This window comes from Antechinus flavipes, chromosome 2 (assembly GCF_016432865.1).
Source record: "Antechinus flavipes isolate AdamAnt ecotype Samford, QLD, Australia chromosome 2, AdamAnt_v2, whole genome shotgun sequence".
Lineage (NCBI taxonomy): Eukaryota > Metazoa > Chordata > Mammalia > Dasyuromorphia > Dasyuridae > Antechinus > Antechinus flavipes.
Window position 1 is genome coordinate 581,093,731 of NC_067399.1, and position 288,358 is coordinate 581,382,088.

The following is a 288,358-nucleotide window of genomic DNA, read 5'->3' on the forward strand; positions in this document are numbered from 1 at the left end:
CTTCTCCAAACTGGCTCCTCTAACCCTGCAGAGACCTCCTGCCAATGGTGCCAGATTAGGGTTCAGCCCACGCAGCGCCTGTACAAAGTCCCGCGGACCAAACTCATCCTTTGAGATGAGAAGCGGCCAACATATGTATTTGCTCGAGCGAAGCGCAAAATACCACGCTGCAGGGCAGAGCCCCGAATCTGACACTGCACCTGCAAAAATGCGCGAGCCTCCATCTACTATCAAGTTCCCGAAGGAGAGCGCCGGGCTGGAGGGATGTTCGAATTTCATTGGCTAGTCCTTGGGTGGCTCCACCTTTTTCCGTCAACTTCGGATCTCTTATTGGTTTATGGGTTCCTGCTGGCCACACCTCCTCCCCTCACACATACACAAGAGTCACGCGCCTTGCAGTTGGAAACTTGGCGTGGTGAGGGGGCCAGGGTAAAAATCGCCCCACCCCGTTATCTTCCTATTGGCCCATAGGGCAGCCGGTGGCCACGCCTTCATTCCAGCCCCCTAACTGAGAGGGCGGGTGCTCGCTCCTGAGTGGTTGGCCTACCAGTTCTTCAAGTTGGTGCCTGACCGCTCCCGCCTCCTCCTCCTCCCCACTCAGGCTAGAGGTCCAGTATTTGGCCCCGGCAGTGTCAGTGTCAGCAAGGGAAGGGGGCAGTGAAGCGCCGGGGGAGGGCTCCCGGTGGCAGCCCAGCTGAGGTGCCGGTGTCTGCGCCTCGGGCAGCCAGAGAGAAGGATGAAGCCGCAGCCGGAGCAGCCCCCTTATGATTGGCTGTGGCGGTTGTAAGCCCGGAGTAAAGATGGCGGGCGGGCCGGTGGCCGCCGCACTGCCCACTTGGAAGATGGCGGCGCGCCGCAGCCCCAGTGCCCACGGCCGGGAGGTCCTGCGGGTGGTGGCGGGGCTGCTGCTGGTGCTGAGCTGCTGCTGCAGCTGGGGCAGTTGCGCCGGGGCCGGCGAGGCGGAGGAGACGGTGATCATCGGGTTGAGGCTGGAAGACACGAACGACGTGTCGTTTATGGAAGGGGGGGCGCTGCGGGTGAGCGAGCGGACCCGGGTCAAGTTGCGGGTCTACGGGCAGAACATCAACAACGAGACCTGGTCTCGCATCGCTTTCACTGAGCACGAGCGGCGGCGGCAGGGCCATGGGGAGAGGGGAGCCGGGGGCCCCCTGCAGCCGGAGCCGGAGAGCGGCCCCCAGCGCTGCGGCATCCGCACCTCGGACATCATCATCCTGCCCCACATCGTCCTCAACCGCCGCACGTCGGGCATCATCGAGATCGAAATCAAGCCTCTGCGCAAGACGGAGAAGAGCAAATCCTACTACCTGTGCACGTCGCTCTCCACGCCGCCCGTGGCGGCCGGCGGCCCCGGATCAGCGGGCAGCGCCGTAGGGGGCAAAAGCGGCCGCGGCGTGGCCGGACTCCCTCCGCCCCCGTGGGCAGAGACCACCTGGATCTACCACGATGGCGAGGACACGAAGATGATAGTGGGGGAGGAGAAGAAGTTCTTGTTACCTTTCTGGTTGCAGGTGATCTTCATCTCGCTCTTGCTCTGCCTCTCGGGGATGTTCAGCGGCCTCAACCTGGGACTGATGGCGCTGGACCCCATGGAGCTGCGCATCGTGCAGAACTGCGGCACAGAGAAGGAGAAGAATTACGCCAAGCGCATCGAGCCGGTGCGCAGGCAGGGCAACTACCTGCTGTGCTCCCTGCTGCTGGGCAACGTGCTGGTCAACACTACCCTTACCATCCTGCTGGACGACATCGCGGGCTCCGGCCTGGTGGCCGTTGTGGTTTCCACCATTGGCATAGTCATCTTTGGGGAGATAGTGCCTCAGGCCATCTGTTCCCGGCACGGCCTGGCAGTGGGCGCCAACACCATCTTCCTCACCAAGTTTTTCATGATGATGACCTTTCCTGCCTCTTACCCGGTCAGCAAGTTGCTGGACTGCGTCCTGGGCCAGGAGATCGGCACAGTCTACAACCGCGAGAAACTGCTGGAGATGCTTCGCGTCACCGACCCCTACAACGACCTCGTCAAGGAGGAGCTCAACATCATCCAAGGGGCGCTGGAGCTCCGCACCAAAACGGTGGAGGACGTGATGACTCCGCTGCGAGACTGCTTCATGATCACTGGAGAGGCGATCCTGGATTTCAATACGATGTCGGAGATCATGGAGAGCGGTTACACTCGCATCCCGGTCTTCGAAGGGGAGCGCTCCAACATCGTGGACCTTCTCTTTGTCAAGGACTTGGCGTTCGTTGATCCCGATGATTCCACTCCCTTGAAAACCATCACGAAGTTTTACAATCACCCTTTGCATTTTGTTTTTAATGACACTAAGCTGGACGCCATGCTGGAAGAATTTAAGAAAGGTGGGCGAATTTGGTACCTCTTCTTGGTTTTCTTCTTCCCTGCTCCTCCCCTCCTTTCCCTTATTTTCTTCTCCCTATTCCCCTAAGGTGATCAGTTGACTGGAACTCTCCTTCCCTACCTTCTGCCTTTTTGCATAGCCGGGAGGATGGAGGGAGGGATTTGTACACGTGAAAGGACTGGCCCAGTCTTCCGAGCTTGTCCTTTAAAACGGACGGGGCTTAAACCCGTTGTTTCACCCCTTGGGGCAGTCTCGAAGGAACAAATGCCGAGAGTTTGGTGTTCATAGGTGCTTCTGCTGCCCTGCTTTGGTTTTGTATTGGGGAAGCAAGGTTGGGGCGACTTAAGCGTGTTGAAGATGTTGACTTGTAGTTGCAGATTCCCTTGCCTAGTATTTTAAAAATAACTCTTAGGGACTTAGCTCAACCATTCCCCAAACCCTCATCTTTCCAGTGTTTGGAAAATGCCATTTTTTGTGCTCCATTTCATGGTTGCGTTAAGCCCTTAGGGCAAAACAAGCTAGCTACACGGTACTTGGTTTTCCCTTTTCTAGTCTACCAGTGGGGGAAGGGAGAGAGGGAGGTGATCCGAGTACCACTGCAAAATTGAGCCGCCTAGATGTGACCTGCTTCAGCGAGGGAAGAGCTTTTTAGTACCAGGTTAGTTATTAGCATGTAATTTGGGAAGACCAAAGTTAACCTTTCACCAAGGTTATATCTTTGCTTAACTTTCTTGTCAATTTGTTTTTACATTTACAGGAAACAACCAATAGAATTTCCAAAGCCAAATATGGGTCCTGCACAAAGTTTGACCTTTAACCTGCTGCATCCCTTTATTAATAGTTGTTTGTTTAGGTCTTAGTAATTCTGACCTAATAAGTTTTCTTTTTAACCTTGACTACCTGGTACATTCAGGTGAAGTATGTTAGCAATTGTTGGGATCCAAGGTTGTTTGTAGGAAAGAGTAGCCTATATAGACTGATTTCCTCATAGTATTTGTCTTGTGTCTTTTTATCATGCAAGGATTTGGTAGCCAGAATCTTTTCTTGTAAAGGTAGGAGTATATACTGGGTTTAAAATAAATTTTTTTAAGCCATTTAATTTATTTTCTAGTAGAGTACTTTGAAAACAAACATGCTCTGTTGATAAAAATAATCTAAGGACATCTAAGGACCTTTTAATAAGTGGGTTTTAGCAACTTTTTTTTTTATTCTGGGAGATATCTTTTTGATTTCTGACAGCCTTCTAACTGAAAAAGTGATTTCTTAGTTGTGAGAATAAGAAATATTGATCCATCTGTATATTCCTTAATTCCATTTTCTAGGATGAATTAGTAATAACAAAAATTGAATATTTGAGTAATTAATAATCATAATCATTTAAGATTTGTGTTTTCCCCTACAAAAATCCTATGGGATAACTAGTGAATTTTTGCAGAAATCAGGCTTCTGTGGATTAGTCTTATTATAGCCTTATACCTTACCTTTTCTCTAAACCCATCTTCCCTATTTCTGTATATAGTACCATCAATCTCCTTTTCTCCCTTATTTGTAACCTTGGTGTCACCTTTAACTCTTCCCTCTCCCTCACCTCACACTCATTTAATTACCATCTCCCATTGATTCTACCTCTACAAAATCTCATGTTTCTCCATCACACTATTCCCATTGACAGTAGTCTGGAACAGGCCTTCTTTAGCACCTATTTGGTATATTGCTTCTTCACAGGTCTTTTCATCTCTAATCCATTTTTATTTTAATTTTTTGATAATTGTGCAAGAAGACTTTTTCTTGTATTTAGTCATGTCACTTCTCTACTCATAAATACCCACTCAGTACAATTCAAATTCCTTTGTCATTCCCTGGTTTCACCCCTCTTCTTTCATTTCAGTCAAACAAAACAAATCTGGTCTCTCCCCCCACCCCATTAACCACCCTGAATTCTCTTGAGTTCTCGGTACCAAGAATGCCTTTCTTTCCCCTCTTTTCCTTAGTTAAATTCTTGACATCCTTCAAACTCAGCTCAAATGGCATTTCCTCTGCAGTTTTCCTTGAGTCTCTCGATACCTCTCAGACTTCACTTAGCACATTGTTTTGCAACTCTTTAACACACCATGCAATGTTGTATATTATAATCTATTTTTGTTGTCTTAGCTTTCTCTTAGACAGCAAGTTCCACATGGGCAGTGACTAAGTCTTAACCAAACTACATTCTATCATAGTTTTAACACATTACAGTATCTGCTTGACAAATATTTGTTTACTGAATGAATGAATGGCCACATGAATATAGCAGAAAGAAATCTAGTTTGGTAGTTTACATTGGGCTAATAAAAAAAGATGAATTGATCAACAAATTCTCAGACAATTTACTTGTCCCTGGGTAGTCAGTCATGTGAACAAATCAATCCTTATTGTGTTTGAGGCTTTGTACTAAGTGCTGTGGATATAGAGGCAAAACCAGGCCCTGGCCTCAAAGAGCTTAAGCTCTAATGGGGGAAATAAAAATGCAAGTAACTAATGTACATGTGACATATGGATAGAGTAAAGGATTCTGTTTCTTCTTTCACTACTCCTCAGTAACTTAAACTATATTTTTATAAACTCTTTTTTTTTACCCACAGTCAGGCACAATGATTTTAACACAGAAAAACTTCATGAAACTACTCCTAAATACTTTACTGTTTTTCTATTTCAAAATAATGAAAATGATTGTTGTCTTTTATAAAATTCTTTTTTCATCATTTTCAGTCTGGCTAATATTCACTTTGTTCTCTCTGCCTTAGGTACCTTACCCCCACCTCAGCTTATAAATCTCGATTCTTTAATCCTGACCCCACTCAAAAATTTTTTTGAGTGATTTTGCACAAGTTACTGTTTGATAGTTTATTCCTGGTTGTCATCTATCATTTCCCTATATCTTTGTCTTCTTTTCTTGAGAAACTTTTTTTATTTTCCATTTTTATTCAAAGAAAACATTTTGAAATGTTTTAATAGCAATACAGCATATGGAATAAGTAGTATATGCATGGTGTTCAGTGCTTGCCTGAAAACCAGCATGATGGTGGGGAGGGGGAGGAGAGTAGGGAAGAAGCTGGCACAAAGTAATGGCTTAGACTCTAAAAGTAATATCTTGTTATTGGATTTTTGTTTATATTTTAGGATCATGAAGGCATTTGAACTTAAATCTTTTAATCAAGCTATAATGAAAAATTGAAGTATTCTTTCAAAATTGTGATTGCAAATGTTGATTTTAAGTTCTAATTCCTTTTTAGGAAGATGCTTTAACTATCTATCATTAAACTACAAATTGATTTTTCCATCTTGTCTTTTGAATTCTCTTTCCAAGGGATGAGCTTGTGTCTTCAGTTTCAAAATCTTAGGTATAAATTGCAAAGATTTCACTTGATTTCCCTCTTGATTTTTTGATCTTTAGTAATTCTGGATATATTGTAAGCTGGTAATAGTATCCATCTAAGAATTTTCATCTTCTAGAATTTGAGGATGATAGTATTGGGAGTATACTGGAGAAGGCATATTTATTATTAATATTTACCAAAACCAATTTTCCACATGTAGCCGGGTTTTTATTTTCTTTCCTTTTCCTTCCTTTGAATTCCTTAATTAGGATAGCTCCACAATCCAAATCTCCTGTGAAAAGTGATTATTTTATTTGGGAGAGAGAGTGAGGGTGGGTGAGTGGGATTTCTGCATTGAAGATTTTGTGTAATAGTGAGGCATCTGCATTACCCTTTAGTATGGAGAAAATAGAAGAGTTCAGTAAGATGAATACCACTGAAAGAATATTTCTAGAGGTATGTGTAGAGCTGTGTGTTTCTCTTTTATACTTAAGCATACATCAATTGGTGTTCTTTTTTGTTTTTTTCTTTACTGATTTTAGCATGTGTGATCCTAAATCTAAGGTGTTCCTTTTCTAGTTCTTACATGAAGGAGCAAGAAAAATTTGCTTTGAAATGTTGTTATATTAATATCTGGGCTTTAATGGCTCAGAGTTTTTTCAGATCTATACTTGTCATGAGCTCTCAGTTCTTTAATTGCTACTGTTATGATGCTGGGCATATTACATTTTGATCATCGTTTATTGTATTTATTTTTGTAGCCTTTATTTAAAAAATCAGTTTCTAATGCACAATTCTTAATGATCCTGCCCCATGCATCTCATTTTTGTGGTAATAGACCTAAATAAAAGAATGATGTATGTAAATCCTTTGGTGAGGTTATAGGAATCTTGCAAAATTCTTTGGAGGAAAGCAGTGCTGAGTGGGGGAAAGGAAAACTCAGCTAAAATGGACAAAATCATATCTTACCTGGAGGATCTCTCTGACTTAACTTACCAAAGTACTTCTCTATAGATAGGTAGAGACAATGAAGAATTAGTAATCCATCATTTCTTTAGTAATTAGTAATCCATTTTAGTTTTGTAGTTGTTACATTGTAGTAGCCTAGTGCCCTCTGGGTTATAGTACTAGGACATTAGCCAGGCTCTTATATTCTTTCTTCCTGGCTTCCTCCTCCTTGCCTCTGCTGAGATCAGGTGGACAAAAATGATTTGATACAGATATCCAGATAACGATGTTCTTTGAGAAAATAGAAACAAATATGTATTGTGTACTGTCTTAAGTATGTGATTATCTATTCCTACATCATGACAAATCTTTCCATATTATCATATTGAGGTTTTAATGTTTAATAGCTCAATAAAGTGTTTTACTCAATAAAGTGTTAGCTTGAGAGCTACATGTATGTTGATTGGATTTTAGAATGTCTTTTTTTTTTTTTAATAGACTCCTGAAGTTATGAAACATAACTTGGTCAGGTTTTTTCTGAGGATTGCACGTGTTATTATTAGAATGAGTCTTCAGAGCACATAGGCAACCAAACTTGACCAACCTCCACGGGTAAAGATGAGAGAACTGGGTACATTAAATTTTGATCATCATTTTTGATCAACATTTTCTAATGAACAATTCTTTAGGACCCTGCCCCATGCATCTAGGTTTGTGATAACAGGTCTACATAAGAAAATGATCTCTGTGATCTGTGTAGAGAACTGCATAAGATGTAGCTATGCATAGATATATAGATAAGCACTGAAATGGGAAGGGGAATTGTGGATTTACAGAGCTGGAATGGATCAGAGGTCATTTAGTCTGGATCCACCTCTGCATTGTAGAGTTTAGGAAAATGAAACCCAGAAAGGTGGATTAACATAGCTAACAGTTTAGGTGGATTAACATATTAACCTAACTAGTTAATAGAAGAATTAGGACTATAACCCAGGTTTCTTGGTTGTTAGTTAAAGACATTAATCAAACATACAAAAGAAAGAATAAAACTTTTCGCATATCCTTTTGCATTTAACAAAGATAGAAATAACATTTTTTAACAGCTATCCACCTAGATGTTCCTTTCCAAGTCTGTCTCATTTGCACCCTCTCTTAAGCTTTGTTTTCTTCCTTTTATGTAATAGCAGTTATTTTGTATAAAGCAGCTATGATTCTGCAGGGTTCCTTTTGTATCACTTCAGGAAGGTCTTTTTGGAGGGCATAATATTCCATTGTAGCAATATAGCTTACTTGATTCAATGGAGTCCTTCTCCAGTTAGTTGGACATATAGCTGTTTTATTTTCATAGAATTTTTTTTTTCTTTTTATGTTTTTTAATGATAAGTCTTAGATTGGAATGGCTAGGTAAGGCTTTCCACTTTGTAGTGTAGCCTTTCTATTTAAGACTTATATATGGAAAAGGAAAGCCAATGTTTAGGTTTGTAAGCAGTTTTGATTCAACTTGTAACTTTGCTGCTAACAATTTTTATGAACTATTTCATATTTCTATCAGTATTTTTACCAAATTACCAAGATAAGACTGGGAGTATAATTTGGCTGAAGGGCTGGTGATATGGGGACTATTTGGTGCCAACGGTGGTTAAATATTGGACATTGTTTTCATTGTAATAGGCCTGATTGCAAATATTAACTTTTCTGGGGGCTCCTTTCCAATTTATTTACTCTTTTGGTTGTTTCCTTGTTGAGGAGGAATACACGTTATGCTCGGTTTAGGGCGGTGAACTCTGAATTGGGGTTGTAGGTTAAAATTTCATTGGCCCTTTCAATTTCTGTTTGTATTGTAAAGCTGTAAGATTCTTCTTGGAATTCTGGGCAAACTAGTTGGATTTTACATTGTCATTGATGGGTACATTTGCTTTTTGTGTTGCAGTTCATTTCTTCAAACATCTCTTTTTTCATATTTATAACAAGAGATAGCTATCTCTTGTGAGGTAGAATTCCTCTTGGACTTTAGAAGGTTGGAACTTGGTCAGATTAAAAGGTCTGAACAGAGGTCAAATCGGGAAAGAAATTACCTTATTGGCCAACTTGGTGATTAACTTAATATGATCTAGACTAGGCAGAGACATGTCTTGTTCTGTTTCCTTCAATACTTTTATGAATTAAATACAATTTGGCTCCTGTTTATCTTACAATACTGTCATCAGGATGACTGAAAGACTTTCCAGGCTAATCCCAATTATTTAGTAAATTTAATCTCAATTTAAAATAGCATTTACAAGAAATAACACAACAGACTCTAATTAGCCATGGAATGTTTCATCACATACAACAATCCTTGGACAGCCTACACATTTTTGAACAAGCAGCTATACTGACTAGGCCGTTAAGAGAGCCATATTGCTTTGTCTATAAGTATCTCTTTTCCTTAGATTTCATATTCCAGTAGGATTTATTAAACTTTAGGTATAGAGATACCATTTATTAACCTTAATATCTGAGAGTGTATTACCAGATTTAAATATTCAAAGGAACATTTTTGGTTGATTTTAGTTTTATGTCTTTCATCACTTTTTTAAAAATAGAAGAGAGATTTACGAGAGAAGAAAGAACAGCATTCTTTCTTTGCACATTAGATATATACATCATAAAGTTGACAAAGTCTTTGTTTTTCCTTTTGGTTTCAAATTAATCCAGTGCACATTCAAGCTTCAATAAATCACATTTCTTAGGGCTAAGTATAAACACTGGTATAATCTGTCTCCCCCAGTTTTATTGCTGGATATAGATGCCTTCCTTTTTGGTGTTCTTTCTCTCCCTGCTCATTACTACCACTCTTTTCAAAGTCTAGGAATATCAATCTGGTGTCTTCCCTGGTCCTAGTGATTTTTGATGTCTTTTTGAAGACTTGTTAAAAAGATCACTGTGGGCCATTTGTGCTTATAATTTTTGTAGAACTTGAAATCCTAGAATTCAAACCATGGTCATTCTCTAAGTGACTGAATGTTCAGTTTGGTGCTTCATAAAATGTTATAGGCCCCCAATTTTTTCCCAGCCTATTTTTAGAAGAAGAAAGAGAATGTCCTGGAGAAGATATATGCTCAGTTTCAGAATAAAGTGGAATGTCTTTGCGTTCTTTTTCTTTTTTAAATTAAAAAAAAAGGTATTATCCTTTTTTGATCATTTCCTCCCATTTATTCATCATGTACTTTGTGCAGTACTTTTGCTGGGTGCTGAGAGCTTCCTTAGAAGCCTAAGACATTGATTCTGGCCATGCTTAAAAGCTTCTGGGGCCTTTTTTGGCTTGTTGCCTTTTTTTTTTTTTTTTTAATTAAAGGTGAAGTGATGTGAGACAACAATATTATGCAGAAGAGGCTGTGAGTCTATTGCCATGGGGGAAGCCCTTTAGTCTTTGCCATGGATACCTCATGAATTATATCAAAAGAGAGTACAAAATTTCTTTGTAAATAAAATGAATCTATGGTCTATGTGTCCATCTTCATTATCAAGGCCTAGGATTGGCATATTTCATCTTTAAGCAATTGTATTTTATTTATAATTAAGAATTCTTAGACTATAAATTGTTCCTCTATTTCTTATCTTCCCTTCATTTTGTTAAGACATTGGGGTTGTTTTGAAAGATAAGAGGTTACATGGATTTCAAGAGTATTCACCATTGATAAAATGCACCTTAACTGTTTTCTGATATACTTAATTTCTTTTTTAAGTTTTTCTACTTAATAGTATTTTTTCCCCAATTATATTCATTTTTATAAGATTTTGAGTTCCAAATCTCTGCCCTTCCCTCTCTCCACTACCCCTTTCCAAAATAAGCAAATAGGTTATACATGTACAATCACGTTAAACATATTTTCCCATTAGTTATGTTGTGAAAGAAAAATCAGAACAAAAGAGAAGAGCTACAAGAATGAAAAAACAAAGACAAAAAAATGAAAATAGGAACCTTTGATTTGTATTCAGACTCCATATTTCTTTCTCTGAATATGGATGCATTTTCCATCATGAGTCTTTTGGAATTGGTTTGGATTATTGTATGGTTGAAAAGAGCTAAGTCTATCATAGTTGATGGTGTTACTGTTACTATGTACAGTGTTCTCCTGGTTCTCCTCAGCATCAGTTCATAAAAGTCTTTTCAGGTTTTTCTGAAATCTGCTTGCTCATTATTTCTTATAGTACAATAGTATTACATTATATTTATATGCCACAATTTATTTAGTCATTCCCCAATTGATGGGCATCCCCTCAATTTCCAATTCTTTATCGCCACAAAAAGAGCTGCTATAAATATGGGTGTACATATGGATCTTTTCTTCCTTTTTAACAATCTCTTTGTAATAGGTATTACTGAATCAAAGAGCATGCACAATTTTTATAGCACTTTGGGCATAGTTCTAAATTGTTCTCCAGAATGGTTGGATCAATTCACAACAAAACTTTCAGAAGATGGATAAAGTTGCATCCTTCCAAATTATGGAGGCCAAGGATATTAGTCAGTCAACATGAAAACTGTAAAATTCTGACCACCTGAGGCATCGGCAGTTTGAAAATAATTTGATTGTTTGCTAGCTAGTTACTCTCTGGAGCATTTTTGCTCCAACTTAAGAGTTATAGGTAAGGAGATTAGCATAGAAGAGATGGCCTGACATAGATATCTGGCTTATTAATACTTGTTTCAGGCATAAGCTGTCCATAGTTTTCTTTGTGTCATTTAGGAGTTATTTAAAGAAATACTATCTTAATTCATATTCTAAATGTGTCACTTTCAGAAAAGTTCCCTGGAGAATCAGTCTTCAGGTAAGGTCCCAGTAAGAGGAATGGACTGAATGAAGATAGCACTCAGAGTTTGTGGGGGAAAGATGAAATTTATTGCTGTCGTCTTATTGTTCTGTTAGTGAACAAAGACTCAGTTTTATTTATCTGCTCGTTTTCAGTTGCTGACTCATTCATGTATTTTTCAGGCTGATTATTCCTATTTATCCTAGCATGGTAGTTTTTCAGTTCATCTAGCATAAGTCTGGGGATGTATGAATAAACTGGATACATTTGAAGATTTTGTAGTCCTGAAAGTGCAGTTGATTACTGTTCCCAAATTAAAAAAAAAAAAAATCAACTTGGAAGTCATCAATGAACAACGAAGTTCCGATATTAAGGGCAAAAAAGGGCTTATATATGAAACTAGGAACATCTATTATATGCAACTTTGTTTTTAAAATATGTGTGTGTAGTTTTCTTTTCTTTTTTCTTTTTTTGCTAAGGCAGTTGGGGTAAGTGACTTACCAGGGTCACACAGCTAGGGAATATTAAATGTATGAGGCCAGATTTGAAGACTCAAGTCTTCCTGTCTTCAGGGCTGGTGCTCTATCCGATGCATCAACTAATTGCCCCAATGTGTGTATTTTTTTTTAAACAGGGTAGCATTGACACTGCCCTGCTTGTGAGTTGGTTACTATTAAAAGGAGCTACTTAACTCTGACCAAGAATTGTTGTTTAATTGTTAATTTGGGTGTTGTTTATGCAAATATAGAGTTAGCATGAATAGTTTTCTTCAGCTGAAAGGTCAGAAACAACTATAGAGAAGGTGAGATTGGAGGGCCCAGCCCAGCAGGTTTTATATTATTGGGGCAGATGTGTCTGCAGGGAAATTTTTTTTCCTATTTCCTTAGGAAATGAAGAGCACTTCCAAGAGGATTTCCAAGGTCATTGTTTTGTTTGGGGTTCTACAATCATGTTCCTGTCCCTGATGCCATCTGAAGAATGATGGGTTTAGATTAGATGACCTTTCTAGCTCTAAATATGTGATCCTGTGTTTCTACTGTGTAATTATTTTCTGTATCCTATTACATCACACATTTTAGTACTGGCTTATTGGGTGTAATAATTGCTGATGTATGGTTCTAAAGGACTTTATGTATATCATTTCATTTGATTCCTGTAACAATCCTATAATGTAAGTAGTATAGGAATTACTTTCCTAACTTTGCAAATAAAGAAACTGAGGCTTCAATAAAATAAATAATGTGGTTGGAATTCAAATAGGGACCACCTGATTTTTGTTTTCATTTAACTCTTCATTTGTGCTTTTGTCTTCTTGTTGTTATCTTCATTGTCAGCTTGTCATGGGTAGGGTTCATACATGTCCTTTCCATTCTGAGTATGAAGCTTGGAACACCATTTTCTGCCTGAGGAATTCCTGGTCATTTTTTAAGACCTCACTGAAGTCCCATTTTCTTCATACATTTTTTCCTTGATGGTTCTACATGTAGTAAATTGACTGCAGTAATCTCTCCTTCCCTTTTCTCCTTTTAAAAAATGTTTTAAAATGTACTTAGAATGACAAGATTTTAGGGTTAGAAGGAATCTTAGAGACTCTCTTCATTTTACATGAGAAACAGAAACAGAGACTTCTCTGAGGTCACAAAATTCATAGCATTTCAATTCTATTGACTCCTAATAGTCTTTCGATTATACTATGTTTCATCTCATTCTCTGTATTACTAATATATGTTAACCTATTTTTTTATACTGTTACCTTTCTGTGTAAACTTATTTCTTCCAATTGGATTGCAAATTCCTTAAAAATGAAGCCTGTCTTATACTTCTTTGTCGCTCTTATGAATTAATTCACCAAATATTTATTGAATACTTCTTGGATATAGTAGAATCAGAACAAGACATTGTGATTACTCTAGGCATAGTTTATCGTTATGTCCTTCTCACTCTGAAAACTAGGCTATCTGTCTATTACTCTTTGAGTAACTACAGGTTTCGAGCCTGCACTATCACATTAGAACCTGATGTATCACAAGATAAATACTTAAGTACCAGGGAAAGTGAATTCAAGTATTTTTCCTCCCAAGCAACTTCCCTGCCTTGCCTTTACCTGCAGTTCTGGCTCTGATTTACAGAGCTTTGTGTTTAGTATCTTGGAGGATACAAAGATGTGTATGTAAAGTCAAAGCATACAAATAAAGTGGAAAGACAGAGCACCGCTGGAAAATAAGGTGCATATTTGATCTCCTTTGACACATGCTTTAATTGACTCTATAATGATTTTATAGCTTTCTGGGTTAAAAAAACTATCAAGGGATTTAGTTTTATAATAAATTACCATATTTTTATAGGGACCCAAAGCCATCAATAAATTTGGGCAGGTGAATGTCACTGGGGAAAATATTAATAAAATTTTAAAAATAAGGTAAAATATATATGTAAAATGCTTTGTAAAACTGAATGTGCTATGTAAATGTGAGCTGTTATTATCATCATCTTTATAATTATGAATCTTGCCAGGTTCAGTAAATGCCATTTTGATAAACAAATATCATCTAACAAGGTCATAATCCATTAGCTTAATAAACTAGTGATCTAGGAATAGATCTCTACACACAGGTATAACCTACAAGTCTGTGGGATAGTTGTTTGACTAAGCTGAGGTGGGGCTGAACCTTCATTGCTAAACAAACACTGACCATTTGAGTCCTTACTTAGCTTTATGTGCTGCGATTTCCTGCTGTTCCAATGTACTGTAGAGATGTTATCAGGCAGAAAGAATCTGGAAAGAGGCCAGTAATTTCATATGGTGGGAAAAGTATTGGGTGTATGTTTTTTTAAAGGTAAAGAAATGAAGTTGGATATAAAGATAAAGTTGGTGGAAATATTAGCTATATTGATTTAGGAATTGCTGCCTCTGCTATGTGGAAATATGTTAATTGTATTATTATAGCAGTGTTCACAGTGGTTTGGGCATTTATATTCTGCAACTTGATTTTTGAGCATAAACTTGTTATATCATTAGTATGGGATCTTAATATTACATTAGCAATTTTTTCCCTTTAAGTGTATGATTAAAAAAAATACTTGCTACCATTCTTAAGTGGGTTTCATCACTTACATGACTAATTTTTTTTTATCCAACTGAATTTTTTTTTAAAGGATCTCAGTAGGAAAAAAAAAAGATTCACTTAATAGATATTTGCTTTTTCTCGATAGCCTTTGTACTTATTTCATTAAATGAAGAGTACCTATAAATATTTTTCCTATTATGTAATATAAAGCAATTTCTCTTGATGTGATGGAGAATTGTTTTTTGAATCTTTTCAGATCAAGATATTTTGTGGACTTTGGGCACATCTATATGATAAAAAAAAATAACTTTCCTAAGGCACTACGTTCCAGTCATCCAGGCTTGGAATCATTCCTCTCCTTCAAACCTGAACCAAGTTTTTGCTATCTCCACAATACCTCTTATAGCTGTCCTCTTTTCTTCCATCACACAGCCTCTACCTAACTTTAGCCTTTACCTCATCACTTATTACCTGGACTATTGCAACAGTCTCTTCATTGGTCCCTGCCTTTAATGCCTTCCAATCCATCATCTACACAGCCACCAAATGGATATTCCAAAAGCACAGACCTGACCAAAATCTTAATGGCTTCCTGTTGCTTTTAGGATAAAACACAAACTTCCTTGTTTGGGATTTAAAGCCCTTCACAATCTAACTTGTATCTCTCTTTCCATTGACTGTGGCTTTCTTGAAAGCAGGAACTGTCTTAATTTTCCTTTGTATCTCTAGTGGTTAGCACTAGCCTGCACCTAAATAGAAGCTTAATAAATGTTGCCTGCCTGACAGGACTTGTTTTCACATTATTCCCTCTCATACATGCTCATATACCAAACTGGCCTAGTTGTTCTTCACTATAATAATCATCATGATCATAACGATAAAGCTTGCATTTAAATGGTACTTTAAGGTCTGCAAAATGCTTTGTATATGTTGAATTATTTGATCCTCACAAAAATCTATCATGAGTACTCTCCTCTTTGAAATGATTTGGCATAATTTGGTACATCCTTAATATTTACTTAGCTGTGTGTATATTGTATCCCCTAGTGAAATGTCTAGAAAGTCTAGAACTATTTTATTCTTGGGTTGGTTTCCCTGGTACCAGGCTCAATGAAAGCGTGCCCTTCAGTTACTTTTTTGACACGATTAATTTTAGTTTCCTGGCTGCAGAGGCTTGAGACTTGGACATTCAAGTACTGGGGAACATTCAGTTTTTGACCATTCAGGGGAATGAGAGTAATTCAATAGCAGTTCTGGATCACAGCACTTCTCTCATATAGATAGAAATCTTGGGCTTACTGTATTAGAGGCAGTGGCTCAATATTTTATTAATTTTTATTAATTTTTTGTTCTGTACTTACTAAACACAAGTATTTCCTTATTTCCTGAAAAATGGAAAAAGAAGATTATATAGGAAGCTATGAGTATGTAATGAATAGCTTATATTTTTTTAAAAAAGAATATAATCTAGTATGTTAATTACAAAGCCTTTCTGCTGCTCATCTGTTTCCTTCTGAACCTGGTTCACTTTTGTGCTTTTTAAAATTCTATAGGAAGCCTTTTTTCTTCTTCTTTTTTCCTTTTTTTTCTTTTTTGGAATTCCTATTACTAATCCCCTTCTTTCCAAATCCCTATGCTCCATTAAGAAAAATCTTCCTTTGTAACAAATAATTGTGGTCAAAGAAAGCAATCATGCAGTGGTCAAGTCTGAAATTGTTTACTTCAATCTTCCTCTCTAGTTTCCTATCTGTTGGTAATGGTGTCTATTAAATAAGGAGGCAAATATTTCCTAACTATGAGTCTAAAGGAGAACAAAATAGGACTTTAGGATTGGATTGGATATTATAGACTTTTCCTTGTTTTTAGGATAAGTAATTTCTCTGAGAGTTCTGAGCGAAAAAATATCTGTTAACATCTCCCCAATTATGTCACTGTACTTAAAATGTAAAGTGAATTGAGATCCTATTGGAAAAATTACATGAGAAATAGTAATTGTTGTTTAAGATACATATACACACATAATAATTCTTTATAATTGTGATCATTTCTAGTTGCCTTTCAGATTGGAGAGATGGCATGAGGTGGAAGAAGAGTTTGTCTGAAGTCAGAATATTTGGATATGAATCCTGGCTTTAATGCTTACTAGCAATGTTCCCCTTAGCAAGTTAGTTTGTATTTCTCTGGGCTTCAGTGTTTTTGTTTTTGTTTTTAACCTCTAAAATATAGATAGTAAAACCTGTAATAGGATCCCACTGGAGTCAGTAATCCCTTGGTTCAATATGGAGCATTTTTGTTAAAAATAATCATACAGGGCAGTTTGGGCCCCCAAACAGTGCATTTCCTACCAGCAGACCAAGCAGGAACCTTAAATCAAATAGCAAAGCCAATTGGGACAGAATAACAAAGTAAATATTGAGAAATTCAATCTATAGAACCATTCTTTATCTTTCTTTTCCATTCAAGAAGGATTACAATCTCTCAGATTTGCCAGTCAAGAGGGGAGCTATCTCCCAGAAGACTCAGGTTCAAAGGTAGTTGAAGTTCTTCAGGACTCCCTCTCCTGCACCTGGCTGTAGTGAACTGTTTTGGTCCTTGTCAGCTCTTCTCCTTAGGGTCTCTACTGGTCATTTGCTAAAGTTGTTCTGTACCACTATACTGTCTTTGAATTTGCTGCTTTTCCACAGAATTGCAGTTACCATATAGCTGCTGGGGCTGGGAAGAGGCCCCTTCTGTTACATGCTTTCAAATTTAGGTTCATTAACTTTTCCCCTGCCTTTTGGTTAGTCAGGTTTCCCCTTTGATGCACAAAAAGTCTGCTGAAACTTACAAGACTACCCCTTGTCCTTAAGCCTATCTCGCTGAGTTGTGCTGAAGCATTTACCCTGTCAACCTCTAGAAGACCTGCACTATGCAGGTTACTTAGAAGTGTCCAAAGGGCTTCATGGGGGAAATAGTAACCCTAGAGGGATAGGGCCAGAGGGATCTAGAGATCTTTGCTCTTTATTCCTATGTCTCCTTATGTATTTGTTTTTACCAACTCTTATGTAGCAATGCCAATAGGTTTGTATCCAGCTCTGACCTCTCTGTTGAACTTCAACTCCCCATGGTTAACTGCCTACTCTACATATTCTCCTATAGGTCTTAGTATGTCCAACTCATGATGTCCAAATAGAATTCATTAGTTTCCTTTCCTAAACTCACTTCTCCGTTTTCAATTTTTGTCAAGGGTACCAACTGTTTTTCTGTGAATCCATATTTGTAGATGTGCGAAGTCCTACTTGACTCTTTCCTGCCTTATCTTTCCTCAGATCTTTCCCCCTTTTTTCATTTGTAGGACAACCAGTATAGGCTTTTATTATCATCTCTCATCTACACTATTATAACAACGTCCTACCTGAGTCTCCCGTTTTCAGGCTCTTTCTGTAGTCATTCTTCACATAGCTGCCAAAATCACTTTCCTAAGGCACCGGTAGAATTGTCACTTTGTTACTCAAAAATCTTCAGTATGATATATAAAACTGTCCTCAATAAGACTCCAACTAGTCTTTCCAGGTTTATTTTATATTATTCTTCATGATGCATTCTGCATTTCAGCTATATTGGCTTACTAGCTGTTCCTAGCTGGAAAATGAGGAATGGCTGAATAAGTTGTGGTATATGAAGTTACCTTCATGTTAGTGTTCTATAAAAACGATGAACAAGCTGATTTTAGAAAAGCCTGGAAAGATTTACATGAACTGGTGCTGAGAACAACAAGCAGAACCAGGAACACAGTGTACCCAATAATAGTAAGAATGTGCGATGATCAACTATGAAAGACTTGGTTCTTCACAGTGGTTCAATGATTCAAAGCAATTCCAATAGATTTTGGACAGAAAAATGCCATCTGCATCCAGAAAAAGAACTAAAGAGACTGAATATAAATCAACACATGCTATGTCCACCTCTTTTTTTTCTGTGTTTTTTTTTTAATCTCTCCCATGTTTTTTCCCTGTTGCTCTGATTTTTCTCTCCCACCATGATTCATAAAGCAATGTGTATTAAAACAAACAAACCAAAAAAAAAAGCCAACTAGCTTTTCCTAACACTTAACACAGTGCTTGGCACAACCTAGGCATTTAATAAATGTTTATTGGCCATCTCTGAACTCTTTGTGTCATATGCCAGTTTCTTTGGCTTTATAAAGTTATCCCACCATGCCTGAATATATTTTCTCCTTCTTCTCTTCTACTTAGAAGAATCCTTAGTCTGCCTTCCTTTTCTTTCCTTAGTTGTCACCTCCTCCTGAAAGATTTTTATGATCCATCTCATTATCAGTGTTCATTCCTTCAAATGACTTTATATTTACTTACCCATGCATATGTTACCTCTTTCCCTTCCCTCATTAGATTACAAAGTCCATGAGGTCAAGTTTTTTTTTTTTTCTTGTTCTTGACTTTGTATCCCTATAACTTAGCATAATGCCTTGAAACTTAATTATACATGTTTTCAGAAATGAATTGAAGCAATACTGAAGTGTGAGACCAAAGTTTTATTGGGTTTCTTTCCAACTTTGCACATGATTAAGAGACTTAACCTAGTCAGTTTTTTTTTTTAAACTAGATTTTATGTTTATTTGTTCAATAAATATTTCTCATGGCCTTACTGTGTGCAGAGTCTTATGCTAGGCTGTTGTAAGGACTAGTCAGAAGGTGATTGCAATTCTGTAGGGATAATAAGACATGGTAATAATTATAAAAGAAAGCCTGTTTGTAACAAGTGACAAGAGAGTTCAAACAGATGAGGACCTGGAGGAATTCAAAGGAGAGAGAGCATATCTCTAGCTAAGAGAGAATCAGTGAAGGAAAGTTTTCATAGATGGGATGCCATTTTTCCTGAATTTTGAAGGGTGAGTAGTATGAAAGTAGGTAGAATAGGGGAATATAGAGAATATTCCCAGAACAGATAATAATATAAGCAAAAAAGAAAACCAGCATAAACAAAAATAAAACAAAGTGTTGTTGTATATGTTTGAAGAAAGGTAATGAGTTTATTTTGGTTGGAAAATAGATTATGTGTAGATAACAAAAAAGAGAAAAGAGTGCTGTTGGATTAGGGAGGACTACTGAATTGGACTTTCTTTGATAAGTATTAGGGACTCATAGCTTAAATCCTTGTTTTGGAATTGGATGGCTTTTTTTCCTAATTATTTTAGTTTGATCTTTTAGTTGGCTTCATTTTGGTCTGGGATCCTTGCAGATGTCTTTTGACCTTGGCGTTTGTCTTTGATGTTAGGTGCTGATTGAAGAAAACTTGTGTTGAAAAGCACTCGGCTATATTTCAGTATGATAATTTGGCAGTTATTGCAATTCTAAAAGAAATTTGTCTGGCTTTTGATCCATGCTCATCTGGTGAAATGCTCACTCTGAAATGGCTTGCTTGATTTTCCTTAATAAATTCTCTAGCTCTCTCTTTCTTCAAAACCACCCCAACCTGGGATATTAGACTAAGTATCAATTGCTTTGAGAGAGAAAATTTCATAGGCATTTATTGAGTAGGGGTCCATCTGTTCTTTCCTTTTTGAGCCTTGGCTGAATAATCTGAGATTCTTCTGGTCACAGGAAAAGGAAATACCAGGAAGCCAAAAATTAAAATTAACTTTATGTAAATATAATTTTGAAATGGAATAGATTTTTGGTAGATTGTCATCTAACGATCTTGCACAATAGAACTGAGTAATGTTGTAGTGGTTACACTCATTAATCTCATAACTTATGTTAGTATTTTTTTAAGTTTGGATCTGTTCATTTTTTTGATTATGATAGCTACATTTCTAGTTAGTACTTAGAAATATTTTTGGATAATAGTTAAAATTCATCTTGAAATATAAACCTGAGGGCAATGTTTTTGGGGTTTTTTTTGGCTTGTTTGTCTGTTTTTATTGTTGTGGCCAAAATTTTTACAGGTGTAATTGAATTCAATGAGTGTTCACACTTCTGTTAAATAGGAAGGAAGTAATTTGATAGCATAGAATATGGCACAGCAGATGGGACCATGTTGGTTTTTGGAAACTGCATCTTGGTGTGAACTTTCAAAGCTTTTCTAGTTACTACTACAGATCCAGAAAACTTGAGCGTGCTCAAGCACTCCTTTGTGACGTTTTACCAACAACTGATTTATCTAGAACTTGCTGAGGCTTACACTGTGCCATCCAAAGCCGCCATCTGAGATATCTATATTTCTGTTGAGAGAGCTATACATGGATATATATCTATATCTATATCTATATATGAGTATGCATGTGTACACACCACATATACATATGCACATGCACATAAGTACATGCGTATATACACATAGCCATTCTAGGTATTCACTTTATTGGCAAGAAAAACACTCCCTGAAGGATAATTCAAATGTGAAAAATATAATAATGATGAAGATTATGATTATAACAGTAGTAGCTGATCCGTTTGTAAGTGCTTCAAGATTTGCAGAAGGCTTTACATATAGTATTTTATTGAATCCTCCCAACCATCCTATGACATAAGTACTCCCAGTGTTACTGCCTCTTTTTGAGGCAGTAATGATGAGAACACACGTTTCTGTGATCATCCAGTTAGCATGTGTCACAGGCAGGAGTTTGACCTAGGTTCCTCTTGGCTCCAAGTCCAGTGCTCTCTCTTCTACATCACATTATCATATATATTGCACACAAACCTTTCTAACAAAATAGCACTCCAGAATTAATAAGTAATAAGTCAACAAGTAGTAAGTAAAAATAATTGCTCAGTGACTGCTTCCAAGTCATTGAAGGTCTATTGTCTTCTGGCTGTGTTTTCTTTTAATGCTTGCAGAGAGTGTATATTGATGTGGTTTTGTTGATCTTGTTTTGCATTAATTTTATTGGATTTTCTATATTTATTTTATTTATCATTTCAGTAACCATAATAATGTGAGTGAAAAGTTTACTTCACTTCTTTCCTTTCTATTTTTTTTTTTGTATCTGAAAAGTTTCTCTTTGGTGGTAGTCTACACATTCCTTTAATTTTATTCTTTAAAAACATTTTGAATAAAAAGTGTATTCAATGAAAGATAGTTTTTTCCTGAAGTGAGAGAAGGAGGGTTTGAAAAACTAGCAAAGTGGATGGAGCTTATTGTGGAGAGAGATTTGAATATTGAGGTTCTTTTATGGTAACATTTAATGTAGAACATATGATTGAAATTCAGATAATTCTTAGGTATGTTTTCAGTTTTGAGAAGGACAATCAGTTCCTTGATCTATCATAATGATTTGAGACTACAGTTTTCATTGAATTATTCTTTTTTTTTTAAATAACTTTTTATTGACAGAACCCATGCCAGGGAAATTTTTTACAACATTATCTCTTGCACTCACTTCTGTTCCGATTTTTCCTCTCCCTCCTTCTTCCCCCTCCCCCAGATGGCAAGCAATCTTATACATGTTGAATAGGTTACAGTATATCCTAGATACAATATATGTGTGCAGAACTGAACAGTTTTCTTGTTGCACAGGGAGAATTGGATTCAGAAGGTATAAATAACCTGGGAAGAAAAAACAAAAATGCAAACAATTTACATTCATTTCCCAGTGTTCTTTCTTTGGGTGTAGCTGCTTCTGTCTATCCTTGATCAATTGAAACTGAGTTAGATCTTCTCTTTGTTGAAGAAATTCACTTCCATCAGAATACATCCTCATACAGTATCGTTGTTGAGGTATATAATGATCTCCTGGTTCTGCTCATTTCACTTAGCATCATTGAATTATTCTTAAGATGATTCAAGTGGTGCATATAATTTGGAATGAACAGCTGGGCTTTTGTCAGTAGAGCACTGGTTGTTGTCTTTAGTTTCCTTCACTAACCTTGGTTCATTTTGGGCTTTAGTGCTTCTGATACTTCTTACAGGACCTTATAGAATCTTAACTAGAGAATAGGGTTTGAGCTTTGCCTCATTTTGTCAAAATTTAGAGGGGTTACACATCTTCAGCTGACATTTGTGGTCATCTACTGGCTCCTATGTTGGAATAGTCCTTGGATAGATGGTCTTCATGAATTGTTAAATCACTGGATAGTCAACTTTTTGGTGATATTCTGGGCAAATTGCATCTTGGGTAATTTAAGTATCCATTTATTTTTAGCATATCCATTTAATAAGAAAACATTTAGAGGTGATTCAGGCCATTTCCAATAAACTTGTGATGGAGAGAACTATCCTCATCCAGAAAGAGGACTATGGGGACTGAATATGGATTACAACATAGTATTTTCACCTTTTTAAAAATCATGGTTTGCTTGTTTTTTCTTATCTTTTCCCTTTTTTATCTGATTTTTCTTGTGCAGCATGATAAATGTGGAAATATGTTCAGAAAAATTGCATATGTTTAATCTATATTGGGTTACTTGCTGCCTAGAAGAGGGGGGTGGGGGAAAAGGAGGTAGAAAAAATGGGAGCACAAGGTTTTGCAAGGGTGAATGTTGAAAACTATCTGCATGTATTCTGAAAATAAAAGGCTATTGTTTTAAAAAAAAGAAAAACAAAATATTTACTCAAAAGAAATTATTTTTTTCTTTCTCTCTGACAGGAAATTTTAATTTATACCTATAGTATTAGATGTAACATGATTAACTTTGTGTTTTTGTTTTGTTTTCCAATCATGGTGGTATAAGATGAATACTACCTAACTCATGAGAAACTTTTTAAAGGACTTAACATGCCTTTGCAGTAGTTAATATATTATTGTTCCTTTTTGAATTAATTTCTTTTCAAAGGAATTTGTACTATTCATCTGATTTTGCTAATGCCAGGTAATAATAGCAATTTATTCAAGACTTTGAGACATTACTAGACTTCTTAAAATAGGTTGTGTAGTGATACACACATCAGGTTATCTCCCATCTGAGCTAAGGAGAAAAAGTGGTTTGAATGGTTCTAAATCGTTCACTGCCTGTTGCCAAATAGGCAAGTATCTACATATGGGCCTTTGTACTTAAAAGCTAATATTATTTGGCAACATTGGATGATAATATTAATGGTTTTTATAAACATGAATTCTTCAAAATAGATAAAATCCTGTTTTGTAAGTGAGTAAACTGAAACATAGGGTGATTGTAACTGCTCTGAGGCTCAGTAGTGAATGAATTTTAAGTGGATTATAATCTTCTTGGACAAGAATTTTGGAACAATTTCATCTTCTTTTTTCCAGTACTATACAAATAGATAATATAAATAAATAAAAGAGAAGACTGTGTATGGGTCTCCAGAGATGAACGAATTTCTTAAAAGTAGAAATAAAAATTCCTTTACTTGACTGAATTTCTAGTCATTGAAAGCTCCCCATAACTTCCATTTTTCTTCCTCAGAGTAACCTTTCTCCTTGGCCTCATTGGAATGCACAAGAATATTCATTTAAGCCCTTTCACTTTGACTAAGTCCTTTGGATAAGGGTCAGATGGCCATCTAGTGGAAAGAAGACTCTTTAAGAATGACTTTCCTCTAGACATCCAATATCATGTTTGTTCAGTTGGCTTGTCCAAACAATTTTTCTGTGTTTTCACCAGAGTAGGATCAACTTTGCATGAAGATTAAAGCTGTTCTCCATCTGCTTTATCTGACGTCCTTAATTAAAACCTGATGACAGAAACCAACTTTTGATTCAAGGCTGATTGTTCCTGTTCCCTGTGATTCCTACTATTATTATAGAAATCTTTTATTTTTCATTAAAGGGACTGGTTCTGAGCATGACAAAAGGGTAGAAAATGATTTTTAATTACACTTGGGTTATATAAATATATTTTGTGTATATGTATATAAATGTATACATGGGGTAATGCATATTTGCTTGTGTATATAGACATATATATCACATATATGTATTTCCTTTCTTTTTCCTCAAAACTTATGATCAAGTTTTCTAAGTTGAATTCCATTTTAATTCTTGCCTAGACTTGAACTTCCTTAGGGCTATATTGGTGATTTCTCTTTTTGTAATACTGATTCAACATTCATAATTGTTACTTTTGATTTTCAGAATAGAGCATCATTTCCATGTGGGCAAGGGACAGTGTACTACACTGTGTACTTCATGGCAGGTGCTCAGTGAATACATGTTGATACACAATGATAAGAATATTAAGTCATTAACTATAACCTCAGAACATCTCCCTCTCATTTTCCCGATTCCTTCTTTATTTTTCCCTCATTTTTCCCCCAAAACCAAATTGAATTCTTCTTTAATTCCTGCCTAGACTTGAACTTTTTTAGGGCCATTAGTGGTTTCTGTGGTTGTAATATTAGTAGATCATACTAATTAAGTGCCATTGGCAGATTACATATACCAAGTAATGCAAAGGACATTTTGAGGTCATATTTGACTGGAAATGGAGGTGGGCTGATCATTTATCAATAATTATCAATAATGAGAGATAACATAAGTGGTAAATTGGTCCTCCTGAGAGAGGAAAAGAACGAGAGGGAGGACATCCAGAGTGTCAGTTAGCTCTTCTGTGAGGATTTATGAAAAAACATGAGCCAGAATTGTGTAGCAGGAGGTATGAAGGAACTGCAATCGACAGCTATAAAGGAAATGCACTGATGGCCCTAGGATTGTAGCTTAAGTACTAAATGGGACTATAGAAGTTAGCTAGTCCCACACTCTCATTTCGTAGCTGAGGAAATTGAGGCTCTGAAGGGAAGTGACTTACTCAAAGGCATATAGATGGTGAGAACCAGACCTCTGTTCTCTACCTCCAAAGTCAACACTTTTCACTGAATTATGTGGACCTACCCACATGCACCAAAGGTGGCATTAATATTCTTTACTTCTGCCAGGCTTTTACAAATATCCCAAATACCAATTTGTGCTTTCATTGTAGAGCATTGCTACTCTGCAACCTGCAGTCTCCAGAAATTTCCTGGGGCACTGACAAGTGCACTAGTCCAAACAAACATTTGTTTTCTCTCCCTTCAGCTCCCCAGTCCCAATTTAAAAGAAAAAAAAGGAAAAAGAAAAATCCTTGTAACAGAAATATTGATAGTAAAGAACAACAGAGTCTCACAATCTCTATGTCCAAAAATGTCTTATCTCATCCTGCATCTTGAATCCATCCCATCTCTGTCAGGAAGTGGGCTTGGGTCATCTTATCAGGTCTGCAATCATGAATGGCTAGCACATTGGTAAGAAAGATCTTCAGGCTTTCTGAGTTATTTGTCTTTACAACATTTATTCTCATTCTATAAACTATTCTCTTGATTCTGCTCACTTCACTCTATATCATCAGTTCATACAAGTCTTCCTAGGTTCCTCTGAAATCATCCCCTTTAGCATTTCTTCTGGCCAGATGGTATTCTGTTACATTCATATGCTATAGTTTGTTCAGCCCTTTCCCAGTTGATAAGCAAACCTTTACTTTCTAATTCTTTGTTACTATCAAAAGAGCTGCTATAAATATTTTTGTACACATGGTTCTTTTTCTTCTTTCTTTGTTCTCTTTGGGGTATAGGCCTAGTAGAGTTATTTCTGGGTCAAAGGGTATGCACAGTTTGACTTTGGGGAATAGTTCCAAATTGTTCTCCAGAATGACTGTGCCAATTCACAGCTTCACCAACTGACCTCTCATGCTTCTTCCAACAATTGTCATTTTCCTTTCCTGTCATCTTTGTCAATTTACAAATGAAGAAATTTTGTTTCAGACTTTTAAGTGACTGCAGAGTTTAAGATCATACAGGTAGGGACCGGCAGGATAGGAATTCCACTAAGATCTGATTCTCTAACAATTAGTTGACAAACATTCATTCAGCCTTTAGTCTAGGCAACGTGGGGTTAGAAAGAAATAGATAGACAGACAGACAGACACACACACACACACACACACACACACACACACACACACACACACACCATTCCTTCCCTGAGGGAACTTCCATTTTTATGAAGGAAGGAAACCTGTATGTGCCAATGTACAGAGATTAGAGGAAAGGTAGCCTGATTGGGGAAAGCTCCTGCTGGACAGGGAGCTTGACCAGAGTACTGAAGGAAGCCAGTGACTCAGTGGCAGAAATCAGGAAGAGCATTATAGGTATGGGCATAAGCACTGAAAAGGCATGTATATGAAGAAGAAGTGAACTAAAGAATAGATGGAGGAGAGTCTAGTGGGAGAACACCGCAAAGAGAGGAGGACCATTGCACCACACTGCCTGCCTCCCATCAATTACTGTGGCCTGATATATTTGTCAATTGATGATCAACTTTCTGGTGACTGCTTTAATGATATGCTTTTCTCATAGCAGTTCTGTACTGGTAACTCCAAGCATCATCTCCATTTTGTAGATGAAAAACCAAGATTGATATAAGTACTTATATATGTATGTATAAAATGAAATGTCTTTCTGAAATCAACAAGATGATTTCAGAAGTTTAGTACCAATTTACATTGTTGTATCTTTTTCAAATTGACAGTTATGGGTTAAGCTTTTTAGGGAAGCAGCAGAGTCCAGTGAAAGGAATCTGGGTTGGGAATTAGGCCTGAGTTGTCATCCCAACTCTGTCACTAATTATTTGACAAGAAGTGTTAGTTAATTTGACCTATTACCCAACCTTTCTTTTTGCCTTCATAGTTTTATCTGCTATGGAATATCTATTAATTTCATATTATTGCCTCTTAGGTATGCCCAAAAAATCCAAAGAGTTTTTGGAGTTAGGAAAGTTAGAAGTTGCATATAACTGTAAGATTAGATTAAAAAAATTTCTTGAGGATGATCTGCTTTTTCCCTTCTTCTACCCTTGTTCTTCTCTGAAATTAGAGGGGTTTGTATATAGATTTGATTATTTGTAAGTTTGAATTACTCCATAGTTAACAAAGTAGTGGTACTCTGGCCTCGGCTTGGGGACATGATCAGTCCAATTGTTTTTCTTAACTTTTTTTTTTAGGATTAATATGGAACCTGATGTTTCTACCAAAATTTTACTAATTAAAAGTTCCCTAGTTTTTTCACTGTCAATTTACTAATAGAAGGTACTTCTTTTCTTGAATTCTCTATTTTCCTGTCTTATAAAGATTTGAGTCAGCTGCTTTCTCCTCATCATTGTCTGGTCTTTCCACATTCTAGCTCTGGAAATTGTTCTGGGACGATTAAATTCTGTCAGTCTGATATGAGTATTGTGATTGCAAAAATGAATTGCATTGTCTCCTCTTCCCTGAAAAGACTGCCATGTCAACTTATAAAAATGGATTATTTAAAAAGTGGGAAGATGGAACACCCAACATACCAAAACATAAAATTAGCACATCAGTGGCATTCTGAAGCTAATGAGTAAATTCATAAACAGCATCTGGTTTTCTCTCTCACCTCTGCCTATGAAAGTAGCTATTCATCCCTCTACTTCTTCACTATCTCCCTTTTGGAACTTAGCTTACTATCAATGGCACTACAATAATAAAATCTTTGCCTCTTGATTTGGAAAAAAAAATCCTCTTTATAATTTGAGGTCAATTTCAGTGGCTTTGTATGCATGCAGAATTTAAGCCAAGATGTTTTATATACTTATGAAGCATTATAATTATTTTTTAAATAGGAAGTACCAATAAAGAGTTATTGTCTGAGAGAAAAATTGTTAGTCCTTATTGTTACAGAGAACTTGCTTCACAAAACTTATAACTGTATTCTATTTCTTTACTTGGAATTCTGACTGAAATTCAGTTCAGTTAAACATTTATTGAAGATATTGAAGATGGGGGGAGGGAACCCCACATGTAGTAAAGTATTGTCTGGAGTTCAGGAAGGAGTTCAATTTGTTGTAGCAAAAAAACCAGAAACTGGTTCCCATCATTCAGAAAATGGCTGAAAAAACTGTGTTCTGTAAATGCAGTGGAATATTATTGGGCATGATGAAGTGATCAAATAGATGGTTTCAGAGAAACCTGGAAGTGCTTATATGAACTGAAGCCAAATGGAAATGAACAGAAACACAGGGAGAGCTATTTATATCATAAAACATTTTAAAGAAAGACTTGAAGACTTTTGATCAATAAAATGTCCATCAGACCATTTCAGAGGACATATAATGAAGCCTGCTGCCTGTTTCCTGATAAAAGAGCTGATGATGATAGGTGCAGAATGCATGTATTTGTGGATATGGCTAGTAGTTGGATTTGCTTTGTTTAAGAATGCATGTTTGTTTTATTTTTCTTTTTCTTCAATGGAGAAACAGCGAATAAAGAGATTAATAATAGTATTATCAAAAAATGAAGAAAAAAAGAAAAGAGACTCATTAAAACATTAAAAATGTTCTGAAGCAAATAGAAGCCCAGAAGGAAACAAAGATGAGTAAATCAGCTTTAAAAGTAACATTAAATTGCTCATTTAAGGAAAGGCTAGCTGACCATAATAGAGATTAGTGATATCATGTCCACTCTTTATTATCTGCTTTATTTATTTTGGGGCACTAAGAAGCTGTAGCATTCACAGTGGCCATCTTGGCCTTGGGTTAAACCATCTTGGCAGATGAGCTAAATCAATTGAGGGTAACTGATAGGTTTTAGATCCATCAGTGAGGTAGGGGCTCTCAACCCAAACTTCTGAAGACTTTCTGCAAGAAAATGGATGGATGTAATTGATTGGTTCCATTGAGTATGAAACAAATACAATGGAACTTTTAGAGCTTGGTCAAACATCAAAGACACCAAGGTCATCTACTGCATCCCTGGCTATTGCCAGTCACCTTGACTTTTGTCTTGCCCAGTGCACTTCAATGATTCTGGAAAAGAAAGTTAGGCTTTCACAAGCCTAGCAACAAGGACAAGCAAGCCAAGACATCATGTGGTGATATCATTGGTTCTCTTCAAAAATGAAGGATGAATAATAACAATATTGAAACTGACATTTCATTTTATGAAAAGTTCAGAATTTTTAAAAAAATTATTGTGCATCTGTAATCTAAAGGATCTACTATAATCTGTGAAGATAAAAAAATTGCCAACCCTAAAATGAGCTTACATTTTAACATCCTAGAATAAGAAATATTGGCATTCCTGCTGGCCAAGGATCTTTTATACTAGGTTGAGATTTAGTTTGAATTGTAGGATTATTTGAATTAGCCTTATGAATTCATGACAGTTCATCCAGAGCTGTTGGTGCTGAGAGCACCAGCAAATTAATGGCGTTCAATGACATTTTTTCCTTTGATGTAGTGGTCCTGGATTCTGACTGTTGAGATTCTTATGTATTTATCAGTTTGGTGCTTCAGAAGTGACTGGTGTGTCCTTTCTATTTTTACTTTTCCTCTTGGTTTTTTTTTTTTTTTTTTACTTATTTATTTTTAATACACATTGTTTTATGAATTATGTTGGGAGAGAAAAATCAGAGCAAAAGGGAAAACCATGGGAGAGATAAAAAACAAAAGAAGTGAACAGAGCATATGTTGATTTACATTCAGTCTCCTAAGTTCTTTTTCTGTTTGCAGATGATAGTTTCTGTCCAAAGTCTATTGGGATTGCTTTGGATCACTGAACTACTGAGAAGAACCAAGCTTTTCATAGTTGATTATTTCACATTCTTACTGTTATTGTGTACAATGTATTCCTGGTTCTGCTTGTTTTACTCTGCAGCAGTTCATGTAAATCTTTCCAGGCCTTTCTAAAATCAGCTTGTTCATCAATTTTTTATAGAACAATAATATTCCATTACCTTCATGTACCACAACTTGTTCAGCCATTCCCCAGTTAATGGGCATTCACTCCTTTTCCAGTTCTTTGCTACCACAAAAAGAGCTGCGATAAATATGTTTGCACAGGTGGGTCCTTTTCCCTCCTTTATGATTTCCTTGGGTTACAGACCCAGTAATGGCACTGCTGGGCCAAAGGGTATGCACAGTTTTATAGCCCTTTGGGCATAGTTCCAGATTGCTCTCCAGAGTGGTTGAATCATTTCACAACTCCAGGAACAATTTTCCTTTTGGTTCTAATAGATTTAGACAGTTTTTAAAAAATGATTTCTTAAAATATGATGTCCAAGTTTTTTGGTTATGGTTTTCAGGAAATTTGCTGATCCTTAAATTTATTTTTTCTTTCTGTTTTCTAGGTCCATTGTTTTTGATAAATTTTTGATAAATTTGATAAATACCTCACATTCTTCTAATTTGTCAGTCTTTTTACTTTGTTCAAAAACTTATTGTTTTGTCATTGAATCATTGAGTCCTTTTCCTTCACTTTAAGGGGGTTTACCTAAAGTAGTCTACCTTTCATTCTTCAGGGACTGGCTCTCTCCTACACATGATCCCTTCTTGTTGCTCCCACAGGTCAGGGCTGAAGCTTGTTTCACTAGCTTTTACTTCTCCTGGTGTGTCTCCACTCAGAATGCCTACAGCCTTCAGGCCATTTACTGGAACTCATGTTGGAAACATGTTCTCTGGCACAATCCCTATTTTGTTCCCTCTACTTCTGGCTGTCTTCTTCTGCAGTCTTGGATTGGATAGAGGAGTTTATTGCTATTTTTCTTTAGTCTAACCGAATATTTGTTTTATCTGGCGTCTTTTTATGACTGTTCCTAGAATGTATGAGGGAGAGATGGGCTCTTCTATGCCTTTTCATATATTACTTTGGAAATTCCATCAAGAGATTATTTAGTAAAAAATGACATCTTTTTAAAGTTTACTTTAGAGGGGGATGGGCTGTAAATCTATTGCTTTCTGTTAGCCATAGTTCTGAGGATGTTTTGCATTTTGGGTTCTTATTATGTGGTGTTTCTTTCACCTGCATTTATCAGTTTCATTAAGAAGACTGAAGAATTATTTGCATATGAGAACCTGAAAACCTAGACTTTCTGAATTCTTGAGTAAATAATGCAACCTCCCCCCCCCAAAAAAAAAAAAACAACCTTTTTCATTATCCATTTATGTTCATGTTCTTCCATTTTTGCTCATTCAAATGATAGTCCTATGTTTTGGAGCCAACCTCTGATTAACTTGTTAAAACCTCTCCACACAGATTTTTTTCATTTAAGTCTTTTCAGTTTGAATCTATAGGTCAGGTTAGAAGGATGAACAAGGGATTTATCCTCGGCTGTCTTATGCTACGATCACCAATAAAAGATTTGAAAGTCAGCTGGCTTTTGAGGTACTGAGTGGGGCATGCTACTAGAAAGTGGGCCTTTGTTTTTAGTGCTGTAGCATAGGAGTGAATGGATTTATAGAATGCTAGATCTACTCCAATCTACCCCTACCAGAAAGAGAGCAGTTTGGATCAGTGAGAAAGAAGTCTTTCTTCTACCTTCTTGCTTTTTATCTTGAAGTTATCTTGAATAACTAAAATGGAAAGCTTGACCATAATCCACAAGCCTCCTCCCTTTTATAGGCTTTCTTCTAAGAACAGTTTTCAGTTCCCAAGGCATTTTAATAAGAAATTCCTGCCTGATTTCACAATAGCCAAGGGATTAATACCTGAGGGAAACAAAGGAGTCAGGTATCTAAAATCTACTACTTCAATCAGGGCAATTGTAAAAGCAAGGCTTTAGGTTCAGGTGAACTCATTTTAGAGAGAGAGCAACAATAACATAACGTGGGGTGTCAGTTGAAAGGAAAGCAATCCCAGGAAAGATGAACAGAGAACAAGAAGAGCTTAGAAAAGAGAGAGTTTGACAGACTTGTAGCCTGTTTAATGCAGTAGTCATATAGCCTTTTTCCTCTTGAGGAAGAGGACCTGTGCTGTTTGTAGTTCATGTCTTAAGTTATGAACAGTCCAAACTTTACTTTCTATTTATCATTTTCAATATCTCTGAAAGTGCAAGTGAATAAGGTAGAGTTTAAAGAGCCCTGGAGATGGTAGTCTGGTCCGTTGGCCCTATTCTCAATTCTCCTTCCAGTCAGTTGGGGAACTAGGTTAATTAATAACTTCTTTGAGTTTCATTTTCTTCATCTGGAAAACTGAGTGGTTGGACTAGATGATTGATCTCTAAAGTCCTTCCAGAACTAGCATCCTATGATCTTATTTTTGAAAGTTTTGAGGTAATTTAGGGACAGGAAATCCTACAACTTTATTCAATTAAGTGAGTGAGGGAATTTAGGTAGAAATGTAATTGTCCTCAGTGGAACTGAGCAATAGGCTTGGTGATTGTATTTATAACGCACAAGGGAGAGGGGTATCTCCTTTTGGGAAACTACTCTGTTGTCTTGTGAGATTTTTGTAGCCTAGTGGGATCAGCCTTTGAAAATTTTGGCTTTTGCTTCACCAGGATGTAATTGTTAAATATTTCTGTTTTTACTAGGCTAATCCTATATTCTGTGGCAAAATTTTTATTTTTATTTTTGCCAGGAAAGAAGAGTCTGAGTATTTTTGAAAGTAAAAGGTTAAGATTTATAGTAACAGAAGGATGTCACATTTATAGAGTGGTTAATGACAGCTACAGCAGATGGGAGTCATTGAGTAAGTTAAAAGGCTAGGAAGCAGAGAATAAGAAAATCAATTCAGGATCCAAGCTAGGGTAAGGAGGTGAGGAATTTTAGTCATCTGCAAAGAGGAAAAGAGAAATTCATATTTCCTAGTGTTAATTTGTCTTTAAGAAAATTACTAAATCCTTAGGGGAGGGATGGGTTTAAAGGGATTGAACATGGAGAAGTCCTTGTGTGAGTTTTGAAATAGCGAAGTAGGCACAGAAGATACTTAAGCATATATATATTGTCCTTTGCAAAATGATGAGGTAAGTAAGAGAATTGTGTTTAGGAGCCTCCTGCTTCTATTCCTGTAAAATGTCTCCAGGACCTAAAACCAAACATATTTTTGTATAGAAAAGTAATAAGATCCTTGAGGGAAGTAGTCCTTTTGTCTGTGGGGCCCAGCACCTCACATAGAACATGCACTTCATGGCAGGATTATTTGTGATGTTTCCCCAGAAGGAGGTGGCACATGTGCTCAGTGATTGAGCAATGGCTAAACAGATTGTAGAATATCATTACATTCTTAGAAATAATAGAACGTATAAAGTGAGTGATCAGAGTGGGGGAAAAAATGGAATTGGATCAGCTAAGCCAATATTAGGACAATATGGAAAAATACCCAGAAGAGAGTTCAGAAAAGAACATGGAAGTAAGCAGAATGCTAGTTAATATGCACCTTTTCTTTCTTTGTTTCTTTGTTTCTTTTTTTTTTTTTAATTAAAGCATCTTATTTACAAAACATATGCATGGGTAATTTTTCAACATTGACCCTTGTAAAACTTTCTATTCCAAATTTTTCACTTCTTCCCCCACTCCCTCCCCTAGATGTCAGGTAGTCCAATATATGTTAAATATGTTAAAATATATGTTAAATCCAAGCACATTGTCAAAACAAAGTACAAACAATTAAATAGATGGCATGCATAATCATTTTTATTCTTTGTACTTGTGATTGTTTTTTATCTTGGTTACACAGTTTGGAATAAAATTTTAAAGGTATTTCCAAAATGTTGATCCTTGTCCTTTTTGAACCTTCTTGGCAGCTCAGGATCTTCCGGCCTGTCCACGGCCCCATCCTGTGCCAGTCAGTGCCTCTGTATCTCCACTGAGGTTTCAAACCTATTTGTTGTATGTCAGTCTATCTGGAGTTCTTTCAGCAAGTCTAGCAACTCATTTATGTCAAAGTGGTAATAGCTTGATGGGTTATCTTTCCTATCCAAAAGTATTTGTTAAATATCTTGCAGTAGAAAAGGCTTCAACCCAAAGGAATAACTCTGAGTGAAATTCTAGGTATCAGCCATCAACTGAGGATTACTTGAGCCTCTCAAATCGTATTATCCAGGTTTAAAAAAAGAAGCCAATATTTAAGGAAATGAGCTTTCAGGTTCATCTTTTAGAAATGCCAAGGAGACCTAACGTAGTGGGAAGATGGAATATAAAAGCACACAGCTTATTAAGAAGACGGGAAGATGAAAAACTCAAATAATGGAACATTTGATCCACAGGGAACTGGAGGCGATTGAAAGGAATAGCAAGAGGGTAAATGAGGAGAGGAGAGGGGGTGGCAAGGGTTCATCCTGGTGAAAATAAGTCTGGCATGGGTATCCACAGATGATGGAAATTTTAGGATAATGAACAGGAAGATTTAAAAATTGGGAAGAGACAGGCAAGACAAATGGATTGAGGAGCTGTTAGGGCAAGACGGGAATAGCTCCTTACATTTATAGTGTTTTACCTGTATGATCTCATTTGAGCCTCACATCCACCTTGTGACATACAGTAGTTATAATCCCTGTTTGTAGCCAAATTGAATTGGTCTATTCAAGATTGTGCCTGCCCAGGCCTTTCAGGTGTTAGTGCCCTCCATGAACAGCTTGTGACTTTGCCCAAGGCTGAGGCTTCCAGTCCCTGTGCCAATCAATGCTTTGCTTCCTTCTTGCCTGTGAGGACTTAGTTCTCATGCCTGGTCCATGGATGGTTCTGTCCTTAATGAGAGAGGTGGATACAACTGGGTCTCATACTGGGGCTTATTCAGAAGTCTGAGGGTCCTAGCAAGTCCTCCCAGTGACATTAGCAGAGAGCTCCCTAGTTGATGTATAAAAGAACCTGGGACAGGTCAGACAAGATTTTTTTCCATATCATTTTCATCTAACAACATCCCCCCCCTAACAAAGGGGACATCCTTTATCTTACCCATATTATTAAAGGACCATCTTGTATCCCCTAACTCATAATGAGCAATTCTGAATAGGTAACAGTATACCTTACTTCATCTGTTCTGTAGCAGCAAGGCTCCAAAAATGGGTAAATAGCTGGTTTTTGGAAGTGGTATATCCAGTAGCAACTTCAGGGAAATTATAACCCTGAGACCCAATAGTTATTTAATCTGGTCATTCCATCATACATGCCAAAGGGTCCGCTCAGTTTGGCCTTCATAGACAGAGACTTCCAAGAACAGAGGCTGTAGAGTATCATAAAGGGCTGGGGGACAGGGGGGAACATACTGTTGGACAGCTTTCTGAGGAAGGTAGGGTTCTTTCTTTTCTGTAACAACCTTGACAAAAACTCATAATCTAAGTACTCTCGGTGATAGCAGATGAACTGCTATGTAAGGCTTATCTCACTCGCCATTTTTGGAGAACTTTAATTGTCTGAAACTTCTCTTCCTTTAACATTAATCAATCAATTAATATTAAGCCCTATTTCATATTTTGTCCCTTCAGCTTTTAAAGAGGACTATTATGTTCCCACCAATTCTTTTCTTATCTGAGATAAACATCTTTAACCTAAATGGATCTTTCTATGGTTTGGGATTTTTTTTTGCCACATTTGTTGTCATTTCATGGATATGTTTTAGTTAGCATTCCCCAACTAAGCATAACCTTCTACTCAGGATCTGATCAAGGCAGAATCCAGTCAAACTATTCTCCTAATTTTAGATGCAGTATTAAACTGAAAGTTTCTTTTCTGAGGATATTGAGTTATGGAGGCCCATGGGTTAGAGAATAGTCTCTTGTGCTCAGGCAATTATGATGCATTGCTGTGTTCTGGCAACATTTAGACATAAACTGCTTGGCATAATATGTGGTGATAATCAAGGAAACATGAAAATTGGGAATCAAGTCATCAAATACTTTTAGATAACATGTAAGGCACTTTGTTGGGTGCCAGGAAGATAAAAGAGAAACAATTTCTGATCTCATGGAGCTTGCATTCTTTTGTGAGTGTGGGGATAAAAATATAAAGTATTTTAAGTAATTTAAGAAAGGAGAGAACACAGCAGTGAGGGGATTATGGAAGGTGGTGATACCAAAACTAAGCCTTGAAGGATGCTAGGGAAAGGAAAGAGAATCAACCTGTTACAGAGACTAGAGGTGGAATATACCATTGGGGAACTTCTAATTGTTTTGGCTGGAATGTAAAATTTGCGAGAAGAAATTAAACCTCAAAGATAGGTTAGAGCCAGATTGTGGAGGACCTTAAACTCCTGGCTGAGCATTTTAGTATGTAGCAGATTAATATGTAGTGATTAAAAGTTTTTAAGCAAAGGCACAGGGATATGCTCGGCCTATGTCTTATACTGTTTATTTTGGTAATTATGTGGAGGGATGGGCTGGAGAAAGGAAACTGAGAAGCCAGAGCATCGATTGAGAGCCTATGATAATGTCCAGGTGAAGGGTGATGTAAGCTAGGGTAGTAGCTGTATATTAGTAGGAAAAAGGGGATGGATGGAAAAGATGTTATCTTTTGGGAATATGTTGACCCACACTTCATGGATAATTAGTCATATTTTTATAAATTGGGACACAAGATTAAACAACTGATTGTCTGAAAATTTATCCTAATAAAAAGCAATTTTGATGTGTAATTAAGCTCTCTATATGGAACCAACTTTACTTTTTAAAATTTCAACTGGTATTCAGGAGAAACTTGTTTTTTATGGTGGCAAAATAATCCAGAAAGGAAACTGGAAGCAACCTTGAGAGTTTGTCTAGTTCAGTCTCCTCTTCACCTCTCTCTCAATCCTCTCACCAAGATGACACTTGAAACATAGTGGATATATGGGTTGTCTTGGTTTAAGTTTTTAAGATAGAGTTTTAAATTTAAAAGTTCATTGATATCTTTTGTTTTTATACCACTCATATTTCACCCTGTATCTCTCCCTTCCCAGATAGTCATTCCTTAAAATGAAGAACAAAAAAGAAAACAAAGTTTTGTAAAACTATCAATAATGTTCAAAAAAAGGGCTGTGGGTTTCAGTGTCCTGCCACTTGGTCTCTACAAATGCAGAGGAAGAGGGAAAAAAAGATTTTGGGGATATCTTTTGTTTTAACATCATCTACATTTATATTGAATATGATGTGAAATACTATGAAATTAAAATTGAATGATAGCATGCTGTGGCTGTAAAGAATGGTGACTTTAGAGACCTAAATTCCAGCCTGGGTTTTGCGATTGACTTAGGATGTGAGGTAGGAGGAGGTCATCTTAATTAAATTTCCTTTTCATTTGTAACCTGACAGTGCTGGACCAGCTGATCTATACATTCCTTCCCAACTCTGATTTTACAACCATGACATTTAGCAGTTCTACTTAATAATTGAGAGCACAGATCTTAACAAAAAAATTTGAATAAATTCATTTTTAAAAAATCTCGTGGGAATTTTGAATTAGTTGGGAAGAGAGGCTGGAAGAGGCTACAGTCATCCTCCTTACGTATCTGATGGCTCTTTTAAGAATTAACTTTGCTATCTTATTTTACATCACTTTAATTTCCTTTAATATATTAACTGTCTCCTCTTTCCACTGACTCTTGGTTTTTTTTCACTTTTTTGGGTTCCATTTTCTATTTTTTTCCTATACTTTGGAAGCTCCTAGTGATTATGTCCAACAATTCTTTACTTAACTGAGTTGACAAAGTGACTGACCTGGATTCTGGATTTTGTGTATCTTAAATGGTATCATTGGTTTGTGTATATTATTCAGTTCTAGAGCTGGAATAATAATAAAATAGCAATAGTTTTACAAAACACTTCCCATAATGTTGTCTAATTCAGAAAGGACCTCCAAGGCCAATCCTGTCATTTTACAGATGATAAACTGAGCTCCTGTGAATTTAATGACTTGCCTAAGTCATTATACACACACACATACACACACACACACACACATATACATATGTATATATACATATATACACACGCATATATATATGTGTGTATATATATATATATATGCATACATATATATATATATAGATAGATAGATAGATAGGTAGTAACAAATATGAGATTAGATGCAGGACTTCAGATTCCAAATCCAGCATGCTTTCTGCTGTACTGGGCATCAAGCTGAATAAAATACAACTGAATACAAATTGGCTTTTAATAAAAGCCAAATAGATTTTTTTTTTTTAAAATCTGGGGTTGTGATTTTATTGGTGTAGGGAACCACTGAAGAGAAATATCTCCACCTGCTGATCTATTATCCACTATGCCATATTACCTTATATTAAGTAAATGAAAACCTGTTGTTTCTTAAGAATGAATTTTAACATCATAATAAAAAAGAAAACCTTAGAATATTATTAATGAAAGGGCCTTCTAGAGACCAACTCAGACATTTTTGGAGGCCTGGCATAAATAGGCTTATGTTTATAGTGTGAAACTTCATCTATTCAGAAATACATTGTTCCTAAATTAATCTTCTCAGCTGCTTTGGTGTGGGGATGGGCACAACTTAAGGTGCTTCTGTTCTGAGTGATTTCCTTAATATCATTTTTGTATGCAGACCTTGACTGGTCATTTTTACATTAATTTCTTTGTGGAATCTTTACATATTAGGCCTCCTTATTTCAAGGATTTAAAATCTGCAAGAAAACCTGAGCTCATTCCTAAAATAGCTTCTAGAGAAGCTAAGCTTTACTCACCATTGGATTATTTGCTGTGCCTAGTGACAATCCCACAGCTTAACGAAGGCTATAGCTCTTTGATTAGTAATTAACTGATTGTTGCTGTAGAGCTTTCAGATACCAGTTATTGTTTTCTTTAGGGGTATTAGCTATGAATCAGGAACCTGTAAACAGCTGGAGCCAAGAAAAGGGGCTTGCTTCTAAATAGGACTGTTTGTAGAGCTCTGAGCTAGATAAACTTTGCTTTCATTGTTACTGAAAAAGAAGGATATGGAAAATAGGATTTTTTCCTTAATGGGAATGTAGAGATGGGTAGCTTTTGTTGTTGTTGTTGTTGTTGTTGCAATTGGTGTTAAGTGACTTGCCCCAGGGTCACACAGCTAGGTAGTATTGTGTCTGAGGCCAGATTTGAATGCAGGTCTTCCTGACTTCAGGGCCGATGCTCTATCCACTGCCCCACCTAGCTGCCCCAACTGGGTAGCTTTGTGATTAGCATTTTAGACAGTAAATTCTTCAACTGATGTATAATTTAAGCACATTCGAAAGTGGGAAATGGATACCATAACAAAGAGATGTAGAGAATGATGTGGGTGTTTTTTCTTTAAAAACAATATATTGAAAATTAAAGAGAAATATTGGAATATGTCTCAGAAACATCAGATGTAGATAGATTTCACCCAAAACATAATGTACGTGTATTCCCCAGTCATCCTAATCTTTTAATGTTTGTAGAGGGGATCCATACTGTTATTTCTGTTTATTTCTGATTTCTTAATACTGATTTTGATGCTGGATACTAGAACCTGTGAGTAATTTAGCTATATGATGCTTTATATGCCTTTAGGAGGTAGGAAAGTTGGTGCCCAGTTGTAAACTGCTAACTACATAACTAGAGGAAGATTGTTCATGGAGATTGTTTTTGAGGGCTCCATGTTAAAAGAAAAGAGATATTTGGCATCTTAGTTTTTAAAGCTTGGTTCAAGAGCCCGCTTTATGCTAGGCTGTACCAGAGAACAATTGAGATTTTTGTCTCTAGTGTATATTTTTTAAGGAGTTTATATAAGGAGTTTAAAAACATTGTTTCTTAGGGAAAGGGTTTTATTGTTCAACAAAACAAGCCGGGGATATTGATGTATACATTTCATTGTGTGATAACCTCATCATCATTCCTTTTAGAAATATAGTTTCTGTTCAGGGACAGAACAATGCTGAATTTTGTTTGCTGTCTTTTCCGTCAAGAAGGGGAAACCATTTTTCCTTTCTGCAAAGACTGGACAAAACCATTGCATTGTGTTATTTTGCTGTGTAGACCATGAGAACCCTAATTACTCTGAATTGTTTTTCTTTTTTTTTTTTTTTTTCTGGAACAATTGGAGTGGTTGACATTTTCTGTTTACCCAAAACATGCTTTTTCTTACTATAATTTGATTAGGAAATTTCTGCCAGCTTTCTGATTTTCATAAAATTTGTTTGAAATGTCATTGAGAATTCCAAAAGCATTTTTCATGCCAAAAGAGCAATTTCAACTCCTTTTTTCTTGAAGCCCAATAGGGAAAGTTGCATGGCCCCACATTTTCATCTAGGCCTCAGCTCTGCTATTGAGATAGCCTTTGACTCTGTGCTTGTAACGCACCAGCATGCCCTCCTCTGTAGCCATCCCTCTTTTCAACCACTAGCTCTCTCACTGGGGAAGTTCTGCTTTCAATGTATCTGAATTCTTGCTAAGCTCTCAGAGGTGCACAGTTGTATGTAAAGGCCCGTCTTGGGCACCGGCCGGTGGAGCCTGTGTGAGTTGTCATTTGTTTCAAGGGTATGCTGAGCAGATAGCTCTGTGGCAGCTAACTCTGGAGCTGGCCTGTGACCAGAAGGAGACAGGGAGAATGGCTTGAGTCCCACGAGCTACGAAGCCGACCTAAATGACTTGTTTGCATGCTGAGAGCAAGATTGCTGAAAGTGACCGACTCCTATGCTTTCTTTGCTCAGGAGTCACTCGAAAGGGAAATGGTGTGTGACCAAAACGTTTCCTCTGGTGTGGGATCTTTGGGTTAGCTCTCTGCCCAAGCATTATGGAAAAGAAATGTCTTATAGTGCTTGGCTGATCAAGCTGTCCAATAGCGGTGTGACTCCTGGGAAGTGATTAAATGGCTTTGGAAGCTGAATTCAGAGATTATTTTGAAGTTCTTTCTAGCTCTAGGTTCCATAGATAAACTAGCCAAACTAGATCTGTGTACTGTGTATTAGGCAGTTCATGGTTTTGAATTGGCATATGCTATGTTAAAATAGGCAATGAATGTTGAAGGGATAACTCTGGAAAAGAATCATCAGTCAAAAGACTGAAAATCAACAATGTACAGGGTGCTATATATTAGGCTACTGCAGAGGATTCAAGGAAATTTCTTGGCCCTTTCCTTTAAGGAGCTTACAACTTAGTTGGGGGAGATAATAATAATAGCTAATAATGTCTAACATGAACTTACTACGTGTCAGGTATTGTGCTAAAAATTTAGAATTATTTTGTTTGATCCTTACAAGGGTCCTGGGAAGTACATCCTATTATCCCCATTTTACAGATGAAGAAATTGAAGCAAACAGAGGTGAAGTGACTTGTTGAGGACAGCTAGTCAGTGTTTGAATTTGAGCTCGGGTCTTTTGGAGGGCTCCCCTTTCCCTTCAATGCCTCCATCTCATTGCCCCTATCTCTAGTAAATCAGAGGAGATAGAGATTGTTGTGAGCTGGAGCAAAATGTTTGTGTCATGAAATGGTAGAAGGTAAGTTGGGAAAATAACTTAGGGTCACATTGGGAATCCTCAGTTGCTTAGCTGAACTTTTTCCTATTAAGTGATAAACTGGCTTTAAAGATTTGGAGAATGGGGTGATGCAGCAAAAGCAATATTTTACAAACATTACATTGGTATTAGGTAAGCAGGCTTGGTGAGAGTGAGGAGGAATAGGAGAGTTTGGGTCCAGTGAGGCTATTGCAATAAAGTAAATATGAGGTGAGAAGGGCTTGTACTAACATATTGATGGTGAGAATAAAGAGATAATAAGGCTAGTTTTAAGGGAAAAATAATTTTGTGTGATTTATTAATCACCTACCAAATCACTGCCCTAGGTACTGGGCATATCTCATTAAAAAAGAAATGATCCTTGCCTTCCAGGAATTTATACTGTATTGGAGAAATCATTTTATATCAGTAAACTCAAAATATATACAAGGTACTTTTGGAAAAGAAGAGAGGTCTAAAACTTGGGAAAAGGGGAAATCAAGAAGGACTCTTTGAAGGAGGTGACATGGATTGAGCCAGGGATTCCAAGAGATGAAGATAAAGTGGGGCAAGCTTTCCAAACGTACCAAGGCATGTTTGTAGGAGAGGGAATGTTCTATAGCCAGAACAGCATATAGGTCAAATTGTGTAGGACAGAATACATGAAGAGGAGCCATGGGAACTCATTCTGAAAAAAGAGTCAGATTATGAAGGGATTTAAATTCTGAACAAATGAGTATGTATTTGATCCTAAAGGCAAAAAGGCAATAAGGAGCTACTGGTGCTTCATACACACACACACACACACACACACACACACACACATACACACACACACACAAAAATATAGAGAGAATGTATATATGTATACATATGTATACACATTTACGTACATATATAAACACACACACATATATACATACATGTACACACAAAAAATTTTCCTCAATTGTTAAAACAATTTTTAACCATTTAAAAAAAGTTTTGAGTTCCAAATTCTCTCCCTTAACTTTCCCTTCCTCACTTTCTCCTCCTTGAGATAGTAAACAATATGATGTAGTTTATACATATGCAATCATGTAAAATATTTCCATATTTGTCATTTTATACAGAAGACTCATAAAAACAAAAAATGAAATGAAAAATGTATTAATTCTTTCTCTGGTGGTGAATATTATGTTTCATCATTAGTCCTTTGGGATTGTTTTGGATCATTAGAATAGTTAAATCATTCACAGTCCTTCGTCATACAATATTGCTGTTGTTGTGTACAGTGTTCTCTTGATTCTGCTCACTTTACTTTGCATCAATCCATATAAATCTTTCCAGGTTTGAAATCCACCTCCTCATCATTTTGTATAGCACAATAATATCACATTATAATCATTATACCTTAGTTTGTTTAGTCATTCTTCAGTTGATGGGCATCCTTTGAATTTCTAATTTTTAGCTACCACAAAAGAGCAACTATAAGTATTTTTGTAGCTACTGGAGTTTCTTGAGGAGGGAAGTATCTTGTGCTTTCAGAATTCCAATTTGGTAAGTTATGTGGATGATAGATGAGAGAGAGAGAGATTAGAGACAGGGGAGCCAATTAGAAAACTAATGTAATATTGCAGGTGAGAGGTAATGAGGAATTGAACTAGGATTGTTGCTGTTTGAATAGAGATAAGGGACCAGGTGGGAGAAAAGCTGTAAAAATAGAATTGGCAAATCTTGGCAACTCATTGGCAAATGGTAGTGAGTTAAGCATGAAGATTTGAGCTTGGAAATTTCTCAAGTTGTGGACTTGCGTGATTCAAAGTCTGGGAGTGCCTTCAACAGAAATAAGGGTACTAAAAGGAAGGAGGACTTTTTGGGGAAAGATAGTGGTTTCTTCTTTGGACACAGTGAGTTTCATATGCCTGACTTCAAGGTGATGCTCATCAAATACTTGTTGATGTCAAAATGACATTAAGGAGAGAGATGAGGATTGGAAATATAGATGTAGAAGTTTTTCACAAAGGGTGTTAATAGAATCTGTGGGAGTGGCTGAGTTTATAGAGAGAAGGAAGGTGTGAGAGCAAGAAAAGAGCTTGAGAGAAGAACCTAAAATTATTCCTAAGAATGATGACATTTAGCCCAGAAGATATTTGGATTTTAGACATTTTGAGATCGACATGATGATAAATATTTTTAGCACTTTTGTGAATCTTGAGTTTGTTGGTTAGCAAACTCCCTGCATTAACACAAATCATAACCACTCTGAAATTCAGTGTCCTATGACTTAGAAATTTACCATTCAGCATCCAATCTGATGATGAGACTCTCTGAATTTAGCTAGATTGGTTCTCAGATGAAAGACAAATAGTCCAGAACCAGTCCTTAATCTGAGGCCTTTTTTAGTTTAGGTAGGATCTGGCAATTATTGTGCTATGCTTTGGCATAGTTGTCAGAAACTTAGGCTCACTTTCCTGGCACAATAAGGCATTTGGAAAAAGGACTTTAGTGGAAAATTTACATGTAGACAGTTGTAGATAGAGTATTAAAGTTTGAGAGAGAGATTGAGATTGGAGATTTAGATTTGGGGAATCAAAATATCTGTGACAGTTGAAGTAGTGAAAATAAATGAGTTTAAAGAGAGTGAATGTAGAAAAAGAGTAGAGAACTAGAATCAGAATTAGGAAGTCATGTCCGGGTTTGAGGTTGGAAGAGAAAGTAGAGACCAAGAAGGAGTTGATAGAAAGGTAAGAAGAGAACAGGTAGAGTTTCAAGGAAACTAAAGGAATATAGAATGTCTAGGGGCAATTAGGGGAGGATTGAAAAACTGCCTGTGCTTCACATATTGGGACTGGGTCCTAGTTGGGTTTACACAAGTAGTTATTCTTTCATAAGGTACTGATTGAACAACTACTCTTTAATCTGGATTACTTATGTGAGAACTAGAAAAAAAAGGAAGAAGAAAATAGATTTATGAGGATTTAAACAATCTAAATGGGGATACAGAATTCCTAGAAAACCATGATTGTGGCAACACTGGATTTGACATGCTAAGACAATTCATAGTAAGGGAATGAACAGTAGGTAGAATTAATTCATCACTAAAAAATTTGATTTGTATCTAATAGAGAGCACCCAGTTCAGGAGAAATATGACATTTCAACTTAAAAGGAAAGAAAAAAGGGAAGAAAAGGAAAGGAAAAAATGAAGTCAATATATTATTCTGTGAAAGTGGTCTCCAAAGTAGGGTCTGTGGTCTGATTAACCAGTCAGAGGGTGAGATTACTTACGTACCATGTTCCCAGCAATAGGTAATAATGGGGCTTTTCTCCTACTCAATCATACTTACCCTTATTCAATCCCCTTTGCTATTCACTCTCTCCATACTTTCTGCCAAGTAATCTTCTCCTTCTTCTCCCCCTACTGTGGATGGGTAGTTATAACTTATTCACTACTGTACAGCAGCTGTGTTTGTGCCATTGTGTCATTCCACCTCCTGTTCTTGGATCACCTGTTGGCTGTGGCAGGTTCCCTGCAGAGCATGAGCTCTATACTACAATGCAGTGATCGGGGAGCAAGAACCCTATTCCCGTTGTGCTGGACAGAGGGAGTGTCACAACATAGGCAGGCTGGATGGGTTATGACTGTCTCCGATCTCCTATTATCTTTTACTCCAAACCCTCTTTTTCCAAACCTCCCTATTTCTTTGAAGGGCACCTTCATCCTTCCATTTCACAGTTCAATGTCATCCTTGGCTTTCACTCTCACTTGTCCTGTGGATCCATATATTCTCCTAATCTTGTCAGTCTATCTCTCTCCCCTTCTCTTTATTGATGCAACCCTCATCTTAGCTCTTAGGCTATCATTTTTGGTTGAAACTATTGCAACACCTTGCTCATTGATCTCTTTGCCTTGGTCTGTCTTCTCTCTCATATGCCAAAGTCATTTTCCAAAAGTGCAGTTCTGACTCTTACTCCCCAAATTAGTTAACTCCAGTAGCTCTTATTGATTTGAAGATCAAATATTATTTCATCTTTATCTTATCATTTTAATTTCCACTTTGTATAAATTTCAGAATATATACAAATATTCATACAATTATAAAAATTTATAATTTACAAATAAGTAAATATTCACATGGGGGCATGCTCAAATTTTTTAATCGATGGAGACCATTACCTCAGTAATTAGCTTTCTAAGTCAGGTTGAAACTTAAATTAGGCTCTTAACAGGTAATAGCTAAGCATATCTGCTAAGGCATACAACTCTCTCTCTTTCTCTCTCTTTCTCTCTCTCTCTTTCTCTCTCTCTCTCTTTCTCTCTCTCTCTACTTTCCTCCCTCCTTTTCTCCCTCCTTCCTTCCCTCTCTCTCTGTAATGTTCAGGCTAGCTTTCTGGAGAACCTCAGGATCAGCTGGAGTCCTTGGTCTTAGTGTAGAAGTGATGAGGGCAGGAGAGCCACCATGAGGCTGGTCAAAGATGGAATGTCTCATTTTCGGTCCTTCTCAGCCCTTATATATATACCTTAGTAAAATTACATCATTACAGCATATTATTGAATATGTGTGAACTAGAGAACCATTACATCATCATACTCAGAATTAAGTATATATGTGAACTAGAGAACCATCATCTCATCAATTCCATTGAATTAACATCTTGTTTCAAGTATACTTCTCCACAGTTCTGGCCCTCTACATCTCTTGTCTTTCATCTGTCTGCCACAGTTTGTCTCTGCCATTTCTGCATTAGGTTTTGAGTCAAGAATCTATGTTATGATCTTTCTTTTTGGTTGAAGAGATTATACAGGCTAACATGATTAATAGGCATTGTAGGAACCTTCCCCTTGACATCCTGCTCTTATTCCTCCACTGTCCATCATAGCACAACACAGCCTTCTTACTTTATGAAATGAATGTCAAGTTCTTTCTTTTCTCAATGGGGAATTTCCACAAGTTTTTATTAGACAGTTTTTAACTAAATTTCATCACTTAAAAATCTTTGGTGACTCCTTATTGCCTGCAAGGTAAAATACAAGTTCTATAAGCCTGAAGGTCTTCCACAATTTGGGATCCCCCACCCTTTGCATCCTTATTCATTTCCCCCTTTCTGAGTCAAACAGAATTACTTTACTATTTGTTTAGCTCATCTTGCACTGTCCTTGCCCCATGAATTTACCTAATCTAGTCCTATGTTTATGGACCACATGCTCTCCACATCTCTGCCTATTGAAATCCTTCTCTTCCTTTGAGACTCAGCTTGGCTGCTCTTTCCTCCTTGACCCCTCTCTCCTTGGGTCCCCCCTCTCCTCCCTCCAACTCTTTGTCCTAAAGTAATTTTAGTCTACTTCCATTTTCTTTGAGGACTTTGCATCTCTCCTTATTGCTCTTATCATATCTTGTATCTTATTTTTCTTTATGTCTAAGTCCACGATCAAATGATTTTTTTTCCCCCTCTTCGTCCCATCCCCCACTTAGATTATGAGTTCCCTGAAGATAGGGCTAGTTAGTTCACTTTTACTTTGGCATCCCCAGCACAGTGCCCAGTGTATCAATTTTTATAGACCTGGGGTGTCATTGGGAGTATTCCCAACTGTGGTGCACACCTTGTGCATTGTGGCCATTCTCTTGTTTCAGTCATGTCTGATTCTGACTCTGTTTGAGGTTTTCTTGGCTAAGATAATGGAGTCATTTACCATTTCCTTTCCCATTTCATTTTACTGATGAAGAACTGAGGCAAACAGCATGAAACTGTTTTTGCCACAGCTAAAGAGTATCTGAGGGTAGATTTAAATTTAGGAAGATAAGGCTGACTCCAGGCCTAGCAGAGTCAGAGAGATTAAGGAACTTGTCCAAGTTGACATAACTAGGGGTAGAGCCAGAATGCCAGAATCCTAGAATCCTTGACAGTTCAGGTTCCATAAAGTTTCTTGTGGCATAATGGGACATTTTAGCATCATTTTGATATTGTGTAGTCTGTTGAAAAGAAAGGAGTAGTTATTTGCACCTGGCTGGAGAGTAACTGGTCACAAATAGATAATATAGGCGGAGGTTTGTCTTAAGCCTAAGTACTGTTAACAACTTCATTAGAGATACTTATGCCAGTAAATATCTTTATGTGAAACTTCAGTAACTAAGAAATTAAAATGTGGAATTTTCACGATTGTTTCAGTGTAGGAGTGTGAAGTCTTAAATATGGCTTTTTTAGGTTTCCAAGGGTGGAACCCAATTCTTCATAGTTTCTGTTGTGGTTCTAAGAAAGGTGAATTATTTCACATTGGAAGAATGCCACCAAAAATCCTTCTGTTTTATAAAGAAGAACTAGAGATAATTTGACAAAGGCCAAAATATGCCTTCTGCTTTCTTCAATATTTCTTTTGGATAATTTTATCTTGCTTTTGAAGGGAGGTGTCCAAGATTGAAGCAGTCTTAGAATATAAACTGTTTTGTTTAATGCCTTCATTTGATTCTTCTACCTTTCCTAGCAACTAGCAGACCCTTCACATTCTAATTAAATTTGCTATCTGACTAGTTGATTGTTAAGAAAATGTGATCCAGTCTATTCTGAAATTTTATTTTCTGATTTATAAACTATATGCTAGTCTCTTTGTGCCCTCACGAGATTAAATATTTTGAAATACTGGTTTTAGATGCCTTTTCTAATCAATTTATGTTACTTCCTTTATCTTACCTCATCATTCTCTTATCTGTTATATCTGGCTCTTTATGGATATTTTTTTATTTTTTACATTACCTACATCTCCTAATGTATTTCTACTCCTTATATAGAGCAATTCCCTATAACTAACAATTTCAAAGAAGACAGAACCAAGATCATGAAGTAGGAAAAAGAAATACAATACTCTCCCTCTGCCCAAAATTACTCTAAACAACTAAAAAACATACTAGAATCAATCCATATTGGGAAATTCAAAAAAAAGGCATGAGTTGATTTTTTTAAACCCAGATTGGCATAGAAAGACAGAAAGTTCTGCTGACAGTGGGATGGGGTTAGCCAAGGGTGTGACATGAAAGTTTGTAGCAGAGAGAGGGGCTTTTTTACCAGGGCAAAAGTAGGTCTTTAATCAAACATGGAGGTACCTAAACTTGTGTAGGGTGAAAAGCCAGGTGCCAACTGGTAGTCTGTTGCACCCTATCTGCTTTCAGATCACAGGCTAGGGTGGACTGAGGAGGATAACTGCACGTAAGGGTTTCAGACCTTAAGATAAGTACTAAACAAGAAATAAGGTCAAAAAAACCTTTCTACCTTCCAGGCCAGTCTGATGAATGTAAAGGAATAAGCAGGACAGGAATCCCAGACCAAAGGGAAACCTACAATTTTATCACCATGAATCAGTAGAGCTTTCTACCTAGCTACAGTAAGAGATAATTTGTTTTTTTAAAGGTCATTCTTTGCCTCATTTTTTCTTACTTATGCTCAATCACTGATTGAGCATTGCCATAGTCAGACTAAGATCTGTTAAAGACCACCTTATCTTTAAAAGGCCAAAATTTCCTACTATATCTCGAGCCATCTCTGGTCATCCTGATCTATATCTGCACAATGGACCCAGATAGCTCCAGAGGAGAAAGCTTGGTTTTCAGAACTATTCATAGTCAAGCCTACATTTTAAATCCATTTCTGGTTACTTCTCTTCACATATTATTTTTAGTTAAATTGATCTACTTGCTGTACCTCAAACCTGATATTTCATCTTCTGCCTCCATGACCTTGCACAGGTTGTACTGCATGCTTAGAATATACTGTCTCCTTATTTCTGCTTCTTAGAAACCTTAACTTCCACTGTTGGTGGAGCTTTGAATTAGTATAGTCATTTTGGAAAGTAATATGGAACTTGGCCCTCAAGGATATTAAATTGTGCTTGTCCTTTGACATAATGATACTGCCAGTAAGCCCATACCTCAAATAGATAAAAAAAAAAAAAAGAGAGAGAGGAAAGGACCCATCTGTACAAAAACATTTGTAGTAGCTCTTTTTCTAGGAGCAAAGCTCTAACAGGAATAACTGAACAAATTATTGTATATGAATACAATGGAATGAGATTGTGTTATCAGATTCCACAGTTAAGAGACTAGTAGTATTCCTGGAGAGTGCAGTTTTCTTCAAGTGGAAAGATTAGAAGCCAGATTGCAAGGGAAATAAGTCATTGAGAGATGAGGTAGGAGAAGCAATGAATGAAGTTTTGTTTTTTCTCCTAGGAATTTGACTATGAAAAAGAAGAGAGATATATAGAATGATATCTTCATAGAATAGAAGGATCAAGTGAAAGTGTAACTTTGGTTTTTTGGATGGAGAGAAATTCAGGCATAATTTTAGTCATCAGGGAAGGAGCCAGTAGATAAGAGTTTAAAGATGAGAATAAAGAAGCTTGGTTGAGAAGCGGCAAGCATTCAAAAGATATAGAAAGGACATAAGTAAAGTATTATCTTTAGCAAGAAGGAGATAACTTTTTCTTCTGGGAAGGAAAGATTCAGTGATGGGTTTGGATCTGTGGAGATGAACTAGAAAGGGAGTGGAGAGAAGGTTGGTTATTTTGGTAGAAAATTAATTCAGTTTTTAGCTCTCTTGAGTGCTACTTACAAGACAAAGTTCCTGCTCTCCAAGAGTGTAGAGTCTAGTTGTAAAATGAGCACACAACACAGTCCAGTTTGAGTGCACCAATGTCTCATTTAGCTGTCACTGTGGACAAAGCTGAATCTAACGGAAATTAAATTTCCAGATAATTGAAATTGATCTTGTTTAAATACTGCAGTTTAAAATTTTACCTTAACAATTTTGTTAAACAAAATCTTTCTAAGCTGTATTAAATATTTCTCTGGCTCCTTAAAAGAATTTGAATATAATCTAACCTTTTCTTAGTATAATCATTAGGAACTTCACTTGCTGTACTGTATTATTGTAATTCTTTGATGTCCTCAAGAGCTGTTGAAAATATATAGGATTGTTCTCAATCTTTCTAAGCTGTATTAAATATTTTTCTGGCTCCTTAAAAGAATTTGAATATAATCTAACCTTTTCTTAGTATAATCATTAGGAACTTCACTTGCTGTACTGTATTATTGTAATTCTTTGATGTCCTCAAGAGCTGTTGAAAATATATAGGACTGTTCTCATTTTTGTAAAATGGTCCTAGCCTGCTAGATTTTTAAAGTCATTATGTCTGGTTTTTTATAGTTATCTATTTTCTGCTACCAATTATCACTTTTTACTACTATTAACATACCAGTCTTTAACAATCCACTCATTTCTAATTTTCTACTTTTCATCTGGGGAACCCTACAAATTAGATGATTGTCTTTTTGAATAATTTCTCAAGGCAATGGACTCTATCACAAGGGAAGTGATAACTTTAAAACACGGACTTTGTGGCATCATATTTGAGCTTCCCTCTTTGCTTTTTTCCCCCCCAGTTTCTTGGTTTTATTTTGGCTAGTTATAATTGCTGAGGAAGTGAATTCTGGATAAGTGAAATTGTTTTGATGCTTAGTTAAATACTATGTTTGGGGTATAAAAAGCAAAAGCTTTTGGTAGTTAAGCAGAAAGAGATTTCCTTCATCTTGAAATATTAGTGACTTTTTTTTGATGTGATTAAAACTTTGGGATGGAAATTGGGGATGGAAGAAAGTAGAGGAACAGCTGTGAGAAGAAAATCCCAAGTGGTCAGGGAACAATTTATTCCCAAATTGCTCCTCAGTATGGGATTTTTACTTCTAATAAGTTGGTGCTGTCTGAAGCAGAAAAGAGTGCATTTGTCCTTTTACTTCATACTTTTGCTTCTAAAGATATTCAAATTGTGCCGAATTCTTGGTTTCTGTGAGCAGAAATGATATTTGCACTTAATTCAACTGGGGCAAAGTTAGGGATTTTTCAGGTAACTTTTAAATAAAACAAAATAACAAGGTAAAGCATAAAATCAATTGAAGTACAAAGTACAAAAGTCATTTCTTTCAGTTTGCCTGTCATTGCTTGGAAGAGCAAACTGCCTGTTCTTATTCCCATATAATTCTGGCCTTTTCTATAATAATTGTGTTTTCACCCAAAGGACAGATCATTCCAGGAAATCATTTGTACTGAAGATCTGTTCCAACCGCAGAGTGATGCTACCTGGAGCCACAAATCAGAATGGGAATCAGATGCTGTTGTTCCTATAGTAATCTTTGTGGAAAAGCCAACCTATTTCACCAGGTAGTGTAGAAAGTGCTGCCTGATACACAGTAATCCTGAGGAAGTATGTGGATATTTGTCCTTTTACTTCATACTTTTGTTTCTAAACTAGGAACCAATCCATATAAAAACGACCTGCCCTGATTCCCCAGGCTGCTATTAGCTGTGTGTAGGGCAGCAGGGATTCATTCGGCTGCCAAGGCCTGGCAGAGTTACTTTTCCTTTAATAACCATAGATTGATCCCATATTCAGCCTTTGAAGAGGCCCATTGAGAACACTGAAGGAAATAGGAAAGTCAGAGAAGAGGAAACTTGGAGAGTATCCCCTCCCCTTTACAGATATAAAGAGAGACATCTAGTGGGAAGTGATTTGGGCCTGGTCTCATAGCTAGTTATTTATAGAGAAAATTGGTAGAAAATGAAAATATAATTAATTTATTCTTACTCAAATATTTTCTTATAGATACAATATTAGACTTATTGCTTAGGTTGCCAGGGTAGCCCTAAAAGCCTCTGTAACCCATAACATATCTAAAGTGCTATAGGATGTGAATAATATTCTAAAAATCTAACTACTGAGGGTAACATTGTATCCATGAGAAATACCTTCTGAGTTCTGGGTTGAATGCAGGAACTCATCTTTTTCTGCAGCCCTGATAACAAGCTCCAGTTTGACCAGTTAGTCTTCTACTTAGCTGCTATCTAACTGTTCACAGGAATAGTGATTTCCCCAAACAATAAGAGATTCCAAGAACCAAGTCAAGATTTATGGGCTAGGGATGAATTGGTGGATGGAGCATGAATAAAGGAAAAGAATGAAAGAAATGTATATGGGGATTGGAAATTTTGATGGGGAGGAGAAAGAGTTCTTTTCTTTTCCTTTTTTCTTTAATCTCCTAGCCGAAAGCGGAATCCTTTTTGGTATTTGTCAGTTATTGCTTCAAACATTTAAGTAAAGGGCAATATGGAATCCTTTATTTTGGCATCAAGAGGAACTGAATTTGAATCTTGGTTTTGCTGGCTGCTACCTATGTGATCTTGGTTAAGTCATGTAACCTCTCTGTCTCAGTTTCCTCATCTAGAAAGTGAGGGGGTTGGATTAGATGATCTCTAAGTTCCTCCTAGCTCTAAATTCTGTGATCTATGAATCATTTTTCTCATCCCAAACTCTGAATGTTAAATATTACGGTAGTTTGTCCTGAATATTGTTTAATTTGTTTATCTAACAATAAATTGATCATAAACATGAATAGTACACTAAAGGATTGTAAATAAATAAAAGATTGTCAATACCAAATTGTTATATAAATGTGCTGCCAGATCAGATAGATGGTTCTAAGTCCTTCCTCACCACCACATTTAGCATCCCATAACTTTCTATTTTTTGTTCAAGGAGCCAGCATATTTCTAGTCCTCCAAACAGTTCACAGTTCTACCTTTTCATTATCTCTTCAACAATCCTCTTTTGTTCACTAACATAGCCAAGTTTAGACCTGCATTGTCTTTCACCTAGTTTATTTCAATAACTTCTTAATTTAGTTTTCTCTGACTCAAGTCTGTCCCCTTTCCAAACATCCTCTTCACAACTGCTAAAATGACATCTCTAAAGCACAGACTGAGCATCTCATTTCCTTACTCACAACTCTCCAAGGGCTCCCTATTACTTCTATGTTCAAATGCCAATTCCTCTGTTTGGCATTTAAAGTCCTTCACAAGCTGGACTCAACCTTCCTTCAAGATTTATCACCCATTTCTCACCTTCATGCACTCTGTATTTCCTTGCTCTGCACTTTTGTAACATTACTCCCCAAGCCTGGAATTCAATCCTTCTTTACCTCTTCCTTTTTGAATCACTAGTTTCCTCCAAAGCCCTACTCAAGTGCTTCCCCTTCCTGAAATTTTTCCTTATTTCCCAGCAGTCAGGGTCTCCCCACCCTAGTCCCTTACCTTGTTTCTATTTTGTGTACATTCTCTTATATAATTGTAAATATTGTTTCCCCTTAAAGAATGTAAGTGCCTTGAAGACTTACTTATATTCCTATCCTAGTGCCTATCATATAACAAGAAGTCCTTAATAAAAGCTTTTTGATTTATAGGTACATAGGGTACTATTTAGATAGAAATATGATCTGTGGATGGCTTCCAATTAGGAAGTCCTCCATTTTTTCTGGAAAATTGATAAATTATTTGTGCAAGTAAAGACTTTGTATCGGACTTAGAAACTGGAGGAGTATCTGAAATATGAAAGAAGTATTGGTATTTGTGCTTCTCTTTCTACCTTTGTGATGTTCATGGCCATCCAGAGCTGTCCACTGGCTTTTAAGGCCATGGAGGAAGTCAACCTTTTTGACCGTGGAGAAATTGCAAGGATGCTTGACACATAATACCCATGTCCTAATGTTTGGAATTACTGAGCACAGAAATTTTTTTTCTTTCTTTTTTCTTTTCTGTTCTTTTCCTCCTTCTCACTTTTTTTCTCTTCCTTCCTCTTTCTCTCCCTTCTTCTCTCCTCCCTTCCTCTCTTCCTCCCTTCTTTCTTCCCTTCCCTTCTCTCCCTCCCTCCCTTCTTTCCTCCCTTCCCTTTTCTCCCTTCCCTCCCTTTCTTCCCTCCCTCTCTTCCTCCCTTCCCTCCCTCTCTTCTTCCCTTCCCTCCCTTTCTTCCTCCCTTCTTCTCTTCCTCCCTTCCCTCCCTTTCTTCCTCCCTTCCTCTCTCCCTCCTTCCCTTCCTTTCCTCCCTTCCTCTCTCTTTTCTCTTCCTTCCCTCCTTTCCCTTCCCTCCCTTCCTCCCTTCTCTCACTCTTTCTTTTTCTTTTTTTCTTTTGAAATTTCTGTATAACAGAACAGGCAAAAAAATATGGCAAATTGATCTACTTTATGCTTTCAGGCTTTCCATAATGAAAAGAAGAAAAAATAGCTAATTCAAGTGGAAAGATTATTCAGCAAAGCAGTTTTAGGCCACACCTTCTTCCTTTGTGCCTCCATTCATTCTGCTGCACCTGCCTGTTCCTTTATTGGTTTGGCATGATTTGGAAGTATTTACTTTGGAACTGGACATGCTTTTTGCCTTAGGCATAAATTCTATCATAGTTGCTGAACTTCTTGTACTCCTTTAACCTATTTTGATTTTAATTCAATTATTAGATTTTTACTAAGCACATCCTTAATTGTGTGTTCAGTGGGAGTGCCTACATGGATATGGAAAAATACATTTCAAGGTGAAAGTGTTGAAGGAGCACTCACTCTGATATCTGATAACATTGGTGCAAATCCTAACTCTAATGTTTATTACTTGTGGGACCTTGGGCACATTACACCATCTCTGAGTCTCAAGGTGATAAGGTCTTCAGTGTTAGGTGTGGTTATCTGAAGAACTGATCCCTGAGGCAGTCAGGGAGAGGGCTCTGGTAGAGATTAGTTTAGTTGCATGGTCCCACCTTTTGGGGAGGTGGTCCATTCTAAGTTATGTCAAACTCCTGAGACCCATCCTCTGTATAGGTCTTGAGTAGTTTCACCTTGCCATGCTCTGTCAGAAATCCCAGTCATATCCCTGAAGTTAAATTTTCCCTATAAAATCTACTTAGGGGTTATCCCATGGCTACTGTCTTCCTTTGGGTCAGTCTGCCAAGTCAGGCACTCTGTCTCCTGGTATCTTTCCCTTTCCTCTTCCCCCATTTCCTATGGTATTTCTCCTAACTCCATTGCAGATAGGTGATGCAATGGATAGTGTGCTAGGCCTACAGTTAGGAAAACTCATTCTTCTGAATTCAAATTCAGCTTCAGACACTAGCTGGGTGACTCTGGGCAAATCACTTAATCCAGTTTGCCTCAGTTTCTTCATCTGTAAAATGAGCTGGAGAAGGAAAGGTAAACCACTCCAGTATCTTTGCCAAGAAAACCTCAGTGGAATCTTGAAGAATAGTAAATGACTGAACATGAAAACAACACATAAAGACATTTAACAGCTTCTACAATTTGTCTTTTACATCAAATTTTCTTATCCCTATATGGGATCTCATAATTGAATGTGGGAGTAGCAAAATTATGATTTATTATCGGGAAATGTTTGACTTGCAAACCTATTTTATAAACCTATCTACCTAGGTTTGCATAAAAATTTCTCAGGTGAAAAGAGGTTGTGAGTGGGAAAAGTTTAAAAAGCCTTGCTTTATATACTTTTCTGTTTTATCTCTTTCTGCTCCTTTTCATATATTTAATGCTGTGCTTTGATGCTGGAACCAAATCAGGCCATTCACCAAATTCATTTATTGTTTTTCTGCCTTGGGCTGAAGTTGCAGCATAGGGCAATGGAAAGAAGACAGAATGTGGAGTCAAAAGATCTAGCATCAAACCCTGGCCCACTTTTTCCTGGCTTTGTGACCTTGGTAACTGTTTACTGAATTCCAAACTTCAAGTTTCTCATCTGCAAAAAGAAGGATTTATTTAACTTACTCTAGTTACTAAGTTGTTATGAAACCTGAATATGAGTGTATATGCAAAGTGCTATGTAAATGGGAGGGAGATAGTAAGAAAAAGAGAGTAACAGGAAGAAAACAGATGGTGGTAAAGGTGGTGGTGATGATGTGGATGATATAGTCACCAGATGGTGGTAGAAAAGTTAGGGTTTGGTAGTGTGAAGAATTCACAATGGCCTTTCTCTTTGGCAAAATGTAAATTTAGTTAGGGACAAAGTTATAGATGAAATGAAGGAATACAATAGACACCAGGAATAGTAAATATGAAATAGAGTTGAGAGAGCATTGAAAGTTCCTCAGTGGAACTCACAATTACCCAGTAAAAAGAGAGCAATCCATGAGGTTGGGGCATGTCCTTAGCTGGCAGGCTAAATTCTGAAAGGGACTTAGTACCTTAAAAGAGTCATTCTTTTTTTTTTTTTTTTTAAATTTTTATTTAATAATTACTTTATATTGACACTCGTTTCTGTTCCAATTTTTTTCCCTCCCTCCCTCCACCCCCTCCCCTAGATGGCAAGCAGTCCTTTATATGTTGGATATGTTGCAGTATATCCTAGATAGAATATATGTTTGCAGAACCGAACAGTTCTAAAAGAGTCATTCTTAAGGTTGTTGGTTTTTTAAACCTCTTTGAGAAGTCATGGTAGCACTCTTATTAACAACAAATAATAGGGCCCCTTAGTTTCTCAGGAGGTTGTTGACAAAATTGTAAAGAGGTTAGGGGCTGCTAGATGGCTCAATAGAGCATCGGTCCTGGAATCAATAGGACCCAAGTTCAACCATCAGATACTTTATACTTACTTGCTATGTAATCTTAGGCAAGTCACTTGACCCCAGTTACCTTACTCCCCCCCCCCCCCCACCAAAGGAAAAAAAAAAAGTGAAGAAACTGACCATTTGGACAACTCAAAGGAGAGCTCCCTCACAGTCATAAATGCGTTGGTGATGATCCTACTAAATTGTTGGAGGGGAAAAAAGTTTCAGAAGTGATTTACATTGATTGCAACCTCAAGCTGGGATGGTTTCCTCCTTAGATGAAGCAAGTACAATTAAAGTCTTTATCATTTGAGAAAGACATATAAGGCTAGTTAGAGTTATAGGTTAACTGAGAATTTTATCTATATGGTCTATTGATTATTGTCCTCATATTTTTGAGGCCTTTGACTTTCTCCTTGGTGCTTTCAGACCATAGAAATGATAGTTTTGTTCTGAGGTGGATAACCAGTGGTTGAGCATTTTTTTCTTTTTTAGCCAAGAAATCTAAAAAAGTCTTTCTGTTCGAATCTTTGTTACTTTAAACCTGATTAGAAATACTTGCAAATTACTTCATTGTTCAGGTATACCTCTAATTTATTTTATTTACAATCCAATTTGCTACAGAAATATCTGTCTTTTAGACTTCTGAGGATTTCTACAGATGTGAGAATTTGGAATAAAAAAAGGTTGCTTTTTAAAAATTTATTCTGTGCCTGGTACATATTAAGTCATAAGTGCTTGTTGAACCCTGCTCAGCAATAATTCTCCAAAGCACTCATCATATATTATTGTGTATTATAGTTACCTGTATTTATGTCTGATCTTCTACTAGATTAAAGTCTCCTGTGCATATTCATTACATTTTGAATAAGCACAGTTCTGTATGTAAAAGGCACTTAATCTTTCATTGCTTGTCTTTCGTTCTCAAAGAGGACCATGATATTTATAGAAGGAAGGAATGGAAAGCCTATATACATATACATATATACATATATATATATATAAACAGTCTCATACCCACCCCCATGACTCTTTTTAGTTCTCTTTTGGGGGAACCTTAGACTTAGATTGTATCCATTTTCAAAAGAACTTGAAGCACTATGTACATTATCAAATATATTTTTATGGTCATGACACCTTAAAACTGATGGGAACCTGTGGCATTATCTAGCTCAAATCTATCTGAAGCATGAATCCTAGCCAGCCTCTGCTTTAATAGTCCTAAAGATAGGGAACTCAATAGCTCATGAAACAGTTTATCATCTTTTTTGGACATTTCTAATTGCTAGAAAGTTGTTCTTTTATATTGAGCTCCCTATAATTCCTGTTCATTAGTTCTATATTTGCCTGGAGCCACAGAGACAAAATCTTATATCTGCCTAAAAATGTATTTAGAAGCAAAACCCATTTAACCCAAACAAGGCAAGTATATTATAGCAAAATTAGACAAAGTCAAAAAGTTAATATTAATCATAAAGACTCAAATTACTTTTTTAGTTATTTTATTGATGATGGTATTTTGTATGCTGATAATATAGAATTCTGTGACTTGAAATTTCAGTTTCTTGCTCCTATTTAAATGCCCAAATTGAAATTTAAGTGTAATCCACTTAAATCTTAAGAGTAGAGAACTTGGGGTGGTATTACCTCAGGGTATAAGAAGTCTTGGAACAAGTATCCCCTTAAGAACTGAGAACCACGTGCTTGCTAAGCTTTACACTTGACTGAACAATTGCCATGTGTACAGCTCAGTTGCCAAAGCTTGAGTATTTTTTGTTTCTGAACAGCATTGATTGGGACTTGGGAAACTTTTATAATCACACTTTAAATCAGCATCAAATTATGTCATTATGGAAGCCATACATATGTATATATGTTTATATATACATATATACACAGCTTTATGTATATATGAACATATAACATACACATATGTATACGAGGGGACAAGGGATCATATCATATTTTTTGATAAGATATTTTAATCCTTTCATTATTCTGGTATACAGGAACCAAAAGTGTGAATTTTAAAAAATCTAAATAGATTCAGACTGGCAGTGAAGAGTCAATAAAGATTCATAGAAGATAATGTCTGTAGCACTTTGTTTACAGGTAGATAGCAAGTGTAAAGAATTCTTTGGCCTTTAAGACTATAGAAAAGGAAAGTAGATGGTTTGGCCATCCACATCACCATATATAATTGACAGGATATTTAATACTTACTTACGATAAGCACTTTCCATATTCTCTTTCCTGGCTATCACATAACTGTAGCATTATTCTACATCTAAGCATTATAGAATCCCAAACTGTCTTCTGGCTCACCCCTCATGAATGTGGGCTCCTTGGTAATGCATTCACTGAATAAGGCCTCTGCCAGCTGGTGGGTCTCTAGCCTATGGGTCCAGCCCACCATGTAGAATTGTTTGTTTCACCTGCTCAGGCATAAGAACACAGCTCAGAGGCCATCCTTGCTGGGCTTGTTTAAGGGCTGTATTTCAACTTTAGAATAGACTAGTTACTCTGCTGATTGGAGTAGTGCATCCATGCATGATTACAATTAAATTCCTCTTTTCCTGCAGTTTGGTTTTCTGTGTCAATATTTTTAAGGTTGATGAAGCCTAAATTTAGGAAAATTTTTTTATTAGATTAACAGGAAGGATTTGGAGTAGGAAGGATTTTTGCTATTGGAGATCCAGAGTTTCCAAGTTTGGTCATTGTCAGTCATTCAACGAACAAATTTCTATGGTCTCTGTTATGAGCCAAAGATACATAAAAGCAGCAAGGTGATATAGTGAAGAGGCCCTTGATTTGGAGTCAGGAAGACCCAAGTTCAAATCCTCAATTTACTAGTTATGTGGCTCTGACAAATCACTTAATCTCTGCTTCAGTTTCTTTATCTGTAAAATGGGAATGATAATAGCACCAACCCCCCGGATGAAGATACAATGAGATATGTGTGTAGAGCTTTTCAAACCTTAAAGTGCTTTATAAATGCTACTTATTATGCTTCCTTGGTGCTACATCCTATAGGTACCAGTAGTATGAAATGTTTAAAAAAAAAAAATGAAATGTCCTAAACTACCAATAATATAAAATGTTAAAAAATGAAATAGCCTCTGCCCTCAAGGAGTATACATTTCATTGAGACACAGCATATCTTTGTATGTACATATACATATAGGCAATGTATATAATCTGTAGCAAATGGCTTTGCCTTCTCAAGGAGAGGACAAGGGAGGGAAGGAAAGAGAGAATTTGGAACTCAAAAATTTTTAAAGTTAATGTTAAGAATTGTCCTTACTTATAATTGAGAAAGAATTGTTCCAATTGAACGATGAGATTAGAAGCCAAATTGCTAGAGTCTGAGAAGTTATTGAGAGGAGACAAGAAGTGGAAGCAGCAGTAAATAGTAGAGAGTACTATCTGTAAGAGCAGAAGATTGATTACTTAGCAGTTATTTTTTTCAAGCCACACAACCTACAGAAGCATATCTTCCAAGGGGGATAGGCAAGTATCTGAGGGAAATTCACACTGATGAGCTTAAGTCAAGAAGCTTTGATGTGTGTTAGTACATTGAGTTATTATAGGGTTAATATGCATCTCACTGTTTCTGAGCTGCTGCATTTAAATGTCTGATTTTCAGTGAGGTGCCATTTGCTTTTCCCCCCCATATTCTATTAGGCTTAGTAAATTTTTTAAAAATGCATTACTTTAAATTCTAAATGAGTAACTTATAAACATTTATCTGAGGCCATCCTATTGGGTCAAACTTAGTAGTGGAATAGTGAAAATTAGCTTTGAAGACTAGTAAATAGGTGAGTTTACATCCATTGCTGAATTGGGTTATGCTGCATCTTATTAAAATGCTCACATCACCAAAGTGTAAAGTGATCCTGGAAAGGACAAACTGTAGGCAGGGCTGCAACACATGAAAAAGAGTCAGGTTGACTGATCTCCTCTATTTCCCTAGCTGATATGTTCTTTCTCTCTTCAGAGATTAGGGGAAGACTTACTCTTCTCTTTTGATTTTTATCTTGAAGTGTCTATGTTAAGTTTCCTTTCTTTCCCTCTAGTAGAAAGTATGGTTCTTGAGAGGATCTTTTTGGCTTTTTGTTTGTATAAACAGTGCCATATACTTAATCTGTTTTTAATAAATAGTCATTGAATTTTAACTGATTTTCTTGGTTTTCAAGGCTCTCCATGCTTTTTCATAATCTTGCCTTATTCTGCCTATTCCACATGATTTCTTACTACTTTTTAACTTATGCCTTTAGTTCTAGTCAGGTCTTTTCACTGACCTAAGCCCACACCATCTTAATTCCCTTTTTTTTGCCTCTTGTTCGTGCTACTCCACTAGGAAGAATATCATTCCTTTTCTATTTTCTACTAATCCTTCAAAGCTAGCTCTAAATCCTGTCTTTTCTATGAGGTCTTCATTTACTCCTCTTAGACACACTGATTTTGTTCTTAAGACTCTTGGCGTTTATTATCCATACCATATATTTTTGTCTATAACTCTAAAACCATGGAAAATCATCTACCTAAGGTTGTTTTTTCCAGTGAATTTCCACAATCTTCAAGGGATTTCTTCCACAAACTCAAGGTTGAGGGAATATGTTTCCTTCAATAATCATATAAAGACTGAGTTGGAAAGTCCTTCTGACTTAGGAAAGTTGGGTTTATAGAACATTAAAAACAATGACAACTTTACTACTTTTAAGTTTACAGTCATTGTGTTGCTAGGGTAGGAGATGGTGAAACTGGATATGTAGCTTTGAAGAACTGAAAGGCTTTATTAATTAAGTGAGAGTTATTTACAGTTAGTACATTCTTTTCAAGAGATCCTAATTTCCACCATAGTTCTACATGTGCTTGAAATGTTTGTTGGCAGGAATGGTTTCCTTTTGTTGCCTACCTAGGACAGTGAGTACCTTGTACTAAAAGATATTGTAGGTTTATTAGATTGGGATTTGTTGGCTTGCAAGCTTAAATAGCTCAAAAATTTCCTTTGTTTACCTCATATTTGTTTGAGTCCTCTTCCCACTTCACTCTTCCCAGCATGTACATAATCTGCATTCCAGCAAAATTGTTCAAAGTTCTATATTAGTAATTGGATAAGTAGGGTGGTATTATCATTTAGTTATAGCAAAAGCAATGCTATTGAAAGAGAGGTTTTTGGTTTTTCTTAAGTTTTGGATTTGGGCTCCTTGAGATCATAGAACTATATTACTAACCTTAATACCTTTTCCATTTCTTTTCATAGATATGGTTTCCTCATCTTTAATAACATGAGAATAATAATGCTACCCTATCTACCTCATAGAGCTATTATAAGGACCACATAAAATAAAATAATTGATAACTGAGTGAATTGCATAGGATTATCTGGCTAGTAAGTGGTAAAGGTGAGGCTGGAAATACCACATCTTCTTGTGATGTAGTATAAAGTAAATTGAGGGACAGTAGATGTGTTATAGTCCAGATTTTGTCATGAGCTGATCATGTGTTTGGATAAATCACACCTCTTTGGGCCTCAATGACCTCATCTGTAAAATGAGAGGGCTGGACTAAATGATCTCTAAGGTCTTTTCTAGCTCTTAACATCCTGGGATCTGTTTTGATTCCTAATGGAGCGTGTTTTTTGCTAGCTCATGTTTTCTCTTCTGTGAGCTACCACAAGCTTAGACTAAAGGAAATTTGATCTCTTTGGAAGAGAAGATTCTTTTTTTTTTTGTTCAGGAAGGAGAATAAGACTTGTTTAAGAAAAAATTGCAAGAAAATCCGAGAATAGAAGCAACATTGGACTGTGAGATAGCATTTCCTAGTCTTCCACTGATCCTATTCTATGAATTTGACTTTCAAAAAGTGTCTATTTTTCGGATAGTACTTCTAGTTATCTATTATATATGTATATATATATGTATACGTATATACACATACACACATATATACATATACATATGTATACAGATACAAGAATAGATAAAGTGGATTATTTTGTTCAAAAATGTCTACAACTCCTCTAGAAATAGCTCTGTCCCCATTGGAAGACAACAGAAGGCAAAGGGATGCTCTTCTCCCACCCTGTTGACAAAGGGGAAACATTCTTACTTTTTCCTTATCCTTCACTCTGAAACATTCCAATTCTGACTTCTGCAGAGGATGGAGAAGAACAGAATATGGCATACCAAGCTTGTGGATCAGAAGCAGAAGATGAAGGAGGAGCCTTTCCTATGAAACTGTTCATCTGGTTGGGTTTGGGAAAGGTTCTTAATTTGAATCTGGCCTTCATAGATGATGAGTGTCAAGGTGATTCATTTTAACCTAGCCTTCCACAGATAAGATAATCTACTTGTATACTGTGGAATTCACTCAGCAAACATTTATGAGCACCTACTGTATGCAAAATAGAGAAAATACCAATCTAGGTCTGCAGGGACTTTAAGATCTAGAGGGGCAGATGAGTACTATATATTTTTTTACTTTAAAATATTTAAGTGCCATAAAAATAGTAAGACAAAATTGTCATGAAACAAAAGAAGAAGGAAAGATTATTTTCTGTGAAAAATAGAAAATGTGCTTTAAGCAGAAAAAAATCTAGCCTGTTTCAGGAATTTGCAGGATGAAATAATTTGGGTCAGAGAAGGAAGGAAGAACCTCTGAAACTCTGCAGTTTTGGGACCCTTTCTTTGCAAAATGAAGCTGGATTCTCTTAGGAGGAAACAGCTATTTATACTTCAAGGAATTATATTGAGACTCTATCTAGTCTGCCAGAAAAGAGGACATTTGGCATTGATCAGGGAAAAAGAGAGACAAATAATGATGGTTAGTGATTCTCTACTAAGAGATATCAAAGTAGCCACATTGAGACTCTACCTAGTCTGCCAGGAAAGAGGGTATTTGGCACTGATCAGGAAAGAAGAGAGACAAATAATGATGGTTGGTGACTCTCTGCTAAGAGATATCAAAGTAGCCATATGCTGTTGTGTAATCCCAGAGCCATGTCAGTGCCATGTCATGACATGTAAGGTTTGTGTATTCATTGGAGGATTCTTAACTTTGGCTCATGCTGCTACCCAGGAAACCTGGATACAAGAGAAATAGGTATTTGAGGTACTACTCACTTAGAATTTTTTAAAAATCAGTTTTCATTATATTAAAGAAAGAAAGTTTTATTATGAGACTAAGGAAAACAAAATGGAAGACAAAATAGGACATGGAAAACAAACTCTTTAAATAAACTTCTCCCCTCAATTTGTAGTAAATCCCTAACCATAGCTCCAAATACTTCAGTTTAGCTTCCACAAACACTAGAGGCTCTTAGCAGATCCTTATTGCCCCAACTGGTTGTATCAGATGCTGTTTTCTGGCATAAACATACCTTTATTTCCTAATTCCTAGATATTGTCATCAGGTGTTACCTTGTAACACTTGCTGTTATAATTCTTTCTTCATTTTCTCCTAATTCTGGTTGTCATTTTCTTTAATGCTGTTCAAGGATTCTGGGAATAACTTTCCCTCATTCACTTATCCACATCATTGTCATTTGCAATTTTTTTCTCTGTGATTAGTTGCATTATTTGTGGTAGAGAGGAAGAGAAAGATGCATAGGAAAAGAAATCTTCAAAGGTTTCCTCTCTGGTAGGAGACACTAATTGCCTTGTATCCTAGTTCTGAAATAATCCTATACCAGGGATTTATTGAGGCAATCCCACTTGGTCATTAATCCTGTCAGTCTTTAGCAACTTAGAAAGCAGAGAACTTTTAAAAAATATCTACATGTAAAAACAATTTTTAACATTAATTTTTAAAATTTTAGAGTCCAGATTCTTTCCTTTCCTCCTCCCTTCTCCCCCCCCCCATTGAGAATGCAAGCAATTCAATATAGGTTATACATATGTAATCATGTAAAACATTTCCATAATACTCATGTTGTGAAAGAAAACATAGACTTCCCTCCCCCACCAAAAAAAAAAAAAAAACCCTCAAGAGAAATAAAGTAAAAAACAAGCGTCCTTTAATCTGTTTTCAGACTTAAATCAGTTTTTTTCTCTGGGTTTGGATAAGATATTTCATCAGACAATCTTCAGAGTTCTCTTGAATCATTGTATTGCTGGGAATAGTTGTCATTCACAGCTGATCATTTTACAATGTTGCTATTACTTCGTATACATACATACAGTACATTTCACTTTGCAACAGTTCATGGAGATTTTTCCAGGTTTTTCTGAGAGCATCCAAGCAGGATCCTTCTAAAGAAGATCTTTGCCTAACGAAAATTATGCTGGATTTGGAATTGGAGAATCCAAATTCAAATCCTGATACTGTTACAGGGGCAAATTGTTTAGTCTTCTTGAGATGCAGTTTCCATTCGAGGGAAGTGAACCACCTGACTGCCAAGGTCATTTCCACCTTTAATCTCTGTTACTATGACTACAAATCGTGGATGTCCTTTCTCTTTCTGACCTTCGGGAGGAATATCTTCTACTGAGGGGATCTTTTTTACTTGTGTTAGAGGCTAGAAAGTATCCTAATTTTCTCCTAATTATCCTTAAGTAAGATTCAAGTTTTTTCAAATAGCCTAAGGCTATCAATTTTATCTGCTAATTAAGAGCCTTGTAGAAAGAAAGCCCTCTCCTATATACATTTCATTGGGGGAACCCTTTGAGAGAGGGTAAGGGAAAAAACAAACAAACCCTGTTCAGGTCCTCACCATCTTTTTGGGATATCTATCTGAGATATGATCTGAAACCTCCTCAGTTGTATTAGATTCAATATCTAAAATGCACTTTTGGTGATTCACAAAGGGACAAATGATATCGCTAGAAGAAAACTTCTTATGTTCAATCATTTCAATTTTGTCTGATTCTTCGTGGAGTTTTCTTGGCAAAGATAGTGGACGGGTTTGTCATTTTCTTCTCTGTTTCTTTTGACAGATGAGGAAACTGAGGCAGACAGGGTAAAGTGCTTTGCTCTGAGTTACATAGCTAGTGAATGTCTGTGGCCATATTTGAATTCGGGAAGAAAGTGAATTCTTCCTGCCTCCAGGCTCAATGCTCTATTTACTGTACCACCTAGCTGCCCAGAAGAAAACTAGACAGTGCTATTAAGATTTATTACATTTGGAGAAATTGTAAAGATTTTAGTTAAGGTCACAGATTCTTTTTCATCCTTGATTAAAGATAGCTCCTTCAGAAGAGAATGGTGGCTTGGAGGAGTGAGCTAGTCCAAAAGTAAAGAAATAAGCATGGAATATGAAGAATAAGAAAAATATATTTGGGGACTTGATGATTTGATTTTTAAAAAGTATTTAAAACTGAAAATATAAAGGATGGCACACAGACCAAGTCATATTCCACAGCTAGTATCAGATATAGTGCAAGGATACCTATGCAGACACCCAATAATTCACAGACGGGACCAATAATAAAACCATTGTGCAGATATGAGTAATAAACAAAGGAAGGTAGGAGGCTGATTTTGAATTCAGATGTTCCTGACATTCAGTAAAAGGTAGTAACTGATGGTTACAAAATGGCAAAATAAGGTTATAACTCATTCTTAAGGAATAAATTAAATAAAGGGGATAGTAGAATAAGTATCCTACTGCAAGATGATATGTACATTTGTAAAAGAAGATACTTTTGTAGTAGGAAATCCATGAGCCAGAGGGGAGAAACTATTTAGGTGAGGATCCGTGGGAGAAAGTGATATTGTGGTAGTAATATTCTGTAGACCCCCATTTTTAAAATTGTGGTTTGTTCCCCATTTGAGGTCTTGTAATTGAATGGAGAAGTGCAACAAAATTATGGTTTATTTTCAGTAAATGTTTGATTTGTATGCCTAATTTATATACCTGTATACCCAGGGTTATAGCAAAATTTCCTCCATTGCTCACCCAATCCACATGACTCATCATCAGTGAATGACAAGGAATGGAGTTTTCTCCTTTTTGATGGCTTTATCCTTTACTTCTGTCTATTTTTGATCCCTCCTTTGATATTTCATTGTAGTTTACTGCTTCACTTGGCTCCTGAGTGTTTCTCCAGATCTGAGAGACATCAGTTTCTCTTTCTTCTGCCAGTACATATCTCTAAGTCACTGGGTGTCTCCCTCACATCTGCTTTGCTAATATAGTTAATACTTCTGTAGCTGGTAGCCTCTGCTTCCTACTGCTTTTGACACACCTTCTCGGGCAGTTTTACATTTCTTTTGTAAAACTCCACATGTTCGAAATAGAACAAATCTCTCCTTTGTGGGTCTATTACGTGCCACCCATTTCTCCCATTTCTCCCAGTTCCACTCTTCAAAATTTTCCTGTTTATATCCAGAGCACAGTGTTCTTCTAGACACGTAAGGTTTCTTATATAAGTCCTCATTTTGCATCTGTCTCCATAGCCACAGCCTTAACTCAACTCTTGTCACTTTTCACCTAGACTATTATAATTATCTCCTGATTTGTCTCCCAACTTGTCTTTCCCTATTCCTATTAATTCCCCTCACAGCTGCCAAAGTGATTTTTCCTAGAGTGCAGGTCTGACCATGTCATTCACCTCTTCAGTAAACTATTGCTCTTCCTGTTGCCTCTAGAATCAAATACAAATTCTAACATTCAAACTCCTTCACAACCTGAAGACTTGATGAGATATATTATATTATGATGTATATTGTATCCAGTATTTAAATTCTATGATTCTTAAATTTATATTTTCATTTACCTCTCCTAAAGATATCTGAGTGAGTTAGTAAAGATAATTCACCTTATAGAAACCTGGATAATTGTGTTGGAAACAAAATTGTTTGTCTCCCAATAGACTGTACGTACTTAATTGTTCAGTAGTACCCTACATTGTATTTCCTACTAACTTGTACTCTTCCATATGCAATTCCAAGCCTCCCCTTCTGTTTTTAAAGTCTTGAAAAATCAAATACTTTTATTTACCCATTAACAGTTTTCATTTTTTCAGTTTATTTTCTTGGTAATATATTTAGGCTAACATGAGGTAAATCATTCCATGGTATCTGAAAATGTGTTCTTAAGCCCTTCTTATAGATTAGAAGTAAAACTGGCCACATATCTATCTTCTTTTATATTTAATTACGGTGACAAGTTACATGCTTCCTTAGCTCTAAAGTGAGGGGATTAGACCAGATCTATCAAACAATAAGTAGTATTAAGTTTGTGCTAGACACTGTGTTAGGCTCTGGGGATAGAAATGCATAATATAAAAGTGAGACAGTACCTTTCTTCAAGGAGCTTGTGTTCTCTTGGGGATATAATATTATGTTCATAGATAAAGCGTGCTTACTGATCTTATTATGTGAGGTCATGTGGAAGGGAGGTGAGCATTGTGGCCATGAGGTCAGACAGGAAGGCAGAAAATATTATGGCACAGCATTAGGAGCATGTGGGCCAGGGGACAGAGGTCTCTAAGGCAGCTGGGTGACCCACTCTGTGCTTGTCTGATATCTAAGTTAGCACCGGCCCAGAGAACAACTACAATGATCAAGGAAGCAGAGAGACTTTTTATAACTAAAATCACAACAGTTTGTACTTCAGCTAAGAAAGACAAACTAAAAGGCAGATATGGTTGAAGTTTATAAAATCATGAGAACGTAGAATGATAAAGCAAAAAGCATTTGGAAAGATGTAGAGTCGAGCATCTGGGTTCCAATTTCACTGCTTACATGTGTGTCTTTTGGAAGTCATTTCAGCCTCATTTTCCTTATCTGTAGAATTAGGGTGTTGGATTAAATTTCAATCCCATATTTTACAAATCTATGATCCTATGATATGGAAACAAATTCAAATTCACCAAATCCTAGAATGGTAGAAAAATAATGTAACTTTCAAAATCTGAATTAAATAGTCGACTGATAGCTAACCAATAAAGCTCATTACCTTAAGAAGCCACACAGAGCAAAAACATAACTAGGTTCAGGAGAAATTTAGACACATTCCTGAATGGTTGTTTCAAATTATTATGGGGAGCTGAGGATGTCTGGTGCATTTTCCTCCCTGATTATTTGAGGTGATGTCATGTTTACTTCTAAAATGTCCTTAACTGCCACTCTGAAATAGAGGACTCATTTGGATGGGCTATTGGTCTGACCTCATCTGGTACCTCTTGGCTAAAGGAATCATTAGGTTAAAAACAGAAATGTCAAAGCCATAATCTACTAAATGGATGTATAGTTTGTGGACTTAATTCAAAAAATATAATTTATTCTGTATACATATTGGATACTTTATTGAATGAATGAATTACATAAGTAGGTATGCAGTGGAATCTCATCAAATAGAACTCTCTCAGGGAAAATTCTTTCACTGTGAAAATTCATTCTAAATAGTGAAGAATCTAAAGATAGGAATATTTTAAAAGTAATTTTCTTATAGTACTTAAACTGATCTAAACCAAGTGTTATTTATATTCCTTAAGAGTCTTATTATGGTTAGATAAGAATGGTTTATATATACTTCACCAACTATTTATTTGTATATACATGTGTATAAGATTTCTTAAAAGTATTTAAGAGTTTTAAAAATTGCTGCAATATTTCCTTCAAGGTCAGTCAGTCTAAGCTCCTCACCAGTGCAGAAATCCATTCCCTCTCACGTAATCATGACCTAGTCTCTGCTTAGACACATAATGGGACAGGAAACCTGTTTCATTGTTGGAAGATCCTAGTTATTAAGCTCTTAATTTGTATTTGTTTTAATTCCATTTTGTCTTGAAAAGAAATGACAAATGCAAAGTGCTTCACAAACCTAAAAATGCTTTATAAAGGTTAACTACCAACAATGCAGATGCACCCAGTATGCTAGGAGCTTTCTTCTGGATCAGGGGTTCTTTTAAAAAATTTTTAATAGCATTTTATTTTTCCAAATACATGCAAATAGTTTTCAACATTCACCTTTGCAAAACTTTGTGTTCTAAATTTGTCTTTCTCTTCATCTCCTTCCCCCTCCCTAAGACAGCAAGCAATCTGGTATAAGTTGTATATGTACAATTCTTCTAAATATATTTCCATATTTGTCATGCTGTGCAAAAAATAATCTGATTAAAAGGAAAAAAAAACACTATAAAGGAAAAACAAACAAACAACAACTACTACTATCAAAAAAGGTGAAACTACTCTCCCTGGATGTGAATGGCATTTTCTATCCTATATCTATTGAAACTGCCTTGAATTGAAATTGCCTCATTGTTGAAAAGAGCCAAGTCCATCACAGTGTGGCTCAGGGATCTCTAACCTAGGGATCTTTAACCTGGGATCTCTAAACTAGGAATTAAAAACTATTTTGATAGCTATCTTTTAAGTAGTTTTCTTTGTAATACTATGTATTTTGAATTATGCATTAAACATTTTTTTTCTTTTGAGAATGAGTTCATAGGCTTTATCAGAAAGCCAAAGTAGCTTTTGACACACAAAAAGTGAAGAACTCTAGTTCTTGATTTCTTGATATTATTAAGAATCCAATGAAATATAGTTCACTATTGATTTTTTCCCACATACTTATTATGCAATAAAACATTAAAATTTTTTTCTATTTATATACCTTTGTTAGATGATGCCTTTTGTACCCTTTTCCTTTATAATTATTTCTTTATAATATGTTAGAGCCTGCTCACAAATCTGCCTCAGTACCTCTCAATTTCCCTTTGATTGATTCTCAATTTCATTTCTTTGGAGACTGTGGTATTCCATGGCTAATCTATTTAGTCAAGATTATCTGATATGCATTTGGATGGATACTCCTTGGACCAGGTCCCTTTGCAGATAAATCTTGAATAGAAATTGTAAGTGGACTGTGTACTGAGCTTCAAACTGAGTAAGGGAAGTTGAATGAGCTGGATTACCTTAGGGAAAGTGTTCAGGGTTTTTAATGATTCTATTGCTCAATCTTTATAGCCAATTTCTTTAAAAAATTTTCATGTACTCTCCAAAGAAAATAGTTTCTCTATCACACAAACTAGTGGCAAAGTAGAACTTGAGAATCTGGGGAGGGGGAGAGAATCCCACCTGTGAAATCTTAGGCAAGTCATCTAACTTGACTAAGTCTCAGTTTCCTTATGTGCAAAATAAGAGGACTGGACTACATGTGCTCTAAGGTTCATTCCAGTTCTAGATCTGTGACTCCCAACTTTCATTTTAAGTCAAATCTGTGGGAGGAATGTAACTGTGTATAAATGGAATGTTACAGTCTCCACAAAATGAAAGTTGAGGATCTTCACAGTAGTTCAAATTTGTTTCCCTCTAATTTTTATGTTTAATTTCATATTCAGGAGCTATATAGGAATAGAACAATCCATTCCCTACGCCCTACTCCTACCTCACTAGATATTTTGGATATTGGATATCTGTCTCACAGATTTTAGATGCTTTGCCAAAAGGTCAATCACATAATTAATAATACCTCTGAACAAAGTATTTACTTTGTAAAAGTAAAAATCACCCCATCCCTAAATCTAGATCTGTGAAGTTTTAAGTCAGAAATTTTTTTAAACCTATAGATGTCAAGATAATTTTTACCTAGCTACCTTTTAATGCTACTTAATGTTAAATTAAAGTTTAAAAATGTTAATTAAAGTACTTTAATGCTACTAAAAAATGATACATGATTATCTTTCCTCATTCCATTTTATTCTTCAAAGTGATTTTCTTAAAACACAGTGATTTTTTTTAAACCACATCAAACCTCCTATTTGATAAATTCCAGGGTCTCCCACTTGTTCCTTAGATAAAATATAAATTCTTGCATTTGAATTCATAAGGGGCAGCTAGGTGGTGCAGTGCACTTATAGATAGAGTACTGACCCAGCAGCCAGGAGGACCTAAGTTTAAATCCAGCTTCACTAGCTGACCTTGGGCAAGTCACTTAATCACAATTGCTTTCCCCAACAACAAAAGCAACAAACACCTCTTTACCCTTTGGTCCCATTCTGTCTTTCCATCCTTATTATATGTTCCTTTCCTTTATATACACTATGTCCAATGAGAGGGATCTGGTGGTTCCCAACCACAGCACTCCATGTCTTACTTAGCTCTGTGCCTGGGGACTGCTTTCCCATGCCTGGAACTTTCTTCTAGCTCCCTGTCACCTCTTAGAATCCCAGGCTTCCTTTACGTGAAGCCTTTGCTGATGCTCTGACGCAAGGACCTTCTCCTGCCAAATGATGGGGTTGCTGTTGTCAGTGCCTCTAGAGGCCCGCCACGGATAGTCAATTGTCAGGGCCTAGCACAGTGACTCACTTCTGCTTTGGTATTCCGAGCAGCTCATACAGAACCTGCTCCTAGTGGGAACCTAACTGCCCACTGATTATGATTGATTGAGGGATGGCTGTCAAATGCTGAACTGTAGTGTGTAATAATAGAATTCTTCTAATAGAATTACAGAACTGAAACAAATCTAGCTCCACATACGTATACCCACATACATAACAAGGGAGGGATTGAAGACTTATTTCAAGCATTCAAGCAATTGGTCCTTATGTTCCTTTATAGAGGAAAGACTTTCCAAGAAAGGTCTGATTTGATTGGGCCTTATCAGGAGTAACGCAGTATGTGCTGCTGGAGTCTTGGCCAGGTGATAGCACAGAGTGAGGGCTTTCTAGGCCAGGCCAGCCTCCTGGGTGGGAGTATGGCATTCTGGTTGAAAGGTCAGTAGAAGGCTAGTACAGTCTATAGTCAGTGATGTGTGACCGCAAGAGGCAAAGTGAAATAGGGGTTTGAAGTAACAGTCTCTTCTTACCCAACAAGAAAACAGAATCTGACGCAAGCAGTGCAGGTCTAAATGGCTGTGAATGGAACAACTTACCAGCAGCATTTTCCATCTACAGCTCCATATTGAGGTAATTAACCACAAATGAGATTAAACTGCTGGAAAATTGCAAGAGCAATGGAAAATAAAAAGGGCAGCCTGTAGTGCACGGGTTAATTGCTATACTGGCACTCAATACAGAGAGTTGCAATTGTTGAAAAGTTGCAGCAATTCACCATAGTGTGAATTGTGTTAATTGAATAATGCATTTATTTAAATAGATTTTTTTATGGAAATACTCTAAAATTTCTTTTAAAATCTATGTCTCCCACTAGGATTTGGTGCACTTATAACCATGCACATCCTTGGCTAAGCAAAAATTTACTTAATAGAATTTCAAACTTGAGTTTAATTGATTCATTGTCAGGAACACTAGAAGGAATAGCAGCTCAAGTTGGGTGCCTGGTTCCTCTTACTCTGAGTATTATAGCTTAAGAATTGTAGCTCAACTAAGACTTAGATGACTAAAGCTCTGGCATAGAAATGGGGAACCTGCTGTCTCATTACAGAGGCTTGATTTCATTCATCCTCAGAATATTACTCTGGTCTTTGCTCCAATGGTCAAGACAGCATTTTTCTTCTTTACTAGTTATTCTTATTATCCCTTTAGACATCCTCATTTAGAGGGGATCCTTTCTCCTTAGGAGTCTGAGCTTTTCATGAATATCTCTCCATCTTGTTAGGCATTCTTTTAGACCCACTAACTACTATGTAGTTAGCCCAAGATCTGTAGAATTACAGGAGAACATCTGGGATCAGCAATGATAACTGTCTGTGAGCTATGAGATATGCTGGGGTCTCTGTTTCCCTCCTAGCACTTTATTAATATGGCTAAATTTAGGGCAAATTGCCCACACACATCCTCCATCTTGAGGACTCTCCCCATTACCAAGGACGTGGGTCTGCAGTAAGGTGATGTGCCAGTCTCCAGCGATACTACAAGATCTTTCCTCTAACTGAATTTGCCTCAGGTGCTTGAATTCCCAGTTATTGCTCTCCCAGGAGCTATAAAAGGGGATTTAAAAATCCTTATGTGAGCCAAAACTATCAGTTTAAGTTTGTTTCAACAAAATATAAATACCATGACTCGTTATTATAAAAAAAAAACAACAACACAACCACAACACAACATACACCTACATTTATTTAAGGGAATTGTATCCAACAACCAGATACAATTCCCTTAAAAAAATGTAGGTGTGTGTCATTTGGGGGAAATTAGAGACTTTGTTTCTTCAAGTCTCAGTTAAACTCCTACCTTTTCTAAGAAGTTTTTTCTGCACACCCAGAGAGAACTATAGAGAATGAATGTGGATCAAAGTATAGTATTTTTCGACTTTTTTTACATGTGTGTTTGTATGCTTTTTTTTTTTTTCCTATGGTCTTTTCCTTTTTGGTCCAATTTTTCTTGCACACATGACAAACATGGAAATATGTTTAAAAGAATTGTACATATGTAACCTATATTAGATTTCTTGCTGTCTTGGGGGAGGAAAGAGATAAGGGAAGGAGGGAGAAAAATTGGGAACACAAAATCTTATAAGAATGAATGTTGAAAACTCTCTTGGCATGTATTTGGAAAAATAAAATACTATTGAGGAAAAAAAGAAAATAAAATTTAAAAAAATTTTTTTCTTTAACTTTTAGAGACTTTCCTCTGATATTTTCTCCATTTCATCCTGTTTCTATCTTGTTTGTACATAATTGTATATTGTGTTCCCCATTGTGTATTAGGGCCTTGAGAACAGGGACATTTTTTGGCCATTTTTTTGTATTCCTCGTGCTTATCATAGTGCCTGGGACACTGTAGATACTTAATAGAAGCTTGTTGGCTTCATTTGACTGTGATTTCAAGACTGAGGAGCTCCTTGCAGGGAAAAATGTAGTTGTGATTAATAATACAAATTCATTTAAAAGATTTTTTGAGTATATAATAACTTAGCAACTACTTTAGTAGAGTAGTTGTTAGTCAGCTAAGTAACATTTCAAAGTACAGTAGATAAAAAATGGTAACAGTCTAAAATCATTCTTCATAATTCATTCTTAATAAGATTTTGTGTTCCCAATTTTTCTCCCTCCTTCCTTTATCTCTCTCCTCCCCCAAAACAGCAAGAAATCTAATATAGGTTAAATATGTGCAATCCTTTTAAACATATTTCCATGTTTGTCATGTGTGCAAGAAAATTGGACCAAAAAGGAAAAGACCATGAGAAAAAAAAAAAGCATACAACACACACATGCACAAGTTGTCAGTGGGGCAGAAACTCTTAACACATACTTGGAAGTTTACTGAACTTACCTGCCAGCTCTTAAAGGAGACCTATAGGACTGTCTTGTAGGAAAAGTGTCCATCTAAGAATAGGAAACCCGGGGATTAATCCTAGTTTGAATAGTTAGCTGTATGACCATGGCAGTTTAGCCACTGTGCCTCAATTTCTTCACACATAAAATGAAGAGTTGGATTAAGTCAGAGCTCAGTGAGCATGCAGTTTGGTGCATATTGGGAATTTTTTTAGCCAAAATAAACAAATGAGCCTATACCTGTGTAATGACTTATCTCATTAAGTCTAAAGCTGCTGTTGTTTAAGGAACAATAGCCTGGGAGGCAAGTAGAGTTTAAGGCCAGAATTCTTTTGTTCCACAACTCTACTGATTTTCCATCTTTATTGCCCAAAGCACAGAGCACTTTGGGGTGCCCTACTTGTCCTTCGTTTTAATCTTTTTGCTATATTTCCTGTGGCACACACACACACACACACACACACACACACACACCCTTGTTTCCCTGCTTGGCATTTTCTCTGTCTCCTTTTCCTTCTACTACCTTTCATTCCTCCTTCCAGGGAATAATCTGATAAATTCATTGTTTAGCTCATTGTCCTAGAAGGCCTTCTTTCCAGTTCCTAGATATGAGTCATCTAGATGGTGGCAGTGGGTAGAAGTTTAACCCTGGATTTAAAAAGAGCTGAGTTCAAATTTGACACTTCCTAGCTATGTCACCTCACTCTTTTTTTTTTTTTTTGACCTCACTCTTCCTCAGTTTCCCTAAACCTAAAATAGGGATGATAATAGTATCTACTTCTAAGGGTTGTTGTGAGGATAAAAGGAAATAATGTTTGTAAAGTACTTTGCAAATATTAAAGCACTATGTAAACGTGAGCTATGAATATTAAGAATTTTGACAAATGCATCTTTGAAACAGTCTCTTAGTCTGTATTTTATGCGTATCTCTTGATGTACAAATAAAAGAATAATAATCTATATAATCTGTTATAGGTGAAGTTGGGGTAGAAGCTATGTTCAGTTGAGATATTCTATAGCCTGCTTGTACCCACCATTTGTCTTCCCACTGCCATTTGGATAATGGGAGAGTATTGGTATTAAAAGGATACTCAATCAGTAATAGGCATTGACAATGCTATAGTTTCCTAAACTTGATTCACCCTAATCTCTTTCTGCTCAATCTGGCTTATCTCATTGTCTGTCCTTAGTGTCTGTTTAAAATCACACATGTGTGTTTGTTTTTGTGTTTGTGCATGCATCCCAAGTTCATTCCATTGCATGTTGATCAAAGCTGGCAGAAAACATAGATTGTTTCTCCTGGGATTTGTCTCCTACCTACCTTTCTAGTGTAAAATTCCCTGTAGTTGGAGTCAGACATCCTCACTTGCATTCTAGTTCTGATGCTATCACTATGGAGACTTTATTTAAATGCATGAGCTTTAGTTTCTTTCATAAAATCAGGCTGAGCCTTACAATGAAAGAATTATTATTGTGAAGCAAGTGTTTCAGTGGATAGAGTCTTGGACCTGTAGTCAGGAAGACTCATCTTTAGTTCAAATCTGGCCTCAGACACTTACTAGCTGTGTTACTCTGGTAAAGTCACTTAACCTTTTTGCCTCAGTTTCCTTATCTGTAAAATGAGCTGAAGAAGGAACGGGGAAATCACTTCAGTATATTTGCCAAGAAAACCCCCAAATTGGGGTCATAAAGAATCAGAAACAACTGAACAACAAAAAGAATATCATCAACACAAAGCATTCATTGTTCTTTGATTCCTGGAATGTTTCTTCAGTGGATCTATGGTTTACATTAATGGGACATTCTTCCTAACTGTGCAGATCTCATCCAGTCTACACTCACTGTCTTCTGCCATTCTAACCGTTTCTTTCCATAAATCCTCCACAGGAAATGACTCCAGTACTAGAAGAACTTCCCTAAGATCTCTTGGGATTGTACGGCTGCCACCCAAGCTGGGACTTTGGCTAGGGACATTCTTTTTCTGGTCATGCCATTTCTGATATTCTTTACCTTGCTACTTCTGTATCATTTATCCCTTTTTGTTAATACAGATAACTCTTGCCTACATGTACTTGGCCGTTGGCCTTTGGGTGATCCTCAGCCTCAATTCTTGGAGACTATGGCAGACTATATCCAATAAGAGTAACTAATGTTTTGATGCTCCTTTAAGATTTGCAGAAAGCTTTCTTCATATCATATACATGTAAATTACTATTGTAATCTTGGAATGTTCCCCCTCCCCCTCTGTACCTCTTGAATTCCTGTACATTCTGTAAAGCCTCTTTCAGATGGCTAGATTGTTCCCTATAATTCCTATTCCTTACTAGTAATTATTTCTCTCTCTTTTTTGTATTTCTCTAATGCATTTATCATGTATGTGATGATCATATTATTATTACTTCTGTATATTTCTTATTTTTCAATCCTACTCCCCAAAATCCTATAAGCTCCATGAAGTTAAGGATTCCATTTTATCTAAACTTCCTATCTTCACAAATGCCTAGCACAATGCTCTCTATATAGAAGTTGTTTAATAAAATGTGGGTTAAATTTGTTCTTTAATTGGTGTTTATAGGTAAAGGAGGAACAAAGCTTTTTATAATGATGATATTGATAATGATGATGATGATAACAATAGCTAATATTTATATAGTTTTTAGAGTTTGCAAAGTAGTCTGCTTTTGTTATCTCATTTGGTTCTCCTAACAACTTTGAGAGGTACATGTTATTGTTGTCCCCCTTTTATTAATGAGGAAATAGAAACTAAGAGAATTTAGCCCAAATTCCACAGCTGCTAAGGTTCTGAAACAGGTTGAACTCATCATGTCTTCCTCTTATAAGGAATGCCACTTCTTGAGGTGACCTAAAGCAATCAGAGCAACTTCAGGATTGTGGTTTCTCAATTGTCATTGAACAAAATTACATATTTTCCCCTGTAGTGAATGATGTGGCTAGTAGAATATATTTTGATCCTAGAAATTGCATAATTTTCTCATATACAGTTTATATAAATTCCAGTAAAATTGCCTAAGAGAATTATTAGTGAATATCAAAGGTTTTTGAAGACCTTTTTTGAATTAGGTATTCAACTAAATTTATAGAGTACTATATTCTCTTGAATATAACCTGGTTAGGTCAAATTCCTGATCCCAGGGGACGAGGCATTTTAGGGATTGGGGGCAGAAGAGGAAATTGGTAGGATAAGCAGATGGCAACTAACAAATATCGAAGAATGCAGCTCCTCACTCAAATTCCGTGTGGTTTAGCCTTATCTGACTTCTTAATGATTGTGGTATTTAAAGATAACATGGTTTGATTACCTTAGGTCTGGATAGAGCCTGATCTCCTGGGAGCTTTATTTATTTCCTTGGGCCATATAAAGATGGGGCCCCAGTGAGTAGGAGGGAGATAAATGTGCACTTGATCTCCCTGTATCTCTTATATATGAATATGTCCAGATGGTTTGCATTTCATTCAATAATCTCCTGTACTTAGATGAACTTATTTGTGAGGCTTTTCTGTATTCTTTAAAACCCCAAACCTGACAAAATTACACCATGTGTCCCTGTTGCAATTACCTTTCTATGGCAAGAAATAACAGTAGGAAATTTGATTTGATTTTGGACAAAAGTCTGAGATTAGCTAAAAGTTTGTTGGGGGTAGCAGTTTCAGGGATTTTTCACATGTCTTGTATGTATAGAAATATTTAAGAGAGCCTTAATATTTGAGAACTTTGAGTAAAGAAACTGATTGAGGGAGCAAATCAAAATCTTGTTTAATTTGAAGTTTTGGGGGCAAAAAAATTGTTGAATTGATGAAGTACTGCTAAGCACCCAAGGAGGCAAAGTTATGCTCTTTGGTACTTCACTGACTGTGCTCTCATCACTGGGCATTTCTTCCCTCATTGCAAATCATAAACCCATTTATCTTTCTTTCATTTATCTTTGCCAATTTGGTGGGTCTAAGATGAAATCTCAGATTTGTTTTGATTTGCACTCTTATTAATGATTTGGAGCATTAAAAAAAATATGACCTTTAATACTTTTCTGTTCTTCTTTTGAGAATTATTTGTTATTATCATTTTATCCCTTTTTTTACTGGAGAATGACTTTTAGTCTTGTGCTTTCTGGGAGTTACCTTATATATTAGTTCCTTATCAGAAACATGATGCAAAGATTTGATTCCTCTTTGACCCTACATTCTTTTGCTTGTTGAATTAATTTCATTCCTAAAGGAGCTTTTAAAATTTCACGTAATTGAAATTATTATTTCTTTTATGACATACAAAAGCTTTAAATTTGGCATTTCTTTCTTGTTATTGAATTAAATTGTTTTAGTCAAAAACAAGAGGCACAGTAGAATCTTGTATTTTCTGCACCTGCCAGTTAAATGTGTGATTATGAAGATGTAATCTGCTCCAAAATATTATTTGCAAGTCTGTTTTCACTATGGATGCTCCTGATATATGTGTAATTTTTTTTTTTTTTTTTGGTGGCTGATGCAATTGGGGTTAAGTGACTCACCCAGAGTCACACAGCCAGGAAGTGTTAAGTGTCTGAGATCAGATTTGAACTCAGGTCCCCCTGACTTCAGGACTGGTACTCTATCCACTCCACCAAGTAGCTGCCCTGATGTGTACATTATTCTAAAGAATTTTTAATGATGGGAAAATAGGCATATTAGTTGGTAGTTTTTGATCTTTGCTTGATTACTTTTTGGGACAGTGACAATATCCATATTTCTTCTCTAAGCCTTTGGTGTCATTTTCTTTTTCAAGTAACTTGTGAATTTATCCCAAATTGTTACCTTCAGTTCTGTGACCAGCTGGTGAGAATTACGGAGAGAAGGAGTTCTATTTTGTTTAAGAATCAATTTCCTAATATTTAGAACTGTCTGAAAATTGAATGACCATCTTTTGTTACAATGGAACAGTGAGTACTCTTGTTATTAGAGGTATTCCAACAGATATTAGATAGTTTATTAATAAAGAAATTCACCTTATTGGGTTGGGATCAAACTAGCTGACTAGCCCCTATAGTTCCTTTGATTCCAAGTGAGGATGGCCTTCACATGCCTGTTTCAGTTCTTGTCCCATGGTAGCACCAAAAGCAATAAACTAGCAAAACCTGAGGATCCCCCTGAGCTAAATCCTACAGGATTTCTGAAAGGCCTGCCTCTCTGCCATTTTCAAGGCAGCCAGGAAAGAAGAGTAGGTATAACAAAGGATGAAAACTCAACCTATACCATGTGATCAGATTGCAGGTAATCACAGAGAAGGGAGAAATTTGGGAACAGTTTGCATATTCTTGGCATCAGCTTTATAGAGAAATTTCTCTATAAAGAAATTTACATGGGAGAGAGCAATAGAAAATAAGGCAGAGAAGGTGGTACATACAGTTATTTGAGTTCTGCTATAGGTGATGGCACATACCTTTATAGAAGGAAAACTATATCTCAATAATATTTATTTTTTCATCAGTAATGTGAAATGCTTCAAATGTAAAGTAGCTAAAACATGAAAATACACTTCCTTCCCTTGAATTTTCTCTTCTTGTTTCCCTTTTCCCACCAATTTAGATGATTGTATACCTGTCTCCCTTGTGACATTAAACATTTCAAATTAACCAGTAATTATCATTCAGAGATGTGGTAGGAAAAAAGCACATAATTTTTATAATGCATTGTAATTATGTCATATTATAGCTAAGGTTTCTAGGAAAGTTGAGTCCTACATGGCTATCTATATCTAAAGGAGTCCTAGGAACTGAAGTTTTTTATTTATTCACTTGTTTTAATAGGCTTCTAGAAAGAAACATAATATACATACACATACACACATACATGAACATATAAATATATAAAAACATGCTTTTCCTGAAGTAATTGACTCCAGATGAACAATGCATTAATTACTGGGATGGAGAGGAATAAGTGTTTATATAGCAGCTATTTCAGGTGATCATGGGCCACTATACTTAGACATTTCAAGTTGATTGTGGATTTCTAATTGAATGCCCCAGAGACTTGAAAACTCAATATGTTAAAAACAGAATTTATTATTTCCTATTTTAAATATATTATTTGCCCAGTTGCCAAATGATGTTCTGTCTCTACAGTTTCTTGCGCCCGACTCTTTCTCTTTACCTGTATAACCACCAATTACAGTCTAGGTCTATATCACCTTTCACACAGATTATTTCAGCAGCCTAATTGTTCTCTTCCTACTCCAGTTCATCCTCCACACAGTTACTGAAGTTAATTTTCTAAGGTACAAATCCAATCAAGTCACTTCTCTACTCAGTAAACCCCAGTGGCTCCCTATCGCATCTGGGATATAATATAAACTTCTCTGTTTAGCTTGAAAAGACTTTTACAACCTAACCCTTGCCTATTTTTCCATCCTCATTGGACATTACTTTCCCTCCTACACTCTGCAATTGAGATGAACTGGGCTTCTCTCTATTCTTTAGTGCATTTCAGGCTAAACTTCATGCTAGGAGGACACTTCCTTCTTATATCTATCCAATAGGATTATTGTCTTCTTTCAGAAGCAGTTCTAGTGCCACCTTTTTTTAATGAAGTACTTCCTAATCCCCCTTTCCAAACCATTAATTTTATGCTTTTTATTTGTCTTTATTATTTTTATAATTATTATGTACTTATACATGTACTTGTTGCCTCTTCAAAATGAGTTCAAAGTACTTAATAGCAGGGATTATTTCATTCTCTGTATTTATATCCTCAGCTTCTAACATAGTACCTGACATGTACTTGCTGCTTAGCAAATGCTTGTTGAGTTCTTAAATGCTAGCTCACAACAAGAATTCTTAGCTTTTTTTGTGTCATGGACTCCTTTGATAGCTAAATAAAGATTATGGACTCTTTCTCAGAATGCTATTTTTAAATGCACAAAATAGATATGATTACAAAGAAAACCATTTATATTGAAGTAAATATGTAATATTTTTCCATCCAAGTTCACAGATTCTTCAAACTCTATCCATGTACCATCTGAGGGAAGAAGTCTATGGATCCCAGATTAAGAACTTCTGCTCTGTAGGCTTATGATCTATCTAAAATGTTAGAACTGTCTATTCTTTGGTGCAAACAAAAATGACATTAAATCAGAAACTAAATTTATGTATCTATTTGGAATTTACAGTCTCCATCTTACTACATGTTGCACTGAGAAGTGGATTCCTTATTATAGAAAACTGTTGAAAAACCTTGAGAAATGTCAACACCAAGTTTGATGTTGTATCCTTCAAAGAGAAGATAGAGATACGGATGGTGGAATACTTCATTGTACTGTAAACAATGAAAGATAATGCCAGGATTATGAGCCTTGGAACCTGGAAAGCTGGTGCTGCCTTTGACAGAAGTAATGATGTTTAGAAGAGTTGGGAAGAATGGGGAAAGGAAGAAGAATCAAGGGATTCAGGAGCAGAGGACAATCTAGAGATACAATGGCTAATTCTTTGGGTTGAGATTGGAGAAGGAAGAAAGTCATGTGAGAGCAGGTGTTACTGTCTGACAGAGTACTGTAGTGTGGGTAGATGAAGAAGTCTAGAAAGGTGAGACAGAGAGAGATGGAATGGTAAGAAACATGTCAGATTGAACATCACAGCTTCTAAGAGGGAAATGGAACACTTTTAGGTAATGGTGAAATCAAGTATGTGATCAATCCAGTGTGTAGCTGAAATGGAGCAAAAGAGTAGGTCACTGGACTTAAGGAGTCTGAAGAATTAGGAAGTTTAAAGAAATTTATAAATGGAAATGAAAATTCCCTTAGTATAAGATTAAAACTGGGAAGGAGAAGAAGATGGTGAACCTTTCAAAAGGAAGGAGAATGATTTGTGGATTGATATTCTAAAGATACCATAATTTGGATAGCATGAAAAATTTTGGATGAAGGTAGCAGAAGTGATAGTAGAGAGTAAGGAATATTCCCATGCTAGTTTATAAGAATGTTAACTTTTCAAAGTCTAAATATTCTTTAAAAAACATGTATCTGTTTTCATGTATCTTAAAACTAGAAGGGACATCAGAGGTCATCTAAGTCATCAATTTCCCCTTAATAGAATCTCTAAGAGGTAGTCATGTAGTCTTTGAAGACTTTCAATAATGGGAAGTGCCCTGCCTTACAGAGCAGCCCATTCCTTCTTTGAAGAAGTCGTGTCCTGGGTATCAAGTAATAATGAGGTAGATCAGCAGGTGACATTAGGTATAGGAGAGGTCATCCAGGAATGATCAGAGTAAGTAGAAACAAATAGTGGTCACTCCTGCTGAAAGGTATGTCAACCTGATACAAATAGCAGGAAAGTCGATTGCTTTCTCTTTGACAGCTTTAGTGGCATGCCAGTGAATTCTTTGGCTGATCCAAGGCATCCAAAAAGATCTTTATGGGACAGTCAGTTGAATTGAAGAAGATGAAAGTTGAAAAGATAAATACCTGGTTTTATACTTTGGTACAAAACATCAGCTTCACAAGTTCAGAATAGTTGATACAAAACTGGGCAAAAGTTCCCATGGAAAAAAAAATCTTAAGTGGACTTCAATAAGATATACTTGTGCAATAAGGTGACCCACAAAGTTCTCCTGCTAGACATGTAGTGTCTAGCTTAAAAGATGTAGTTGTTTCATTATGCTCTGCTCTGTATGAATAAATAGGTAAGAGTTAGATTACGTCCTTGGTCCCTTCCAGCTCTGAGATTGTATAATTCTATGACTCTATTGTCAGATAGTTCTAATTTTTAGAAAGTTTTTATCTTTTAGTTGAAATCTACTTTCCTATGAGCAATGATAACAATTAATAATAATAATAAAAAATAAACTTTTTTAGATTGTGTACCCCTAACAATAAAATATTTTTAACATTCTCAATTTGTATGCTTATTTATAGATTGTAAACATGTACTGTCATAAAATGTATGTGCATCATAAAATATATGCAAACAATGAGATAAAGAGGAAATAACATTTTAAAAATAACTAAGTAATTTTATTCACTACAATAACTTTATTCACAAAAGTTATACAAGTTAGAATTTGTCTGCTGGAAATATTTTTTAAAAAACATACAGAAGTAACTTATAGCTACATAGTACTTCATAGTTACACAGTGTTTTCATATCTCTTTATCTTTTCTGATTCCCACAATAAACCAATAAGGATACATGGTGTAAATGTTATTGCCTTCATTTTACAAATGAAAAAAAAAAATCTTGAGTCTCAGAGATAAAGAGACTTGCTTTAATTTAGGTTAATGAGCAGCTAAACCAGGACTTAAATCCAGGTCTTCTGACTCTAGATCATTTGGCCTATATTATTCTGTGATGCCTGACTGACTTAGTTACTGTTGGAAGAAACTTCAAAAATTTTAAAAATCTGGTCTTTCCTACGAATGACCTCTTCTTATTTAGCATCTTATAAGGTTAGGCTCTTATTTTGTACTTTAGAAGATTTGGTCTGAATCGCAACTGATTTTTATGCACTTGAAAATATGGATAAAATGCATCACCCATCTCCACTGAAAAAAAAGGTAAGTGAAGGGTCAAACATGTCAGGAAAGCTATTTCCAATTAATATTGGAAAGGTCCTTCTGCTAGTTGGGCACCAAACTTGTTAGAGGTAGTTGTGGAGATTGTTTCATTGCGTATAAATAATCAGTCACTCCTTGGTTTCCCTATCTCAAGTCTCTCCCTTTTTCATCCATCCTCCAACATAGTTGCCAGATTTATTTTAAATTGTGTCTCATTCCATGTTGTTGTCCTGCTGGAGAAACTCCAATGCCTTTCTTGCCTTTAGGATCAATCACATACTCCTCTTTGGCATTGAGAGCCTTTCACAACCTGAATTAAGCCTGCCTTTCCAGGGCTAGTCTCTGCTTCTTCCCTTTATGCATGTTTCAGCTCAGCTGAAATAATCAAATAATCACATATGGCATTCCATTTCCCATTTCTGTGTATTTGCACAGGCTGCAAGAAATGGGGTTTGCCACATTGTGTGAAATGGAGTAAAGGAGGAATAAGTGACAGAAGGCATTTGTGGGGGGGAGGTGAGATGAGGAGGAGGAACGAAGAATGAACTCTCACCGAATGGTCTCAATATGTTCAGACAACATGAGGCCAAGTTTTTAGCTGAGAGGGTTAGTGTGTAGTATAGTGTCTGGCACAGAGTATGCACTTGTTGAACAAGCAATAAATACCTGTTCCCTTCTTCCTTTCTCCCCAAATTGAGAGAACCTCTTCAGGTTGGTCACAGAATAATTCAATTTTTTTGTCCCGAACAGCTAAAAGACCATCTTTGAAGTTGTAGAGGGGTTGTGTTGTACATTGGTGGAAAGAATATGCGAGTGACAAAATCACAGAGTCTTTTTTTTTTTAAATAACTTTTTATTGATAGAACCCATGTCAGGGTAATTTTTTACAGCATTATCCCTTGCACTCACTTCTGTTCCGATTTTTCCCTCCACCCTCTCCCCTAGATGGCAAGCAGTCCTTTACATGTTGAATAGGTTACAGTATATCCTAGATACAATATATGTGTGCAGAACCGAACAGTTTTCTTGTTGCACAGGGAGAATTGGATTCAGAAGGTATAAATAACCAAAACCACTGATTCTTGAAGAGTGGAAGTATATGATTGAAAAGTAACATGAGCCCTTTACCTTTTCTTCTCTTCTTCACCAGAGATGACCAAATATTGCATAATTGGATATTTAGACTCTCATTACTCCTACCTAGTAACCCTATTCTCTCATTCCAAAGTGTAGACTGCTAAGCAGCAGTTTTGCATATAGAGTATCTGACTGAGATAGAGAATTTGAATCTAGTATGTCTAAACAAAATTAACCAATTGACTGTATGAAAAAATAAATAGATGATTCCATTTATTTCCTGAAAAATTATGTTACTTGAATAAAATAGAGAAAAGATATATGGTCTGTTCAGTAGTTTATGGACCCATTAGCTTCTATTCACTAAATGAACACTTTGAGCTTAGAGTATAGTTAATATCCTTTTGAATCTTTACAAAACTATCCTAGTAACAGCTTTAAAAACAATTACCTCCTTTTTATAAAATTTTAGAACTTGTTTCTTCATGACATACTGAAATCAATATACTTGGACTATCAATAAAGTGTTAGTTTGATTTTTAATGCTCAGATTAAAATCCCTTGTTGCAGAGAACATACTGTATTACTCTATTAGTATGTAGATCTAGCAATACAAGTATATGTTTCTTTTTTTTAAAAAATCTGTATTTTGTTATTTTTAACTGTTGTCATTGGTTTTGATTTTCCATCCCTATGAAATCTAAAGTTTTAGAGGAAATTATGGAAATAGATTCTGTGATTTCCAAAACAAAATCCTAAACTCTGCAGAAATGATACCTGCCTCTTGGGAAAAGATGAATAGGTTTCCATCTTCTCTGACTAAGATCTTAGGATCTCAGCTTTTGTCTCAGCTATGTTTCCCATCACTGATCATTTACTAGGAAAACATTCCAATGTGTGTACAGTGTTCCAGACCACCCAAAAAGACAAAGTGGAGATGTCCTGCACAATTCATAAGAAAACAATGCCTCCCCCACCAAGATCCCAAACTTTAAATACTCTGGAAGAGAGAAAGACTGATGGGAAAGTTCTTCATGCATTGCTTCTCTGGTCATGAGTTTTTCCTCACATGTCCAAAATATGACCAGAGCCTCATACTAATTATACCATTTTTAGTTTGTGGCTAGCTCCTCTGCCAGCAAGTACAGAAAAATGAGTGAGTGAGAGAGAAAAGAACTGTAGTGGAGTGGGAATATGAGCCTATCTCTTGCTGGTTGCTTAGAAGCCTGATATTGGGGGAGAGGGCCAAAGGGGCCTGTCTTTAATTAGATGTTCCACTTGGGTAAACTGATAGGAATAAATGGCTTGGTTTCTTGCTTTTGAAAAGTAACTGTTGTTAAGTCTGTTCTTTCTGTTGACGCAGGTTATTTTCTTTCTCGTTCTACTTTTGAAACCATGAATGCCTTTATCTGTCAAGGAATTCACTGAGCAGTGCCTCTTTGCTTCGCTATAGCACTTTAGCACTAGTAACACATTTGGTGAATTATCAGTAGTAATGATACCATTTCCCAAATATGAAACCAATAAAGTTCAATGCTGGTGCAGTTGTCCAAAAACAGGAACACTTTCACCTAATTAGCGGAACAATGAATTGTTAAAGTCTTTTTTGGAAAACTGTATTGATCTATACAGTAAGGGCTCACTCATACCCTAGATGCAATGAAGTATTTATGAAGACCATTCCCTAAGAATATCATGGACAAGGGAAAAAAGACTTTTCCTACACAGAAATCTTCATAGTAGCACTATTTGGAATAGCAACAACCCAGAAACAACATGTGTGTTTAAGATTTGAGGGATGGCTGAACAAATAATGGTTTGCAAATTCAGTGTATCATTATTATTATTATTATTATTATTGCATTATACTATCTGTATAAGAATATGTAAATATGAATAATAAAATAAATGGGAAGAGTAGATGAAATGATGCAGAGTAAGAATGTAAAGCCAAAAGGACCATGGATATAGTAGATACAACTTTGTAATCACTAATAGCAACAAAACACAGATAAATGATCAAAAAAATGCAGAAGGGGGATAAACAAACAAATAGAATTATTTTGCTACTACTTTATAACATATACCTAAAACTAAATTGTAAATGATGTAAATCCTTGTTCAATCATTTATAATCAGTTTTTCTTTTGTCTTTTTATATATTCAAATACTTGTGCTTGTCAAAGCATGATTGTTGAGTATATTTTACACAAACCTGGGCCATTTTGCTTTTAGTTAGATTTTAGCCATTATTTAATTTTGGAGTAATGAAACTATCTCACCCTTGCTTTCCTTTTTTGTAGCTGTTTCCTAATCACTTTGAAGATGGATGTTGAGGGGGACCTAATTAGAGAATTGTGCTTGTCTGAAAGATTACATTATGAATTGTTTCTGCTAATGATGACTTGTACTTCTTTGGCCAGATGTGAACTTGGGTCCTCCTGACTTCAGGGCTGGTGCTCTATCCATTGTGCCACCTAGCTACTCATACTTCTTTCATTCTTTAACCTGGCAATAAGAAAGACTCAATAAGCAAGTCCAGTGATATTTAGATGTGCTGGTTCTCAAAAGGACAAATATTCCATTGTCTGGCCCATCCTCTAAGCCTTTTCACTTTGGTCGTGTTGCTAAGGCTTGCTTTACTTGTACAGCCTTCAGGAACACAGAGCTGCCTACATACCAGGATGAGGAATCAGAGGAGGGATCTAGTGAAAGATGCATTATTTAGATTTGCTAAATAAAGTTTGAGAAGAGCCTTTCCCAAGAGCAGTTTTGTCACATTCTCACTTACATTCCAATCCTATATTTTTTTCTTCAAACCTTAACCAACCCCAGCAATAACAATCCTGTACTCAAGCTCTTCCAAGTTTATGGATATCAGATTTTTTTCTTATTCTCATCCTGTTTTCTTATTGCATTTTTTCCTGTTATCTTAGATTTTTTTCCCCTCCAATCCTATTTTCCTTTCTACAGACACCTATTTTCAAAGCATCAGAGTTGGCTCTATTTCCTATACTTTGGGTGCTTTCACTTCTCTGAGAATCTAGCTATAAATAATCTATAAAAATATTTCAAGAAATATTAAAAGGAACTCTTTGCAACGCAGAAAGTCCATTTGTAATATGAATTAGCGATCAAATGAGATATTTGTTTAGCATAAGTACTAAATAAGTGTTTAGCATAATGCCTGACACATAGTAGGCATTACATAAATGTATACCATTCCATTTCTTTATCTATTTGTTTAATGCATATGTATATACACATACATGTATATTTCCATATACACACCTACATGTATGTGTATGTGTGTGTGTGTGTGTGTGTGTGTGTATATATATATATATATATATATATATAGTATATGTAATTTTAAAAATTCATAGAGAACTTAGCATTTCTGGTCATGAGGTAGATAATATTTACAAATATTTTGTGTAGTGGAGGAAATTTTGAATACGAAAAGTTCCCCTGTTAAGATCTTAAATGACATATTCAAAGATCTGCTCAAAAAACATTTTTGAGCCAAGAAAAAAGAAAACATACTAATTGCAAAAGACAGTTTGTTTGTTGGATGGTTGGTTTGTTGGTTTGAGTTTGTTTGTTGGTATGAGTACAGTTCTGGAAGTCTGGAGGCCCAGGGCTCTGTCTAGTCGTCTTCACTTGATAATCTTGTAAATGTGGACAAAAAGCATCGCACTGCTTGAGGAGTGGGAGGGACTGCAGAGATCACCTGGAACCATTTTAGGGATATCATTGTAGAGCTCAGAGAGATAAGTGACCCACCTGCATTTAGAGAGGGAAATGAAGGGATTCAGAGGGAGTCAATGGGGGAGCTCTGGTTTTGGAACCTGAACGATCTGGGTGTTGGTCCTAATTATTTATTATTCGTGGGTCCTTAGGTGTTATCTGACCTCTCTGGCCTCAGTTTCCTTATCTGCAGAATGAAAAAAGTGGAAAAGATAATCTTTACAGATTTTTCTAGCTCTAAGTTGGCAGTGAGGATATCTTTAGTGTCTGTTTCACAATGTGTCATGAAAGCATCTTGGAACCCTAAAAATACAATCCAGATGTTAGCTATTAGAATACAATGAGACCTTTACTTTTGTTTGTACACACAGAGAATTACATAAAGTATCCATATCTGTTAGGTCACAGAGCTCACAAAGTAATACATATTCAGCCAACTACAATGGAAAGACCTTCAAGGAGAAGGAATTCAATACCTTTTTGCATTGCTCAGTTAATTAGAAAATTTTTCCTTATATCAAACTTTGTTTATTCTGTCTTTTTATAACTTGTATCTTTTGTTCTGAGTGCTGCCCCAGGGGCCAAGCAGATATGTAATTCCTCTGATGGATAAGGACAATCTTTCAAGCCCTTCAAGCCTGCTTGGCACTCATATAACTGTCCCCTTCCCCCAAATCTTCTTTTTCCCAGGATAAACATACCTAATTCTTTTGCTAGTCCTACTATGACATGGTCATTAGTCCTCTTAACATCTGATTGTCCTCTGGATAATATTCAGCTCCTCAGTGTTTCCCCTAAAATGTGTTCAGTTAATTCCCTACCTGTTGATTAATTGAAATTTTGCTACAGTATTTTTTCCAAACTTTCACCTGTTGCCATGTAAATATTAGAATAAAGTTCATAAAACTAGGAGAAGTTGTAGTGTCACAATAATATTACTAATTCAAAATAGTTCTTAATTTAAAAAAACATATATCTAATACTCAACTAGATAATGGATAGATTACCAGGCCTAGAGTTAACCAGTGTAAATCCGCCCCAGACACTTAGTAACTATATAAACCTGGGCAGGTTGCTTAACCTTTGATAACTTTTGAGTATATCAAAGTTCTGAAGAGACACTTATTTCTTCTCCTATTAAAATGTTAATATATTATTATACAGCTTCTTCTCAATGCTCAAATAAATGTTCTTTTCTAGGTTTTTTCTGGATTTGTATTTTCATTTTTTCATAGTTTCTGTTCAACTCTGACTTTGCATTAGAAATTCTTGAAATTCTTCCATTAAGAATTTATTTTTCTGTCAGTAGAACTATATATTCATTTTTTCATTATTCTTGGTTGTAAGTCTATTTCTTTTGCCAGTTAGAATATTGCATGCCAAGATCACCTCTGATTTTTAGTAGAAGCTGTCAAATCTTGTGTGAGCCTGATTTTATAGTTCTTTAGTATTTGAAATTCTTCTTTCTGGATACTTGCAATCTCATTTTCTTTGACATGGAAACTTATTTCCGGCCATCACATTACTGGGACTTTTCTTCTTCAGGTTTCTTTCAGGAAGTAATCTGCTTCCATTTTGCTGCCTTCACAGCTCTCTGATACTAGATAGTTTTTAATAGTTTTCAGAGAGTCCAGTGATTTATGTTTTTCAGGTCAATTATTTTTGGTACTTCATATCTTCTATTTTTTTTAACTTTTTGATTTTTCCCTAATATTTAACACTATCTCATGGGGTTATTGATTTGTTTGATCTTTTCTCATTTCAAAGAGTCCTTTAAGGCTTACTACTTTCTCTTTTAAACTAATTACCTTTCTAAGTTTCTTCCAGAAATTTTATTGCTTGCTTCATTTCTTTTTGATATTTGTTATCCTTGTAGAAAACTAATTTTTCCCCTTTAAGCATATACTTATTGTTAATAAAGAGGTGTTGTAGGTTAGATTTTGAGGCATCTCCAGATCTATGATAATTTTTATAGCTATTAGTTTACTAATATTTTACTATAATAATAGTAATAATAGTTTACTATAATAATTTTTATAGTGATTAATTTACTCTTTATTCTACTTTTAGTTATTGAATTGGGGATTTGTGCCAAAGAAGAAATCACTTTTTGTAATTTCTTATTGGATTTCTTGATCATTATTCATTCTCGTTCAAATTTTATAGTTTTACTAAAGTAGATATGTGGGAGATGGGTAGTTTGCCTCTATTCAGGGAGCCATCCTTACAGGAATCAAAATTTGAGGGTCATAGATTTTAGCTCTAAAAGGATGCTCAGAGATCTTCAATACAACCTCTTTATTTTATAGATGAGGAAACTTGAGGCTTAGAGAGGGAAGTGACATGTTAGGTTACAGAGCTCACAAAGTAAAAAGCTAAGGTTTAAACTGACAGTGTAGAATCATCAAATCTCAGGGTGGGAGAGACTTCAGAGGTACAATGGTCCTATGTGAAGCATGAATCTCCTCTACCATGCCCCCCACAAATGGCAATTTGTGTCTCCCTGAAGACTTTTAATAAGAAGGAAAATCACTATCTCTAGAGGCTGCCTATTCACTTTTGGATAGCTTTAATCGTTTATTTGTTAACTAATTGCTAAAATCAAAACTAAATCTTCTTCTTTGTAACCATAATTGTTCTTACAAATTTACTCTGGGATTAAAAAATAGATTTCATTCATCTTCAATATGATAGTTCTTCAAATACTTAGATGCAACTATTGTATCCCTTGGCCCCACTCCAAATCTTCTCTTTCCTAGGCTATCTTCAATTCCTATGACATGTTCTTGAGGCCTCTCACCATTCTGGCTACCTATCTCTGAGCATATCTCAGCTTGACAATATTTTTCAGAAAATATGATAATCTGAACAACTATACATAGTACTTTAATATTGTGTGCAGAGAAGAGAATTAATATTCCTTTTATTTTGAAATGTACACTATGTTTTTGAGGTCTCCAAAAAATGTGTAGGGACAAAGTAGAATTTAGTTTAGATTCTGTTCCTGTTTTGTGTTCTACTGTCTCAGGAAAGGCAGGTCAGAACAGCCAAAAAAAAAAAAGAAGGGAGAAGGCTTTCCAGCCTGGTCTAATGCATGAAACAATCTTCCCATCTTGCCAAGAGGATAATGCTTGAATTCCCTTAAGAATTGTAATTCTATCCCCTAATGAAATTCACAGAGAACAAAGCTATTTGAGAATTAAAATCTCCATCTCTAGGACCTATTCTTCCAACCACTTGGCATTTGCCCTATCAATCAACTGGTCAATCATTCAACAAGTATTAAGTGCTTGCCATGTGCCAAGAACTACAGCAGGCACTGGAGAATAGACAAAAAAAAATGAAGTAATCCTGCTGTCAAGAATCTTATATTCATTTGGGAGAGACATGAATAGCTATATATCTATACTTACCTACCTACTACCTATCTATTTATCTAGCTATCTAGACATAAATCTACCCACACAGAAACAAAGAAGATGTAAAATAAATAAAAAATAGTTAACACTAGCAATTGAGGAGCTCAGAAAAAAAAAAACACTACTTTGTAGAAGGCAGTGCTTAGGCTGGTAAGTCTTAATAGAAATCAGGGTTTCTAAGAAGAGAGAGTTCATTCTAGATGTGGATGACGGCCAGCATAAAGACACTCGGATGGGAGATGGAGGGCTACGTATTAAGAACAGAAAGAAGGCCAGTTTGGATGGACAATAGAGTGAAAAGACAAGTATAACGTAATGAGGCTGAAAAAGTGGGTTGGGGCCAATTTGTGAAGGGCTTTAAAAGCCAAATAGATAGGTTTATATTTTAACTTTGACACAAAAGAGAGAAAAGAATAGTTTTTACTGGAGGCCTGGAGATTTCCTGGATTCTCTCCTTTCTCTCGATTATCTCATTTTCCCCTTATAGGAGGTTTATTTCAATGACAAAGCAGATGTTCCAGTTCTGAAATGTCTCTAGAGAATACACATCCTTCTGTTCGCACAGTGGAAGGTGTTGTGATTCCTAACATTACTTCTTGGGCTTTAGGACATTTACAGATGCTTCTCTAATTCTGGCTCTAAAGGGTTTGCTAAAGGGCCTTATGCTGTCCCAAAGTTGTCTTTCTTCTACTTATAGAACTTGACACTTCGAGCACAGTTGCCAACAGCATTGGTTGCTGGAACTACAACTATGACTATTGGATAGAAGTAGGTAGTCTGGTCTTTCTGGAATTTCAGAGTAAAACAATGAAAAACAGAAGGAGCAACCAAGAGAAAATTGTATACAAATAACAGTAATATTGTCTTAAGAACTTTAAGTGAAATTATTTTGACTATTACATATGCCCAAATTAACTATAAAGGACATAAGAAAGACATTTTTTTCATCCAGAGAAAGAACTGATAAATAGAAATATGTATAGAATAATTTTACATATATATTCCTATTTATACCTAGTGGTAGCCATCTATAGGGTGGGGAGGATAGAGAAAGAAAAAAAGGAAAAAAAAAGAAATTTACATGGATAACATTGTATATTTAAAAGGAATAGCAAGTTGAATACAGTAGATTTATAGTTTCATGTACAATCTCTTTTTTATTATACTGTTAAGGAAATATTTGTTTTATTCCAAAAACTAAAAATAAAGTAAAATTTTAAAAATAGATTGAGTGTTTTAAAAGGACACCAACACCACTTAATTCAACATTTATTTTTACAGATGAGAAAGGTGAGATGGATGAGTCCTGGCAAGGTCACACAGCCACTAAATGACTTCAGTGAAGTTCTGTTTCCAAATCCAAGCCCTTTCCTACTGGGCCACTTCCTTGTGATAGATCATCTTTATCATCTTGCTGTGGCTCTAGATCAGCTGTCTTAGGGATCCCTCCTTTCCATTAAGAAAAAGCTGTCTGACAATGTGATAAGAGATCCAAGTCTCCAACTTTTGGTTCAGGGAATGAGGTTAAAGTAATTGCCAGCTTTTTTCATCATTGTAAAATCTTGACTTTAAATTCAATGCTTCTTCATGGTATCACATTTATATAGGCCTTTAATCCTACATTGTTCTTTGCAATTAATTGATATCTATATTGTCTATAGTATCTTAGCCTGGCTAGAGGAATGCCCTACTCTAGGATACTAGATTGATTTCTGAGTTCCCAAGCCCCTGATGGCCCTTGCAACAAAGACTCAGTAAACCTGGAGCTTGAAAATTGATAACATCATCATCACACATTGATTAGCAATATCAGAAATAAAAAATCTTTTCAGGGGGAAGAAAATTTTGGGGAGTAATATTCTTAAAAATTCCACTGACATATTGAAGCCAGAGAGATACTATACAAACCTCAATTGTGTTGGTTTATACTTTTAAAAACTATTTTATTTAATTTCTACAGTGTGCTACGATATAAAATACCACATTATATATTATCTCAAGACCTTTATTATGACATTATGGCCAAGCAACAAGAGAAAAGGCCCTGAGGATTCCCTCTGATTTTCTTTTCATCATCATATAAGTATAGTGAGTTTTCCAGATTAACTTATTGAGAACTAATCAAGGTAATAGGATCCTGAGTGAGTAAAGTATGAGGGAGGAAGGAGTAGAAATGGGAGGTGGAGTGTAAATACAGGAGTGACAAGCCCTAGAGGAGGGACTGTTGACAAAAAGGAGTAACAGCTAAAGAGGTATTCTGAGTGGAAATATCCCAGTAGTGGCCCTTGCTGGGGGTGGGAGGAGGTAGAGGAAAAGGAGGGGGAATAAGAGCTTCTGTGGGTATGATTAGAACTCCAAGATTAGGTAAAGGTTAAAGAAAATCTTTTAATATATGGGTATACTACACACTCCTTTCACTGATGCAGATCCATCCACATCTTCTCAGTTTGTGAAATGTTCTTCCATATATATTCTCCATAGAGGTTCTGCCCTGTTATGCTTTAAGTTTCTTGTCAGCTAAAAAGCAAAACATTCTGAGGATACCAGTGTGGCACACTCTAGCTGCCTATTTCCCCCTTAGCCTTTGTTCTTGCTATTACTATCACCTTTTTCTCTGGTGATCCATAGATATCTGGGATGATATCTTTTATTTAGGCCATGTCTTATGTACAGTTTATCATCATAGAATGGGATCAGCTACTTATGTGTGCATAATATATAGAATATAAAGAACTCATAATATATAGAATATAAAGGGAAACTTATCTGAATTAGTGAATGGTCCAATTGTAGCGTATTTTAAAAGAAATAGTTTATTACTTTCTAGTTCATCTTTTGAACTGAGTTATCAATGACTATGGAAAAGCAAGTATAAAAAATATACCATTAGCCTAACATGAACTCTAATTTTTTATTAGAGTTCATGTTAAGCCAATGATGTATAACAGTATTCTTAAGGAATTCTTAAGGAATTGCTGAATCCAGGACTTTAGGGCATTTCTGTCTTTGTGGACTCCCCTCCAATTTTGCCACCCCCATTCTAGACTTTGTCTGTAATATCATCTAAATTATTATACTTTCAGAATTTGTTTGGTATGAATTTTGTTGAAGATAATATTAATTGGTTACGAACTGTTTGTGCCTTGTGTATCCTAAGTGCTATTTGACAATATACAATGCTAATTGATATGACGAATAAAAGAAAATTTGAATTAGGAAAAAAACCTATTATCTTAAAAGATGATTTATTGCTTTCACACATGACTGAATGAGACTATGAGTTAATGTCTGCTATAGCCAGACAAACTGAAAAAATGAGGTTTCTCTTTGGCTCAGACGGGATATCCCCAGATCAAACGTTCAGCTCCTTGAAGGTCTCTGTTGCTTAATGCTGATACCCAACAGTGGCTTGGGAATAGAAGTGCTTAATAAGTGTTTGTTGAATGTATTGGATTGAATTCTCTAAAATCCAGTAGTACACAGACAGGGTGACACAAAGTTATTCATTAAACCCTGGGAAAGCACTCCCTTATGAAAGTACTGTTTTACACATGAAGTGATGAACATTAATTGCAACCTCCAAAAGTAGTTCTGTGAGCACAAGAGACTAATTACACATGACAAGGGCTTATAGACCTTCTTAGATGATAAATCTCTAAGGTATGATTCTACTTTCTTGATTGGTAAGGTCCCTAACCTGGACCATCAGTTTCTGTCCACTTACAACCCAGTTCTATATCCTTTCCATTCTTTATCCCCTCCTTTTCCTCTTCCCTTTCCAGTCCCTTTCATATATTGTCCTCATTAGAATGTAAGCTGCTTGAGAGAGTTAACAGTATTTGTATGTCCAAGGCTTAGTACAGAGCAATTAATATGCAGTGCATCTAACCATCCATTTTATCTTCAGGAGCTTATTAGATACCTTCTAGAAAACAGGCATGTCTCTCCTATAGGAATTTTCTTTGATATCATTGTTATAGCTTGAATTTTGAAGTAGATAGGATATTAGTCTGACTTGGTGTGATCTTTCTGATATTTTTATCAAATGCAAATTTAATAGAACCATTGAATTTCATTAGTCATCAATAGATTTATCCTCCTTCCTTTTCTCACATTACCAAGAAATCTCAGAATAAAAAACTATCTATAGAGACAAATAAAAATTGTTTTTAAAAAAGTATAATCAGTTACACTAATTTGAGCCTTATGCTACTTGTGCCTATCTAGATCATAAGTGTATGAAGGCTATGGTATGGTGTGAAGGGCTAAAAAGCAAAGTGGGAAAAGATATGTCTTGTTTAGTAGAATGAGTAGAATATAGTAGAAAGGAGAAAAGTTCTTCTAGACAAAAAGCCATTCCTTTATTCTCAAAGTTTCAACTTCTTCAAAAATAGAAAATCTGTTGAATCAGTGGGAAATGATGCCTTTTGGGTGTCCAACCCTGAGATACTTGCTATTAAATTAGTATTTTCTATCCTGCCAACATCATCCTGTAATTTGGTTTTTTCCTTTCCCACCAATGTCAGTCACTGCCATTTGGTGTTTAAGGCCTGTTTCAGAACAGTATTGTTTCCTGTATTCCCAGTGTGGATTAAGCTTTTATGTATAACATGGCCTTGTTGATGGAATTCTTGGTCAGTGAGCCTAAGATATCTACTCTCTGAGCTTCTGAATGTAGTAAAAACTCTTGGCGGCCTTTTGTCTCCTAGAACAGAATTATTTATGAATTGTAACCAGTAATTTCTATATACAGCAAATGTTTCTATATATACACTCATACATTGTTTGTATAGTACTATTTTAAACTGTCACATTTTCTAGAGTATTTTTATGGTGGGAAAATTCAATCGGAAAAATGTGCTTCATTCTTGTGGGACAGTGAAGGTAAAGGAGCTACTTTTGTGAAATGGAACTTTTTTTAGATCTATATGGTCCAGAAATAGCCAAGTACTGTCCCCCTAAGTGAACTTGAACATCTCACTTTAGGAGAGCTTGACTGCTCAGTTTAATCCTTGTAAGGACAGCAACCCAGTACAAACTAGATGGGTAACTTCTATGGATGAGAAAAAAGGCCCACTTTAGGCATTCAAAAGATTGTTTGGATGTTTTTAGTGATACTTTTCCTTGCCCTTGTTATGGTCCTTCTTTTTATTTTGCAGTGACTCACAGGGTAGTAGAACTTCAGGGTACTGCATTTATGGACAAGATTTTGGCTTTCAGCCTCATTTACTAATGCTTTCCTTTCTTTCTACCCTAATACTGCTGCACTATCCAAATGCAGTGGACACATGGATTTACATGTGATGTCAAACCTACCCATTGTCTGCCTTCATTTTCTCATCTCTAAAATGAGGATTATAATAGCCATACATCATAGGAGTATTATGAGAATAAAATGAGATAATATTTCTAAAGTGCTTAGTATAGCATTTCATATATAGTAGAAGCTTAATAAATGCCCGTTCCCTCCCATCCTCTCCACATGTACATATTTCTAGACAGTATTCATTGTTGATGTGGTGGTAGTAATAGAAAAAGGCTTATAATTAAAGGAAACAAAGTCTTGAGCCCATGTATTAGAGTGTATGGAACAATAATGATTAGAAATCAGAATGTGACTTTCAAAAAAGACACCCAGATCCTAATTCTGAGGTTCTTAACCTTGGGTTCAGGAACTTTTTTTTTTAATATTTGGATAACTATTTCAAAATCATGTGCTTCCTTTATAATCCTATGAATTATATTCTATGCATTTAAAAACACAATTCTCTGAAGGGGTGGATGGGCTTCTTCAGATAGTTTGGGATGAGAGAGGGAGCCAGGCCATGAATTCATACACAAGGCAAAGGAGCCCTAGGCCAAGGAAAGTTGTCCAATTCCCTCCCCAGCACTATACCTGTAATCCAACTTTTGTGACTAGTTTAGGACAGATCATTTCAGAAGGCTGTCAAGAAGCAGTAATGAGTCCAAAGAAGGGCAGCCAGAATAATGAGAATGTGTAGCCTAGGAAGGAAAAGAAAAAAAAAAACTTGGTGTAGAAGTAGTAGTAGTAGTAGCAGCACCATTACCATTAGCAGCAGCAGCTAAGATTTATGCAGTATTTTAAGATTTCCATACATTATTTCTTCAGATGTTTAAAGAGTTGCCTTAGAGAAGGGGAATTAGATTTATTCTAATAGAATTTAGGCATAGAGAACAGAACTAGAAGTAATAGGTTAGAGTTATAGGAAGAGGGATTCTGATTCATTATAAAGAAAAACCCTCTAATGAAGCTGTCCCAAAGTGGAACAAATGTGCTAGGTGACACAATGGATTGAATGCTGGACTTCATAATATCTTGTCCCACTTATTACCAGTGATCCTGGGCAAGTCATCACTTAGTCTCTTTTAGCCTTAGTTTCCTTATATCTAAAATGAGATAATAGATAATAATATGATATGGTTGTGAAGATCAAATAAGATAACATATATAAAGTTCTTTGGAAATCTCATAGTTCCATATAAATATTTGCTATTACTATTATTATTTAGAGATTGCAAGTTCCCTGTCATTGAAGATATTAAAGTGGAAACTAGATGAACATTCGTCAAAAACTATAGAGAGGATTCTTGTTATATGTATGGGTTGAACTGGATGCCTTCTGACATATGCTTCAATACTGAGATTCTATGATTACAATGCATGGATCATCATGGTCTTCAATCAACAATGTCCATTGTTAGATGAGAGAATCTATTATGCAATAAGTATAAATTATTTTATTGCCTTATTTGTTCTATTTTCTCTTCAATGCCTTCCTTCTCCCCATTTTTCTCTACTATGTTTACAGCTAGATGCCTTTGAGTATTTTTGCCATGTGCTCTCATTGTATTCTCTTCATGCCCACCTTATGGATATTCATAACCAATTTGTTGACCCAGAAATATTATGTTCTTGTTGGATCTGGGGTCATATGAGATCTTCCTTTGCTCTGGATGTTTTTTATTTGGTTAGCTTTTGCCTATCTTCCTGCCACTATCCAGATGATTGAGTATTTAATTCAATTAAATAAATTTAATTTAGTTCAGCAAACACTGAAACTATGGTGGCCAGATATTATAAAAAATGTTCATCATGTTTCCATTTCCTTTGACCATTAATAAATAAGTTGATCATTTGGGGTTTTATTGCTTCTGCAATACTTCAAGGATTTGAAATTTTATTATTATGGGTATTCCCATCTACCAATATAAGTTGCAACCTCTCTGTAACTTTGGAATTGGCTCTAAGATGTTTCCATATCTGGGTTTTGAGCTATATAAACAGGAAGAAGTGATACAGCCCAGAAGTCCTTAATCTTGTCTGTCTCCTGGACCTCTTTGGTAGCCTGGTGAAGCCTATCAATCTCTTCTTAGAATCATGTTTTTAAATGGATACACAGAATCACAAAGGAAACAATTACATTGAAATAAAATGTTCAAAAACCAAGTTAGTGGACCTCAGCTTAAGAAACCCTGCTTTATACTATTATGAAATAGATGGTCAATTGAAGAGCTTCTTCTTACATAAGTTTTCCCCTAACATGGAGGGCCTTCTCCTTACAATGTTACTTGGAATGTAATATAGTTGCTTGCATAGTGCTTCCTAGGGTACTGTTCCACAAAGCTGCAGTGTTCTGATCACGTCGCCCTTCTGCCATCTCTTTCAGGAGCATAGGCGTAGACTCTCTGCTCAGGTAGGTAAATACTTTATAGGCTTCTTTAGGAAGAGGAGAAGTCCCTGGTTTTATGATCTTTTCTTCTTGTCCCTTTCATTCATTAGGCTGTTTTTTCCTTTAGAAGCCTCCAAGGAAAGGCTGGATGATCAGTGTTTCTAGAAGAATTCTGTTCAGATCATACTCAGACGAGATAATGGTCCCAGAGGTCTCCTCCAAGGATTCTTCTCCTCCAAGGATTCTTCCACTGTCTACTTTATTCTTCATCCTTCTTGTTGAAATAGAATTCTGGGGACTGTACTTTGCAAAAAGTTCCTGGTCAGGGAAATGGTGACTTGAAGATACCTACACAAGTATAATATATTAACATATAACACATATACATATAATATAATCCATGTGCTTTAAACATACACAAAATGATACTCTGAGGCTGAGGGGAATGATCACTACTGACGGGGATGATAGGCTTGGGGACATGGACAACTCAAAAGAGCACTGGGTTGGGAGTGAGAAGATCCAAGTTCATTATTCAGCTCAGTCATTTTCTACTTACATGAACATGAGCAAATGACTTCTGAATCTCATTGACAAAGTCAGGACTAGATGATGACTCAATGGTCATCTCCAAGAAGAGCAGGATTAAAGGAAGCACCTCCCCTTGGGCAGTCAGTTTTGCCTCAGGAACTTTCAAGCTCAGGAAGCACTTGCTGTGGCTAAAGATGGTCATCTCTTAGGATCAGGGGGAAGAACAAAGCACAAGTAGCATTCAATGACTTGAGGTCCTGGTTTGGGCTTGCCTCGGTAAGTGCATGTAGATAGCCATTGCCATGTGTTTGTTGTGGACCCCTATGGCCTCTGTGGAAGCAGGAAAGGAGAAAATCCCTCCTGTCTTTTGCTGAATGTGCAAGGAAATGTTAGCTTGGATTATCCCCCAAAAGAATTTCCTCTGATGCAAAATGAGTAAATAGACAAGAATTTTTTCCCTTATGATGGTGCAGGAAATGTCTCCACTTTCAGAACCTCATGTCTAAAAATGACAATTGAAAGGGGAAATTGGGAATCAATTAGGTGGGAGAAATTCCAGAAGGCCCACAAACCACTGTAAGATTCCAGGGCTAGATCCTCAACTCTCTTAGCTCAGTATCATTTGCTCACTAGGGCAAAGTTATATTGTCTGATTCTCTGCTTACTTTTCAAGTCAGATTATTGCTTTTACTGAATGTTGTCTATCCTTTTCTTAGAATCCAAGAATCTGTCAGTTCCTGGTCCCCAAAGTCTCTTCTTCTACCTTTAAATCTTTAACAACGCATTATTTGTCAGATTTGAATCCAGAAGTTGGAACTTAGTTCCTCTTTATTTTGAACCTGCAGATGTTTCTGGTATATCCTTAGTAATTCTAACTAACTCTTGAATTCACCTTGACATTTCCTTTTTGATGAATACTTTGATTTGTCCAGAACATTTTGCTCTTTGCAGCAGACGGTGACACAGTTAAAATGAATTGCATTGTCACTCAGAAATTATTAATTCAGGAAAGAAGACCTCATTTCCAGGGCCCATTTTTAGTTCAGGGAAGAAGAAAGTATTTGAGAAAGTACTGTGCATGTTTCACCAAAGATCTCAAAGCGAACTGAAGGATTATGATCACAGAGGCTAGCCAAGGAAGCTCTTAATAAGGTTGGGAATAGTTGACAGACAGTGAAGTAGGAGGGGGAAAATGGGTTTTGACTTTAGTTATTACTTTAATCCCTTCAATAATTTCACTTTTAAAAAGCACAGCTTCTATGAACAATTTCTTCTTGAGTATGGTCTTTCAGATCCCTTGGTGTTGTGAGGTTGGTATTTAAAATATGTCCATCTGCATTTAAACGAATTGCTCCAAGACAATCAGATTATGCAGTAGTTACTTTGGTGAGAATAGCACCTCAGAGGAATGGAAACTTCATTTTGAGTCTAATATTAGACCTTGCTTTGGAAAATTCCTTTTAAATGATCACAAGCTGGGAATAGCAAAAGAATGTAACTTTCGACAGACAGCATTCACCAAGAATTTTTAACTGCTTATGGTGGGTCCCTGGGAAAGCAGATGTAAAAAACTTTACCGGATTGAATAGGCTTGACCTGATGGAGTGTTTATATCGGACTTGATAAGTTTCCTCCCTAGTCTAATTTGTTCAAAATATTTTCATTCTTTGAACATGAGTGGGTCTGAGATGGAAATTGTTAAGATGCCTGTTTGTCTAACAATTTGAACTTCTGTCCTTGTAGATATGATTGCCTAGAAAAAGGGCGAAGTCAAAGAAACTGAGCTCTAGGGATAATCTTCTCAGGCCCCTTTCGAAGTCACCCTGAGGTCACAGGGTTAAGAGTAGTGCTGGGAGAACAGAAAATACTGCCTCCAGACCTAAAGCTAATTTCCAGGGGATAGTACTGGGAGCCAGAGCAGACCTGGCCTTGTAGTCTGAGCTCAGCTGGAGGTCATGGGATAAACTCACTGAACCTGTAGTTTTAGTAAACCTTTGTTATCCATGGCTCCTAGGGCTTCCTCGAAGAAGAGACTCTTGCTCTGGACTCATATAGACCTGGATTCATCCTAGAGATCCTAATTGCAAATTTGGGGAGGTAGAGAAGCCCTTTTCTTGTTGCTCTTGGATTCATTATGCTACCACCTTAGCTAAGATCTTGAATGAGAAGATGGAAAATTTCTAAAAAAACAAAAGCAAAAAACAAACCAAAAACCAAAACAAAATCTTAACTATGACTTATATCCAGGGTCTTCCCCAAAGAGAAGGACTTTGTTAACGCTGTCAGGAATCAGATCTGTACCTGCTATCTACTATTTTGTAATCTTCTCAAAAGATGTTCCTTATTCAAAGTGGTAGATGTCAGGCATGGGACATTTATTTATTTTCTTTACAATAGAAGAAATGCTTAAAAGACAAAAAACTCATAAATGTGCAATATTAAATATTTCCAACATAAACCAATTACCCATCCCCTTTACTGTATTCTGCTGAGAGATAAAATCTTCTGGGAAGTTTTGTAGTACAAATGAAAAGATATTTTACCTAATCAAACACATGAAATTATGATTTTTTAAGGTCAGGCAACATTAGCTTGGATTTTCTTAGTCCTTTCACAATCTTTGCATGCTCCTGGCAGTGGTCATTTTTTCTGAGAAAGGTATGCCAACTGGGCAACTAGCTCTGACTTAGGAACTCCAAACCTCTCAGATTCACAAAATAACTGCTGAGGCTGGAAATGCCTATCCCATGGGATGACTGGTGAGCTGTGCTCTGAGAAAGAAATGCAAGCCTGAAAGCAGCCAGGGAATCGAGGTCTTCTTTCAACTTGGCAAGGTCTTGTCCATCACCATTGCCTTGTATTCTCTAAGGGCCACCATGGTCTTTGTGGAATGGGGAAGGGAAAAGAGAAAAATCACCTCAGCTTTTCTTTTCTGAAAATACAAAGGAGAGCTGGCCTGGTTGTGTCCCAGAAGAGCATCTTCACAGTTATGTCCCGTTGATGGGGTAACTTCTCTTGTTTGAGTCTCAGTTGTTGTTTTTTGATAACTCCACCAACTCCAATCCCCATCAGTCAAGGGAACATTGCAAAGCCAACCAGGAATTGATGGATTTCCCTTTTTCAAGGAACAGAGGATAGGACTGTCCCCACATGTATTTTATAGAATGGCCATGGCCATGCTTTTTTTTTTTTTTTTTTCTTCTGAGACCGTTAGGCTTAAGTGACTGGCTCAGGGTCACACAGCTAGGAAGTATTGTGTTTGATACCAGATTTGAACTCGGATCCTCCTGACTTCAGGGCTGGTGCTCTATCCACTGTGCCACCTAGCTGCTCCCCTGCCATATATACTTTCTTTTAAAAAAAAAATAATAACCTGGCCATTTAATCATGTAATTGAGCAAGTTTTCCTGGTTTGAGATGAAAGTAACTAGCAAAGGTTTTTGAAAGGCCTGGTCTAATCACAATTGAACAATGACAGATCTAAATATAAACACAGAGGACAAATGGTCTTCTATTTAGAACGGAAACTATGCCAGTTAAAAATATTGCATACATAAAATTCCACTTATTTCAGAATAAATGTCACTTTCATATCCCGAGTTTCTTCATATATATCTAGTATTGGGTAAAATCTCTGGTGGCGCCTGAGAGAATTTCTGTTTGTTATAGGTTCAGAAACATTTAGAAATAGGTTTAAAGCAGAGAGGGATCATTGAGACTATTGATGCCAACCTCCATCATTTTATAGGTGAGCATCTGAGGATGATAGAGGTACACTTGTCTAGGGCCATGTAGCTAATAAGTATCTGAGATGGGATGTGAACTGAGGTGTTCCAAACCCAATCCTCTGACCATTATGCTATACTGCCACTTAGAAAAACTTATTGAGTAATTTAAATCCTTTGCTCGATATTAGGGGTGAGAATGGAAAAGGGTATAGGGATGAGTGAGTGAGTTACTTCAGGGAGTTTACAGTGTAAGGTGAACAAATAAGATAAAAATACATAAAGCTAGGTTGAGGTATGACATGTTCGACTGAAGAGTAGAAGTAATAAATAGTATAAAAGCTCAAAGAACGAGAGCACTTTTGGCTGGAGTAATCATAAAAGGCTTCCAGAAAAGACATAACTTGATCTTGAAATTGTCAGACATCAGATTGGCTGGAATGACAGGGAAAGATAATGCGGAATGTTGGAAGGGATGTGGGAAAACAGAGACACTGATACATTGTTGGTGGAATTGTGAACACATCCAGCCATTTTGGAGAGCAATTTGGAACTATGCTCAAAACGTTATCAAACTGTGCATACCCTTTGATCCAGCAGTGTTTCTACTGGGCTTATACCCCAAAGAGATACTAAAGAAGGGAAAGGGACCTGTATGTGCCAAAATGTTTGTGGCAGCCCTGTTTGTAGTGGCTAGAAGCTGGAAATTGAATGGCTGCCCATCAATTGGAGAATGGTTGAGTAAATTGTGGTATATGAACGTTATGGAATATTATTGTTCTGTAAGAAATGACCAGCAGAATGAATACAGAGAGGCTTGGAGAGACTTACATGAACTGATGCTAAGTGAAATGAGCAGAACCAGAAGATCATTATATACCTCAACAACGATACTGTATGAGGATGTATTCTGATGGAAGTGGATCTCTTCGATAAGGAGAGCTAATTCAGTTTCAATTGATCAAGGATGGGCGGAAGCAGCTACACCCAAAGAAAGAACACTGGGAAATGAATGTGAACTATTTGCATTTTTGTTTTTCTTCCCAGGTTATTTTTTACCTTCTGAATCCAATTCTCCCTGTGCAACAAGAGAACTGGTCAATTCTACACACATATATTGTATCTAGGATACACTGTAATCTATTTAACATGTAAAGGACTGCTTGCCATCTAGGGGAGGGGGTGGAGGGAGGGAGGGAAAAAATTGGAACAGAAGTGAGTGCAAGGGATAATGCTGTAAAAAATTAACCTGGCATGGGTTCTGTCAATAAAAAGTTATTTTAAAAAAATAAATAAATAAAAGAAAGTGTCAGATACGAAAGATTAGTAGGATTTGGGTAGGAAGGGGAAGAACAGTTGATGTAAGCATTGTACCCTGGACAGTGGGCGCAAGCAAGGAGAAGTGACATGATGAAAGAAAGAAGATAAGTCTGGCGGCCTCTATAGAGCAAATTGAAGAAAATGAGATTGGAGGCAGAGAGATTAGTTAAGAAACTGTTTGAGTTGTCCAAGCATGAGGTAGTGAGAATCTAAGTGAAGGTCAGGGCAGTGGGAATGAAAAGGAGGGGTCAGATGCTAGAGATTAATCTGTAGAAGGAACTGATAACTGCTAAAGCTCAGATCCATTAAAAAGGAAGGAACTGTGATGTGCTCTTGAATTGATGAATAGGTGACAACTGTTTTGGCTCAGTGGGCCTCACTTTGGGAAACTAAAGAATGCTGAGCCATCTTGACTCGCTTCATATGTACCCATCTATATCCATTGTACAAGGTATATGGTCATGTTGGTGATTCATTCTTGATTTTGTTTTACATGCATACTTCTGAAGTTTTGTTTAGGTTTGGAAAATTTTTAAACTACTATCTTTTTTTTTTTTTTTTCTGAAGGTAAATCTCATCTGGCCATAGTGCAGCGGGTAAACAATGAGGGAGAAGGGGATCCATTCTATGAAGTGCTGGGAATTGTCACTTTGGAAGATGTGATTGAAGAAATCATCAAGTCAGAGATCCTAGATGAAACAGATTTATACAGTGAGTAGAATGATCTTTGCTTTCTTTAACATTCACTATGATTCCTCCCACATTTTTCCAGGCTGCTGACTGCCCTGGTTTTGTTATTATAGCCTCTCTAAGCTGTTGCTTAAAATTAATTTGAAACAATCTATTTTGTGTGCTAGTTTTTTTATTAAAGCTTTTTTATTTTCAAAACATGTGCTTGGATAATTTTCAACATTCCCTTGTAAAACCTTGTCTTCCATAATTGTCCCCTACCTTCCCTACTCCCCTCCCCTAAACAGCAAGTAATCCAATAAGTTAAACATGTGCAATTCCTCTATATATATTTCTACATTTATCATGCTGTGTGTGCTAGTCTTATATTAGTGGGAAATCAGATGAGGTTACCATGCTCCTAGTATGGGTGAAGCTTGTGATGTGGTTAGGGGCAGGTGACAACAGTGTTTACTGAGAAGCCAGATGCTCTGACAGGCTGACTGCTGAAGACACCACTTTTCTGAAGTTATTGAATTTGAACTTGGCTGGGAAACCCAGGCTCTTACTAGAGCAGTGGGCTTAATAATGAGCTTTATTGTCGTGGGTGCAGCTAATCCTTGCATTAGCCATATTCTCTCTTTGGTGAATGTTTCTTGTTCGGTGGACTTGTTTGTTTTATCAAATATGAGCAATTTCTAAATAAGTAGACTTTGTGGTTTAAAATCAGCAGTGGGGAGTTGAGTTAGTGAATGAGGTCAGTGAACTACTAGACTAAAACTCTGCTTGGAGTCCTTACTAAAATCTGGATTTTTCTTTGCTCAGAATCCTAGGGAAGATGTGAGAGATTGTGATAAAGAGCAGAAATGTTATACAATGATGAATCCACTATAGATGTACAATTTATATTACCTAATCTTCAAACTTTACTGAGAAAAGAGTTCCTTCTCCTCTTCTTCCTAGTCTGCTTCTCATCATCTCTTAATATCAGCTCCTTTACTACAATCAGCCAATCTCTCAACAAGTTTCTATTAAGTACCTACCATGTGCCAGACACTATGCTTGACATCAAAGAGACAAACACAATAAATTAAATAATCCCCTCAGGATTAACTGAGGAGCCAATAAAGACAAATATAAATAGAATATGGAATATATATAAAGAGAATTAATACAAATTAATACAAAGAAGTTAAATATAAGGTAATTTGAATGGAAATCAAGAAGAGTTCCCCTTAGAAGGTGATGATGATGCTTGAACAACAGTCCAAAAGAAGTCATGAGTGGGTCATGAGGAAGAAGGGCATCTGAAGCATGAGGGATGACCAGAGCAAAGACATAGAAAGAGGAGATATAGTTGGTGAGGAACAATTTGTCTGGATGGAAGAACACTGGGGAAGGGAGAAGGTGGGGATGAGAACAGTGAGGCTGGAAAGATAGGCTGGGTCGTGGTTATGTGGGCTGTAAAAGCTAAGTAGAGGAGCATCTATTTGATTCTAGAAAAGAGGAAGCTACAAAATTAATTAAGTAGGGGAGTGACATGGTCAGTCTCTCCCCAAGGCCCTCTGCTTGTGCTCTTCACTTCATCCCTGCCTGTCTCCTCTGAACTTCATCCTATCTCTATCTTCATCCTATCTCTATCTTCAATCTTGCTTAGAAAAGCTTACTCAACCCTCCCAACATCTCTAGCTTAATCCCCTCTTCTTTTCCAAACTCCAAGAAAAAGCTGTCCCCTTTCCTTGTCTCTACTTCTTCCCTTTTCATTCACTTCTCACCTACTTGCAATTTAACTTTTGATCTTATCTCTCAACCAAAACTACTCTCTTCAAGGTGACTGATGATATCTTAGACACCAGAGGTGATGGCCTTCTCTCCATCTTCACCTTCTTGATTTGACCAGCTCCTGGACTTGGTGAATTTTCAGTGTTTCCCTCCTGCCTGGCCCTTCCTTCTCAGACATTTGTTTATGTCCTGTTCCCCAATAAGGAACTGGACTCCAGAGCTTTCTTCTTTTTTCTTCTCTCTTCACTTTTTTTCCAATGATTTCCTCCATTCTCCTCAGTTCAATCATGATCCATATATACATAGTCTCTCCCATCACCAACTGCTCATTGGACCTTTCCAAGTGGATGTCTTACAGGCCATCAAACGCAGCATGTCCAGAATAGAGCTCAGTATCTTCTGCCTTGCTTCCAGCACTGTTCTTCCTGACTTCCTTCTTCTTGTCCAGGGTACTGTCATCCTTCTAATCACCAGCTTTGCAAAACCTTTGTGTCATCTTCACTTCTCCTCTTTCTCTCACCCTCACATCCAGTGGAAGCCAAGTCTTGTCTGCTCGTTTTCCTAGTAGCTCTCCTATCTCCTTCTCTCCATTCAGGCAATGGCCACTCAGGATCATCTCCTTCTCCTCTTTCACCTAGACTATTTCTATACTCTCTTAATTGGTCTCCCTACCTCTCTCCACTCATCAATATTTCACAAACCCGATAAATTGATAAAACAACAACAACAACAACAACTAGCATTTACTAGCATACCAGCATAAAGTTCTAACCACTTTACAATTACTTATCATTTGAACCTCATAACAACCCTAGCTGACAGATGCTGATATTGTCCTTATTTTACAGTTAAAGAAATGAAGACAGGCAGAGGTTAAGTGACTAGCCCAGGTTCACATAACTAATAAGTGTCTAAAGGCTAATTTGAACCCTGATTGTCTGGCTCTCACTATAGCACCACCTAACTATCTAAAGCTCAAATGGCCCCAGGAAAGCTTCAGTGGCTCCCTGTTGCTTCTCTGATTGGCTTTTAAAGCCCTTGTCAATCTAGTTTAGCCTACTTTCTGGGTCTAAGGTCTATTATCATTCCTTTTTTATGCAATCTGTGTTACAGGCTACTTGACCTATGTGCTGTTTCCTATATATGTCATTCAATTTCCCTTCTCTGTCCCTCATACCCGAAATGTGTGGGCCCCTTTGAATTCCTAGCCTTTTTCCCCCCTGAGGCAATCAGTGACTTGGCCAGAGTCATACAGCTAGTGTGTCTGAGACCAGATTTGAATTCCGGTCCTCTTGACTTCAGGGCTGGTGCTCTATGCTACTTGTACCATGCAGCTGCCCCAATTCTTAGCTTTCTTAAAATCTCAGCTCAAATGCATCTCCCATATAGACTCTCCTGATACCCTTAATTGTTAGAGTCCTCTTCTCCCTACCTAGTATTACTTTGTATTTACCTGCACAGGTCCTGGATTTATTTATGTCTACACCTTGTTTCTCAAGGAAATTCCTTGAGGGCAGAGACTGATTTGTTTTGCTTCTGTAACACCAGTGTTTAACAAAGTCCCTGGCACCTAGAAAGAAGTTGCTAAGTGCTTGTTGAAGAAGATCTGCCAATCCTGCCCTTTTGGATACTCCTTCAGCAGTGAGGAGGGGGACCGAGATTCTGGTTCTTGGATTGATCCTTGCTAAGAAGATACGGATGCTGAAACTCACTGAAGTTAATGCTGAACCTGACTTTATTTAAGGAAAGTAACAAGCTGTGCGTCTGGATGCTGGCAGTCAACTTCTCCTTGAACTTTAAATCTGACTGTGGAAACAACCTCTAATTATGTTTTTGCTGTCCAGCTGTTTGTTTCCTTATCCAATTGTCATCAGCAGGATCTCTGTAGCATTTTTTTTTTCCTTCGCTTCTGAGGCACATATAGAAAAGGCAGACCAGACTCGCCGGTGACCCAAAGCAAAGCCTGCTTTGCTTAGGGCATAATGATTTCCTTCAGTTCAGCTTGAATGGAAAATACTGTGTTTCAGTATACAGTACTGGCCAAGTCTTCTAGGCTCATGATTCTTATTGTAATAAGTTTCATTTTTGGCTCACATTTATTTTAAAAAAATCTCTTGTGATTGTGCTTCTTTGAAATCATTATCCTAAAAAAGACCTTTCCAGTATGCTTGTTTCCCTTTTTTGAGATGGGATAATTTTATATACCCTTGAGGATGATAGTTATAGCTCTAAGATAATGGAGAAAACTTCTAGATCCTGACAAGCTAGGAAATTGGACAGAATCTGAGAAGATGAGATTTAATAGAAATGAATGTAAAGCTTGACACTTGTTTCCCAAATACAAAATGAAGGAGCCAAGATTGATACAGCAGTTTGTCTATAAAAGATCTGGAGGTTTTAGTGATTTGCAAGATCAACATGAAGTTATAGTGAGATGTATAGCCCAAAAAGCTAATGTGGTCTTGGCTGCACTCAGAGAAGAACATGTCTGAGGAATCAGAAGATGTTATTTCTTCTTTGTTCTACCATGGTCAGAGAAGGTCTGAAGTTCTGGGTTCTGTTCTGGATATTACCTTTTAAAAATAACCTTTGTAATTTGAAGACTATCTGGGGGGCCAAAGTGTATAGTTAAGTCCAAGACATAAGATGATTACTTAAAGGAAATGGGAATAGTTATCCTACAGAGGAAAAGATATTGAGAGGGACATGATAGCTGTCTTCAGTTATGTTAAGAATTGTCATATGAAAGAGGAATTTAGATTTGGGTTTTTTGGTGGCAGAGGACAGCAAAGAGAGGAAATTACAAAGAAATAAATATGAAAAAACTTCTTAACAATTAGAACTGTTGTAGAGTGAAAAGAGTTGCCTCAGAAGTTATTAGTTTCCTCATCCATGGAGGTCTTTAGAAACAGGTTAGATGACCACTTGTCAGGTTTGTGGTGAAGGGGATTCTTTTATAGGATTTGATTGAACTGATGACCACTGAGACCCCTTTCAATTCTGAGATTATCTGATTCTGACTTTTGTTGAATCTGCCATTTTTAACTTTGCCTCAGAAATGACTGCTTCACAGCTATACCCAAAGAAAGAACATTGGGAAATGAATATAAACTGCTTGCATTTTTGTTTTTCTTCCCGGGTTATTTATACCTGAATCCAATTCTTCCTGTGCAACAAGAGAACTGTTCGGTTCTGCACACACATATTGTATCTAGATTATACTGTAATCTATTTAACATGTAAAGGACTGCTTGCCATCTGGGGTAGGGGGGGAGGGAGGGAGGGGAAAAATTGGAACAGAAGTGAGTGCAAGGGATAATGTTGTAAAAAATTACCCTGGCATGGGTTCTGTCAATAAAAAGTTATTAAAAAAAAAAAGAAAGAAATGACTGCTTCACATTAGGCATGTATCTATATGTATATTGATCCTATGCCTAATGTCCTTAGGATCAAAGAACAATCAATATATCCATGAGCTCCACTTCTATATATACTTTACTTCTAAAAGCCAAATGTTGGTTTGTCCTGCTCTTTATGTTAGTCACACTGGTTTTACTGAAAAGTGTTGTTCAATTTTGGCTCCATGTTAGAAAGCAATAAACTTGGACATTTAGTCTGACTTGCAAAATTAAACCTGTTTTCTTTGCTAGTGATTGTTGGTAGCCTATATTTAAGGATTATAGGTTAAATAATTGATTTTCTCCTTTGAAATGTTAACAGAAGATAATTTATTGATTTGCTAATTGTTCTCAGACTAACACTGTGTGACCATAAAAGTGCACACTTTTCAAGTGTGAGTCCAAATAATTTGGCATTATTTTTTATTGTAATATTCTCCTGTTTGTGTTATATGATGGCATGCATGGAATCTTCAAAGGATTATAAGTGAATATCACACTAAAGGTCCCAGAGCTGGGTGTAAGCTGCTGCAACAATGAACACTAGAACTTAAGTAAGGAATAGTAATAAAATATGTCATCAAGTAATGATAGGTCAATTAATAGTAGAAAATGGTTTTGTTTTATGGTGAGGGATAACAGTGGATAGCAGTAGTACTCTACTGGTATCCTCAAGGATAGAAGGATGGCCTTCTTTGAGCAATTTTTCAGCTAATATTTCAAAGGAAGAAGTCAGTGATTTAGATCTTTTTATTTTATTTTTTCAGGGATTTTAATTCTCAAGAATGATTTCTTAATTATACACCAATAGAAACCATTTATAAGGAAACAAGTTTCATTTTCCAAGTCTGCTAATTTTTCCCCAGTTTAGTGACTCCCCTGTGACAAAATCATAAGAAGACGTGAACAAGAGCTGTACAGGTTGGGCAGGCATTATTGGTGGGAGCTTCCAAATGGATGTGATTACAGATCCATTTGATAAATTTTGAGTAGAATTTAGTTGTCAAGTCCGTAGGACTTTTTTAAAAAAAAGGTTTTTATTGTATTTAAAATTTTAATCTTAGTTTAAATTGTTTTTTACCTCTTTTTGGTTGACAAAAAAGAGGCAGTATAGTATAGTGAACCAAGGGCTGGTTTTAGACTCAAGGAGACTGGAGTTCTTGCTATTAACTATGTGACCATATGACTCTTTGTCCCTTTAATTTTCTAAGTAGCAAAGGAAATACTAATTAACATTGATAGAGGGTATTTTCATGATCAGAGTTCCCTACACTAATGAAATCACAGGTCTAGATTGGGTAAAATGAAATTCCTCCCTACTCCCCATCCATCCAAAAGACTTTTTTTGAATCCAGCACGGTAGATCAAGAAGACTATTTTAAACATTTTAGCTTTCTTCGTCCTCATGATGTCAGTTATTCATTCAGACTAACATAGAGAATGACAACATAGTGATCCAAGGCTTAAATTCCACTTGGATGATCTGGAAGCAATCAGTACTAATTGCTAATAATTCAAGATTCTAGTCTTAGTTTTTTACCTTATTTTGGTTTGAGATTGATAATTTATACTTACTCTCCAGACCTATTACATATTTGCTTACTTCAAAGAAGTTCTTCCTTTTTCTCAATATTTCTTGAGGGTAAAATATTGCTGAGATTCTATTGTATACAGAACATTCCCTGGGTCCACCAGGCTAAGTAGACTATTAGGAGAGAATTTGCTTTAAAATAACTAGTAAATAATAATATTGATGCTAGGTGAACAAATGAGCTAGAGAGAGGAGTATTATCATTAATAATGCCCATAGATGAAAAGTGATGGGAAGATGGATGGGAGTTTGGGATTTGGACTTTCTAATACTTTCTTCTATTTCTGTTTTGGAAAGACACCAATACTAGTATTCTTGAAGCTACATTATGTCTTCCCACAAAAGACCCATTGCAAGGACTATTAAGGTGACCCTGGTTCTTGGAGACTGTTTTAACTGAGTCCAAATTCTGGCAGATCTTGTTAACTGGAAAGGATTCTGGTATGTGGCTTGTAACAGACTGAGTGCTTGGCAACTAAGGTCAGAAAGGCTCTCCCACTTCCGCAACCTCCCCCCCACCCTCTCCCCCGCCAAGGACTGGCTACTAGGGAAATTGTTGTTTTGGCCACAATTCATGAAGCCCATCCAGTAAACTACGGAGGAGCCATGCTCTGCATCAATAATGGGGGCAATCTTTTGATTTAGAAATGAAATATATGCATGTATGTATACATAAATACATACATATATGTGCACATGGATACCTACAGATAATAACTATAATAATGATGATGTTAGTTAACTTTTGTATCGTTCTTATTATATGCAGGCACTGTGCTAAACACTTAACACTTATGTACAATTATTACTATCTTGTCCCTCTTTCCTTAATACTTTTTTGCTTTCAAGATCTCTTTAGAAGAAAATCAGAAAAAGGTGAAAAGTATTTTGTCTTCTTCCTTTTATAAGCCAATAAAAAGAGGTGTGTCTTCCTAAGAGATCTAGATCCTAAGTCAAGTCAAGGATCAACTAAGTATGGGGAGGGCTATTGACATTTTGAAGCCAAGTGAAAATGCTTTGAAAGATTTTTAACCTATCTGTATTACTAGTGCAAGTACATATCTTAATTTCTGTTATATATTGACTTGTTGCCTCAGATCCCAAATCCTTGTGTTTATTATATTTTATTCTGTTTAGCTGAGATGATAAAAAAAGGGGAAATTATAGATACTGGAAAGGCAGTGGGAAAACAGATAAATTAATGTGCTATTGATAGAGCTGAAAACCAATCCAATCATTCTTGAAGGCAATTTGGAACTATGCCCAAAAAGCTATTAAACCATTGACCCAGCATTACTGCTATTAAATCCATACCCCAAAGAGAGCAACAAAAGAGGGAAAGGCCTCTTGTGTACAAAAGTATTATAGCCTCCTTTTTTTTGTAGCGACAAAGATTTGGAAAACTGGAAGGAATGCTCATGAATTGAGGCGTGGCTGAATAAGTTGTGATATATGGGTGTGATGGAATACTCTTGTGCTATAAGAAATAATGAAAAAAATTATTTCAGAGAAATCTGGGAAGACTTACGTGAATTGATGTAAAGTAAAGTGAATAGAACCAGGAGAACAATTTATGCAATAGTAGGGATATTCTAAAGATAAATAACACTGAAAGGAACTCCAATTTAAACACATTGACCAAGCACAATTCCAGAGGACTCAAGAAAAGACAATGCTTCCCATTTTTGTGGGGGGGAGGGGATGGACAGATTGCAAATTGAAGCTTATGTTTGTATTTTTATTTCTTGGATGTGGCTAAACATAGAAACTTGTTTTGCTTGACTATACTTGTTTATAATGGGTAATGTTTTTCTTGCTTTCTCAGTGGGACAGGAGAGGGAGTTAGGAGGAAAAGAATTTGGAATTTAAAATGAGTTAAAGAAATTGATATTCTATAGCAGAAGCCTTATAAGTACAGATCAATATGGCTTTCACTCACTTAACAACTTTGGGTGGTCCCAAGACTTGTATCTATTGAATAATCTAGTATTTGTCCCTTAGTTGACATCACTGCCTCTAAAATGAGTAATACATATAATGAAAACAATCTTGTTCAGTGTTGTTTTTTCCTACCTAGATATGTCTGTCTGACATGAACATAATTACCTTTATCACATCATGATATTCCCTGAGCTTTTGTACTTATTATTACCTTGTCTCTCTTCCCTCGATACATTTTTGCTTTCAAGATCTCTTTAGAAGAAAATCAAAAAAAAAGGTGAAAAGTATTTTGTCTTCTTCCTTGTATAAGCCAATAAAAAGAGGTGCCTCTTCCTAAAAGATCTAGATCCTAAGGTCAAGTCAAGGATCAACTAAGTATGGAAGGGCTTTTGTAATTTTAAGGGCCCAGAAGTATATTTCAACCATTTCCACAAAAGAGCCTGATAGTCTTACACATAGTTGTCACTCAAATGATAGTTATTGACTGGTTGGTTGAATTTTAGACAGATTCTATCATATAGCCCCATACATTTAAATTCAATTTAACAGTCAGCTAAGTTTATGAATCCCTCCCCCAAGAAATAGAATTAAGTTTTCCTCTCTATATTGATGTATATCCATAAAAATCTGATTAAAGACCCTACTTCAATCCTGCTTACATATTGGAAAATTTTACTAAACTGGATAGACTTTGAATATGAATCTGGTGATAGTCTGTCATCAGAGAAATAGCCTACAAATCAGAACAGAGGTTGGCTGGCTGCTTTTTATTTTATTTTTGGTAACAGCAGCATATGAAATTTTCTACTGTAGCCTAAAAGAGATTGCAATACTCCCTGAGTTATTTAAGTGAATGTTCATCTGGATATAAAAGTATATCAAAATGATATGAGTTATTATCAAGCTGCTAGTATAAGATCATAGGATATTGAGGTGCAGGGTTGGAGAGGCAAAACCTTAGGCTTCATCTCATCCAATCCCTTCATTTACAAAGAAAGAAACTGACTCAGAGAGGTAAAACAGCTTCTTCAAACATAACAATAAAATAGTAATAATAATTGACATTTATAAGGCACTCTAAGATTTGCAAAGTACTTTGCATATATTATCTCATTTGATTCTCGTAACAACCCTGTGGGAAGTAGATGTTATTATATTACAGTTGAGGAAAGTGAGGCAGAGAAAAATTGTCAGTTTCCCAAGGCCATATGGTAATGAAAGATTAAGGAAGAATTCTAATCAAAGTCTTTCTAACTCAAAGTTTGGTATATTATACTGTCCTGCTTCTTAAAATACCCAGTTCTAAACTGTATCTTATCAGTTCTTGCCAGTCTACATTGGTAGAGGGAGATTCCTACCTAACAATGAAAGTACAGGTCTAGTCCTTACTACTCTATATCAACAAATCTTTCTGAAAATTGCCTTGTGTTTTAAGAATAATAATTTCCATTCTTAAACATATTCTCTACATGTGACTTAGTGGTATATAGATATATACATGCACATATATACAAATATGTATGTACATTGTATGTTTAAGACAAATGACAAATTTCTTTTTTTCCAGACATCCCGGTAAAATTAACCCCATATAATGTTCTTCATTCTTGCACATCCATCACTTAGCGTTAAATGAATTTATTATCTAATTTGAACTTATTGAAATATTTTTGTGATGTTGTTCATACTAATTTTAAGTGTATTTTTCCCACTTTCTGAGCAACAAATGCTCCTTGAAAGAAGCAACTAAATCTTCTACCTCTTTTGGCACATCTCCAAACGCACATAGTAGTAATAATAATTCATATTTATAATTCAAATTCATACACTACATACGTGTTTTTGTGCATCTTATATGCACTTTCTTAATAACTCTGTGAGAGATTTTTCCCATTTTATAGATGAAGAAACTGAGGCATAGAGAGTTTAAGTGAAATTGCTCAGGGTCACGCAACTAATATCAGATAGTAGAGTCAGATTTCATGAATCCATGTGCAGGGTTCTTTTCATTCCTCTACCTTAGCATATTGCAGATAACAGAGACTTAGTAAAAGTTGAATGACATAATTAAGATGTGGTGTAAATCAAAGTGTCATGTCAGAACCTTTAAGTTATATTGAATTCAGCATTGTAAACTATATTCAGAGCATTGTGCTTGTCCTTGAGATGCAAAAATAAAAGCAATACATCCTCTATCCTCCAGGAGCTTCTGTTCTACTGAGGAAAATTCACAGATAAGAAGAGTGCAAAGAAAATTAAGGAAGGAGACCAGTAACAAGTGGGGGTAGGGAAGATTCCATGGAGGTGGTACCTGAGCTGAAACGGAATGCAACAGAAGCATTTTGAGAGGTGGAGATGGCAATGGTGTTAATTACAAACATGGAGGAGAGCCTGTGCAAATGCACGGAGGTGGGAGATGGAGGATTGAGATTGGGGAGCAATTATTGCTCTGGTTTAAGCAGGATGTAGATTATACAGATTCAGGGACTAAAGAAGTCCAGAAAGGTCGTGAAGGCCAGGCTGAAGGGTTTATATTTTGTTGTTGTCTGTCCTTCCTTCTCAAAGAGGATGTGATGGTGTCAAGGAGGGGAAGCCATGACATGCAGCTGGGCAAGGTCATCTGCTTCCAGAGCATGTGGGTCCAATCAGCAAGGGGCATCCCTCAGGATTTGGGAGAGGAGATCGACATTGTCAGGCATATTTTGTATAGATTATATTGGCAATTGTGTCGCGAGTGGATTGGAGAGAGACTGTAAACAGTAATCCAGGCCAAAGGTGATAAATGCTCAAACGAGGATGTTGTGTGCCTGGAAAGAAGGGGATAGGTCTGAGAGATGGTGGCCTGTGTATAGGGAGGTCTGGCAAGTGACTGTATCAAGGGAGTGAGGAAAAGGGAAGAGTTAAGAAATAATGACTCCAAGATGGCCAACCCAAGAGCCTGCAAGTGGGGATGCAGTACCCGCCCAGGAAAGAAATAGAGAAGGGAGAAAAGGGGATGGGGACACAGTTCAGAAAGAAAGATAACAAATTCTGTTTATGGCTGATGGTATCTGGAAGGAAATGCTGCTCTTAAATGAAACAGAGAAATTTAGGCTATTTTAAAGGAAGATAACAAGAGTTCTTTTTAGTGAGCTGCCAATAGAATACATGAGAGAGATCCAGACATCAGCTGATGATGCAGGATTATAATATTGAAGAAAAGGAGAACTATATTTGTAGATTGCAAGTCATCTGCATAGAGATGATAATTGAATCCATGAGAATCGATGAGGTCACCACAGAAGAGTGAATAGAAGAGATAAAAGAGCATGCAAAAAACCAGTGTGATCTACTGCTTCTATGTCATATGCCATCTATACTATATTAGGAAATATATTCCTATATTAGGAAAAGCTGCTCCTTGCTATAAAATTTATGAATTTTAAAAATGCATTTTCCAAAGATTCTTGTAAACTAATAAGTCGTTGCCTATAGGCAGCATTCTCGAGGTTTGTTTTCCTTACTTCATACTTGTGGTCACATAATCCGAAGAGACATGAGTCACTATGGGGGGATTCTCTCTATTCTTCCCTTCCCTTCTTTGGAGTGTGTGTGTGTGTGTGTGTGTGTGTGTGTGTGTGTGTGTGTACACAAGCACTCCTACAGAGGCAGGTGTAACCTTTCTAACTGATACTGACACTTTCTTTCATAGAGATCCTTGATCTCATGAAACAAACTTCCTTTTTTTTTTCTTCCCTCTTTTCCTACCTCTCCCCCAGCTGATAATAGGACTAAAAAGAAAGTGGCCCATCGGGAAAGGAAGCAAGATTTCTCTGCCTTCAAGCAGACAGACAGTGAGATGAAGGTTAAAATATCACCACAGTTGCTCCTGGCAATGCACCGTTTCCTAGCAACAGGCAAGTGCCGCTTATCACGGTTTGAAATCACTTATTTCTCACCGACCAGGACAGGGTGGGCTGTGGGGGGGGCGCTGGGAAATGGGGTGACAAATAATGCCACTTTTGTGTTTTGTTTTGTTTTGTTTTTCTTTTTAAACTCTCTCCTCTCCTGTGTTCAGTGTCGGCATGAACCCTCTGAGACATTTACCAGGGGTGGACCAGTAACTTTAAATTGGTCTGAAAGGTAAGGATGAGCGTTAGTGCTGCCACCTGCATGTACAGTTCATCAGGTTAACTGCTCGCAAATAAACCCCATGGTAGAACCTGCTTTTGTGGAGTAGGGAGCCGAGTCCTGAGACCTGGACATCATTGGGCCGGTCTGATTTAGGCAGTTGACTAATTCGCCTTTATTCAGCTTGCCTGGGAAGAACTATGGATACCAGTGGTAAGGTAACAAGGACAACCTTACCGATTTGTAAAGCAGATAGATTTTCAAAATAAAATCTTTGACTCGGCTAGTTGTCACGAAAACAAGAATTTCAAATCTTTTACATGGATTTCTTGATGGCCTCTTCAAAACAAATCAGCAAATTAAATCAGTTTCCATTAGGTGAATAGTCATGTTATCCAATCCATCAATATAGCCGGCACTGACTGATGCAGAGAGGTCAAGGTTGAAAACACCAAAAAGACCATTCCTGTGCTCCCGCAGTGGCCCCTTAGGGGAAGGGTGAGCTTTGTCTATCTAGCTAACCTTTCTAACTGGTACTGACACTTTCTGCCTAGCGACTCCTTCGAAGACTACATCCACGTCTGTCAGCACACAGTGTGCTGGGAAATATTTTGAAAAGAAGAAAAATGGGATTCACAATTTTTGTGTTTGAAATTTCCATACATATTCTTTTGGTTTAAGAAAAGAACAAACAACAAGCTTAACTCATTATCGTTCTGCATTTTTGAAGTTCTCATAACAGTGTTCTCTGCCATCTAGGAACCATTATTCAAAATGAAAGCAAATAAAATTGTTCATTATCTGACTTTTAGTTTGTGTTGTAGGCCCAGTCAAATACAGCCCTCAGAAGTTAGTAATTGATATTCATGCCATTTATAATGAAACCACATTTTTCCCAACTGCAATAACAATTATGATTTTTTTAAAATCATAAGTTGAATGCATATTAGATTGTGGTTATATGTGAGCCTTTGTGAGCCTCTATGCCTCTACATTTTTATTTCTAGTAATGTCAAAAGAAGGAAAAATTGTGAAAATGATATTCTGATATCATCTTGTATTTGTGGGTGTATGAGAGAGTGAGGAAGAGAGAGAGGTGAAAAAATGTGGGAAGAAAGACAAAGGAAAGGCGGAGAGAAAAGAACAAAAAAGAAGAAAGAGAGGAGAGGAAAAAGGCAAGGGAGAGAAGAAAAGAGACAGATACACAGAGGGAGGTAGAGGCTAATCCTGTATTTTTAAGTTCTTGGCCTTGACCTGTGTTCTTCTAGGTCATTGTCTTATGGCTCAGGGAAAGGTGTGCTAAGGATCAGGGAGGCTGCTTCTGGTTAATAATCTTTTTCTCTTAACTGGGAAGTCAGGTGCTTTTTGTGAAAATGAAAATTAATGAATGAATCAGGATGGTAAAAAAAAAAAAAAAAAAGAATGGAATTGAACATAAGAGAATTCAGTTTTTTTCTAATTGTCCCAGGACCTAGGTGATCGAGCCCTTAGTGGATCAACAAGCAGAAATTTCATTAATATATTAATGTATCATTTTGCATCCATGATCTCTTTTTACTCACATTAGTTTACTCTTTCTTTCCACACATTCAAAATGTAATATCAAGTTGTGTTTATATCTGTAGAAGTAGAAGCATTTAGCCCGTCCCAGATGTCAGAGAAGATCCTTCTAAGGCTGCTAAAACATCCCAATGTCATCCAGGAGCTGAAGTATGATGAGAAGAACAAGAAAGCCCCAGAATACTACCTCTACCAGCGAAACAAACCTGTAGACTACTTCGTTCTCATTTTGCAGGTCAGAAGAATTATTTAAAAGTAATTTCTCTTTTGGCATCCTTCTTTCCTTGCATCTGATGAGGCTTTTAAAATAAGCTTATTCTAGACAAACAAGAACCAGTGTTCCCATCTCCTGCTTCAACTTGATCTTAGCTATGAGAAGCTATAAGTGATATCCCAATTTTCATTTCTCTGTTCCTCTCTGCAAATAGCTCTAGGAAAAAGTAATGTCAGTAAATCTTTGACTGGAAGACTCTTATTTATAAAAAGTACTGAATATTTCATATGGTTGAACTTGCTGAAGAATTTCAGAAAGTAAATGCAATTGATCCAATTTGACCAGAATTGCCCAAACATTAAGAGTTTGGTTTTCATGCATTCCAAAGAGATCTTATTGCCTTTTTTCTTATCTCTACTATAATCCAATATACCTGATTTTTCCTTGGTGATTCCTACATACTCTCTAATCCCTTGCCCCCTTCACTTTGAAAATAATGATGATATTGCTCTAGCTTCATTGTGACATGACCTGCTCTAGCTCTAAGAAATTTGCTCTAAAGTGGGAAGATGGATTCACCTGGGCCTATGTTTGATGAGATGATGTGCTAGTGTACACAACAACCTGGTTGGCTGAAGAAACATTTAGCCTAGAGCAGCATGTGAGTGAGTATTTTGAATAAATTGTCCTACAGCTCTGTCTTATTGACCCAATTGATTTGGGCCATTTTTACAACATTTGAAAGATTTTCTGTGCAGCTTCACTGTCTAATGTGGTTTTCTAATTTCTGGGTCATGGTTTGTTGCATTCTAGAGCAGATAAAATAGGAGTGAGAAATGAAAATTAAATTCAGGGACCAAAATCATCTTTCAGAAGCAGGAATGGTTTTTTTGAAATAACTCTTAAATAAGCTTTTTCTTCTGGTTAGGAAAATTAGAATTGTATCCATTTGTGATCTTTTGCACAAACAGGGAATGAATGACCCTAAAAAATGCTGCATTTAAGAGAGAACCTGTAATTTTCATAAAGCTTTCCTGTGATGCCTCAGTTTAGAGGGTCTGTAACTCTGTAGTTACCTAGCTATTCCAGCTGCAGTTCTGGTTCACCCTTAAATTCTAAATGTATATTTGTTTTCCTTTAGAGATATAGAAGTTTCAAACTGACAGCCTTTGGAAATTCTGTTAAATTAACTATAGTGAGGGAGCAAAGCAAACCATTAATTCCTTAGGTAGTGTAGTAGCTGCTACTCTGAAATAGAGAGAAAATATGAATAATGGTGAAAGTCAATTTACTGTTTAGAAAGAGCCCTTTAGTTTTGTGAATCTCTGTAGTGTTAAACAAAATAGCTATTCATTGTTTTTCTATCCTCTACCTATAATTAGGATTTCATTTTCATAAGTGCTGTTTTATTATCCAATCTTACATATGGAGTTGCGTCTATGCCTTGAATGTAATCCATATTGATTTTGCTTTGTTGATTTTTGGGAGGGGGAAATGGATTCTGGACTTGTTACTTTTCAAATTCTAATTTTTCATTATGAACTCAAAAACCCAAAAGGATCATTTCTATATCCATACTAGAGCACAAAAAGAGAATTTGTGTATGAAACTTTGAACCTCCATGTGGTACAACTTGGTTTAAATAAAAAGTATATAATAATTCCACAAGTTGTTTCAAAACTATCCTGTTTGTGCTTCTTTCTCTTCCTTTCTATGAATTTAAAAATGTTTCAGTAGTGCTCTTTCTTTGGCATTATCATTCCTTCCATCCCCTCTTCTAATTAAAAACTTAGAGGAAAAAATACCTCTTATAACATATAACTACAATTAAAAAAAAAAACACAAAACAACTAGATTACACATTGAATGTATCCAAAAATGTATATCTTTTTCTGTACCTTGAGTCCATCAACTACTCTGTCAGGAGGTGGATAACATGCTTAATTATATGACCCCTAAAGACAAAATGTTTCATTGCACTGATAGGAAGTTTTTCAAATTACAATTACAATGTTGTTATACCTGTATGATTTGTTCTCTTACTTCTGCACACTTCATTCTATATCAGCTTATATTATCCAGGCTTCTTCTGCGGTCATCTTTTTTGTCATTTCTTATAATACAATAATATTCCATTACATACAGGTTGTTCAGCTTTCCTCAATTGGTAGGTACTCACTCAAATTCTGATTCTTTGCTTTTTACCCTGCTTCAGGATCAAGTAATTAGTTTTCCTTGGGGTTATTCTATTTCCAATATCATCATCATTCTTATCTCTGCCTCCCATCCCTCTGGAATTTGATGTGTTTTTGCATAAAACTGTATGTGTCTATTCAGTTCTCCTTTGTCTGATGCATGGTAACCCATTCTTTCCACCCTTTTGTCCATCTTTGTATATTCTTCTCATATATCCCAATTGTGAGAGAGCAAGTTTCAACCTCTTCTTCCTTTCTACACAAGTGTATTCATTTTACCCTCACTTCTCTTTCCCCTCTTAAAATTTCAAAACAGAGTCAGTTCACCTCCAGTTGCCTGTGATCTTCAAGTTTAGGGAACTTGGTTAAGTGACTTACTTGCTTATGGTCTCAGAAGTAATATGTATGAGAGATCGGGTTTGAAGCTAAGTCTCCCTGGCTCTCTGAATCCAGCCCTCCATCTACCACACCTTGATACTTCTTGTTTTATTGATGTACACGTGAAATTCTTATAAAGTAGTTATGCTTTCTTTTCTTTTTGAATAACATTTTATTCTCTTTTTTTGAATGAATTTATTTATTTTTAGTAATATTTTAATTTTCAAAATATAAGCAAAGATAGTTTTCAACATTCACTCTTGCAAAACCTTGTGTTCCAAATTTTTCTTCCTCTCTTCCCCCATCTCCTCCCATAGAGAGCAAGTAATCCAACATATATAATGCAATTCTTTTCATATTTCCACATTTATCATGCTGCACAAGAAAAATCAAATAAAAAAGGAAAAATGAGAAAGAAAAAAGTAAACAACAAAAAATGTGGAAAAAACTATGTTGTGATCCATATTCAGTCCCCCCTGTCCTCTCTCTGGATGCAGATGGCTCTCTGTTTCATCCATATTGGAACTGGCCTGAATCATCTCATTGTTAAAAAGAGCCACATCCATCAGAGTTGATCATCACATAATCTTGTTGCTATGTACAATGTTCTCTTGGTTCTACTCATTTCACTTAACATCAATTCATGTCAGCTTCTCCAGGACTTTCTGAAATCATCCTGCTGATCGTTTCTTATAGAGCAGTAACATTCCACAACATAGTATTTTATTCTTCCCAATTAAATGTAAACACATTTTTAACATGTTTCAAAACATGCATTTTGAAAATTTTTGAGTTCCAAATTCTCCCCCTGCTTCCCTTCCTCCCAACCCTGAGATTATAAGCAGTTTGATATAGGTTATACATGCGCAATCATGCAAAACATATTTCCATATTTGTCATATTAGAAAATACAGACAAAGAAAGAAAATGAAAAATAGTATACTTCAGTCTACATTGAGACACTGTCACTTCTTTCTCTGGAAGTGGATAGCATTTTTCATCATGAGTCCTTTGGAATTATCTTGGATCATTGCATTACTGAGAATAATTTAAGTCATTGCAGTTGATCATCATACAATATTGTTGTTATTGTATACAATGTTTTCCTGGTTCTATCACTTCACTTTGTATCAGTTCATGTATGTCTTTCCAGGTTTTTCTTAAACCATCCTGCCTGTCATTATTGTTGTTATTGTATACAATGTTTTCCTGGTTCTATCACTTCACTTTGTATCAGTTCATGTATGTCTTTCCAGGTTTTTCTTAAACCATCCTGCCTGTCATTATTGTTGTTATTGTATACAATGTTTTCCTGGTTCTATCACTTCACTTTGTATCAGTTCATGTATGTCTTTCCAGGTTTTTCTTAAACCATCCTGCCTGTCATTTCTTATGCCACAGTATAGTCTATTACAATTATATATCACAACTTGTTCAGTTATTCCCTAATTAAAAGATATCCCCTCAGTTTCCAATTTTTTGTCACCACAAAAAGAACTGCTATAATTATTTTTCTTCAAATATATTCCTTTCCTTAAAAAAAATCTCTTTGGGATACAGATCTAGTAGTTGTATTGCTAAGTAAAAGAGATGCACAATTCTATAACTCTCTGAACATTGTTCCAAATTGCTTTTCAGAATGTTTGGATCAGTTCACAACATAGTAGCCACGTTCTTAAATCTCTGTCCAGTAATTTCTCTCATTAATAAACATTATCCTTTTAGTAAAATATTTAGTAAGTATTCCTAACAAACTTTCCATTTTCTGATTCATATTGATAATGCTATGGGATTTTATTAAATGGGTATGTTTTTGTTTAAGAAGTCTTCCTAGCAATGAGTGCTAAGTTGGTGCTGGCTCTAAAATAATATAATTGGGTGATCTTAACTCTTTCAGGATAACTAACAGCTTGAAGAACCTGCAAAGTACTAGAAATTACTTTCAAGAGGTAGAACAAGATGGTAGAATAGAAGGAAGCACTGAGCTCCCTCTTCTCCCACAAAAAAAAACCAAACCAGCCCCAAAATACAACAAACCACTTCTTCCAAACAGGCACATAAGATCAAATCCCGATGGGGAAATCCAAAACAAAGTTATAGTGAGTCATTTTTCTAGCCTAGACCAGAATAGAAAGAAACCCTGGGGAATGGGTCTGTCTGGAGTACTACATGCATTCTAGTGTAAGGAGGATCTATTTACTTGAAAAAACAGGGATCCCAGAACCTTCCCAAGTTATCTCCAGAGCCGTACCAGACCATTTCAACAGGGACTGGTGCCAACTAGAAGCTTGGTTGCCCATTACCCAGTTCTAAATCATGGGGACTGGGATTAGTATTCCTATCTAGGGAAGCCAAAGATGGTACATCAAGAAAAAGGCAGATTCAGAAACAAGCAGAAGCTGTGGGACTCAAAAGCTAGTGGAGATGAATAACCAGAGCAAGAATTCCAGACCAAAGGGAAGCTGGCAGTTGTGTTCCTCTGAACTAGCAGAACTTCCCAGCTGGCTGACATTGGCTGAGTCTGGCCACTATCTACCATTTCTCAGACTGAAACCACCCAGGTCAGGATCTCCCAGAGCTTAGACAAGAAAGTAACAATCAGATTTTGCTCCCCTGTGTCAGGTACATAATAATTACTATATAAATGTTAGCTATTATTATTATTACTGAAAGTTTGTAGGAACTCAGTCTGAACTGTCTCTGAGATTCTGGAGCAACACAACATTGAACCCCCTAAGAATGTAGGATCAAGACCAGCCCAGACATTCCCTTTAGAAATGCACAGAACAGCACTAACATCAAGTCAGAAATCAAGAAGAAAGCTGGAAGAATTAGCAAGTAAAAACCCAAAACAATCCCACCATAAAAAGTTATTGTGGTGACTGGGATTTTCAAGATACAAACTTAGAAGAGAATGATTCCAAAGTATCTACAAGCAAAGCAAAGAAAAATATACCTTGGTCACAGAGTTCAACAAGCATTTGGGAAGAGCTGAAGGAAAAAAAGTTCTTTTTAATTTAAAAATATTTTATCAATGAAATGAAAGGAAAATTGGAAGAGAAAAATTAAGAACTTTAAAAGAAATAATTAGAAAGGGAATTGCCATTTTGGTCCAAGCAAGCATCAAAGTCCTTGAAAATTAAAATGGACCAATGGAAGTCAGTGACTCATTAAGAAAAGAAATATTCAAATATAATGAAAAGATTGAACAAAGTAGAAGAAAATATATAAAGTGTCTCATTGCAAATACAGCTTAACCTAGAAAACAGGTCAAGGAAAAACAGTTTAAGACTCATTGGATTATCTGAATACCAAACAAAGTGTCTAGACATCACATTTCAGAAAATTTTAAAAGAAAACTGTCCAGATGTGTTGGAACCAAAGGCAAAGTGAAAACAGAATCTACTAGTAACCTCTTGAAAGCAACTTCAATGGATCTCTTCGATAAAGAGAGCTTTAATTGATCAAAGATGGACAGAAGCAGCCACACCCAAAGAAAGAACACTGGGAAATGAATATAAACTGCTTGCATTTTTGTTTTTCTTCCCGAGTTATTTATACCTTCTGAATTCAAATCTCTCTGTGCAACAAGAAAACTGTTCAGTTCTGCACATATATATTATATCTAGGATATACTGTAACCTATTCAACATGTAAAGGACTGCTTGCCATCTAGGGGAGGAGGTGGAGGGAGGGAGGGGAAAAATCAGAACAGAAGTGAATGCAAGGGATAATGCTGTAAAAAATTACCCTGGCATGGGTATCAATAAAAGTTATTTATCAATAAATCAATTTTCAATTGATTTAATTATTGATTCAATGATCAATAAATCAATAAAAAGTTATTTAAAAAAAAAAAAGAAAGCAACTTCAAAATGTCAACTCCTGAGAACATTTTAGCCAAATTCCAGAGTTTTCCAAGTGAAAGGAAAAAAAAATGTGGCAAGCAGCCAGAGAAAATGCGACACTAAGGTTCCCATATGACTTTAGCAGTCATTAGTATCTAGGAATACAGAACATAGAATACTATACTGTAGAAGGCAAAGGATATGAGTTCATGTCCAAGAATAATTTATGTAGTAAAACTAAATATAATGCTACAAGGGTGATGATTGGGGGCAGAGAGAATGGCTTTAATGAAGTAGAGAACTCCAAACATTCCTGATGGAAAAACTTTGAAATCAAATACAAGAGTTAAAAGAAACATAAAAAAGTAATCACAATCGAAGTGAAAAAGGACTACACAAGGATAAATTGCTTATTTTCTAATATAGGGAAAATGATAGCTGTGTTCCTCACTGAACCTTATCACCATCAGAGGTCATAGAGGGAGTAGACTGAAGGCCTAGGAGTGATTCTCTTCTGCTTCGTAATCTTAAGAGAAGAATGGAAGAAGGAAAGAGGAATGCATTTGAAATAGTAGAGGAGGAAGAGAAAGATTAGGGAAAATTATCCCACATTATTAGGTATGCAAGTTGACATCTATAAAAAACCAGGAGTAGGATGATAGTGATGGATGGAATGGCTTCCTCATCTGAATTGGTCAAAAAAGGAAAAAGACATACAACATGGAGAAGGGAAAAGGAGAATTGGAAGAAAGGTAGTTTAGAGAGGGCTTAGTCTTAAACAAAATTTTGTTTAAGATGAACTCTAAGGATGTGTAAAAATATTTATAATTTTTTTGAGATGGAAAAAATAGGAATCTGAAGACATGTTTATGAAATGGGGGAATGGCAGTGGCATATAAATATCATGGAAAATGATTGTGCTTTAAGAAATGAAAAGGGGTGGTTTCAGTAAACTGATGCAGAGGGAAGAGAACAGACCCAGAACATCAATATAGTAAAGAAAACCAAGTTTGAAAGAACGAGGAACAAGATCTTATCATCATGACTGTATGCTCTGGCCCAGGACTAATGGTGACCTATGCTCCCCACCTCCAGAGAGGAGTGTGGGTGAAGCAGCATTCGTGTGATGTGCCAGGCCCTTCAGAGTACAGATATTATCTCATTTAGTCCTCACAACAGCCCTGTGGGGTAGGTGCTGCTGCTGAGGAAACGAGGACAAACAGGAGGAGAGGCGACTTGCCGAAGACCCCGTGGCTTGCCAGTCTCTGTGGCCAAATTGGAGCTCTGTCCTTGACTCCTTAGGGAGCCCCCTCCAGGTAGAGAGCTGAAGGGTGCAGAGTATCAAATGGGATGTGTTTCTCTGGATACATGAAGGCCAAATAATGCTATTTTCTTTGCTTAACTACATGTTTGTGACACAGTTTTATTTTTACTTAGTCCTCAATGGGGAAGGTTGAGTTTTATGAGGAAAAGATGGATTTTTGCTTATTTAAAAATATATATAATTAAAACTTTCTGAAATATTCTTTCTGAAATATTCTCTTAGAAAGTGAGTTTAGCTTAAGCTGAGTTCATGGAATAGTAGGACTTAAATCTAAAGATTGTTTCTAATCTGAGCATTTTATAGCCTTTACTAACAGCTAAGAAATACATTATATGAAGCAAAATTGGAAACAAACACACAATCTGAACATTAGAAATTAGAATTAGAAAATGTCAGAACCTATAAGAGTTCTCTTTTCTTTAGATTATGATATGATCACAATCTGAGTACATTGACCCTCTGACCTCTCCTTCTGCACAGGCTATCCTCCCACCCTGCTCCTTTCGGCCCTTTTTGTAAACAACTTAAAAACCTCAACCTAACAAACACTGTCCCTTCTTTGAGAGCTGAATCAATGGGTTTGTGTTTTATCCACAATGATGCTTTTTGCACAGATTTAATATAGAATTATAGCCAGTATTTATCATGATTATGGTGATAGTGATTATCATGTTTTATTGTTATTTAGTGGATTAATTTTATCCAACTCTTCGTGATCCTATTTGGGGTTTTCTTGACAGAGATATTGGAGCAGTTTGCTATTTCCTTCTCCAGTTCCATTTATAGATGAGGAAACTGAGGCAAACAGAATTAAGTGACTTGACCAGGGTCACTAGTAATTGTCTAAAGTCAAATTTGAACTCAAGTCCTGCATATTATCTTTACAGTGGTGAAGAATCTGTTAACTAACTAATTATGTTTCATTATTTACTTGAAATCTCAGGACTAATTGTCTATAACCTTCTGTTTTAGTCAGAAAAATTTTCATATGAAAATGTTTGTTGATTCTGGATTCTTGGAGTTATATTAAGGAAAATATAATAGAGTTTAAAACACATTTCTAAAATTCAAACTCAATTTCAGCTTTTTTTTTTATGAATTTAAGTAGAAGAAAAGTTCCTCAGTTAATTGACAGAGAATAGAAATATAAATAGAAGTGAGGTTTGTGAATTTAATTAATCATCTTTGACACAGAGATAGTCATATTTTTTCAAATGAAAAGAAAAAGGGAAAGTTTTATCAACAAAGGACATTAAGGTGTTGGACTAGTTTCCTTTCACTATAAAATGTATACTCAGTAACAAACAGTGACTTTTCTTACCAGAGCCCCAGTTCTTTTTTTTTTCTTTGCAGGTTTGCAGTATCTAAGAATAACACCAAGTTTTCTTCATTGTAAGCTCCTGATTCCCTGCTCACATCCCCAGTTTGGTGGTTTGGGATGTGGCCCTCAAGCAGCATTGTAGCTGCAAGATGCAAGTTTTCTTCATTGTCACCATTCTAAGAAAGTACAAACGTCAGACTGGGTAAAAGGAGGCCTGTTCCCTCTGGATAAGGTAGCTACTGCTTCTGGAAAAGGAGCGTACTCTGTGCTGTCAGAGAGAACTTGGAGGTGGAGAGGCTAGGGACTAATGTCCTCATGTGTCCATACTCAAGAATATGTATATTCTTCCATATGAAATATTATGGAACCTGGAACCTTTATGTAATGTTTAATTCTTCCATGGGAAGTAATTGGCTATTTTCCTCAGCAAAATAAGGAGTGATAAAACAGCAATTAACCAAGGAAGAGAGAAGTGAAAAAACCAAGGTTGTCTTGGATGAACAGTCTCTATCTTTTCTTTACATCTTAAATATCTTGACATTAATTGTTCTGGCTTTTCTTTCTTTACATCTCAAGGAGGGAACCATCTTCCTTTCCACAGCTAGTTCTTGTACTTGTGCCCTTGAATCTCCCCCTCCTCTAGTGTCTTCATCACCCCAACTCTTCATTGCTCCTTAAACTATGGCTTCTTCCTCATTAATTCTAGTGAAACTAGATTTTTCAAGATTTATCCATTCTAGTCCCTTTTTAGTTTACATTTTACTTAATATTGTGTAGAAATTGACTGCTGTCTCATTTTAAAATTCTTCTCATCCCTTGACACTTTGACACTACATGAAAAAACAACACATCTTCCTTATTGTCATCTATCTTATATTTATTATCCAACTGAAATCATGGATACATTGAAGCATTGACATCTGGACATTAGTCTTACCTATATATCTACAGTGAGCAAAATCTACCACTTTCTTGCTGTTTTTGAAAATTGGATTGTTTCCCATGTCCAATTCCAGTACATTGCTTCAATTTTCACCATTCCTCAAAAATCGCAGATAGCAATTCAGCAATTTCAGTACTCTAATATGTAATTTGTCTGAGCCAGGTGACTTGAACTCATTAAAACAGCTGTCTCCTATCTCCTTATCTTGAGTTCACTGTTAAAAATTTTTGTTTTCAGACTGAACTTTTTTTTTTTTTTTAAAGAGAAAATAGCAGCTAGGTTATTGTGATTTTACTCTGTCACTTTTTAATATAATCCCACCTAGCCCAAATAGCAGGCCTATTCCTTTGTTATTACTTTTCTTGATGAACATAATTCTAGAAGTATTTTTGTGGCTTTAGTGGTTTTTATAAGCTTTAACTCATTCAGGATTTAAGCATTCTATACACAATTCCAGTTCCATTCCACTTGTGAATTCATTGTTATGTACCATTCTCTTTTATCTAGATGTTCTTTTAAAATCGAATTAAAAAACAAACAAACAACTGAATAGTCTATGGCAACTAAACTTGGTGTAGGAGAAAGAGCTGAGAAAATAGATTTCTCCCCCTCCCCACCATTCTTTGCAGAGATAGAGGAATGTATGTATGGAATATTTCAAATCTTGTCAGACCCAGTTGATGTTGGTTGGTTTTTCTGAACTTCTTTTTTAAAACGACCCTCTAGGTGTGGGCAGGAAAAGAAACATATTTGGAAATAAAGGAAATAAATAAAAACACAAGATTCAATAAAAATAAAATCCAAGTTCATCAGAAAGTTCCCCATGTAAACACTTAAACACTTAGATCCCCATAGGTAGACATACTGTGGTTCATTACTAAGATTTTTTAAAAGGCTTCAGAGAAGAATTAGATGAACCAATCAGTGCTGAAAGAAGCAGCAGTAGTAATAGCATTTATATAGGAATTCAGGATTTGCAATATGCTTTACACATGTTATCTCATTTCTTATAAGGTACGTATTAATAATATTCCCATCTTACAAATGAAGAAACTATGGCAGAGAGAGGCCAGATAGTCTAAATTTCTTGGAATAACATAGCTAGTAAATGTGTGAGATCTGAATTCATATCTTCCTTACTGCAAGTCTGGCACTCTACCTACTGCACCACCTCCCTGCTCTTTTAGATGTGGTAATATAGGGATAACCATTTGGCTTAACTATGGAAATCCCAAAGTGAGCAAAACCCTTCCCCAAAACATAACAATCCAAAACAGAAAACTGAGGCATTGTTAAAGCTAAAAGACCACCACCTTCCTGTCTCCCTCTCTTCCCCAGCTGATTTAAAGAGTCTATGGTGGGATGAAGAACAGCAAAGAGATAAAATTGGGGATATCGCCAGAGATCTTCAAGCCTAATGGTCTTTAAACAAGAGCAGGAAGAAGGATTTCTCCATAAACTTGCTAGAAGTTGCTATCAGGACTTGGCATATTTAAGCAATTCTAGAAATGGGATAGAGTAAGAGTATCAAGCAGGGAGAAGGTGTGTGGCTAAGGTTGGGATGTCCTGTTATAGAAAAACATTCAAGTTTGTAAGACATCTTCCTTTTTTATTCCTTATTAGAATTTCTCATTCTAATTGTATTAGAATTGTAGTAGTTTATTTAGCCAACTTCTCTTTTTAGGGTTTATTCTCATAGACCATAGGATTATTCTCCCTCCCCTTTGTCTTTACCAATCTAAATCCTACCCATCCTTTAAGTCTCAATTCAAATCCTCCATAGTCAGTGAGACCTTCCCTGATCTTCCTTTCCCCTGAATTTCTCTAGTCATTACTATCTCTCGTTAAGTATCTTCCACACATGACCATATGGTATTTGTAAGATCTTATTATATTTGGTTTGTGGCATAGGATCATAGGTTGCATCTCAGAGGTAAAAAAAAAAAAAAAAAAAACCCTCAAAAGTAAACTAGTACAACTGACAACCTGAACAGAATATTATTGAGGACTGGAACTGTTTGTTTTTGTCTTTGTATTCCCAGAATTGGTATAATACCTGGCATAATAGTGGTACTTGGATAAATGCTTATTTTAAAAAATTATTGCAATCTTTTAACATCATCTTCATTTCCTAATATATTCCTCTGCACATCCTTTGTTTTAAAAAAAAAAAAAAAAGAAAGAAAGGAAAAGAAATCCATTGAACAAAACTAACCAACATGTATGTGTTGGTTGGTCTATGATATGTTGACAGGATATGCTATGTCTGCTGCTCACTGATCTGTTGTCCTGCCATTCTTCCTCTTGACATGCTCCACTTTGTCAATGTTCTTCCTAATACATGAAGTCCAGAAGGAAAAACAATTCTTGTCAGTGAGATTCTGAGTACCTTGAGGTTAAGGGTTTCTCTTCCCTCCTTCCCCCTTCACATTGTCTAGTATGGAGCCTTGCATATAAGCATTCAATGAATGTTGATTGATTCTGTTCTACCTGTAATATAAAATCAATCTAAGATCTCTCCTAGCTCTGCCATTCTCTGACTCTTTTGTCGTTTGTGATAGAGATTATATTTGTAGAATGCCAATGAGAGGATGCTTGTCATTGAGTAAAAAAGACTTTAAGAAAGCAGAGTTTGAGAATGGGCTTGGGAGAGGGAAAAGATTTAATGAGGAAGGGGTGTGTTTATGTGTGGGGGGAACGGAGGAACTCTGGGAAGACCTTCCTTCCTGGACAACTGTTTTGCAGATGCCATTGGTTGCAGGAGTCTTTTTGATCCTTTCTTTAGAGGCCCAGAATTTTACTTTTCACCCAAATGAATTTGAGCTAGATAGCTAGCAGAAAGGTTGCTATAGACAAGGGTAAGTAAGGAGATGGAGAAGAGACGGGCTGAGTCATCTCTGCTGAACTCCATTTGCTGGAAGGATACATTCTCAAATTACCAGTGCTTGGTTGTGAACAGAGAGAGAGAGATCTTGATGGTGCTGGCACTAAATTAGGATGCAGATGGTTGTCTGGAGGAGGACTGACTACAAAGCCTTAGTATCATTTGATCAAGGCCGGAACAGGTTCCTTCCACAGCAAAGTTGCCATCCCTACTTTGTAGCCGATGGAATTGGTTTGCTTTTTTCTAGAGCCTCAAGTTAGAGCATTTCCCAAGTGTATGTCTCATTCCCAGGAGACACTTGGGAATAAGGGATTTAGAATTGAAGAACCTAGGTTAAAATTCCAGCACTTCCTTTCCCACCTAGATGACTTTGGACAAGTAATTTCATTTCGATTAGCCTTAGTTATGTTGTCTATAAAATGAAGGGGTCTCTAAGTCTAGGTGCTGTAAGGAGGAGAACAAATGCTGTTCAAAATCAACCATGGATTGAGAATGTCATTTGTGCATGGAAAAAGACGTTTTTACATAGATTGTTGAAAATTAAGGGTTTTTTTTTCTCTTTAAAATGATGAATAAACAAAGATATGACTGAAGGTAGGATCAATACATAGTTGTAGATGTGTAGTTATATGTCTGTATATATGTATATGTAGTGACAAGGACAGAAATGGAAGATGCTTTCATTATATAGTTCAAACAGCTGTGGATAAAACTAAATTTCATTTTTAAAAACCTTGGCCTTTTTCTAGGTGGAGAGAGGGTAGAGGGGAGGAGGAAGAAAGAGAGCGAAAGAGACAGACAACAACTCTTGTAGGTAGTTGCTGTTCTTATCCCCATTTTACAGATGAGGACACTGAGGCAGACAGCGGTTAAGTGGCCTGCTGGCTTGCCCAGAGTCACCCTGCTAGGAAGTGACCTAAAGATGGTGCTCATCACTTCGGGGGCGGTGGGATCGGGCTCACTACGAAGCCCCTTGGTTGTGCGGAGTCCGCACGTGGCCCTCCCTGGGGAGCGGGGGCGGGGGCGACTCCAATCTGCCCCCCAACCAGAGAGGGGACCGGGCAGGGCTGTGAGACTGTCCTCTTGTGTTTCCCCCACAGGGGAAAGTGGAAGTTGAAGCTGGGAAAGAAGGGATGAAGTTTGAAGCGAGCGCCTTTTCCTACTACGGCGTGATGGCGCTCACGGCGGCTCCAGGTAGGTGCTGGCGGCAGCCGCAGCCTCCCCGCTCCGCGTAAGGGCCGCTCCTCCCTGCTCGGTCCGCAGTGGCCCTGGCCTGCTGCCTCCCGTGCTTTTGCTAGTCCTAGAGGTGGTGTTAGGGCGCCACCGTGCGGACTGTGGCCAGAGCCTCACGCTCGGGAGGTCAGCGGGGCGAGCTAGGGGATCTCCCGGGGGCGCTTTGCTCCTGGGACTCTGCGGCCCGGGGACCGAGCCACGTGCCCCTTCCTCCAGGTTATCTTCCTCAGCCCCAGCACGCGGCCTCAGGCAGCTCCTGCTGGACTGGCTCTGGCCCCGAAATCCACACTCTCTAGGTGCTGGGGAGTCGGGGCAGGGACCCCCGGTCCCGCGGCTCCCTGCGGCTCGTCCCAGCTTCAGAGACTGTTTCTAGGAACTTATTTTAACCCAGCCCTTTTGGCAAACCGAGGAGGACGCGGCCCGAGCTCGCGGGCGTTTAGGGCTAGAGCCTCCGCGGTCCTTGCCCCTCCCAGAGTCTCCTTACAGCAGGATGAGGGCTTTGAATGTCAAAAGTCAGTTGAAGATAGATCACGGATTTTTAAGAGCAGCCCTGCTTTTCTTTTCTTTTTTTTTTTTTTGAATCAGATAAAACTCTTGCTTGGTTGTCTCGTGCCAGTGATTACTGAACACAGAGAAATAAGGATGGCCCCAAGCCCGGCCGTCCCCGTCCCGGGAGCGTCGGCAAAGGCCTTGTCAAGTTGCTTGGTGCTGCCTGGGTGGAGCCGAGAGACTTTTAGCGGGGAGGGAGGGTTAGGCGGAGGGAAAGGGGAGGGGAAGAAGACTCTCTTTCCCTAGAAATCACTTTAAACGAAAGGGAAATGCGGGTCGTAAGGATTGTTTATTTAGGATTTATAAGCTGCCTCCTCCTGAAAAAGGAGGTGCAGTGGTAGCAGGTCGGATCACTTATAACCGAGGCTAATTAAATGGGAAATGAAGGAGAGCGGCCCCAGAGCGCCAAGTCCGATGCCCGTGTTTTCCTTTCTCGAGTTGGGAATGTCCCTGGTCCCAGTTGGGCCTCGTTCACTGATAGGGTCGTTTGTTGGCTGGACTAACCGTAACCCCTTGCACTTCCGGGTGTGCTTGTGAGTGCTTCAGAGCAGCATGTTTTGAAATTAAACTGGAATTGAGTATTAATGGCTTAAGAGATTTCTGGGTTAGTGGAGAGGAAAAGGAATGCTTTTTTCTCCTCCTCTTCCTCCTCTTTTTGGAAAGCAGGGTGTGTGTGTCTCTTCCTTATTACAGAGACTATGTAGTCCTTTGTGTTTCTGGAGGAATTAATGCTTCTGAATTCCTAGAGAGCAGGAAGCAGCTTTTCTCCCTTAACAGTATAAATTTCCTTCCAACTTTTGACAGAATCTCACCCTTGTTCTCTCCCTTTTTCAGTTCCTCTGTCCCTGTCTCGTACCTTTGTTGTCAACAGAACAGAGTTGTTAGCAGCAGGTTCTCCAGGTAACTCTGCATGCTTCTTTTCATTAATGCTCACCATCGGTCCCCCCTCCCCCTCTTCCTTGCCTCCCTTCTGCCTTGGCTGATACTGTGATAGTGCAGGGAGCTCTCCAGAAAAGACCCCAGCTAGCCAGGGAGGGATCCGCTTTAGCACCTAGGCCGAGCTTGAGCAGGGGAGAGGGGAGGGGATTTCTGCAAAGCAGTATGATGTGAAAGGGGATGAAAAGCATTTTGAAACTTTGTTTGATCTGAATGGATGCCCTAGCTTATTCTGTTTCCCAGAGCAGCAGCGAGGGGCAGATCCAGCCCTGGCTCTGGGAAGGGCATGGATGGCATATGGGGAATGTGCAGGAACCCGAAGGCCCACCAAACCCAGGAAAACGTGGAAACCCTAAAGTGCTACCGAAATGTGAGCTCTTCTTGTTACATTGCACTGACTTGGTAAAAACAATCAAGGTGCTTCTGTGCCGAGAGAGCAGTGTCCTAGAGATTGTCTGCGGCGCATGTTGACCCTCTTGCCTCTTTCCTTTTTCTGGCATTCAGAAGAGGAGGATACACATGTTTTCTAGCATCAGTTCTGTCTGCTGGCCAAGTGCCCCTCACTTCCCTTGGGTTCTCCAGCTTTGTTCTGAAATTAGCATTGGGCACATTCCTAACAAACAGCTGATTAGTGCCCTGCAGGGGACTCTGGTCATACCTAGCTAAGGTTTCCAGCTGCTAAAAAGAAAGGAAAAGACTTAATCTTTCTTTAATTAAAATGACATGGCTTTCCTTTATGTTCTAGAATTTTAGAGGCTGGCAAAAATATGAACTTATATTTGTCTCTTGTGTTCATTCATTCCTTGTCCAATAAAATGCTTAATAATGATGTTGGGAGCAGAATTAAACACACCTGCCCTAGAAGCTCATGTGTTTGTTACTAGAGTTTGGTATATTAGGGGCAAGTGGTATTAATCCATGGCTTCTTTGAATGCTAGAGAAAACATTCAAATGTTTTTTGCTAGAATGCAAATATGCTAGAGAAATAGCACTAACTCCATTGTTTCTCTTAGCTTATTTTAACTTGAAAAGGTAAAAAATTAGTAATACTGTGAGGGGAGCTGGCATGTCTGCCATTTCCAATCCATCATTGCACATCATGTTTTGAGAGTGGTTCCCATGCAGACAGCTTCTGCCCTCTCCCTTAGCCAAATTTGGAGGCAGACATGACTATTTCTCCGCAGGGTCCAAGAAAGAAAATGCTATTTGGAATTTGATATTCTAATGACCTCGGCATTTTCTTAGCTTTGTTCTCTCAAGTTGCAATGCAGCACTTTGATATCTTGGTCTCTCAGATCGTTTTCCCAATGACAGTAATAATTTTGGGATGCAAGGACTTCAGTAATACAAATGTTGTGTGTATGGTATATAGGGTGTATGGTATAGTATGAGAATTCTCTAGAGGATTCTTTCTTTTTTTACAAAAGGATATCTAGTTGGTTTTCAAAATGTTTAAAATGTGAGCACCTTCTTGAGTTGTATATATTCGCCATATATTTAAAAGCTGAATGTATGCTATATTTATTCCACAAACATTTACTAAGTCCCTACTAGGCAGGACACTGAAATGCTATTTGTAGGCATTAAGAAAGAATTCCCTCTGAAACATTAACTTATATAAAACAGAGTGGAAGAACTCTGAGCCCTTATGGTATGTTTTGATAGACACTTAAATTGCTCTTGAAGATGATCACATTTTAGGAAATTCAGCCCTCAAGTTTTCTTGGAATTGGAAAAGACTGAAAGATGATACCAGGTTTGTAACATTGACTACAATCTGGTCTTTCTGATAGAAAAGAAGGTAAAAGGACTTAGGAAATACCTCTTGTTATCTAGTTCATTAGAGAGGATGGAGTCTGAAATAAGTGATCCAAGAGAAGAACCTCAGGAAGAAGGGAGAATTCACGAGATTGGTGAATAAATGAATATGACAAAAGAAATTGTATTGCTAGGACTACAACCTAGGTATTGGACACTTTCCATTAAAAAGTCAATTTGGACTACTTAACAAACATAATGCTATTCTGGAATACTATGGAGAATCATTCTGACATAGGAAATAGTAACAACAATGGGGGAAGTACCCAGGTACTCAAAGGAAAAATAACAGAGAAGAAAAGAATAGTATTCTTTAGCTCATTTTACAAGTGAAGAAACAGGCAAACAGAGTTAAGTCATTTGTCAAATGACTAAGATAGGAAACGTCTGAGGATAGATTTGTCTCAGAAAGATGCATCTTCGTGAATCCAGACTGGACATTTAATTCTAATAAAAAAGGAGATTGCTGGTTGGGAAAACAGTGAGAATCTTAGAGAAAATGAGTGTGTCATAACAGAATTCATACTACCAAAGGAAGGTGAATATTGACAATAGTTGGTCAGGGAAGCATATTTCAGAATATTCAGAGAAACAATAGACACAATTACATTCTTTGTTGTTCAATTGTTTTCAGTTATGTCCTACTTTTCCTTATTTTCTTGGCAGAGATATTGGAGTGTTTTTGTCATTTCCTTCTTTAGCTCATTTTACAGATGAAGAAATTGAGGCAAACAGAGTTAAGTGATTTGCTCATTCACATAGTTAGGAAGTATCTGAGATACTGATAATGATAGATTGGGACACAGGAAGATGCATCTTCCTGGCTCCAGGCCTGATACTATTCACTCTTATCATCAAGTTGCCCCTATGGGTTATATAACGGAGACTAAAAAGGTTAGTATGATGCAAGGGGTATAAAAGGAGCTAAAAACAAAATTCTGGCTATATAATTGCAAATTTTTATTTATGTGTATTATTATTGAGGGGTCAGGGACAAGGAAGGAAAAGGACTACTGTTTCGAGTAGATGACATGTTTATTCAGGCAAAACTATTCAAATCCTCTTTTGCTTCTTTATTCCATAGCAAGAAAAATGATCTTCAAAATAGAAAGGGTAGAAAAAAACATGTTGAAGAGGTAATAAGATGTAGATTGTAAGAGAGTTCCTATCAACTTAAAAATAATTCAGAGTTCCATTGACAAATTAATTATATATAAGAGTACTGAAAAAACTTACAGAAGAGAAGTTGTGGTAAGAAGAGGGACAATATCAGAGATGGCTACATCACTTGATTTTTTCCAAAAAAGAGTATATCCTGAAAACTTGTTGGGTGGTAAATCTGATGTTATTCTCAAATGAATTTCTAAACAAATGGTTTGTGCACTAACCTCTATGTACCAGTATGGGTTCACTAAAAAATTATGCCAAACTAATTTGTTGTGTTCTTGTGCTTGATTGCTGCTTCTTCTCTTCTTTTAATATAATTAAGTCAGGAAAATGTGGCAGGCAGAGTATATCTTGATTTCAATTAAACTTTTTCAGATTATTGTGATCAATAGATAAGGAGATAGACTAATAGGCTGAATAATAGTAGGTAAAGGTGAATGTATATGGTTGTATGGATAACCATAAACCAAAGAGCATTGAATGTAAACTCACTGAAGGCCAAAAAGTTTCATTTTTGTCTTTATATCCCCACATTGCCTGGTACTTCTTAAGCATTTAATAACTGCTTATTGAATTGATTGCTTCATGGATCATTTTCCACAGGGAAGCTGAGTTCCTAAAGTGATATGTTAAAGAGTTCTAAGATATCTGGCACTATCCCATTAAAAATACTTTTATCCATGACATGGATGAAGATGTAACAAGTATAATTACCAAATATGAAGTTGCAATAAAACTAGAAAACGTGGATATTCTGTTGAAAGTCAAAAGCAAAGATTTGAGATCTTTAATGAGGGTGAAAAAGTGACCCCCACACCAGAAAGATGAAATTCAACAGCAATGAATCTAAAATCCTACCTTGGCTTAAAAAATAAATTTAAAAAAAATTTTCCAAGTACAAAGTGTGGAAACCTGTAATTAACAGCTGTGTCTATATGAGAAGAATCTAGAGTTCTTAATTACTTAACATTGTAATATGGTTGCCAAATAAATGACTATTTCATTGTAATCATGGATCTTTCTTTCCACCAACCAGTGTCCATCTAAAGTACTATATTCAGGTCTGGGCTTCTCATTTTAAGAAAAATGTTCACAGATTGATGGAATTCAGAGGAAAGGAGTCCAGATTGATAAAAGATCTGAAAAGTGCCTGTGAAGAGTCATAAAAGGAAATTGAATATATTATCTGGAAAAAAAATAAAAAAGATGACCTGAGGGAAATTCTTTCCCTGCCTTCAGGCATTTGGAGAGCTATCATGTGGAAAAGTATTAGTGTATTCTGTTTAGCTGAAGAAGGCAGAACAAGTATGGTAGGAAGAAACCTGGGTTTGGAGGGCAGAGACCTGCTGCATAGCCTAGCTCTTTAACTTAAGTCCTCTGAGACCTTGAACAAGATAATTAATCCCTCTAGGTCTCACCTACTAAAAAGAGAAAATTAAAGTAGATGATTTTTAGCTCTAAAGCCAAGGGATCCCAAAGTAGGGGGAAATATGACTTTCTAACAGTGAATGCTATAGTGGGCTCCCCAGCACTGGAAGTCATCAGACATGGATTGGATTTGAAATGTAAAAGTGGAAGAACAACTCTTGAAGTAGTACCTGTTACATTTTATTTTTAAACTAAAAATGATTATGAGCCAGTAGCAGAAGAAATATTTAGAACTTAGTTTATCTCTACTTGTTCTTATGAGAGAGGTCTGCCAGTCTAAAAGTACAGAAGCCATTCCCCTGCACAGAAGTAGACCTTGTTTAAAGAAAGACTTCTGGTTTCTTCAGCCTTCATTCTCTTCCTGGCTTTATGGCTGGCTTTCTGGACTTCAGCACTTTGCTTCTTCTATACTCTCACCCTGGAACATGACTCTGCTTAATTGGTCCCATCCCGGCGTGGTGAGCTTCTTCATTTTGTGGAAGGGTCCATCTGGCCAATCTCCATGTCCTCCTGACTGTGCTTCTGACTTGCTAGACTTCAACACTTTCACCCTCCCACCCAGCCACTTTCAATTTATCTTGTGTGTATTGTCTCATCCCATTAGAATGTATGCTCTATGAGGGCAGAGAGTATCTTTTGGTTTGTATTTGTACCTGGAACATAGTTAGCAAAACTTGTTAATAAACTTGTTACTGGCCTGCCTTCATAGTAGCCCTGAGAGTCTGTAGGAAGTGTATACCATGGGATCATAAATTGTGTGATAGGATTAGGGCGGAGAGTAGCTGGATTATGAAGTAGTGCTTTCAGCAAAGATACAAAGTGATAATTTAAGATGAATTCTGAAAAGCTGATTGTAATGATTCTGAAGGATAGCATTAATTTATGGTTAACAATGACATTTCCTCAAATCCCATTCGCAGTATTAATAAACACAAGTGTTTCCAAGAATCTGATTCCTAGCTGCCATCCTGAAAGCCCTTTGTTCTGTAGTTTCTCTTGTCCTAATTCAGTCGAGTTGGGCTCTTGTTCTAGTAGAAAAGTGCCCTTTCTTTGAGAGTCTTTTGGCCATTTAAAGAAGCCGGCTGGGAGGCCATTGTAGTCTTTCACGTAGATTAGGGCCTGCCGTGTTACTCTGCAGTTGAAATCAACAGCATCAGTCTGTTAGGTCACAGAGCAGCCAATGGATTCCAGTTCTGTAAGTTGTGAATTATCCAATGAGATGTGCCAGGTTGGTTGCAGCCATTTGGGTCTGTGCATTTACAGGTATGTTTCATTTGGAAAACAAAGAGCTGATTACCGTGGCTACTTCTACCCCATTAAAGTTGTGTGTTTTACCTCCTTTCACAGCTGAAAACAAGTCACCTCCTCGTCCATGTGGCTTGAATCATTCTGATTCTCTCAATCGAAGTGACCGGATTGATGCAGTGACCCCAACACTAGGGAATAGCAACAACCAGCTTAATTCGTCTTTTCTTCAAGTGTACGTCCCTGATTACTCAGTGAGAGCCCTCTCAGACATTCAGTTTGTGAAGGTAGGAGAATAGTGACCTGGCTTAAGAAACAAAAATTTAGCAGGAAGCTTCTCTAATGGGGACTCGTGTCACTGAAAATAGTGACAGGCTGTATTGTTTCCCTTTCTTGAACTAGAATTAGTTAGCAAAGGAAACATACGGTTTTTCATATAAGGAAGCGGTTCATTTCAGTAAATGTTTATAGAGCATGAGTCCAGAGCTGTGACCTGCAGACAAAGATTAGACCAGGAACTCTGCTCTGGCTCTCTGATGTTGCATATTGCACTCATTGGTGTGTGTCTATTGGGCCCAGAGAGCAGGAGAAAATGAAGGCCAGCATGGCCCATTTTATGCATGCTCTGGTGGGTTTTTGTTTGCTTGATTCTTTTTCCTTTGGTAGACTGGAGGGGGAGGCATGCTGTAGGGCTAGGTAGGAGGTCAAAGGGAATGCTAGCTCTCTGGGGAATTAGATGGGCTGACATCTTCTAGAATGGGGTAAGGATTGGAAAATAATTTCTTGTGCCTTTTATAAAATATACAAAATAAATTTATCTGGAGAAAAGTCAGCCTTTTCTGATACATAATATGATAAGATATATAAGAGGATGTATTATTTTGAGTCTCCTTTGGAATAGTGACCCAAATTTATCCCGTCAAGAGGTGCTTTTTTCCAAGAGAAATTATATACAAGGGAGAACAGACTTGAAGCCCCTGGATTTACCTAAAAAATAACTGCTGTGCTTTGATACAAAATCAGGGAGAATTTTCCTTTAGGAGTCCTTATTTGTCCCATGTAAAGTATCAATCTTCCCCTCTGTATTATTAGGCTTGCATTTTCCCAGAACAACTCCAAATAGTTACCCGACACCATCTTTGTGATAGCCAGTATTTATCTAAAGAGAATAATGTCAGATGTTCAGGAACTTGCTCTTGTAATTATGAGACTTTTTGATTTTTTTTTTTTTTTGGAGGCACTCAGGATTAAGTGACTTACTCAGGTCACACAGTAAGTGTCTACAACCAGATTTGAACTCAGGTTCTCCTGATTCCAGGACCAGGGCCAGGTATCACCTAACTGCCCCCATGATGGTTTTTATATTGAAGCTTGAGGCATCTGCCCATCTTGATCTTTTCGCTAATGGGAGCCATCCACTTTTCCTCTAGGGAGCCATTGAGGGAATGGGCTTAAGGATAAAGCAAAATGAGAGAGAGAATACTCTTCTAGGGCGGGCCTAGCCGACAGATTCTGCAGAAGAGAGAACTGGAGGCATGAATGGTGGCATTCCACTGTTCTCCCCCTTGATTTCTGTTTGTACTCCATCTTCTCTGTTTGTCCTAGATCACAAGACAGCAGTACCAAAATGCCTTGATGGCATCCCGGATGGACAAAACTCCTCAGTCTTCAGACAGCGAAAACACTAAAATTGAACTGACTCTTACAGAGCTGCATGATGGGTTGCCAGATGAAACGGCTAACCTGCTCAATGAACAGAATTGTGTGACTCACAGTAAAGCTAATCACAGTCTGCATAGCGAAGGTGCCATCTAGGACTTCTTGGTGGCCCCTCGCCCCCGGATGGTCACGGTCTGAAGTGGGGTCCTGCCGTGTTGCTGCCCTCCTCAGTCTCCTGAACAGGACCCTCCAGCCCGAGTCGCCCCCGCCTTCTCCCCGTCTGACCGCGTCTACCACTAGTATGCGCCCCTACGCCGTGCTGCCTCCTGCACCATTCTGAGACCAAAGACTTTGTGCCCTTCCTGGGAACAGCAGAGGAAGCAATGCAAGGGATGGCACGGGAGGCAAGCCGCAGAGCCACCTGCCCAGAGACGTCAGCCGGAGTCCAGACATGTGCTTCCTCCTGCTTCAATAGAATCACGTTTATTTTTCCGGCCAGATCTTTTATCCTGGTTCATTTGCCTCCTTCTTAGATAAGCATGAAGAAGTTTAAAATTGTTGCAATCTATTTTTTTCAAGAGATCATGTTTTTAAATGTTTTTTGCAGAGTTTTAAATTGTTTTTGTTTTGTCCAAACTCTGCTGTGATCCCAGAAACTGATCCAGCTCAGGTGGATTTTGCTTCCCTTCCTCCCACCCCCCACACACTTCCCACTGGTCTCTGGTTTTTTTTTTCTCAGCAGCCTCGTGAATAGGCAGCCATGTCATTCCCACGTGAATCCCTCTCTCCCCCAAAGGACACAATCAAGAAAATGAGAGTCATCCTAGCTACGGTGGACCTTCCGAGTTTGCGACTGTCTGAGAGTGGTTCGGAGAGCCGCCTGCTGACCGGGAATTGGATGGTTAACTGGGCCTCTTTCCCTTAAGAAGTCTTAGAATTTGATTTGGAAATGTGGTTTTGTTCCCACACTAGAGAATTTTAACAACAAAATGTGTTTTATTGAATTTTAAACTTGTTGGATAACAGAACAATGGGCCTGGGGAATATTGAGCCTATTCAGACTGGTGCCCAGCCTAGGCAGGGAATCTCAGGTTCAGGTCAGCCTTCCTCCCAACCCTGGGGCATCCCTTCTCTGATGAGGAGGGGGAAAGGACAAGGAGACCACCCACCCCTCAGCTTTAAAGAGCTCTAACTCCCTTTCCCCAAAGCTCATTGTTGTTCCTCCAAGATGCTGCTATACCGATGCCAAAAGGAATTCTTCTCTGGGGCTTTTCAATAGAAACATGGTGTGGATTCCGGGTCCTGTCATTGGAGACACAGGATTGGAGCCTCGGTTTCCAAGGGGGTGGGGACTTATGGGCACCTTTCAGGGAAGCAGCTCTTGTGTTTCCCCTCCCTTCTCTCTCGCTGTTCTTTTAGACGTTGTCTGGAGGCCGGCCTACGGAGCCCCCCTCTGGTGGATGGTCTGCGGAGCTGTGGGACGGGACCACTGGGCCCCGTGGGTTTCCAGAAACCAAATGTGTATCATGGCCAGTATATGTGTGTCTCTTCTCAATACCAAATGCTGTCATCTGTTGTCAAATCCAGGCCAATGGGCGCTGCTTGACTGGTCAGAGTCACTCCTTGTCCACCTTGGGAGTGCTAGCTTAAGGGAAATGTGCCTTGTGAGGGCAGCATTCACATATTGAAATGAACCGATGTTGACCATGGCTTTCTTATCGACTTTCAGTACATGTTGCATCCAGACACTAGCAAACTATGTAGCATTTCCTTCTTTCTTTGTTCATTTGATCAGAATGAGCTCCAAGTATATTTATCCTCGGTTTGAAGTGATCGGACTAAGTAGTTGGTTTCTCCCTCCCCTAAGGATACAAGTAGCCCCAGCTGGTATATTGGGTTCATCCTTTATGTGGGGGGCAAAGAAAGGGTGGTTTCTGAGAAGATGCAAGTCAGCCACAAAATGTGACCAAAACTTGAATGTTTCACTGTCTGACCGGCTTAGCAGCTGTGCCCAGCCCAGTGGAAGAACTTGGTGTTCTCCCAAAGTGGGTTGTTAGCCCAGGATTCTGGCATGTGTGATAGCCCTGGGAGACGCTCAGGACATACTCGGTGGTTTAGATGAAAGGCATCCTAAGGACATCCCTCAGTTGAGGTCAGATCTGTTCACAGCAAATTCCATCCTAGACAAAACGTTTTCATTTCCTAATGGGCTCTAAAGAGATTGGTGAATAGTTTGTAACTGTGAAGAGAAGGGTTGGGATAGGGCACCTGAGCCTGTCCTTTAATGGAACCGACCTGAGCTTCAAGATAGAATAGTGAGAGGCATGCTGCTCTGTGGGTCTTGGAATCCCCAATCTTTTTTTCTCTGCCAACCTCCTGGAACTTTAGGTTCTTGAGCCCTCAAAGTTCTTTCTCTCACATCACCCTAGTCGGCTTCTGGCTTTCCAAATACAGCCCTACCCAAAGCTTTTGGGCACAACTTCCTAAAGGAAAACTTAGCATGTTAATAACCAAAAAAGAGCCTTTCCCCCTAAGATTTCATGATCTTGCTATTATACTCTGTTCAGATCAATTGGTTTAAATTGGGTTGGATTATGTTGAGAGAAATCCTACAGTATTGTGAGATTTGGGGAAACAGACTAAAAAACCACTTATTGATTGCTTGACTTTGGGCCCAATGTAGTAAAACTCCTAAATTTTTTTTTATTCAAAATATATTTGCCTTTTTGAAGAATGTTCTTATGTGGAGGAACTCATGGTCCAGAAGTAAAGTCCATAGTAAAAATTTTAGCAGATTTCTGTCCCCGATATTTGCAGATATCATTCTAACTCATTTTTCAGAAATGAAATCCAAGATTTAATTATGGGATGTTATTAATATTATAAACAACAGGTTATTAAGTATAATTTCATTTTGGCTTTTGAAAATATTTTATACCAAAATTTGATGAATACTAGGGATTTTGAACATTTTTAGATAATACTCAGAAATCTGGTTCTTCAGTATCTCCTTCTAGCCTCATTTCAACTTTGGGAATTGACACAATTGTCCCTCAGACAATGCAGAGGAGGCGCCTTAAGCTGAGTTGAACTCTACACACACTCAAGTTCATGCCTCCCAAGGACTGTTATTTTGGCTTAAGATTTTCTCCTCCAATTTCTGCTGGGCATTGGTTGACATGAGTCCACAATCCATGTCAACCAAATAATTGCACCAAGACGGGAAGGACAGTGTTAGTAACTAGTGCCAAAAACATCTGGGAAGAAGACTCCTGAATTACTCCATTGGGCTGCATAGTCTGCTAAAAAGAATCAAAAGTAGATTGGCTTCATGAGCTATAATGGGATGCTTCAGGACTTTAAAACTCCGGGAGACAAATTACTGCCCCTGTCTAGGAATTAGGAGCCATGGCCATGTACAATAGAAACCCTTAAAATCAGGAGGCCTGAAAGGATAGGTTGGGCACCAGAGTAAAGCAAGGTGGTGGGATCAAGTCCTGAAAGGTCATAATTGATTTAGAAACAACACGGACAAACTAATGTGATGATGTGGAAGCCTCACCTGGAATAAGATCCCAAATGCTCAGTAATTCTCAGGGTTTGCTCCTTTTCCTCTACACTTATTTTCTGCTCTGTACTCATGGGCCACGGTAAATTCTTTACCAATTATGGGAAACGAGGGCTTAGGACTTAGTCTTAGAAAGTTGAACTGCTAGTTAACTTGAGTCTGTCTTTATCAGGTTTTGTACTCATAGGAAAGATAAAGCATATGGCTGTTCTCTATTAATCTACCTTTGGCACCAGAGTTCTTTGAGTAGCATAGGAAAATTGAAGCTGAGCCCCTGCATGCACTCCACCATGCATAAGTCCTTTGTACCTAATGGCCTAGCACTGTCAGACTGAAAAGATAATTGTGAAAATGTGAGGTTTTTTCTTTGATCAAGCAGACAAAACACTTGGCCAACATTTCTCAGCAAGAATTTGAATCCAATTGAGATTCAAAAAGTTCCCCTCAAATTCCATGACCAAGGTCTTTGTTTATACAAGATCATGATTCATCAGCCCCTTTAAGCTGCCTCCTCGAGCCTTGTGGTAATATATATTTTTAGTCAGGCAACTGTGGTTGGATCCAGGAACATCGACATTTCTGGGGCTGGCAGAAAGACCCCCAAATCTCACTTGTCATTTCATCCACTAATATGTCTATCAGAAGGACAATCCCAGCTCACTGTGTTCCCTGGCAGTGGAGATGCCCTGCAAAATCTGGAATGGAAAGAGTGTTGCCCTGTCCCCAGTGATTGAGAATGGAAAATTGATAGAAGTATGTTTTAGAGCATCATCCCAGGTTGTCTGATCTCCTCAATGAATTTTTAATTGGAACAACGATCCCCTTTCTCTGCTCTGATCCTGGTACCAAAGAGGAATTATTCTTAGATGAAAGTAAATTTAAGGAATTGGGAAAAGAAATAAAGAGATGGTAGCATATGTCATCTGTGGAGGGGATAGAGAAAGGAGAAAACGACTGTGTGTTTGCCAGAGGTGCCATATTGGGACTTACAAATCTTCTGATTTATCACTAAGAAAATTCTCCTGCCCTATACTTTTTACTAACCTATTAGGCTCTGGGTAAACAAATTTTCCTCCATTAGGTTATCCTCAGTCACTTTATCTCTCTCTCTCTCCAGAATTTGGGATTTGGGTTAAATTGAGGGAGATGTTTGGCATATAAGATCAATAGGAAGAAGAGTCACAATTTTTTTTTTTACTTGACTAGTCATTGGATCCTAGTTGGATGGATTTCTCATACCTCAGATTCATAATTCTTTATTTAAATGACAATTTCCATTCTCTTCTGCAAAGTTTATTAGGAAGCTAAATTTTAGAAAATCTTCAAAATTAAAGTTTATTCTGCACCCCTCCTTTTGAGAAGTCAAAGTTATCCCCGTCAAGCCTACACGAGGAAGGAAGGAGCTTTCGATCTCTTGTTCCAAGGATTGCCCTCTCAGCCCGCTCTTTCTCCTCCTAAGGGATTTCTTTCCTGCAGACATTTCCTAATGCCCATGAGGTGTGCAGCTTTGTTGCTTTCTAGATTTGTCTGCAGAGGAGGGAAGGAGGAAATGTTGGGTTCCCTTTAGCTGCTTTTCTCCCAGACCACCTCTGCCAGACATCTTTCCAGACTGACATTGCTGTCATTAGCTGAGACGAGGGATCATCATGGAGAGGAGGCCTGCTAGTAGCTGAGTCCCGAGAGGAACTTCAGCTACGTCTCTCATATAGGGACCTGGACTTGCTCTTCTGGCCTCTGCCATGTCAGCTCAGCTAGGCTCCCTGACATTCTGGAACTCCCTGTATTATCAGAATTGTTATAATTATTGGATACAAACTGACTTGTACTGAACTGTTAAGGAAAGGAGAATCTATATAATCTGGGACAGCTGCAGTTTGGGGCGTTATCAGTGTTCGCACACCGACATCCATACCTTGGATCAAAACCTCAGACCTCCAGTTTTTAAGGAGGGCTAGCTGCCCTTCCTGCTGGGATAAGACCCTTCTGCAGCCAGAGTTCCAGTCCAGTTCTTACTGATCCTCCCAGGAATCTGCCTGGGCAAAGCTAGTGAATAATGCCAGGAAGGGGAAGGGGAATCACAGGGGCGCCCTCATTGAAAACCACTACCGGAGTCCGCTGGAAGGTCACTGGCAAGTGGGGGCATTTGCTCTGCATTAGTGATGGCTCCCATCTGGTACCACTATCTTGCCTTTAAACAGTATTTAAGATGCCCACAAAGGCCAAGGGAGGTGAGAATGATGGAGAGCATCCTTTTATTCCCACAGATAACCTACATCTGGTCTGGCTTCAGCTTAATCTTGAGATGTTGTCATTGCTCTGTGCCGAGGTCAGTTGTAAAGGGTTTAGAGCCTGGAGGGTGAGGATGGAGCAAGGACTTCTTATTCCTAGAATCCTTTAAATCCTCAAGTGTACATGCTTTATTTTATATTATTATTATTATTATTTATTATCATGTAAATACATCCTTCCTGTTTTCTTCCACAGTCTTAAGGTGAGAAATCCTTATCTGATTTCTACCAGATAGGCTCTATTTTTAGAATAGGATTTTGCTCTCATCAGCTGGTCCCAAGGATCTTCCTCTCCCCTTTCTTCTAGGAGCAGAGGTTGAGAAATGTAGATTCGACCTTGGACCTTGCCTTCTTAGATCTCAGTAGCGACTAGTAGACACCTTTTGATGAAGTGGGGAATTTTGTCTTCCACTGGCCACTAAAGAGACAATTCCTAGATTTCTTCCCCTTGCTGCAGAGATAGTGATGGTTCAGGGTACTGGAAAGAACCAAATGTTGTGCTTTCCCTCTCCTTCAGGAAGCTGCTCTTTGGTTTGTCTCAGAGACTCCAAACTTAGAGAACCTCAACATCTTTGGAGTCGCTTTCAGAGTTTAGGGAGAGGGTGATTTGAGGCTCAGGGGAAGAAGCTCTGACATTACAAAGTGACTAAGCCTGGAATGATTTGGGAGTTGAAAGGCTGGTGGGGGAAATGACCAAGAGAAATAGAATGGAAATGGGAATGGAGGAGAAAAAAATTATGTTTTATTCAAATGATAAACAAGCTTAGGCCCTGGGGATACTAACAGTTGTAAAAATGGCACATCAGGCAATCTTATCCCTTTATTTCCTCTGCCAAGTGCCAGGCACCCAAACCTAAATTGTTTCCATTTTCCCATCTCAGACTGCAGAATTTGTCTGGACCATGGAAGCTGCCTTGCCCCATCTGGGATCTTAAAATGCCTTTTTCTTTGATTTTGAGGTATCCCTTTCCCCAAACAGTGACCATTCCCTTGTAAACTCAGGGTGGCCAGTGCAGGCTGCCTTGGCCTTTTAGAGAGGATCTCTCTTAGGGTCTGATTTTCATACTCTGATCTTTGTTCATTGTATCATAGTGTACATTATGTGCTTTTCTGAGATGGAGGCTTCTGAATCCAGTATTTGGGACTGTATCCATAAACCTGCGTAAGCACAATGATGGTGATGATGATGTGTATACATTTCATAAGCTGATTGTCATAATGAATGCATTTTATAATTCAAATGATGTTGTAGATTTACAATCTCTCCTATTTATTTTGTACTGATTTATTTGTATATTTTGTGATTTGTTTAAAAAGGGTTTTATTCTTTTTAGATAAAAATGGTGATTTTTCTGTTCAATTTTCCAGTGGCTATGTGTTGTTGCCTGTTCCACAGGATGCTAAAACCATGTATTTTTCATCCCAACTCCTCTCCTTGTTCTGCCCAGCTGTGGACAAAAACAAAACAAAACAAAACAAAAATGCTTTCCTGACAGCCAGTCAGCTGGGCAGTTTCCTGGCTTGAGCCTCCAACTCCTAGCTTCCCTTCTCTTAGTAAGGTCGGAGACTCCATCCACTCTTGCCCCCAGCCCCAGCATGCTGATCAGGACATGTGGTTCTGCTCGAGCTTCTCAGAGTTTTGCAGAACCCCTAGCCCTGCAGAGCCACTTGTGGCCCAAGCCAAGCCTCTGACTGCCCAACAGCCACAGACCATTTTCAGGCCCTGTGCTCAAACCGGGCCGGGCTCCCTGGCCTGCCCCCTCAGAACCATCCGCAGAAGAAGGCTGGAGAGAGGAATGGATCCCGAGGCTCACTTACTGAACTAGAAGCAGGGTAGAGCAGGGAGGCTACAGATGATTTGGGAAATCAGAATAGGAAGTGGCTCCGCAAGGTGTCAGCCCTGGTCTTCATGGTCCAGCCTGGCACCCGCTGGAGGCCCTATCTCCTTGTTCCATCTCTCCCTTTCCTTCCTTGAGCTGCCTGCTTACCCACTCTCTGCTCTCAGCTCTGAAGCCTGCAGAAGGTGGTTTTATGTGCCCAGAGCCCCCTGAACCTGGCTGAGGAGCCTGCCTTCCCAGCATCCTCTGGTCTGTCTCTTTCCCTCTGGGTTTTAAATGACATTGTCTCTCAGAATCCAGTTTCTTCCCCTCGGCCCTTTCTTTTCCCGACTGTCCTGTTTGCCCCTCTGCAGTCTGCTCCGTTGGACTTCCATTTGTCCTGTGGTTAGAGACTACGTCTTCAGGAGAGCCAGTGGCCTTGCCTCCGTCTGTCCTGCCCCCCAGTTTTGCCCCTAACAACAGCTTTTCTGGAAGTAGATTTGTGCACCAATGGAATCTTTTCGGAAGGTTCTCTCTCATCCCCCTGGCCCTGCCCTCTGGCCGGTGCTTTCCCAGTCACTTATTTTGTCTGGTTCCAAGATCGACTCAGGAAATGTGTCAAGGGAAGTGAAGGAAGTGATTTCTTAACTGTTAGGACAACTCTTCAGATGCCTGTGATGTCCTCTGCATCCAGGGGTACCCATGGTTGTCAGTTCCTTTCTAAGCTTTATCATGTGCTTTTGGGGAAGGGGAAAGAAAAGGTGGGTTCAGTCGACCCGTTGCCCTCCCAGCACATCTTTTCATCTCAGCACATCTAATGATGGAACCCAAATCAATCAAAAGATTCTTTGGCGAAAGTGAGTGGAGCAAAAAGATTGACTAGAGTTGGTTTCTGGAAATTGTCCTTTTATACTTTTTGAAAGGTATTATTGACTTTAATAAAGAGATGATTCCTAATTAAAGCCGAAAACACTGAATTATGTTGAATGGCTAATAAATACTTTTGCTTTCTTTGTATCTTGGTTTCATCATTTTCCTCCAACAGGCTTTCCACAAATACTATTTTCTACTTGTTTTTCTCCTCTTTTCAATAGGAGGTTAAGCGTTCTCAAGGTACATGGGCAGGACCCTTCATGTTTGCAGGTCCAAAAACAAAGCTTTCCAGGAAAGCCCAGGAAATGTAAAAGCCAAGGCTGCAAAGCAAGATTCTAATAGCTGATTGTATCAGAACATGTCAGGGGTAGAGGGATCTCGGAGCCCCGCAATCTCACGGTTTGAAGAAATGCTGGGGACGACGGTCTCTAAGCAGTGGTCTTCTGAGGTTCAGTTACTCCAGAGAGGGGAGTGTGCTGCAATCTGGCTCCATTGTACATTCACCATAATCAATTATATCAAAACCCTCACGTGTCCATAAACTGGAAAAGCTCCTTTGGCTCTGCTAGCCTTAAAGCCCTCCATGTGAGCCAGTGCAACAGTTATGCAGTGTTAGCTTAGGCTGAGCCACTGATTTGGGGGCGAGTGGGAGCAAATGGTGGCAGAAATCTTAAGCTGGAACCACTGGAGTTGATTTAAAATAGGCACCTTTGTACCTGTCCCTCATGGGCAAAGGAGGAAGAGCTTTCAGTATGGTCGCAAACATTTTTTATTCAAGTTTTATTTACTTAAAAAGTCCCAGTTGGAAATTCCTCAGTAATTTTGATGGTTTGGGAAGCCTGTGAGACCATCTTCCACAGAAATAACTTGCTCTGCACAGCTGACTAACCTCATCCGGCCTCGGACAGTTGGTAGTTAGACACAGTGTAGGGAGAGAGACCCTGGGAGCACAGATCATGTGCATTAGGATCAGAAATTATATTCCCCAGGGCAAAGTGGTCATCTATGTGAAATTTAAATTAGAGAAAAGGGAAGATCCTATTGTTTAAGGTTGTATGATGGAGCCTGGAGAACTGCACACAAAGGGTATAGGAGCTTGGGGTAAAAATCCTTAGGGCTTATAAACAAATAACATTTGTTTTTTTCTCATCTTGTATGAATTCAATACGAATAATCTCATTATTTAACAGATTTCTCTTTGGTAACATTGAGAGGATACCTTAAACTGCTTTGATGGTTCTGTATTCCTTCCCTGTAGCCTGGCAGCAGGGGATAAGATGCTGTGCTGCCTTCATGGATCCTCCTGGTGAGTTGATGATGGATTGGGGGGAACTTCTGGCTCTCCTAGAATCTTGTGTGAAACTTCTAGCTGGCAGTCCTGTGTGTGCTGTGCCTCGAGCCATGCTCCGAATGTGGAGCAGGCAGCTTTTATTCTGGAGGCAAGCGTCACTAATTCATGCCCTCTGATCACCAGTTTCTACCACCTGATGATATCAGAACTAGTGCTAAAGTTGAGGAGGTTTGATTAGAGATCAATATATTTTGGTCTGTCCTTTAAGATTTAGGTTTTTTGTTACCAGATTCTCTCTTCTTACAAGAAATAAGGCTACCCTCTAGATCTGCGTCTAGTATCAAGAAACATTGTACAATTTCCATTAAAACAAAACAAAACAAAAAACCCTACTGAAATCTTCACTGTACATGATTTTGACTTAAAGGGGAAAAAAATTAAGATCAGACTTGTAGGCCATGAGTTCATTCAGCTTTAATTGCTGCTTTACAGGGGTGGTGGGAGAAAGGAATGGTCACATGAAATTGGCCATAATCATCACATCCACCAAAAACAATTCCGAATCTCCTTTTTCCCTTGAGGGATTTGTTCTTTAATATCAATAACTGCATATATATATTTCTGGGTCATGGATGCCACTTTCCCACTCACCACCAAACTGTAGTTAAATAGTTTCCATAATTCAGAATCCAGACAAAGTAATGACCTCATTGGCACAGTCCTAAATATATTATTTGTTTGCAACTGGGCTATTTGTGGTGAAAGAGTATTTTAAGATTCCCTGTTGGTTCTATAAAAACTCTGGAGACTTTACAGTTGTTGAAAAAAGTATTTCTTAAATAAACTTGAGTGGGAAATCACTAAACATGGTCAAAGGACTTTTTGAACCTCCTGTCTTAACTGTTCTTCTGAACATTTGTCAAGAGTCTGTATAAGTGAAACTTAATCCTTATGGCAGATCACATTCTACATGAATTGTTAGAAGGAAGCTTGGAGATAGATCAGGTAATCTAGCCCACTCACTTCACAGATGAGAAAAATGAGGATGAGAGAAGCAGAGTGACCTGCCACAGCCAGCCACGGTAAGTTACGGAGGCCAGAGCTACCTATCCTTGGGGCTCCTTCCACCGTCCTACACAATGGCTTTCCATATCAGTAGCTGTGATTATAATGAGAGAGAGAGAGAGAGAGAGAGAGAGAGAGAGACAAAAGGACAGAGACAAAGAAAAAAGGCAACTTTGGAATTTCTTAGTTTAATAAAGACTTTGTTAAAGCATACCAACTGCAGAAATACTTAATTGTTTTGGTCACCTGGAGAGAAAAGCCCAGGACCTAACTGCTTTTCTCCACTAGAAAGTAAGTCTCATCCTTCAGATGCAGGAAGTTGTTTGTTTTTTTTCTCTCTGAGCAGCTGCTGGAGATTTCAGATATACTTGTTAGGCATTTTTTGGTTCTCTTGTTAAAGGGGTGCCTGAGACTCCAGTCAAATGACCCAGTAGTAGCTTCAAAATAACCAGCTAGCCAAGTCCTCAGAAGCGTCAGTCTGAACCCAAGTGAAAAGTGAAAAGGCTGCTGCCTCCAAAGTGGGGGGAAAAAACAAAAACCTAAAGCCAATGTGGCACCTCTCTGCTACAGCAGCCACATGAAGAACCAAAGTTTGCTCAGAGGGCAGAGAAGAAGAGAGTGGAAAGCTCCATTGCCCTGGCCTGGTCTGCCCGATCCTGGCCTCTCTGAGCCTCTGCTGCCGGGGGAGGCAGGGACGGGGAGCACTGCCTGGGGTCCTTTCCCTCCATCTCACCCTTCCCTGGCGCATGATCCTTCCACAAGAGAGCTACAGGTAAAAGTAGCATCTAGCTGTTAAGGGACAGAAATCCTGCAGAATTGTGATGCTTCGCATTCTTTAACCCAGGATGCTTAATTATTCTGATTGTTTCTATTTTTCGGCACAGGGTATACATAATGGCTGCCAAGGCCTCATCTGAATCACTAATAAGTTTGATGGGGAAAAAGCAAACGGAAAATGCTTAAAATTAACAATTCTCTTATCTACAATCTAAGAAGTTAAAAGACAAAAAAGGAAGGTAATTCATAAACTCTTGTTCTAATGAACAGAATAAGATATATATTATAAATGTTAAAATGCAATTCTAGTGGAAAACTGGAATCACTCTTGGAATTTAAGTAAATTTTAATTCTCTATTGCTATTTGTAGAAATTATCTGGCTCTGGTGACTCATATAATACTCACTAATGGGGCAGCAAGGTGGGGCAGTGGATAGTTCAAATTTGGCCTCATTCACTTACTAAGGACTGTGTGTGTGAAACCCTGAGCAGGTCACTCACTCTGTTTGCCTCAGTTCCTCATCTGTAAAATGAGATGGAGAAGGAGATGGCAAACTGCTTTGGTCTTTGCCAAGAACCCCCCGCCCCAGGAGATCATCAAGAGTCAGATGTGACCAAAATCACTGATCAACAACGAATATTCACTAAAACTAGGAAACATGGAGGCTGCCTGCTGCTGTCCTCACCTTTTATAGTTTGCATACTTGACATTTGCAGTAGTTTTTCTAACCTGCTTATTTTTCTAAAAATTTGCAAAGGTTCAAAATAATCCACATTGGTTACCAGCAAAGAACACATCTCCAAGGGCAGAGAAATCCTTGGTGAACAAGTATAACCAGTGGCAACAGGAATGTTACTTAATCAAAAGGAGTGGAGCCAATCTTTTTGTTATTATACATTTAGCATTTCCTTTGTCACACATACCCTTTGGAATTTGGTTGTGTCAAAAAAAAAAAAAAAAAGTTGTCACTATCATAGCTAAAATGTACCGGGAGACATTCAGTTGTTACTATATGAAAGGGTCAAAATCATTATTATTAGAAACATTACACTTTATTGAATTCTCTAGAGATGCTAATCCCATTACCCTCCCCTTGCTGTCCACTGAAGAAAAATAAAAGCAGAAAAGATTAAAACAAAAAGTAGACTCTTGTGTTTGACAAGGCCCCCTGTGTCTGTTGGGGCCAGCCAGCTGCTGTGGGGGTGGATGGAGCTGTAGGGTGCAGTGAGTGGTGATTATATTTGTTCTACAAATCAATGACACATTTCATTGTGGAGTAGTGGAGTATATCTACACTGATTGTGCTCTGGGCTACATCTACTGCTAACATCACTGATTTCACATGTTGGGATAGAAAAGGAATACTCCCTGCCCATTTCTAGGGTTGTTGCTTTGTCCAAGCCTTCGGACTGGGCTGGGGCTTTTTCAGATTGACACTGTAGAACATCTTTGGAGAAAGAATCAGTTTCTGTGCTGTCAGGATGAAAATGTGAGCATATCAGCAGCCTACACTATCAGAAGCAAAACAGGATATATGCAGACTGTATCAGGCGATGAAAATTAGGGAACTCTACCAAACCAAACCTAAAAACACAGACAAGATGCATTTTTCTAAGCTACTGACTTAGAGCCATTCAAGACACTGAAAAGCTTAGAAGGGTAAACTTTGTGCTTTGCAAAAGACTAAATTTGGTATTGGAAAAAATACATTTCCCCACTGATATGCAATACTGTGTAATGAACTGAAAAAGATGGTCTGGAGTCTCAGCATCACGTGTTCAAATACAGATTTGTCTGCCCCTACTCCCATTCCCCTCGCCTTGGCTCTACCTCCCCTACAATCCTCCTTCCTGTCTAGTTATTCAGATAGAAACCAATGTAACACATCATTAATGGAAAGGACAAAGGGGCAGTGTCACAACCAGTAAGAGGAGGGAGCCACCAGCATGCAGTTGGTTCTGAATTCACTCTCCGTTCTTTCAGACTCCACTGGCATTTTGAACCATCTGCAAAGAGTGCAGATACAGAAAACTAAAACAAGGCTCACTATGATTAGAATATTTTTAAGTCTTCAGAAACTTTCCAGATGTACCTTTGGTGGAGTCCCCATTCCACCCCAAACCCCACCAAGAACCCAAACAGGGAACCGCCCCCCCCCTCCTGCTGAGCTCTGACAGAGCTTATTCACTGGATAGTTCATTGTTTTCTCCATTCCTTTTTCCTTACTCCTCTTCTTCCTCTTCCTCCTCCTCTTCTTCATCATCATCCTCATCATGGCAGTGTGTAATCTCCTGGGGGGCCAGTGGGAAGAGGTTGGGAGGTTTGATCTCACTGATGGAGCGTGTCAACTGGTGCCGTTTGTAGTCGGTGTCTTTAAAATCCACAGATGTACGGTTCCGTGTAGCGAGAGGGGATTCCATCTCATTGATGTCCACGTGGATGTGCTCCACTGTTGATTCGTGAGGCATCTAAATCAAAGGAAAAGGCTCAGAGAAAAGACAGGATATTGTGTCTGCTGCCGCAACCCCACTTTTCCCGTTATTGGTGGGAACAACATCCAGAGTCGGCAAGAGGAAGAATTATACACATTTATAAATGCTCCCTTAGGATAGGACCTGAAACTCCTATTAAGGGAAAATAGTGCTCTCCTAGGGATCAAAACTGGTGGGAGGGGGGCAGAAGGGCAACGGGGATGTCTACCTTGCTTTGTATTAAGCGTAACTCCACAGGGAAAGAGAGTTTCGAAAATCCCAGCACCAGATGTTTGTTAGGAGTGTGGTGACTGCATTTCAGGAGTTGGGCCCTGGTGTTTAAAGGATTTCTTCAGGGATCCTTTAGCCTCTGACTAGTCCCTCTATTTGCCTTCAGGTTCAGAGTTACATTTCTCTTCTACGATACTCAAGATTCACAGATGCAAGCTCTATCTGGTGAATGCTCCTTCCACTGGGGAAGTCAAGTGTCTCTCCCTCAGGGCTACCCTGGACCTTCACCCTCAGTGCTCAATGGCTGGAACCTTCTGAGCTCAACTGACCCCCCCGCCTCTATTTACTTTGCTTTATAATATAAGGACTGCCAGACACTACTACTTTTACAAGAGGCTTGTATGTTAACACTTGAATCCCCATTTTATAGATGAGGAAACTAAGGATGGGAGACTCTTAAGTGATTTGATTTCTCTAACTATATAGATCCAGTATTTTATTCATTGCATCATGCTGTGATCATCAGAGCACTGCATGTGCTAAGAGAATATTCTTTAGAGAAATGAAATCCTGTTTTCTCTCCCTTTTGTCCTTTTTGAGAGTTTTAAGCAAAATTCATACATATATAATAACTCTTCTACCAAATTTTATGGCTTATGCAGTAGACGTTTATTTCATTTCTCTAGTAAAAATATGTCTTCTTCCCATCCATACATGTGACTTTTCTTCAGTAAATCTTGGGCCTTCGGCTCTTCTTATCTGCATGACTAAGTTTTGTATTTGTGAACTTTAAAGAGATATTCAGCCCCGCAGTGTGTTTAATTCATCAAATGCATCGAGCAAGGAAGATCCTGGTCTGCACAGGCTCCTCACTGTTCTGGTCCTCTTATACTAGTCCAAGAGGCATTTGGAAGCGGACTGGCTCTGATGAGGTTTTAGGAAGCCCATTTTCATATGTGTCAGAGAGAAGATGGTCAGCACCTCCCCAGAGCTCAAGAACAAGCCTCAGATACATCCCATTGTCTATCTTTTTCTCCCCACCCAAATCAAGAATCCCTCTCTAGTCTTCTCAGGGGTACCATGGAGGCTAAATGGGCACAGTCCAGCTCGGACTGGGGCAAACCATGGAGGCCCTCTGGAGCTCATACAATGAGGGGTTCTCTGAAGTTCAGACAACTCTAAACCAATCTAATTCTGGCTGCAGGCTAGCCATTTGCTGACTGTCATGCTCCCAAAGGTGCAAGACACAGGGACAAGATGGCTGCGGCATAAATCTGCTTCCTCAAAAAACACCCCTCCCCCATCATCAATAAGACCAGAGTAATGAATCTTTATAAGTGATGCTATGTGGAGCTCCTCAAGGAGCTTGAAGGTCACAGACTCCATAAGGAAGGCAGAAATTAGTGGAAAGATCACAGAACTAACAAGAAATAAGGCTCTAGTCTTAGCTTCTGACTTCTCAGCTGTGTGACTGGGCAAGTCACATAACTTCTTTGAGCCTCGGTTTCCCCACTTGTTAAATACAATATTACAATGAAATGATCTCTAAAGTCCCCCTTCGGTTTTAAAATCCAGACTTTGTTTGCTGTTCAGTCCAACAAAACTGGTAGCAAAACTTCATGAGAAATCACGCCTTGGAAATGTATGAACTTACCAGGACATGAGCAGCTCTGAAGAGGTAACTGAAAGGATAATAGAGGAGGTTGATAAAAGAAGCAGCATAGAGGTCTGCATAACGCATGACTTGACTGGCAAAGAGCGTCTGTCTTGAGCCACTGCGAAAAAGACTTCCCATCATCCCATAGCACATGTCCATGTCATGAGTTACTTTCTGTAAGCATATAACAAGACACACCCTCAGTCACTCTGTTAATACAAGGAGTATGAAAACTAAAAAATCTTAAAAACACCCCCAGTCTACATACCTTAATTCGTCTCTGAATGGAGCTGATATCTGGGCGCTCATTACTGCTGCTGTCCAAGTGTCTGAGGACCAAAAAAAAAAAAAATCCCAAATGAAATCTTTAGATTTTAGGTTCTTTCTGTCCAGAGGGCTTTTCTTGAGAGGAAAAACTTAAATTTTAAACAAATTTTTTTTACATTTGTTTTTTAATTTTGATTTCTAGGTTTTCTCCTTTATATTTACTACCCACAAATAAGAAACCACATGTAAAGTTATATAAAATATTTCCATAACCATGCTCAAAAAGTTATCAAATTGTGCATACCCTTTGATCCAGCAGTGCTACTACTGGGCTTATATCCCAAAGAGATACTAGAGAAAAGGGACCCTTATGTGCAAAAATGTTTGTGGCAGCCATGTTTGTAGTGTTAGAAACTGGAAACTGAGTGGATGCCCATCAGGTGGAGAATGGCTGAATAAATTGTGGTATATGAATAATATGGAATATTATTGTTCTGTAAGAAATGACCAGCAGGAGGATTTCAGAAAGGCCTGAAGAGACTTACATGAATTGATGCTGAGTGAAATGAGCAGAACCCAGGAAATCATTATACATGGCAACAACAAGACTATATGAGGACCAATTCTGATGGACGTGGCCCTCTTCAACAATGAGATGATTCAAACCAATTCCAATTGTTAAGTAATGAAGAGAACCAGCTACACCCAACAAAAGAACTATGGAAAATGAGTATGGACTAGAACATAACATTTCCACTCCGTTATTTTCTGCTTGAGGTTTTATTTTCCTTCTCAGGTTATTTTTACATTCTTTGTAAATACGATTTTTCTTGTGCAGCAAGATAACTATATAAATATGTATGCATAGATTTTATTTAACATATACTTTAACATATTTAACATGTATTGGACTGCATGCCATCTAGGGGAGGGGGGTGGGAAGGAGGGGAAAAAATGGAACAGAAAGTTTCGCAAGGGTCAGTGATGAAAAATTACCCATGCAAATATTCTGTAAATAAAAATATATAAAATTTAAAAAAAATTTCCATAAAAGTCAAATTGTGGGAGAAAACATAGATTTCCCACCACAATGAAAAAAGGGAGAGTGGAGGAAGGTAGAGGAAAGAAGGAGGAAAGAGAGAGATACAATCAATCAGTTCCTTCTCTGGATATGGATAGGATTTTTTATCTTAAGTCCTTCAGAGTAGTCGGTGTAGTATTGAAAATAGCCAAGTCATTCATCACTGATCATCCCAGAAAATTGCTACTATTTTGTATGCCATACATTTCACTTTGCTTGAGTTCATGGAAGACTTTCCAGGTTGTTTCCTCACCCCCTTCCCAGCATTCTGCTCATCAAAGGGAAAACAATTCTTCACAAGAAATAAGGAAGTATACTTACTTATAGAGTTCTGCCAAAAATATATCCAAGCTCTGTAGCTCTTCAAAAAGTGCTAGGTAAAAGAGTCAGAAGAGAAAAGGAAAATATTTTAGATCATTTTATACAGAAAAAGGAAAAGCATCCATTTTCCAGTTGCTGCTAAAACTGAGATGAAAGTCAAAGAAAGAACAAAAAACAAAGCCTGGGGCTGCTGTGCAGCCCAGAGGCGCCCCGACTCCCGGCCACCTGCCCAGCTCTTTCTGCAGCATTTGGCACTCCCATTCTTCCTGCTTGGTTTCCCTCAGTTTTCCCATTCATTCCTCTCCTCTTCATTTATTCTTGAGTAGGCTCCAAGGTCCTGTCCTTGATTCTTTATCCTTTCTTCTCTCTACACTTGTTTCCCCCTTGATGACTCCAGCTATTCAGTCATGGCACTGCATCTCCAAATGCTCACTTCGTCTCTCCTCCTGTATAGACTCTTAGCAGCTTAAAATTAACATGTCCAAAAAGGCGTCATCTTCCCCTCTTTGTTTGCTCTTCCCCAGCTTTTCTAAGTCTGTTGACAGCACCACCAACCAATTACTCAAGCTCAAGAATTCAATCTTCAGCTTGCCCTTTCCTTAGTCAATCAGTCACCAAATCCTGCTATGTGTCTTCCCAATCTCTTTATCTTTCCAGTCCTGTGACCATGGTCTCAGTTCAGGCCCTCATCTCTCCTCCCTCCTTACAGAACCCTCCTTCCGATGTCCCACCACTGGCCTTCTCACAGTCCCCGTGGAGCCCAACACAACTGCTCTCCAGACTGACTCTCCAAGCCTTCTTTGGCCCAGCTCCATCCTGCTCCAGTCTTTCTCATCCTATAATCTTCACATTCTGGATTCTGTTCAAACTGAACATCACTGTCTCCTGTTTCTGTCCCTTTACTCAGACCACATCCTGTGAATGGCACACATTCCCCTCCTTCTGTTGTTGTTCTTCAGGCATGTCCAGTGCTTGGGGTTTTCTTGGCAGAGATACTGAAGTGATTTTTCATTTTCTTCTCCAGCTCATTTTACAGATGAGGAAACTGAGGCAGACAGGGTGAAGTGATTTGCCCAGAGTCACACAGCTAGTATGTCTGAGGCCAGATATGAACTCAGGAAGATGCATGAGTCTGATTTCAGAGCTGCCAAATGAACTACCAGCCTCTAGACAGCTCAGTGGGCTGATGAATCCATTGCCCCAGCCCCATGGAAGGAGGAGCCCCATGAAATAGCTAGCATCCTTGTACTTCTTGTTTTCCTAATTCCAATGATTATCTGGAAAGCCCTTTTGCTCAACACCTCTCTCACGTTTTTCCCAACACAATCTAACCATTCCTTAGTCCCAATCTTCCTCTGTTTGCTCTTTTCACTGTTAGCCTCTGGAAACTACCACCCAGCTATGGTTAACTAATCTCCCCTTTCAGCATCCTACTCTCTTCTCTTCATCCGCTTTCCTTTGTGCCCTTACACTTATGCCATGATCTACACCAGTCCCCATGTTACTCTCTAACCCCATCCCTGCCTTATCCCACTATTGCTACTACTGCTGTTTGTTACTTCTCTCAGAGGACCATGACATTGGAAATGACACCATGACATGCAAGTTGAGTCGGATGTAAGTGAGCGAGGCTGGGCAAGGTCCCCTGTCTCACTTCATCCCCCAGAGCCTCTGGGTCCAATGGCCAGATAGAGATCACAACAACTGGAGATGGCCTTGGATGAAATGGGAGACCTTGGCCTTTTACGCTAAGATCTTCAACAGTTTGACTGAGGCTGCACCCATTCAGGGATGAAAACTAGGTAGCAATTGAGGCAAAGGATCTCTGTAGCCCAGGGCCCAAAAATCGAAATAAAAAAATGAACAAATGGATGAATGGATCTGGAAGAGGAAGGCCCTTAAGGTTCCTGGTCAAAACAGAACTGACTGCTATCTACAATCAATCTGAGTCAATCAGGACCCAAGCAATAATACTTAACTAGCTAACTAGTACTTGTGAAATGCTGTAAGGCTGCAGAGTGCTTCACAATTATTTTATTTGCTCCTCACAGCAACCCTGGGAGGTAAGTGCAATGAATACCCCCATTTTACAGCTGAGGAAAGTGAGTCAAGCAGTGAATGAGAATGAATTTGAACTGAGGGCTTTCTGACTCCAGGCCCAACACTATCTACACTATCTCTGTTCACTGTGCCACCAGCCAGCTCCTTGGAGATTACTTCTTGCTCCTCCCCCTTCACCCCCCAGAGATGGAGATGGTCATCACTTCTAAATCAGGGGTCAGCAAACTACTTCTGACAGTTTGTTTTTGTGTTCCTTGAGCAGAGTGATTTTTACATTTTAAAAAACAATAAAACCTTAATTAAAAAACCCTCACCATATTCTCAGCCATTCATGGGCCCTACAAAAACCGGAGACCATAGTTTGTTTGCCAATTCTTCCTCTATATCCAATCCTGAATCACGCCATCTTCCTTTGAACACAGTAGACATTTTCCTCTTCCCATTTCCTCCTGTACTGCCTCTGTCTTCATACAATCACAATCCCTCCAGGCTTTCCAGCGTCCCAGGCTAGCACCTGGGTTCCTTCTCTCTGACTTGATGAGCCTCTCCCTACTTAGCTCCACGAGGACTGGTTCTCTTGGTTCCAATCTGACCATTCCTTCTCAGTCCCCAGGTAAAAAGTTCAACAACTCCCCAGAGTTCCTCCAATAAAGATGACTCCAGATCTATACTTCTACAGCCTTAAGTGCTCATCTAAGATCCAGACTGGCCTGCTGCTTTTCTCCTTCTGCATGTCCCATAAGTACCTTTCACATCCATCTTCTTCTCTCCATTCTGACGATCATACCCCACTCTCATTCAGAAAGTCATTCCCTCTCTACAATACTCAATTCCTAATAGCATGATTCCCAACCCTCCTCCCCTCTCTAATCTATCCTCACCTGCCAAAATAAACTTCCCAAAGCATAGGTCTGACCACACTAACCTTTTTCTCAAAAACACACAGGATATAATGCAAGCTCCTTATCTAGGCCTTTAAATCACTCCAGATCTAGACACTATTTTTTCAGACTTTTTTCTACAAGTCATCTTCATAAACTCTTTTTATCTAAACAATCCTATTAGATATTTCTCAAGTTTGATTCTGTCACTGATTGGGAAAAGCCATTGTTTTACATGGCTTCCTCTGAATCCTTCAGCTGTCACTTCCTCCACAAAGCTACTTTTGATTCCTGTAAGTGCCACTGAGCTGCTGAATAGTTCTCAGATGAGAGAAGTTAAGTTACACTTCTGCTAAGTGTCAGAAGCAGGAGTAAAATGCAGACTTCTTCTGATTCAAAGTCCAGTACTCTTTTTATAAAGATTTTATAAATAGTTTTTATCAACATCAGAAAGCACAAAGCAAGCTAAAATCCAATGGATTTCATAATACAGTGTATATGGAAAAGCATACTCAAACTTTTAAAGAAAATATATTAATGACGCTGCTCACTTAATGTGAGTCTAAACTTTAAAGTTTCATTTTCCAACTTCCTAATAGAAAAAGCAAAAGGCAGGAGATTTGATTAAAAGTAACTTTACAATACAAACTCTCTCCCCAAAGACACCGGTGTGTCTAAAATAAAAAAACCCAAGGGATAAGAAATGGCTTCTTACAACTTTTATCAGTCCAGACATGCAGCTCCTGTGCCAGTTCAGGAATCACAAGAAAAGTTCGCCATCCTTGTCGTTTCTTTGATTTCAAGATATCCCCAAAAATGTGGTCTCCAATATACAGAATATCCTTGCCCTTAGCCCCCAACAGGTCACAGATTGTATCAGATGAACCTGATAAGCAAGGAAAGAACCATGAGGGACAAAATAAAATGCTCTTACCTAAGCCAAGATTCAATTATATTAAATCAACCTACCCCTGGTGCTAAAAAAAACAATAGGCATGATAGGTAATATATGTAACAACTCAGGATGTAGGAGGGAATCTCACTTCTTAAGAGACAGAGCACTGTGTCTGAAAGACATGGCCTTATTTTGGGGAACTACTTAAATCTCTTTGCCACTGGAGGACTTCCAATGGTCTTAAAACTAATCAATACAGATACTAATGTTTCTTGGCTTTAGTGATTATGTTCCTCAAAAAGACAAGAAGCCACGAACTGACAACCTGGTGCTGCAATAGATTTGTATGTGTTTCCAAAACTCTTTGGGAACACTATGAAAACCAGCACAAACCTCTCTGCCTCACTATGAGGGGCACAAGATGATGTGCACAGTAAATATTCAACAGAGCATTACTGAACTGAGAATCAGATTCAAGAAAGTGGAAGAAACATGTTGTGATCCAGGCAAGAACTTTGCCAAGAGCTTAGGATCAGTTCAACAGCTTTATAGGCCCTTCTCCCTTCATCTTTACAGGAAAATATAGAAATCACAGTAGGTGGCCAGCTGGAGAAGAGGGATTACTAGGTGCACTAAACAATGTTCAAGGTAGGACTGCAGCAAAGATTTTTACATTAAACAAAAGGAAAATCTGTGACTTACCTCCTGAATAAACAATTCCATGTTGGAGGGGACCTGTGTAGGTGCCAATCTTTAACTTGCCAGTTTTCTATGTAAAAAGAAAGACTTTTTGATTCTTTTCTACCTATCTTTTATCTCCCCTCTCTGTCCTTCTCCCCAACCTCCCCTCTGTCCTTCTCCCCAACCTCCCCTCTCTGTCCTTCTCCCCAACCTCCCCTCTCTGTCCTTCTCCCCAACCTCCCCTCTCTGTCCTTCTCCCCAACCTCCCCTCTCTGTTCTTCTCCCCAACCTCCCCTCTCTGTCCTTCTCCCCAATTCTCTTTTCTGCTCTAAGAGTATCAATCCAATCTGATTCGCATTCTTCTGAATGACATGGAGAGTTTGTTCTATTGCACAAAGTGCTCAAACTCTTTAAAGAATATAAAAAGAGATAGAAACACTCTGTCAGGGGAAATGGGAAACAGAGATGCTATTGAGACATTATCCTTTAGACTTACAGTGTCCACCTGCCTCAGGACTGTGCCTTCTCCAAAGAATAGTGGTTTTCGTGCATCCACTAAGATTAAATCAAAATAGGACTGCCATGGCCGATGTGAGCTCCCTGGCTGGAGAAGAAACAGACATTAGAAGTCAAAACCTCAGTCAGTCCTCACTCAGTGTAATCCAATTTAACAATCATTTATTAAGCACTATAATACTGGGTGCTAGGGACACTAAAAGTAAACAAGACAGACCTTGCCCTTCAGGGGTTTATTTTGTTGGAGGGAATATAATATACACACAGATAATCTAAGGAGAAAACTCACTACTGCCTAGGGAATTGGGAAGGCTACACAAAGTTGGCACTTGAATTAATTAAGCATGGGTCCATGAAAAATATCTTATACTTCAAAGAACAACTAGAAAATGCCCAAACCCTTAAATTATGGCTCTTTTTTCACCAAATGAGATAATATGGATAAATGTTTGGCAAACCTTAAAGTACTACCTACAATTAGCAGCTACCTTTATTGCCATCACTGAAATAATCAATTGTTAATGGAACCTGGCTTTTAAGATTGATATCTCAGGAAGGAAGACAGTCACATGGGAGAAAAGACAGTATGCATCTAGCAACTGTTATTTATCCTACAGGCTAAAGAAGTATTTTGGGGTGGGGGTATTCCTCTGGATGCCAATGATTCATATTTCTTGGCACAGCAGTGCTATCTAGCCCCCTGGTAACCACTTTGTTATATAATGAAACTGGTTATTAAGCAGTAAAGCAAAATCTGGGTATGTCTGTGACCTCTTAAAAGGGAAACTGAAAAGTCGAATGAGAGGGAGAAGATGGAGTATGGTTAAGGAAAATGCATACAGAGTGGGATCAGGAAGTGAATATGAAGGAGGACAGGTAAGTGCAGGGAGAGTGGGCTCTTGCCTGTGGAGCCAGTCAGAGAAGCCAGGCCCTGACCACCATGGAGTTACACGAGAGAGCACGCCGAGTCCCAGTGGGTACAACCATCTGAGAGACAGTTCTAAACTCCTAGTGGTCTCACCATGAGAAGGAGGGAGTGCTCTCTATTTATGTGCAAGGAGGAACAAGTGGAAAGCTTTCCTGAGGGTGTGTGACAGAAGGTTTCTGTCACCAAGAATACTTTGACAGCCACAAGACAAGCACATCTCAGTAGTTTAGCATAGAAAGTAAAGGAAAATCACAGACTGCAATGTATTTTCTGGCTCTTAGAGGTAGATCAATAGCCAAGCTAGAGAACTTGACTCCAAAAGGCAGATTGCTGCCAAAACTGACGTGAACACAGTGAAGACAATGACTGGTTTGCTAGATGAATTCTTCAAAAAAGATAGATATAGAACTTCTCTTGGATTCTTACTGATCCAGAAGAGGGGGCTTATTAGTGGGATTCTGAGGCTAAGTAATAAAGTATATACCTCAAAAAGTCACATTTCGCACATTTATGCTTTCCCACATCCAGGTACAATAAAATATAATACTTTAATGCCTACAAAGCACTAGCCAAAACACTGAGGAATTATTTACAGATGAAGAGACTGAAGGCACAGAGGGATTGTATGATAAGCCTCTGGATCCACAATGAATAAGGATCCACAAATGTGTATTCAAGGAGCCTATATCTCTTAAAATTAAGCAGAGCTGAGGATCAGAAATAAGGATTCTTCTGTCTCATTCTCCAGCAAGTATGTTAGATAGAAGTAGCCATTAACACTTAAGATGACCTGGTTTAAAATTTATTTATATAAACAAATGGATCAAATAAGTATCTATCTTCAAGTCTTTTAAGGTGATTGGTTTTCAAGATTTCTCCTAAGGTGAACCATGATTAAGACAACTTAAATCAGGAAGAATCTTTCCTGGAGAGGTCTGATTCCCTGATCTTATATTTAAGGTTGCTGAAACATGTTGATTATTTTAAAAATATGACTTGAATTACAGTACCTTACCTTAGGGCCATGTGGGAAATCAAACAAGTAAGTCATAATTTTCTGGAAAACAAACAAAATCCAAGTAACTTCTCTCAAAATTGTATAAATTCTATAAGAGAACATGTACATTCCTGAAAACTAAAAACTTTAAAAAATACATAAGATTATTTTCCTCGCCCATCACCTCCCTGCTGCCTTATTTCTGAAATAGTGGCAAGTGGGGCCGGAGAGAAAAGGCATCATCATAATTCATTGCTAGCGCACACACACACACTCACTCTCTGTTTCTCTCTCTGTCTCTTTCTCTCTCTCTGTCTATCTCTGTCTCTTTCTCTCTCTCTCTGTGTCTCTGTCTCTCTTTCTGTGTCTCTCTCTCTCTGTGTCTCTCTATGTGTCTGTCTCTCTCTGTCTCTGTCTCTGTGTGTGTCTCTGTCTCTCTGTGTCTGTTTCTCTCTCTCCGTCTGTCTCTCTGTCTCTCTCTGCTTCTCTCTCTGTCTTTCTCTCTCTCTGTGTGTGTCTCTGTCTGTCTCTCTCTCTGTGTCTCTCTGTGTCTCTGTCTGTCTCTGTTTCTCTGTCTCTCTCTGTCTCTTTCTCTGTGTCTCTGTCTCTCTCTGTCTCTGTTTCTGTGTGTGTGTCTCTGTCTTTCTCTGTGTCTGTCTCTCTCTGTGTCTGTCTCTCTGTTTCTCTGTGTGTGTGTCTCTCTGTCTCTCTCTGTCTCTGTTTCTCTGTGTGTGTGTGTGTCTGTCTCTCTCTGTGTCTCTGTCTCTCTGTGTCTGTTTCTCTCTCTGTCTCTCTCTGTCTCTCTGTGTGTCTCTGCTTCTCTCTGTCTTTCTCTCTGTGTGTCTCTGTGTCTCTCTGTATCTCTGTCTGTTTCTCTGTGTCTCTGTCTGTCTCTGTCTCTCTGTCTCTCTCTCTGTGTCTCTGTCTGTCTCTGTCTCTGTTTCTCTCTCTGTCTGTCTCTCTCTCTCTGTGTCTCTGTCTGTCTCTGTCTCTGTTTCTCTCTGTCTGTCTCTCTCTCTCTGTCTCTCTCTGTGTGTCTGTCTCTGTCTCTGTTTCTTTCTCTCTCTCTGTCTCTCTCTCTCACCAACGGGAAGCCAGAACCTCGGGGCCACCTTTTTCTAGAGACTGGCCACTAGGCTCTTGCTGCAGACCCTGAAATGAGGAAGGCCAGGAAGCCCAGTTACACTTCTCGGGGACAGCCTCTGGTGTATCGGGGTGTGCGCCTCTGAGTGATAAGCTCAGGTTGTGGGCGCAGAAAAGCCAAGGGGCCGGATAATGACACTCATGAGCCCCAAGCCGAGGGAGGGCGGAGCCTACCCGACACCACCTCATTTTCCCCTGTTCTCCGAGGGACCTGTCGGAGATCATAAAACCTTCACTGAGACGTGGGCACTGCGGAGCCTCCCCTCCCCCCCAGCTAATGAAGGTGCCAGAGGGCTGCCCGTGGAAGGCAGTCAGAAGGGGGCGCCACCAGGCCCCGCCCACTCCCAAGCTGCCGCAGGCAAAGTCAGAGCTCATTATGCCAGCGTTGTAAATATTGTGAAAAGGAGGAGAAAAAAAGAACCAAGTAACTGCATCTGTTTGGTCCTGGGGCTCCGGGTCTTTCCCCGTCTGTCTCTCTTTGTTGTCCCAGGATGGCAGTTCCGTACGTGCCCCTGGAGGGGTCCCGGGCACCAGCCTGCGCCGCGAGCTGCCGGGGAGCTGCCGGGGAGCTGCAAGGTCCCTGGCAGCTGCGTCCTCCATCCCCGGGAGCTACAAGCCTCCCAGCTGCACCTTCACTCCCACCCCGGCGGGGGCAGACTTCCTCCCAGAGACAGGCAGTCACCAAAGTCTTCCCCCTCACCAAGCCGCGTTACAGTGGCCTCTGCCGGCCAGACCCACACACGGGAGTTATTCCGCTCAGGGGCGTGGGTTTCATCCCGATTAATTCATATTCTATGAAGTACACCTGGAGAGTGACTGGCTAAGGTTAAGGTTACAAGTATTCAGGCCTTGTAATAAAGTAGAACTAAATGGCTCAGGTGCAAAATAAACACTATCTTGAGTTTGGGATCACAGGTTTTATGAACAGCACTTATTCCAAATAATCAGTTTAACAAGTCAAAATAATACCACATAGATCAAAGAAAGATAAGGGCAAGAAAATAGCAAGCACAGCCTCAGAAATGCTGAACGCAGAGTTAAACATACTTTTTTTCAACGAAAAGCAAAAGAATAAGGTCATACTAAAGTACTAAGTACATTAAGCATAAGAAAATCTTTTTTTAAAGATGAAGTTAATTAATTTTGATATTTAGTATTCAAGTATCAATTACAATCCTAAAGTAGGATTTCCAATAGCTGACAGTGGAAATGTTTGCAGATACATAAAGAGAACAGTAAACCCAACAAGTGGTTGTTCAAATCAGATAATGCAGAGAATGAAGACAGTCATCCATATAGAATAACAGCTTAAAATAACCTAAATTAAAAAAGTGTTGCCAACTTGACTAATGTGGAAATACGTTTACTATGATTGTACAAGTATCAGCTAGCATCAGAATGCTTGTTTTCCGGGGCTGAAGGGAAGGATAGGAGGAAGGGAGGGGAGAAAAATGGAAATCAAAATCTTATAAAAATAAATGTTGAAAACAAAAAAAATTAATAAAGTAAAAATAAAAAAGTTTTTCAAGCAACACATCGTCAACAGAGTCATTGCCAAAACAAATAAGGTCTAGAGGATAAATCTGAAGATTTCAGTGTCTCCCTGGCTTAGGCTTCAGCCAAGAAATACCCAATCTACCTTTGCTTCCCTGACCCTTAGTTAAAATATTATGAAAACAATGTCACTGCAAAAGGACTCATCATTTGTTATCAAATTCTCTGGGATAAATGTTAGTTAACTAATTTCACAATTCTCATCATGAAAACAGCTTAAAGTATCTAATTTCTCTATTTAGACAAATCAATGTCATATTTAAACATCACTTACATCAGTATATTTATAGTCACTGTTTGTAGCGAGAAATACTTTTCCTACTTCCTTCATTCGGCTTAGGAGCAAAGGCAGCTTCCCCTGAAATAAAGCATGATAATTAGATCAAAGTACATACTTGATTTTTGTTTTATTTAGATACTGCAGGAAACAATTTAGTCATTATGAATAAGGTATCTCATTCTACCTAGATGTTATCCATAAGGCTATTCTTAAAAAAGATTTTAAATCTTGCCACACAAGATTTCTATTTAAGCGTTCTAGGCTTTCTAATATTAATTACATAAATTATGTGTCAAAAACTCTGGCTTTAATCTGCAACTACAGAAATAAATGGATGCCTGATTCTCCTTGCCCATGACTGCCAGAACCATGATATTAAATAAGACTTCTCTCTGACTGAAAGTGCCTTTCTTAAAAAAAAATACTTCATATTTAATGTGTCCCAGCAAAGAAACATTTTCCTTTGGGAACTTAATTATAAGTAAAGCTAATTAACTTTTCAGTTTAGAAAGTCCATCATTATGCTTTTCCATCACCTATGTTTTGATCAAGCATTTGTCGGAGATCATAAAACCTTCACTGAGACGTGGGCACTGCGGAGCCTCCCCTCCCCCCCAGCTAATGAAGGTGCCAGAGGACTGCCCGTGGAAGGCAGTCAGAAGGGGGCGCCACCAGGCCCCGTCCACTCCCAAGCTGCCGCAGGCAAAGTCAGAGCTCATTATGCCAGCGTTGTAAATATTGTGAAAAGGAGGAGAAAAAAAGAACCAAGTAACTGCATCTGTTTGGTCCTGGGGCTCCGGGTCTTTCCCCGTCTGTCTCTCTTTGTTGTCCCAGGATGGCAGTTCCGTACGTGCCCCTGGAGGGGTCCCGGGCACCAGCCTGCGCCGCGAGCTGCCGGGGAGCTGCGAGGTCCCTGGCAGCTGCGTCCTCCATCCCCGGGAGCTACAAGCCTCCCAGCTGCACCTTCGCTCCCACCCGGCGGGGGCAGACTTCCTCCCAGAGACAGGCAGTCACCAAAGTCTTCCCCCTCACCAAGCCGCGTTACAGTGGCCTCTGCCGGCCAGACCCACACACGGGAGTTATTCCGCTCAGGGGCGTGGGTTTCATCCCGATTAATTCATATTCTATGAAGTACACCTGGAGAGTGACTGGCTAAGGTTAAGGTTACAAGTATTCAGGCCTTGTAATAAAGTAGAACTAAATGGCTCAGGTGCAAAATAAACACTATCTTGAGTTTGGGATCACAGGTTTTATGAACAGCACTTATTCCAAATAATCAGTTTAACAAGTCAAAATAATACCACATAGATCAAAGAAAGATAAGGGCAAGAAAATAGCAAGCACAGCCTCAGAAATGCTGAACGCAGAGTTAAACATACTTTTTTTCAACGAAAAGCAAAAGAATAAGGTCATACTAAAGTACTAAGTACATTAAGCATAAGAAAATCTTTTTTTAAAGATGAAGTTAATTAATTTTGATATTTAGTATTCAAGTATCAATTACAATCCTAAAGTAGGATTTCCAATAGCTGACAGTGGAAATGTTTGCAGATACATAAAGAGAACAGTAAACCCAACAAGTGGTTGTTCAAATCAGATAATGCAGAGAATGAAGACAGTCATCCATATAGAATAACAGCTTAAAATAACCTAAATTAAAAAAGTGTTGCCAACTTGACTAATGTGGAAATACGTTTACTATGATTGTACAAGTATCAGCTAGCATCAGAATGCTTGTTTTCCGGGGCTGAAGGGAAGGATAGGAGGAAGGGAGGGGAGAAAAATGGAAATCAAAATCTTATAAAAATAAATGTTGAAAACAAAAAAAATTAATAAAGTAAAAATAAAAAAGTTTTTCAAGCAACACATCGTCAACAGAGTCATTGCCAAAACAAATAAGGTCTAGAGGATAAATCTGAAGATTTCAGTGTCTCCCTGGCTTAGGCTTCAGCCAAGAAATACCCAATCTACCTTTGCTTCCCTGACCCTTAGTTAAAATATTATGAAAACAATGTCACTGCAAAAGGACTCATCATTTGTTATCAAATTCTCTGGGATAAATGTTAGTTAGCTAATTTCACAATTCTCATCATGAAAACAGCTTAAAGTATCTAATTTCTCTATTTAGACAAATCAATGTCATATTTAAACATCACTTACATCAGTATATTTATAGTCACTGTTTGTAGCGAGAAATACTTTTCCTACTTCCTTCATTCGGCTTAGGAGCAAAGGCAGCTTCCCCTGAAATAAAGCATGATAATTAGATCAAAGTACATACTTGATTTTTGTTTTATTTAGATACTGCAGGAAACAATTTAGTCATTATGAATAAGGTATCTCATTCTACCTAGATGTTATCCATAAGGCTATTCTTAAAAAAGATTTTAAATCTTGCCACACAAGATTTCTATTTAAGCGTTCTAGGCTTTCTAATATTAATTACATAAATTATGTGTCAAAAACTCTGGCTTTAATCTGCAACTACAGAAATAAATGGATGCCTGATTCTCCTTGCCCATGACTGCCAGAACCATGATATTAAATAAGACTTCTCTCTGACTGAAAGTGCCTTTCTTAAAAAAAAATACTTCATATTTAATGTGTCCCAGCAAAGAAACATTTTCCTTTGGGAACTTAATTATAAGTAAAGCTAATTAACTTTTCAGTTTAGAAAGTCCATCATTATGCTTTTCCATCACCTATGTTTTGATCAAGCATTTCTCAACTACCATCTACTTACATCTTTGACCACATATTTCTCTAGATTTTCAACAGTCTTCTCCTTTAGGGAACCCTGAAGAGGAAGGCAAAAGGAAATAAGGAAAAACAATCATTTATTACAAGAAAAGTCCTGCCCACTATCAATCCCAATTGACTTCTTGTGCATTTTCTTAAAAAGAGAGCAGCTGAAATGCAGATTGTGGCATAAGATGCCTGTGTTTAGACCTGTGATATCATTATGAAATATATGAAATTACACTGAAGTTATCCTCTATAAAGCCTTCAGGCAGGATCACACAAACATGTCCAAAGCAGAACTTGTAGCTATTTTGTCCTAATGGTAGCCTAGGACTACTCACTATCCTTTACACTGTAATGCTTTTCTCACCAGATTTCTGAGTTATAAACAAATATACAAAATCTCCTTAACTTTATACAAAGAAACTTGGCTCCTACTTTAAATAGCAGTCAGATGAATCTTATTTTATTTATTTAGTAAAGTATGCAACTACCTAATTTAAATATTTTTTCTTAACTTACTAAATTGTGCAGGAAAAAATAAAGTGAGAAGTACCTGACAAAAAAAAATAATGGATGATAACTGATCACAAATTGTATATGGAAAAAAGTATGAATACGATCTGAATCAGTACCTAATAAAAGGAAAACTAAGATAACCATAAATGAATTGAAATGAGAGGACAAGAGGAGGAGGAAGACAAAGAAAAAGGAGAAAGAACAGAAGGAAATATTATTGATGAAGGAGAAACAAAAAGACAAAAACAAAGGAGAGACAAAACATAATTCAGTGCTCCTTTGATCAATGGCAAATGCAAGATTCTAATTCAGAAGAAATCCCACTGTATACCTGAAGAAGAGCTAATCTCACATCAGACAACATTTACTAAAGAATAGAAGTAAAAAGACGCCTCAGGATACCTTGTAATGAACCCAATCAACGGCATCTCTCACATCCTGAAACATACTCCGGAAAGACATAAAGAGATCTCCATCTTTAAATCCGGTTTCACAGCTGCAGGAAGGTAAGACAGTTGTGACGGGGGAAAGGTGAATAAAACATAGATTAAATAGCAATCTAGAGGAAGTAAAAATTGTGTCACATGGGTTAGGACTGGCTTTACTCCAAAACATTATTGTCTAATACAATTCATTCCAGTCACCAGAAATGGACATTTTTCAAAGAAGTACAATTAATTTGAATGAATAAGCAAGTATGTGATATTAAATGGTAGCTAAAAGGTCAAAGTTATAAATATGTCAGATACTTTTCTTTAAAACTTTTTTAGAAACAAGTCCCCAACCAAGTTAATTTAACATTTTCAAAACTGATAGTTTAGTTTCCTCTCCACCTTGCCTTTTCTGGCCTAGTTCCAAAATACAAAACTACTGCCCATTTAAAAATCTAATTTAGTCACTTAATTCATAGAACTAAGAACCTCATAGCAGCTAGAGACAGGATATAAAGAGGAAGACAAAACTGTTTCAATGGCTGTTACATCCAAGAAACAAAATGGCACAATTCTTCCTCAATACACAAAGTAACTGAAGTTCATTTTTTCCTTCATTTTTTTTTTTTTTAACTCTGTGGAGAAAAAAAAGGATTTACTCCTGGATCAAATCTCCTTGGGCCTGGGAATGAAACTAAATTACCATCACTGAATGGCTCCTCGGTAGCTGCTGTGAAATGAGTTGGGGGGTTTTAGTGCAAATCTGCTTGGACAGATAACCATCACACAAACCTCCCACTCAGTTGTCACAATTAGCAACTCTGCTGGCCGTCTTCATTCCCAGGAGAAGCCAATCAGAAGTGGTCCCTTCCAAACAAGGCTGCAGCCACTGGCAAGGAGAGGGGGCCGTGTGGGAGGTGAGAGCCTGCATGGAGCTCCTGGTGCTGTCCCATCTCTCAGGCTGGCAATCTGGCATCTCACTAGCACTAAATTCGCTTCAGAAAAGCAGAAAAAACCTACAATGGCCAGTTCTCTAAAACCCTGTACATTAAATAAAAATTGAAAAACTAATAATCACAGGTTTTACATACCTGGAATATCTGGCACAATTAGTAAAAAAATCTACTAAGCAGGCCAACAGGTAGGTCTCTGAAAATTAAAAAAAAAAAAAAAAAGAATATGCATAAGATACAAGAAAAGTGATTGATTAAAGTCTATTTAATGTGATGAAATACTACTCTGCTATAAAGTTGATTTCAGAAAAATATGAAAAGAGCTACATGAAATAATGGAGAGTGAACTGAAGAGAAACAAGAGAATGTTGGACATGGTATCAGCAATGTTATTTGCAGAATAATTGAACGATTAAGCTAGTCTGAGTATTCTAAATACTCAAAAAGACTACAAAAGACCTATGAAGGAAAATGCTATTCATTTCCAGAGAAAGAACTGATGAACAGAAGAATGCATTGTATGGTTTTACATACATATACACAAATATAAAAAAAAAATCTGTCAAATGGTGGCTTTCTCTAGTGTGGGGATCAGAGGGAAGAGGAAGGAGAACAGTTTGGACTTTAAATGTAATCAAAAAATAAAAATTTTTTAAAAGGTACAGCTTCCCAAGGGGATAGTTTATAGAGGATCTTAATCCTCAGGATACATGAGTTCTAACTGGTTTGCTAATAGATAAATCATGTTATTTTCTAATCTCTATGTGTGTGTGTGTCTCTCTCTCTGTCCTTATGTGTGTCTCTGTGTGTGTGGGTGTCACACACACACACACACACACACACACACACACACACACACACACACACCTATTTTATTCTTCCCCTGAGCAAAGAGAAATGTTCATAAAAAGTGAGGAATATGCTACCAAAGGTCATCAGAAGGCAGAGCTACCTGGGAGGTTGAACAGTGTGTTCAGAATGTAAAATCTCTCTGTGTCATCTCTCTGGATAAATTTATTTGGATACTGTTCCCGAGTTTCAGGTCTGCAAAGAGCAAGAAAATATTCATTGGTATTCAGTAGTCAAAAATATTCATTAGTATTTAATAGTCAGCATGTAAATTATGGAATATGTTCACCCAGAGAAAATATGCATATATAATATAAATTTAATTGCACTATTCAGAGATTGTTAATAGTATAGAAATTATTTTTATTTTTTTATTTTAATAGTCAATAGTATAGAAATTAAATTGATATGATTTATATTATAAACATTCCATATCTGAATATGTAACTTTAATTCATTTTTCTATTACTTTGAATCACCCATTTCAGCGTCAAAGCTACATCTTATAAGAATTAATAACTGAATTCTCTCAAAAAAGTTTCCATTCAAAAGAAGTAGGAGAAAAGGGAAAAGGTCTTACAGTTACAGCAAGCCAAACATAATTCAGTTCTATGAGGAGGTTTGAATTCAGCTTTGAGAGTATCAAAAATACATATGTACTGGGACACTGATACATTGTTGGTGGAATTGTGAATACATCCAGTCATTCTAGAGAACAATTTGGAACTATGCTCAAAAAGTTATCAAACTGTGCATACCCTTTGACCCAGCAGTGTTACTACTGGGCTTATATCCCAAAGAGATATTAAAGAAGGGAAAGGGACCTGTATGTGCAAGAATGTTTGTGGCAGCCCTCTTTGTAGTTCCAGAAACTGGAAACTGAGTGGATGCCCATCAACTGGAGAATGGCTGAATAAATTGTGGTATATGAATAATATGGAATATTATTGTTCAGTAAGAAATGACCAGCAGGATGATTTCAGAAAGGCCTGGAAAGACTTACGTGAACTAATGCTGAGTGAAATGAGCAGGACCAGGAGATCATTATATACTTCAACAATACTATACGATGATCAATTCTGATGGACCTGACCATCTTCAGCAATAAGATGAACCAAATCAGTTCCAATTGAGCAATAATGAACTGAACCAGCTACACCCAGGGAAAGAACTCTGGGAGATGACTAAGAACCATTACATTGAATTCCCAATTCCTCTATTTTTGTCCACCTGCATTTTTGATTTCCTTCACAGGCTAATTGTACACTATTTCAAAATCTGACTCTTTTTGTACAGCAAAATAACTGTTTGGACATGTATACATATATTGTATTTAACTTATACTTTTAACATATTTAACATGTATTGATCAATCTGTCATCTGGGGAAAGGGATGGGGGGAAGGAGGGAAAAAGTTGGAACAAAAGGATTTGCAACTGTCAATGCTGAAAAATTACCTATGCATATATCTTGTAAATAAAAAGCTATAATAAAAAATACATATTTGTGGATAAGAGAGAGATTTACATGATAGATTTACTTAACCTGGAAGATCCTAGAATATATTTGTATACCCTATTTCCTCAATTAGTGTAATGACAAGAACACTTTACAGACCTCAATTCACTAAAGAAAACCAAAGCACTCTTAAAATAACAATGGAAAGATCCATCTCCAGACTGGAGACAGTAGACAATGGTAGATTTCTGATTCCAGGTAGAGTTTCTAAAACAAAGCAGGAATTTATCTCCAGTCATCCAGAGAATAAATATGGAGCCTAGATCTCTCAAGTATGAGTAGATATATAATAGCATTTCCTGATACTTCACAGGGATAAATAGGAATTATGACTGACTTAACTGATGGAAGGAAAGCTGAGGATGAAGAACCTCCATCTACTGATACAGGTTATTACTTTCTCTGTAATTTACAGAACGGTCTACCACACCAAGAAATTGCATTATTTGCCCAACCTCACTTAACTAGTATGTGTCAGAGGTGGGTCTTTGTTGCTCAAAGGTAGCTTTCTCCTCACTGTTAATACTGCCTCTCAATAAAAGTAAAGAACTAATTAAAAGTAACTGAGAAGATAATCATAGTTCTAAACCCAAATATGCTAATACCATGCCACCCTAATTTCCAAAGTGTTAATGGGCTCTGAACAATGTCATTGTCAGTTGCTCTCTCTTTATTGTCTAGCAATTCAGAAAAGAGATCCATGGATTCTTTGAAAAGGGATCCTGAGGAGCAAGTTCTTAGATGTTAACAGGGCAGCTGAACATACTTCATTTAAAACTGGTCTCTTCCTTAAGTCTCTCCCTGTCCCCATCCACATTAAAATGTGCCTTTCAGATTAAAATGTACAGAAGTGGAAAAAGACCCAGACACACAAAACCTTTACTCAGACTTTCTAGATTTCTGTCATACTCATCCACACACAATCTCTTCTTTATGTTTCACTACAAACTATACAGTATAAACATAGTAAACACAATTGAACAAAGAAAAAGCAGCCTCACTAGAGCATTTGCTATTGTACATAGCCCTAATTCTGGTCTGGTTTTCAGGGATTCCTCTTCCCTTCCCCTGAAGCTTCAATTATTGGTTTAGTAGCAAAATACTACCAGTTGCAGAGAAACAATCACACTCTTTTGGTCCAGTTTGGATTCTTATTTTCTCTGTCACTTTTGTTGTTCTGAGAGCAAGTAAAGTAACTCAAATTCTAACCCTAACTAACCCCTTTCTCAAATTCAAATAAACTAGCATGTGAAAAACTATATTCATGTTAGTTATTTCCACTGATACTATGATAAAGGTTGACTAATAGTATCTCTCTCTCTGTGTGTCTTCTATGTAATCATGAGTCAAATATAACAGCACCAAAGGAAAAAAAAAATCAAGTTTTAAAATTAATTCTTTTCTGCATGTATTTATGTATTTTTAGGGTTACTGTTAAAAATTATATTGCAAAGTAGAAAAGTCATATATGTCTGCATCTTTGTACTAAGTTAAACATTTCCTCAAAAGTCCCTGTGATACTGTTTCACTTTTGTATTTTCCCCCTTCCCCTTCCCATTTGAGTCTCTGTTTTCTTTTACTACATGACTAATATGTCAATACGTTTGAGTGAACGTGAATATTCTATGTCAAATTATTTACAGTCTCAGGGAGGGGAAAAGTGAGGAGAGGAGAGAAAATTTGGAATGCAAAACATTTTAAAATGAATTTTTAAAATTGTCTTTACAAGTAACTGGAAAAAAATAAAATATTATTTTTTAAAATTCCACATGAAGCTTGCAAATTTTGTTAAATACCCCTCCACCCTAGTTGTTCACAGACTCATCCAAGAGTCATGTCAGTTTTAGAGCGTTAGATTCAGCCTCATACTTGCTGAAAGGTCCCAGGAATGGATGGTGAAGAAGAGAATTCATAACAAGCACAGGGAGAATGTAGAAATGTGCTGATAACTACAGTAGCCAGAACATTTCCACTGATGACACTAATTTTAGCCTGCTGTTATATCCATTAGCAGCTGCAATTTCTTAGTGCTGACAACTCTGCTATGTAGTCTCCCAATTATGCCTTACAAATAGACAGGACAATTGACAATTTTTCCACAATTGTTAGTGATTCACTAGTAAAGCAGCAACTGAGACTTCAGAGGAACAGAATAGAAATCCCTGAAAACTAAATTGCATGTACCACCACTATTTCAACAGCCAATGAAGCAGTAAGTCTAATTTGGCATGTGGACACCTACACATTTTATCACCCCATATCAGACTGGCTCTTAGAGAAGCTGCTTTCCGTTGGGCCTCCCCAATATCCAATATAGTACACTGCACATCCTCACTACTCGATTCTCCAGTGCACATGAGTGTTTCTCCCACAGCGTGGCTTGCAGCCACTCCTGCTTGTCCACTTTGGGGAGCCCTGGTCTGTGTCCTTCAATAAGGTGACCTTTAGGAGTGTCCTCCAGGGCCGAGGGCCTTTCTCACTTTTCTCACTTATAAAAACACCGTGAAGCTCTTGGCCTGTTATTCTGTCCCTCTAACATCTTCTCTTCATACCACAGATTTTCTGATTGATATCTCTCATTCCGGTCCTCTTCTGGAGTTTCTTATTGGTTAAAGGATTGTATGTTGCTGGCTGGTGACAGACCCAACAGATGTATCGGGATTAAGGGTTGCCTTGCTACCTGAAATTGGCTTTCTTGTTTTTGGAGTTTGTGTGGTTTTCTTCCTTTTTCACAGCGGCAAAATGCCACAAAGTAGACGCTTAGTGTTTGTTGAATGCTTAAATGAATTTAGGTGGGACTACTTACACTCAGGCTAAGGGCCACTGAAGACAAGCTATGTCCCCCTCTAGTGCTAAGCCTTACAGTCCTATGATCCTAGCACAAATGAGGAAAAAGGCTTGATGTTATAAAGTTTCTACTGTCAATGTAAATATCAGCATAAAGCTGATCTCTGAAGCCCAGAGTTCTAAGAACCAAGAAGTCAGGCTCAGGGGAAAATGTATGCTGAAGGAAAGAAAAGAAGAAAAAGGGAAAAGCCTTTAAAGGATAAAAGAAAGAAATGGTAAGGGAACTACAGGGAAATTAGAACAGAAAAATGTCCTGAAGAAGTTGAGGAGAAAATTTTAAATGAAGATAAGCAAAGGCAAGGTCAAAAGAAAAAAAAGTCTTAGTGACTAAAAGAAGTCACTAGTGACCTTTGATAGTGTCGGTAGAGTGGTAGGATTGGTTGGAGGCAGAGATACAAATGAACTGCTACCAAAGACTGACTCTTGTCTCATTATCACTTAGAGGTGATCCTGGTTTCTCAAAGACTATTCTAGGGTAGTTTAAGCTCTGGCTTCAAAGATGACCCTAGAAATAGACTCTATCAGCTTTCTGAAAACCCGCCTGCTTAAATACAGAAAAGTTCATCATGAATAAATTGGTCACTAGATGAATTCTTCAGCCATGATAAACCATGAAACAAAGAAAAATATAAACTGCAAGAGATAAAGGAACTGATTCAAGTGTGTATCCAAATGCAACAAGAAACATCATTTTGGGGGCTATTTCATTAGTCTTTCAGTGTATGTAATAAGCACAAGCAAAAAAAGTCAACCAGGAAGACAATTACATCTTCTAGATCAATGCCCATTATAGAGAGTGAAATTAGAAAAATTCTACAAAGAACTTAATAAAGAACCTTAGCCCTTCAAATTAACCTTGGTGACAGCAATGCAAAAATCAGGTGGGTGTAATATTCTAAATCCTATGCCCATGCAAATTACATGTGTTTTTCCTGAAAGATATGAAATGAAATCGAGACTTTACTGACTTGGGGGACTAAAAATTTAATATACTGACATCACTTCTGTAGTTCCCTGAATATAAAATAGCCAGGAGGAAATCCAGGCACTCTCAGATACTTAACTGATGGATCCAGATAGGCAATTCAAGAAAAGGTACTATACTCAGATGCATCAACTTGAGGCATCCTCAACTCACATCTTTGTTGAATATCTTTTTATGGTTTGGTAGATTTCCTTTTGTTAATTGCTAAGTGATCTGTAAGTGTTTCATTTTGTTCCCACATCAAAAATAAACTATCAGGGGATTAGTCAAGCTTAGCCCAAAAAAGGTAGTTCCATAGAAAGAGAGTGAATGAATGAATATAATTGAATGGTAAAGAATAAGAGGTGTAAAGTCTCCTTGACTATACAGAAAATGCAACTCTAATTGATCATGAATCTTTAACTATACAGAAAATGCAGTTCTACCTATTATGAGTCTTAAAAATCAACACCAAATTAGAACATAGAATAAAATGAGAAGAAAAGGATATACAATTAAAATACCACCAACCTGTCCTAAAACAAACTCTTGCTGCCTCCCAGAACTGGGATCAGAAAAAAGGTAAAACATCAACACAGATCATCACTATTTAAGCACATTCAACTGATACAAATCAATCATTACAACAAAACCATCAAAACAGCCTTAAAATTGTCCTTTCCAATAAACATTTGATCTTCCTGCTTAAATAGAGATATTTATTGTGATCCCACTTCCCTCACTCTTCTTCCATGTTTGTAGCCTTCTCATGTAACCCAGTTATGAGAAATAAAAAGTTATAACTCCTTCTTCCCAAATTCTGCACTAGTATATTCCTCCTTTTATCTCTCCTTTTGTTTCTCTTCTTAAAACACTCAGAAAAGAAGCAATCTACCCCAGTTCCTCTGATTTTCTAATTTAACTACTTCAGTACCCTTTGAAGACTTTAAGGTTCTGAAGAGTAAAACACAAAAAACACTAATTTAAACTATAAATTCATTTGTAAAATCTTAGAGAAAAGGAAGAGAAGGGATCACACCAGGTACATCCCCACATAAAAGTTTAAAAAAAAAGGAAAAAAACGACTTTACAGAAAGTTTGTAAGAGCTAGTTATGCTACATTATTTCCAAGGAATTTAAAGATAAAACTGAAAGGCCAAGAAACCAATTAGAACAATGGAAAATTCAGCAAGATTTCCACAATAAAATGTTTTCCCCTCATCAATGACAATAGTGCCACTGCATTGTGCTCTATATGTAGTCCTTGAGGTGAAGTATGAAGGAAGCATGTAGTGAAAAATGATACCACAAAAAGAGAAGCAGAACTGAAATAAAATAATAAATTAAATTAATAAAATAAAAGAATGTGGAGAAATGCCAATTCTAGAAATGATACAATTCTTAAAGACTCAAGGAACTCATGTTCAAGATAAATGAAAAAGGAAAAGATACTAAATGATTAGAAAACTATTCATTAACATGCCTACTGTCCCATCTCTATAAAAAATATAGTATAAAAATTAAGAAGTTGAAAAAAGAATAGAAAATGTAAGCTGAGGACAAAAACAACTGAACTGATAAACAGGGAGAGATAATAATTTAACACCCAATGGCCTCTCCAGAAAAACTTAGGAAGACATTTATTTGGACAACTGAAAGAAGCTAAATGTGATTTTTAAAAAGGGAATAATAAAGTATAAAAAGGGAAAAGATAAGTACTCTTCAGAACCTTAAAGTCTTCAAAGGGTACTGAAGTAGTTAAATTAGAAAATCAGAGGAACTGGGGTAGATTGCTTCTTTTCTGAGTGTTTTAAGAAGAGAAACAAAAGGAGAGATAAAAGGAGGAATATACTAGTGCAGAATTTGGGAAGAAGGAGTTATAACTTTTTATTTCTCATAACTGGGTTACATGAGAAGGCTACAAACATGGAAGAAGAGTGAGGGAAGTGGGATCACAATAATATGAAATAAAGGAGGGTTGAAAACACATAGTTTGGTGTAGAAATAATGGAACATTAAAAGGAAAAAAAAAGAAAATTTTTAAAAAGCAATTAGAATTTAAAGAGATACTTTAGATTGCCTTTTAAAAAGTGGAAAGTGGGGGCAGCTAGGTGGTACAGTGGATAGAGAGCACCAGTCCTGAAATAGGAGGATCAGAGCTCAAATCTGGCCTCAGACACTTAACATTTCTTAGCTGTGTGATCCTAGGCAAGTACTTCACCCCAATTGTCTTAGCAAAACAAAACAAAAACAAAAAGTGGAAAGTGGCTGAATAAACTGTGGTATACAAATTTAATGGATTATTACTGCACTTCTAAGAAATCAGGAAAAGAGACAATATCAGAGAATTTGGGGTAGTTTAAACTGACTCAAAATGAAGTAAACAAAATCAGGAGAATAATTTACACAGGGACATCAATACAGCAAAGAAAAATAGCTTTGCAAGATTTCAGAACTTTGAATATATAATGATCAACCAATGGCTTAGAGAACGCACTGTCACCCACTCTTAAGTCTGTCAGGACCCAACTCCTATCAGAGAGGTGATAGACTCTTAAGTCAGAAAACCATTCATTTTTAGACATTTTAAACATTCTGGATTAGTTTTTTCTAATGTAATTTGTTATAAGAGGTCCCCCCCCTTTTCTTTTTCTTTTTAATTAGGGAAGCCTAGGAAGAATGGAAAGGTTAGCAAAAATGATATTAAAAAGGCAGACCATTGAAACATTTTTTAAATGAACAAAAAACCCCAGAAATTAGTTCAGAAGGAAACACAAACAGAATAGCTTTGAAAGTAACATGTTTTGTTTTTTCCCCCTGAGGCAACTGGGGTTAAGTGACTTGCCCAGGGTCACACAGCTAGGAAGTATTAAGTGTCTTGAGGCCAGATTTAAATTCAGGTCCTCCTGACTTCAGGGCTGGTGCTCTATCCATTGTACCACTTAGCTGCCCGTCCCCCCTCCCCCTCCAAAAAAAAAAGAAAGTAACATGAAATTGATCATAAACTTTTTAAAAAGCAAGCAATATGAAATAGAGATTCACATTTCCTTCTTATGGTCTGCTGTGAATATAGAAATACTCTTTTTTTTTTGGTGTTGAATTTCAGAATAAGAATTTTTTTTTTTTAGAAAAAATTTTATTGTCATTCAACAGAAGGGAGAGCCAAAAAAGGTGTGGCCTTGGTTCTTACAAATCTCTTTAACAGAATAAGAAATATTTTAAAAAGAACTTTTCTCCTTACTCCTTAAAAAAAAGGGGGTATAATGAACAGAACTAATAAGGAAGAAGAGAGGAGTTAAATTTTAATTGGGTAAATTATATAGTTCTATGATACTAAGAATCTCCCTGAAATAAAAACCCATTTAAAAAAAATATTCTTCTAGTGATTTAGTACAGAAGTAAATCATAGAATATAAGTTTTTGAGGAATTAAAATTTGTGAGTTATTTGGTGAGCATAAGAAATCTGAAGCGTTTTAGCAAGTTTGAGTCATATACAAAATGATACCAAAGAGATGTATACCTGGAAAAGGTAGTGGGCTAGTTATATATTAAGAAGGAAAGGTGTGGTTGCATGTTGCATGTCCCCCAACTCACCAGGTGGACCCTCAAGGAAAATTTGTGGAAAACCAAAAAGGATCAAAAGCATGTTTTGATGGATTTCAATCTGCACCATTAGAGGGAGCACTCACATTAATAAAGTCACAGGTCCATTTAAGTACTGAATAGGAGGTAGAGAATAGGGCAGAATGCATTTAGGAAATTCAAGCTCCTTTATGAAATAAAAACATTTTTTTAAAAAACCCAGTATCTTCTGAGATGCTACATGGTTGTAAATCACAGAATACCACAGACAATGGATACAGACAACTCATTTTAGAATTTTCAAAATGAAAGGAAGGAAAAAACAAAATGGCAGCTTGTGAGATGGCAGATATAAAAAAAAATTTTTTTCAAAATTGAAGAAATCTGTATCTTTTAAAGCAGGGATCCTCAAACTACAGCCCGCGGGCCAGATGTGGCAGCTGAGGATGATTTTTCCCCTCACCCGGGGCTGTGAAGTTTATTTAAAGGCCCATAAAACAAAGTTTTTGTTTTTACTATAGTCCGGCCCTCCAACAGTCTGAGGGACAGTGAAATAGCCCCCTATTTTAAAAGTTTGAGGACCCCCGTTTTAAAGAAAAGAAGGAGCCAATGGAGGAGAAATTGATGATGCTGGAAAAGGTAGAAATAAATCAGAAAGCAAGCTCTGTCAAAAATTGCTAAGAGTTGCATTCTAATAAGGTAAAGGAATAAACCTTACAAAAATACAGCGCCTTCTCTAAGACTGAAGAGAAATAAGAGAAAATAAACATAGGGGTAAAAAAGGTATTGAGGTACAAAGACAATATAATGAGAACGACCTAAGAGCTGAATTCAAAAAAGCATAAAGCTGCAGTGGGTCATAGCTATAGATTTTTCCACAAGTGTTCTGTGATCCTGGAGCAGGAGCAAAGAAAGTAGATGGTAAAGGGAATCTACGTTTGAATTTTGATATAAGGTTAAAAGTACTGGGATAGCTAGATGGGGCAGTGGATAGGCCCTAGACTTAGAGTCAGGAAGACTCATCTTCCTGAACTCAAATCTGGCCTCAGACACTTACTAGCTGAGTAACCCTGTTTACCTCAGTTTCCCCCTTTGTAAAATAAGGTGGAGAAGGAAATGGTGAACCACTCTAGTGCCAAGAAAACCCCAAGTGGGATCATGAAGAGACAATGTTGTATGGTCAAAGAAGCACAGAAGACAAAGAAGAGAAGCAAAGTACAGAGGAAAAAGCAGTAGAGACCCAAGTTGAAGGAACAGATCCCACTTGCATAGCCAAATAGAAGAAGTACTACAATACTAGGAGAGGGAAGAGCTGAGTGACTGGAGCATTTGTTTGTCTGTAAAGGGCAGAATCTGTGAATCTAAAGTAGTGCAAGGGAAAGAGCAAAAGAAAGGGTGTTCTCAGTGATACAACAATGCAGGTGAGTGGGAAGAGAATCGGATTTTGAGGTAAGAGCAAATCTTTGCTCAACAACATACTGAGCAAATAATTTATTTCTCAGTTTCTTCACTATAAATAAAAAAATTTCAATTAAATGACCTCTAAGGTCACTTCCAAATAAAGAAAAAATGAACTTCAGCAAAGTCTCTTTCTATCTTAGATCTATGATTCTACAAATAGGTGAAAAACTTTAAAAAGAATATAGGGGGAACACAATTAAATTTAACTGTCTCATATATCCTTTAAAGATTTAGCCAAGAAAACTACATGTAGTTTTGTCTCACATATCCTTTGGGATATGTATGTGTGTGTGTGTGTGTGTTGTGTGTATGTGTATATATACGTGTGTGTGTGTATGTGATTAAGAAAGTCTGAAATATGATATAGGCATACCTTACTGAATTTCTTACAAATATTACTCTTTTAAAAAATTAATTGAAAGTTTGTGGCAACTCTGTGTTGAATCAGCCCATTGGTGACATTTTTCCAGTAGCATACTCTTACATCATATCTGTGTCACATTTTGGCAATTCTCACAATATTTCAAATTTTTCATAATTTTATCTGTTATGGTAATCTATGATCAATATTTTACTATCAAAACTGTTTTGGGGCCCCCCCCCCCACTGCACCCATAAAAGATGGTGAACTTAATTGATAAATGTGTTCTAATTATCTCACTATACAACCATTCCCCTTTCTCTCTCCCTCTCCTTGGACTTCCCTATCCCATAAGATAAAACAATACTGAAATTAGGTTAATTAATAATACTACAATAGCCTCAAAGTGTTCAAGTGAAAGGTCAATTAATGCACCAAAACTTCATTGCTATCTAAATTTAGACACAACCACCACCCGGGTAGTGATCAGTCAGCAGCCATCAACATCAAGGCAAGATCCTCCAGACCAGTAAAAAAAATCACAATTCACAGAATGCTAACATCATAGTATTTTTAATGAAGGTATGTGCATTGCTATTTTTTTTTAAGACATAATGTTATTGTGCACACAAAACAACCAAAAAAAGAAAAATAACAGGACTCGTTTTACTGTTATATTTGCTTTGTTGTGATGATCTGGAACCAAACCTGAAATATCTCCAAGATATGTCTGTATTTTAGAAGAAAATGCCATTTTCATATAGTTCTCATTTAATCATAATAAGGTAAGAAAGTGGCTCAGAATTTGATATTACTATATTAGTCCTATTTCATTGTTCCTCTTGTCTTTGTTTAAAATCTTCTATACCAGAAAGCTTCTGTGCTGGAAATTTATCTAACTAACCAAATCCCAGATAATTTCAGTGATAAGTAACCAATCAGATCTTTCTCATATGCTGTCTGCTTTCTGAACTACTTTGACAGAGAAGTCCTCCAGGATCTTTTGATGGAAGTCATCACACCTATGGTTCTGTCAGTGTAATTCTCCTTCAGAATACTCCAACACATTCTTGGGGGTTAGAAGTGGAGGAGAGGATGCAGCAGTCATTTTAGGCCCCAGTCTTTCCCTGTATATAGTAAAAATTCACTTAATACAGGACTATTACTTTCATCACTCACTGGCCTGACTCTTCTTTGAAAATCTCCTCTCAGTTCTAAGATGGCTACAGTGTCTTAGAACAGATACTCACCCCCTTATGAAGTTAAATCCATGTGCACATACCAGGAGGTTCCCATATGCATCAACTTTCAGCAAGTTCCCATACAATGTATCAAAGACCAGTCCCCTATATGAAAAAAATTGTTTTAAAGTAGACATTTAATAACAGAAGCAAAAATCACATCACAGCACTACTATAAACCCTAACTCACAGAGCAGAGACAAATAAGTATGATGTGATCTATGATGTGGGGTTTGTCACCAAACAATGGCAGTCACCAAAAATTGGGATTCAATCATGTGAAGAATTCATATTTTTGACAAAAGATAGATTTATTTAGGTCAGAGATTACAGACAAAATAAAGGGATATAATAGATACTGGGAATGGTAGATATGAAATAGAGTGGGAAAGCATATGAATGTCAAGTTCTTCAGTGGAACTCACAATTACAGTAGAAAGGGAGCATCCCATGAGACTGGGACATATCCTTAGCTGGCAGGCTAAATCCTGAAAGGACTTAGCCCCCTAGTTAACTGTAAGGAGGAGAAGTGGGGTTGGAAAGCAGAGTGGAGTTAGGGGAGGTACTATGTGGCACAGAAGAAGGGGAAAGATGCCAGGAGGCCTTGGTGGGCCAACTCAAAGGGAGGTAGCAGCAAAGCCATGGGCCATAAAGTTGTTTGATAGGGAAAATTTAGCCTGAGGATCTTGACATAACTTGGATTTCTGACTGGGATTATTTTTAGAGGATGGGACCATAGATCTCCATTATCAGAGCTTTCTTCCTGCCTATCTCAGGGATTAATTTTTATTAATTCCTCTGCTAACCACACCTAGCATTGAAGACCTCAACTAGGATGTCCCAGAAAAAATATAAACTTTGGAGGTTGGACTAGATATATACAATTTTTAAAAGACAGGCAAGACTTGGCTCTTTTCAACAATGAGGTAATTCAGGCCAATTCTAAGAAAATTGTAATGGAGAGAACCATCTGCATCCAGAAAGAAGATTACGGGTAATGAATATGGATCACAACATAGTACTGTCACCTTTGTTGTGGTTGTTTGCTTGCTTGTTTGTTTTTTCCCTTTCTCATTTCTTTCCTTTTTGATCTGATTTTTCTTGTGCAGTATGATAAATCTAGAAATATGTTTAGAAGAATTACACATGTTTAACCTATATTGGATTACTTGCTGTCTAGGGGAGGGAAGCAGAGGGAAGGGAGGGAGAAAAATTTGGAATACAAGGTTTTACAAGGGCAAATGTTGAAAATTATCTTTGCATGTATTTTGAAAATAAAAAGCTATTATTTTAAAAAAGACAAGCATCAGATATCTTTTATAAGAAGTGATGCACAACTAGATATTCAAGGAAAATAAGTTATTAGATCTAAGTTTTCCTGCTAAATCTACAAAATACAGCATTACTATTCCAGTGTTAAGAGGTCTCTGAACCCTTTTTTTACACACTTCTTACTAAGTGACCCTATCAGCTCCCATAGGTTCAATTATCATCTCTGCACAGATAACTTAGAGAACTACATGTCCAGCTCACCTAAGCTCTGAGTTCACATTTCTGATTATTGTCCATTTAGAATTAAACCAAACTGATTCGACCTGGTGTGCTATGGGCACTTGAAACTTAACATATTCATAACAGTTCTCATTAGCTTTCCTTTTAGCTCTCTATTCTTTTGAACTTCCTTATGAATGAAGAAGGTAGAACCATCCTTTCACAGTCACCCAGGATCACAATTCCTCTCCCCACATATATAAGCAGTTGCTAAACTTGTTCTTGTGACATTTCACAGATTTGTCCCTACTCGTAGAGTTATTACCATAGTATAGGCTCTTATAACCTCTGGATCACCACTATAGCTTCCACCCATTTCAATCGCTTCTTCACTGCCAAATTAATTTACTAAAGTACAAACCTGACCCGATTTATCCCTGTCCTCAATAAACTCTTGTGGTGTAGGATCAAATATATACTCCTCTGTTTGACACTGAAAGCTTTTCACCATTAGGCCCCTTCCTACTTTTCCAGGCTTCCTAGATATTAATCCCCAAAAGTACTGTAAAGTCCAGCTATACTATCTAATTGCTCTTCTTCATACATGGTATTCCATCTCCCACCTCCAGGCATTTGCACTGTCTTCCATGCGTAGAATATATTCCTTACCTTCACCTCCTGATCCTTGCCTCTCCTTCCCCAAACTACCTTGTACTTACTCTCTATATATTCCCTATAAACTTAAATATACTCTCTTGTCAGAACACAAGTTCCCTGAGGACCACTTTCTCTTTTCTCTCTGTATCCCTGGGGTTTTGCACAGTGCTTGGCATACAACAGGTACTTAATAATTGCTGCTTGATTGACTCGAAGCTGATTTAAAATACCATGACTTTATTTCCAAGAATGTAATGCTCTGTTGATGTAAATGCTCTGTGAGACAAGTTTTAATAAACAGAGGCCAGAAAAATCTTCTCTCTCCTTTCAGAAATAATTTGGTAGCTATTAACTTTTGTGGGCAAAAGGTAGTGTACCATATAAAAAGTTCAAGAGACACAAATTCTGGGTAATTAATCACTTCTGTAATGGGCTGAGGCTTGAGTTGATGCCCTGAGGTCCCAAGCACATGAGGCTAAATAGTAATTGGACCATACTCTATTAATATATAAGCTTGGAGAAAGAATAGCCCCCGCCCACTCTTTGTGCAAGTCCTGATGTGTTGTATAGGAAATGACGATTCTGGTGGGTGGAGGCAGGGGAGTGAAAAAGGAAGGGGAGGAGATGGCTCAGTGGGTAGAGCACCAGCCCTGAAGTCAGGAAGAAGGGGAGAAGATGGGTCAGTGGGTAGAGCACCAGCCCTGAAGTCAGGAGGACCTGAGTTCAAATCCAGCCTCAGACACTTAACAATTCCTGGTTGTGTGACCATGGGCAAGTCACTTAACCCCAACTGCCTCAGTCCATTACACACTTCATTAATCATGCAAGCAGATAATTAATAAAATAGATCAGTGGCACTCTCAAATGCCAAAGATGCCTCATGGAACCCAATCAATGCTTATGTGCAATTGGAAAAATGGACACTCCTGAGGGCGGCAATCAACTCTGTAAACAATTAATGAGAAGAATGAATATTATAATGAGAAGTGGGCCTACTCTAATGAGGCACTGAGGGAAGTGACCGATCACTCTAGTTCCCAGACACTCCCCTCCCCCACCCCCGTCCCCCTCAGGCAATCTAGACAAAGGAGCTACTTGCCCTTGACCAAATCTGCCAGAGAAGAACACAATGGGCCAGATTTCCCCATAGATGACTTTCTTTGGTAAGTTTTCTAGCTGAGTGGGGCAACAACTCCAAGATTTCATCTCCTTTCATCCTGCCCTTCAGAGATCTAATCTCTAAATGAGGAAGGGAAAAAATCCTGGATCTCCCCAAAAACTAATTATTTAATATTCATTTCTCTCATTGGTTATGTCAGTCCCATACCAATGCCATTTACAATTACCTTGTAGGGAATGTAGAATCATAGACAAAACTGAGCAGCTCCTGGGGGTATCCAATGGAAACTAATCTTTCAACAGTCAGGTCAAAACCAAGAGATTCATACTCCGGGGATTTATACACTGCACAAAGAAGAAATACTTAATTAGTCAATGCAAAAGAACCGTCAATTAAGGCAGAAGGCAATTGAAAGTTATTTCTTCTCTTCCCCTCCCCTAACACTGTCATTTTTATTCTTCCAACTTAGGTTCCACTGTGCTCATGCACACTGTGATATGGGAATTCTGTTATAGACTATAGAAATGAAGTTGCTATTTTGATACCAGATCAAACTTGCAAAAGTCCAGCAGAATTCCTTATCTCAGACAAAATTCATGCTAAACATTATTTCTCCTTCTACCTACCATCTCCCTTTCTAGTCCCATGTTATCAAAGTATAAAATCTAAACTGTATAGCTATTTGTATGGTCAATATTTTCAAAAAAATAATATTGATGGGAATCAGACTGGAGGTTTATAAATAACAAAGGGTTCATCATCACACATCTAGTGTGACAAGAATCTTGTGATTTTATCAAACTTTTTTTTGCTTCTTTGAGAGTCTTTGGCTTGATATTGGTTTTACATTCACTTTCCACCAACATGTTCAATTGCATTTGCTAGACAGAATATACATTTCTTAATCAACTGTTACAATGTTAAATCTATCAAAATTTCATTATAAAAAGGTTTCAGTTCATTACACAGAAAATGTTGTTCCTTTAAATAGCTCTCCTCCAAATGGGATGTTTAGGCAGGCATCACTCCATTATATAAATAGTAGAGTCAGACAAGCAAGTAGTCCACAAATGATGAAACATGTGAGATATCCTTTCATAAACCATGATTTTTAAAAAGCAGTCTAATTTTTGCAAATTGGGATCAGCACTGATAGTTTGATATAGTAGTAGGGAAATGTAGGAGAGTTGGATTTCCCATGGGCATGTAAACTTAAAAAATAATCAATGAAAGGAGGTGATGTCATGATGCAATGATGGTCTAAGGGATGAGAAGGTACAACAAATTAATACTCCTCATAAAGGGCTTGCAGAAATAGATTAGCGGAGATGATACCAATAAACATATAAATCTGTTAGTTCATTAAGTGGATATGAGAAAAGCAGAATAACTCTATGTAGTCTCATGATACCACTAGTTAGATTGCTGTTGATCACAGATTGCTTCTGACTACTATTACATTATTTGATCTCACTCTCCTGACCAATTTTTCAGTTCAGTTCATTCTGCTTGTTCATGATGAAATTTTAATTTGTGTCTCTCTTTTCCCCTCTCCTCACTATCACAAAAGTCACACTGGGGTATCCACTGAAAAAATGGAAACTCAAACTATCAGACAGATCTTGGGTCTCTCTCATCTCCAAAGTGCAAATGACAAAAGGGAGACTACTTACTAGTCTCTTTTTCTGTCTACCAGGTTCTTAATAATGCCCTACTATCTGCTGTCACTTGCAAAACTATCTGAGATTTTTTTTACCCAATTAAATTGTAAAGTTGAAGCCCTCTATGTTTAGGTAGGTTAAGCTGACAGTCTGTTAGATTTTTTTTTGCTTTAGCACAACACTACCTTGTCTTCAATATTTAAAGTCTTCAATATCAAAGGTACCAGGAAATCACTGAATAATCTAACTCTAAGGGAACTTTTGGAATATTATAAGGCATCCTGCTGCCCCAGGTATGGATCAAATCCCATTACAACAGTTCTACAAAGCAAAAAGTTCTGTCCCACAACCTATTTATTGTGATACAACAAAACTGCAATACAATTTTTAAAAAAATTCTAATTCTACAATGCTATGGAATTCATTTTAATAGGATCTGATCTGTACTAAATTTTTTTCAATGACTGCTTCTCATAAACTCTCCAGGAAAAATTAATTACTTTTATATGTCATTACCCATGTTTACTCTCTAAAAAATACTAAGGCTCTTAAATTGGGGAGGTGGGTAATCAGAGAATGATGGAATGACTGCTGATTAAAACCTAGCCTTTTTTGAAATAGTTTGGAATAAAAACCAATAACTTTCCTCAGGGATTTCAACACAAAACAAGAAATCCTCACACCTTCAAACTACAATTTTAAAAAACAATTCCTAGAAACAATAGGAAGAAAAGCACTACATACTTTATAAAAAGAATAATTCATTCATAAAGGGCAAAATTTTCTGTCTAAGAGCTTTGCCTGAAAAAGCCATTTCATATAAATGCCTTAACTTTATATAGACCCTTTTCTTCCCATGCACAACTAGATATACTTCAAAGGGACAAATGATGTTTCCCCATTCTGTAGCTAAGAAAAATGAAGCTCAGAGATGGCAAATTACTGACCTAAACACACAAAGCAAGTAAAGAACTGAGTTGGCACCAGAATCCAGCTCTCTTGATTTTCAATCAAGTGGTCTTTCCAGTGAAGTCCACTACTGCCACAGAAAGATTAGAGTGCACAAAGCTATCACAGTGGAGACATCAGATTAGATCCTTGGTGGTGAAAACACACAGTTCTCCAATTACTCTAACACTGTCCAAAGTAAACTCTACTTTAATTAGTCACAGGTGGGAATGGATTTTGAATGTAGAGAGTCCAAGTTCCATCTTGACAACCCTCTTCATTTCAGCAAGCACTATATTAATCAGTATGAACTACAAGCTATTGACATTTCCTTACACGCTGCCCAGATAGTCATTTCAGTAACATGACTACCCAGTCATTAAACTGTCTACTTGAGAAACACACAGTGTAAATATGCCTTGGGGCAAGAAGGGTGCTGGAGAGACTGCTCCAAGTTCGCCAATATAGAGCACAGGAAAGAGTTTATCCTTCCGACACTGCTTTCAGAGAGTATGTTTAGTTACCATTTGCTATCCTGGTTGCAGAAATGTGTTCATGAAAAGACCCTTTACTCCTGAAACCAAGTAAATATGCCCTTAAACCGCTTCCTAAAAATATTTTAAAATCCCTTTTCATCCCAGTCCCTGGGAAAACAGCCTCAGCCATTTGTAGGGCACAAGGAATGCCACCTATTCAAGGCTTGCCATGCACAGACTGCAGGGATGTATGCTTCTGCACAGCTGCAGGGGCTCGAGTTTCGACTCCTCTTACAGGCTGGGAGCAAGTAAATGGTGTTCAGCCTCAAGCCCAATTGTTAGACTCTGACCTTTTTGTGCCTGCGAAAAGCAGCCCAAGGCCTGAAGCTAAATATAATCATCACAGATTCCCTGCTCATTTATTTCTTCTTTAAAGAGGGTCCTCAGGCCTACCCCAATGGGCCCAGATCTCAAAGACAAAAGGACAAGTTATTTTCAGGGCCCCAAGTTCCAAAACAGAGAAATGTTTCAGCCACTAAAGCAGCACACAGTGTTCTCATATTACATAACTCCACTAATAAAGAGAACAGCCAAAGCTCTGAAAGCTGAAGTTACTGATAGCACTTAAAGATATTGCTGACTCTATAATTATTGATAGCACAATTTAGAGATATATTTAATATTAAAGAGAACTGTTTCTTCTACAATTTGTTTGGAGGGAAAAGAATGAAAAAAATCAATTAAAGCTCTGGAGGTGGACCCTCAGACTCTGTTAGGAGTAGTCACTGATTATATAGACAGGCAGGACCTGTGTTAGAAGAGAAAGCCCCCTTGGAATGAGCAGGAAGTTGTGCAGGGAAGTTTGGAACCCTCATGCACTTTTTACCTTTGCTGCCAAGACATATGTGTAGCAGTTTTATAGGCTTCCTGAAAAAGAAAAGGCAAACCTCTATAAAGGTTTGAGCCTAGGCAAAGTGCTGCTGCCAAAATGATAACTCACATGAGGCAGATGCAGATGCAGAGTGTCACTCCAGTCTTGAAGGAGTTACACTGGCTCCCCTGTTAAAAAAAACAAACAAAAAAACCAAGCTGGTTTTAAAACTGTTGTGATGGGCCAGGACAGGGAGGCACCATCTGGGGATTGGGTGTTTACTGGAGCCGCTGCCATCCTGGTGGAAACATCCTCCGGCTTGCAATTGCTAAAATTAGCCTTATCAGATATTCCAAAATACAGGTGTAGAAGATAGTGTAGGTTCTGTTTACTTTTCTTGTACCCTGAATCTGGAACATACTCCAAGTCTGGTCCTGAAATATTAAGTCAAAAGATATACAGATGGAAAGAAACTCCTCTCATTTGTCTTATCACATTATTTTTTTATATGACAAAGACTGAATGTAGCCTGTAAGAGACACTAATTATTATACTGTATCTAATGAAACAAAGGTGACTTCAAAGGACATAAAAGCAAACTAGAATACACTCACTACTTGCTTCAAAGTCAACACTTAATTTGGTAATCTATAAAGGAATCAGCCTGCCCCTGCTTCTCCCCACCACCGTTTCATACCCTCAATATGGAAAGATAAAACTGACATAGTCTGATCAGATGCCCAAGTTTAAACTAGAGAATGAAACTGAATTGGATGGACTGCATTTGTAAATACTATTTCCAGCAGAGTTTAATCAGTACATTTCACTCAAGGCCCAATTCTGTCACTGGGCATTTTCATCTGTAAAGAATTTTTAATGTTCCTTTCCTTTAATGAATAGGATGGTCTAGATGGCCCTTGAGGTCCTTCTTAAATTCTGGATTTATGAGGATGCTCAGCACCGAAAGGAAAAAAGGTTATGCTAGAAGTAAAATGAAAGGGATAGGATATGTTAGTGACTTTGTACTTTTAAGCATTAAGAAAAATTTGACCAATAATATCAAACTGGTTTGTTTTGTTTTCATATTTGGTAACTAATAATAGTATTGAGGAACAATTTTATTCCATTCTACTTGACAATTAGTCATTTTACCTATGTAAAGTTAAATTAAAAAGATCAATTGCCTAATCTAGTTAGAAGAAAACAAGTTGAAAATGTGATACATTTAACTATACTAGTTTCTAAAATTGTTAAAGTCATATAAATTAACTTCTCAGAAGAATAAAGTTATCTTCTTCAAAGAAACCCATGAGCAGGTAGGCCTTCTATCTCTGGGCAACCTTTGGTGTGCCCTAACATAAACCCTATTGCGTGGCTCTTCAATCAGACAGATATTGCTAAGAGAGAATCTGTTATCCAGTGGAAAAGCAAAAGATGATGACTTATGTTTCAAGAAATTTGTCATAAAACAGATAATAAGAAATCAACAAATCACCTCCAGGCCGTTGCACCTCTCACTGCACTGTCAAACTCTACCTTTTAAAACAGCCATTGCATCTTTAGAGTCCACTAGAGTCTAAGTTACATGAGAGTAGGAATTAAGTCTTTGCTTCTCCAGAATCTAGCCTATAGCTATATATGTTACAGCAAATGTTCAATAAATGTTGGATCAGGAAATGGAGTGGAAAAAAGCCCTACATTTATATAGTTATTGGATTGTGTGGCTCTGCTCCAGAGATTCAAGGCATACTAAATACACGTTAGGCCCCAGCTATGGGTTTTTAAATATGCATTTTTCATAAAGTATTTTATCTCCTCAAGAATCTTAAAAAAATGTTTTTTTCAGCTGAACAGGTTTCATTTTTTACTAACATGGAATATGATAAAAATAGACCTAGAACAGTAACTTTTAACTATTATTTGAAAACATTCTACCATGTTTTAAATTATCAAAAAGAAAATACCACAAATTTATTTGTTTAATATTATAAATTTCTTTAATCTTACAATCAAGTTGAAGATATTATGCTATAATTGAATATATCAGTCCTTAATAATTTGATGAATATTAATTCACTGGGATCAGAATAACAACATCAGACCACCAAAAGAATCTATCATGACACCATTAACAGACAAAAAAGTCTGAAGAGTTGCAGAACACATTAGTGAAACTGACTAGTAAATGAATATTATGTCAAAGCACAAAAGGAAAATAAAAATGCATATTTTCAAATGAAATATAAATATAGGATTTACATTTTAAAAATTTAAAAAAAAATTTAGCACACAGATTATTTTTGGTGAACTAGAAAGGTAAAATAATCAGCACTGTTTCAATAAGCAAAACTGACAAACTAAAATCACTAATGTAATTAACACTCTGTTTTGCAATTTAGAAGAAAATTCCAAAATAAAGATTCAAAATTGCTGTTAGAAAGATTTTTGAAAATGAAATAGAAGCTCAATAAATGTTTTTTGAAATGTTTGACTAAAGTGATAAAGAGACTGGTATAGATGGGTTGTTACATTGCTATAACCAACATTTTGGAACATCATAATAACTGACTAAAACACTGAGTTCTGAGCACCATTTAAGAAAAGTTTTTTAGAAATGAGAAGACAACTCAAGCAGAAATCCAAAAAAGGTACTCACGTTTCAATAATCACAAAGTATCCTGGAAAATGTTGCTGCTAAAACATGCATCCCAAGGGAATAAAAGAAAATCATAGCAAAGAAATATAAAACTTAAAGAGTTGGAAGGTCACTTTGACCTAATCCTTTGCTGTAACACAATAACAATTTGAATAACCTTAAACTAATCCTTCCACATGACTGCCCCCCCAAAACTAAATGTCCAAAATTATAGTAATAATAAAATAAAATACTAAAAGAAAAAGACCGAAGTAAAAGTATAGTATTAAAATTCATTTTCATTAAAAAATGAACTTGGAAATTTTCAAGGTATACAAGGAAAATCAATAGGAATAAATTTAATTTTGCTGTCATGTCAAGCTTGGAAGTAAATATGGTTCCACTGATTAGTAGCCTATGTATAGAGAAATTCATTAAGATGAATGGAAGGTAGCCAGGTACCCAATCAGGCACTGAGTAGAAAAAAAAGCCAGGTTTTTAAACAATTTTTCCTAATTTTGAAATGTCCTGAAAAAGTACGCTATATACTGATACAAAACTGAAAAAGTAAAAGTTATTGAAAGATGCCAAAATAAGATACAGAGAATTAAAAAATTTTGAAACAAATTGTTTCTCAATATTTAGTATTCCATATATCAAATAACTAAATTCTCAGTATGAGTACTAAAGTACCATCTTCTTTAAAAATGGCCCCTATTCCATGAAATATTTTATTTATTCTTTTAAGTAGATGTTAGAAAACTATTTTATTTGGTAACAAGAACAAAAGTAGTTTGCAACTTGCTGAAAATGTGAAAAATGGAAAAAAAAATGTCTTGGGTTTGTAGACCACAGTTAGGGGTTTGAGGTTTGCGTCCCAGCTTTGTCACCTGATCACATAGATGAGCTTGGGGAAGTTATTAAATTTGTCTGTTTGTTGTCTGTTGTCTAAGTTTTCGCATCTGTAAAATAAGGCATTGGACTAGAAAATTATTTAAGGTCCCTTCAACTCTAAATCTAAAAACCCATGATCCAATGAAAAAAAGAAACTAAAGAAGCTAAAGAAAAATAATTTTATAAGAATAATTCATTATTTCCAAATAATTTTAATGTCAAATGATTAAGAAAAAGGTACTAGACAAAGGGGTATTAGGGTTACCCTTCTCAAATAAATAAGGGAGAGTATGAGTAAAAAAAATTTTCCATTGGCAACCATTGGCAAAACAGGGTTTTCTTTCTTTGTTTCTAGGACCATCAATAAATCATAGGATGAAAATAAAATACTGAGCTTCTAATGTTTTCCCTTTTAAAAAAAACTGATCAAATTCCCTTTGTATTTTGCCTTTCAGTACCTCTATGACCATTTCCCCTCATAAATTCTGCTTTGTAAAAATTCTGTGCTTTAAACTGGAGAACTATATAGAGGGCAGAGTTTATCTGGCTTTTTGCAACATGTCTCTACTTTTTAAAACAACAAAACAATGTATAGAAGAATATATACTTACTTCATAGATGATTTCAAATTATCCCCAAGCTACTGCTTAAACACTTTCCACACATTTGGAGACAAATGCAACAGAGTAGAAGAGTATTTGATTAGCAATAACTTGTATGACTAAATTACAAATTAAGTGTTGCGACAGAATATTTCAAATACTTTCAATTTTAAAGTCTTGAATAAAGAGCCAGTCCCTTTCAGGCATTGTTTACAAAGTTTTGGGAGGAACTATAGAGAGTGACATGTTGAGTCAAGGATATTAAAATGTAAAACAAAAACATGGTAGATAAAAACATGGCAAAAGACAATATCAAAGCAGGTAAAACCATCACTGGGCACCTCAGTAGCACAAAAGCTAGTCTAAATGGATCTGGAGACAGGAAAACCTGTGATCACTTCTGGTCTCAGACACTTCCTAGTTGCATGACCCTGGGCAATTCACTGATTTAATCTAGTTTGCCTCAGTTTCCTCATTTGTAAAATGAGCTGGAGAAGAAAATGACAAATTACTCCAATATCCGTGCCAAGAAAATCCCAAACAGGGTTGCAAAGAGTCGAATGCAACTTAAAAATGGCGAAACAACAATAAAACAATCACTAGTATAATACAATTCAAGAAACAGTCTAGTAAAATTGGAAGTCTAGTTATTTAAAACACCACTGAATGCATTTCAAAATGTGAATTCTCACTCTAAAAAGCAAACTACTCAAAAACTAAAAAATTAAGAAATGAATTTTAAAATGACAAAGCTCACAGTGCCTGGTACATTGAAGACATTTAATAAAGCGTACTGATTTGATTAATTAGATAATTGATTTTTTAAACCAACACACCGAATATTGTTTCAAAACAGAAATTCTTACTTGCAAAATGCTTTAAGTTTTATTTTTTTAAAAAAAACTTACCCCAAATTGACCCTGAAAGTAGGAAATTCAAGTACTATTGGCATTTTTACATAGGAGGAAACTGAAGAATGATTTGAACACAATCCAACAGTATATGTCAAAGTTAAGAGAGTCACCTTGGGCAGTTTAACATTTATTCTCATGATGCTGTCACTGCACGGAATAGTTTTGAAACTTCCTTTTTAGAGGGATGTATTTATTTAGATGTATAAATTCTGACAGATTTGGGATTTTTCTTATAACTTCTTTACTAAACAGTCATGCCCACTTAATTATCACCTTATCAGCTTGGTGAAGTCATTTTTCATAAGTATAAATGATATATTAGCTCCCTTTACAGATGTACTTAAAAACAAAAAACCTAAAATCTAGCACCAAATGTAATATAATCCTTTCACAAATCCTTAATTTTCTCTTGGATGCTGTGCCCTAAGTTATTTTTGGTTGATTTTTAATTTTACAGCTTATCCAAGTTTGTTTAAACAAGTCAACTTATCTATCTTATTCCATTTTTGAAAGAGAAAATAAAACTCCTTTTGATGGGAAACAGGGTAGCAAAAATAAGATAACAAGATAGAATTTTTCATATAATATTGTTTCCCCCTTAAAAATTATATACATTTCTATGAATTTACAAATAGCAATCTGAAAAAATTTTTGAAAAGCTGAATATTTTCACATCTCATGTGATATTCTTTACCTTTTACTGGAGACATAGCAACTCATGCCTCATATACAAAACTCAAAAATAAAGAAAAGGATAACATACTTTAGTGACCTAAGAAGTAAACTGCAATTTTTACATTTTCCAAGCAGGAAGAGAAATAAATAGTGACCACGGTGCCTCAAGGATTCTCCCAGTCTTCTTGGAAGGTGCTGATTCACACTGACTGTTGAGGTGACTCTGTGCAATCTGCTTACCTTTGGGAGACTTCCTGTCAGACCGAAAACATCAGATAGGCTGGATCTCAAACTGACCTCACAGCTGTCTTGGGAAATTAACTCAGTGTGCCATGTAAGTCATCCTTTTTATATGAAGTATCTTAGAGTTTGGAAAGGCTTTCAGAAGTCATTTGCAAAAGGCCCATATTCAGGCACATGTCTTCTCAAACAACAGCTATCATATTACAACTTACCATGAGTCCATCAGATTTTTTAATATTTTAAGAAAATCTCATATCCAAAAAAGACTGCAAGGCTGCTGATGGAAATCAGGCCTAGACTAAAGCATGTCCCTCTTCATTATTCCTTCTGGTCTTGGACATTTCCTAGCTGTGTGACCCACACTTAGTCTCTTTTTTGAAACCTTCCAACAACAAGGAACTCACTAACTTCCCAAGTAGCCCATTCCACTTTGGGACAATTCTTAATTGTCAGACTTCCTTTTGGAAATTAATAGGGATTATGTTCTAAAATATTGATGGTAGGTCTCTTTGTGTTAATAAAAAACTAGATGCTGAAGGACACATATCAATATCAAGGGAATGGCTAAATAAGTTGTGGTATTAGGGCTGTGATAAGAATACTACTTTGCTGTAAGAAAAGATAAGCAGGTTGATTTTAGAAAAACAAAGACTTGCATGAAAAAATGAAAAGTGAAATGAGTTTAGAATCAAGAAAATGCTATATACAGTTACAGAAATATTATTCAACGAATGATTGTGAATAACAGTTATTCTGCATAGTATAAACACTCAAATCAATTACAAAAGACAAATTGAGATACTCTATTCACCTCCAGAGAAAGAACCAATAAATAGATATATGAACATAATGTATGCATAGCAATATATATAAATGTGAAAAATATATATTTAAATACATATGTGTGTATCCTTACATATACACACATATTTCTATGTGTATGTGTGTATGTATTTGTGTCAAATAGTGGCCTTCTCTAAGTACAGAATGAGAAGGGAGGGAGGGAGACAGTTCAGAACTTAAAAATGTAACCCCTCAAATTTTAATTTAATTTTAAAAAGAAAAAGAAAAATAATAATGAAATTAACAGTACATCAGAAAATCTTTGACCTAATAATTCCATTGTTGGAAATACTCTTGCTTACCCTAAATATCTGAATTACAGAGATCATTTTTTAAAAGATTTTATCCAAAAATTTACTTAGCAGCATTATATGTAATAGGAAAAGATTTGAAACAACCTAAATTTCCAAAAACAAGGGAATGATTAAATATTTAAATTGTGATTTATTAGTCTAAGGGAACAATGTAAAAATATTAACACTAACATAAATGAGGAATACAAAGTAATTAGGAAAGACCATTATGAAATGCAAAATTTAAAAGGCAGATCTCAAAAAATAGGATACATGCAAGCTAGTTGTAGCAAATAAGAGGAAAACTGAGTAAGAATGAATGGGCAAAGAATCTGATAGAGATTTATGGGGAAATGAAAGAAAATTCATAATGTTTTATGCACAGGAGTTATTAAGCAAGTTTTTGATTGACGTGATATTCACTATTGTTTTAATAAAAAATTTTAAAAGTAATATGTATATGAAGTTCTTACTTTTGCTGAGTTGAAATCTATTTCCCTACAACTTCCAGTCATTGATGCCTTTTGGAGTCAAGTGGATAATCCAATCTCTCTTCCACAATCCTTTAGATATTTGAACATGGTAACAATATTTTTCCTCAAAAATTCAGTAATCGTTTACCTAAAAATTATGAAGCATGTATCCCAAGGATACAAAAGATAGGAAGAAGATTCCACACAAACAAAAATATATGTAATTGTGCTCTTTGCAAGAAAGAAGAATTGTAAGGGGAATAGATTCTCTTGTCCAGGAGTCTCTTGATAGATTATCATCATGTCATCAAGAAACCTGGGATATGCAGCACACAATGGGGAAACTAATCTTGTAGAACATTTTCATTTCTGTCACTAAGAAAGATTTCAGAAACCCTGATGGCAAACACCCCTGCCTCTCAGTGTAGAGGGGCACCAGTAGGCACAGAGTTAAGAGAATATTCTCAACGGGACTGAGAAGCTGACTTGTTTTGCTTGACTTTACTTGTTAGGGATGGTCTGGGAAGGGAAAAAGAATAGTAACAAAAAGCACATGTAAAAAAAAGAAAAGAAAAGTGTCAGCAAACCATTTATAGAGAAAAAGGGGACATGAAAAAGACAAATTTACACGGATATTTATTAGTTTCATATAGATAATAAAAAGTTTCTTGACTTGTTACAAACAACTACCCTCAGTATTGACTTATTCAAGTACCTTTAATGCCAATGAATCTGGTCAGGATTTAAAATGCTGACAGACAACTGGTCAAAGTGTCCAAATTTTCTGTCTAAGTAAGCACACCATGCAAAAAATGTTCATTTAAATGTCAAGTTTGTTGAGTCAATTTCAAGTCTAATAAAACATGGTCAGATTGTATACCAGGCATGAGAAGCTAATGAACAAGTGCCAGACTACTGGTGATGCCAGCAAGAGAACCCTGAGACTTGTTGCCAATCATAGCTTTCTAAATAATAATACTTGTTTATTAGCTATCTCCTTTCTCTATTCCCCCAACACAGATCTGATCTAGTTTCTTAGGTATATTTATATAAACTACTAGCAGTTGAACCATCAGTAGATATGTTAAAAAAAAAAAAAAAAAGAAAGAAAGAAAGAAATTCTATTTTAAATTTTATTCCTTTTGGCCCAAAAGAAAAATATTGCATTTTTTACATATTTCTTCCAAGGACTTGAAAAACTTTTTGAAAATTATATTTTCATGTAATAATAATAAAAGGAAAAGTTATTCATATAGTGCTATTCAACTTTTAGTTTCCAAGATGCTAAATGTTTTATATAACATATTTTCTTCCTCCCAATTTTGAAAAAAATAGAAGACTATAAGTATTAATGTGTTGTATATACTACGAGCTTGTGTTGATGTACTGGTGCATTGTACTGAATTGCATTTTTGTCTTTCTTTTTTATTCTTTGATATAGTTCTCTGGGTAAAGAAAGGAAAAAATATAAACAAACACATTTTTAAAAGACAAAAAATATTACAAGATAATTTTTTTTAAAGCAGACAATGCTCATTATCCTCAACTTTAAAAAAAGTGGCTTGACCTTTGAATACAGTAATACAGAAATTTCAAAGACAAAAGGAAAAATTGCGGATGCGAGCACATGTGCACGCGCGTACACACACACACACACACACACACCCCTATAATTTAGTAGAAGAGAAAGGAAAGCTGGTGCCCCTCAGCAGGGAAATAACTAAAGAAACTGTGGAACATGCATGTAATAAAATATTATGCTACCCCTAAAAATTATTAAGTATGAAGAAGTTGGAGAAACTTAACAAGACCTGTATGAATTAAGGCAGAACAAAGTGAGAAGATCTAGGACAATTTACATAATACCACAAGGACTCTAGAATCATGATTTGAGCACGCCTACCATCTCTATGCAGAAAGGTGAGGAATGGGTTTCTCTCTGGGCAAACAAGGCCAATGTGATTTGCTTTGCTTGACTGTTCTTAATCATTACAAAAAAGAATTCTCTCAGGATTAGATTTGTCATTGGAAAATGACAGTAATATTAAAAAATTAAGAAAAGAACATCAATAAAATATAAAATATAAAAGAAGAAAGGACAGATACTCTCTAAGGTCTTTTACTAAATTCTAAAATTCTATCAAAATCAAGCGATAATTTATGGTACACAGGAAAAAGAAACTTTACAACATAATATCAAAGAGTAAAATGTTTTCTGGCTTTCAGAGATTACTGCTATGTCTATAACATAGAAAAGGAGAGGAATCACTATTTCCTTATATTTGTACGTTCTCACCTTAAAAAAAAAAAAAATCAAGAATTTGAAGCCTATGTGCTTTCCTTTTCTTAGGTTTTAGAGGACTTGGTGTAAACACCATCAAAAGTACCTATTTATCCCTATAGAGAATATATATTTCTATTGGAAACTGCTTGCTTACTATATGCTCAAAAGGCCCAGAACAGAGAAGAATGAGAAAATCTAAAAATGATTTAGATTTCAAAGAAAACTGTAATCTTGATTCTTCTGCCCATGATTATCTTAAGATTCACAAAAGGAGCTGAATATTATACACTTCGTGAAAAAAATAGCATGTTAATTTTACCAAAAACTCTATTATAAATAAAGCAATTTAATGCTCCACATCTATAAAAGAGTGCATGGAAATGAAAATAGCATGCTTTAAAAGTGCTACATAGATCACAGTGTATTCTCTTCTATATTCACTCTCTTTACTAGAGTTGTACATATTTCAAAATGGAAGTAAGATTTCTGAAAATTTTAAATTCCAACCTTAGAATATTTTTTTCACTCCAGGCAATTATATATATATATCAAGGTCATCAACAACACAAAGATCTAAATATTTATTTCAACTGAAACAGACTTATATTTTTCTCCATATTTTTCATATGCTCCATTTGATGCAAAGTTCAAGATAGTATTTCTTCATTATCCTTAATATAAGTAGCAAGAAAGAGACAGTGAAAATTAGAGGTGCCATTAAGATTGGGTCTAATGATATAGGATTCCTTCAAAAGAGAAAAAAAGCATTATGGTGCCAATATTTCTTATATCGAGACCAGTTCTCACTTTCTCAACAGCTGTTGGCTAACATCCTCCTTCTTAAGAAACCATGTTTTACAGATTAGCAGTTTGTCAGATGATGATTTGTGTTGATATGTTGGTGATACAAGAACTTTGACTGTTACTCATTTAATCAGAAGACATTTTCCCATTTGAAACTTTAATAATAGATTTTTGATCACAACTTTATAAAACTAAGCAGCAAAACTGGTTTTAATCCAGGAATCCCATTACTGGTAATTAACCCTAAGAAAGGCAACAATGGAAAGTTCCATCACATAATGTACCAAAATATTCATAGCCATATTTTATAGTGGCAAAAACATGGGAAAAATTAAGTATCTATCAACTGATGAAGGGTGAAGAAACGATGAGATATAAATGCAATAATACTACAGAATAAGGCAAAATAAATATGGCAAACTTGAAGAAACTTAGAAATTTCTACATCTAGCTTCCTTCACCTTCCCTCCACTGCCAAAAAAATCTTGTGTGTGTGTGTGTGTGTGTGTGTGTGTGTGTGTGTGTGTATTATATATAATTTGAAATGTGTCCTACTTCTTAAGGGAGCAAGTTATATATAACAAGAAAATCATTTATATGCCATAGATCCTTCATTCTCCACTAATAAAATGGAGGCTTCCTAAGGGCAGAAAAGGGCTATTTCATTTTGTCTATATCTCTAGCACAGTGTGTTACATAAATATGTATTTCACTGTCTATCAGACTGTTCAGCAATATTACTAGACATCACAAAATATTGTTTGTTCAGAAAGAAGTAGTATTTATTAAAATTACAGAAGAAATAATGGAAAATTTCTTAATATAAGTAAGCACAATAATTTCTCCTTTCCCAAATTAAAAAAGTATGAAAACTTTCCTAATCATATCAATATACTCGTCTAATAGCCAAATTATTTTGAAATAAATTTTAATAACAGAAGTTCAGATGTATTCAGTCTTCAGTAATTCTCTTCCTCATTTATAGGAGAGTTAAAAATTTTAAATGATTAATTATTAATCTCTAAAAATATGTCTTCACTTTATCATTGACCCTGGAAATCAGGCTATGTTAACAATAAAAAAGCAATACTATCATCAATTATAACAAAATCACTTAACATTCAACAGTCATCTAGTACAATATTAGCATTCTATTCATTACAACCTGCACAACAAGTAGTAGTAATACTTCCAATTATCTAATAAAGCAATCAGTTTTACTCTTGGATAGTGCTTATGAGAAGACATCTTTCCTAACTTCAAAGCTAAATCTGCCCTTGCCCACTTCTACCCTCCACTTACAGTTCTGCCTCCAGGACCAAACAAGCAGAACCAGTATAATAATGCCTTTTGGACATGCCAAACTTTACAAGCTTTCTTATGCCTCTTCAGTCTCCTAATTCATTCATTTACTCATTTAACAAGAATTGTTCAATGTCTATTATGTGGCAAGCACTGGGTTAAGTACTGGCTAATATTCTCCCAATTTTTTTCAACTCATCTTCACACGATATGGATTCAAGGCCTTTCACCATCCTGGTTGCCCACCCCAATGTTTATCAATGTTCTTTCTAAACTGTGAAGGCCAGAACTGAATACAACATTTCAGGGGTCCTCAAACTTTTTAAACAGGGGGCCATTTCACTGTCTCTCAGACTGTTGGAGGGTCAGACTATAGTAAAAACAAAAACTTTGTTTTGTGGGCCTTTAAATAAAGAAACTTCATAGCGGTGGGTGAAGGGGATAATTGTCCTCAGCTGCTGCATCAGGCCTGCAGGCCATAGTTTGAGGACCCCTGTTCTAGATGCTGAATGACCTGGGCAACTACATCAAGATCATCACTTCTTTATAGCCCAGAAACTGTGCTTTCTTAAATTTAAAAGCTGAATTAACCTATTTTGGCTGCTATATCACATTGAGTTTTTAAGTATTAAAATACCCAGAAAAACTGTCTGAAAACCATTCCTCTATAATTTTATGCTTGAAGGTGCTTTTTTTTTTTTAAACATGTTTATAAAAGTATATAATACTATTTGATCTAGCAATACCACTACTAAGTATGATCCCAAAGATATTAAAGACAAAAGGCAAAAAGACAAATATGTATAAAATTTTTATAGCAGCTTTTTGTGGTGACAAAGAATTGGAAATTGAGGCGATGTCCAGAAACTAGGGAATGATTGAATAAATTGTGGTATATGAAAGTAATAGAATACTATTGTGATATAAGAAATGATGAACAATCAGATTTCAGAAAAAACTGGAAAGATTTATATGAACTGATAAGAAGTGAAGTGAGTAGGACCAAGAGAACACTGTATATACTAACAGCCACACCCTGCGATGATCAACTTTAATAGACTTGGCTTTCTTAATCATAAAATGATCTAAGAATTCCAAAAGACTCATATTGGAAAATACTATCCACATCCAGAGAAAGTACTATGGAACATAGATAGAAGCATATACTATTTTCAGTTTTGTTTTCTTTCTTATGTTTTTTTTCCCTTTTGTTCTAATAATCCAACTAATGTGGAAATAGGTTTAATATCATTAATTAATATGAATATGAATAATATGAATATAAATAATATGAAACACTTAATTGAATCTGTTGCTAAAAGATAGTTTATCTTCTATCCACATCATTCCTCTAATGTATCAGTTTGGTTAACTTATCAAAAAAGGAAATGAACTTAGTCTGGCACGACTCTCTGATGAAGCTATGAAGTCATATTCAATAAAGGATACTGCCTCAAAGTGACAAACATGAATACATGTGTATGTACAAACCACACACATTATGCATATGTGTGTGTGTGTATGTTTGTAAATATAAATAACTAAATATTATAATTTCAGATATTATCAAAACCAGAAAAACATCAGGGCCTTAAAGGACAAATTGTTTTTTAAAAAGAAGAGCATGTGTGGTACATATAAATCAAACTTTTTTTTTTGGCATGTTGAATTATTGAAACATAAGAAATTCTAACTTCAATAAATTTTTATTATTTATATAATATATTTAACCATAGCCTAAGTACCATAATTTAGTAACATTCAAACTGAACAAAAGAATGACTATAAGCATACCTCTTACCAAATACTCTGCCAAATTTCTCTTGCTAAAGCAAGAAGCATTGCCAGAATTTGCCTTCAATGACCAAGGCATCTCTGGTCTCAATTTATTTGGTAGTTATGACCGTTGATATCCTATACTTTTCTCTCTCTTGACTCCAGAAATTTGCTATTACTTGAATATTATAAATTATATCCCCCTACAAGTTGGGGACAATATTGTAAGAACCGTTTGGCTATAAGTAGTATTTTCTCAATCACTAATATTCCCTGAATAACTAGAGTAATCTACTATATGATAAAACCAAATATCCAAGCTTCTGGAACAAAAACTCATTCTCTGAAAAAACTGTTGGGAAAACTGGACAAAATTATGGCAGAAACTAGGTATAAATCAACATGTCACACCATATACCAAGATAAGATCAAAATGGGTACATGGTTTACACATAAAGAGTGATCCCACAAACTAAGAAAGTATGAAATAGTTTATCTGTCAGATTTATGAAAAAGGGAAGAATTTAGGACCCAAGAAGATAGAGACAAAATTACAAAATATAAACTAAATCATTTTGATTGTATAAAATTTAAAAGTTTTTACACAAATAAAAACCAATATAATCAAAACTCTTATCAAAAAACTAGGGAAACAATTTTGCAACTAGTATCTCTGATAAAGGCCTCATTTCTCATGTATATTGAGAGCTGAGTCAAATTTAGAAAAAGACAAGTCATTCACCAATTGAGAAATGGTCAAAGGATATGATCAGGCAATTTTCAGAGGAAGAAATCAAAGTTATCTATAGTCATGTGAAAAAATGCTCTGATAAGAGAAATGCAAATTAAAACAGTCCTGAGACACTACCTCACACCTATCAGATTGGCTAATATGATAAAAAAGGAAAATGCTAGACATTGGAGGGGATATGGAAAAACTGGGACACTACTGTGCTGCTCATAGAGCTGTGAATAGATCCAACTATTCTGGAGAGCAATTTGGAACTATGCTCAAACACTGATTCAGCAATACCACTGCTAGGTCTATATCCCCAAGACATCCAAAAAAAGGGGAAAGGACCTATTTGTACAAAAATGTTGATAGCAGTTCTCTTCTGTAATGGCTAAGAATTAGAAATCAAAGGTATGCTTATCAATTATGAAACAGCTAAACAAGATGTGATATATGAATATTACTATGCTATAAGAAATGACAAAAATAGGGCGATTTCAGAAAAAGTGGAAAGACATACATAAACTGATGAATAGTGAAGTGAATAATACCAGGAGAACATTGTACATAGGAACAGTAATATTATTTAAAGAAGAACTGTGAATGATATGGTTATTCTCAGCAATACAATGATCCAAGACAATCAATCCCAAGGGACTAATGATGAAGGCAAACTAAATTAAGCACCTTCAGAAAAAGAGCTGATATTGTTTGAATATAGACTGAAGTATGCTATTTCTTCTTTTTTTTTCTTTTATTGGAGTCTTTTTGTACAAAATGATTAGTATGGCAATGTTTTACATAATTGCACATGTATAACCTATATCTGACTGCTTACCATCTTGGGAGGGGAGGAAGAATGGAATTTTGATCTTGAAATTTTAAATTAAAATGTTTTAGGAGCAGTTAGATAATGCAGTGGATAGAGTGCTGGCCCTGAAGTCAGGAGGACTGGACCTCAAATCTGGCCTCAGACACTTAACACTTCCTAGCTGCATGACTCTGGGCAAGTCACTTAACCCCAATTACCCTGTAAAATAAAACAAAATGCTTTTAAAATAATTAATATTCATTTTGGATTATTTCTCTCTCCATCCTCCTGCTCTTCAATATTTAAAAGCTCTGGTAAAATGAAATAACTTCTAATATATATCAGCTGACTCATCAGCTAGCCAATAAATACTTCCACTAGCATTGTAACAAAAACATTTATTCATAAAAGAATTGAACAATAAAGTAAAAGAAATAAAATTAGATTCAATTCAACAAGTATTAACTAAGTGTCAACTATATGCCAGGCATTATTTCCTTCCCTCAAATCCCTTCAAAAACCTATGTGACTTTAATATGGGAAGTCCCAGCATGGCAGACAGTACGGGTGCAACTTTCTGTGAAGGCCATGAATAGGCTATAAAGATGTGTACCTCAGATATTCATCACATAACTAGAATATAACTATAACTTGAAGAGTTATTATTTGGCACAAGTCACTCTAAAATTCTAACAATCAAAAATCACCTTTAAAAGTTGCTTTCCCCATATGCAGGATCCATGTTGGGGTTTGCCACCGCCTCCTTTTCTATCACGAATTCTAAGATGGATTGGTAAGTCACTCCCTATTTAGGTATCCAGCATTTCTACTATAATAATTCCTTCTTTTTGTGGGAATCAGATCCAAGACAGAAGTGTGCCCCTTGTTTCTGAACCTTTCAAGTGATTAAATTATCAGTAGAGCAAACCCAGAACCCAGTAGAACTGCTCTGCTTTTAGCAGATGCCAAGATAACTGAAGCAACTCTTTCTCTCCTTCATGATTATAACATGTCTCTGTGCCAGACTTGTGATTTATTTCCTTTTTCTGTCCTGGTTGTCTAATACCTCAATGAAAATGTCATTTTCCTTTCCATTCCTACAGATCTTTATTCCAATGTTCTCCAACTCTTCTCTCTCTCTCTCAATCCTAGATTTTCTCATATGAAGAAATAGCTTGATAAATAATACTACACATAATCCCTATAATCTTTATGCATCTGGTGCCTTTAAAATAAGATACACCTATGGCTAGCCATATACCAATCAGGAATACTAGCCCACCAGGTCTTAGTGATGTCTATCAATTCAAATTTGCTTCTTTTCATTAAGCTCCCTAGTGCACCATGCTTGTTATCTATATTTACTGCATCTGTAAATAGATATCTGAAGTCGTAAGGTTAGTCTTTAGTTTCTTACGAATTTTTGGTTATTTCTATTGATACGCTTCTTTCTAAATTGTAGCTACATTCAATGTTATCTAACATGATGAATGCAAGAAAGCAGTTTTTACATTTATGTTATTTTTTTTTCAGTTTAAAGTCCTTTTGATTAAATGTACAAGAGAAATGAAAATATAGTCCTATCAGCCTTCTTAGACATACTTCACTCCTGGCCAGGACAGTTATTCTTATATTTTCAGATGTGGTCCATTGATTTAAATCTCTTTCTCAAACACCATTAAAACAACAACAATAGCAACTACTAGCTGTTTAATATCAAATCTGAATTTTCCCTACTGAATCTCTTGTATTTCATCATTAGAAGTGATGAAAATACTAGCTATGTTTCTAAGATTTTAATTTCTTCTCTTCAACTTCCCAATCCTTAGCAGTAATATATTTCTTCTAAAAGGAAGATTTATAATCATATAAATCAATAAAATAAATAAATTTATAATCATATCACATAAATCATATGATATCAGAAATAGGTAATGATTATCAGGTTTGATAAATCTTGAGGCTCCTGGATAAATATCAGAACTCTCTTGTTATCATGTAGACAAATATGTCTGACTAACCCTCAACAGGGTCACCAAGCACTTCTATTTGTCTTCCTCCTCTAACCTCTTCTGGATAATCTCTTGCACAACAGCACCTATAGATCCACAACCACACTCTTTAAAAGACAAGTACTTACTTCCTCCTCAAAAAGTCCAGACTACCCTAGTACCCTAGTGTATCATTCCAAACATTTAGTAGGTTCTTCCTTTTCCAATTCTATTATGGATCATATTTTTCCACATGTATCTACCCTATTTCTTCTTTTATCTCTCTCCCCCCCCTTCTCTCTCTCTTTCTCTCTCTCTCTTCTCTCTCTCTCTCTGTCTCTCTCTCTCTCTTTTCCTCTCTCTCTTCCTCTCTTCCTCTCTCTCCCTCTCTTCCTCTCTCTCTCTTTCTTCCTCCCTCTCTCTTTCTTCCTCCCTCTCTCTCTCTTCCTCATTCTCTCTCTCTCTTCCTCCCTCTCTCCCTCTCCCTCTTCATCGCTCTCTCTCTCTTTTTATTCTGAGACAATGTTAACTAACTTGCCCAGAGTCACATAGTCAGGAAGTGTTAAGTGTCTGAGGTAACATTTGAACTCAGCTCCTCCTGACTTCAGGGCTAGTACTGTATCCACTGTGCACCTAGCTGCCCCAATTTTTTTTTTTTTAACACAGTTTAGGATTCCTCTCTTCCTCTTTAGATCCTTTTTTTTTTTTTCATTTTTTTAAAACAGTGAAACTGTGTGTGTCTATATAGAACAGAAGTTCTCTGAAGAACAGAGAAGTGGTTTTTTAAGCATTTTTACTTTCTCTTACAGAAGAGAAACCAACCTGAATTAGATGTCAATTAACTAGACAGAGTAGAAAGAAAAACATAATACATAGTAAATGGATCAAAATTCTCCCTGTTCTACATCTTTCTTTCTGAAAATAAGATCTTCAAAATGCATATCATCCTTGTAAAAAATTGTATTTTTTTCCAATTACACGTAATGACAATTTTTTAACATTCATTTAAAAAAATTTTTGAGTTCTAAATTTTTCTCTCTCCCTTCCCTTCTTTACTCTCCCTAAAATGGCAAGACATTCAATATAGGTTAGATATGTGCAATCACATAAATATATATTTCCATATTAGTCATGTTATGAAAGGAAACAAATCAAAAGAAAAAATACACAAAAAAGTTAAAATAATATATTTCAATCTGCACAGAATACATCATCATTCTTGATTCTCATTCCTAAGCTTTGATTTCTTCATATGTAAAATGGGAACAATATTTTTTTTTAAATCAAGTCTATAATTTGACCAGTACAGGAAACTCCCACTGAGGAACTTCCTCTAACAATCATGATTGTACCTGCTTTGCAACTTACAAAGTGTGCTAGGGCAACTGAGAGTTAAATGACTCACCAGCATGCAACCAAGGTGAGACTTGAACCCAGGTCTTTCTATTTACTCTGTCCAACCAAACAAAAGGAAATGCCTGACAAACCTGCAAGTGCTATAGAGGTGTGTTATTATTATCCATACTTATTGGATTGAACTTAACCCATTTATATGTAAAGCTTTTGGTTAACCAGAGAAAAATTTCTCAGGGAAGACACTTCAAAGGTAAGGGGTTCATGTATGTCAACCATAGAAAAACAGTCAGATTAATCTGTACTATTTCAATTGTCTGATAAAAATTTTTATTAAGTTGGAAACATTTTTTTAAAAAACTTAATAAGCTCTGAAACAATTTTTCTTTTGTCTACTCCAAAGTTCGTCTTTATTTACACAATAAGAGTAAAAAATGTCCATCCCTGAAAAATAGCTTCATAGAGAAAAGCAGAAAATCTAGATTTATCTATATTTTTAAGTACACACAGTATTAAAAATACCACAAACACTAGACTAAAAAGAAACTAGTTATTATCTTTCTATCTTCTCTCATGAACTAAATCTCAGTCTTATGTAGTAAAAATGATAGTTCAAAAGTTTCTGCTGAAGAAAAAATCTAAACTGGGAATCTTTTAACATGGTGACAAATCATTTGTCAGTCACATGGACATATAAAATAATTAAGAATTTATTAAACTACCTGGCATTAGCATAGCACTATGCTGTTTTCAAGGTATCAATTGCTAAACAAATATAGAATGGTACTCACCAGCAAGTGTGTAATCCATATCAAAACCAAAACACTTTATCTTTTCCATAGCTAAACTCCGGTTCACAAACACCCTACAAGAAGAAATAAAAAGTGATTAAATTAATCAAGTTTATTATTATTAATCAAATTGTCTATTAAAAATGTTAAATTAAATTAAATTAAAATATCTAAAATATTATGGAGCTGCTTCTACAAATTATTTTATTTAAGGGCACACAAGTAAATATCCTACACATCCAGATTTTGTTCATATAATGAATATTACACAAAAATAAATGGATAGGAGTTTAACCACCAATTTCTGGGGGGCCATATTAATATCAATGCCATGCCTCTTAAGGCCATGGCTGTTCTTTATCTTACAAGGGTCCAAATCTGTAAGACATGCCTAGCTCCATGTTCTCCACCTTGTGAAAGCTGCTTTGAAACCACAAGGAAAAATAACCCATGAAGAGGTACACAATATAATAAAAAAGACCCCTGGCTGTGGGTTCTGGCTCTGCTTCGAGTTTTGTGACCTTAAAACTGTTTCACTTTCTGAGCTTCAAGCTTCTCACCTACAGAAGGAGGGGCTGAGCTAGACCTTTCTTCCAGTTCTAAATCTTTGATCTAGCTATTCTCATAAGCAAAATAGCAACAAAATTCTCTATGGGCAAGCATTAAATCAAGCATATCAAACAGACTTCCTAATCAACTAAGACTATCAGCTGCTGATGGACCCCACCTCCCTTTCCTCTGAGTATAAATAGAGCTTGTCTTAGCAAAGTATCCCAGAAGAGTAATCCGAACACAATAAATATCTAAAATAAAAGACTGCATGGCACAATGGAAGGAGCATTGAACCTGGGTTCAAATCCTACAACTGCCAGTTATTAGTTGTGTGAATTTGGGCAATTCCATGGACCTCCATTTCCCACCCTTAAAAATGAAAGGACCGCACTAGATAATCTCTAAGGTTTCTTCTAGTTCTAAACCAATAGCCAATGATCCAATTCAACTGCCTTGACAAAAAAGCTTGTGATAGATAAATTTACTATAACCGAAAACTGACTGACTAACCTGTGCCTGTGGTTTAAAAAAACTGCAGGGAAAACAATATCCATAACTCACAAGTATATTATTCACATTAGATAAACAGACAGAAGTATATTAGCATGTGTGTATCTATGTATATCCATAATCTCGTACAACAATATACCCATTATTCATATATATGTATATTTAACATGTGCAATATGTGTCAAAATGCAGGTGTGTGCATCATGCATATGACACCTATGCTCACATACTGATAACATGTCTTGTTCTGTGCATGTGAATATATAGAGAATAACAGTGCCCATCAATCATTTTGTGAAAGGTGTCCTGAAAGTCTTAGGGTAATTTTTAAGCTATTAAACTTTAAAATGACCTAGAACTTTTGGAACATTCTTTGTACAATATAATGTACACCAAGCAAAGGCTGGCCTTTTAGCCTTTTTTGTTTTTGTTTTTTATTTTACAACAGAGAGAGGACAAAGGCTATTTTAAATACACTAAAGAGGTTTTTGTTAATTAGGGAGAGTAATAATCTCTATGGGATAATAAAGTTTATTTTAAATTAAAAGTTATGAGTTGAGTCACAAAAGCTCTGAGCCCACAATTAGGAAAATTTCTAACACTAATGCAAAGTGGGTTGTCTGCTTAACTTTATTTTTATATCTATTTCCAGTTAAACCCCTGGCCACTTTTGGACACAATTCACTTTGCTAGAAATGAAACAATAGATTATATTATAGTGTTTGGGGATTAATAGGCCCTGGGAGAGGAAGTTCAAGAAAGAGCTGATCTTTTTCTCAGGTTTTTCAACCCACTTTTTGTGTTCTCAGATGCTTATAGTAGTTCCAGATCTTCCTCTATTATAGCTCCTCAGAGATATTCTATAAGGCTTACCCTGTGAACTCACACTCAAGATTTCTAAATAGTTCTTAAAATAACTTCCTTAGGCTGTGAACAAGTCTATCTCACAATGGTTTTGTATGATTCAAGAAGGTATAAAGTCCTCTTTACACTTGGTTTCCATTGACAGGTTCACTCAATAACTACTCTTATCTAAATAAGGTAATTACTTTTAAGTAGAGGGATAATCAATAGAGATCTACCTTACAAATGTTTTTAAACAGATAAATTCATTATCCAGAGAAAAGTTAAGGGTTCCAATCCTTCTTTTACAGATGCACAATAACACAAAACTTCACAGTTCACTTACTTCCACCCAGTCTGTACTGATAATCAATACTATTCATCTATTCACAGTCATACAAATTCCCCCTAAACACATGACACAGGTGACATAATTACCCAACAAAGTATTAAATTCTAACCCTAATGAAACACAGTGAATGATAGGACTGAAGTTGAGGATTCTTAAACACAGACTAGGGAACCAACTGGACCAAATTCTTAATCAGATACCAAACAGCTGATGTTCCTAAAATATTCAGGGATCAAGACTTGAAATAAGAGCCAGGAAAAGGTTGAAGACTATTCTTTCTTGTGGTATGGCCTTGCAAGAGAGTCATGAAGCCATATAATTAATAGGTCATCTTCAACTTTCTGAGGGTAGAAATACGAAAGCTAGTCTCAGAACACAAAACCAGGAGAAGGAGGAGGGTGGGAGGAATTAGTGCCACATTGAGGTGGCACTAAGGGTAAAGAGAAGCCATTAGTAGATTCAACTGGACATTTTCAGATATCAGTTTCCTAGAGAAGCATTTAATGCAACCATCATCGCCAAAGATATTCTATTGCAAATGGATTTATGTGGAGCAACAGTGATATCTAGTGACAAGTTAAATTAGCCATAGAGGTGTTTTCTCCAGCTCTCTCAGAAAATTAATACTGAAGGACTTGAATTTATACCAGAGAATTCTTAAGTTTGATAAAAGCAACAAAAATTATATATTAATAAGCATCTACTGTATTTCACGATTTTCATCTTTGTCTTATTCACTGAATCTTTCACAATATTTTTATTCTGTCTTCTTTAGTTGTCCTAGTAATATTTAATTTTTTCACTTTATTCTGCTTTGGAGCTTGGAAAAAATTATTTAATAACAAATGATTGAAAAAAAAGGCATCAATAAACCTTTTTAAAATTCTAGGGTAGCTTGGTTTTTGCATGGTTCAGAAACAAGTCAATTTTTAAAAATAAAGATCTGTCTAGAATCAAGTGCCCTACACCCATCTTGATTTTCATTCTTGAATGCTTTCAGTCACAGAACTTTTGAGAATCAAGTTACTTTTGTTCTTGTATCTAAGAAACTAAAAGAAAAAATGTGGATCCATTTCTATTTCTTTAAGCCCCACCTGCCAAAGTGGGGATGGTGTAAAAAGGGTAACCAAAACTACCATTTAGGAAATATGTGCCTAAATTAAAGCACAAAGATATTTAATAAAAACAGGTTTAAATATCTTTAGCCTAGTGAATAATAATAAGGTAATTATTCCATAAACTAAGATTCAAAAAGATAATGACTACAAAACTATCAAAAGCATATATATGTGTCAGGTAAGGTGAAGGGGGGAGGAAAAAAGAGGGGACCTTGGACAAAAGTCTGTTCTCTCCAGATCTACAATAAATGTGTTAAGACTAAAACTTTCTTGGTTTAAGCAATGTTTAAGTATGTAAATCCTGTACTATAACATAAATAATGCCGTGATAGAACACTAAAGAGTGATTTGTTGCTTTGTAATGTCTTTACAAAAAAAAGAAATACAACCTCTTAGAGAAGTTAAAGGTTTCATAGGCCTCAGACACAGAACCAAAAGCAACTAGTATCAATGCCAGCCCATTTATTTTACTTCACAAACAGATAAAACTTCCATACAACATGAAAAGTATAACTACTTTTAGAAAAATGTTTCTTAAAATAAAAAATCCAGCTTCTGTCCTAGTAAAAATTCTTATCTCACTAATGTGTTTAAAGCACCACATTAGAGGCTTAGGAATTCACAGATAAATAATTATTTAAAAAGAGGCACTGTAGAAACTATAGAAGATGTGCAAGCACTATAAAACTTTGTACTACCATACCACGCAGAGTATGAATTCAAAATATTTGATGGTTATATTTTTAGTAAGATATCTCTACGCAGTTTAAGGAAATAGGAGACTAACTAAAGAAATACATCTATTTATTATGAAATAATGAGCTCACTGACAATCTGTTTAATAAAACAGTGGTTTTAAATATTTTCTCCTTGAAAAATCATCATGAAATATCAGCCTTGAAACTAAAGAAGCAAACTCCTAATAGTATAAAGATTAAATACTATTACCTCATCTGTCACTGGTTGTCTTCTTGAAGTCTTCTAGTTCATTTAGTTCTAGAAGTTACATTACAAAATTCCTTTAAAAATTTCCCTATAACAGAATATTTTGTTGCTTTAATCAAACTTCAGAATTTTCTGGTCTGAATGAGGGCCTTCAATATTAGTCTTCTGAGAGAGTTGGAGAAAACACCTCGGTGGCTAATTTAACTTGTCACTGGATATCACTGTTGCCTTACATAAATCCATTTGGAATAGAATATTTTTGGCAATGATGCAGTTTTACTCTTAACTCCTCCCCCTGGCTCAGGAGTCACAATTTCCTGGCAAAGAGCCCAAAAGCAGTAATTACAACAACAAATGAAAATAAAAGTATCAGAAGGAGAAAATCTTCTTGGCCTTTTATAGTGGCTAAAGAAATTGTGCAATTATGAGTTCAAGGGCGATGATGATAAACTAAAATAAAAACTAAGTGTTTTTGCTAAAAAGTTATGCTGAGACTATATTATTAAATAAATGTTTGTTAACAGAAAAAAACAACATTAATTTGAAAGAGAAAGACAAGCCTTTTCAATATTTTGAAAGTTCTATCATTGAGAAACATAATTTCTATAAAATGCCTTGAAGGAGTATTGAAATCAGAGATATATAATTCAAGATTTATTTCTCAAGATTTAAGTGAAAGAAGCAAATCTATTTGTTGTAAGCAAGAATAGTTTACTTTAGGGAAACTATAATTCTAAAAGAGTAATAAAATACACTTTTAAAGCTTCTTTATAATGCTATCACATAAGTAACAGAAAGAACTTATCTAGAATGTCAAACTTAAAATCTTCCAATGCCATAAGGGTAAATAAATCTTCAGGCTTTGATTACATATATCCTAGCATACCATTCTTCTAAAAATCTTTTGCAATTTTCTCAAGGGGACATGCTCAGGAGAAATGCATTTTGTTTATCTGAGTGCCCCAAGAGAATAAAAAGCCATATTCAGAAGTTGCAAGAGTCTCTACTATAAGAGTCAAAATATCCCATAACTATCATCATTAACACAGAAGAAAATATGAAATAGTTCTGTTAATTTCTCTCATTCAAAATGAATTCTAATCAGTCAAGAAATTGGGGGTATCAGCAATATATTATTTTCTACTCTGGAGAGAAATTTGGAAGGAAAACAAATGTGAATACCTTTAATATGATAATAATAACAACAATAATCGAATAACCTTACAACTCATCCCCAACTTGAGGCACATTTTATCAAATTACATGAAATTTTTTTTAAAGGAGATAACTGTTAGAATGATACTATTAGCCTTAATTTTCTTTTTTTTTTTTAATTTTTATTTAATGATTACTTTATATTGACAACATTATCCCTTGCACTCGTTTCTTTTCCGATTTTTTTCCCCTCCCTCCTTCCACCCCCTCCCCTAGATGGCAAGCAGTCCTTTATATGTTGGATATGTTGCAGTATATCCTAGATACAATATATGTGTGCAGAACCGAACAGTTCTCTTGTTGCATAGGGAGAATTGGATTCAGAAGGTATAAATAACCCGGGAAGAAAAACAAAAATGCAGATAGTTCACATTCGTTTCCCAGTGTTCTTTCTTTGGGTGTAGCTGCTTTTGTCCGTCATTTATCAATTGAAACTTAGTTAGGTCTCTTTGTCAAAGAAATCCACTTCCATCAAAATATGTCCTCATACAATATCGTTGTCGAAGTGTATAATGATCTCCTGGTTCTGCTCATTTCACTTAGCATCAGTTCATGTAAGTCTCGCCAGTCCTCTCTGTATTCATCCTGTATTAGCCTTAATTTTCAAAAAGTTAAACATGAGAGTAGAAGGAAGAAAAATGGGCAGAACCTGAGTATATATAGGGAAATTAAAAGATGAATTAGAAGAGAAAGGAGAGACAAAACTCATACTTCTAGGGATAAGTTCACTTTTCTAAAATCTACCTACCTTCTTTTATTATGTATAGGTTTTTTCATTCCTTGCTTTTCTTCTTGTCCCCTTCCTAAATTATTGCTTCCCTTCTCCGTAATCTTTCAAAAGCCAGGATAAAGGAGATTTCTAAAATGTAGCACAATCTTCATAACCAAACCACACAAACTGTATTCTGTGACAGGAATTAGGGCATAAAATTTTATTATCTAAATCATAAATCTGATAGTACGTCATGGTCAACAATATTCCAAAACCTATTACTAATATAAAAAACAAAAACAAAAACAAAAAACTCTAGAAATTCTAATTATGGTAAATAGTGTGCACCTATTTTTACCTCTTATCTAAAATATGGAACCTCTAGAAAATGTCAAGTAACAATTCTGAAGGACTAATTCTGACACGGTTCAGAAAGAATTTTCTTCAAAATCATATTACCTAGTTCCATATGCTGAAATACACCCATTTCCCCAATATCTCCCACAAAAGAACTAATTCAAGCCATTATCTATCTAGTTATGTCTTATGAAATTTAGATATTTGACATCACAAAGTAGGAATGTCTTCTAGGAATAACTGCAATGCCATGATAAAATATCTCAGATGTAAAAACTGTATAGAAAAAAGAGACCAAAAAAATCATCTTATCACAAAATGATCCACTAACTTTTTAAAAAAAAGTAATGAAGAACCCAGAAATCATCAAATGGGTGGCTCTTGCAATTCAGAGATACTGCAGAGGAAAGCACTTTACTAAATAAAAATCTAAGAACCTGAAAGCAAAATTGCTTTGCTCATGTAAGTTACTTCAAAACTCTATTGCTCACTAGATATTTCCAATACATTGTTTAACACTTCAAAAACAAGTAGCTATGTTTTCTAAGCATCTGAAGATAATGACTTAAATCTTGGGGTAAATAATGCTACATAATCAGAAACAGATTCAATATGAAAACTTCTAAAACTATAGCCAAAGGTATGTCCTTGTTAGTCCACAAAATAAATATTTTAAAAATTAGATAAGCCTGCCTATCATCAGGCAAAAACTGAGTATTTTCCATAAATTTTTACTTCAGCTGAACATAAATATAAATAAGCCAAGAAGACAAGGTGGATAATAACAATAGCTTCGATTAACAATTTTTGCAACAAGGATTATGACATAGAGATTTATATTTGGCAATAAAGAATCCAAAAATCAATAGTAAAAGACAATATTAGCAATAAAGAATCCTCAAAATGATGCTTTAAACATGTCATAAAGCAGGACAAAAAATGTTTAATTTTAATAATTTATGTCTGAAAATTAATAATTTTAATTTTTAAATACATCATAAAAGTACAAAACTAAGATTATAAGAAATAGCCTCATTAAATCATAAACATGCTTTGCTGAAAAGAATCTGACATTGTTTTTGTCCAACATAATGAAGGCAATATAATGTCTGAAGAGAAAATCAAAATATATCTCGAGGGTAAAAATTAATGGAAAATAACAGGAGACAGTAAGTTGTATTCTACTTTAATTTATGGTGTTCATTGAGAGTTTTAGAAATGGTGATTATTCAAGAAGAGTTGGAAGCATAAGAGAAAAAAAGTTATAAAAACAACAAAAAACCACAAAAATGTTTCATATTCCAAAATACAAGAAATTGAAATTCCTTTCTAAAGTATTTTCAATCTGCCCAGAAGGAATAAAAAATTCTTAACCTCTCCAATATTCAAACATTACATTTTTCCCCCCTCTAGTACAAATGTGCTATTTAACCATAGTGAATTTAAATTTTTTGATATCCTTCTTTTCTCTGTTAAATTCACTGGAGAGCTTACCCTGCATGTTTCCAATGATTATGCAGGATTCTGGGAGCACAAACAAATGCTCAGTTTTTGAAGAGCAATGCTTATATCTCATACCCCTTTTGCTTCTCTATTCTCCCTATTTTCTTCCAAAATGATAATAGTAGTATGTGCTGTAGCCTACTTAAGAAACGTCAGCTGTAGGCAGAGATTCCTCCCATCTTGGCCTTCCCCTACATTAACATTCTGACAGCATATCTAATTATCTTGCTATTCAATGCAGATGACCAGGGTTATCTCTTAGATGAATGGAGTAGAAGGAAAAGGAAAAATAAACTCACCCTTCTTTGAACATCCTCAAAGATTTAGTTCTTCAAGCTGAAAATACTGGATCAGCAAGCTACACTGGACTGCTTGAGAACCATCGCTCATTTGTTAGCATAGAGAACTCGGTCCCTGAGAGTCCCCAACAAATTCTGGCACCAGGCCGAACCCTTACTGGGCACAGACTGGGTGACCAAGAACCTCAGTTGTAAATGCTTGAAAACTCAGCAACAATAAAGAGGAATGGAAGAAGAGAGACAATCAACATTCAGAACTGATTAAGAATGGCTGACAAGTCTGGGAAACATACAAACTAAACTGCCAGTTTCTGTAAAGGAATCCAAACTGGCAAAGATACACAGAAAAAGGCAAAGTAAATTTATTCCCCAACAAGACCCTCAAATAATAATCAAACGATGTTAGTTTTGGAGACAAGGGACGGCCCTGCTCCCAATTCACATTATTTTTTCATAAGTTGGCATTGAAAAGAAATAGATGCAGCAAATACTTAATGTTAGTTTCATTTACTATTTTCTCTTTATGTTGTATGAGGGAAGGAACAAGAGATAAGTGCTGATAAAATTTCAAAAAGACCCTAAATTACTTCTACAGTGAAAGAAGATATTATTTTCTAGGTGAATTTTACTAACCACTTTTAAAGAAAACATTTGGATTATAAATATATATATTTCATTAGTTGAGAAAGCCTGTTGCTAAGTTGATGTAACAAATGTGTTGATAATAAGCTTATACAACTAATTGTGGTTCAGTTATTTCATTCATGTGAGCTTTGTGATCCTATTTGGTGTTTGCCATTTCCTTCTCCAGCTCATTTTATAGATGAGGAAACTAAGGCAAATGGAGTGAAGTGACTTGCCCAGGGTCATACAGCTAATCAGTGTCTGAAGTAGAATTCAAACTCAGATCTTTCTGACTCCCAGCCCCATGACTCTCTATTGTACCATCTAGCTGCCAGAGATGAGGACTAGGCCTTGTGGTTTCATTGATGCAAAGGATTCATTTAATGCAAAAAACTCCCTCTACCAGTGCAAATCAGCACCTTCTCTGAAATTTAAAGTCTAAGAGAGTTACCTATACACTGAGAGATTAAGTTGCCCAGATCAACCTATCAGTAAGAGAAAGAGCTTAGATTTCCATGATTCTAGGGCAGCTTTCTATCCAGGAAGGAGGAAATGCTACCCCTGCTCTAAACCTCTATGATTTGACAGAACAAGCACTAGAATAAATCTGATCAACAATGAAGATTCTTTATTATTAAAAGTTTTCAATTCAATATATTAGAGTTTTTTCCCCACAAAGGAACATATTTCTAACTATAATTGAATTTAAGGAAACCACAATTCACTCCTAAATCATAAAATGAAAACATTAACATATTTCAACATATTCATAATAAATATATTTGTTTGATGGGAACTATTCCCTTAAAAGAAGCATGGAATTGTGGCAAAGAAGACAAGAGTTCAGTATATTATTTTTGTTCAGGATATGTTTTTTTGCTTTGGTTCTCTAGGAGGTTTTTGGAAGCAGTTGAGGTCGTAACTGCCTTGCCAGGATCATGCACGACTCTTTATGTGTCTAAGGCTGGATTTGAACTCAGGTCCTCCTGATACCAGGGTTGGTGTCCTAATAGCTGTGCCATCTAGCTGCCTCCTCAGAATGTGATTTTTAAAGGAATATTAATATTAAGTTAAGTTGTGGACAATGTGTCTGCCTATCTATAGAAGTGTCATCTGGGAGTTGCCCTTTATAATAAAATCACAAGTCTAATCCCTATGTTTTTAAATATAAAACATGAGACATCAGGAAGAGACAGAGGGGCAAGGAGTAGAACAATATATTATGCTAATAAAACATTGGGAAGAAAGCTATTTAACCTTTCTAGGCCTCAGGATCCTCATGTGTAGAAAGAAGGGGGCTGGACTAACTGACCTCGAAGGCAGGTTCTTTCCAGCACTAATCCCCCAGATTTGAGCAGACCAGAACTCTAGTCCATTCACATAGACCCTGTATCCTCACCTGTCACTGCTTAAGAATGCTGACAGCATAAAAGCATTTAAATGACATACAAACAAAAACATCTAACGTTCACAGACACCTGTTAACTCCTAATGTCCCTTGTTATTTTGACGGTGACATCCCATGCCCACATCGTTCAAAAGATATGTCTGTTATGGTTCTCTTCAACAATGAGATGTTTCAAACCAGTTCCAATTTTCAGTGATGAAGAGAGCCATCTACACCCAGAGGGAGGACTATGGGAATTGAATGTGGACCACAACGTAGCATTTTCACTCTTTCTGTTGTTGTTTGCTTACATTTTGTTTTCTTTCTCAGTTGTTTTTCCCCCTCTTGATCAGATTTTTCTTGTGTATTAAGATAACTGTATAAATATATATACATATATTGGATTTAACATATATTTTAACATAGTTAACATGTATTGGACTACTTGCCATCTAGAGGAGGAGGTGGGGGGAAGGAGGGGATAATATGGAACAGAAAGTTCTGCAAGGGTCAATGTTGAAAAATTATCCATGCATGTGTTCTGTAAATAAAAAGCTTTAATAAAATTTTAAAAATTTATCCAAAAACCTAGAAAACTGTCACAGCATGGGGGAGCCCTGGATTCACTTACTGGATATATGACCATGAGCAAATAACTTAATTTCTGAGTCTTAATTCTCTTATTTCTGAATTTCCCTCATTACTTTATAGGGCACCAATAATCATCCAGTCATCCAACTTTGAAACCAAAATGTCTTCTTCAATCCTTCATTTTTCCTAAACCTCTACTCCTCATCCAATCCACTGCCACATCTTTCTTCTTGATTTCAATTCTACATCTCTTGTATCCATCCCCTTCTTTCCAATCATTCAGCCACCATCTTAGTTAAGTACCACTTGTCTAAAGCACTGCCTTAAACTCCTAATCAATCTCTTTGCCTCCAATCTATCCCCTCTCCAATTCTCAAAATACAAGTCTGACCATGTAACTCACCTTCTCAGGAATCTCAAATGATCCCTGTTGCCACTAAGGTTAAATAAAAAAGTCCTCTTTCATTTAAAGGCATTCACGAGTCAGCCTCGTCTTTCAGGACTGATTACACATTATTTTGTTTTACCCACTCTACAAACCATCTAAAGTGGTCATCTCTCTCCCCTTCACATCACACTCCTCCCTTCTTTCTACCTCTGCACAAGTGACCACAGACCCTTGAATATATCCCCATCCACAGCTCTGAATCAAGTTTATGTCAAGTGCCTCTATCCACAAACCTCTCAACAATTCAGATACTGGTGGCTCCCTCCCCAAAATTATCTTGCTTTACTTTGTACATGTTCAATCTACTTATATGTATATATGTTATTTTCCCTGGAGAAAAAAGTAAGCTCTTTATGAATTTGTTTCAGTTTGTTTCTTTTCTTCTAGTACCTGATACTATTAGACCTGGCACTTAATAAATGTTTGTTGGTTTAAAAAAGGTGATAACACTTATACTATCTCTCTCAGGGAGCTGAAGCAAGAAAACCTTAAAAGATTCTGAAAATATGAGTCCTCTCTAAGAATAGCCATACCATAAACTATAAACACAGGCTGAACATAGTTTCTATCCAAAACCAACCCAGAAAGACAAAATTGCTTTATTAAAGCCGATATGATGTACAAAATTGAAAAATTAAAGGAGATTAAAAAAATAAACATTACTCCTTTTCTGCACAAAGCTCAAACTCAAACCCTAGAGACTTAAATTTTTTTTTGGCTGAGGCAAGTGGGGTTAAGTGACTTGCCCAGGGTCACACAGCTGGGAAGGGTTAAGGGTCTGAGGCCACATTTGAACTCAGGTTCTCCTGGTTGGTGCTCTATCCACTACACCACCTCGCTGCCCCATAGAGATTTAAATTTTAAAGCCAAAGATATTATATCATGTGATATAAAAGCAAAAACCATCAATTTAAAAATAAGTTTGAAGAATTACTCACAAACATCATATTTTTTCCTTTCATGTAACCTTTATATAGCACTTTAAGAGACTGCAAAGCACTTTATAAACATTATTTCATTTGATCCTTAAACAACCCTGGGAGGTAGATACTCTTACTATCCCCATTTTACAGATGAGGAAACTAAAACTAAAACTAAACGACGCTAAGTGATTTTCTCAGGGCTCTTTATGAAGCCAAATTTAAAGGCACACCTTCCTATGTCCTAGAACAGCTGAGTAGTGCTGGCCCTGGAGACAGGAAGATTCATCTTCCCAAATTCAAAAATGACTTGGACACTTAGTAGCTGGGTGATTCTGAGCAGGGCATTTAGCTTCATATGAGCTAGAGCAAAAAATGGTGAACCATTCCTAGTATTTTTGCCAAGAAAAACCCAAATGGCATCACAAAGAGCCAAACACAACTGAAAACGACTGAACTTCTCTACTCCATGGCGCCACAACATAGTCAAATCCACAGGTCTATTTTAGGGCTTTAAACAAGTGTGCTCAATTCCCTGAGATTTGAGAGGCAGTTAAATAAACACTCAATAAGTATTTTTAAAATATGGAATCTGATGAGCAATAAGGTCTCTTGGGCACTCTGATCTTTGATTTTGATTTTAAAAATTACAAAAAGACCACAGACATGGCATTTTGAGAATTTGCAACCAAAACATTAAACCAGGTAAAGCATATTGTAATTTAAAAACAAAAAACAAAAAACACGTTAATTTCACATTTCAGTGGATAGAGCACTAGGTCTGAAATCAGGAAGACCTGAGTTCAAATCCAGCTTCAGACACAAACTAGTTGTATGATCTTGGGCAAATCATTTTAACTCTGCTCAGTTTCTTTATCTGTAAAATGAGAACAATCGTACCTAACTCAGGATTGTGGTGAAGATCAAATGAAATCATTGTAAAGTGCTTACAACATTGTAAACATTACATAAGTGTCAGTTATATTATGAATCTCACAAATTGTGAAGAAAATGCCAACTTCACCATCTTCAAGAGATATTTTTACCAACCAAAACCTGCTATAAGTAAAAATGTAAAATTAAAATATCTAATTTCAGCATCTTGGACTTAATGTTGAAAATTGGCAAAAAGCTTATTTGTTCAATTCAAGATCTTGAAAAGGACAATCCTCTCTCTCTTGGGTTTAAATACTTCATAACTTTAGGTATTAAACCAAAAAAATGTAAAGGAAGCCCTCCCGTGCACCTCCACAAAACACCTAAACAGCTCAAGCAATTTTTTGGCCATTAGCAAAACTGATGGAGTATGGATGCAGATTGAAGCATACTTTTTTTTTCTTTATTATTCTTGGGAGTCTTGGTCTCTTCCTTTGTAACATGGACAACATGCAATGTTTTATATGACTATATAAAAATCTATCAAATTGTTTCCTTCCCAAAAAGGGGGTGGGAAAAGAAGGAGGGAGAGAATTTGGAACTCAATTCTTTTTTTTGAGTTGAAATTCTGGTGAACATAGGCTCAGTTTATTTGTTCATCTATAACTTTAAGATAATTTTAAGGCTAAGATAAGGTTATACCTTTGATTTTTATGTGTTTTTCTTTTTTCTTTTTCCCTTTTTTTAGAAAATTTTATAATAACTTTTTATTGACAGAACCCATGCCAGGGTAATTTTTTACAACATTATCCCTTGCACTCACTTCTGTTCTGATATTTCCCCTCCCTCCCTCCATCCCTTCCCCTAGATGGCAAGCAATCCTATGTTGCAGTATGTCCTAGATATCCTAGATATATATATGTAGAACCGAACGAATTCAATTTTTTTAATGGATGTTGAAAATTTTTATTTACAATTAAGATAAAACTGTGAGCTGAGAGCCAGAGAAACCTAAATTTAAATCCTCCCTCAGTCACTTACCATTGGATCTTAGTCTCAGTTTTCTCATATGAAAAATAAAGTAGGTAGACTTAATAACTTCCAAAGTCTATTCTGCCTATGAATCTATGATCCTATGAATCTCAAAAATTATATCTTTACTAAGTAGTAATATCTAGGTAAGAAAAAAAATCAAACTCATCAGTTAAAACATAATGTATTTTTAAAGCAACAATCTATAGTAAATCCCCAAAATAAAGGGTAATGGTGGGGTCATCCCACTTAGGAGATCTGAAAATAGCTCAACTGCTCAGGAGGTGTGAACAAAGCCTGCACACCTCCCTAGAGGCTAGAGAAATTCTGCTTGGACTGACTGAGGGAGTTGTTCACACCTTCTAGGCCAGTACAAAACCATCCAGCCACTTGGAACTAGCAGACTTGGAAAGTCCCGAAGCAGAGGAATGAGAACCTCAAGAGGTGGGTAGAAAAGAAATGGTGGCACCTAAAGCAATCAGCAAGAATGGCCAAAGAGAAAGCAGGACTGAACTATTATAGAAAAGGGAGAAATCTGAGTGCTACTGACCCTACTTTCATCTGGGAGAGCAAGACTGGCCGAAACCATCAGGGTTACCCACCCCTTCAAGGATATGGGGTTCTCGTATAGGTACATTTCCAATAACCTAAATTTTTCCTCAACTACAAAAAAGAAAGGCTAAAGATAAAAACAAATAGAAATTAAAGCAGAGCCCCGATCCTCTGTCTAAATGTTAGCCATTCTCCTAACTAGGGGCTTGGAGCAATTATGATTGTGCTCTAACCTTTTCATTTAATATAAATACCATAAATTGGCAATGGAGTGAACCCTGTAAACACAGGAGCCACAGAAACGTAAGGCTGTATCTGAAAAATAGGATTAAAAACAACAGCAGGCACTCATATATTGTAGTATAGTTACAAAACACTTTTCCATTATTTCTTTGATCTTTTCAACAATTCACTGAAGTGTGCTGAGCAGTGATTAGAGACAAGGAGGCTCAGTCAAAAAGACTGAGCTCAAAATGTTTAGCCAGTCCCATGCTTGAGTTTTCTTACTCCAAGAGTCTAGTGTTTTTCCACCATACTGAATTTACAGATGAGTATGAGGTTGAGGAGGCAATTAACAAAACCAGGATACTTCAAGAGACCAAAGACCCAATTCCAAAGTGAGATTTTTAAAAAAGTGATCACAAAACATACAAGCCTTGGAGTTTACAAATCAAAGTCTGTTTTCCATTGTTTCCCAATACATAATTCTCTTCAAAAAATATAATTCAAAAAATAAAATAAAATAAGATTCAAAATCTAAACACATACACACACACACCATTTGACCCTACAAGACAAAAAACGGGAACAATGAGTGGAAATTTTAAAGAGCACATTTAGGCTTAACATCAGGAAAAACTTTCTATTACATGGTCCACAAGTGTAATGAGTTGCCTTTACAGGTAGTATATTTCTTGAAGATCTGAAAAGAGTTCATAACCACTTGTCTAGTATATTACAGAAGAAATACCTCTTATAGAAATTTCTTCCATTTGTCAAATTCTATGGCATTAATGTAAAACTGAGGGTCCATATACCCCTCTATCTATTAGTAAAATCACAAAAACCCAGCTCAGCTACCTTAATTGAATTAAACATATAAAATAGCTATGAACAAGTACTTAATTTAAGAAGACTATAGAATTTTAGCCTTGGGGGAAAAGGTAAGTGATAGTACACAGGAAACATCTGTTAAAAGAAAAAAAGTAAAATTATTTCTTTTAGATTATATATTAAAGCAACAAGCCAGTTAAAGTTGATCAGTCCAGTAATGAACCAGTTCAGTTGTAGAAGACACTAGTTTGAGAGTTGGAAGTAAAGGCAGGAAATCATCAGACAGGCAGCAGCTAGGACATGAAGGTGAGATCCTAAGAGCCTGAACCAGTAGGAAACAAGTGACTAAGAGTGAGAGTCATTCAAGGAAAGGTACTTCAGGCAATGTGGCGCCTCAAGTAGAGGGGGTGCCAACTACAGACTTAACCAAAGCACCTGTCCTCGGCAGAAAAGCACACCTAGCCAAGGGGATTCTTGAGGTTTCTAATAAGCTGGAGCTGGGAGGTGCCCCTTGGCACTCTTGTCCTTGTACCTCCATAGTAGAACATGTCCACTCCACATGCATTTGGGGCTGTTCTCACTATCCTACCCTTCATGACATCATTGTGGAAAAAATAAAAAGCTTGTAACTAAACATGTAAAATATTTAACTAAAAATGTAACTATGACTTATTTGTAATGGGAAGCATCCTGGTAAAAGGCAGTAACTGACAAAACTCAGGACTAAACCGCTCTGGGGACATGGTTCACCAACAGGATAGAGACTTAGGAAGGAGCCCCAAAATGGGGGAGCCTTATAAAGATATGTCTGTATGCATGCACACATACACACACACACACACATACACACACACACACGCCAATAACACTGCTGATAACAGCTAACATGTACACAGAATGCCTGCACCAGGCCCTGCACCAAGTGTTTTATGAGGGTTACTTCCCTGGATTCTCACAGCACCCTAGGAGGCAGTGCCATCCCTGATGGGGGTTCCAGGTTCACACTTCACAACAGCCTTCCTTCTAATCCATCATGTCTTTCACAGGAGCAGGACTAGCATAAAGAGAGGCCTCAGCTGAAGAAGCTGCCTCCGCTGACACAGACTTAAGCTGCCCCGAGCACTGACAGTTTAGGTGATTTGCCCAAATTCACACAGCCAGGATGTGCCAAAGGCAGTTGGCCTTCAGTCCAGTTTTATGAGGCCATCTTCTCTACCCACTATGATACACTATCTCCAATTCTATTTCATGTTACAAAAATTTAGATATATATCTTCTCTCTCCTACCAAACTGTACAATCTTTATGGAAATAAGACTGGGTCTCATCTTTACATCTTGACATCACTTCACTCTCCAATAATCCCAGGGTCTTAATACCAAGAAAGCAAAGGATGGTTGGAAGAGAACTACTCCTAGAGTCACAAGACCCAGGTTTAAATTCTACTCCCGACAGTGTGTTAAATAGGATTTTGTGACCTACAGAAAATCATCCTCTCTGAGACTCAGTTTCCTCATCTTTAAAACAAGGATATTTACATATCTGCTTCACAGGATTGGTGTGAAGAAAGTTCTTTGTAAACATAAATTTAAATTATATTAAATACCCATGTGCTTTAAAAAAATTTTATTAGGGGGGCAACTAGGTAGCACAATGAATAGAGTACCAACCCTGAAATCAGGAGGACCTGAGTTCAAATCTGGCCTCAGATACTTAACACTTCCTGGCTGTGTGACCATGGGCAAGTCACTTAACTCCAATTGCCTCGGCAAAAAAAAAAAATATATATATATATATATATATATATATATATATATATATATATATATATATATATATTAATAATCAGACTAAAACTGAATTTAAGAAAATTAGATAAGAGAATACTATAGCAATCCAGGTATTAGAAGATGCATACATTGCCTAGAATTGTGGCTGGGGAAATAGAGAAAGATGATAAAATCTAAATGATATTTTAGTGATAAACTTCACTTCATGGCTGGCTGATTATGCTGGAACATTGAAAATTAGCTTTCAAGTTATAGGTCTGAGGAATCAAAACTAAATTTTTTTCTTACTGAGCATATAAATACATAACACAAGCACATGACTTACAATTTAGAAGTAGAGATATGTTTGTTTCCTTTTTCCCTCCTCACTTTCCAGAGTTTAAAATGTGAAAAGATTTGCCTGCATCAAATTCAATGATAAAACATAAAACTTCTTATATTTATATTTAGAAGAGATAGCATGGTGTAATGGAAACATCATTCCACTGATTTTGAGAGTTGGAATACTTGACTCTGAGTCACAATTAACATTTACCAGATTTAAGACTTCAGGCAAATCATCTAAAATCTCTGTTTCAGTTCTTCCATCTGCAAAATAGATATGTCAATAGACTATCTAAGAACATAGTGTTTCTGTGAGGTAAGCGCTCTATAAATATTAAAATGCTAAATAAAGATGAACTGTATTGCTCAAAATAAGGAAAACAAAATTCTCACTTAACTAATTAAGAGGAAATGCCAAAGAAAACTCTTTACTTCAGATATACAGGAGAATTCTATCACACTTAAAAAAAAAGAAAGAAAGAAAGAAAAATGAATAACAATACTATGGGGTTTTTTTTTAGTTTGTTTGGTTGGTTTTTTTGGGGGGGCAATTGGGGTTAAGTGACTTGCCCAGGATCACACAGTCAGAAAAGTGTTAAGTGTCTGAGGTCATATTTGAATTTAGGTCCTCTTAACTTCAGGGCTGGTGTTCTATTCACTGCGCCACCTAGCTGCCCCATATATAAATTATTCTTTGAAAAATGGCAAAGAACGACTCAACCTCTTTTAGGAAACAAATATAATCCTGCTACCTAAAGCATGGAAGGATAAAGCAAAGAAAGAACAAAAACATACAAACAAGCTATATACATATACAAACAATATATACAGGCTATATTAGAAATGAGCACTAGAGGGAAGACAAGGAATTAAGAGGGATCTATAAAGCTTTCTATAAAAGATGGGATTTCAACTAGGACTTAAAAGAAGCCAAGAGGCAGAGATGAGGAGTGAGAGTGAGCACGCAGGCATAGGAGACAGCTGGGGAAAACACCTGGAAGTAAAAAAGATGAACTATTTTGTAAAAGACCAGAAAGAAGCTGCATGTAATTAGATGGCAGAATAGGTAGGAGTGGATCAAAAGAAGACATGCAAGCAGACTGGAAAGGCAGGGCTGACCAAGTTACGCAGGGCTGACCAAGTTACGAAGGGCTTCCAACACCTAATGGAGGATTTGATATTTGATTCTGGAGGTAATGGAAAATCACCGAACTTTAGTGAATCAAGAGGTGACACAATTTGACTTGTTTTTCAAAAAGAATCCTTTGGTAGCCAAGTGGAAATGCAGTGATGAGGAGAGAAGCTTGGGCTCCTCTATCCCCCAGACCATCTCTAGGACTATATAAGAAAAGCACACTACTACTAGAGTGGAGTTTGGAACTAGTCCAACTTTTATAAAAAATGATTCATAGTTATGTCAGACCAGAAACCAAACTGTTTGTAAAAAATTTGCCCCAGTAATAAAACCACTACTAGGAACCACTACTAGGCATATTCCCTGAGAAAGTCTAATGCAGAGGAAATGATCCTTTTGTATGCCAAAAGATGTGGTAGCCATTTTTTTTGTGATACCAAAAACAAACAAACAAAAACAATCTAGAAATAAAGCAGAAGAATGGATGAATAAATTGTGATAATGAAAATAATATAAGATTCCATAAAAAGGAACATGAGGAATTCAGAGAAATTTTTAAAGTTTTAAGGACCAATGCATTCCCAAAAAAAGCAGAACCAAGAGAATTAAATATCAAATGATCAAAATAATATGAAAAAAACTAAAAGATTGCATAATTTAAATTAATGCAATAAACTAATCTGAATTGTGGAAGACTAATGATGAAGCAAATTTCCTCTTAATAGAGGGAAGGCTAACTATAGGAATGTAGTATTTCATATGCTCTTCAGACATAAGTTGATATATTAGTTTGTTCTGCTTAACTATTTTTTCTGTCAATAGGAGGACTAGTAATAGAGATGAGGGTAATGTTTTTTAAAAAGCATTAAAAAACCCTGAATTTGTTGTCACTCTACACTAGGAGAGCTCTAAGAGTCTTCTATTGCTCAGACCCAAGCCTAGATAAGGAACTTATCAAAATTTGCCCTGGATTCAATAACTAAGAAGCGCTGAAAATCTGCAAGTCCCCAGCCTAAATTATCCCTGAGATTCTGAAATGACACAACACTCAATGCCCCACAAAATGAGCAAGAGGACCAACCTGGACCATCTGTATACAAGTGCCATAGAACCTAGCCCTGATATCAAGTCCAAATTGCGAAAGAAAGGTGGGAGGAAAGCAAACAAACAACAAAATTCCACCATAAAAAGCCATTAAAGTAACAGAGCCACTCAAGATGTAATCCAAGATTGTGAACACATCCAGCCATTCTGGAGAGCAGTTTGGAACGATGCTCAAAAAGTTATCAAACTGTGCATACCCTTTGATCCAGAAGTGTTACTAATGGGCTTATACCCCAAAGAGATACTAAAGAAGGGAAAGGGACCTGTATGTGCCAAAATGTTTGTGGCAGCCCTGTTTGTAGTGGCTAGAAACTGGAAAGTGAGTGGATGCCTATCAATTGGAGAATGGTTAAGTAAATTGTGGTGTATGAATGTTATGGAATATTATTGTTCTGTAAGGAATGACCAGCAGGATGAATACAGAGAGGACTGGCGAGACTTACATGAACTGATGCTAAGTGAAATGAGTAGAACCAGGAGATCATTATATACCTCAACAATGATACTGTATGAGGATGTATTCTGATGGAAGTGGATCTCTTCGATAAAGAGATCTAACTCAGTCGCAATTGATCAAGGATGGACAGAAGCAGCTACACCCAAAGAAAGAACACTGAGAAATGAATATAAACTGCTTGCATTTTTGTTTTTCTTCCCAGGTTATTTATACCTTCTGAATCCAATTCTCCCTGTGCAGCAAGAGAACTGTTCCGTTCTGCACACATATACTGTATCTAGGATATACTGTAACCTAATTAACATGCATAGGACTACTTGCCATCTGAAGGAGGGGGTGGAGGGAGGGAGGGGAAAAATCGGAACAGAAGTGAGTACAAGGGATAATGTTATAAAAATTACCCTGGCATGGGTTCTGTCAATAAAAAGTTATTTAAAAAAAAAATTAAGTTGCAAGTAAAAAAAATAATAAAAAAATAAAAATAAAAATGTCTATAGCAAAAAAAAAAAAAAAAAAAGATGTAATCCAAGAATTAGAGAATGACTCCAAAACCTTTACAGCAAAGCCTCAAAGAAAAAACATAGCTTGAATACAACTTCAACTAGAATTTCTGGAAGAAATGAAACAAGATTTTTAAAAGACTTAAAAACTCTTTTTACAAATTAAATGAGAATGCAATGAAAATGAAAAAATGGAAAAGAAATAACAGCTATTGAAGAAAGAGTTGGGAAGAAAATTAACACTTTGGAATAAGAAGTATAAAACTTTATTCAAGCCACAAACTCCCTGAAAATTAGCATGGACTAAATATAAATCTATGGCTCCATAAGATAAACAATAAGAAATGCTCAAAGTCAAAAGATTAAAAAAATAGAAGAAAATGTAAAGTAACATAGTCAATAAACATTTATAATCATGTTCCAGGCATTATAAGCACATAGCAAAAACAACTATGTGAACAACAGAGCAAGGGTAAGAAAAATAAATAAATATCACCCGACCACTTGAAAGCCATGACGCCCCCCACAAAAAAATTTTCTTAAGAACCCAGATACCATATTTGAATAAATCATTTTTAAAAACTGCTCAAATGTCTGGGTAGCATGAGAAATTTGAGCAGAAAATTAAATGGAAAAGGACCCACTGGTTACCTTCTGAAAGAAATGAAATGAAATTAAAACACCTAGAAACATGATAGCCAAAATTCAGGGCTTTTAGTTTAAAGGGAAAAAAAATATTGCAAGCCATCAGAGAGAAAGAATTCAAGTACTGAGAAGCCACAATTAGTATTCTGCAGTCATTACTCTAAAACAGTGGTTCTCAAACTTTTATTTTAGTATCTTTATCCTATTAAAAATTATTGAAGATCTCTCCAAAGAGTTTTTGTTTATCTGGATTATATTTATAGACATTTGCCATATTGGAAATAAAAACTATTTTTGATTTGTAGACCCTCTAAAAGGGTTTCAGATATCCCCAGGATTCTCTAGACCATACTTTGAGAACCAGTGCTTTAAAGGATGAGGGAAAATGGAAAAAGGATATTTCAGAAAGCAAAGGATATAGGACTGCATTAAGAATATATTACTCAGCAAAACTGAGCAGAATTAGGCGGTGGGGAAAATGGACCTTTAATGAAATAGACAACTTCTAAACATTCCTGTTGAAAAGACCAGAGATGCATGGCACAGAAAGTTAAGAGAAATGTATAAAAAAAAAAAAAAAGACAAAGAAAAGAAAAGAAAAAGAAAGATATAAATGTGAACAAAAAATGATAAAGGATTAAACTGCTTACATTCATATAAGAAGATGATACATGAGTATTCTCTGAAGCCTCTCATGCTCAAGGGTTAAAAAGGAAATCTAATTAGAAAGAAGGCCTGGGAGTGGTTCTGTTATGCCTTTGTCATTTTAAAAGAAAAACAGCAATGGAAGGGAATAGAAATTATACTCTGGCGGGAGGAAGTGTATGGTAAGATAAATTATCTCACATAATGAACTAGTGAGGAAAAGAAAGAATACAAACATGTACAAACACACACACACACATAAAGAGATATATTTTACTCAGGGAAAAAGGAGAGAAAGAAGAAAAAGGGAAGAGGAGATTAAAGTAGGGGTTTGTCCTAAGCAAGAAAATCCAAGGAGATACACGGATATTTAGGTATCTTTTGTGGCAAAGACTGAATCCAAGGAAGTAGCCATCAATTGAGCAATGACTTATTAACAATGAAAATTATGGTATACAAATGTGATGGAATACTATTGTCATATAAGAAATGATAAAAGGAATAGTTTCATAAAAACCTGCAATGAAAATAAACAGAGTCAGGAGAACAATTTATATGATGAGAATACACTGTGAAGACAAATTAACTTTAAAAGACTTGGAAAGACTTATTAGCATAATGCTCAACCACAATTATAGAAGCCTAATGATGAAATATGTTGTTCATCGCTTTATACTTCACCAATACATAAATTTGCTTGGCTTTACTATATATGTTTATTTAACAGAAATTTTGTTTTTCTTTCATTCTCAATTGGGGTGAAGAGAGAAAGTGAATTTTTTCTAATAAAAAAATAAATTTTAATTTAAAAATTAAATATTTTAAAAATTTTGTATTTGTATACATATTTATATGTATACATAAAAATTATTTGTATTATGTTCTCATGGCTATAAGAGTAGTTTCTTTGTAGCTATATATCCTAAGTGGTATATACTCAACAGGGCTATTCACTTATCTTTACCTTAGCCATAAATCTCACTTTGTTCTCCATTTCTAAAATATCCTTACCTTTGTTCTGGACATGAATGTACCTTAATGATCATGCATATGTTATCTGAAGATAGTGCTTTTGTTTTACTAACTATATGTTCAAACCAATTGTATCCCCAAGAATTACCTTCTGACTTTCAGAAGATAAAGCTTTGGGAAAAGGAGTGGACCTCAGTTTCTAAGTGGACTACATATAAAAGATAAAAGAAAATCAAGATCAAGGAATAGTAAGGAATATAACCTGAAGAGATAGACCCAAGAATAAAACAGTAGATAAGGAAATGAGGCAAGATAGAAGAGAAAAGGTAAATGGAACAATAAATGGGTTAAGTAAATTTTTTTTAATTTTTTAATAATTTTTTATTGATAGAACGCATGCCAGGGTAATTTTTTACAGCATTATCCCTTGCATTCACTTCTGTTCCGATTTTTCCCCTCCCTCCCTCCACCCCTTCCCCCAGATGGCAAGAGTCCTTTACAATGTTGAATGGGTTGCAGTATATCCTAGATACAATATATGTGTACCTTTTCTCTTCTATCTTGCCTTATTTCCTTATCTACTGTTTTATTCTTGGGTCTATCTCTTCAGGTTATATTCCTTACTATTCCTTGATCTTGATTTTCTTTTATCTTTTATATGTAGTCCAAACAGTTTTCTTGTTGCACAGGGAGAATTGAATTCAGAAGGTATAAATAACCCGGGAAGAAAAACAAAAATGCAAGCAGTTTATATTCATTTCCAGTGTTCTTTCTCTGGGTGTAGCTGCTTCTGTCCATCTTTGATCAATTAAGGCTCTCTTTATCAAAGAGGTCCACTTCCATCAGAATACATCCTCAAACAGTATCGTTGTTGAGGTATATAATGATCTCCTGGTTCTGCTCATTTCACTCAGCATCAGTTCATGTAAGTCTCACCAGTCCTCTCTGTATTCATCCTGCTGGTCGTTCCTTACAGAACAATAATATTCCATAACGTTCATATACCACAATTTACTCAACCATTCTCCAATTGATGGACATCCTTTCATTTTCCAGCTTCTAGCCACTACAAACAGGGCTGCCACAAACATTTTGGCACATACAGGTCCCTTTCCTTTCTTTAGTATCTCTTTGGGGTATAAGCCCAGTAGAAACACTGCTGGATCAAAGGGTATGCACAGCTTGATTAACTTTTTGAGCATAATTCCAAATTGCTCTCCAGAATGGCTGGATGTGTTCACAATTCCACCAACGATGTATCAGTGTCCCTGTTTTCCCACATCCCCTCCAACATTCATGGGTTAAGTAAATTGATGAATGTATTAGTGGTGAAGGAAATGGGTAAAACACAGATAAAAGGATTGGTTTTATAAAAGAAATGACTATAGCCATAACTAAAGTTTTACTGAGAAGTAGTAAAGGAATTTGAGCAACATGGATGAAGCAGTAAGACCTGATAACTAGCTATAAACATTCTTTAACAGAAGCTTCTGGTGAAAATATAAACATTCACAAGAAATGGCCAGAAATATCAACCACTATGGAGAAGAGAAGACACTATATAATGATTTATACTGAGTGTGTATTTCTGCCACTCAAATGACTTATCTGTGTAAACCAATCTCCATTCCAGAAGAGAAGAGAAAGCGTCCTCAAAGACTACCTCTCCATATGGAGAGTTTGAGGATCCCTCCCATTGTCCATCTCTTTAAAGATAAAGGAAGGGATAGCTAGATAATGCAATGGATAGAGCAACAGCCCTGGACGCAGGAGGACCCAAGCGCAAATCAAATAAAGGTAAAGGAAATACACACAGAGAGAAGAGGATGAAGAGTTTGTTCTCTTGCTTATTGCTGGCAAGATTTTTGCCAAAGTCCTCCTTAATAGGCTAATCCTTCCCCTGAGAACCAGTGTGGCTTCAGAAAGGACCAAGGAACAATTGTTATGGTATTTGCTGCCTAATAACTCCACCAGAAATGCCAGGAGTAGAATAGAGCTCTTGTTTGTTTATTTGTTGATGTGCCCAAGGCCTTTGACACTGTTAATCATGAAGGCTTATGGGAAATTATCTCAAAAATTGGTTGCCTGGAAAAAATTCATCAATATTATATATCAGTTTCATGAGAGAATGCTTGCCCAGGTTCTAGATAATAAACAATCGTTAAGCTATGTGCTTGCTTTTTAGCATGTTTTCAGCCATGTTGTCAAACGCCTTCAACGAGGGCAAATATGGAATGAAAGTCAACTACTATGCTGATGGTAAATTCTTCAACTTGAAAAGGCTACAAGCCAAAACTAAAGCGGAAGGAGTGCTGGTACATGACTTTTTGTTTGCAGATGATTGCACTCAATTGCCGAGATGCAAAAGTATGGATTGATTTTCTGCTGCTTGTACTAATTCTAGCCAAAGAACCAAGAAAATACGGGTACTCCATCAGCCAGGACCACATCATCTATATGTGGAACCATCAGTTATAGCAACTGGATTTTTGAATGCTGTGGATAACTTTATTTACCTTGGCATATACTTTCCAGAAATGGACACTTTGATAATATGGTTGACACACACTGCCAGAGCTAGATCAGTTGTTGGGGAAGCTCTGAAGGAAAGTGAGAGAGAAGAGGTCTGACTACCAAAGTAAAGATCTGCAGAGAAAGCTGTTGTGCTGACCTCATTATTGTAGGTCTGTGAAACCTGGACAATCTACCAGCACCATGCCAGGAATCGCTTCCATGTGAACTGTCCTAGAAAGATTCTGAAGGTTATCTGGCAGGACAAGACACTAGACACTGAGGTCCTTTCTTAAATTAAACTGCCAAGCATTCCAACTCTACTGCAGAGAGCGCAACTCTATTGGGCTAGCCACATTGTTCAAATATCAAATGTACACTTGCCAAAAGGATTATTTTATGGAGAACTCACATAAGGCAAGCACTCACAAGGTGCTCAGAAAAAGCACTACAAAGACTCTTAAGGTCCCTCTTAAGAGCTTTAAAATTGATTGTATGACATGGAAAACACTGGCATAGGATTGCCCACTTGGCATGCCCTCATCAGAGAAGGTGCTGTGTTCTATGACCAAAGCAAAGTTGGATTAGCCCAAAGAAAATGTGAGATGTGCAGTTAGGGCATTCATCCTAACTGTTCATAGGGCTTATTTGGGTTTTTTCCCCTGAGGCAATTGGGGTTAAGTGACTTGCCCAGGGTCACATAAGTGTCTTCCTGACTTCAGAGCTGGTACTCTATCCACTGTGCCACCTAGCTGCCCCTATATGGACTACTTGTGTCCAATCTGTGGCGGAGCATTCTAAGCTCTTATTGGTCTGATCAGTCAACAACAGGACACAACTCTAACAGAGTGACATCATTTTTGGTCTTCTTCAAGAATGATGAACAATAAGCAACCAATTAGAAAGAAAGAGGAAAGAAAAGGAAATAACTCTAAGGCTTCAATCAATAGTGGAGAGTGGGGAGAAAGGTATCTAAGTTGAGAAGAAGAGACCTAAGCCTTATCAAGATAGCTGAAAATGTTAGCATATTAATTCAGAAAATAAAAAGAAAGGAAAAGGACAATCGTTCAAGTGAGCCTAATAGCAAATTTAAAGCTTTTCCTAAAGAGGAGAAAGCTCGATGCCCTGAGGATAAAGAAAATATTTGTCTTTCCAAGAGTGTTATAATTAAGGTTATCTGCAGAGAGATTATCTACTAAGACACAAAGAAAGGAAGAGCAGTAATGGGAATTGCCAGCTTAAGGATAAAGAGACAACTATATCTGCTAACAGTAAGGGAACTCTATTTTCTAAAGCATAAATGAGAATTTGCCAAGACTTATTGGAATAAATGGGCACTATCCACTTGATATGATCTACTACAAGAACCTAATAAGTTTTGCCAATGACTATGAAATTTTCAAAAAGAAAAATTGAAGACCACAGGAGCACAGGTTTAGTAGGTAAGAAATGCAAAAAAAAAAAAAAAAAGTAATTTGAAAAGCTAGCTAAAATCCGAGAACAGACTTTTCTAACATAGTATATAGCAAAGGCCTAACATATTTCTGGTTAAAGATGAAAAACACCTAGCAAAGACAATGTATTTGACAAGTGTCTTTTCAACTAATCAAAAAGTGTTGCATGAACTCTCTGATCAGGTTTATTTTAGCTAATGCCAATTAAGCCACATGAATCAGAAAACAGTTTTATTACACTTAAAAGTATAACACACCTCATTAGCAGTTGATAGGGAATGTGTCTTTCACAATTCACTAGTAATATTTATATATAACATGAAATTTTTTAAAAGATGGCTGTTCATTACTGTGCAGCTAGCCACACAAACAAAAAAATAAAATACACCTGGTAAGAGAAATGTATATCATTAGCCATAAGAGAGAGATAAGGGATGTGTCCCTGTTAGTATTGCTGATTCACTAAATTAAAAGAAATCACCTGTCAGGCCAGATAAGGAAAAGGAACATTCCAGAAACTCTGAAATCTTCCCTTTTCTTTTTTTTTAAAGGCAATTTTTTTAAATATACAAATTAGAGAAGACACTGAAGGAAACTGCTGCAGATGGTCTAATGATTCATATAGGGGTCATTACACAGCAAAATCACCAATAAAAAACAAAATGCTTCTACCAAAAATTCACTAACAACAAGGGTTTTAAACTAAAAAAGAAGGGGGGGGGGTGGAAAAGAAGGAGAGGGGTGGTGGTGAAGAATATATTTTCCCAAAGTTAGATCCAATAGGGAATAACTTCAAAAAAGTAAGAATAACAACCAAGGTTCAAAAATTCACAGAAGATAAAAGCCAAGAAAAGAGCCAGTAGTAAATCCCATAACTTCAAGCATTATACAAAGAGCGCCTAAACGTTCTAACATAATGAGGAAATTTTTATTAGTTGATCACCAAGTTCTTTGCAAAACTGAACCACGGCTCAAGATGAATATATTTCATTCAAAAGACGAAAGGTAAAAGGAGTAGAATAGCATCTTTTGAAGAAATCAGGAGGGAAAGCATGACAGAAGGTACGTAAGTGAAGATCCAAGGAGGGAGAAATGGAAGTGATTTGTCAGTGGAGTAAATGCAAGACCCCTGGGACAGAAAGAAGACATAGGAGTTTGAAAAAGACCACAAGTCAGACAGAGAGCCATGATAAAGAAGTGATGAGAGACGTGAGTTACTAGATATCTGCTGGCCCTCTGCCAAAGGCAAAGTAGGAAATAACTTCTTGTCCTGCCTTATAATAATTTCATCCTTCAAAAGGAAGAAGAATCAACAAAAAGAAACTCATTCTGAATCTGATTCTCACTAAATAAAGAGGGAGGAATTGGTTGATAAGAGTGGAAATTATAGCAACCTTGGGGGAGTTACCACTCCATCTTACAATTTATGATAGAGAAGGAAAGGAAAATTGGGCACAGTGTGCCATGCATCATGGATTTTAGGAAAGCAATGGATTGAGAAGAAAGATGGACAGAATCATATAGATCAAAATACTTTTGGAGAAGTCAGGTGAGGATGGGTAGCATATGCTCAAAAGACACAAAGGAAATAATTCTAAAGAAAATGAAGAATGAATATTGCAAAAGAGACTTCTGTGAATGCATAAGTAATTCAGCTACTTTCAAAAGGAAAAGTATAGAAAATTTTAAGAAAGATCATGGAACAGAAAACGAATACAAATGATAATCCTGTAAAAAATAGCATAAAAATACTAAAGCACAGAATGAGCCGAGGCTAGTAAGAGAAAGTAATGACAACACAAAGATTTGTTGGAGTTTGGTTTTTTTTTTTCCTAGTCATACTCGAAGAAAAAGACAGATCAAAAAAAGGTCAAGACCTTTGTTTGGAATGGATGGGACAATGAAAACCAATCATAGAGAAGAGCTGTTTAATTCTTATTTTGCTTCCATTTTGTCGATGAAGAAAAATAACTTTTACCCTGAAATTGACAGAACAAAAATGACTAACAGAAAATTGATACTCAAGTTAAGGAGACAGAAGCTGTCTCTAAGTCACTTGGTCCAGATGAACCACATCCTGCGGTCCTGAAAGAACTGGCAGACATGCCTGCTTAACCATTATCAGTGACATTCTTAATTATACTAGCACAGCCTATTAAAGAGCAATTAATATTTCTCCAAAAATTTAGGTCTTTATTTGTTGGAATCTTTACAAATTGTTAAGTCATTACAGTTGACAGAGACAATATCTAATTTAGCATAGTTCAGTATCCTTGATCTAATCTTACAAGGAGATGTTTTGGGCTAGAACCTGAAATAAGGTACTAAGTAGAACTAATTGATACAATGCTTGTGTTCACACCAGTACATTGGAGTTCACATGTTTGGGAGATTTCAGGGTTTGGTATGAGATATCCGAATTCACACCTCCCTTGAAGCTCTTAGGGCCAAGAGAGCACACTGGGAAATATCCCATAATCCCACTCTCTAATATATAAGAAGAAAGCAGAGGCCCAGTTAAGAGAGTTCAGCTGAATTAGATTGGAGAGGAGCACGCTGGGACAGACACAGAGCACTCTGGGAGATTGAGAGCCAGAAGCTCTCTCTCAGAGGCAAGAGAAATTCATTCCATTTTCCACTTGGCTGGCTGGTGACTGAAGAAAGCAGAGGCAGAAGCAAAGGACAAATGATTATTATTTTAAAGAAGAAGATCACCACATTTATTTGTATAAAATGTTTGCAGTTGTATTCACAGAGGTCCTATCATGTCACGGCAGGTGAAATCCCAATTTTGTACATGCAACCGTTACTTTAAATAGAATTTCTCTGTTTGGTTCTCCCTGATGGATTTTAATGGCAATATTAAATTTAAAAAATGAAAATTTATAGGGAGTCATACATTTTTCATCACAGCTAACATGTGATTTGTTTTGCTTGGCTATTTATTTGTCCCAAGGAAAGGCTTTAGGTTTGGGTTTGTTTGTTTTTTGTTTTTTTTTTTTTTTTTAAAGGAGGGAAGAGTTAGTGATATTAAAAAAGAGAGAAGAAAATCTTTCCTAGTTCAAAGAGAAGTAATGAATCATTTAAAAAAACAACAGAATATCAGAAAAATCTAAAAAGATATATATAAAATGATGCAGAGTAAAGTAAAAAGAATCAAAAGAACATTTTATGCTATAAGACTAAAAAATTTTGAAAGATTTAAGAACACCAAACAACATAAAGATCAGCCATGATTCCAGAGGGCCACAGATGACATAGCTCTCCCAACAAGTGTGATGAAGAATGAGACATTTCTAGACATAACCTTTATGATCATTTGTTTTGCTTGACTATGTATATTTGTTTTCAGATTTTCCCATTCCCCCCCACGAGATGAGAAGAGATAAATATGTTAATTTTTAAAATTAATTTTAAAACACATAGAGAACAGAAAAAAGGAGATGTAGATATGTGAACTAATATATTAAATATGAAATATGTTTTAAAGAAAAGAGACTGTAATAGACATTTTGTTTTATATATGGTCCTCTTTTTTCTGTTCTTTGTATGATAAAATGTTCCTTTTTTATGTTTGTCAAGTTCATAATTATAAAAAACATTTAAACACATATTGTTATCCTAATTGTGCAGGCAGTAGAATAATACCTTTTTTAAATCTTTTTTTTTTTTTTTTTTAAGACAGTCATTGATTTGGTAGGAAGTTAATTAGGAATTTCATCCTTAATAAGCATGGTAAAATTCTCTAGTACCTGAAATCTTAGTAATCAGTCATCCATTTGTAAGAATACATAAATAAGCCTGGACCCAAAAAACTCACCGGTGATAGGCTTCTCTCCGATACTTTTTCAGTGCATGCCTGTCCATGTTAGCTGGCATCTCTGCTGTGTTCTGTAAACGATCACTCCAGGAGGTAGTCATCTTTTAAAACAGATGCTGCATTCCAAGAAAGAAGAGTAAAAGCATTTAGGATTGGTATCTTTTCACTGTTATTTAATCAACACACCCTTGAAATACCAGTTTACTATTGCTTCAAAATGTAAATTCATGAAAATAGACTCCATGTATAGAAAACCACTCTCAAAATTATAAAAGCTAACCCAGATGTCAGCAATGCTATTTTTAATAATTCAGAATGACTGCCAAATTATTTAGCCAATTTTAGAAAATATATAATTAAGAACTTTATGTATATAATTTTTCAAACAATAAATATTTTAGAAGAATTATTTGAAGCTATATACATTGATAGCAGAATAATATAATTTTGTGTGTGTATACACACACACACACACACACACACACACACACACACACACACACACATATATATATATATATATATATATATATATATATATTATATATATATATATATATATAAAGAATTCATGGCTGATTAGATATTATATGTACATATAATATCTGTAATCAGCCATGAATTCTTTAACTCATCTAATTTTTAAGAATATAATAGACATTGGAGTACTAATATAGCAATCTATTATATAATTTATGCTTTTTATTCTCCGTTTGCTTCTAAAAGGTTTTTTTACACAATCTACAAAATTAAAGCATGTGCAAAAATTAAACAATTAAAAATAAAAATATAACAAAAAAATTGGAGAGAATAGATAAAACTAGGCATCTAGGATAAACTAGAAAATCACAACTGAGCACTGAATTTAAAGAAAATCTGAGACATAAAGAAAAATACATACATGTAAAGTTTTCATATGATAAAAGAAAACATGCAAGTTTATTGGAAAAAAAACACATTTCCAAGTATGTAATGCCAAAAAATATAATGACAATATTTCCAACTATGGTTTTGCATAAAACATAGCAAATTCTCCAAGTAGAAAATTTTCAAGAAGAACCTGGATAAACTATAAAGGCCTAACATTTCAACTTGATTTGGTGAAGACATTTCAGTAAGGAACTAAGATAACATCTCCTCTTTCTGATGATCTAATACTATGCTTTTTCCTTTTTCAATATATGTATAAGTTGCTTTTTAACCAGTGTTAAAGACTATAGCCTAGAAGAGAAGAATTAAAGTATCTCATGAATTCATGTAAAGATCTAACTGAGGCAGCCAAGATTCTTAATTCTACATACTTGTAATATGATACACTATTCTTAAGTTACCTCCCTAATTCTGAAGATATCTGTAAATAGCTTTAAATATGAAAAACTTTCACATAGAATTTATCACATGATAAATTTCATTGTCTTGAAGAAAGCTTTGATGATTAAACTTCTAAGTTACCAAAATAGCACTCTCACTAGTGCAAATTTTAATTCTGACAGATAATAATCTCCACTTCAAGATTTATGGACTAGATATCTATCTAGTCTAGATAGGATAAGATAGAATAGATAGGATGGTCTAGATGTAGACTAGATATCCATCGGGTTATTTTCAGTTTCTAGAATAAAGCCTCTTTATGGTCTTATATGGGAAATAAAATGCACAAATATCTTCTGTAAGAAGGGAATGATATTGTTTATATGAGATTTTAATTAAAACTTTAGTAGAGAAGAAAGTTAAAATGAGAAAAAAATTGTTAGAATATTGCTAAATATACCTATAAGTATTACATCTAAAAAAATTCTTGATCATTTCAATGAACAAAACATACCACAAATAACATGGAAATAAAGTATAATTTGAATGTAACTGTCCATATTAATTATTTTTTCTTGCCCAGCATTTCACCTTATAAAGTTTTATTCAAATCAGAAAAACAAAAATCAAAATGGCCATCTTCTGAGAACTTCCATTCCATTACCCTTAAGGTTATATGTACATAGAGAAGTGTAATGAGAGTCACAGAAGCAAAGGAGAACGCTAGATAGAATGCTCTGTGAAAACTAGACAAGAATTTTAACTAAGGAGATAAAGGAAATGTTATCAGGAAATGTGTCAGACCTATAAGGAAGTTTGAAAGCAGATGGACTGGTGGAGGATTTAAAATGTAAAGTCTTTAAGATCACACCCCATAAGGACTTTTCATTAGGTCTTGCTTGTACCTTTGTACTCTAAGGTCTAACCAAACTGTATTCTGTTCTTCCCACAGGGCTTCACACAGAGCATATTTCAGGCAAGGACAATGAAAAAAAAAGATAGTAAACTGAGAAAAGCAACTTATATGGCTGCAAAAATATAGTGGGTCCTGACTGAACATCTAAAGTTAAACTCTCATGTAATCATATCAATATGATGCAAGGAAACTGGAATCAATGATTTAAACCAGAAATAACAGAAAGATAAATAACATGAATTCTTATTCAAGCAATTTAAAGACTTGGTTAGATTTAAATCAAACTCTTAATTTCTCATTTTCTAAAGTCCATAATTTAATGCTAACTTGTAATAGATCTATATCAAAACATCATAATCTTACCTACTAATTTTTTTTAAACACCAAACATTTATTAAACACTTAGTCTGTATGGAATGTAGAGGTACAAATCCTTCCAGAGTTTGTCCAATCTAATTAAGGATATAGGACAGATACATAAAATAATGAACAATAAATATTGCAAGAGACTATTGTTATTTAGTTGTGTTGGAGTTTTAGAGTGTTTTGCCATTTCCTTTTCCAGTTCATTTTACAGATGAGGAAACTAAGGTAAATAGGATTAAGTGACTTGCCCAGGTCAGACAGCTAGGAAGTGTCTGAGGTCAAACTTGAACTCAGGAAGATGAGATTTCTGACTCCAGATCTGGCACTCTATCCACTGTGCCATCTTGTGGCCCCATTTCAAGAGGGAACATTAGCAAGCATTTATTAAGTATTTATCTTGTTCTATTTTCAGCTTTTGTAAAACTGAAGACACTGCTAGGTTCTGAAGATACAAATAAAAAGAAATCTGCTTTTAAAAAGCATATATCCTGTGCAAAAATGCTTGCAGCAGCCATTTTTGTAGAGGAAAGGAACTGGAATCTGAATGGATGTCCATTAGCTGGAGAATGGCTGAATAAATTGTGGTATATAAATGTTATGGAATATTATTGTTCTGTAAGAAATGACCAGCAGGATGATTCTGGAGAGGCCTGGAGAAACTTACATGAACTGATGCCAAATGAAATGAGCAGAACCAGGAGATCATTGTACACAGCAACAAGAATATGTAATGATCAACTGTGATGGACGTGGCTCTTTTCAATAATGAGGTGATTCAGGCCAGTTCAGGCTAGCTGTGATGGAGAGAGCCATTTGCATCCAGAAAGAAGACTGGGGGGATTGAGTATGGATCACAACACAGTGTTTACCTTTGGTGTGGTTGTTTGCTTGTTTATCTTTCTCATTTTTTTTCTTTTTTGACTTGGTTTTTCTTGTGCGGCATGATAATTGTGGAAATATGTGTAAAATAATTATGCATGTTTTAACATGTATTGGCTTAGTTGCTGTCGAGGGAAGGGGGGAATTTGGAACATAAGGTTTTGCAAGGGTGAATGTTGAAAACTATCTTTGCATATATTTTGAAAATAAAAAGCTTTTTTTTTTTTTTTTTAAGAAAAGAAATGAGATCGCAAAACCCATAAAAAAGAGAGAAAGGTGGCAAAGTGTCCAAAAACAGTGAGGTTGGGAAGGGTAAAGACTGAGATCATCTTGGACAGAGCAATTAAGAAATCATTGATAAGTTTATAGAGCAATTTTAATTGAATGATGATGGTTAAAGAGGGTCAAAGTGTTTTCTTGGCCTTCAGAAATTCAGGACATGTTCCAGTTCTTGAAAAAGCTGATTAAACTCCTCCAAAAGAAATCATTCTTGAGTCATGGCCAGTGCTGGTAAGCAGATGAAGACCTACGAAAGTCCTGTTATTGGTTCAGCTTGAATTTTACATCTTATTGAGTAGTGTCATGCATACCCCTCATGGACTCAGTGATGCCTAAAATTTTTTTTTCTGCTGAGGCAATTGGGGTTAAGTGACTTGCCCAGGACATACATCTAACAAGTGTTAAGTCTCTGAGGCCACATTTGAACTCAGGTTCTCCTGACTTCTGGGCTGGTGCTCTATCCACTGTGCCAGCTAGCTGCCCTGGATACCTAACTTTAAATAAAAGACTGGAAGCTCACAATCATGAAATTTTATTCAAATGTAGGTAAAAAATTTTCCATATATTCACTTTTTAGTGCACTTTCTCCTGATGTATTTGTTGTGCAACTTATAAGCATGGATTTTTAAGTCTGACATCTCTCAAAATGTAATTTTTCAATATATTTGGTACAGAAATGACAGATTAAAGTACTTTTCTCAGAAAATCTACACTCCCCATTTTGTCTTTTCTACTGACCATGCCCATCTTTATTTAGTTTATTTTATTATACCTCTACCTCATTAGACTTTTTTAAAATTATTTTCAAATTATTTTGAAGACAGTTTCAAAGCATAAGATTTCTTACTTCACGGGAAATAAAGAAAACATATTTTGTTTTTTAAAAGTCTCATGAAAGATAATAGGACTTTTGAAAGTTAACTATTTTGATGTAATAATTACATTTTAACATAATTAAAATCTATCACATAGTCTTTGTAATTATAGGAAGATAATAGTGACTGGATGTTTTACTAACTGCTTTAAAAAAAAAAAAAAAACTGCTTGCTTTCAACAGTTCCTCATTGATATCACAATAGTTTGAATGTAAACTTTCCTCTTCCCATGGAAGATCTGCAAAAGATTAGAATATGGTCTCTAACTGATGTTACTATATTTAAGGCCAGTCTATATTTAAATTAATGTGGTAATAAACTGTAGGTATCCTTTCCAAATCACAGGGGTTAGAGGCATGGAGTCCCCTTGACACAATGTGCATAAAATTTTTTGCCCCTCTTCTCATACTAACAATGAAGTCTGAGTTTTTTATTTTTATTTTATGGGGTATTTACAGTACCTTAATATAAAATTTGGGTTATTTGGTTATAGGTTCTGTGTTGTCTCTGGTCTTCACATGTCATCTACAGCTTCCGCAAAACTCCCCAAAATTTCCCATTTTATTTCTTATGCTGACCCATAATACATCAAAACTACAATGGGGAAAATCAAAATGTGGAAGGGATAACTGTTGTAATATTAATGGGATTATAAAACACACAGGCTTCAGAGCAGGATAATTTAAAAATAATACATTTAAGAACTGGAAAAGACAGTAGATTTCATCTAGATTAACCCTTATTTTTCCAGACCCAGAGATGTAAATTACTTTTGTAGTTGTTCTTCAGTCATTTCAGTAGTGTCCAACTCTTGATGACACTGTTTGGAGTTTTCTTGGCAGAGAAACTAGTCATTTACCATTTCTTCTCCAGCCCATTTCACAGATGAGAAAATTGAGGCAAGCAAGGTCACACAGCTAGTAAGTGTCTTTAGTCAGTCTCCTTGCATCCAAACCTGATGCTCTACCCAATGTACTTCCTCGTAGCCCAAAATGACTTGCCCAAAGTTAAATTGATCCTATAACTGTGACCAAATAGATTTTAAAACTACTTAATCCTGGATTTTTAATTCAATCAACTACTCTTGAATGTTATATCAACCAAAAACCTGAAGTGAAGAAATTATTGATACTTCTTAAATCATCTAACAAAAATGAAATACTAATAGGTCAGCTACTTAAAATGCTGTACTCTACTGGTAGTTTTTTAGACAACTTAATATTTGTTTTAAATTAGAAAATTTTCATCAAGAATTTCAAGGGAACTAATGAAAAAAGAATCAAATGAAGGTAGTCTCGCTGTACCTGATCTAAAACTATATTATAAAACTGCGGTCACCAAAACCATTTGGTATTAGCTAAGAAATAGACTGGTTGATCAGTGGAATAGGTTAGATTCACAGGACAAAATAGTCAATAACTTTAATAATCTAGTGTTTGACAAACCCCAAAACCCCAGCTTTGGGAATAAGAATTCACTATTTGACAAAAATTGCTGGGAAAATTAAAAATTAGTATGGCAGAAACTAGGCATTGACCCACACAACACCGTATACCAATATAAGGTCAAAATGGGTTCATGATTTAGACATAAAGAATGATATTATAAATAAATAAGAAGAACATAGGATAGTTTACCTCTCAGACCTGTGGAAGAGGAAGGAATTTATGACCAAAGAACTAGAGATCATTATTGACCACAAAATAGAAAATTTCTATTAAGTTAAAAAGCTTTTGTACAAATAAAGCTAATGCAGACAATATTAGAAGGGAAACAAACTGGGAAAATATTTTTACAGCTAAAGGTTCTGATAAAGCCTCATCTCCAAAATATATAGAGAACTGACTCTAATTTATAAGAAATCAAGCCATTCTTTGATTGATAAATGGTCAAAGGATATGAACAGACAATTCTCAGATGAAAAAATTGAAACTATTTCTAGCCATATGAAAAGATGCTCCAAGTCATTATTAATCAGAGAAATGCAAATTAAAACAAATCTGAGATACCACTATACACCTGTTAGATTGGCTAAAATGACAGGAAAAGATAATGTGGAATGTTGGAGGGGATATGGAAAAACTGGGACACTGATACATTGTTGGTGCAGTTGTGAATGGATCTAGCCATTTTGGAGAGCAATATGGAACTACACTCAAAAAGATACCAAACTGCACATACCCTTTGAATCAGCAATATTACTACTGGCTTATATCCCAAAGAGATACTAAAGAAGGGAAAGGGATCCTTTTGTGAAAAAATGTTTGTGGCAGCTCTTTTCGTAGGGGCAAGAAACTGGAAATTGAAGGGATGCCCATCAATTGGAAAATGGCTAAATAAGTTGTGGCATATGAATGTTATGGAATATTATTGTTCTGTAAGAAATGACCAGCAGGATGATTTCAGGAAGACCTAGAGAGACTTACATGAACAGATGCTAAGTGAAATGAGCAGAACCAAGAGATCATTATACATAATAATAAGACTATACGATGATCAATTCTGATGGATGTGGCTCTCTTTAATAATGAGAGGATCCAAATCAGTTCCAACTGATCTGTAATGAACAGAACCAGCTACACCCAGAGAAAGAATACTGGGAAATGAGTATGGACCACAACATAACATTTCTACTCTTTCTGTTATTGTTTGCTTGCATTTTTGTTTTTTCTTCTCAGGTTATTTTTACCTTCTTTCTAAATCAGATCTTTCTTGTGCAACAAGAGAACTGTATGAATATGTATACATATATTGTATTTAACATATATTTTAACATAGTTAACATGTATGGGACTGCCTGCCATGTAGGGAAGAGGGTGGAAGGAAGGAGGGGAAAAGTTGAAACAGAAGTTTTTGCAAGGGTCAGTGTTGAAAAATTACCTATGCAAAAGGGACCTGTATGTGCCAAAATGTTTGTAGCAGCCCTATTTGTAGTGGCTAGAAACTGGAAAATGAATGGATGCCCATCAATTGGAGAATGGCTGGGTAAATTGTGGTATATGAACGTTATGGAATATTATTGTTCTGTAAGGAATGACCAGCGGGATGAATACAGAGAGGACTGGCAAAACTTACATGAACTGATGCTAAGTGAAATGAGCAGAACCAGGAGATCATTATACACTTCGACAATGCTACTGTATGAGAATGTATTCTGATAGAAGTGGATTTCTTTGACAAAGAGACCTAACTCAGTTTCAATTGATAAATGATGGACAGAAACAGCTACACCCAAAGAAAGAACACTGGGAAACGAATGTGAACTATCTGCATTTTTGTTTTTCTTCCCGGGTTATTTTTACCTTCTGAATCCAATTCTCCCTGTGCAACAAGAGAACTGTTCAGTTCTGCAAACATATATTGTATCTAGGATATACTGCAACATATTTAACATATATAGGACTGCTTGCCATCTAGGGGAGGGGGTGGAGGGAGGGAGGGGAAAAATCGGAACAGAAATGAGTGCAAGGGATAATGTTGTAAAAAAATTACCCTGGCATGGATTCTGTCAATATAAAGTTATTATTAAATAAAATAAAATAAAATATTAAAAAAAAACAAAAAATTACCCATGCATATGTTTTGTATATAAAAAGCTATAATAAGAAAATGTTATTACAATGATGCTATAAAACTGATTCTTTCCTTCAATATAAATATCCAGTCTTCAAAATTATACATGGCAACAACTGAAACAAGCTTTTGGGAGTTTTTAATTTTTGCAGCATCTTTCATACCCAAACCCAATGAAATATTGCATATTCCAAACTCATGATCAGAAGCCAGAAGCCAAAACAGCTTTTTCTAGTTGATGAGAACAGGAAGCAAAAAATAACTGAAAGTGGAGGCTGCATAATTAAACAAGTGAATACCTCTGTTCTTAAAAATATATATACCATAGTGAGAGAGGGTCGCAAGCAGGGTGCCAAAGAGAAAGCCTGGGGGGGGGTCTGGCACAGCCATGGTACCCATGCTGACATGCTGGGTGGATGTGGGCAAATGTGCCAGCTCGAGCTGGATGGGCTGGGACACACGGAATAGAGTTTTTTTTTTTTTTTTTTTTTTTTTTTTTTGCTGAGGCAATTGGGGTTAAGCAACTTGCACAGGGTCACAGTGTTAGGAAATATTGAGAGTCTGAGACTAGGTCCTCCTGGCTACAGGGCGGGTACTCTAACTACTGCACCACCTAGCTGTCCCAACAGAGCAGAGTTTTCAAAGGGGATACTTTACAACTTCCCTTTCAAGCTGAATGCCAGTGATTCACTAGAAACTAAGTGAGTAGGTATTCAGTATGATACACAGATATGCTACAAATGTAAAAATTATATGCGTGTGTCCATAGGATGTGACAAAGCATTCAAGGGATAGGCAACAGAGATGTATGAAGCACAACCTCATTTTGTAATGATGTTGTCAGGATACACATGAAATACACATATTTTACAATAACTGTCAGTACAGATGATATATGTATGTATCGCATCTTATATATAAACATATTAAGCTTTAAAAATTAAAACTGGACTAAGATCTGTATACGTATATATGCTATTTTATACACACACAGTGTCCCAAAAACTTTAATTGTGTAAAATTGCCCTAAGATTTTTGGGATACCATGTGTAACAGAGAAAGAAGAAGGAGAAAGACACATTGGAAAGTATGATGTAAAAATTCAATATTTTGCTGTTTTTGTTAGAATTTTTCTTTTTGTATCTGAAAATTATCATTTGAAATTTATTTAAAAGATTTATAACTCGCTACTTTCATTCTAAAAACAAGATTCTGAAATTTTAAAATGAATCACTTAGGCAGTTAATTTTAAAAATTAATCTTTGATCCAGCAGTGTTTCTACTGGGGTTACATCCTAAAAAGATCTTAAAGGAGGAAAAGGGTCACACATGTGCAAAAAAATGTTTGCAGCGCTCTTTTTAGTAGTGGCAAGAAACTGGAAACTGAGTGGATGCCCATCAATTGGAGAATGGCTGAATAAATTATGATATATGAATGCTGTGGAATATTATTGTTCTATAAGGAATGATCAGCAGGATGATTTCAAAAAGACCTGGAGAGACGTATATGAACTGATGCTAAGTGATATGAGCAGAACCAGGAGATCATTATACAAGGCAACAAGAAGACCACATACCATCATCAATGCATGCGGCTCTCTTCAACAATGAGATGATTCAATTCAGTAATTCAAACCAGTTCCAATTGTTCAGTGACAAAGAGAGCCATCTACATCCATCTACACCATGGGAACAGAGTGTGGACCACAACATAGCATTCTCACTCTTTCTCTTGCTATTTCCTTACATTTTGTTTTCTTAGTTTTTTCCTTACTTCTTGATCTGATTTTTCTTGTGCAGCAAGATAACTGTATAAATGTGTGTGTGTGTGTGTATAGGATTTATATATTATATTTCAATACTATATATATAGTATTTCAATATATATTGATATATTGAATATTGTATTTCAATATATTTAACATTTATTGGATTACCTGCCATCTTGGGGAGGGGAGAAGGAGGGAAAAATTTGGAACAAAGTTTTGCAAGGGTCAATGTTGGAAAAAATTATCCATATATATGTTTTGTAAATAAAAAGCTTTAATTAAAAAATAATAATAATAAAATCTTAATACTTGAATAATACAGATTGGTTTGGAAGTCCTTAAATCTAGTTTAACCCTTTCTTTATATGAACAAGGAAACCAAGACACAGACAAGGATACTTGTTCAAGATCACATACATTATAACAGAGGCAGAATTGACCCTCATTCCAACATATATACCACTGGAGTGCTGAGAAGTCACATGATCTATACACTGCACATAATGAACTAGTCTGACAAGAATAAAGAAATAGGCTTTGCATGGGCCGGAGCTGGCAGGGGTGGGAAGAGCCAGGGGACCACTGTACACAACAACTGCCTGACTGTGTACTAGTCAGCTGTGGTGGAATTAGCTCTTAAGGATTTAGAGCAATTCCAAGGGATGTGATGGAGGGTGCCATCTGCATCCAGAGAGAACTGCGGAGAATGAGCATGGATCAAGGCATACACAATGTTTTCATCTTTTTGTTTCTTGTTTGCCTGGTTTTGATTTGTTGGCGGTTCCCCCTTTCTGGTTTGTTGGGGTTTTTTTCCCCTTTCCTGTTTTTCTCCCTTTTGGTCTGATTTTGGTCTGAAAAATATAGAAATATCTGAAGGAACTTCACATGTCTGACCCATGTCAGATACTGTCTTGGAGATGGAGGAAGAAGGAGAGGAAGAAAAAATTGGAACACAAGATTTTACAAGTCTGAGTGTTGAGGGCTATCTTTGAATGAGTTTGGAAAAATAGAAAACTACTGAAAATTTAAGAAGTTTTGATTTAAAGGATATGCATAGGCTTTATAAAATAGAGGCTCACTTTTTGGTAAATTCTAATAAACCAGTGTCAATGGGGGAGGGGGGAATAAGGATATATTGCGAAGACAGAATGTTCCATTTTGCATGCCTATTAAAAAAATAAAACACAAATTACATGACTGGACTATGTTATAGGAACCCACCAAAATTAACAAATATGACTAGAAAATTAATCAAATACTTAAGCTAAATTAAATGTTTTTATATCAAGCTTATAAGTCCTACAAATTTTTCTTCTTAATCATAAAGTTAACCATATGTACATAAAGCATTCTACCAGTCAAATAGCAATGTCACTTTTATATACAAAAGGGATCACTTTGAAACAAATTTTTAGTTATTAAAATAATTTAAATTGCTAGACTATATTAAGACCAAGTTTCAGAGCCAAGTTCTCATATGCACCGAGAATTTCAATATTAATTGGGCCCTATCGCAATGAAATCAAACATCCAAGTCCAAAAAGTAGGCTGAATTTGAAAATTCACAATTTTTTCCAGAAAAAAAAATTTGGTTCAGGTTAAACTTAAAAGCTTCATCATTTCTAATTTTTAATTAGTTTTTGTTTTTTTAAAAAAAAAAAACCTACCCACTCCTATCTAAGATCTAATATGGATTTTAACTGTTCGCACACAGAATTCTTAAATAACTACTACTCACAGTTAAATAGCAATTTAATGCTTACAAAGTGTTTTTTCTTCCCTCATAATCCTTTGCTTGATTAATCTGGTGAAGTTTGTAGTACAAGTCTCATTATCCCCACATTACAGATGCAGAAACCAAAGCTTTGAGAGAACCTTGCTCCTGATCACATATATTGGCCTCTTAACTTCTATTCCCTATATCCCACTGCTTCTCAAAGGATTTGCTGCTTCTATTTCTTTTGTATACTTTGATGGTGAAAAATGCTAATCTTTAAAATATACCTTTAAAATCTTACTCTGAGAAGAGCTGAGGAAGGATGAAAGCTATTAAGTCTCTGGCACCTGAAACTCTCAAGTGAAATCAGAAACGATTGTTTTGCAATAATATTGCAAAATTTTCTTTAAAAAAGTTTTTTTTTTTTGCATGCAGCCTTATTCTTGGGCAAAGTAGCATAAGATTCTTGGCTTGATTAACACATGACTATTTTGCTAACATTTCAACATTAACTCTTGGAACAAAGGGTGGCTTGTTTTCCAGTGGAAAATAACATGGCTTACAGGAGATCTTGTTGAAACACAGTACCTAGTGCCTTGACAACTCAGGGTTCTATTTCAAGAGTCAACATGCATGTAACTAGTCCTAAGTTGAAAATGGAAATTTTTAAACTTCATTTGTTTTGAAATTTTAACAATTAAGTATAAAAGTTCAGAGAATGCGCCAATCAACTTCTATTCTTGGTACTTAATTACCTCAGATACACTACAGAAACACATCCCATTATCAGCACATTAAATTAATTATAACTAAATGTATTTGCTGCTTGCTAGAGCTTTCAATCATATAATGGTTATCCAAAAATAAGAACTTATTTAAAGGATAAACTGCTTTACTTGACTGGGGCTATATAATGTCTTCTTCGTAAAGTAGTTGTACTTTCAAAGGCCTTCAGAATTGCAAAATGTTGCAAAGATGGCTGGATATAATCATTATGCTCTATTTAATATATAGTATTGTATGTTTCTTTAGTAATAGCTTATACACACACACACACACACACGCACGCACACACATGCACACACACACACACACATAGCAGCCAGAAACATTTTATCATCTTATTTTGTCTCAAGAAAAAAAAATGCTAACTCAGGGCTTTGCCTATCTGCCTCCAAAGGAAGAACTATATTCTCTCAGCATTGTCAGAACCTTGTTCACCATTCACTCTTCCTTTTGCTATTTATTCTTTTTTGTCTCATTTAAAAGAAAGAAAAGCAGGAAGGAAAGAAAAATAATTATCCCATGAGTTTAGCTATTAAATGTTTATATAATGTTGATGTCTGGCATTCACTAAATGCACTGAATTAAACAATCAACTCTACCCACATAATGGAATGGGCTGCCCTGGGAATGATTACTCTACTTCCAATGTAGGTGTGCAAGAATGTTGGATGACCATTTATCAGGAATATTAGAGAAGGGCTTCAGACCTTAGAGAGGTTCATATGGATTCAACAGGAAACTGTGGTATGGGGGGGGGGGGGGGGGAGGGCAGGCCTAGAGACTGAATCCAGGTTTTGCCACCTATTACCTGTATGACATGGCACGTTTCACTTAACCCTCGTAGGCTTTCATTTCTTCACTGTAAAATGAAGAGATTGGAAAGTATGACACCTGAGGTTCTTTTCAGTACTAAATTTAAGATTTCATGATCTCTAAAGGCCTATCTATAATCTTTTTGATCCTACTAAAATGTATCCCAAAATATAAGCAGCAAAATTCAACACTAGTTCTAAAGCCGGGATCTTTCCATTTAATATCTCAATGTAGTTCACTCTAGTCATAATACAATAAAATAATTATATCAGAAATATATATACACATACATATATATGTAATATTTTTATTATATATTATATATATATAATTTTTAAATATATTAATTGGAATTTCATTGTTTTCCACTTAAAAAAACTTTTTTTTGCTTTCATATCACCACTTCCAAATACATTCTTTCCCCTTTCTACCCCAAAAGGTCATTCCTTGTAACAGAATTTTTAAAAAGGGGGAAAAAGCAGTCCAGCAAAACTAGGCAACACATTAATCAAATCTGACTGTATATGCAATGTTCTATGCCCTGTTCCCCACTTATGCAAAGAAGGGAAGGGCTGCATCTTTGCACCTTTTCTTCAAGGTCACAGCTGATTATTATAATTATATATAAGACACTAATCATTGTGCATATTTTCTCCTGGTTCTGCAGACTTTACTTTTGCATCAGTTCACATAAGTCTTCCCATACTTCTCTGTATTCTTCATCATTTCTCATGACATAGTATAACTATTACTACAACCTTTTTAGAAACCAGTGCTTAATCAGTGGGAATCTTTTTCATTTCTGGTTTCATGCTAACTTTAAAAACAAGCAACAGTTTCACTATGCATATTCTAAAGTATATGGAATCTTTCTGTCTTTGACCTCTTTGAAGTATATCCCTAGCAGTGGGATCTACGGGTCAAAGGGTATAAACATTTTTTAAAAGCATAATTCTAAATTATTTTCCAAAATGATTGAATTAATTCATAGATCCAACAACAATGCATTAGGTGTGCCTATCTTTTTACAATTTCTCCAAATTACTAATTGTAACAAGATTAACCAAGTGAATAAGTTCAGCAAAACCTGAAACTATTACTTACTACTTCTAGGTGTATTAAGAAACTAGTGCTTTACTTTTCCTAGCTACAGATTAGTCCTATTTATGTCATGATACTGTGGAAATTACCTAAAAGTCTTCACATAATTTTTTAAAAAAAGGAATACTTGAGTTATTCCTATCCTTTCATTGGCTTGTTTATATATCAGATATTAAAAAACACTAATAGGAATCATTTTAGTCTCATTTCTTTGATTACCTAGAAGTATTAGGATTTTCAGTGTTTGATAGAAGCCTAGAACTACTAACCCTGTGAAAAATCTCTGCTCAATTCATGGGTTGCTCACCTTTAGCAGTTAATAGGGCTGACCATAAAAATTACTTCTGACCAATTTTTTAAAAGCTCACATTTATGCAGTACATTATGCAGTACTATGTGCTTTCCTCACAATAACCCTGTGAAGTAAATAATGCCAAGTTTTATTATCCCCATTTTACCAATGAGGAAACAAAAGCTCAGAGTTCAGGTGACTTGACCACAGTCACATGATTTATAAATGGCAAACAAAGATTAAACAAATGTCTTCTGACTGACTTATTTAAAAATTTTTCCACAATACATTAAATTTCTTATTAGACAATATCTCTAAGTGTATTCTTCAGTGTAGGACCTACCACACTGAAGCTAAAACGTGTAATTCAAAATAATGCTTTTAAAAAATTAATTTTGCCTAACTCATCAATAAACTTAAATTTTCAAAGACATTATCAAAAAGTTTCTATTTTGGTGACTTCTATATAGTAGCTCCCAAATCAGACTTCATGATAAATATAAAGATGGAAAACAATGCATGGTATAGATTCTAGATACTAGATTTAACTGAAGAAAGGACATAACTTCTTTTAAATTATCACTAAAATAAGTTTTAAATAACTATTAGCTATTATCATGGACATTTGAAAAGCAGCATGGCATAAGCTGAGACATAATGGCTGTGTGACCCTAAATAATTTAGTTCTCTCAAGTCTCTAGTGAATGCCTTCTAGCCCCAGTTACAAAACAAATGCTGTTCTGCTTCCGTGAAGGGAATTTTCATACTAGGAGTTTGCTACATCAATGAAATCAGAGGCCCAGTTCCCTTCTCCACCGTCCCCCAAAAAGTGTGTTGGTCCTTTACAACTTAAGAAATGTAGATAATAAATGGGCTTGCTGCTAAAAATCATCATCAAATTTCATCACTTGCACTCAACCTTCTGTTGATGAGGTAGGTCATGGAAGAGCAAACATTTCTTTTTAAACACATCCTTGCCTGGGTTATCTAACTTAAAGGATACCTAATAGCTTTGAAACAGTAGCTCATTTTCCAACACAATCCAATTCCTTATTTTTTTGCTCGCTGGAAGTCTAAAAACAAACATCAATTAGGCTATGTCACAGTCTCCTAAGTACTTGGTTGCTAAATATATTTGTCACCAGCTAATATCTGTTGAAAACTTAAGTTACCAGTCACAATACAACTTAAGGTTTTAAAGAATAGAATAGCACTAGTGGACTTTCTGCTTCAAACTGCCAAGACACTATATTTAAAACATGTACTAGTGAAAAATCAATCAATTAATGCCATTTTTTTCCATGCAATAGGAACCACCATGAAGCAAATTGCAGCAACTGTTGAATTTTTTTTTAAGAAATAAGAAGTTGCAATTCTGTTACTTCATCTGGATTTTCCTACACCAATGCAATCACAAATCACAGATGTATTTCCAAAAAATGTATGTTGACCTAGAAATTTCACATATGTCCAGAGAACAATCTTTAAAAATTGTTCAAATTAATTATACTCAAATTAAACTCCTGGACGTCATTATTTCTAACTTTAAATGTATTGTCTTGGATAATAACATTTCCCCCTTATCCACCCTGGTTTTTTATTGTCAGGCTTTCAATATCACTTTCCACAAATAATTCCTTAAGTAGGAACAGTCTATTGTTCTTGTTCAGTCATTGTCCAACTCTTCATAATCTCATTTGGCAAAGATATTAAAGTGATTTGCTATTTCCTTTTCTAGCTCATTTTTCAGATGAGGAAATTGAGATAAACTGGGTTAAATGACTTGTTGGGGTCACACAGCTGGTGTCTGAGGTCAAATGTGATGTGGGTCTTCCTGATTCCATATCCATTTATCCATTGCACCACCTAGCTGCTCAAGTAGGAGCTTACTACTTACATTTAAATCTTACTTTGGGTTTACAGTGAAATAATGCAAATACTATAATCCCCATTTTACGAAGGAGGAAACTAACTCTGGAAGGCAGCAGGATACAGAAGAAATGGTATCAGCTTTTGAGTTGGAGACCTTGGGTTCCAACCTCAACTCTGATGTTAACTTGTGTCAATGATGTGGAGCAAGTTACTTGTCCCTATAGATTTGCCTCAATTTCTTCATCTATAAAATGAGAGGCTTGACTTAGCCAACCTCAGAGGTTCCTTCCAGCTCTAAATCTATATGCCCTTTTGACTTCCCCATGATTCCCTAGCTACTAAGTGTCCTAACTGCATAGGAACACACTAACACTGATGCTGGTTTTGGAGCGGTTCTTTTTGTTCCAATGACCAGATTAGGAGGGTTTATGGATTCTGCCTCCTTGGTCAGAGCCAACAACAGCAAGAGAAGTACCTGAGAACATCAGTACCCATGAGATAGCAAACTCTGGACAGAGGATGAGACAAATTCCTGACCTGGCTTGCCAGAGACATGAAGACATGAAGAACAATGGAAAGCTGAGGTCATATGTAAAATGCCTTGCTAGCCTGCAACCTTCTTCATATGAAAAGATTTGGATTATCACTCTCTTGGCTAACAAGACCAGAACTACTATTTGTTTAGTGGACGTCTGTAAGTGGGCACTAGGGCACATGCTAGATTGACCTCTGACACCAGCTGTGTGACAGTGAACCTCTCCCAGCCTCAAGTTCCTCATTTGTAAAAAAGGTCTAATAATAATAGCATCTATCTCACAGGGCTGCAGTGAGGAGCCCATGTGATACTATGATGTATTTTGCAAGCGTTAATGTGCTACATAAATGTTAGCTATCAATCATTTCTTTGGGGCATAGGAAATAAATATCCCATTCCTGATTTACAGTACACATCAATAGCTTTTCCCCCCCTTCTTTTGGAGGAGTCTGTGAGACAAATCTAAACTTTAAGTAAAATGTCCCTGGGGTGGAAGGGCATTCCCTTTAATGATCTAAAAAGTGTGATAAAAGGGAACCTAATTCCTCCTACTAGAGGTGAGGTTTTCCCAGGATTGAACCATGTATAGAAGTCCAAAACAGAAGTAGACCTTATAGGAGAAAAGAAAGGAGACTACACCAGCTCAGATGGGCCTAATAATGGGTTCCTACTGTTAAGACTTTCCATTTTGCCTATTAAACAAGTCTTATGAAATTCAGTTCCATATTCCAGCCTGTCACTCAAAATTCCCCTCCCAATTTTATATCATCTTCAAATGTGCTAAGTGTGTTATCTTCTTCACCCAAGTTACTGATAAAAACGTCAAACAGCTCAGATCCTTGGAACACTTTTTCTCTTAATGGTTCTTCAAAATGTTTCCAAATACACTTAACTATTCTATTATTTATAGCTTTTTTCACTTTGTTAAAATCTAGATAAACTATCTTTTTAGCACTCCCATAATCTACTAGTCTAGTGACTCTATTCAAATAAGGAAATGAGGTTAATGTTGCATGACTTGTTCTTGAAATTATTCTAGCTCATTGTGATCCTCACATCCTTTTCTAGATGCTCACTAATATCCCTTTAATAACAAGTTCTAGAATTTTTCCAGTAATTTCCATTAAGCTCATTGGTCTACAGTTTGCAGACTGTATTCTCTTCCCCTTCTAAAAATTCGGATCATTTGCCCTTCTCCAGTCCTATGAGATCTCTATAGTGCTCCATGATCTTTCAAAGATCACTGACTTTGGTTCAGCAATCACATCCACCAATTATCAACCATTCTGTAAGTTTTTTTAAAAAATCTAAATTGATGGTGAATTTCCTCTGTGTCCACAATCTTTTTATATAATACCCCCTTTTCCTTATCATCTGAATTGTTTCTCCAAAATCATATAATGCAGACTGTCTTCTTTCAAAAAGAAATGTCTCTTTCTGATCCAAACTTTTTCCTAAAGAATCACCAAAATGCTTCCCTTCTGATTCGCTCAATTATTTCATCAAGCAAGTATTTTGTTTATGCACAATCCATGAAAATAAATCATGGACTGCTTATAAGAATTCATATTTCTATCTCCCTTTTCTCCATCTCACACACTCTGTTCTAACTAATATACTCTTTTATGCAAACACACTATGTTCTGAATATATATGACCACTATCATCTGTCCAGGTTAGTCTTCCTCTTTGAACATACTCCCCCCTCCTTTCTATCCAAACAAATCCTACTGTTATTTCAATTCTGACTCACTCTAACCACTGGGGACTCCAAGATTCCTTCCACTTCTTAAGTCAGCACCTCCTGTACCAAACTGCTTACCTGGCACTTAATCATGTACTACTTCATGATATCATTTGAACTGTGTTATTTCCCACACACATATATATCATATCTCCTCAATCATATTTATAAACTCACAGCACTTAGCAAGCCTAGGCACATAACCAAATGCTCTCCAGTTCTGCCAATCGCTCTCCAGTTCTGCCAATCGCTCACATTCACCATTCCCAAACCCCACCTGACCTTTTTGTGTATTTATTTAGGGTTTCCTATGCCTTCTATATACAAATCTCTTCTCTCTATTCAACAGTCTGAAATCATTAAGGCCACAGATTTAAATGTGTAAAGGATTTAGAAGCCCCCTTAATTTGCACATGAAGAAACTGAATCCCAGGGAAGTTGAGACTTTCCCAAGCTTTTAAGTGACTTAAGTAGGATTTGATCCCAAGCCTTTCCAACTCCAACACCAGGGCTCTCTCCACTAGACTGAACTGCTTCTTGATGGATCCCAATCTTCAAGAGCATCTCTCCTTGCAACATTGCCTGAACTCTTCGGTGAGAAATGATCTTATTGGAAATCAAGAGGCCCTACAGCATAACTGTCTATTCCTAGGAAGATCATGAGATGTTCTTTTGAAACAGTAATCATGAAGTTGAAGAGACTCAAAAATTCATCAAATCCATATCCTAGTTTTACATATGAGGAAATTAAGGATTAAAAGATCTGTGCTTGATGATGTGTTATTTTTTTAAATCAATGATTTGCATAAATGCATAGATAACATGTTCATCAATTACAAACACCACAAAGTTAGGTAAGAGAGCTAACATCCTGGATAGGCTCAAGATCCCAAAAGACCCCAAAGTCTAGATAATCCAATAAGCTAAGTGATAAATATAAAGATTAACATTTGGTTTCAAAAAATCAATTTCACAAATACAAGATAGTGAAGCATCAGTTTCTCTGAAAAAGATCTGCGGATTTTAATATACTACAAGTTCAATAAGAGTCAGCATGCAAAGTATGACCTAAGAAGCCAATGAAATTTTGGTTAATATTAAGAAGGAAATAATTTCAGAAATGAAGATGTGATGGTCCCTCTGTTACAGAACTAAGTGTTATATTCAGTTCTGGATGCCACAGTTTAAGTAAGACATCAATAATGCATCATCCATAAGAGAACAAAGTTGGTAAAAGGCCTTACTTAAGACTACATTTCATGAAGTCAGGATTAAGAAATTGGGAATGTTTAGTTTGAAGAAAACACTCAAAGAGGGACATGATAGTTGTCTTCAACTGTCATGTGATTAATTAAATTTTATATTTAGCTTTGAAGGGCACAACGAAAAGCAAAGTGTAGAATTTGCAAAAAGACAAATTTAGTCTTGATATCTGGAAAAATTTCCTAACACTCAGAATTTTCAAAAAATAGAATGGGATATCTTGGAATATTGTAAATTCAGCCCTAATGGAGGTTGAGTTTCAAGCTGAGACCTGATGTGTGATTCATTTAAATTATGGATAGATTAGATTGGCACTCTAGACTATATGATTCTAGGACTTTAAAAGTTGTAAAAAGCCCAAGGTGACAAAGGTAGTAGCAGCCAGTCGCTCAATTCAAGTATTCTCATTCAAAATCATGTGCACCGTTTCTCTGATAAGTTTTTCTGATATTTCTCAAACATAGAGGGAACTGAGTCAATTTTATAAAAAATAAGAGCCATGCCCTAATTGATAAATGATCAAAAGATATGAGCTGTGCCCAAAGGGCTATAATTTCTTGCATATCCTTTGACCTAACAATACCACTATTAGGCATGAATACCAAAGGAGATTTTTAAAAGAGAAGAAAAAAGTTAAGGACCTACACCTATAAAACTATTTGTAGCAACTCTCTTCCCAAGGCAAAGAAGTGGAAATTGAGGGGATGCCCATCAATTAGGGAATGGCTGAATAAATTGTAGTGTATGACTGTCATGGAATGTTGTTTTAAAGGAAGTTATGAGTAAAATGCTCTTGGAAAAAAAGCCCGGAAAGTCTTCCATGAACTCAAGCAAAGTGAAACATACTGTATATAAAGTAATAGCAATATTCTGGGATGACCAGTTGTAAATGATTTTGCAATTCTTAGCAATACAATGAATGTACTATCTATACCTAGAGAAGAAACTGATCGTTTCTGAATACAGATTGAATCATACTTTCTTTTTAACTTAATTTTTCTTTAGGGGTTTTTTCTATTAGGATGGGAGATCTATGTTTTCTTTCATGATTTTACGAAAATATGTTGCATAACTTCACATACGGTTTCTTAATGGGGGTGGGGGAGATAAGGGAGAGAATCTGGAATTCAAAAGTTTAAAAATAAATGAAAAAATGTTTTAAATGCAACTGGGGGAAATATTAATTAAGTTTTTTTAAAACAGCTTAAAAATAAATTATATAATAAAAACAAATAAATAATAAAACTGATGTCTTATTGAAGATAATCACTTGATAGCATAATTATTGAGGATCACTATTTTAAAGCTGGAACCCGGAGATAATTCTGCAGATAAGGAAACTGAATCCCAAATAGGAGAAATGAATTGTCCAGTGTCACACCAGAATTATCATAGTTGAGAAAAACCAAAGCCCTTTCTAAAAATACCATCCCACCTCATATGGCTAAATGAAACACTTTTTTAAACTCTCCAGTTTTCTGGCATGATTAACTGGATACTCTGAAGGAGCCATGATTGTGGGTGATAGTTCTATGCTTTCTCTTCTTGTTCTAATCTTGCCTTTGTCTTTCAACTACTCTGCTCTCTTAAGAAGAGATCTCCATGTAAGTGGTTTTCCTCTAACTTTGCAAAGGTGCTAATATACCAGCTGGGCTGTCCATCCATTTTCTCTCATTCTTATTAAAAAATAACACTTTCATAAAATAGGTTTCTCTGTGGTGTTAATTGTAGTCCATGCCTCCATTCAAAACAGAAACAACATAGAACAACTGTTCATAACCTGGGGTCCATTAATCCTCAAAGGATCCAAGGATAGATTTCAGAGTGTCTGTAAACTTCAATGGGGGGAGAGGAAACCACATTTTTATTTTCACTAACCTCTAACTGAAATTTAGCATTTCCTTCAGTTATGACTATAAGTAACACAGACATGATTCTAAGGAGTCTAAGAATGCACAAAAAAGTTAAGAATCTATGCCTTAGAAGGAATCACTGAAAGGACATTGATTCCCTTGACAACATCCCAATGTAAGAACTTCCCTAAAGAGCACACGATGTCAGAAGTTGTACACACACACCCCTACTTTGTTGTTACAAAGTTTTACAAAAATGAACACTGAAAACTATCTTTACATGTGTAAATTTGAAAAAAAAAATATATATATATATATATGTTTAACTGTGTCCAACTCTTTCTGACACTCCCATTTGGGGTTTTCTTCGCAAAGATATTGAAGTGGTTTGACATTTCCTTCTCCATTTTAAAGATGACGAAATTGAGGCAAACAGGGTGAAATGACTTACCCAGGTCACACATTTAAATGTCTGAGGCCAGAATTCATGAAGTTGAATCTTCCTAATTCCAAGCCCAGTGCTCATCAAACTCCCAGCCCACTATGTCACCTAGCTGCCCCTCTAAATTTTAGTCCAATGTAATCTTTCTACAGAAAAGTCACAGAATGGGAATTGCTTGAGTTCAATAACTTCATGTGAAATATAAAAACACTTGGATCTTGATACATTATATGACTTGTTCAAGGTCACACAAATAGTAATTAAATGCCAAAGTCTAAAAACTACTCTAATTTCAAGTAATACTGACTACAGCATATACAAAATCTAATACTGAGATGTAGTGAAATTGCAGCTACTCTTGGAAAAACTCCAACCACTGTTGTAAAATTAGTAAATTTCTGACTGACCTCTAACTTCTTTGGATTACTTTTAAAAGCCCATCAGAATAAACTTGCATTTAATATAATTTTTAATATTTCTATAATAAATCTGTTTCAACATTTTCACAGGAATACAAAAAGCTCATGAACTGCAATTCAATTGCTCTTCTCAAATGGATTTTTGATCTCATTTTGATTGTTACTTCCCAACAGAGTGGATCAAAACTCATTAGTGCTTACCTATCCCATCCATGACCACCAGGTGTTCCAAGAGGCCATTGTCATTTTTCCAATATTTTGAGCTTAACATAAAGCTTTACCTCTTTCTATCAAACAATTCCCTAATTTAAAAAAAGTCAACAATATGACCTATGGTATGTTAGCAGTTGTAAGAAAGTTGAGATACTATCCATTCAAGCAAAATGCTCTCAAGCACACAAGAAAGCTATCTGAAAATATTCTGCACTGAAAAATATGGTACCAAAATCTGTCATCCAAATCTGTGGCACAAAAACTATGAGTAGCCACTGCTAAAAATATGAACACACTAATTGCAACTAATGCAATTGGACATCAAGCGTCCATCTTTCTTTACCCTTGTAGGTATGTCTGTGCTGTTTTAACTGCAACTTGGTAGCTATAAGAGTTCCCTCTATGAAAATGGGGAAGAAGAGTTCATTTAAAAGTGAGTGGTGGAAGGAACAAAATGTATGCGAGTTATCAAGCTGGCAGTTTCTGGTAACTTCTTAAACTGTTGTCAAACAACCTTGCAACACACTCCTGAGGCCTCTCAGTTTCCTTAGTCACCCAGTATGAGAGAGCGCAAACTGAATTAAAAATATTTGGAAAGGGGTCAAGGACTGCTTGCCGAAAAGAAAGAAGTTCCAAAGAAGCAGAGTATCCCTGTTCCTACAAAAGATATGCAAAGATGCTTTGCACCAATAAGAATGCAAATATTTTTTGAATGAATATATCCTTTCAGCAACCAGGAAAAGGGTTGTTAAATGGGAGCTAAGGAGGCTTGTTTAAGACACAGATATACGAGAAGGATGAGACAGCCAGAAAAATAAGCAAAGGGGCTGGAGGGGAAAGGAAAGAAGCCTGTCAGTAACCCAGATGAAACGAAGAGGACTTCCGTCAGCGACGAGAGAAGAAAAGTAAGGGTTCCAGGGGAGGAAGGCACGGTTCCCGAGCACGGAGGTGTTGGAGATGAGGGGCTGAAACGAGACAAGTGCGTGGCGAGGACAAACCGCAGCCCACAGCGACGCAAAAGCAGCCCCTCCCCTCCCCTCGGAGGCAGGGAGGGCTGGGGGGGGGGGGAGTCTCAAACGTTTCTTCGAGCAATTCATCCCTTAAGAAGAGCTCACAGGGGCCTTTTCGGTGCTTTACAGTGTAGCTTTCTCCTTGACATTCACTTGGGGGCTCTCAGATTTTAGGGCCAGTTCTCCAGGGTCCCCGGGAAGGGGAAGCGGGAGGAGGCGGCTTGGGAGAGATGTGGAAGCTAGGCACTCTGACGCAGGGGCTAACCTCAGATAATGGGAGGGCGCAGGTTTGGAGGCTAGCCCCTTGGGAATTCCGAGGCTAACCCCGGGAGGGGGAAAAGGAGGTGGTGAAGACAGCTTTTCCATGAAAAGCTTGGGAAGGGAGGTAGTAATAAGAGGCTCACCCTGAGAGGCTGCCAAAAGGGGTAAAGACTTGGGGGAATTCGAAGGGGTTCACCCGCAAGGGGGGAGGGGAGGGCGGTGTAAAGGACCGAGAAGACCGAGACGCGGAAGGGGAAGGGGGCGGGGCAGGGGGGGTCTCGCCAACCGCCGTTAGCAGGTCCCCGGGGTGGGGGCAGTGGAAGGGAGAGGACGCGGCCCCTACCCCGCCGCGTGCCGGGCTCGGCCCGGTGGGGCTCCGCTCGCCCGCTCGCGCCCCCCCCCCCGGGCACCGCCCTGCCCCGTCGGGCCCGCGCGCCGCACTCACTCACCGGCCCCTCCGAACAGCAGAAAACCCAACACGCAACTGCCGCAGCGCCGCCCCCGCTGCCCTCCGGCCCCCCTTCCTGCTCGCTCTCTCGCTCCCGGCCCCTCCCCTCCCGCCGCAGAGGCTCCGCCCCACGATGACTCCGGGGTGGGCCAGGGAGCCGCTAGAGGTTCAGCGCCCGGGCTCGGGCGTAGAATTCCTCCCCACCCCCACCCCAAAGTCTCCCTCCCCTCCCGCCGAGCCCTCCAATCCCGCGTCCTCGGAGCCGCGTAGTCTCTTCCTCCCCCTCACTCCAGGGAGAGGCGGGGGAGGGGCAGAGGGCCTTGACTCAGGCTCCCAACTAGGCCCTCCTCCCTGTCACTAAGATCCGCCCCACCAGCTGTCAGAGACCCTCGGGACCCTCCCTACGGCCGTTCTGGGTTTTCCCTGCGCTCCCTCCTTCCCCGTCCCTTCCTCCTACGGGGGAGGGAGAGGACTGGGGAGCTTGGCTGGAGTTGAACAGCATCTTCAGCCGGGCTGTTCTAATTATCCAGATTCTTTTAATGTTATTTATTTCTTTGGATGAGGGAATCTACAACCCTTCTGCACCCGGAATCATTGTCCTATGTGGGCTAGCTTAACGTCATTTGAAAGCCCTTCACACACACACACACACACGTACTTTAAAAATGAGGGAAGGCAGAAAGAGACTTGTCAGCATTTCCAGCTCAGCTCAACAAATATTTATATTCTAAAACACTCCTAGGTATTAGAGCTCGTATTACAAAGAAGGGGGAGGGGAATAGAAACTGATCTTGCCTTTGACCAGCTTACCTTCTTTTCTTACGGAGCCCTACTTGATCCTCTAACGCTTGTGACTCTGGGCAAGCCACTTAACCTCCGCCTGCCTCAGTTTCCTCGTCCATAAAATAGGAATAATAAGGACACCTACCTCTCGGGGTAGTTGGGAGGATTAAATGAGAAAATATTGGTAAAAACGCCTAGCACAGTGCCTGGCACACAGTAGGTGCTATAAAAATGTTAGTTATTATGGGGGAAAGAAAATACATATAAATGACATGTAGACAGGTCAATAAACCCAGGTTACATAAGTAAACTTTACAAGGTAATATGAGAAAGAGAAGAATATTAACAATGGGGGAGGGAGATGGCAGGAAAGGCTTAGAATCAGAGGATGGTACCTGAGATACAGTAGGGTTCCAAGAATACCGAGATCGCCACCTTCATTGGCTGAATGGGTTGTCATTCAGTAGCAAGGCAACCTGCCCGGGGCAGCAACCGCTCAAGGCCTCGGCTGGCTAGCGTGACGTAACATGACGTAACGCTGGTGGGCGGCCTCCTCAGCTATTTTTAAGGGCTTCCAATGTATTCCTGGAGACTTGGGTGAGGGCAGGGCTTGGGTGGTTCCTAGTCTTTTTGCTGCTTTTTATGCTGCTGTGGAGCCAATGCGGAGTGGGCTTCGAGTCTGGGGGCTTAAAGTAAAAAGATTTGAAAGAGACTAGGGCATTTAAATGCTGGGTGAGGGGACATCTACGCCGGAACGATTTTTTTTTTTTTAAGACGTGAGGGACCCTCTTTATTCTACAGATGAAAAAATGAGTCTGCGGTCATTTGCAGTGGTGTCCCACTCTCGTGACCCCATCTAGGGTTTTCTAGATCAAAATACTGCAATGGTTTGCCATTTCCTTCTCCAGCTCACTTTTATTAATGCCTTTGGAATAAGTGCTCCTTTCTTCTTTGTGTACTTGACCTCGACCTCGAAGGAAAACCTCCGGACGACCTGGAAGGCATCTGGGAAGCACTAGCACTCTGTCCCTATCCACCTTTCTTCTAGCAGTCTCTTCCCTAAGTTCCCCAAGACTTCCAGGTGCCCCGCCCCCTCCCTCTTAAGGTCATTTGCACCTGAATGCTGCAGACGGAGTCAGTAAACTGCTGGGCTTGCATTGCTTTCTCGGGTCCGGCTCGTACTGGTCAGCTGCTTAGTCTTAGGGAGATACAGTCACCTTTTTCTCCAAGTTATTCTCTTCAGTATAACAGACATTATTATGCGGCAATTTTTTTTCTGCAAAGTCTTGTTGGGCATTGAAGAGAATAAATGCGATATGCCCACTTTAAGTAATGTTCTCTGTTCTCAGCATTCAATATAGTGACAGGTGGAGATGAAGGGTAAGACTTAAGCAGGTGTGCACAAGTAAAGGAAGAAAGTTAATGGATGCAGCGGAGAGCGAGGGCCAGAGGTCAAAAAGATTCTTTTTCCTGAGTTCAAATCCTGCCTCAGATCCCAAACTAGCTGTGTGATCCTGAGCAAGTCACTTAACCCTGTTTGCCTTGATTTCCTCTTCTATAAAATTAGATTAAATGAGTAGGAAATGGCAAAACACTCCAGTACCTCTACCTCCCCCCCCAAAAAAATGGAGTTACGAAGTCCCCCTGAAAAACCGACTAAACAATACCACAAGTAAATTTGTGATACAAGACAAAGTACAAATGTGAAAGAAAATTGTAGAAAGCTATGAAAAGAGAAAGACATCATTTTTGGCTAGGGGAAGATTTCATGCTAGCATCTAGAATCATGCTACTGATCATCTGGATTCTTTTTTTTTTTAATCTGGATTCTTTGATTTTTATTTTGATGAGGTAAACTCTTTACTTTTAATAACTTGGTTACAAAACTCTATTTTCCAACCAATTTTCCTCTAATCAACCCCACTAATCAAGCAGTCGTTGTGTAGAGCCTTGTCCCAAGAGAGAGTATGAGGAAAAAATATAGACATTGCCCCTGAAGACAGTCCAGTCACCTCATGGGGTGGGAACATGAGAAGAAAAAGATAACACACAAAATTCACTGATTCAACAGATGTTTTAGTGTTCACCAGAAATACACACTAAATTGGAGTCATAGAAATGAGCATTCATAAGACAACCAGTATCACTTACAAATGAGAGAATATAAAAAGGCACATTTTGAATCACAGGCTTTTAGGGAAAGAGAAGTTCATTTGAAGTCAGAACTGGGATTAGGATCATTAGTGTGTGATCTTGGATAAGCCACCTAGCCTATGTCTCAGTTTCTTTATGTCATTTGCCACTATCTACGATGAAGGGTTGTAAAGGGGAAATGTAAGGAAAGGCAACGTGGTATCATAGACAGAGAGTTGGTTTCACAGCAGAGAAGACTTCAGTTAAAGTCCTACATCTGACACATACTGGCCTGTGACCCTAATCAAGTTAACCTTTGAGTGCCCCCCAGCCAAATCTCTAAGACTACAAATGCTAGAAAAGGTCCAGATGTGCTTTGGGAGAAGAAGTTCCTTTCCAAGAGTTCAAAGGTCTGGCTTGAAAACAAATTAGGTGATTTCAAAGAAGCTTGGGAAGATTTGTATGAATTGATGCAGAGTGAAATTAACAGAACCAGAGAGGTATAGGACTCAGCACAAAATAAAACAGATTTTTAGGGTTGTGTTTTTTTTTTTTTTTACATAATCAGTGTCCAAATTTGTTTTGCTTATATAACACAGACTACATGGCCTTCACTGAGGTTCAGGTTACATTTTACCATGCCTTCAGTTACTTCAATACCCTTAAGGGGATTGAGAGGTATCTGTGCCTTCTGCAAATAACTACAGCCCCCACCGATTGTTTCCCTCCAAAGTGTAGGGACAGATGTTTTCCTGAACCCCAATTCCATTACCCAATAACAGTAAATTAGCCTTTAAATAAATCTTTATTTCAAAAGGTATAATTATATAAACTTACCCTTCCCTCCCCATTTGTGGTAGACACAATATTCTTCTTCCTCCTATACCTTAATCCCTGGGGAGGGGAAGGATTAAAAAATCATGACCTTGGAACTATGTAAAAAAATCCAAGGTGGGCTCAACTCCTAGATAACCTGGCTTCTCTGGTATCACATGATGGCCTGGTTAATTGTACCATCTTATTGGCAATCCTGGCGCCAAGGTTGCTATGGCACAAACTCCTGGTTCTGTGAGGATAAACCTGAAATTGAGGACAGAAATAAAACCTACCAATCCTCAGAGCTAGAATTAAAGAGAGGAAGAAAAGGAAGGCAAGTCCTTTCCCTCTCCCTGGTTCATTGAATCTCCTGGGCAAAAAGAGTACACTGGAAAGGGTCAAACAGCTCAATCTCAACAATTTTAAAGATAAAAGCAGCCAAAGGACAGACACCCATATGTTAGCAGGCAAACTTGGCATTCTCACTGGCATCTCTATATTAGAACTGGTTATTACCAGAAAAGCTTAGATTAATCTCTGCATGTTTATAATAGGGGTTTTGTTTCTCTTTGGGTTCCTATGGTGGGGAGGAGGGGAGGGTTGGAGTGAAAATGAGAAAAGGCAGAATTTTATGCACACACATTTTATATATACATATACATATATATATTTAATTTTAAAGACAAGATTAAATGGTATGCAAAATGTAAAACATTTTAGAAATGTGAACTATTATTATAATAAATGTGAATCATTGTTAATTAAAAAGCATTTACTGAAGCATAGTACAAATTAAACTGAGCTGATATCCTCTTAGGCATATAATTCAAGACAGGTAACACCAAATGCCAAGTTATTGAGAAATTTGGCCAAGGAATGAAACTAGGATAGCTACCAATAGCAGGCCAATCAGAAATGAGATAGCTGTCTGTGAAATAAATGGAAGAAAATCTGAAGAGAACATAGGGTGAAAGGAATATCTTTTGATTAGTTTGGAAGCTTTCACAAAAACAAAAGGATTTCACAAAATCAATAAAAGGAAGTTAAAAAATCTAAAAAGAGAAAAATGCAAATAACTGAAAAATAGATTAGCTAGCATACTTCCTCATCCTATGAGGCAGAACATAAGTAATAAGCATCAGAGGCTAAATTTGAACCCAGGCCTTCTGACTACTCAGTCAGTAGTGCTCTTTCCTCAGTACTAGAATACTGCACACATTATCACAGTAGCTGATGTTTTTGCTGTATTATTTTGCTGTTTTCATAAGGTAGATTTTAATCCACAAGTGGGATCTGAAATGACTAAGAAAAGCATCAGTTAGGCATATTTAAAAATAATGTTTATCATAACAGATTTAGGAAAATTACTGCTCTGGAGAATATGTTGGCAGAGCTCAAACTCTGGAAAATTTTTAAGTGTTAATAATTAGACTTATCAAAGTCAAAAAGAACAGTTTCATGGCAGAGGAACAGACTTCAGAAGCTGAAGTCAGGAAGATCTGAGGTCAAATCCAAATTCAGACATTTCCTAGTGTGACCCTGAGCAAGTTACTTCACTGCTATCAGTTTCCTTATCTGGAAAAATGAGAATAATAGTATCAACTTTCCATATTGTTGTGAGGATGGCACTCCTCACATGACGGTTCATAATATTTTAAAGCATTTTGCAAACCTTAAAGTGTGATATAAATGTTATCATCATCATCATTACTATCAGAACCAGCCTAAATGTGAAAAGCTCAGCAATCATGGGAGTATTTGTGGGGAAATAGGAGGGTAATCCCAATAACTCACAAAATAGCATATTCTAAGTCACGGAAGCTTTGTGATCTTTGTAACGAAGAGAAGAATCATCCAAACAACAAAATCACAGATCTGTTGATGTTTTGAAGTAAAAAAAAAAAAAAAAAAAACCTTAATTATTTAAAACTTAAGGCTGATATCAAAGTTAGGCTTGTAAAAATATAATTTTAAAAGTCAGATCAAACATAGGTAAATTAAGCTCTCAGCTATTATTAGAACTGAAGTGTCCTGACTAAACAGATTTAGATTTAGCCCCTTTTTCTGCTAGTAGAGATAAGGAAAGACTTCATGGAGGGAGTAGCATTTGAGATTGACCTTGAAAAATGTCAGAGTAGAAAGAAAGCTAGAGAGGGAGAGCAATTTAGAGAGAAGTTATGGGAGTAGGAAAATATGGGACTGGTTTGGGATATGGTGAATCTTCTTGGATCCAGTTTGGTAGAATGTGTGTGTGGATGATAGTTATACAACTATTGTGTAGAGGCCTTGAATGATGAATTTGCCCTTTGAGCTAGTATCATTATTTAGTAACAATTTAGTATTATTGTTATTTTAGCGACAACTAAAGTTTGAGATTTCCCATCTTATACACAGCAAATACACTGTCCGGGCTTCTTGGCCTGCCCATTCTAGTGGCCCCTGCCAGAAAATTAAGCCGTGACTATTTACAGATACACATAGAAGATAGGTTGGGTGGCTTGGAATGGGTGGAGTAAGGTAGGGCAGTATTTCTAGTTAGGGAAAACTCCCAGTAGGTGGAATATGACCTAATTAAGAAATCCTGGGAAAGGAAAATATTGACACCTTATCTCAGCTGACCTTTCTGTGGTATCTCCGATACCCCCAGCTCCCACATCTCAACTTTGTTACTTAATATCATAGATTTAGGCTGGAAAGGACCACAGACTATCAATTCCCTGTTTTTACAAATGAAAAATATAAGGCTTATGAGGGAAAATGGTTGGCCAGGCCTCCATGCAGGAGTATGCAGAAGCCCTCTCCTACCAGCTGGGACAGTTTGTTAAACTTTCAGTGTTATCTTTTTATATCTTGAAAATCAAAAGTTACCGACAGGGTCTGATTTATTATTGTGTTGATTGTTTATTCTTAAGAAAGTGGAGGAAAAGTAACACATTAAATATAAAAATGTATCATGGATATCGTTCTCTCCTGTCCACTCACAATCAGCTGATTGTTAAGCATTAACTCTTGAGTCCAAAAGCATCGCGCATCTGGCTCCTGGTACAACTCTTATTTCTAAATCTGTAGAATTGAGAATTGGACCAAAAGACCTTTAAAATCCCTTCTAGCCGTAGATCTAGTAGTAAGAATCAAATGAGATTTTGCAAAAAGTTCCAGATAAATATTATTGTTGTTGTTGTGATTACTAATAATATCATTACCACCACCTAAACTTCCTCCAGAAGGCTCAAGCTATGTTCACTCCCTGCATGCCAGGATAACTGCCATTGTCTCTGCATTAGAGGGGGGAGGGGAATCGGGAAGGGGGAAGGAGGCGACGACCGAGGCTGAGATATCCGCGCAGAGAACCCTGCCAACAAACCCCCCAGCCATCTTTCACGGTTGAAGTCGTTTGCCCACGATCCCTAAGCCCCAGCTGTGCCGGGAGCAATCGTATTCCGGGCGAAGGGGAAGGGGGTGGGGAGGTAGCGGGCAGGAGGGGAGCAGGTGGGCTTTTCCCGCTCCCTGCTTTTCCAATTGCTCTGAGCAGCCGGGGCAGGTGGGCAGGTATCTGGGGGCCAAGAGGAGGAGGGAAAGGGCGTTAGTCATAATGACCACGGAGGCTGCGCCCAGGACACCTTTGTGGATGGGGTATTCGCAGAATTTCCCCGGCATCGGGTAATTTACAGGATTGTTGGCGGGGAGTGTTTGCAGGATCATTCCAGAACGTGTCAGGCGCCCGAGTCTTTTGAGTTATCCCCTTTCCGGCCTCCAGCTCACCGCCCCCCGCGGGTCCCCCCGCCGGGGTCGGGGGCAGCCTCTGTGATCTGGTCCCCGAAGGACTGCCCCCGTGACCTGGAAAGCCGGGTATTTAGGGTCATCACCCTGGGAAAGGGGTGACAGGCGGGGTGACTCAGGCTAAGGGCTTATCTAAGCGCCGCACGCGCTCTCCAGCCCGTGTCGGCGGCGGCCGCGGCGGCCGGGAGGAGGGAGGGGCTGCCGCCGCGCCAGAGTGGGCACCGCGCGTCCCCCGCCCAGCCCTTCCTTCAGGTCCCCGGGATGGGGAGGAGGCGGACAGAACTGGAGGCCTTTTCGGCAAAAGCCCGAGCTCACCTCGGGCCCCCCGCTTACGGGGAAGAGGGAGAAAGAGGAAATGTCTGCCGCTAGTTAAAGAGAGTAGGGAGCGAAGCAGGAGGTGCGGGCTGGCCGGTGGAAGGACGTCTCGGTACCCCTTTGTATGCGTAGTAAGCTCCACGGGCTAATTGCGGCGCGTCTCTCAGACCCGGCAAAATGCAGCTTCCACCCCGAAGCAACCCGCTGTACGCCACAGACTCTCCATAAATGAGATGCTGACCGGTTTATAGAAATGTGAAGTTTGCAAAGCTCTTTAAATACTGGTTCGTTCATTACCTCAATACCCCCTTTCACTACTATAGTACTGGTGTAGGAATTACATGGGATAAAGTAAAATAGCAAATGTATCAACTTATACAAGACACTTTATATAGATTTTAACTTAAAAAAAGCTTTACAAATATAACATTCTTCTTTTGCTGCAATCGCCTGTTAATCGAGTATACAAGATTTTTATATCATCTTTAATTCACCATGAAAGCATATTTTAATCACATCAGCTACTAAGATTACAGAGGCAGTTCATTTTTCCACTTCTCACCTTGATTATATAGTCCAAAGGTGTTCAGTGGTGCTTAAATTAGGGTTGCCAAGCTCCAACTCTTGGCTACTTTTCTTGACCCTTCATAATATAAACTGATAAAAGACTGAAATTTCTGTACTTCTGGAACAATTCTGTTTATCAGAATTCATTATTCTTTCAGTATAGATTAACATTTCAACCCCCTTCACTGGATAATTTTTAAATCCTCCAAATATTTTGGGTGCCTGAGGAAGGTGATGGAGTGTGCAAAAATATTGGGATACCCCGAAGTATGAGTTGCAGTATTGTCTGTGAAAGAATTCAGACTCAAACCATCTCCAAATTAAGCAAGAGCATTTGGGGGCATTTACTTGGGGGTAAGGAGTGACATACAATGTGATTCTCCTTCTTAAGGGAGAGGGGCACTCCAGCAGAGTGAAGTGAAGGGTTTTATTGCAGGAGAATTGGGCAAAGCAGGGAAATTGGACAAGCTCAAATATGTTTGGGCAACCTCATATGATGGGCATGCAAAAAATTCCTGTGATTAGATATATCTTGGATAGGATAGGCCAGGAACTTTTTTATTCTAGTGAGCAGAATATTGGGGTTGGGGCAAGGTAGACATGCATGGGAAAAGGGAAAAGGTCCTTTTATAGAACCAGGGTATTGAGGCTGGGGGCAAGCTAAGATTCCATCAGGTGCCCAAAACTTACAGACACCAACACTTCTGACAAAGGTTTTCATATAGTAAGATTTTTTAAAAGTGAGTTTCATCAGTAAAAATTACCTTTATTCAATATTCCTCACTCACATTATTGTATTGTCTTAACATGATAAACATTTTTTTAATAGCAGTGGTGTAGCAGCCATATTTATTGTTGCTGTGTTTGTTTTGGTTTGGTTTTTTGTTTTGTTTCTTTTGCTAAGGCAGTTAGGATTAAGTGACTTGCCCAGGGTCACAAAGATTGGAAGCAGTTAAGTGTCTGAGGACAGATTTGAATTCAGGTCCTCCTGATTTTAGGGCTGGTGCTCTATCCACTGTGTCACTTAGCTGCCCTGTTGTTTTTTTTAAAGTAGTCTTCTATGTTCTCCCAACATCAAGAAAACTATATTACTTTGTAAATGTCTCAGTTAAACATTTTGGTAGGGTCTTTCTGAAGGTCTTGACTTCTTCCCTGTTCTGTATCCATAGTTTGTCAATTCTTGACAGTGTTTTAAATTTTCAACCCTATCATTCTTTGCATTTTGGAAAAACTACACTTGTTTCATTGTGGACTTGAAAAATCCTTAAAACATTTAATATTCCCACACCAATGCTACTGCATTAGCTCTATTAGTAATTGAAGAAGACTCTTTAACAGCTATTTTTACATGTTTCCTTAGTATATCATTCATTCTTAAATTAGAATTAAAAACATAAGAGGGGAGCAATGAAACATGTTTATAGTTTGAAATCCAGCACCCAACTTTCAGAGAAGTAATTTAAGGCAGGGAAACCAGCTCAATCCAGTTTCATCTGATCAAGGTTAGAGGTTCTGAGTCAGCCTGGTATGAATAGAACATGCAAACATGACACAATGATGTCACAAAATGAAATATTAAAATGATTTTTATCTCAAGTACTTTGCCCATAATTTTATTTTTACAAATTAAAATTTTTACAATTTATTACAAATAAAGAAATAAAGTTCATAATTAAATAGCTAATAAATATCAGAGATAACATTGAATCTGGATCTTAATGACTTTAGTTCTAGGCCTCTCTGTCATATTATATCATGAACTAGTGCTGGGGAGACTTACAGGAAACAGTCCATTTGCCTGAATTGTTATTCAAAATCTTTCTAGTACTTAGAACTCAGGGAAGGAATATTCATATTCAAACTCAGAAACAAAGGACAGTAGCATATAAGGGTAGAACAATCACCCTAATTTGGGTTGTCTCATCACTTGCCTATCTAACCTTGAGAGACCTCAGGATTGAACACAGAGTCTAGGATGCTTTGTTCTCTTCTGGATCTATACCCAGACTTGAAGTGGATTGGGTTCAGTCTTAGCCTCTAATAAGAAGGTTACCTTTTCTCACATTCTTTGGAATCTTATATTCCCCACCTTAGGTAAAATTTTACTTAATGACTCACATCTTTGTTGTTGTTTAGTTACATCTGGCTATGACCTCATTTGGGATTTTCTGAATAAAGATACTTGAGAGGTTTGCCATTTCCTTCTGTAGCTCACTTTACAGATGAAAAAACGGAGGCAAAAAGGATAAAATGACTTGCCCAGAACTAGTGAGTGTCTGAGGCCAGATTTGAGCTCAGATTTTGAGTCTTTCTGGTTACACTCAGAATTGAAGGGAGGAATGTTTTGTAATTCTTAAGGAAATGTATTTGTCAAGCATTTGGTCTACTGACTGGATGTTGATGGGGAGCATACTGGTGAGGGCTCAAGAACCATATTAGTATTAGTGTAGCTACCCACAAGAGTTACTCCTAGAACAGAAGGTGGCAGTTGCCCCTTTGGGGTACCCCAAACTCTAAGTAAGAACTCAAGGTAGAGGGGAGTTGAAGGAAGGGACTACACAAGACACTGGTCTAACTACCATTCACAATCCTAATCACAAATGTTCTGTGATTCCCTATTACTACTAGGATAAAATACAAATTCTTTAGTTTGGTACTTAAGGCTTTCTACAATGTGAATCCAATTTATCTTCATAGGCTCTTTCATTGTATCCTACTTCATGTAATATGTGTTCTAGTCACACTATACTAAATATTATTCTTGGAACTGGCCATTTCCAGCCTCTGTGCTTTTTACCCATGGTGTATCATGCCTACCAGGAATGTACTCCACCCTAATTTTTGCCTTTCAGATTAATTTTATCTTCCAGGACAAGTTCAGGTGCCAACTAGTTTCTGAAACCTTCTATATCCCCTCTAACATCTAATGCTCACTCTACTCTCAGATATTCCTAGAGCACTTTGTTCTCTTCTTTTCTTTCCCTCTCATCTTGTTGTTTATGGATGTCAGTATCCCAGTGGAATGTTGAGGGCAGTGTCTGATGTGGTTGTTTTATGGTCTTTATATCCCCATCACTAATATATAGTGAGTGTCTTATAGATATTTGCTGAATTGAATTAAAAGGATCTTAAGTTATGAAATCTAGCCTTCTAATCTTATAGGCATTCCAATGTCTTAACTTTTAATGGCAGGAAGTGCTTCCCTCTCTAACCCAAATTCCTAAATGAAATGTGAGCTCATGTGTCCTTCTTGTGCCTTGTCTAGAGATGGAGAACATGCATCTAGAATCAGACCTATGTGAAGCAGCAATTGTACAACATCTTATATTCTAATCCCCATTCAGCCTGGAAGGTACTGATGCGGGAAAGCTTGCTTTCTAGATTCCCACCCTCTCCTAGTTAATAATGTAAATTGCCCTTTAACTCACAAATCCTGGTCCCTTTGAATTTCAATAGAAGATCTGACCTGTTCCCAGCCCCACCCGGATATGAGCCAACTTTGGGGCTACACCCGAAAGCCCCTCGAGCTAAGTCTCCTATTATAAAAAGGCCACGCTGGGAACCCCTCTTTGCAGAGATTCCAAACATGGCTACCATGTGAGGACCCTCTGTCCACTGGACCCTCTGTCCAGTGCCCTCCTTATCTCTACCTTCGCCTATACTTTACCTTTGCTTATCTAATAATAAACCTCTTTTATCAATCTAGCTCTCTGGGCCAATAAATGCTTTTATTGGGAACTCGCGCCGCTACTAGACCACCTTGCGTCGAATCTGTACCCCAAACCTGCCACTAGACCTTAACCCTAATTTCATTTAGGTACCCCAAAGCTAGACCTCAAAACATTTGGTTCCCTGACTGGAAACACTGGAAGCTAGATAATTTGGCGATCAAACTGGACCCCAACCTTTTCGGGGGGCACTCGGAACCAATCTGGGTTTTGAGCTGTTCAGGCAGTATTCTTCCGGGAAGAATCTGCATTCTTTCTTTGGTCTCACTCTATCTCTAAACGTAGTGGGGAGAATATCTGTGTTCTGTCTCACCCTACTTCCATTTCAGGTGAAAAGACTTCTTTGATCTAGACACTCCCCTGCCTCTAAAGTCTTTTCCTGGAGCAGATGCTTTGCTTGAAGAAACTCCCTTTGACCAAATCCTTTGGAGAGAGAAAGGCCCGCCCTTTGCATCTCAATGCATTTCTAATCTTTTTTTTTCCTGTCACCAGGTAGTCCTGCTCTCCAGCAGGAACTGTTGAGACACGAGAGGAAGTGTCTCTTTAACACCACCCCAGACCAAAGAGTGGTCATGTGGCCGTTCTGGGGACCTTACCCTTCTCGGGGGTCCCAGGCCAGCGCTCTCTTTGCTCTGTTCTGGGGAGATAGCCGGAGAAACGTAAGAGGAACTGTGTTTGAGCCCTTCTCCCATGCCACTGTTAAATGCAATGGAGTCTCTAATGGTCAGGCTGTAGCCACGAGGAGAAAGGTCACTGAATTGGGGTGAGTTTAGAGAATGTCTCTGCCCACGGCAGCTGCTCCTGGACAGGGGCAAGCGGTCTTCCCTTCAGGTTTTGCTCTCCAGCAAGATTTGGGGGCTTAGATGAGCTGCCCCGCCTTCAAGTTCCAGCGTGGAATCGCCAGAGGAGCCCTCGCCATTCAAGACACACCGCGCTGGGTTAGATGACATCTCTTCCTCCCCCACCCTCGTTCTGGCCTTTCCTCCCCCTTCTTCCATGGAATGGGGAGTGTAGAACTCGAGGCCTGGTTCGGACCTCTCCCATGTGGCTTGGCAACCTGCCGTTTAAATGCTCCTCTCCTGTCCCCTTCTTGGGGTTACTGTACAGTGGGGAGATTGAGAACTCAATCTTAATCTTCTCAAATCTCCGGAAAGGTTGTCACCAACTTTTAAAACAGAAGTTTGCTAGCAATTTGGACAAGTGAGCCGTTCCCCTTCCCGACCTTTACCTGGCTCTTAAAGCCGCAGTTTCTAGCCCTCAGGACGTGTGTTCTTCCCATACATTTTAAACGGGACTCAGTTCCCTGATTTGGTCATCCTGCGTTAATTGTAGAAACCTCAGAATTACGCTTTTGCATGCTCACAAGGCTGTCTACAAAGATGGGATTTTAAACTGCTCTCGGTTTTTTTCTTAGCCTCAGAGCACTACTTAAAAGTATTTCTTAGCTGCTTGTGGAGAGAGAACCTAGGTAATGCAGGGTAGGTCTGTCTGTCTCACACTTTCCTACCTTACCCTACAGGTGGGAACTCTTGCTACTAATTTTCTTAGTCCTAAGACCTTTTGCTCTTAGCACACTTGATTCTATTCTTTTCTGGATTGGCGTTCTATGTCCCTGCCAACAATTAAAGGTTTGTTTCTGGGCTCCAACCCTGGCCAGGTTGCAGCTTCAAGAAAGACCTTTGGAATGATGGCTGGGAATGAAATTTTAGGTCAAGGCAAATTAAATTCTTTAAAAGATGGCTTTTTATTTCTTTTCTCCCCTCATTCCTTGACTGCAGCAAGAAATGAGTTAATGGGAGAAACTGAAGCCATTTAAGAATTCGGTGAATACCTTTAGGAAAGAAGTCTGTCTTTCCCGTGTGCTTTTCTATGTTCTCTAGACTTGTTTCCTGTTTTCCCTCCCCCATTCTTTGAGATGCTGAGGGACTAAGATGGGATAGTTTACTTTCCTACTTAGATGGTGTGTTTTCTAGAGGTATTGGGTAATTTGTAACTGAGTTATGCCTTAAAATTTGTCATCTCTGTTGGGCAATTATAAGTTATATGAAATTTGGTTCAGTTACTTGTGAACTTCAAGATCTGTGTAATGTTAAATTTAAAACTGTCTACTTAGATAAGAAAGATAGCTGTAAACCCTTTACTGTGATTCTTGAGAACTAGATTCATCTGAAGTCCTTGATTAATGATAAATGTAGATAATAAAATCCTTTGGGACTGCAGCTAATATTTGCTGGGAGTTTTGAGTTCAGGTGTGACTGCATAGACCAGAAGTAAAACTGCCTTAAGTAGCTATTGTAATTTGTGGCCACACTATGGTTGCTGATTGATAAAAGAGGTTTATTATTAGATAAGCAAAGGTAAAGTATAGGCGAAGGTAGAGATAAGGAGGGCACTGGACAGAGGGTCCAGTGGACAGAGGGTCCTCACATGGTAGCCATGTTTGGAATCTCTGTAAAGAGGGGTTCCCAGCATGGCCTTTTTATAATAGGAGACTTAGCTCGAGGGGTTTTCAGGTGTAGCCCCAAAGTTGGCTCATATCCGGGTGGGGCTGGGAACAGGCCAGATCTTCTATTGGAATTCAAAAGGACCAGGATGTGCGAGTTAAAGAGCAATTTACATTATTAACTAGGAGAGGGTGGGAATCTAGAAAGCAAGCTTTCCCGCATCAAAAGCATATTTTAATCACATCAGCTACTAAGATTACAGAGGCAGTTCATTTTTCCACTTCTCACCTTGATTATATAGTCCAAAGGTGTTCAGTGGTGCTTAAATTAGGGTTGCCAAGCTCCAACTCTTGGCTACTTTTCTTGACCCTTCATAATATAAACTGATAAAAGACTGAAATTTCTGTACTTCTGGAACAATTCTGTTTATCAGAATTCATTATTCTTTCAGTATAGATTAACATTTCAACCCCCTTCACTGGATAATTTTTAAATCCTCCAAATATTTTGGGTGCCTGAGGAAGGTGATGGAGTGTGCAAAAATATTGGGATATCCTGAGGTATGAGTTGCAGTATTGTCTGTGAAAGAATTCAGACTCAAACCATCTCCAAATTAAGCAAGAGCATTTGGGGGCATTTACTTGGGGGTAAGGAGTGACATACAATGTGATTCTCCTTCTTAAGGGAGAGGGGCACTCCAGCAGAGTGAAGTGAAGGGTTTTATTGCAGGAGAATTGGGCAAAGCAGGGAAATTGGACAAGCTCAGATATGTTTGGGCAACCTCATATGATGGGCATGCAAAAAATTCCTGTGATTAGATATATCTTGGATAGGATAGGCCAGGAACTTTTTTATTCTAGTGAGCAGAATATTGGGGTTGGGGCAAGGTAGACATTCCCTGGGAAAAGGGAAAAGGTCCTTTTATAGAACCAGGGTATTGAGGCTGGGGGCAAGCTAAGATTCCATCAGGTGCCCAAAACTTACAGACACCAACACTTCTGACAAAGGTTTTCATATAGTAAGATTTTTTAAAAGTGAGTTTCATCAGTAAAAATTACCTTTATTCAATATTCCTCACTCACATTATTGTATTGTCTTAACATGATAAACATTTTTTTTAATAGCAGTGGTGTAGCAGCCATATTTATTGTTGCTGTGTTTGTTTTGGTTTGGTTTTTTGTTTTGTTTCTTTTGCTGAGGCAGTTAGGATTAAGTGACTTGCACAGGGTCACAAAGTTTGGAAGCAGTTAAGTGTCTGAGGACAGATTTGAATTCAGGTCCTCCTGATTTTAGGGCTGGTGCTCTATCCACTGTGTCACTTAGCTGCCCTGTTGTTTTTTTTAAAGTAGTCTTCTATGTTCTCCCAACATCAAGAAAACTATATTACTTTGTAAATGTCTCAGTTAAACATTTTGGTAGGGTCTTTCTGAAGGTCTTGACTTCTTCCCTGTTCTGTATCCATAGTTTGTCAATTCTTGACAGTGTTTTAAATTTTCAACCCTATCATTCTTTGCATTTTGGAAAAACTACACTTGTTTCATTGTGGACTTGAAAAATCCTTAAAACATTTAATATTCCCACACCAATGCTACTGCATTAGCTCTATTAGTAATTGAAGAAGACTCTTTAACAGCTATTTTTAC

At 37.0% G+C, this 288,358-nt stretch overlaps 2 protein-coding genes across 5 annotated transcripts; one reads left to right on the forward strand and one right to left on the reverse strand.

Annotated features, from left to right (window-relative positions):
- Positions 1–667: 667 nt before the first annotated feature.
- On the forward strand, positions 668–153,103 carry CNNM2 (cyclin and CBS domain divalent metal cation transport mediator 2). The gene is made up of 8 exons (XM_051981326.1): positions 668–2,376; positions 106,788–106,931; positions 119,360–119,497; positions 121,337–121,506; positions 135,479–135,572; positions 136,995–137,060; positions 142,857–143,041; positions 144,360–153,103. Exons 1-8 carry the CDS (start codon positions 765–767, stop codon positions 144,567–144,569), a joined length of 2,619 nt encoding a protein of 872 aa, XP_051837286.1. The 5' UTR covers positions 668–764; the 3' UTR covers positions 144,570–153,103.
- Positions 153,104–157,123: 4,020 nt separating this feature from the next.
- Positions 157,124–273,348, reverse strand: NT5C2 (5'-nucleotidase, cytosolic II). Of its 4 annotated transcripts, none has more exons than XM_051981329.1 (18): positions 273,328–273,348; positions 247,413–247,528; positions 216,168–216,241; positions 193,021–193,138; positions 189,536–189,631; positions 177,655–177,746; positions 176,841–176,898; positions 175,721–175,814; positions 174,801–174,854; positions 174,218–174,301; positions 169,099–169,140; positions 167,136–167,243; positions 166,661–166,727; positions 165,779–165,949; positions 162,122–162,173; positions 160,721–160,781; positions 160,450–160,626; positions 157,124–158,561 (listed from the first exon to the last, which is right to left on the reverse strand). In XM_051981329.1, the coding sequence occupies exons 2-18, from the start codon at positions 247,511–247,513 to the stop codon at positions 158,316–158,318; spliced, it is 1,695 nt and encodes a 564-aa protein (XP_051837289.1). In that variant the 5' UTR covers positions 247,514–247,528; positions 273,328–273,348; the 3' UTR covers positions 157,124–158,315. The 4 variants fall into 4 exon arrangements, with proteins under 4 accessions (XP_051837289.1, XP_051837288.1, XP_051837287.1 ...); XM_051981328.1 differs by lacking the exons at positions 174,218–174,301; positions 273,328–273,348 and adding exons at positions 172,052–172,135; positions 272,151–272,232; XM_051981327.1 differs by lacking the exon at positions 273,328–273,348 and adding an exon at positions 272,151–272,232.
- Positions 273,349–288,358: the final 15,010 nt, after the last annotated feature.

Excerpts from the sequence above, each read along its gene's own strand:
- NT5C2 (XM_051981329.1), bottom strand. The coding sequence starts at position 247,513 with ATGACTACCTCCTGGAGTGATCGTTTACAGAACACAGCAGAGATGCCA. Across the intron at positions 174,855-175,720 it reads TTGATTGGGTTCATTACAAG|GGTTCCCTAAAGGAGAAGAC; the intron begins GTATCCTGAGGC and ends CTTCCTCTTCAG. Across the intron at positions 165,950-166,660 it reads TGGAATTGTTTATTCAGGAG|GTTCATCTGATACAATCTGT; the intron begins GTAAGTCACAGA and ends CTTGCTTATCAG.
- CNNM2 (XM_051981326.1), top strand. The coding sequence starts at position 765 with ATGATTGGCTGTGGCGGTTGTAAGCCCGGAGTAAAGATGGCGGGCGGG. Across the intron at positions 135,573-136,994 it reads GGCGCTCACGGCGGCTCCAG|TTCCTCTGTCCCTGTCTCGT; the intron begins GTAGGTGCTGGC and ends TCCCTTTTTCAG. Across the intron at positions 137,061-142,856 it reads GTTAGCAGCAGGTTCTCCAG|CTGAAAACAAGTCACCTCCT; the intron begins GTAACTCTGCAT and ends CTCCTTTCACAG.